The 288,358-nt window shown below is 39.4% G+C and overlaps 3 protein-coding genes across 12 annotated transcripts in view; 1 reads left to right on the top strand and 2 right to left on the bottom strand.

The window, feature by feature from the left end:
* AP3B1 (adaptor related protein complex 3 subunit beta 1) overlaps window positions 1–58,722 on the bottom strand; it is a 167,730-nt gene extending 109,008 nt beyond the window's left edge. For 2 of the 5 annotated variants that reach the window (XM_082336830.1, XM_082336832.1), the window contains exons 1-8: window positions 58,503–58,722; window positions 43,485–43,560; window positions 38,464–38,538; window positions 31,764–31,859; window positions 29,313–29,473; window positions 22,636–22,702; window positions 18,002–18,067; window positions 13,373–13,552 (exon numbers count right to left, since the gene is read on the bottom strand). In XM_082336830.1, the coding sequence (XP_082192956.1) occupies window positions 13,373–13,552; window positions 18,002–18,067; window positions 22,636–22,702; window positions 29,313–29,473; window positions 31,764–31,859; window positions 38,464–38,538; window positions 43,485–43,560; window positions 58,503–58,633 (852 nt within the window). In that variant the 5' untranslated portion in view covers window positions 58,634–58,722. Of the gene's footprint in view, window positions 1–13,372; window positions 13,553–18,001; window positions 18,068–22,635; window positions 22,703–29,312; window positions 29,474–31,763; window positions 31,860–33,103; window positions 33,188–38,463; window positions 38,539–43,484; window positions 43,561–58,502 lie in introns of those variants that run through there. The other 3 variants (XM_082336831.1, XM_082336833.1, XM_082336834.1) reach the window with 3 other exon arrangements.
* A 38,804-nt stretch (window positions 58,723–97,526) lies between these two features.
* On the top strand, window positions 97,527–136,816 carry SCAMP1 (secretory carrier membrane protein 1). 2 transcript variants are annotated; one of them, XM_082336549.1, is made up of 9 exons: window positions 97,527–97,721; window positions 111,396–111,473; window positions 123,419–123,517; window positions 123,790–123,901; window positions 124,419–124,547; window positions 130,480–130,639; window positions 132,335–132,436; window positions 134,312–134,429; window positions 136,491–136,816. In XM_082336549.1, the coding sequence occupies exons 1-9, from the start codon at window positions 97,665–97,667 to the stop codon at window positions 136,653–136,655; spliced, it is 1,020 nt and encodes a 339-aa protein (XP_082192675.1). In that variant the 5' UTR covers window positions 97,527–97,664; the 3' UTR covers window positions 136,656–136,816. The 2 variants fall into 2 exon arrangements, with proteins under 2 accessions (XP_082192675.1, XP_082192676.1); XM_082336550.1 differs by lacking the exons at window positions 97,527–97,721; window positions 111,396–111,473 and adding an exon at window positions 121,315–122,236.
* A 6,152-nt stretch (window positions 136,817–142,968) lies between these two features.
* On the bottom strand, window positions 142,969–276,268 carry LHFPL2 (LHFPL tetraspan subfamily member 2). Of its 5 annotated transcripts, none has more exons than XM_082336853.1 (4): window positions 276,192–276,268; window positions 210,148–210,200; window positions 162,249–163,035; window positions 142,969–147,152 (listed from the first exon to the last, which is right to left on the bottom strand). In XM_082336853.1, exons 3-4 carry the CDS (start codon window positions 162,676–162,678, stop codon window positions 146,896–146,898), a joined length of 687 nt encoding a protein of 228 aa, XP_082192979.1. In that variant the 5' UTR covers window positions 162,679–163,035; window positions 210,148–210,200; window positions 276,192–276,268; the 3' UTR covers window positions 142,969–146,895. The 5 variants fall into 5 exon arrangements, with proteins under 5 accessions (XP_082192979.1, XP_082192981.1, XP_082192982.1 ...); XM_082336855.1 differs by lacking the exon at window positions 276,192–276,268 and adding an exon at window positions 215,635–215,701; XM_082336856.1 differs by lacking the exon at window positions 276,192–276,268 and adding an exon at window positions 215,683–215,697.
* Window positions 276,269–288,358: the final 12,090 nt, after the last annotated feature.

Genomic DNA, 288,358 nt, shown 5'->3' with positions numbered 1-288,358 from the left:
GGGAGAGACAGCATGAGTTCAGGGAGTAGATTCAAATGTTCCCATGTTTTTTCTTGTGCTTTCAATCACTTTAGATGCAGTTTCACAGTTGATTTAAGACTAATCATGCCATTAAAAGTTTGTTGCTATTTTACATTTTTGTTTTTTAAAAGCATGTTTTATTTTCATCAGTATCAGTAAAATGATCTGGCTCACTTTGTGGTGATAGGACCACTAGAACTGCTGAATTTTCAAAAGCAGTAAGTGGTAAAGGGAGAAGAACAGAACAGAAGCATTCCCTTTCAGTGGCAGTCTTTAGTTAAACTGCATTAAGTACACTTAACAGTTTGTGGTAGCACATGATTTAATTGTGCAGTTAATAGCTTTTCTAAATTGCAAAATCACTAAAAAGTTCAGAACCCTGGGAGAATGAAGTGATTAAAAACTGAGAGACACCACTAGTATTCCAGGTGAGGAATTGCCAATGGACTCTGTGCATTCCCCATCTTCTGTGATTTATTCAATCCAGTAGAGAAGTGAGTATTTTAGTGTGAAAGAACATGCGTAACTCTTTTTTACGTTGTTCCAGGCATACAGTTTAGGGACATCTTTGTAAAGTATTAGCAGCTTAAATGAAGAAACCGCCAGATAACAAGTTCCATTAGTCTGTTTTTAGAGTCACTAAGTAAATGAGCTAACATTTAACCGAGATCTTGCTTGAAATTACATTTAATATGGCATTAAACTTGAGAATGTGCCTTCCACTTAGGGTAAAGCACATTATGTGAATGTTACAATTACCTCCAAACAGAGCTTCACACATCCACAAACTGAGAGCTAAAGCAAAACTTCACTGAAATCCAAAGCATGAACTATTTGCCCACTCTACCGTCATTAACTCCATCGTCTATTCAAAAGTGATTCAAATATTTGTATTCCTAGGTTAGGTATAACTAATTTTAAAGCTATAGACTTCAGTTTCTCTCCTCAGATTCATAAGGAAATACACTCACAGCTTTTTCAATTCCTGCAGCAGAATCTTTGGCAGATAAGATTTTAGCTATCTTCCAGAGCCCCTTCTGATATTTCTAGGAACCACTCTCAAAAGAGGTCCGGATAAGCTAAGTTTTGAAGGTAAGAAGAGTTTTGGGACTATTCAGTAGTTGGTGAATCTGACTGCAATGCCAAAACCTTCTTAGCCAACCAAGATCATCAGTCCACTTGCTGTATCATTAACAGTATCCTTGGAAAAGGGAAATGGTAGAAAATGTATAGAACAGTTCCCTACTTAAAGAATTAATGATGTATCCAAGAGAGATGTGAAATGTTGATGTTGTGTGTGAAGATACCTACCTAAATCCTTCCACATGCTTCACAGATCGGTTTCAGAACACTAGAATAGACCTATCTTTGGTCTATCAGAGAAAACCAAAAATTATCCTCAAGACGGCTCAAAAAGCCAAGTAGATGAGCTGTGACAAGTTTCTGACAGATAAGCATACCTCAACCAATCACACTTGTTAATAACCACATGCTGGCAGAAGTATCCATCCTTTCCACAATAGGAAGTCCTTGAATAAGATACAGATATGTCAGTACAGGTAAAGCTTGACACGAATAATTGCTAGTGGTCTAAAAAAAGGCACAATCTCACATGGTAAAAATATTTGAGAAATGAAAGCGTAACTGACATAATATGCAGCCTGGCTGGAGAAAGGCCTTAGAAGGCACAAAGCCCAACTTTGCCACAGATTTTCAGGTACTAACTGAATGAGAGCAAGTTATAACTTTCATCTTATTAAGCCAAAGAATAAAGGGACCACATTATCCACTCCATAAATAATGGCTTCCTTTCAAGTACCAACCAGCCATCAAAGTATATTCACTTTTTCTTAGGTAGGCTGCCATTGTAACCAGTTATGTGATAAAGTCTTGTGCTACTGTGAATCGACTAACAGGACCTAGTAATGATCTGATGAGATGCTCTGATGGCCATGTGAAAGTAGGGGAGTACTTCAAGTGCCTAAGTATAAGTATCTAGTGCCATTTTATACTCCCTCAAGTATGAGAAATATCTGCATGGGTCTGGCAGATTCTGAAGGTATGGCGCCTACAGGAGATTCCTAACAACTGAAGACTAGTCAGGGCATCTTGTGGCATTTAGAACAACACTAGACCTTCAGATAAATTAATCATATCCTGGTTTCTCTAAAGGTTAAAAGCTTCAGATACTTCCCCTTCTGTAGGACAAAATTAATGAAGCAAATCAAACTCTTTTCCTATTTAAAAGTAGCTATTGAATCTTTTATTGTTACATTGAAGGAAAACACATTTCCAGCACCTAACAAATTCCTGCTGATGCTCTTGTGTGCAGTCATTGGAAAGGAATGGGCTGGGGATTACAAGACAGGTGAGAAACAAACTGGATCACAGTACCAGGATGCATGTTACAGTAATGGTTACAAACTGTAGCTATTTCTGAATGGACAGAAAGCAGAAGGTGACTTTGCTGTCACCAGACCAGAACAGCGTGTTCTGTGTGGTCTCAGACATGACGCATTTACAGCTTTCAGGAACAAAGTTAGTTAAAAATGAATGAGAATTTTAGAAACTTAATTTCTCCCTTCTACCATATATAGAATATAAAAAGATTCTGGTAATGAAGTAGCAGTCTGGGATATGACCTGTGTTCTAACAGGAAAGAATTTGTAAGGAGGCTTCCTGAAGAAATGTACAGTGATAGGACCAGAAGGCATATGTCCATTACTCCCTTCTAAATTAAGTCAAAATAGACAGAACACTTTCAGTCCAAAGGTCAGCAAACACAGAATGCAATGATTAGGTAGTGTGGTATATAAATAATAATACATAGCCTATATTATTTATATAAAATATTAATCTAAAATTATCACACTACCAAACATCACATTCTATCACTCCACCAGGAACCAGACCTGTTGCTCCTACACAAATGAAAAAGTACACATGCATTTTCAGTTACATGAACAACAATGTAATAATGAAGAACCAATAAAGATTGCAAGATTATAATGATATTACTCTGATATGTTTGAATATTATTATTTTTACTTCAATTATAACCACAGTCTATTCATTACCATTGGGACAGAGAAGTCAGGAAGAAAACCTGAGGTTTTGGTTGGATTTGTAGAACTATGCAGATCTGAAGCCACTGAAACAGACTTGGACTCCTACAGAGCCTTCTTCTGAGGATCATTTTTCGTATTATAACTATTCAAATGAGTCTGCTGGAATTATACTGAAAATGTAATATATTAATACAGTTATATAAAAGATATTATATAATTCCAATAAATTACAATAGAAACTGGTACTTCAGTTTTAAGTTTTAGATGAAAGCTATCCTGTCCTGGTCAAATGATATTTCATGGTTCCTTGCACACAATTATATTCATGGATTTTTAAAGTTTATTTATCTAAAGAGATAAACGTGCTTTCAGCTAATAGAAATTGAAGTGAGTATTAATGGAAATGGTAGTTGTGACAAACTGAAGAAATATTTGGGTCACACTGTGACTTATATTTTCTGATTCTAACCCTCACTCTATAACCTTCATACTGGGCTAACAGTCACACAATGTTGAAAATGAATCTATTTTTCAAATGCAAACATCTGCCAGGAAATTATGCCATCTGAAAAAGGGTTTACAATGTGACTGCCATTGAAATTTCTCACCAGACTTTCTATAATTCAATGGCCAATATAGTCTCAACCATCTATTAATATAAAAAGCCAAGAGACACAAGAAAGAGGCAGGTTGAGAATCCATGATCTAAAACTGCAGGAAAAGAACGGAATAAGAAGTTTTCAAAAAAGAAAACTCCTCCCTTCTTTTCTGCCCTCACTGTGTTGATACAAGTAGATGCTCTTTCCTGTTTTTGGGGTATTGACCAAAACCAGGGCATTTTCACAGAAGAGATATTGCACTCAGGAATAACTGTTTTCCCACAGATTTCATCTCACTGGGACACAGAAGTTCTGAGGTGTTTTTGAGTTCAATTAATCCCTTCACTAAAAAGGCTTTGAATTTTTTTTTATCACCAGGTTGTTTCAAAGAGGTTAAACAGTTGAGGGAAGGGAGGAGTACAACTTCTAGAGTTATGTTTCATAAGGGCTCAAGATTGTGGCAATGGTCTCATGGTCTAAAGATCAGCCACACAGTTCCATGACCTAAAGCATTTGGACTTCAGTATCATCCAAACCCAGGTGATCTCATGACAATTATGCATTACCAGTAAGAAAGGACTGCATCAGCATGTGACAAGTTCAAAGCTGCAAGAAATAAGATTTAAATTAGGTGAGATTATCAACAGTTTCTATTCTTGTTTTAAAACACTAGCTTTAGTCTCAGTTCAGTTCCAACAAACAAGAAAGCCATTGCACAAAATCCTCCAGTATCTTCCTGATACTCTTAGCAGTTTGCTTACTATGATGTTGTAACACCCCTGTAAACCGCTATCCTAGGGCAACTTTGAGACACTATTCTGTTAAAGGATTCATCTTCCAAGTCAGCTTACCTTGCGGTATCAATAGCATGTTGCATGGAGTTGCATACTTCATACTCACAAAAACATTTTCACATTTCTTTAGAAAAGCTAAATTTTAATGTGGATAAGGAATGCACAATACAATTCTACTAGTTTGGGGAGATTTTATATGCAATTCAAAAAAGCTTTTGATATAAAAAGCTTCCAATTTGTAAATACAGTGAGCTTGATACCTAAGCTACACAAAGGTACCAAGACACCTACTCTAGCTTGAGAATCAGATTGTGGCAAATGAAATTTAACATTAAGGCATTTTCAGTCACAACATTGTTCTTAGCTTAACTTCTGGCATATATAAAAGTTACATGATAAACAATAAATAAATCAAGCTTCATTTGTGGTTTACTACATCTTTTCCTCTCATATACATATTCTAAGACTATATCCCTGCATATTCTCATTTATACAATACCATCTATATTCCCAGTGCGGATGTACATGTTTATTTCATTCTTTAAAAATAAACCCCAATTTTCCGATATAGTATAAGTATGTAAACTCATTAGTTACATGAAAGACTCTTCAAAACCTCTTCAGTCCAGCCTTACAGTGGCTTTTAAAAACTCGCTTAACCAATAACATAGTTTTGAATACAAACTCAAAAATGTAATGAATTAAAAGACTTCATGAAAAACTAAAACAAACAAACAAACAAAAAATCCCCAAATGTTCTTCAGAAAGCTTGTACTCATAGAAGTTTTATATTACAGCTCTGAGACAAGAGCATTGCACAGGTGGAAGCATGGGTTTGAGGACCACTGAACATTAAATTTTTCCCAATATATCACAATTACAGGAACATCTGTGCTAAGTAACTTCATACTGAACTAATGTGAAAACTCAAGAAGTGTTCAAAAGCTCATTCTCATCTCTATAAGAAGCAGCAACTAAGTCCAGGACTGCTGTCTAAAAATAGGGGCTAAGAGTTAAATATGCTGCAGTAATTAACATCTTTCTGCAACAACCCCAAATTCCCAATTATTGTTGTAACAAAATCTCACGATACTTGCAGCTAGAATTAAAACAATCAATTATGATTTTTAGATCACTGTAATTTATTCAAAACAGTTCTGTTCTCCTCAAAATGGAAGTGAGGCATAAAATAGCTTTCTCTTGCCACAAAAACCCTCTCATTTCAATAGTATGTGGAAAAGGTATGATAATGAGAGCGTAAAGACAGATAGATTTGCAAAGCAAAGAAGAGAAAAAAACATTTAGAACATAAGAAGAGAGGAAGAATAGAAAATACAAGGAAAAATAAGAAGGGATAAAATACACATTGCAAAAATAAAATGGAGAAGGAAAAAAGATGAAAGGATAAATTAAAGGGAAATGATACCATCTGCTTCTAGCTGAAAGTTCCCCATTTTTTCCCCCTCATTTGGAAACTTGTGGAATTTGGAACTTGTATTCAGAAGTTTGGTTAAATGCTTGAGCAGTTTTTAGGCTTTTTATGATGGTTAAGGTTTAATCTCAGTTTAAGTATCTGGAGAGGCAGTATAAGCCATCCCATCAAGATCGCAAGCACTTACGAACCAACTGCTGAGCAAAAGTATTCTTCCATAGGGTTGCACAATAAGTGAACCATGAAGAAAAACAGGTAATTGTTAGTTACTTTGGGGCTGCAACCAAGAGAAGGGTAGTAGTCACCACCTGTCATGATTTATATACAAGGTATGGAGGAACAGGGATCTCACAGATCTTCAGCCTGTACAGGACTGTAATGGTCCACAGTGCCCCTCCTTTTCTAGTGTTCCTAATATACCCTCTAGTTACACCAAATCATGTATACTTACTCCTTAAAACAATTCAACTCTTTTCTCTCTGGAAAAAATGCATATGATTTTAAAGGTAAAGTCAAAGAGACCAAAGGGATCTTCCCCATTTCCCACACATGCAAACATGCTCGTATCTTTATTTTAATTCTGGTTTATGTAGCTTTAGGATTGTTTACTGTTACTAAAATGTTTGTCCAACATTTAAACCATATTTGGACTACAGCCCTAGCTCTAGATATTAGTTAGGAGCCTCAAATTTTCAAGACACAAAATGACCTGAAATCTTAGAAGAATGCTAACCATACTGGTACTTAGATTGGCGGTCTGAAAGATGAAAGTTTCTTATCCTCACCAGAAAGTCTGCCCTACTAATGTAAACATCATCAATGGACATTAAATCCTGTATTCCAGGATTTTTTTCCTTCATCGTAATGCATAAATAGGCAAAGGAGCTGAAAGCATCTTAAAATATCTGTTGATTTGCTTCAGTGATATTCTCACACCAACAACTGGTGGTATATTTATTCTGATGGTAAAAGCCATGATGGAAAAGCATGTGTTGCTACCATTCGGGCCTAAGTTACTCCCAGTCTTCTTGTCTGGCATTTTTCCAACCATAAACTGGAACATACGTGTAGATACACTGTCCAAGAGATGGATGATCCAAGATAATTTGAAATTTTTTATATTTACTCTTCCCCATGGTCCTTCAGGGATATGCCATAACCAATCAAGAATTCTACCTGATACTACAAACAGAAGTGTACAGGCTCAGACTCAGGAGACTAAAGCTTCCTCAAAGCAGAGGTCTGACCTCACATAGGTCTTCCTCACACAGAGGAAAAATGAAACAAAGACTTACTTTTGCAAAGAAGGAGCTAAGGAAGCTTATTCTGCACCTCTTCTAATTATGCAGAGAAAACCCTGGTATAGCAATGAAAAGGCCACACAAGTTACTAGACAGAGAATAATATCCCACAGATAGATGCCCAGAACAGAATTTATGAATATTTTGGCATCCAGGAAGGCCCTAAAGTATTCTAAGACAGCATTCATTTCATATTGCTCACACAATTTTCTATGATTAAATATCATCGAAATGGCCAAAATTAAAGCTAGAAACTTTGATAGCTCATGGGCTGATGGGGGTCTGGTATATCTGATATTTAAATTAAAAATGATTAGCAGTTATACAGTTGATATTTAGATTTCTATAAAAATATTTCAGTGTTTCACTCCAATTAATTTTCATCTCCGCAGGTCAATGATCTAGGCAGAGAAAAACAATTTTAACAACTTATTTGCAACAGATGGCTAGAATGCCTCTTATCCTATATATAAATAATAAAAAAACCCTCATCCTGAGTCAAGAAGGTAAGACTACAGCATTGGATGGAGTACATAGAAACTTTGCTGCTCAAGTTTATGGGAAAAGCAGGGATTACTTTCTTAATTTGAGTTGATACAGATGTACTAGAGAACTTGCCTACACAGGTTCTACCCACTGCTGCTATTCCACTTCAAGTTTGTCATGGGACTAACGGAAACCACAGCAATACACTTTGCTGCAAAGATAAATAGCATTTTTATCTACAGACAGTACTTCTCTTTTGCCAGCAGTAAGTGCTTGGCAGCCACAAAACAAAGCAAATCAGGAAATTCACATGGCTGAAATTTAACCCTCCCTGTCCTTTCGTTATTCTTCTACTGGATCAATTCCTGTATCTAGATTGCCTTAGAAACACTACCCCTAACACAAGGGAAGGGAGGGAGATGAGGGAGAGAAGGCAGAAAGACAATCATGTTCCCTTTCAGTGTCAGAAGAGACTATTATACAGTGATCCTGAAAATAGCCTCAGATTAGATCCACAATGACCAGAAAGTTTTGTTTAGAATTTCAAGTAATCAACTTTCCACAATCAACTTAAGGCCATTTTTTGTTATAAATGGATGGTCTTAAGTTATTCCCATCTTATTAAGTAGTACACCTGGTAGGGAAAAATAAAACTGGTATTACAGCAAAATAGCTAGCCATGCCCCAAATGCTTCACCAAGTATCTTCAAATAAGTGAATTTGGTATTAAACATTACCCCCTCCTTGTGTATACCTAAAAGAACCTGGTCAGGGAGCACTGCACTCTGACAAAAAGGGCAACAGAAACTGAATCTAGAATCCTCCAATTCAGACTGAGGATTCTGACAGGTATATTAGGAATGGAATGAATAAGTAGTATAACACATAACTTCACTGTGCACTAGTTTTCCTAAATTTAATCTTTTGATCTTATCAGCCAACTCAGGCTCAAGTAAATCTACTGATCTATGTGGTTTCACACTTGCATCTGAAGAGGTCAGCTTAATGGAAGCTGAAAATGAGATGACTGCTTTTGATCTCTGAGGAAGAAAATTCTCTAGCCTCATAATCTTTTAGGGCAGGGGAAAAAATAATAAAAAAAAAAATCAGCAAAACTGTAATCTCGTAGAACCATACAGCACAAATATCTACAATGAAACTCCAGGAAGGTCTACAATGTACTAATACATAACATACCTTCATTAATTTTATCCTAAAAGATTGTATGCTATTCTCAATATTTCTTAAATGTGTTCAACTATCTACATGTCCCTACTCATCGTCTTATTGCAGGAGAGCATAATAAAACTTCTAAATTGTCTACTGAGAGGCTGAGAACAGAAGAAGGGAAAGGTGTATTCCGGTTGATTCATTATTAAATGAATGATTTACATACAAAATATTTTTAAAGTACTTTAGGTTGTTTCATTTTTATCACTTTACCTAGGTAATTCACCTAGTTAACAGGAGGCTATCAACCTGAATACACCTTACCTTTCTTCTGTTCTCAGCCTCTCAGTGTAGGCTTTAGAAGTTTTATTATGCTCTCCTGTAATAAACCAGCAGAGCTGATTCAGAATACTCTTTAGGGAGTTAACAAGTTCTACAAAAGTTAGGGATAGACAGTATTCCCTGTATGCTGTGCCTGAAGCTTTATCATTTACAACTACAGTTCACTCAATGCGCGCCCCAACCAAGGGAACAAAAAGTAAATATTTAGAGCAGTACTAGACACTGCTGAGCCATCCTAAGTAGCCATGAGACACTTGATTTCACCACACATAACCATGACCTTTATGGAATACACTAAGAATTCATAACTATAAGACACTAAGAAAACACTACAAGAGCAGGAAACATTTTAAAGCATTTAACAAAAGACTAGAGATCACAGAATGGTTGAGGTCAGAAGGGACCTCAATATTTTGTCACTGCTAGCAATCAAAATAAATATTTTCAATGTGTTTCTTCCTGTAATTCCTTGAGAGCCAGGCTACTTTCCATGATTCATGGTTTTAGGTATATAGATTCAAAGACTTGCTATTTTTCTCCTAAAAGTCCTTATTCTTCTAGATCATTTTATTCAGGCTTAATTTCTGCCTCCCCATCAGTTATGTCAAATTCTGAGCACTTTAAATTGAGCAATACTTCAATAATTAATCCTAAAAGTGTAAGCCTGAGACATGCTTCTCATAAGTACTTGTTTATAAATAACTTTGTTATGACTGAAGCCCATGATCAATCTGAATTCACCATTTTTTTCCAATCTTAATTGAACACCAAGAAGGTTTATTTCTGTAACCTGCAATTATCTAAAGTGAAGCTGAGCAGCCTTGAGATTCACTGTTTTTTTGCAAGACTACAGCTCCCAGCTCCATTTTGCTCTCTACAATGACCATCTAAACTTCTGACCAAGTCACCTGTTCTTAGAAGACACCCTCCCAGACGGCGCACACATTTCGTGGTGGATCTATATACCAGGACAGCCAAAGCAGCCACTATCTCCTGTGATCCTCATCTCCTTGCAGAAATAGGGATGGCTGAACAGCTTGAAAATCAGTTCCTGAACTGCTAGACTGCAACTCAGTGCATTCATGGAAACCAACAGCAACTTTATTTTAAACATCTTCATGCATTAGGCTGCAAGCTGTAACGGTTCAGGAGTTGTTCGCAAACAACTCAGCAGTCCCGACAACTCCTGCGACAAGGGCAGGGCAAAACATTTAAGCTGGGATGCATTACAGTGTTATCTGCCATCAAATATGTCGCTTCCCAGAAAACTGTTTAAATTGTTCTTCCCAGTTAGTTCTGAGCAGGTATTTTCCGTCCAGAATATGAGTGTCTTGCTCTCATTCCAGTTAATGCATGTTAAAGCTGAATCCAGTTCATATGGAAAAAAGATTATTCCGAAACTGCTATTCACACATAACTACTTCAAAAACACCCTCTAAGTATTTCAAGACAAATAGGATAAACTAAGGATATTCTTCCTCACAGTGTTCGTAATCAGAATTAAAAATTCTACCCTTCAGAGAAACTAAAAATAGGAATATAAAACTAAGTATTCTTGGTTAATGGGTAATTCGGTTAAAGTTTTGCAACAATTTTAAGCATATTGCTTAAAAAAGGATTTTTGTCCATAACTAGTAAGTATTCAAAATTTTTCTTTAGGTTTCTGAATGCAAAAGAAATCAGTTCAAAACATTACACCATTACATGTTGGGAATTAGCTCAACTTGAACAAAAGCAGCATACGGTTCTCAAAAAGTCAGGTAAATTTTAGTGAATAAAAATGCAAATATGCATTTTAGCAGCCTTGAATTTATTAATCTGATAGGTTTAATTTCCATTTTCCTGCATCAGCTTTATTTATAAAGTGTCGTGCCCTATAAATATGCTGTTATTTTCTATAGTCAAGCACCCTCTTAACAAATCTTCTCATTAATATGTAAATTTAAAGTCAATCGGTCTTCTCCCTGACAGCGCCATGAATTCCTAGTGCACTGTATAATCGGCTTTGACTTGGCATCCACTATTTATCATCAAAGATGTCAGTTAGAAAAATTATGGAAAATGCACTGCAATTGATATGACTGCAATCTACTTTGTCAACACTTAATTGTTCCTCAAATCATACATTTACATATAAACAGCCTAAATACTGATCCATAATGATGCAAATAAACTAAATTAAAAAACTCTTCTACTACACAAGATGGCCTGTTGTATGATGAGTTAATTTGAGAACCTATTGACAAAGGCATGCATTTCAACTAGCCCCAGAAAAAATTTCTGCTAATTTAATTGCTGAGTAGGTAGACAAACTAAATTTTGCACTAAAGCTCATGAAAGTGGAAACAAAGTGTTATTAATACTATGCCACTGATGACCAATTTTAGGTTGACACGGGCAGTATTGTTACACAAACCTTTTACACTCCTCAAGCAGAAGCCACAGCAACAACTGTCATCCATCTGGTTTCAGTGGAAAAAGTACGTTAGGGTCTTAAAGAAACCTAATCCCATCAAGACCTCCAAAGGACAGGAGGTATGACAACATGACAGGAGGTCATCCTCTTCTTCTACTCTTCCTTTGTCCAATCACAAACTAAAACTGGCTTAAACCAATTGTGAAACTGTAGCTTTAGGCAAAGAAAATTATCAATTTTGATTCTTTCTAAAGGTCAGAGAGAAGAATGCAAGTTACTTTCTTTCAATAAGCAACATGTAATAAACACTCTGCCTCAAGAACATTAGGAAAACATATCACTGAAGTGTCTCATTATCTAAAAACACTTTCCTTATTTTAAACAATTTTCTGGAAAGATGTGTTCTTACAAACAATTTAATTTTCATCTGAAATGAAAAAGGGACTTCCAGAACCCAACTGGTAGTGAAAAAAATATGACTCTACTTCAGACATTTTTGCTATGTTTCTAGTTTTCTAATCATTATAACCCCTGCTTATTTAAGAAGTGAGTATAACTGTAAAGTAAATCAGGCTGAAATTAGCCGTTTGTCCAAATACATCTCCTTATAATTATTTTCACATAATAAATTACACATATATTAACATAAATGCCACTGCATTCAGTCTGATACAAACCACAATAATCTGCACTGAAACAACGTCTGAACAGAAGTATTAAGACACATAGCTGAGCTATAGCAGAACTACTTCAGTCTAAAGAAATACAGAGAAATTTAAAAAAAAAAATCAAATGATGAAACTTTCTCTCAGATTCTGGGATCACCTTATATTCATTACAAGTAGGTACCCCAAACATCCTTTTATGCAACTCTACAAAGTCCATCTCCAACTAGTGCTGTAAAACAGTATATATATCAAAGAATATGTACATCTTTAAACATGAACTAGTTTCAAATGAAATGGTAAAACGTAACAGTAGTAACACCCCCAAGCCTGTAATAAACGCAAACAATTGGCACTGTGGAGCAATTTTATACAGTTCTTTCCAGAAGTATTCTGTCTTTTAATTTCAATTGTTATTCAGAGTTAAATCCCTATTGAAACCAATGTTATGAGAATCAATTTCTTGAGCTGTCTACTTTTTTGTTGTTAGAAGTGATAGGATCTGTACCTTGAATATCCCTTTTTATAAATTTTAAGTAAGAGTATATTCATATTTACATAACATAAATGAAAATACCACAACATTTTTTACATTGCACATTTCAAAAACATATATTCAAGTCTTCACACAGTACCTCAGCACATTAACAAAGCTGAGACACGTAATGTAATGTTCACCATGCTGTGATACTGGGTATTCATATCTACAAAGAAAGTAGATTCCACGCAGTTTCCGGACAGAATGGCAAACCTTTCTAGCTCTGACTCACATAAAATCTCCTAGAGCAAAGAGCCACGTCACTCAAAGAACCACAGAAAAAGGACTCTCTCTGCTGCCCAGGGGATGTACCTGGGGTAAATCAGAACAGGTTATAGCCTGGAAGGAGAATTATCATGCTCTGAAGAAAGGTGGATGTCTTGTGGTAGTGAAGCCTTAGAGACCTAAGACGTAAGCATTTGATTTCTGTTTTTATTGAAGTCTGCATAAAAATGCATCTTAAAAGACTACGTATGTCCAATAATGGAAATAATTCAGAATGCAAGCACACAACAGCAATTTAAGAAGTCACAAACTTACCTTCCACGGGCTTACAAACTGTGTACGTGCGTATCGAGTTAACATGTGGATTATAACAACTTGACCCCACTCTTCCACGTCAACCAACAAGTTACAAAGCTTTCGGTAGTTCTTGTGAATCAGATCTATTCTATCTGGACACACTTCCTCAAATGCCATCACAACGCTCCCGGCTACCAGCTAGAAAACAAAATATAAACCAGAAGGTCACTGTTCCTTCTACAGTTCATCCACAAGTGAGAATCAGAATTAATACTAGCAATTCTCAGCAATTTCAAATAGTTTCTATTCAGTGAAAAGAAACAACGATGACAACAAAAAAAACCCTAAGCCCACAGAAAAGGTATGTTATTTAAAATAGAATTGGGGTAAGTTTATTAGAACAGAGAAAAAATTTGCTGTTTCTATTACACACATAAATCTTGGCTCCCAGCCCTGAAGACACAGTGCAATGTAAGCATAAATTTTTTTTCTTACAGGTATAGTTTCCAAATAAATTATCAGAGAACTTGCAATTAACTCAGAAAAAACAAGAAACAACAAGAAGTATAATACAGTGATATGCCCAACAAGATCTACTGGGATTCTCTTATCAAAACTGGCGTGATCAAACTAAAGAGGAACCAGGGTAAGTTTCCCAGCACTACTGGGATCCAAACTTCTCTCTTGAGATGGCCAAATTAACTGTTATATGAAATTTTATATTTAAGAGTTTCATGAATACACTTTGCAAAAAAAAAAAAAAAAGGCATAAAAATCAGCAATACAATACAGATATATTAATACTTTTCCTCAAAGAACACAAGCAGAATTTCTGCATGTTGTTCACCACTTCCTTAGCAGTTCCAAAATTACAGGAATGGATCGTTTATGCCCTGCTATGTCCTCACACAATTTTTTGCCTCCATAAGTAATAAATCTTTATATATACACAAAAATCCTCTTACTGACTATGATTATAAAAACAGATTTGTTTTCATGACAAAATGAAATAGATTCTCAACATTCTAACACCTCAAGGCTTATTGAAACCTTTAAAAATAAAGAAAGGAAATATATATTGGCATTCCTGTCAAAATTCTGGCAGCAGGCTACTTTAACTGTGGGAAAACCTCAAAAGCTGACCATGCATTATAAGGACATGTCATTGTGTGCCTTGAATTACTGTTCTTTCTCTTCTAATTGCTTTAATTAAGATTTGTTTTGTGTCAGAGCACATGTTAAGTCAAATAACTAAAATGATGAGACTTTATACGAAGGAGCTGATATGTATGCAGTTAGCATGCATGCAGTATAGCCTTCTGGCAGCAAATTAATGTCATATTCTATCTGAGCACTGGGGATCTGCATTTCAACCTCTAAAATTTCCCCAATGACTTAAAGTAAGCAATTAAATAGAAGTGCAGTTTATTGAAATGGTACTTTTTGAGAAATATTAAATACAATGATATTCATATGTTACATTTTTCTCCCTATATTTGGCTGACATTTCGTTTATTAGTATGTGCCCAACATTACAATTGAAAGAAAACAGCTCAGAATATAGTCTTGCTATTATGCTAAACAAGTTTCAGGCTCTGTGGGGATTTTATGAATTACCAATAAGAATAAACGTGAAGTTGCATTTATTGTCTCCAGCCCTGTCCACATACTGGTACCTGCTGGTCCCAGCAAGTATACAACTCATTCCAGGGAGCAAAATTTGATTATTTGATAGAGCTAAATAAAACACACTTTACATCTAAAATAATTTACTATTTTTTGCTGTATCACAAAAACAATATCTCTTTTTTTATGTTGTTGTACTAAGCTTTCTTCTTAATAACGAGCTGCAGTAAGCTATTCTGTAATTAAAAACTGCTGCAAGCTGATGCTTAGGTGTGGGTTCAAAGCTCAGCAGCAGACAGTGGTTAACTCCAGGCAAATCACTATCAGTCCTGAGTAGGCATTCAGTTAGGCCAGATAAGCTGAGGATGGAAGAGAGGAAGGGTGGGAAGAGTTATCTGTTACAACTAGCTTGCAGCAAAGCAATTTTATCAGGATGCAAAACCCTGAACTACAGTTAAGGCCAACTTGCAGAGGACAGTAAGATGGACCTGAAGTTTTAAAAGAAAACACTTGTAGAACACAGAGATTTTTTTTTTTAGGTCATTGTCCCGCAGACTTTATTGTGAGTATTATGCTCCTCCACACTACAGGACAGTATAAGGTTTCTTGACAGGTTTGATGTACAAGGGGAGAAAAGGGAAGAAAAGGAGGAAGGAAAGGGGGGGGATACAGAGAGACTAACACACAGATCGATTTATGACTGTAAGAATAGTCGCAGCCTAATATTTAAAAACACCATTTTAGGTTCATAGGTGAAGGATGACACAGATGCCGGTGTCCGACTGTAGTTGTAGAGCGCATACCCTTGCCTTTTACTGCTACTAGTACTGCACACACATTTTGCAGCATTTCTCTTTCATTTGGATATGATACAGTTTGAAAGCTGACATAAAATAATACATAAAACACTAAAACTGAGCACATATCCTATGAACAGCACTGGCTTTTTAAAAGTTCAGTTACTGTGAGTAAAACACAACAATTTGATACAAGAAATAGTCATCCTGAAATACAGGAATTCTAAATAGTTACTTATTTCAATTCATATCAGTCACCTACTCAAGTTTACAATGACAATGCTGCCACTTGTGAACGCTTAAAGGATATTAATAAAAATTTGAACCTACACTATGAAATGCAAGAAGTGCACTGGATGAACAAGCATTTTATTCCTGTGGCGAGTCCCTAGATTTACAAGTTAATACAGGAATTGCCATACATCGTGACACTATTAAAGATCATGCCTCTCTTCCCATTATTGCATTTTCCAAAATTAGGCTTTTCATTTGAAAGGGGGGAAAAAAAGTAAGAAGGTAAGACAGATTGAAAATGCCCTGGTAAGAGGAGGATTTATCTGAGAAAATTTCCGAACGCTTTCTTAATAAGAGATTATTTTCTAGTTGACAGTTTCCCCTATAGTATGATCCTACTATACATCTAAACATCAGAGGAACAGCTAATAATCTTTGTTTATTAAATGCCCAACATTCCATAAAAATATTTAGAATTAAAACAAAATGATCCAATCAGAATATAAAACCAAAAAATATCGGTTTCCAAAAAACAGTCAGTTAATTTCCATCTCACTGTGTCAATAGTAGCTTTTTGTATAAGGAGAAAATATAAATCACTCCAACAAAACTAGCAATGAGCTCATCAAATTCAAATGCTGCTTTCCATTTATGTATTTTTTATATTAAAGCAATAAACATGGTTCATTTGTCTTCCACTGGTTGCCACGTTTTTCTGTGCTGTTGCTATGAACTTCAGCCATTAGCTGTGCTCCAAGGTAAACTACATGAACCATCAACAAAAGTGACACCCAATCTATGGAGTTCATATTTTCTCCAGATTATCTATGCTAGTTGACAAGCTGGTAATGAAAAAAATCACAGTAAGCAAATGGTTCCTCTAATAACAATAAATTTTCTATAAAATTATGAAGGGTACAAAACGTTTCCTTGCATCTATTTTGTCATGAATTCTAATTAACGCTGCGAAAACCTGAGTGCTGGGTCATCACAAGAAGTGCATCGAGGTTTGATTGATAATACAGTGAATCTTGGCCTATGCTGCCAAGATTCCTCTCTCTTAAATTAATGGCCACCCCACCTGCCCTAATCATACAGCCCAAATGATATTCCCCTTCTTATTTCAATTTTCTGGAGGCAAGGAAACTGGAAAAGATCAGTCATTTATCTTCTAATAGCTGGATAATAGATCTATCACAATAAAACATCTGCACAAACTCAGTAATTTTTTTCCACAAAAATGAAGCTTTTACCAACATTAAATCAATAAGTTAAGAAAACATTGTCTTATCCACACATTCTGGTTCTTAAACTAAAACATTAACTTAATAACAGAAGCCTACTGTTAAAAAGTAGACAGATTTCTTTCCCCATTATCCCCAAATACACTGCTTTAGTTTAAAAGATCAAGATCTTCATTGCAAAGCCATTACCAATTCATAGGATCATTTTTTAATGCAAGGGGTCTCACTGCACAAGAATCTGTGCTTCATCTAGTAACCATGCAGTCTGGAAAAGAAATCTCAATACTCACATATTTGTTTGTTTGGGTCTTTTCACACCCAAAATAGAATTTATACTAGGTTGCATCTGTTATATTTAGGAATAAATTTTCACAACAGAACAGAATAATAAATTTATTTAAATATTAGAAGTAGTTTAATGTGATTAAAATATTCTCATTAAAGGAAAAAGTATTATTTAAGCAGAGGCTAAAGGAAAATTTAGCCTTTAGAAAAGAGTGTAAATCTTAATTAGCAATAAACAGATTCCATGCAATAAGCTAATTTACTGTCAGTCTTCACCCAAAATTTGCCTCTATCCCTTCCCATATTACTTTACAACAGAAGTTTCTGGGGACACAACATCAGGAGTACCTCCTTAGGAATCAATAAGTATCTGCAAGTCTGGCCAACATGTTTTGAAATTTCTCTCTAACGTGCTTCTGCCTTAGAAGAGTTCAAAAGCAGTGCTGCACTTTGTATACTACCTGGTCCCAGAACAGGAGAGCACAAAATATATGGGGCCACATACGAACCCAGTTCTCTGGGTGGGGCTGAAAAAAAAAAATTTTATCATGCAGCACATGCATTTATATTTCCACACAAACACCATAAACCTTCCTTATAACAGAGGTATCTGCCCAAACAAAATAAAATCAGACCAAAGTTAAAGACAGAAACCTGCAATAAATTTGGACATTTTTAATATGCCCAGCATCCATACAACTACATCCCAGCTACATTCTGCCTTCTCTTTTTAGATGCAGTTTTAGGTACACTTTGGGATGCCTTAGTTTGGACTGAGGAACACAAGTCACAAGTTCTTTTTGCTTTACGGGTCTGGACAACAGACATGATTCCTTTTCAATATCAACATGGATTATTTTTTTTTTTTTAACTGCTGTAACTCAGGTATCATTAATAAACTTGATTTTTATTGTTGTTTACATAATCAGAGCTGTAAAATACCCAGGCTACAAACACAATGCAGTTCTACAGTCTTTCACAGTATGCCAAAAGCAACTTAAGCAACGAATTCTACCTTAAACCCCATGCCCCAAAGCTAGATTATCAGGCTTGTTAACTGAATGGAAAAAACAGAGTCAGAGTGAAGTGACACCGAATCAACCAAAAAGAAAAAGGAAACTAGTTTCCTCTAAAATACCCAATTATACCTTCACACATGACTACGTGACTAGCTATATTACTTTCTGAGAAAATCATTTTAGCATAAAACACGCACACGCTTTTATATTCCTTTCTACATAAGATCATGTCAGCTGCTCAATTATCTAGAATTACTAGAAAAAGAAAAGGAGCAAGCATTCATGCTCTTGTACCTGCTTATCAAAGTGTGAGGTACTTTTTTCTGTAAAGCAAGGGTAAAAACATAACTAGGAGTTTCTTAAGTCTCTATAATAAAAATACTTGTAAACATCTTATCTGTTTAAAAATTAAATACACTGGCACAAAATCACAGCCTTGTTGATACACTCTAATTCTGAGTTAGCTGCCCTTGAGGGTATGTTAACGATGGTTTGCACTTGATAATTTTGCATCTTAGATTAACTGAGAGCTTGCCTTTTAATTGAATCTTTGTGTTAAGTCACTTAAGGAGTAGAGTGATCTTTCATTTATCTCACCAGAAATTTTAATGAAGTGCTGGGTTAAGGTTAGATCGCATCTTATTTGAAGTTTTGCTTACCTCAGCTTATATTAAAATTTACTACTGATTGAGACCTAAAAAATGAACACATTTAATACAGTCTGATAAAATGGCTTAATTTTACTGTAGTAAAATTCCCATCCAGACAGTTTCTTGCTATTTCAAATGCAAAATGACTCTGACTAATTTAAATACATTGTGCCTCTTCCGTGCAACATAAACTGCATTAATAATCCACAATAGCACGTCCTCTCTGAAAAAAAAATTCTGGTTTACATCAATTTAGAGGCATCTATGTTTAGTAGCTATTCTATCTCACTTTAATGTAGAGATTATGTAAGTAACTTTCAAAACCCCTGCTTGAGGTCAAATGGTTATAGAAAATAAACAAATTATGAGTGAAAATTTACTTTTTATTAAGGCAAAGTCTCAAACGTCACTTGAACAACATTCAACTGTTATATACATTGTTAAAGTTAATAATTACGCTCTCCCTCCAAACATGTCTAAAACAAATGGAATAAGAACAAACAAACAAAAAATCACATGGTAGATTTTCCTGGATCCAGTTATTACATACAATGCATTATGGCTTGTCTGAGGATCATCGGCCCTTAAGTACATAGAAATGCCAAAAGTAACCTGATATTTCCATCAAGGGAAAAAAGGTGGAGAACGACTGATGTTCAACAATTCCCAAAGTCACTAAGATTCTCCCACTCTGGTAAAGACACTATTTAATGAAATCATCATCACTTTCCCAACAAACCGATGTGCTCACATTAGATTAAAACTATCAGGAGATGACAACTAATGTTGACGTAAGGGAACAGCTTCTGTGCATTTAAATTGAAGGAATCCAAAGATTAGTGTTAGGTAAATACTTGTGGTCCAAGTACCACATTATCACCCTACAAATTTCAGGCCATCTGACTGTTAAACAGGCAACTGAAGCTGCAAAAAACTGAGAAATACCATTAATCAAACACATGCACTTCATAAGGCTATGACAAAATGCTGTTGTTCTACAGCTCAGACCCATTTGAAGAATTCCTGTGGCAAACCTGACTTAACTTTCTTCACAAAGACTGCAAAATATTTTATAAAAGCTTTTGTCTTTATGTACGTAAAAGGAGCTTTTTCTTTTATCTTAAGTGTACGAAATGCAGCGTCCCTTAGAGAATACAAAAAGGTGGTTCAAATTAATACAAATTTCCCATGAGGAGCTTAAATAAGACTTCAAAAGTAGCCAACCTAAGGCTATATAGGCTACATGTACACACCTGTACATAAGGACCACCACCCGTAAGCAGCTGCATCTCCTCCAATTTTAAAAGCTAGAAGTAGCTACAAGTGGCACTCTGTTTCTTCCACTGTGAGCAAATTGCTATGTTCTCCAATTAGAGGCAAAGAATAAGCTTATTCAGATTGGAGTTACCTGCTAATAAAACACTTTTGCACTATGTGCTTTCTCTTAGTAAATGCGGAGGCTTTCTGGGAACATTCAGTGGAACATGACAAAAGATAACTACTTAAGGTGAAGCTTTTCCATGCTAGACTGATCTTCCCAAAGCTATCAAGGATCAAAGACAGACCGATCCACTGTAGATCACAACAAGCCGTGGAGTCTGGGATGAAAGAGCACATATTAATACTTGGATATGATCCAGAGAGTTCTGAAGAGATATTTGTATGGTTCCTTTTTGGAATAATAATTCTTCATATCACTTCCTGAAAAAAGTAAAACTTCTGAAGCTGAGATGTCTCAGCCCAGGCTGGAATCGGGTCTTGCTAGGGAACAGACCAAGAGGAATCAGAGGGAGGAAAAAGTTTTGTCTCCAATGTCTCCAAAGAGGTCCAGAAGACCCAATTCTAGACCATCATTCTTAGCTTCTTGAATGTGCTGACAAAGTAGCATAACTTTGACTATTGCTTCAGCTGGCATCTTTGTAAATACAATGTCCACTACTCAGTGTCGCAGAGGCACCGGCACTGTGGCACAAACTAAGCAATGAGCATTAATCCCCTTATAAGTAACTCCAAGTGCCAGGATCAGTGTGCTGGGGAAAATGAAGATCCAGACCTACTTTGTACTTTTTTCCTCTAACTGTTTCTTAAAGTAAACATGTAAATGACTAGTTGTTGGATAACTTGCCACTTACCATAAGCAATCAAGGACTAGGAAACAGTGAAAACTCAGAAATTTTATTTTCCTGCCATCAGCAATAAAAAGAAACAAAGATGGCTTCTCAGTCCTTTATGCCTCCACAGGTATAAAGAATCTAATCTCACATTCACAGATTGCATGCACACGAAGAACATGAACCACGAAAAGAAAATACACAAAGAACCACTGGGGGGGCAACTCCACAGAAGCACAAAGGCCTCTGCCAAATGAATACAGGTCAAGCATAGATGCAGTCAGGAGAACTAACTAACTGATTTACTGTCTGCTGAGCCATTAAGCTCTGACAGTCTCCTTCAGTAACCCTTCAGTGGAAGTTGCAAGATGCCTTTTAGAGAACAGCACCATTTATGTCCTGAACACCTGGACTGTGCTAGAACAACAGAAGATATATTCCTGAGTGTTACAAAAATACTTGGCAAATAGGAGATGGAAGCACACACTATCTGGTACCTAGTAATACTTTCGTTCACTCAAAAAGGATTACATTCACTAAATTAGTAATCTAAACAAGAAGAACAAGAGAGTGTTTTAATTTACAACTCTGTTTTCTATTTGAAGTCTGTCTTTGACTCCTTGCTCAATTACCTTTGTGGCTTAGACTTGGGAAACTTATTTGTACAGTACAGGAAGAAAAATAAAGTGTGTGACCATTGTGAGACATCCAGGAGTTCATACAGAAAATCTGTACTTATATAGGGCAGGCAAAATATAACAGGAGTGTTAAATTTACAGAAATTGTCCCAGGACATCAGTTTTACTTACCAGACTGGAAGTAGGGATATTTGCAAGAACAAACACGTGCGCAGCAAGTGTCATTTTTTAACAGACTACAAGGCAGACTGATGTCAACAGGCATACCGTGCATTGTACAGAATTAATTTATTCTTACAGTATCACAAACAAATTGAAATTACCTAGCCAATTTCCCAATGAAAAAGTGTTTATAAATAGACACTTGTACACTGATTCATATCATTATGACACTTTCATTTTCAAAATTAAGTTTAAAGCAGCATACATTAAAAACATGCTAACAAAACCAGATTAAGAATATCCATGATGCAAGCGAAATTACCAGTCTTACTAAAGGAGATGGTCACTATTACAGCCATAGTATAATGCATAAACACCCAACAAAACTTCTATCTAGAAACATATAAAACCACATCAGCATGGGTTAGGAAAGTGTATTATGTACTGCTGAATGACAGTCTCAGAAGTAAACTCTTTAAAAATGCATGCATATGTAATAGCATACTGTTTCTTACCGTACTTCTATCCTTCAAAAGCTTTTCTATCACTTCAATCAACATTTCCTTTTGCTCTGGATCAAGACTAGAAGGAAAAATAAAAATTCTTTTTACTCATGTGGTCAGTCATACCCGAAATTAAAAGAGGTTAGGTTTGTTGACCTTTAGACACAAGCTGGGAACCAAGATCATTGAAGAGTACTTCCTGAAAAATCAATATTCCAAAGAACTGATTATGAAAGAACATGACTGAAAATAAAGTTAATCATGGAATAGAGAACTGAATTGAAGGAGTATAAAATTAAATTATAAAGATTATGTTTTAGCACTTACGGGTGTTCTATCAGAATTTTAATACTTAAACACGTAAAAATTTTAGGACTTAAGAAACATTAAGACAGGCCAACCCATTAGGGAAAACTTGACTGAACTTCCAATGTTAAGTCACAAGTGACTACATCAGTGGATGAGGGAAGAGTTATGTATGTCATCTATCTGGATTTCTGTAAGGCCTTTGACATGGTCCCCCACAACATCCTTATCTCTAAATTGGAAGGATATGGATTTGATGGGCGAGCTGTTTGCTGGATAAGTAATTGGCTGGATGGTCGCATCCAGAGGGTAGTGGTCAATGGCTTGATGTCCAGATGGAGAACAGTGATGAGTGGTGTCCCTCAGGGGTCCATACTGGGGCCAGTGCTGTTCAATACCTTCATCAATGACATAGACAGCGGGATCGAGTGCACCCTCAGCAAGTTTGCAGATGACACCAAGCTGAGTGGTGCCATTGACACGCCTGAGGGATGGGATGCCATCCAGAGGGACCTGGACAAGCTGGAGGAGTGGGCCTGTGTGAACCTCATGAGGTTAAACAAGGACAAGCGCAAGGTCCTGCACCTGGGTCGGGGCAACCCCTGGTATCAGTACAGGCTGGAGGATGAAGGGATTGAGAGCAGCCCTGCGGAGAAGGACTTGGGGGTACTGATAGATGAAAAGCTGGACATGAGCCAGCAATGTGCTCTCGCAGCCCAGAAAGCCAACCGTATCCTGGGCTGCATCAAAAGAAGCGTGGCCAGCAGGTCGAGGGAAGTGATTCTGCCCCTCTACTCTGCTCTGGTGAGACCCCACCTGGAGCGCTGCGTCCAGCTCTGGGGTCCTCAGCACAGGAAGGACACGGACCTGTTGGATCGGGTCCAGAGGAGGGCCACAAAAATGATCAGAGGGATGGAGCACCTCTGCTATAAGGAAAGGCTGAAAGAGCTGGGGATGTTCAGCCTGGAGAAGGGAACGCTGTGGGGAGACCTTGTTGCGGCCTTTCAATACTTAAAGGGGCCTTATAAGAAAGATGGAGACAGATTTTTTAGCAGGGCCTGTAGCAATAGGACAGTTTTAAACTAAAAGGGGTAGATTCAGAGTAGATATAAGGAAGAAATTTTTTAAAGTAAGGGTAGTGAAACACTGGAACGGGTTGCCCAGAGAGGTGGTAGATGCCTCATCCTCGGAAACATTGAAGGCCAGGCTGGATGGGGCTCTGAGCAGCCTGATCTAGTTGTAGATGTCCCTGCCAATTGCAGGGCAGATGGACTAGATGACCTTTAAAGGTCCCTTCCATCCCAAAGCATTCTACGATTCTACGATCTCACTGCTTTTGCAGAAAGGAATTTCAGCACGAATGAATTCAGCAGTGAATGAACATCGGGACAAGGTAGAATCATACCTTTATTATCTAATTATCAACATAACACTGCAAGTAAGACACTGTTAACTTCGCTAATTTTAGACAGAAGTATTGGAACTCAAAAATTTCAACATTATATTCAAGTGTACCTCTACAAAGTTGGTGCGCAAGCTGATGAAAAATAGACTGCTTTAAGTCCTATATAAATAGTAAAAACAGAGGAAAACCAAAAGTTCCAAACAACAATCTTTGTACTGTCCTTTTCATATTCAAAGAGCAGAGAAAAAGTTGCCAGAAACATCCATTATTGTCGAACTTGCTTCTTAGGTAGGTAAGGAGCAACTTTTCATTCCAGCTGCTTCTTCATCATGGATCTATAGAGCACGGAAGAATTTAAAGCCAAGGCAGAAGAAAATACAAAGAGGAAGTAGGTACAAAGAGCCGCACAGATGTGTAGTTCTATGCCTTTGAAAAGTCATTTCAACATGAATACAATTACAAATAAGTAAGGAAGCATTTGGTCATTATTGTACACTTCTGTTTTAATGCTGAGTGATGAACTGCCCTAATGCACAGTATAGCCTTTCCAGCTACAGATTCACAGAGTATGTAGCTACACACTACTTTGCTAAGGCTCTAATACCTAGCAATACTAGAACATGCTAAATGGTTAACAAAACTTTGTTAGAAGCCACCATCAGCATAAGCAAAGCAACAGCACATTGTTCCATAAGTACTTTTACGATCATGTTTTGTTCCAACTTCTATTTTGTCAAAAAAAGTTTACTGGATCTTCTGCCAAGGACCAAAACCTTCAGAGGAAAAGCCAAATGTCTTTCTAAGAGGCCTTATTTCAAATTTTCAAAATTCGTATAAAATTTAAAGAGAGAAAAAAGTGAGTACTTATTACTAAGAAACTTTGAAAAATACCAATTTTTTTATGTAAACAAGAAAATCTTCAGTAAGGGCTCTGATAACTGAATTCACATTCCTCCCTCTCCTCTTTCCTGAAATTTTAGATAAGAAAGGCAGCATTCTTGGAGAGAAAATAAAAGAACAAGCTAAAGAGCTCAGAGCGATCTGCTCCCATTATGGTATCTACCAGTAATAGTATGGAACGTACTCATACTAGTGACGGGACTTTTAAGAAGTCCTTTTCCAAATCTCACTGCAAGTAGCTGCAAGTACATGGCAGAGTTTTCTATTGATAGACAGAAGATACTAATAGCTTTCAAATGCACTCTAAGTGAAATAAGCAAGAGGTCTGACATTTTCAATGATAAAATTACTCCAATGTACCTTGCAATGTTGACTGCATTGAGCACAAATGTTGCTGTTCACACTATGCCTGAAATCTTTTCTGTTTGATATGTACACTTCCTGCTGTTAGGATTGATTGAACCACTAATGAACACGCTCTTCTAGGTCAGACATCCATCCAAACACCATGACACTAAATGCAAGGAAGATTGGAGTATTGAACCTGCATCCAGAAGTCTGACTGGAGCATTAACTGAACTACAGGACTATCAAACAGGTAGAGAAGTCATGGAAACCAAAAAGCAAATGGCGCATACAGGCACTATCAGAATAAACTGTTACTTCTTACTCAAATGCTCGCAGAAGATGAATTAATTAGATGTAGGAGATCATATAAACTGTTGACTGATCTTCACATCAAAAATCCATCCCCTCCAGAATTCTGATTTTGACCAGTTCCAGAGCAAGTCTTCTGAAATTGCTTGCTCACTACAAACAGGCCAATAGACAGTCTTGCCACCAGTATATGATCTGTATCGCTGAATTGTGGAGCTACCAGTTGCAATCCTTGTAGAAACATCTGCTGAGACTGCCTGTTGAAGAGTCTTATTTGCAGGCAAGCCAATTGGGCCTGCCTGTCGACAGGTTAATTTGATAGCCTCTTCACCAGTTCCCAGTACTGCTGCTTCTTTAAGTGATCCAGAAAACTATACTCTCTCCCTTGGTCCTGTGGTAAACCAGTACTACCAGATATGGCATTTGTACAAGCAAATTCTGAAAATGTGACAATAAAAGTTCACATGCTTTCTATAAGCAGTTCCCAAATCCTACTACCAAGGACACAATTGTTAGCTACAACTCCACTAACAAGTAACCACTACACTTATTCTAGTCCAGGTAAGGTGGAATTTGCAGCTACACCAGTTTGAAAACTTGCATTATGATGCCTAGGATGTTTGCATGAACTAAAAACTTGTAAAGGACGTACAGGCCCTCTAAACCATTCAGGAAACCTTTATAGAACATTAGTTTCATCAGTTTTCCTTTGATATGTGAGCCAAATGTCCATTTTACTACCAGTTGGTAATTCATGGAAACTAGAAGTGAGTGAGGCCAGTTTCTGCAAGTTGTGCTGCTGTATTTTTTACCATGTGCTGTACTTTTTACCATAAAAAGTACCTTTTTATGGTATTTGCAATGATGTTTTCAAAATCTTGCCAGTGACATCATATAAGCATAGGATACCATATGAACCAGAGATAAGAAAAAATACAAGTTATATTTGAAGATGCAACCGTATCTGGAAATTGGATGAAAGATAGATAAAAGGTCTGTTAGTAATCAAGTTAGATTTCAGCATCTTCCAGTTTTGCACCAATCACCAATAAGCTCTTTAATCCAGACGAGTAAAATAAACTCTGCCTATCATGAAGAGAAAAATGGAAGCATCAATTTTAGCTCAAATTATGTGGAATAGCCTGCTGTCCAGACACTGCTGTGTCTTGCTGCCACTAACAGACTGTTACTGCCAAACTCCTCCAAATAGTTTTGATACTATCAGGAGATCAAAGGACATTCTGTGTATGGAGAATAATTCAGGCCAAAAAGTCTTTTGTGTGCTGGAACCAGATGCTAACAAAAAATAAACTACTCAAATAGCAGGAAGGGACTTAACATCTCTTCCCTCTTGTTGGGTTATGTGTCCCTGCACACAGAGGAGTACAGAGGTGGGGGCAACTCCAATAACATCCTGACCCAGCTACTCCCAGGGCCATCACATGAGAGCACTCAGCTCATTTTCAAAAAAACAAAAAAATTCACCAGAAGGAAGGAGCCCCTGCCCAGGTTCTTCGGAGAGCTGCCACAGACAAGCCATCAGCCTTATGGTCCTGAAATTAACCTATCATGACTTAGAGAGGCTCTCCAGAGCACCTTTCCGACTTCGGGGTGTTACTAGCTACAGGGCTATGAGACTTACTATGCAATGCCAGAAAGAGCATTTTGGGATTGTAGAAGACTTACTATGGGATATTTATGGGAGAAAAGAAAGGCAGGGAAAGGGAATGATCTAGATGATTTTGGGAGGAAAACAGAGGGATAGGTGCATAAAAGGAGCCAGTTGTATGTAAACACTTTGCTGCTCAGCACAGTTGTCCTGCCATGTTCTGCACCTGATGACCACAGTCTGTTCTGTCTTCTCATTAAACTCTATTTCTAACTGTTTTTCTCGGTGAGGCAGTCTCTGTGTGCATGTGTGATACGGAGGTCTAAACTCCAGCATCTGGAGTCAGGCCATGGGTTATAGGGACCCATGTAACTGCAGTACCAGGAACCAGAGCAAGTACGTATGTCAGTGTGTGACTGCTAGAGAATTATAAAGCCAGACAAGGTGGCTTGGGAAGCCAGGTATTGAAGTGAGGCCATAGGTCCGGGCTGGACACGTGTGCATGTGTGTCTCTGAGACAGCTGGAGATTTTGGCTACCAGAGAGACAAGGGCATCCAGGCCAACTACTGGAGAGACTGTAATGTCTGGAGGTTGACTGAGATACCCATTTGTGCGTCTCAGTCTCTCTGTTTCTCCTCCCTCTTCCTCTCCACCCAGTAGGAGACAACTGGAGAAGAGGGGACATAAGGGCCAGTTACTGTGTAGTCTGAGCGTCTCAATCCAGCTACTGTGGGATTCATAGTGTTTGAGTGAAAGGGTGGGGGCATGCGTGTATGTGACTGAGGGGGTCTGTAACAGCAAGTGCAGTGGGGTTGCAAGCATTGCGCACCTGTGTGTGACAGTACCAGCGACTGGGGAGACTGGGGATCCAAGGCCAGTTACTGGAAAGACTGAGTATCTTGGATCATTAGTGGGGGATCCATATTGTACATATATAGGTCCACTAATGGGCCTGCATCGTGATCAGCCAGAGAGTGCAACAGGGTAAGGCTGTTGGTGCTGATTTTGTCTGCACAAGTGCTGTTTTCTGTCTGTGCTGATCTGTATAGCTGGCTGCATGTGTGTTGAATACATGTGTGTATGTGCCCATTCGGAATACATGCTCAGCCTCACTACTGGTTGGTCTGAGGGAGCACGGAACTGTAGCAGCCTCAGGCTACCTGATTCAGAACCCCAAACACCTCTCACCCTCCTCTTTTTCGCATAGGTGAAATAAAAGGGAAATTAGTAGTAGAATAAATTTCTGCCTTTGTTTTGGAAAGCTACAGGTTCTGCTGCCCCCACCTGTGTAAACCAGTACCCACCTCTTTGTAAGAACTCTTCCACAACAAGAATTTCTGAAGAGGGAAGAGGAAGATTTGGATTTGCATAGATAAAAGTTCTGTGAGTTAGTATTAATTTGTCACCTGTACTGCAAACTACAGCACATGCCTTCAGGATGAAAGACACAGAAAATCTTTGATTTTCTAAACACAAGATCTAATCTAAACACAGAAATCTTTGATTCTGAGAATACCCATCAAAATAGTTGCTACAGAGATGACAATAACTGGTATATTAAAAACAAAAGATAGTCTATCCGTTTCTTTTTGTATCTTTTCATAGTTATCCTGTTATTCCAGCAAGGAGACTTGCCTGAATTCCAACCAAATCAGTTGAGTGACAGAATGTCTACAAACACTTCATACTTTTTAAGAAATGGATCTGGTATATCTGAGACATGCCAACCCCCGCAGTACTCTTAATAAATATAGTCCACAACTATCTTAACATTGCTTTTCAGTATTTGTCAGAATCACTTAATCACGTACCTGTACAGTTTTTGGATTGCATGGGCTGCGTTCTTCCTCACGTAAGGAGATAAATCAGAAGAGGCTTCTTTAATAGCAAGCATCATAATAGGAACTATAATTGGGACACGGATACTGGATAAAACTCTTAAAGCACTTGCGCGGATTAACTGATTAGGATCCTAAAGAATGGGAGAGAAGGGGAGAAATAAAATAAGATAGTTCAAAAACACATCATTAAATTCTCTGCAGTGTTTACACTAATAAGTGACAGCACATTAAAACATGTAAATCTATCTGACTACCAGTCAGGTTTGCAAGCTAAGGCCATGCTAATAAGAAAATGTGCAAAACTTCACACAAGAAACTTTCAACAACCAAAAGAAGTAAAAGAAAGTAAGAAAGATAACATTGAAACATTATGAAAATCTGGAAATCTGACAAAGGGAAACACTAACATAATTCACTTTCCCAAGCAAAATATGGGAATGACGGATAAAAAAACCCTAATATATTATTTAATGATCTGAAATGTTTTCTGCAAGCCAAGTGGAATTCAAATATTCTGAAAAACACACCTAGCTCAGTTTTATTACTTAAATATAAGAACTGTCAAATGAAAATGTGGTTCTCAGTTGCGACACTCCCACTCAAGTTCTTGACAACACATCCATTTTATGCTTTACTGCAAGATATAAACTGAAGCCAGTAACAGAATTCATTTTCTTAAGAACATGTCAAAATATTAAGCTAAATATTTTGAGACTTTCTCCTATTTCCTACCCTCCTGTCTTTTGTCCCAGTACTTGCTCCCCTTTTATAATGCTAGGCTTAGCTTGGAGATCCAACAATAGCACAAAAGATCTGTATTTGGAGGAACTGTTATGTAAACCTCATCCATTAATCATGGGCTTAGGACACATGGGAAAAATGTTGCTTAATCAAGTACTAAATCCTCTAAAATCTAGCAAACTGAAATTGCAGCAGCATTAATTCAATGTACTGTCTGCCAGAAGGGCACTTCCAAAGAACATTTCTCCCAAGGACTGAGAGTTGGCAACGTGGGTTTTCACGCTGGTGTTACTTAATGATCAGTTCATCTAAGCTCTCAAAATTCCTACATCTTAGCAGCTTTTGAGTAGTAAGAATCTGGACGGTGAAAGCACTTAATTTGACAGTTTTTGGAAAAATTAATAGTTCTTATCAGAGTTTGCAAAGCTCATCTCCAATCACACAAATTTAAAATACCCTAAAAAGGTCTTTCTAAAGAGGGAGAAAAAATCTCCACACATAAAGCTGAATTATAACCTTCATTACAAAAACACAAACAAAACATTACAAAAAATGAACGGAGAGAATTAATTACATTTGCCTATCATCCATAGCAGGCTTAGTAATTTCCTTAGTTGCTGTAAATCTCAGCTAGCTTGGAGTCTACCTCCTTGCCACACCACCACTTCTTTTTGAGTTACTCACAGCCACAACATTTGAGTTATTCCCTCTACTTTTGTTCCCACTACCCATAGCTTTTTAAAAAGTTATGCCATGAGAAGTGTTCACTGTATATATCTCATTAAAAACATAGGATACAAAGTCATTTGAATTTTAGCTTTTCATGGCAGTCACAGATAGTAAAGGTAGTACACATGACATTGAGATAAAAGCTGGAAGGAAAGGGGCAGAAAGCTCTCTAATCAGTTGTGGGATGCTCCTACAGTTGCACACATGGTGCTCTGATTGCAACATTTTCCAACAAGATGCACGGTCTGGATCAGTGACATGACAGAAATTAATTGTGAACCTGGAGTAGCCTTACAAGAAAAGTACAAGAAAAAAGAAATAAACCCAACCTTCTCTTATTATAAAAACTGGCCAAATTTAAGGACAGAGACTTAATAAATCTTTCTTTTCTCCATGGTCACACTTCAAAGGCAATCCTAATCTTTGCTCTCTAATCCGATTCCCAATTGTGATCTGAATTTGAAATGAAACAGTACAAAATGCTATTTCTTCAGTGCTTTTAATAAAAATGTAGCATGTGCAACACATCGAATATTTTAATTTAGGTACTACTATCTTATGTTCCAATTTGCTGTTGTACACAAGGATCTTTTACACAAACTAAAAGGAACACAGGTGGTTCAGGCTAATAACAGGGGGTTTTTTTTCTACATACATAAGCTACCTTGGAAAGAGAAAAGCTATTCCAGAAATTAAATGCTGGGCATGTGAATCTGAGAGCACCAATCTGCTGCTTTTCTTTAGTGAAGTAATTTTACTTCATGCTAGCTTAGCTGCTTGATAAGGTTTCAGGTAGCACAAAAAACTTTGTCAATGACATAACTTGAAACTACCTTATCAGACGCAGATATTTACATGCTTTAGTTTACCAGGCTACACTTACACAGATATTTTTATTTTTGTGATACCAGCTCAGAATTCTCTATGAAATGTTGTTTAGTAGTCACTCACTTTTAAAGCACGCTGGAAAGTACTGATGGACAATAATGCTAGATCTTGCTGCTCCTCTGCATAACGCATCAGATAAACGTACACAAGCTTTTTTATCTGAAAAGAAAAACACAATGAACATTATTATCAGAAGGTTTTAGAATTCTATAAAATTAAGTCCTAGGTTGCACATTTTCATCAACATTTTCTTCTTTGAAGGAAGGGTTAATATATCACTGGAGTACTCACATGCTTCTCAAATGTCTTATGATTTACAGTGATTCTTTTAATAGAAACTCCCTGAGGTGCCGCAATATTATCTAATTAATGAAACAGTCAGAGGAAGGCTAATAACACAAAGGACTGCTTTATATTATCAACTGGTAAATAAAGACTTGACTAATCTAAGAAGTTGACATGTGGCAATTGACCACCTGAGCACTCCTCGTGTTTTTTTCTTATGGAAAATAGGTTAAACTGCAATAGCCAAGGATTTCAAGAACCCCTTTTTACTTTACCCTGAAGTTCAAAATCAATCACTTTAACAATTTGAAAGAGAATATAACTTCCAGCTGAAGTATGGTAACTTACACTATTTAAATCTGATTAAAAGAGCACTTCTGACTATGTCTTAGACAAAAGCAAAGGGTATTAGATCCACCTTTGCATGACTACAAGCGTTCAAAAGATGTAGCCAATATAAGCATACTACAAAGGATGCAAGGTTCAAAGATTAAGAAAACCTCAGGATGATTTTGGGGGAGGAGGGTATTCAATTCAGTTCACTTTACCCCCTCATGGCCACTGTATGCCCAAGAAGCAGTGAAAACATTTTTTACATTTGAGTTGTAAACTGACTATTGGGGTTTATAATGGAAAATTCTGAAAGACCCTCAACTACAGCTGTGCTATAATTACTGTCACTATCAGAAGATGTATCTTTGTGCTAATTCTGGCAAAAAGCATAATATTAAATCACAGAAGGTTACACCATACTAAATTATTTGTTGTTCAGCTATAGACAAGCAGCAATCAACATTGACCACAAGAGGCCTATGCACTGAATGACTGCAGGTGTGCAAAGAAAGCCTCCTTTCCTTGAAACCACTCTGTGACTAGAAATGGAAGCACTTAGAGCTTCGTGACTACACTATTCTTTTACCATTTACCTTCATTCAATGTTAAAATGCTCCTTTCTATAAAACTAATAATAACAGGGGCACATTAGGCTTGAGGAACACAGGCAGATTTGTTTAATTAGTTTATCAATATAAGCACATCAAACTCCATGAGTTATTGACCAAGACTTATTTTTGTTCTATACCACCAATTGTTTATTAGGTCACTTTTCGTATCCTTACCATCCATGACATGATGCACATAATCAAGTTGAGGTCAGTGTGTACTTATAAAAACAAAATTCACAAGGCACTTCTGTAAACAATGAGATGACCTTTGCTTCTCCTAAAACAAATGAACGTGTTCTACTGCTTCTTCACCTCCATTTCCCTGTATCAGAGCATTCAGCCCTGATTAAAAAAAAAAAAAAAAAAAAAGAAAGAAACAAAAAAACCCAAAAAAACCCAGCAGCCATTTCTGGGCAGGAAAGCCACTTGGATACAAAGTCACTCAGATGAACTGACGTATTTTATGCTACTGCATTGTAGCAACTTATATGGACAGATTTGTGTAAGAATTCTTAAGAACAGGGAAAAATTTGGCAAAACATTTTCAGAAAACAGTATCAGGATCAATGTAGCAAGAATCTGACTTAACCCAGTAATTTCTCATCATTTCAAAAGCATCCTAAAAACTAGACCATGATAAAGGTTTCTAAAACCCAGAAGTGCTAACTAGATGGCTGGAAGTATAGCTACATTATGACCTAAACTCATCATCTAACTAACCTTGATAAAGAAGAGAAATTAGTCAGCTGGCTTTACTGAATGCCTGATCTCTTTTCACCTTAACAGTCTCTTCCCTCACAAATACGTTAGCACTAAATGGTGGAAAAATAAGTAATGAGGGAACTTTAACTACAGCATATAGGAAGACATGTGAATTCACATAACTATTTGTTTTAAGCATAAGAAAAGGCCCATAAAATATAAACATTGAAAAGCTTCTGCAAATTAATATTAGGTTATGTGATAAAACCTTGTCTGCACACCCACAAAGGAGCACAGAGAGGCAAGGGGGGCAGAAGGGTGTTTGCAAGTAATACCCTGCCCTAGCTTCTCCCAAGCCCATGACAGGCACGATCAGCCCAGAGGTGCAGAGTGTCACAGTAGTAGGAGGGAACCCAAATTTAGGACTCAGAGGAAAGGACACCCTGTCAGGCCCTTCCCAGGACCACCTCAGGAGAGCATCAGCTCCCACACCCAGGTGTTAAACCCATCAACAGTCAACAACAGAGCACCTTTCAGACTGAGGGGCTTTTCTGCATACAGGTATGGGATGCAGATGAAGAGTATTTTAGGATTGCACAAAGCTTATCATGGGATGTTTTCGGGAGGAACCAAAGTGAAGGAGAAGCAGGGGGAACCTGAGTGATCTGGGGAGGAACACATGGGGAAAAATAGAGGGTAAGCACATAAAAATGACAGAACACATCTAAACAGTTTGCTGGTTGGTACATCTACCCTTCTGTGCCCTGCACCTGATCAGCACAGTCTGTTGTATTTCCTCATTAATTCAATTTTTAACTATTTTCCTTAGTAAGGTACTCTCTATTCAGTGTGAAGGTGCATGTACGTGACAGCAACTAGTCAGGCCACAGGCTGGAAGGCCCATGTGTCCATGGGCACCAGCAACTAGAGAGACCAGAGTGAGGGGACTTAAATGCAATTCCAGCAAGTGGAACAGGACCTCAAGTCATAGGGGCCCCCACATCCATGGTGGCCAGCACCCAGAACAAGTGAGGGTCTGGCTGCCAGCACCTGGGCTGGGACCACAGGCCAGAGGGCCCATGAGCATGGGTGCAAGCAACTGAAGAGACTACAGTATGTAAAACCAAGTGCAAGCCCATGTGTCCGTGGTGCCAGTGACTGGAGCGGGTGCAGGGGTACCAGTGGATCAAGCTGCACTAGCTGGTGAGTAGGCGAAGCAGCCTGCGAAGGAGGCATGTAAGGGTGTGGGCATCTAAGGGCAAGACCACAGGAGGATTTGACTACAGCATAGACCAGGGGAGTCCCACCAGCTGCCAGAGACACCAAATGATCTGTGGGTCTCTAGAGGCAAGAACCATGTGTTTGTGTTCACCTTTCTAAGGGCATAACCACAGAGAGTTGGCTAGTAGAGGACCAGGGGAGTTCTGGCCAGGTCCAGTTGTGTGTGCACACATGTGCACATAGCTGTGTATCTAAGGGCAATACCATGAAGGGGTGTGCTGGTTTTGGCTGGGATTGAGTTGATTTTCTTCATCGAGTCTGGTGTGGGGCTCTATTTGGATTTGTACTGAAAACAGTGTTGATGATGCAGGGATGCTTTCCTTGTTGCTGGGTGGTTCTTGCACAGAGTTGGGGCCTTTTCTGCTTCTCACGCCGCCCCACCAGCAAGTCAGCTGCAGGTGCATGGGAAGCTGGGAGGGGACACAGCTGGGACAGCTGTCCAAGCGGATGTTCCACACCATACGACATCATGCTCAGCATATAGAGCTGGGGGAGGAAGAGGGAAGGGGGGGACATTCAGGGTTATGGCATTTGTCTTCCCAGATACCCATTGCACATGACGGAGCCCTGCTTTCCTGGAGATGCCTGAACACCTGCCTGCCGATGGGAAGTGGTGAATGGATTCCTTGTTTTCCTTTGCTTGTGCATGCAGCTTTTGCTTTACCTATTAAACTGTCTTCATCTCAACCCACAAGTTTTCTCAGTTTTACCCTTCCAATTCTCTCCTTCATCCCACTGTGATGGGAGTGAGTGAGCAGCTCTGTGGGGCTTGGTTGCCTGCTGGGGTTAAATAATGAGAGGGGGTAGCTACTGGGGGACCAGGGGAGTCCTGGTTTACATGTGTTCATATGCGTACAGCAGTTTGTACCAGCAACTGAAACAGGGCTGCAGCTTTAGGGGCTCATACGTCCAGGTGCCAGCAACAGGGGAGACTAGGATCCAGGGGCCCGCTACTGGGCAGACAGTGTCTGAGCCCAGCTGCTGGATGGATCCACACTGTACATATATATGTATGCATACGTTCCCACTAGCAGAGCTTCCTCTTGAACTGCCAAGCTGCTGGTGCTGTTTGTGTTCACGTGAGTACCTCGTGTCAATTTACGTGGCTACCTCTGTACATATGTATTTCTTGTGTGTGTATATACACAAAACGTGTGTGTGTGCACACCTACCAGGAATACACTCCCAGCCTCACTACTGATTGGGCTGGAAGCCTGGAGCTGGGGCAGTCTTGCCTCTGTCGGGCTAGTGGTTCCAGCCCTAACAGCTGAAAGCACTCAATATGAATAATACCATCCAAGGCACTCCGCTTTGGTGTAAGGTTCAAAACTGGACTTAGAGTACTCATAACTTGCAAACATAAGTTAAAGAGGAAGAGAATATTTAACTAGTCTGAGTCCTTGCTCCATTTCCTTTTATCGCCTATTATTAAAAGTACATTTACAATTTCTAAAATTATTTTAATACAGTAAGTTCTGAAAGACTCTGAATTGTCATCTTTGCACACTAATGCCTCCTTGACTTACCAGAGCTCAGTATTTGGCCCCAGCCAAATACGTACGTTCTTTCAAAGAATGGGAAAAAAGCAAAGTTTTAAAGTCATAGCTAAATAAGAATAACTTATTTAAAGCTAAAATTAGACTCAAACTGGACTATTATCATCCATCTGTGTAAAATAAGGAAGAAAACACACATATCTGTGACCTGCTATATCGCAGCACATTAGAGAGAGGCAGGAGTTTACTGAAGTCATTATTGCAGGAAATACAATCTTCAGTGCCATTAGCCAGGGAAAAAAGCAACTTTTTGTTCCCATTAGTAATAGAGGTTGAAGTACATATTTCCAGGAGAGGAGGAAAGAATTGGAGCACACGTTCAATTGACTTCTCTTCTTAAAACCCACTGCTTCAAACCACTACTTCCTGCATCTTTCCAAAATTATGATCCTCTGCATTAGGAAGTAACTAATACCATTTCCCGCTCACCTTGCTTTCCTCAGACTGATGCTTGTTGATCACTATGCGGTCTGGAACTACAAACTTACAGATTATTTTCATCCAAATCTCATTTGTCAAGTCAACTATAACCCTGACACCTCTGCACCGGAGCTGACAATGTATGCATAGTACTGGTAGTGAGCATCAGAGTAACATTTTCATTATAAAACCTCTAGTTGTACAACTTCTAATGCAGATGCTGCTTTAGATTTCCTCGAGCCACATAGTGAGCCCGTGGATTTAAACATATAGTTGAACATAATCTCAATTTTTTTAACCTCCTGGAAATTTGAATTTTCACTAGTCCAAGATGGATTTTTTTTCTTTTTCTTGCTTTCTTATGAGGAAAAAAAAAAAGACACAGAAGTAAGTTACTTTGTGTGTCTAACACCTGACATTGGGGCAAGAACAGACACATATTCTGCAAAATAAAATGGATGGTGCACAGCCCAAAACAAAAACTTATATTTCTGCTATTGTTTTTCTCTACAGAAATCCTGAAAACAATTATTAAACATGTCTTCTTTAAATTTAAAGTCACACAATTTAGTGCACGTTGAATAAATTTAGTCAAGCAACTTGTCTCAAGAAATTAACCCTGTCACAGAGGATTCTGACTCAGGTTCTTCATCAGCTGCTTATACAGGAAGTTTAAATTGTTCTTGTCTGCCCCTTGATATAGTTCCTCATACAAAATAAATGAGTAAGGGCATATTCTCGAGATGCGTGTATGACTTTGCTGTAAAGTCTCCATGTCTTGCAAAACATAGAAGTAACCCAAAGATTTGAGATTACACCGCATATTAGCAAAAATTTCTTCTCTGCTCAAGATGGGACCTATCCCCCCCTCCTTCCCCAACCAGTCACATCTCTCCAAAAGATTCTGAAACTTGAAAGATACTTTTCTGTAGTCTTCTGGAATCACAGGCATTCACATTAATAACGCACTAAACAAATTCTCTAAACTAAATTATCAAAAGAACCAACATTTAAGTACTGTGAAACAAAAAAATTATGTTAAACACAATTCATTAGTAACATCACATTTTTTCTAAACATGGATTCATACAGACTGGTTTAACTGAGTTAACGTGATCTCACTCTGCAATCTTAATGCTGAGACACTCCTTTTATAAATATCCTACATGATTAGAACAGTGACAACTTTTTTTACCCAACCGTTACCTCTCAGCCTTGATCTGCAACAGATGCTTTCAAATACAATGTAGCACAATCCCTACCCAAACTTTGCAAGCAGTACCATACCTCAAACTATACTACCTTGTCTCAGAACTACCACCACACACTTCCACAAACCTTCCCTAATCAATCAATTTTTTAAAATGTAAATTCCTCCCTCCAGATCACCCAGTGAGTTTCCTTTATTTATATATTGAACTATTATCATAATGCTGTCATTGAAATTAAACCGTGAGAAATTCTAATAAAAAAATACTAGAGATTTTATGATTTATGTTGAAGTCAGACACAATTAGATAAAATTTTCATAAACAGATCTCCTATAACAGTATGCTTAATGAGCTATAGGAATACCTCAATATTTTTACTGGCAACATTCTTCACAACAGCAGGAAACAGCTCAGAAGCATTTTTTCCCTTTGCAATCATCTGGAAAAAAAAAAAAAGAGACAAATCTTAATAATGTAATAATATAATTTGAGTGTTTGGATTTTTTTTGGTTTGTTTTTTATTGTTGTTGGATCTTGTTTTCTTTTTTAAAAGAGACAGGCATTTATTCCAGGTCTGTATTTCAAACCTGATTTCTATGAAGTTGAGGATAAAGTCTGATTTTGTTGTTAACTACTAGACTTCACAGGACACTATCCATACAACAAAACCCCCGAGTGCTGGCTGGTTATGAGTTTGGGGGGTAGAATCAATGAACTGGACTTTACCATACCAGACTGCAAATCATTTGTAATACTTTCAAAATTACTTAAAACAAAGATCTTGCTAATCTGAAAAGCTTTACAGAATTACCTTTTGGGAGCTGCTATAAAAAAAAAAAAACAACCAAAAAAACAACACACACGAACAAAAAACAACTGAAAACCATCAGGAGAAGTTATAAAAGTTTGTTCCAGGGAAAGGAACTGGACTTAATCTTGGTGTGCAACAGAACCAAGGAGAAAAAAGATATCACACTTTAAAAACAAAGCAAGGTTGTTTTCCATAGCAAGTTAAACACAAAAGGCCCTAAAGTGTTTATACAGAACAAAAAAAACCAAAACAAAACAAAACCACCAAACCACACGGTAAAAGCAAGACCAGTCAACCCACTGTGATTTTTTTTAAAAAAGGAAGAAAATTTTCATATTTGATCTTAGAGAAATCTGAAACTAGGGCACATAGTCAACAATAAAATTGTCTCAATAAAGAGCACAAACAACATAACCCCAGTTTAGCTTCAGCCCTTGTATGAACAACTTAAGGAGAAAGTTATTTATAAGAAATACATTAGAAGGAATAAAATACTTCAATATACACTACAGATGCACAAGTCTCATTTCTTAGATCTAACTGCCAGCACTTCGTATCCAAGCTGCAAACCCTGGAATTTCATTAACATGTTATATCAAGTTACAGTGCTGTTGAATACTCAGAGCACCCCCAGCTATGGTCAAGGGCAGGACCCAGTCAGCCAAACATCAAGCTAATCAGAAAGGACAAGAGCTCACTAAGATGAGCAAATATGCAGGGATCCAACACAGGAACATGAGTTTTGCAACTGCAGTTACTGCTGCTCATAACCGTCTCACATTCCCACCATTACTCAACATTATACAGCTGATTAAACTTCATATTCCTAACTCACAGGTCTGTTCGTCTATTTCTTGATAAAACACATTAAGGGCATAAAGAACTAGGATCTCATGCAACAAAAGCAAAAAACCCCACAAAACCAGGCAATACCTTGACAAACTGTATATTTGGAGAAGGTTAGAAGAAAGATGCTAGAAGAAGGTAGTTGTAGTTCAAGCTATTACTGAGTGAGCCTTTCAAAAGGGTTTAGGAGCAGCTGTCCAGCATGACATTTCAATTTAACCAACTTAACACCTTAAACTATTTCTTGCAGCTGTATTAAAGCACAAGAAGTGACAAACTAAGAAGGATGTGCATTGTATGGGTTTCCCGGGGTTTTAACTAAGAATCTAAATTAAACCACTGCTGTCAGGACTGAGGGTTCTTCGTAATAAATGCCAGATTCAGAATGACCAGAGTCAAAGAGAACTTAGCAGCAAGATGCACTGCGGAGAAGTATCATCAAATAAAATACTATCAATCATCTCATCTTGATTGAACAGAGGTTATGTTATTCAAAAATAGGGATGATCCTTAGACTTCCCTGATAGCAGCAGTAGATAGTAGTAGATAACAGTATGACTCTATGCATTAGTTGCATTATTTAACTGATGAACCATAATAGCTCCAGTGTACCATGTAAATATGTATTTAGGGTCTTTTAAAAGAGTGTATTTTGACTCATTAAGTCATAATGATTAGAGTAAATCCTCCTTAGCCCATGGATCATTACCCTGAAAGAACATAATGGTTCTTTCCAAGACTAAGGTCTATCATGTCATTTTTGTTGCTGTGCCTAGACATTCTCCATCCTGCACAGACAGAAACTTGATTCCAGAATTAGTGCTATGTATTGTCATGGTGTACTAAACTTTTTTTTTTTTTCATGAGAGAGACACAGACATGGATGAAATTCTCTGTGGGAAATCAGGCATGTGAATTTGTTTCCTAAATTTAATGCTCCGAAATCTTCAGGAGCGAAATTCCACTGAGATTTTTTTCCCAGATGAGAAGTTCAGACAGGTTTCAAGACCTGGTAACAAGAATATCTTGGTTGTTGTATTAGCAGTGTATGTTTTAAAAGAAATATCAACTAGTGTGTTTTCATGCATATAGTAGAATAAACTTGGTGCTGTATACACTTCAAATTTATTTCTAAACCAGCAGCATTGCTCATAATCTTGCAAAGATGGCAATTATTTTATGGCATGCATGTAAGGAAGAAATATAAAAAAATAACATACTCACTGGAAAAAAAAAAAAGATGTGATTGATCATTAAAGTCACACAAACATATTTTAGCTGAAGGTAGGTTTAGACACCTTCATGTAAGAGAGGGAGTGGAAAGATCAAAACTGGACTACTCCTATGCTTGAAATTATGTTGTTAAAGGTCACTCTCTGCAAAACAGATTTGTTTTTATTTGTAAGGAATCTCCTTCTCCCCAGGAGAGAGTTAGCAAGCCACCTTAAAGGAAGAAAAAGCAGCAAAAGGAGCCATAAGCAGTGTTCTCCTGGTACTTTTCCATCACACCTATAGGGACAAATGAAGGTTCAGCCTCTTGAAGTCTACTAAAAGAGTAGTAAAACTATTGGTATGCACAGCTTTCTCCCCTACCTAAAATTAGTGAAAATGAGCATTCCAGTGAGACACGTTAAACAACACTCTGACAACAGAGTTCCTTTTTCCTCTAATAATAAGACTAGAGGAAGCCTTTCATCTCTGGAAGACACATCTCACCCCTGAGAACTCTCTAAATGTAAGCACACAGCTGGTAGCGCACGAGCATCTTTGTGCCCAGCAAGAACATCATCGCAACCGCTACAAGGCCTTATGCTAATTGTGCCAGGTCCCAGTCCTGGCCTGTAAAGCTCATTGTTTCAGTTTGTTATGTGAACCAGAGGTTGGTATCAGGTGTCTGTTATCAAACAGTTTAAACACGGGATAAAAGCAAATACCTTGAAAATATGGAAGAGACTGAAAACAGGATCCAGTGATTCAAACAACTCGCTTGTGGTCAAGTAATGGTCAACCTTACGAGTTAGAAGGCTGTTTCTGTTTTAAGAAAAGTAGCAGCAGCTGAGCAAGGAAAAAATATCCAAGAAACAGAAGGTACCTGCTGCCATCTTGGGAAAGTAGTGCTCTTCCAGCATTGCACAGTGCTTAGAACAGGGACAGAAACCAAGCACTAGGAACTTACAAAGGGACAAAAATCCAGAATCAGGAAATGGGGGAGCAGAAGAAAGAATGTGCTCAATTCAGTTCTGCCTTCCCTTGAACGGGTCTTGAGCCAGATCACCTGAGTCTAAGAGCATCAAGGACCACAGCTATCAGTGCTAACTACGCTTCTCCAGCAACATGGTATCATATACTTCTAGGAAATCAAAGGAACAGTTGTTAAGAACTGCTTTGACTACGTAGCAGCAGCAAGTATTTAAAATAAGTGCATTTGCTCATTGCGCACTCATTTATAATGAGACCATTGTTTGTAGGAGAAAGTGGAAAAAAAATCTAGTAAAGCCTTGGCATAAAATTTAAAGCTGACTCGATTTTAATAGTTTCTAATTCCCCCATATGCATACACATGCACGTGTTCAGCTGCAACAGTTTCCAAATACACATAAAGATCTGGCCACCTTTTCAAAAAAGAAAATCAAGGAACCAAGAGGCAACTCTCTCCAACCCTCCTGCCCACAGAAATAGCCAGAAGAAAGATCTTTTCTGAGGGAAGCTGAAGAATGTAAGTCATCACAGGGTGAAACCATGGCACTTCTAAAGGCCATGATTTCTCGCAACTGCACCTGTTTATGCCAGACTCTCACTGGTCAAACCCTGAAGAATCCCACACGATGTTGGAGAAGATGAACCACAAAACCTTTCAGCACAAAAAAAAAAAAAAAAAGACCAAGATCAAAGGCAAAAGCAGAAGACAACCAGATTGAGTAACATCTTCATCACTAGAGGATAATGAAGGGAGAAGTCACTAGCTCTAAAGAATGAACACCATTGCGTGATACAACCTGTACCTACTCATTTCAGTACATGCGTAGATAGGATTAACCCATGCAAAAAAACAAGCAAAACAAAAAAGCACATCCAGAGGAGACTGAAGGAACAACGAGAGAAAGCAAATGCAGAAGTCCCAACAAAAGAAGTCAAGTGGACACTGAACAGCTTTCCATAGCACACGCTTCTAATACTTTTAAGAAGAAATAAAGGGACTTTATAAACTGCATGATGTTTAGTCTATAGGGTTTAAACTCACAAACGTGTTAAACATTATTTAATCACCTCTGTGGGTACACAGTTCACCAGAAATACATATAGGCAACACACTCAATTAAAAAAAAAATCCTTATATAATCTAAAAAAGTAAAAATAGTAAATGTAATTTGTCATTTCACTCCTGCAAATATCTGTTGATTCCTGCCTGCTGAATTAAGACAGCAATTGAAGCTTCTCTGAAGGAATCATATCCTATTTAAGATCTCACCTCCCTGCTGCAAATAGTTATTTATACTGTTACATAAATATTTTAAAAGGATATGACTGCATATATTTTGATATAGCAATTTGTACAGAAAATTACAAATTAAGGACTTCACAGTAGCTTTTAAACACCATTTAGAGATTCAAACCCTGGCTTGGTACAGGGTCTGTAAAGCGAAAACAGTATTCACAACCAAGAAATAAAAATAATAATAAAAAACCAGATACCCTAACAAATAAAAATAATTTAAAAAATCACATACCCCAACAATCCTTTTCATAGCATCCAGCTTTGCAGAATCTTTACTGCTTTCCAACATTTGTTTTAGGTCTTCATTTCTATGGTAGAAACATAGTAAAGCATCAATTAGAAAAAGTAAAAAAATAAAACCAGAATATCATTTTTATATTCTTGCATCAATTCAGCAACTTAAGGTGAAGCACTGCTCCTTCTTGCCTACTTTTAAACTGTATTTCTTAACATCTTGGCCTAGTATAATGAAGTGTTTAGTAAAAGAATCTATCAGATTCCAACAATAATGCAAGACCATACAACTTTAATCTGCTGTTAGCGGAACCTTGGCTAGAAGGTTGAAGTCTTGAAGCAGGAGGAGAGCTCAGTTTGAACCAAAGACTCATTCGCTCCTCCCTTTTGCCCCAGTGAGAGGTAGATGTAATAGCCTGTGGGTGACATGTTTGTGCTAAAATATAATATCAGCTTATGTAAATCACTGAAAAGCCCAATAGCAGACTTCAGTATGGTCTGAATTTCAACAATAATCAAGCATATAATCTTGTGTTTTCATTTGCCTTTCTGGATTGTAAATTGCTATCCCCTGTCCTCAGGATTAAAAGCCTCAGATTGGCAGTATATCTATTCTACGTGCCGTAAGACAAAGATAGCCCAATGATTAGACACATACAGCGTCCAAGCACTTTTTACAGATGAAATAAAATTCTCACACAAAAATATTAAGTCAATAAGGATGTTCTCTTGAAGATACAGCTTCTCATTAGCCATCAATAATAAGAAACCTCACCCTGCTTGGCTTTTTAGATGCTAAGAGATCACAGCCTAACTGCATTTATAGACTCTGAAAGTCTACAAAAAAGATTCTTTGAAGAAAGAGCCTTTTGTACTGCCTAGATCGCTTGAGTACTAAAAAATATGAAGCAAACAATGGCTCAGGAAGAGACAACTGTAATATTCCAAAAAACTCTGAAAACTTTCCAAGTTTACAAACCCTGTGAGCTTTCACATAGTGAAAGGAAACATAGAAATCCAGACAGGATTTGAAAAGTGAATGCAAAACCTAGATATATTCTGATTTATCACTGCCCTCAGAATTTCAGACCGTGAGGACGAAGAAGTTTAAGCCAAAGCCAGAATTAGTTACAATGAGACAAAATGCTGTCATCCATTCCTTCATAAACCTTTAAATAGCATTCTTCCAACTTGCAAGGGATAGAGTCACTCTAATACACAAGATTTTCCTCATATTTTCAGACCTACTATTACATCTATTCTGTGTCCCTCCATGAGAAATCCACATTGCCCACACACTTCAATATACGTTCACAAAATTAAAAACTACAACCAGATGGGGAAAAAACCCAAACAACGTTTTTTCCTCATGAGCCAGAAGAAGAACATGTAAAATTCAGGATGCAGATACCTACATGCAACTTCCAATTGAAGTCTAACTGCTTTTTCAAAACCAAGCGTTTCATGAAATACTGGAGCAACCTAATACAGATGGACTGTTGTAAGTATTGGCTTCACTTTACAGTTTAATATTTAAGTATTATCTTTAAAAGAAAAAAAGTGGAAGCATTCAATTTCCTCACCTGCTGAAGCACCATTTCCCAAATATCACTGGCAATTCCCTATTTTGTCTGCATCACAAAGGTTTTTACTATTTTTAGTTACTCCTGGAAGTGTTTAAAGAATTATATGGTCAGTCTTTTATTGCTACACTTATTTAGTTGTTTGCTTCAGTCCTTTAAAGTATACTTCCCATTCAACTTTGTTCTGTAGTTTTGCATACTGTTGAGATCAGTTTAATACGTCTATAGCTGGCCGCCTTCTCCAAGGCAAGTGGTAACATCCAGTGTACCACCTTCTTGTAACACCACCCCAAGTTGACAGATCTGTTAAAAGTAACTAATGCTGTGATTTCACAGACCTTTTCCTATTGTCCTCCTCTCAGCTCCCTGGGATAAAGGCACACCTCCCGCCACATTAAGGTCTCTGGTTTTCTGATTTCACTTCAAGTGTGCTTGTGTTCACCTCTATATCCTCACACTCTTTTCAGCCACTCCATATTTTTCCCTCATCTCTATATCCTTATTTTTGATATCAGAAATCAAATATATGTCGGTTTAGGGTTGTACCTAAAATACCTTTAATAATTTGCCTTTTTAGCCTTTTGATCTCTCTGCGTAGCTCCATTTGTAATTAACTTTTTAGGAAGGCTAGCTTGATTTAACTTTTGGCAACTCCCTTTATTCCCATCATTCTTGGCCACGCAGATAGCCTATTTTGCTGACCATTCCTGTCCACCTATTCCTCAAAGGATATTGAGTAAGTCTGAGTTCTTTCAGATCATCTTGACACACCTGTCTGAGACATTGCTCTAGTTGGATACAGAAATTTCAGAGACTCTTAATTCTTTCTGCTTAAGTCTTACTCCTTACCTTTTAACCTTAGCTTGTGAAAGAATCTATACAACAGAGTTATCAAAGTTACATAACAGAAGACTGAACTTGATTTAGAAAGTTACTTCTAGACCTATGCTCCTCCTTCCAGTTTCCTACTGCTATTTCACATAATCATGCACAATAGAGACATCAGTAAAAACTAAAGCACAGGATAACATTACTAAAATGTGATCACCTAGTTCTCATATAATTGGTAGGAAGATGCTTCAGTTCCTTGGCACAACCAACAAAGCACCTACTTTTTAAAAAAATTAGCATCTGACTAAAGAATCAAAAAGTGTTGCACGAATAAGACATTGCAGCAACCACATGACACTCAAGTCCAGGAATACATTTACCTTATAAAAAAATTAACAAAAAAGTTAACATGGAAAAATAAAAATATGTCAACAAAATTTGCAAGTGAGAAAGTAAAAAATGTGGAAATAATAATTTGAACTTGAGGATCAAGTAGCAAAAATGGAGGAAGTTACACACACACAGCACAAGATTCAAGTACATGCTGAAGACTACCTCCCAGAAGCTGGGAATGACAAAAGCAGACAGTAATCACAGGATGAGTATGAGTTACCAGTGTAAGAAATACAAACAAAAAAGGCAAAAGGTGAATTTAAGACGTGAAAACAGGAGAAATAAATAGTTAACAATGGAATGTACTTCTAAAGGCTTACAGAAAATATCTATCATACATTTCAAATTAAAACATTTTGAAATGTTAACAGGGAAGATATAAACCAGAGAAATTAAGACATGAGGACCTGCTTAAAGCCAGCCTTGCTTTCCTAAGAGAAAAGCAGCAAGGGAAAATAAAAGAAAAATAGAAAAAACCAAAAGTTCTTGATTAATCCATTTGGAAATTAATTGCTACTGATGTATGATTTCTAATATTTTCTAAGAAATAATCCAGGATTAGCAAGCAGTAGATACTTACAGAGTAAAATATTGCTCCGTATATTCACATGGATTAGCAGCAGCAAGCCTTTTTTCTTCTACAGTTAGATATGGTTTCAGTGTAACCTCAAAGCTTCGCCCTTTAAGAGCGGATTTAACAGTGCAAGACACCTCAATTATTTTACCCAGCATTGTAGAATTTTGTTCCATTCTTTTAAGTGCAGTATTTAAAAAGAAAAATAAAATAAAATGACTGCACTCAACTAAGCATGCCTGCCAAGACTGAGGTCTACTCAAAAAAAGAAAATCTTATGAAGTAACAGGATACCCACTCCCTTGCTGTTTTAACTTCTAGAAACAAATATCCTACACAGATTTCAAAGGTCATTTCCCTCCAAAAACAACTCTTAGCAGCCTCAATGAACAAAGGGAAAGGCAAATGCATTTCAGTGTTTCATAATATAGTTTATTGTACAATAAAAAAAACATTTTCATCTTCTGAGCATTAAGATTTAAGGGAATTTCAATCCTTAAGTAAAATCCTCAAAACAGAAAGCATAAATGCAAGCCTCACACTGCTGTTCATGTTTCTATACTCATTAGTTATTCTGAAGTGACAGTTCTTCAGTACACAATGTTAGACAAATAATTTCTTTATCACTTATGTCTACTTGCCAGGAGCTCAGGAAAACACAAGCAACCCTCCAGCTGCATCAATACCTTTGCCTCTCCCCGCTATAGCCTCGACAGTAGTTCTAGCCTTACAGAGTTAGGTACATATTAGAGATGACTGACGATTATTATTACTTCACCAGCAAAACCAGGTTTAAAGAAGCCTGATTTGATAGTTTACGATTAATACAGAGCTATATGAAGCAGGACAGTAATGGTCCAACAACAGTAGGTGCAAAAAAACCTTTGTAAGAGTAAACATATTGTCTCTGAGCCCATTCTCCCTAACAGTAAGAAGGGGTGAAATGACTTTCTGAGAGGCAAAAAGAAAGAACAAAAAGAAAGAACAAAAAGAAAGAACAAAAAGAAAGAACAAAAAGAAAGAACAAAAAGAAAGAACAAAAAGAAAGAACAAAAAGAAAGAACAAAAAGAAAGAACAAAAAGAAAGAACAAAAAGAAAGAACAAAAAGAAAGAACAAAAAGAAAGAACAAAAAGAAAGAACAAAAAGAAAGAACAAAAAGAAAGAACAAAAAGAAAGAACAAAAAGAAAGAACAAAAAGAAAGAACAAAAAGAAAGAACAAAAAGAAAGAACAAAAAGAAAGAACAAAAAGAAAGAACAAAAAGAAAGAACAAAAAGAAAGAACAAAAAGAAAGAACAAAAAGAAAGAACAAAAAGAAAGAACAAAAAGAAAGAACAAAAAGAAAGAACAAAAAGAAAGAACAAAAAGAAAGAACAAAAAGAAAGAACAAAAAGAAAGAACAAAAAGAAAGAACAAAAAGAAAGAACAAAAAGAAAGAACAAAAAGAAAGAACAAAAAGAAAGAACAAAAAGAAAGAACAAAAAGAAAGAACAAAAAGAAAGAACAAAAAGAAAGAACAAAAAGAAAGAACAAAAAGAAAGAACAAAAAGAAAGAACAAAAAGAAAGAACAAAAAGAAAGAACAAAAAGAAAGAACAAAAAGAAAGAACAAAAAGAAAGAACAAAAAGAAAGAACAAAAAGAAAGAACAAAAAGAAAGAACAAAAAGAAAGAACAAAAAGAAAGAACAAAAAGACTCCCACCTGTCTGCTCACTGCCATATCTAAGAAGGCAATGAGATTTCCCTGAGTTCCTGAGCTGTAGTCTAGTCTCTTAACCGCTATATAATATGGCCCGCTGTCCTAAAAAGTCGCCAGTTGAAGACACTGATATGGACTATAAGTAGAAGTATTATATTCATATACAACATGAACCGGCTATGAAATAGAATCTTTATTATTTTCATAGCATCTACCAAAAAAAGGCAATCAGCCAATTATTAATACATTAAGGAATTGGTACTCAGCTGCCTTTGTAATCTTTACCATCACAGGCTTGAATTCCTCAATATAAGGAGTTGAAAGCTAAGGGAGTGTAAATTAGAAATGCAAATTCATTGCCTAATTTTCCCTCATAGCAAGCATCATACAGACAGATCTGCAATGATACAACATGATGGACATCACAAAGCACATCCAGAGTAATACATTCTCTTTAAATCACTGGTTGAATGTTAAGTGGTGGAAGGCAATTTCTAACTTTCTTCTATGTGTTCATATTTTGTGATTGTAGCCTTTAAGATAGATACTACTTTTGTCTTTCTAACTCAAAGCATACCTCTTCATTTGCCTTTGCACCATTTCTGGATACAATACGGGTATGGATATGACAGGACCTACCATAGGCCTACCGGTTAGAATTAATCTTATGGATGTTACTGTAAGAAAGTAAACAATGAACACCAGTACGGTTTTTCTAGTTCTCATTCTCTTTCATGCTCCCTCTACTCCCCTGCCATTAAAAAAAAAAAAAAACCAACACCAAACCTTACAAAAAACCCACCCCAACACCCCAAAATAAGAGAAAAAAAAAAAAAAAAAGAAAGAATTAGAGCTTGACAGTCAGGAGAACATACTGCCAAACTATTTTAACAGCCTGGAGTCTTATGCCAGAAAGGACCCTGACCATTACTCCCCATGCTGATTACAGCAAACAGCAACTAAAGGACAACTCTGAATATGCTGTATTCATGTTAGCACGCACTTGGTCACTAAAACTGGCATCTTGCTCAGGTTAAAACTAGGTTTTCAGATTCTGTTGAGTATGTTACCCACTTTTACAGAAAACAAAAGAGGATAGGCATAACTGTACACCACTAAAGTTTAAACCAGCTACATCAGTGATAAATCTGGGCCTCTCGGTTACTTTGTCTTCTCATAGGAACTATCACAAACCTTTAATTGCACTAAAATACTAATCCATAATCTGTGGCATATCATTTGCCACTGCACCTACATATTCTGAACAACTGTTGTTAAGAGAACACTTACTTCACCCTGGTAAGATATACATTTATTATATCTCCTGTTCTTTTTAGTAACACCATAAGATGAAACCCATAAACTGTCAGCATTTCCTACAGTTCTAGTGTGCCCAGTTACTGAAAAAAGTTACCCACTAATCATAAGGCTTTCTTTGTAAAAAGCAGAAGTTTCCTAAGTATCAAAACTATAACAGAAGCCCAACCGGCAATGCAACAATAATTCTTTAGCTACCAAGTCACAGAATCACAGAACCCTTTAGGTTGGAAAAGACCTAGAAGATCATAATGTCCAACTGTTAACCTAGCACTGCTGAGTCCACCACTAAACCATGTCCCCAAGCACCACATCTACACATCTTTCTAATACCTGCAGGGATGGGGACTCAACCACTTCCCTGGGCAGCCTGTTCCAATGCTTGACAGCCCTTTCGGTGAAGAAATTTTTCCTAGTATCCAATCTAAACCTCCCCTGGCACAACTTGAGGCCATTTCCTCTTGTCCTATCGCTTGTTACTTGGGAAAGAGACCGACCCCCACCTCACTGCAACCTCCTTTCAGGTAGTTGTAGAGAGCAATAAGGTCTCCCCTCAGTCTCCTGTTCTCCCAACTAAACAACCCCAGTTCCCTCAGCCACTCCTCATAGGACTTGTGCTCTAGACCCTTCACCAGCTTTGTTGCCCTTCTTTGGACACATTCCAGCACCTCGGTGTCCTTCTTGGAGTGGGAGGCTCAAAACTGAACACAGTATTTGAAGTGCGGCCTCACCAGTGCCGAGTGCTGGCCACGCTATTTCTGATACAAGCCAGGATGCTATTGGCCTTCTTGGCCACCTGAGGACACTGCTGGCTCATGTTCAGGTGTCTGTCAACCAGCACCCCCAGGTCCTTTTCTGCCAGGCAGCTCTCCAGCCACTCCTCCCCCAGCCTGTAGCGTTGCCTGGGGTTGTTGTGACCCAAGTGCAGGACCCAGCACTGAACCTTGTTGAGCCTCACACAGTTGGCGCCAGCCCAATGATCCAGCCTGTCCAGGTCCCTCTGTAGGGCCTTCCTACCCTCCAGCAGATCACCCTACTACTTCCTACCCTCAGTATTCTCACCCAGCTTGTTGTTGTCTGCAAACTTACTGAGGGTGCACTCGATCCCCTCGTGCACATCACTGATAAAGATATTAAACAGAACTGGCCCCAGTACTGAGCCAACGAGAACACCACCTGTGACCGTCCGCCAACTGCATTTAACTCCATTCACCACAAATTTTTGGCCCAGCCATCCAGCCAGTTTTTTTACCCAGCAAAGAGTACGCCCTTCCAAGACATGAGCAGCCACTTTCTCCAGCTGTGGGAAACAGTGTCAAAGGCCTTACTAAAGCCCAGCTAGACAACATCCACAGCCTTTCCCTCATCCACAGGGTAGGTCACCTGGTCACAGAAGGAGATCAGGTTCGTCAAGCAGGACCTGCCTGTCATAAACCCATGCTGGCAGGGCCTGATCCTCTGGTTGCCCTGTACATGCCATGTGATGGCACGCAGGATGATCTGCTTCATAACCTTCCCCAGCACTGAGGTCAGACAAAAATCTTTACTCCTGGAAGTTTATCAGCCTGCTGTTTTACAAAATAAGAATTTCTGCTGTTTTACAAAATAAGAATAAGAAAATATGATTTTCCATGCCATCTGTATGCCCCCAAACCTGGGAACAGTTTTAATCACCTCTAAGGAAGGGAAGGAATTTTAAACAAATGAACTTGTGGTGAGACAAAGGCTCTTCGTATACAAGGACAGCACTGTGTTACTGCAAGATAAGATATAGGAAATGGCCAACAAATCCACCACAGGGGAGGAAGCAAGCTTCACCAGTTCTGATATTACGGAACCACCTCTAACAGAACAAGAACAAAAGTTACAAAAGCTCAATTCAACAGTTTTAATAATGCACTTCTTGTTTTAAGTTCTCCATCCACCACATACTTCCAGTTACAGGACATCAACCACATTGTTCTTGCATTCAAAGTCTTTAGGAGACTTCAGTCTGGATGGCACACTTTCAATGACAGCATAGTAAGATTTTTTTTTTTTGCCTGCAGCAGAGCAAAATGTTCCTACATGAGGTTCGAAATACTGTGAATTTTACTAGGTTTGAGGCAGAAAATCCACACTGACAGAGCAGCTTAACCTTTGGTCTTGGCACCTGAGTAGCAATGAAGTCCTACGGAAGGTTCTGTGTCCCTCCACAAGATTTAAAAACAAACAAACAAAATAAAAAAAAAAAGTTTTTGACATTTTACTGGCACCGCAAAATCCTTAAAATAAATTGGCTTATTCTAGCTCAGACTATTGTGTAAACTCTGAACAAGTTTGAATTTAACACTTAAAGTCAAACTGTAAATTGATTTCAGAGCCATATAACATGGAAGCTAAAAGAGCAGCAAATACATGCTGCAATTTGAGTTTATTCTGCTGTTGATTTGGGGTCCTCCTCTAGCAGGAAATTAAGAAATCTGAGTTTCACTGTGTTTCATTCTATACCACAAACTGTTTGAATGACATCTTGTGGTGCTATTCAGTATTACCATCCTTTTCCATTATAACACTACATTTATTGACAATTCACAGCACCACCATAGAATTCAACTATTATTTCAAGGGAGACTCAAATCATTTGGCTATGAGTGTAGCTGTACTGTGATTTAAAGAGAATCCGAGATAAGAAATAATCTATTTCCTTTTCAGCCACCCCCAATTTTTCAATCTGAAAAACATACTATCCAAAAAGCAAACTTGATAGTTTTAAATGATAGACAGCAGAGATGTGAGGAAAACCAGGATAACTATAGTATCCTGTAAAGCTGATAGCCACAGAGAAGAACAAGACTGGTTATAGTCTGACCAGCAACATAATTTAACTCCTTTAATGATTGCTTTGCCACTAGTTTCTCAAAGCACTTGCCATCTGGATGGTTCAGGTACAGTCTCATCGTTCTCAGTGAGGAAACATATAGAAAAGTATAAAGTTAAAACTGAATAAAGCATCTTCCCACTTCTCTGTTGTGAAACTATAGTACCTGAACAATGCTTGAGCAATTCAGTGCATGAACACCTGTAAGTTACTGCTACCACCACCATCAATGCAGATATGTAAACAACCTACATTTCAAAAGCTCTAACCAGATGGCAGCTAGTGTGACAAAACACTTTGAAACTCTTCCTGGAGAGGAGTGTGATTTAATCTAAGATTATCTGTTGTCAGTAGAGTAGTTATAGACACTGCTTCACACAGCATCACGAAAGGTTGTCTGAAAGGATGAAAAGTAGCAATCTTGCAACCCCACTGCATATGACCTCTTCTTATAGTGCCCACACCTCCGATGCTGCAAGGAAGCTTCTGTGAGAGAAAAATCTTCCTTGGCGGCAGGGATCAGTTTCCTGAGGGCTGAAAAAGTAGCATCCAAGTTGGTGCTGCCACTTAAGTGGTTGTGTCAATTTACAGCCAGAGATCAGAATTTGCAGACATTTGCAGATCACTTTGCAGCATTTGATTGTTGAGAAGGGATTATAGGACAGCGAGAAGCAGTAAGTATTTCCAGCTTCCCTGAAAATGGTGGGAAGAGGCTTCTTTTAAAGATACCACCACAAAGGTGGTGCTGTCACTGCCAGAACCTACCACAGTGTTAGTATGTTTACATATATGCCCACAACATTTCCGAAACACTGTTAAAGAGCATTACAATGCTGTTCATCTTCTACCAGGATAACAAAAAAAAAAAAAAAAAAAAAAATCTTCACATGCCAAAAGAATTCTGGTTTTCTCGAAGTAAGAAACTACCACAGGGTGGCATAGACAAGGATAGTCTTCAGAAAAGCAGAACTAAGAAAATCTGGAATTTCTTGCAAGTGTCAGCCTTTTGTTATAACACTGTTACAGAAATGTATTTTTAATGCCATTCAGGATGCAGATCATAGCAAGCGCCTACCGCAAATATATAACAACATAATAAACATGCAGAAACCACAGTGAAGACCTTAAACTATAAAACTTGCCTTTCTAAGGAAATAAAAAAGCCTCAAAAGATTTTTAATGACATTACAGAGAATCACAGCAAATCAACATTTCATTGCTTGCATCCTCATATGTGCCAAGTGCATGGCAATAAGAATATATTCACCGTGTGTCACTTTCCCATCAGATCTGACCAATTTCAGCTAGAGAACTGCTCTGCAATGGTATGCCCATGTTCGTATACGGCATTTAGTTCCTATCCTGGTACTGACTACAGGATTCAGATTTTATCTTGTAGACTCATCAGTTCATCTGAACCATTCATCTTTGCTGGCTTGTACATCCTACCCAAACTGGCACACCACCATCTTAGTGGGCATAGTGCCATTATGACAGATGGGGAAAGAAAGTAGTTGTGCCAATGAGCTAGTGGATGCATCAAGTTTGAATATTAGGGCTGGAGTCTCCTCCAAGAATTTCACAAATGGCAGTCTATGTACAAGCCTTCCATGACTGGTTGAACAGGATATGCCAAGGCAAAACTAGATCAATTTAAGACTCCAAGAACATCTCCGGCAGCTGTTGAAAGCAAGTTTTTAGCTCTGATGAATTTGGAAAAGTCTTCTGCACAGAGAATTGGGGAATGAGTATCTTAATGAAATCACCACCTTAGATCAGCTCTCTGCAAAACAGGCTTGCAAATCTCAGCAAAAAAAAAAATGGGTTTGCAGCCCTGCCGAGTTTTCTGATGAATAGCTCAACAGAATGCATAAGCCAGATCTGCAGGAAAAAAGTCTAATAAATTACAAATGTATTTTGCTTGGCAAGAATACAGTTTAAAGATGCAAATCACTAAAGTTGAAAATGCGTGTTATAAATTTTGCCATCTGCTTCAATACTGTACTTATCAATTGATATCTACGGGCATTACTCATGTGGTTGACCTGTAAGTTTTTACATTTGGCTTAGATACAGCAATAGCTAGTTTTATTGCTGAAATTGTATCATTTCCAAGAATGAAACATTATTATATTTTAATATTACATGCAGGTAAATTTTGTTTAAAATGCAATTAATATTTTCTTCTAAATCCTCTGTCCACCTGCAATTAACTATAGGCAGTAATGGCTGCACTCTAATGTATGCAATTAACATGGATTCTGTGTTACTAATTCTCTGTCCAGGCTTTCTTAAAAGTTGGAAGGTAGTTAGGCTTTTAATCCCTCTACATAAAGCAATAGTACATAGCGTAACTATAAAAATATCCTATTAACTTAGATGATGTGCACCTCTGCACTACACAGATGATTTTGACAGTCTTCCAAGTAGGCAGTGCTTATTTCATGGATTTCATCAATCTAGACCATGGAGAAACAGCTTAAGGTCCACAAGCTGGATTCAGCTTGTCTGTAAGATTTGCATAAGCCCTTGGCTCTGACCAGTTTTCTGCTGAAAACTCCTGTTATGGGCAAAGACTTGTCCGCAGACCATTTCCATTATTTTGGTAGCCCACAACCTGATCCTTTTTACTCTTTTTCAAACATGTAGGGCATGTGAATGATGTACATCTGGAGCACCTAAAGTGACCTATGTCTGGAACATAACCAGTTCACAGACATGTGTCAGACTACCTACCTGGACATACAAATAACTTGCTAAAATGTAACTATACACTTTGTATAAAGGAATACCATACACCTCAGCTCATGTGACAAGCGTGGAAGAGGGAGAGGGGAAGGAGAGGAACGAGCATCTCCAGCCATGCAACGGGGCCCATTCCACACAAGAAGGTTTACACTGACGCATCTCAGGTACCTAAGATCTTATAATTATTCAGTTATTGAGATATTTAACAGAACAAACACAAAGTTTCCATCCTCTGAACACGAGATCCACCTCTAATGTATTTGAAGTGATCTAACTAACCAAAAGGCTTTTAAAAAGCAACACACACCAAATAGGCAAGCTATATTTGCTTCTTTAGTCAGGATTCAATACGCACATAAAAAGCTAGCCCCAATCTCATATATTTGTTGTGAAATCTCTTATTCAAGAGCAGTTTCAGTTTAGTCAAGAATGGGAAGAAAACAGTTTCTTATGTACATGTTGTACTTAATAATAATTTATATAGTAGTTTAGAAAAACCTCCTCCTTTCCTCACTTCTTTTGTCCTGAACATTTACACAGTTACCTGATAGAAGCCGAACAAAGCTGTATTTTTACAATCTCTATTTTTTTTTTTTCACTGCATTGGATACATACAATATATTAACTAATGAGAAACATATTATTTGCACGTGGTGCGTGCAACCTATTGCACCTTGTTTATATTAAGATAACTGTTTATTTCAATGAACATTTTATCTTTATTATCTTCTAATGGTCAAACTTACCACTTACTCAGGTTTAAGATGTCACCACAACAGAAGTTTCGAGGCACTGAGATATTTTCAATACTGATAGCATATGTCTCAACCAAACTACAACACTAATATGTCGAGAAAATACTATGTTCATTAACTGAATTGAAGATTCTATTTGTAATTGGAAGTTAATAAAGAAATCATACTTACTAAAGGTAAAAAAGGCAGCTTTAGCAGGAGAGTAAGACACATGGGCTTTTGACACCAAGAGATGCTCAGAACTTTTAGATAGTAAGTACTTCAGAGAAGTATTTCTACTGAAATGCTAAAAACAAAACACTTAGGACAAATAATTTATATTAGGTCAACTTTAGACTTCAGACTTAAGTCTACTGATACTCATTTGTGCCTCTGTGTGCAACTTGTCATAGGCCATTCTACATACCAAATGATGCAAGATTGAAGACAGTCTATCCTAACAATTTGTTTATTTCAGAAGCATTTTGGCTTACTTCCTCTTCATGACAAACAGGAGAAGACAGACAACATAAAGAAAAGAGAGTGGGATTTTTTAAAGAAAGTGTTTACAGTAATATCTTGATATTTAACTACATGATATTGTTCAGATTAACTGACAACAGGCAAGTACAGGTCTGTGGTCCAACAGTTACTGCAGCATTCTGGGCTGTATATTATATATCTGCCCATCTGCTGAGAACGGGTACTTCTTCTATCGTCAGTAGATCTAAGGAAGAATCCCCCTTCCTCAGCAATAAAAAAAAGTTTGCCAAGTACTGAAACATCACAGTGATATGGGACATAAGTGTATCTAAGATCATATTCAGCAGTGTTGAGTGATGATCAAGAGAGTCCAGCAAACAAAATCTGAAAAACCATAACAGTGATTATATTTTCATTAGTGGAACACCCCACTATCCTCATACTTTAATATGCAAGATGCAGAGACACATCTTGACCATTGGGCAGCCTCAGGTAGAATTAGCCACTTCAGCTTCTGCATCTGATAAAACACAGAGAGCTATGCTTCACCTGCAAAACAGTCTGAAGTCTAGGATTAAACAAGTTATGTAGAGAATTATAGCCATGACCAATGATTTGGGTACCCCCCTCTGTGGAAAAAAGGCAGCAAAATAATGGTTAAGAAATAAAGTACAAAGCTGTTTTTATGGAAGGGGGCAGGAAAAGAAGGGTGCAAACAAAATAAGCCAGCTATAACACATAAGTCAGCAGAGGGGCATCCATGCTAGAGCAGTGAAAATTTTAACTGGAAGAGAATGAAAAAGCAAAGTATTTAGCGGAATAGCAGGGGAAGAGAAATGTGACTTGTCTGGCAAACTGAGGAGGCCTATCAGCTGCTGTCTCACAGAGCTAAGCATCAGAGTGACAGCAGCTTCACGTTGTTGTGATTTACTTTGGTGTGGCACAAAAATAAACACATCAGTCGAGGTTTCTAGAGCATGGATGTTCTCTTTGTGCAGAACAATCAAACTGAAGAACAAGTGATTGATTTTCTAATGTACATGAGACCTTAGTTTATGGTGCTTTTTATTGGTTGCTCTCGGAATAGATTTCCAATTTGTTGCAGGATACAATTCCAGCTTAGCAAACCTCTTGATCGTTCCATTTAGACACATTTTTCCCCCCCCTCTCCAATTCACTTTTCCTTTAAGAAGCTGAAGGCTTTCTGTGCCAGTACACTTCGGCCGTTTTTTTTTTCCTCCTCCATTTCCTCATTTTGACTTCTAACCAAGACACGACACTGTTAACACCCACTTCAAGCTGGCCACCTCGCCCCTATCAACTACATTTCCAACTACAACTCCCACAAATACTTCTAAGCACTTTTTTTTTTTTTTTTGAAGGCAAAATTAAACTAACGCCAGTGTGGTTAGCTACCAAAACAGAGGAAAAATGATAAGCGGTTTTTCAAACAAACCAACAACAAAAAAAAACTTTACAGATCACCCATTGCGCTATGAACAGCTTAAAGGGAAGCAAGCGAACTTTCCCACGGCGTCACGAGGGGGTAAGAGCGGGCAACCGAGGCACCGGTTCCGCGCCACGGCCCCGCGGAGCCGCCCCTGCCCGGGAGAAGCCCCGAGGCCGCGCTCCTCCCCCCGCCGCCCGGCCCCCGCGCCTGAGGGCCGGGTCCCGCCAGCCCGGCACCGCCCTAACGCCCACGGAATCGGTCACCGTTCACCCGCCCAACGACCCCGAGGGACGGGCCCCCCGCGGCGCCGCCGCCGGGCCCGGCCCGGCCCGGCCCCCCCTTACTTCTTGGTGTCGCTGCTGAAGAGCCCGAAGGCCGCGGGAGCCGAAGGGGTCGTGTTGGGCGCCGCCTCCTGGGCCAGCTCGGGCGCCGCCTCTCCCCCCTGCTCGCTGTAGCTGAGCCCGTTCCCGGACATCGCCGCCGCCGCTCCCCGCCCGCTCCGCCAAACTTACCGGCGCGGCGCACCCCGGCCCTCCCCCCGGAAGCGGCGGGCACGCGCCAGCACGGCGGGGCGGGCAGATCACGTGGCGGGAGGCGGGGCCAACCGGCCGGGGCGGAACTCGCCCCGCCCCGACGTGCTGCCGTTGCTACGGCGACGCGGCCCGGCGGTGAGGCGAGCGGGGCGCGAGGAGCCGGCAAGGCCCGGCCGCGGCCGCGGCCGCTGCCCTCCCGCCGCCGGGCGGGGCCCGGGCCGGTGCGGCGGGCTTTGCCGCCCGGCCCCGGGGCGAGGGGAGCCGCGGCGCCCGCGGGAGGCAGGCAGCTGCCTCCCCGCCGCGGAGGGCCGCCTCGGGACGGCGGCTGCTCCCAGCCGCGCCTCTGACCGGCCCCGTTCTCCCTCCCGTCCCATCCGGCGGCCCCGCAGGCCCCGAGACCGGGCGAAGGGGCGTTGCGGAGCCCAGCCTCGCTCGGCGTCCCTCGGGGGCAGCGCCGGGAGAAGCTGCGGCTCCCTGTCCCCTGTGGGCGCCCGGCTGCGGCGGCCAGGCTGCGGCAGGAGCCCCGGGGCCTGGCTTGCCCTGCGGTGGAGATGCGCAGGCTGCCTGGGAGGCAAGCTTTGCTTCCCAGCCCTCTGCTCTGCCTTGGGCACAGCCGTTAAAATACAAAGTATGGCCTATAGCATCAGCTCGTTAGTTCCTTCTAGTAATCCATCTTACAAATATACTTGTTTGCCAGTAAATGTCGGTACCTCACGCTGACCTCCGCGCTCACTATTACAGTAGTAGTGGGGTAGCCTAGACTAACAGCAGCAGTTTACATATGGGGGGCCATAAAATGTAAAAGGGTAATTAGAGGTTGTCTGAGGAAAGCTTCTCCTAATTTCTTTTTACAATCTTCTTTTCCTATGTGCGTCTTTCCCTCCTCCCTACAGTGTCTGAGGAATAATCTGTGTTCATCAAAATGCCCTTCTGTCCATCTCCTGACATAACTTATATTAGTGGAGTCCAGCCTTTTCATCCTGAGAACTGAACTCATTTCCAAAAGGTTACAGTTCACAATCAATACTTTTTCTCTCACAGAAAAAAAAGGGAGGGGGGGAAATGGATTGTCATAATATTTTTCTGAAGCAGCTCTTCGACTTGCTTGTCTTTCAGCAACTCGTACATTTCTGATTGAAACTGAGTCACTACAAGCAAATAAACTTGACAAAAGGAGTTACCAATACAGGATTTATTAAGAGTGTGGGGCTGCTATAAGGGCTGTTGTCCTCAATAGTTGCCTTCTATGGATGCCAACATTTCAGTTTTGTTTTATGCTCTCTCACAGCTTTTTTCTTTGTGGCACTGTCTCTTGAAAGTCATGGCTTAGAGTGTGAAAGTCCCAGTGTGAATATTCTCGACCATCGCCATTTCACCTGTTGGTTCTTTTGACTTCCATTTTTGTCCTGCCCTTTGCATTGTTTACAGTAACAGCCATCATAGTTTTCCTTCCCTGTAGATGGAAATATCTCATTCTAACTACCATAAACGGCCACAGTAACTGTTGATAGTCTTCCAATAATGTTACTTGAGGCAGACACCTCTCAATCATACCAAGTCAGTCGGCATCCGACGCCCTGAGTTTTAAAGGATCAAAAACCAGAGCAGACTGGTGGAGAAATGGGTCTGAACCAGACAAAGACGGACACTTACTTCTCTCCTAAAAGTTTAAGATGTTGCTCTGATCTACAGAGAGATCTGAGAATTCGTATCAGCAGTCCTTAGAAATTGTCTCTCTCTGTTTTTCAAACCGTGCCTTAATTTCAAAATGTAATGGTGAGAGCACTTGAACTTTGGTCCCAAATGTGGTTATGCTTACATGAAGGTGCCCCTGGCTTACATCTTTTATTTGCGCATGAGGCACATATAGCGTAGGAAGGGGTAACCTATACTAGGCCAAGTCCATAGTTTGTCAGGTAGATCTATTCTAGTTTCTTTTAGGACTGCCCGCCTGTTCTCTGAAGTAAGAGGTTTAAACTGCTTGCTTCTTTGTATAAATCTGTAAGTATTCATTGTTAGCAATAAGAAACATCTTAAGTACAACAAACCTTCTATTGTTACATATATCACTTAAAAAGTAATCTTAGAGGAAGGACTAACAGAAAAAGAGAACAACAGAGTTGTAGAATATTTCCGAGAAATTTGTGGGAGTACAAACATGGGGAAAAGCAGAAAAATGGACTATTGAGGTGGATGATCATGGGACTGTGATATGAGGAGCAGATAGTAACAGTGAAGCAGAGCTTGGAAGGGCCTTGAAACTGAGAACAGAAAGCAAATATTATATGAAGATTTATTAAGTATCATTAAACAGTCCTATCAGGAAGGCTAGCTATAAGCTCTTGGTATCAGTTCTTGCTGTCTCGTTTTAGCCTGAAATACGCCACAACTCTTCAATGAATAGCCTTTTCCTGGCTAGATAAACTCTTCAAAATCACCATGCAATTATCATGTATTTGCCCATTGAATTTATACCTGTACAAAATTATGTCAAAATTACTGAATTATGAAACACAAAATACTACCAAATCTAAATTCTCCACTTACATTCATTGATTACAGTAGTCTATATTTCAAGTTTTTGTGCAACATAAGAAAAATAACAGACAAGACTTAAAACAGGGAACATAGAAGGCTTTTGCTTCTCAGTTTTCCACTCATTATGTTTCTTTCTGAAACCATTTCACATCCATGATTCATACCATCTTCATAACTGCTACTTCTATAGGATCTGGCAAATTGCATAGTTTCTTGCTCTTCCATTCATAGATGTAAACAACTATATAATATGTGATGTACGGACATAGCTTTTAAAAATTAATTGCACTGAGCAATAATTTCCAAGGTTCTATCAAAGGGAAGATGTACTTATACGGATAAATATGTATGCATTTTCATCAAAACTCATATATACATATGCATTTAAGAGGAAAAAAGATTCATGTTACTCAACAAACTGTAATTTTGTAATTCAAACAAATATTAACTTTGCTTAGCTTTCTGAAGCATTTACAGAAGACATTTTGCAATGTTTTTTTACAACATTTTACAACATTATGTCCATTTTGTGGGGTTTTTTAGGGAGACCTGGGCTGCCATATGCTTGTTTGGTGCCCTCTTGTGGCTCAGATTATTAATATGCTGTTTGCCATGAAAAAGACAGGAGATGCATTGGTAAGGAAACTCGTTTTTAACGGAATTCAAGATCTGTATAACAGAAATGTCAAGATATTAAATGTTTTGCTCATATTTTCTATATTGCTGATAGTTTCTGATATACCTAAACTGTGCTGGTTTTGCAGATCCTACACAAATGTGTAAGAGTTTTGGCTTAAAATTTTTTTAGTAAATGTCATTGATGAAGATAAGTAATGATACAATACAAACTTGTGAATATTAAGGTTTTTCATTCAGTAATGATTTAGAAATCTGATGTATAATCAGTTACTTTAAAATTAAGCACTGAGAACTCATTCTCTAACCTGGAATAATGGGTTTTCAGTCTGAGGCATGAACTCAGCTGCCAGTATTCCTGAGTAGTTCAGGAAAACTCTTACGCAGATGGGAGAACTAATGGGTCTGAGAAGAACTTTGATCTGCCTCTCTCCAGTTGAATCTAGATTTGGGACTGTAATAAAAGTAAAACAGTGTTTGAAGAAGTTTTGAAGAAGTTTTCTTTCCTTCTTAGCAGAACTGGCTACCGTATTATCCACAGGAGCTGCTCACATACACGCTGTTGAAACCAGGAGACCCCAAATTCTCTTTTGTTCCTACAACTCTTCTATAAACTCTAAAATTACACAGTATGTGTCTTCTGGCTTCATCAATTAACATTCCTTCAAACAGTTATGAAGATTTTGATTAAATGATGAATAGGAAAAGTAGCAAGCAAAAAAGCAAAAATGTGGAACACAAAAGAGAAAATGTTTGAAAAATAAAACAATTCTTCAATTATATGAGTTCTTTGTAACTTCTTCAAGCATAAACAGGCAAAATAGGTATTACTAGAATTAGGATTTTAACTTTCATGTATATAGAAGATTAGATTTTACTTTTATAGAGAGACTATCTTGGAATTAAAAAGATTAAGATTATATTCAAAACTACTACAGAAATACAAAAATCTCCAAATATAAGTAAAACCAATGGAATAAGTACTCTTATACTCTTGTACTGATATCACACCTGGTGTGTTTAATGATAATTAAAATCCATGTAAGATCCAAGGTGAATTAGTCTTCAAAACTCTCACTATAATTGATGATTGTTTACTCTTCATTATTTAATCTTCCCAGATATTGAAATATCATATCAAATACCATATCAAAGTAGAAAACGTAAATTAACTTGCAACAAACTCCCCATCATACATAATGCTCACAGAACTCAAATAATGTTTTTTAAATGTTCAAAACAATGTTCAAATATTTACTGCACTGTATCCTAATTTTAAAAAAACATATACTCCTATAGAATGAGAACATTTCTTGTATCTCAGAAGATTTATTTTAACTAGGAGAAGAAATTCAGGGTGTGGTGGGTTCTCTCAAACACTCCAGCTAGCCACATCTACCTTTCTCATGCAGCTGAAAGTTACAGACTCACACTTGATCTACCTTGTTCACGTCAATTCTAGGTTTCCCCCTAGATCTATAGGCATACCAACTATAGGCATGGGTTTGCCAGTTTATCTTCCACTTTTCTTAATCTAGGTAAGCACAGGGTCTAGCTAAGTTAGAAAAAAATATTTAACTGGTTTAAGTAATGCAGCTTAAATAACTTTTTAAAACCTTGTTCCTATATGAACAATTTATACTGTAATGTGTCTGGCTGGATAAGGTTACTGGGTTGAGGTCAGCTCCAGACTTCTTCAGGGATTTGCCTTATTTCACAGCCTAAAACAGAGGTTTTTCTGCCTTTATTAGTATTTCACAGTTTGCTAGTTAAAGTTTGTAAGCTAGCACATTTATATAAAGATTTTTTTAAGGTAGTTTTGATTAAAGGAGGTACATGTACATGGTTCATGTGTTTATTATAACATCTCTTCTTTATTGTGTTGTCTCCTAGCCACTACCTAGAAACTCCACTGAGTTAGGCTGCCTTTGAAATACATGCCTTGACAGTTGGAAATAGTCCAACTGTCCTACTGGGTCCCGAGTTTTGAAAGAAAATCAAGCTGCACTTAGCAAGGACTTCAACCTTCACATTTCTTGTGTACCTGCACATACTCCGTGTTTTATCTTCAAACTGTACTAGAACAGATAATACATGTTTGTGTGTGTGTTTGCTTTCTACTGCTACTGCAAGTGAGTTGTTTGGCAGAAATAAAGGGATGAATATTCATAGAAGGAATGGCAGGATGATTAGATCTTCTCGGAGTGTGTCTGTATCTTCCAGTCAGCGTATAGAAATATGTATCTGTCCTAAGGAACCTCTATTAAGTTCTTGAGTTTTGAATTCAGTTTACTGCTGAGTAAACAGCAATTACAATACGTACAACAATAAAAAGAGAAATTAGGCCATTTTGAGCAACTGGTCCATAAGCAGGGATCAGGCTACATGTAAGCACATTGTGACTTCCTTGGCATGGGGTCAACTATGCATCAGTCCTGGTATAGATTACAGCAGTATGGGAACAGGTTTTACTGATGTTGAACAAAAATAGCATCCAAATACTTTCCACTGTAGCTGGAGCACAATGTCCTTCAAACATATCACCTTCTTACTTCTGCAGCATTCAGCATGTATCCTGTCTCATGGGTTGAGAAAAGAGTATGCAACAAAAAAGCCCCTGTCCAAGGAGATTTAACTTCTTTTCTAGCATTTTTGTGCAATTTGAGGACACAAACTAATCAGACTGTAATAGAAGCAGACCCATAATGTAAAAATAAAATATAAAGTGGAGCCTGGAATTAAATAATAGAGAAAAGGAGAAAGTTCTTTTCAGAAACGAGAATGAGCAAAAATGAGAAATGAAGGCTCAGAAAAACACGATGGGTCTTTCAGATGGTAGTGATCACAGAAGATAAAATTCTTCACCAGAATGTAATAGGATTTGGGGAAGAAACATAGGAGAGTCTTTTACTGGAGGAATAACAAACTGAGAAAATAAAGGCGCGATGCCAAGAAATGGTTACTCCTCACATTTTCCTGAGGGTGAAACACTTACATTACTTATCCTACTGGATTTTTTTAAATGTATGATAATTTATAAATGGTTTCTGGAAAGAACATAATGAACTGGCTGAGAATCAGGTCTGTAAGCAATTGCTACACTCAAGTGCACTTGTATATGAAAGGGGTGAAAAGGCCAATAAATTATTTTCCTGGCAGATCAAGAATGAGGAAGTTGAAAGATTTATCTTGGAAATAACACTGGTTACACAGAAAATAATTTCAGACAAGGAAAAAAAACCACCTTTTTTTGTCAGACTTTCCTTGCAGTCACATCTGAATAGTGACCATTCCTAACCTGGAACTCCAAAGGCCATGGAAATGTGTGTTCTTGTTGAACAGTATGTCTGGCTTGTCTTAGAATGAGATAAGGGTTTCTTAGCACCCTACAACTGTGATTTTAAAGCTAGCTCACTTTAGTTAATTAAATCTGAACATTTTTTCCTATAATTAGCTGTTATCTATCAGATAGGATGTATGTCCTGTTTCTTAAAAAAAATGTAGGTAATCCAAAGTAAAGAGAATTTATGTGAAAATTCTCCTTTTAAAATAAATTCATTTTTTAAACTATTATAATTATAAAATTATAATTAAATCTACAATTATATATAGTATAATTACATTTATTTAATATTAAAATGTAATGGTATTTATACGTATGATCACATAATTAAATTTATAAGTATTAATTTATAAATTAAATTTTTAAAAAATAATTTTACATGAAAAATTTTGTGAAAATATGAGACTGTGTCTCTGATATTTATTCTTTTTACCAATTAGGCACCTTAGTCCACTCATTCAGTGCTACTGAATCACTGTAAAATACGTCATTTTTTCATACTTCTAAGAAGGAAGTTTCTTAAAAGTTATGTGAAGAAAAGTAAATTTATCTCATTTATTATTTTAAAGACTAAAATAAAGGAAATATAGTGCATATTTATAAACTCTTATTGTTAAAGCTACTTTGCATGTGAATTCACAGGCCTTTTTTGTAATGTAAACTGCACTTAAATACAGAATATTTGTAGTCAGTCCTGGTCAGTACATCTCATGATGTACTTAACAAACCTTGAAATGATACTGAGACATCGAGATAAAGAATGACTTATATATGAGAAAAAAACCTAAATAGACTGGAACTCTGCGGCCTAGAAAAGAGACATTTGATAGAGATCTATCCGTTTTATGATAGAGATCTATAAAGTCATGAATTGCACAGAGAACATGAGTCATTTTCTCATCTGCTAGGAGGCATCAAATGAAACTGGTAGATTATAGGTCCAAAATAAAGGGACTTTTTTTTTCCTACAGCACAACTGAAATGTGGATTTTAATAATTGCCATGGGATATTGTTGATGGCAAATTTTTCATGAGTTCAAAGAACAAGAAGACAAATTCATGGAAGAAAAGGTTGTTAAATACAAAAATAACATCTCTGGCTCAGGAAGTTCCTGAACCACAAGTGTATTACAGAGAAGTCCCATTACATACTCTCCTTGTTCTGATACTCTTCCATAAGAATCTGGTACTAGTCATACTTAAATATAAGTATTTGGGGCTAGATGGACCTTTGCAGGTGCAACTGTTCTTATGTTGTATATTTCAGTTCACTATTCCTATTGCAGCTACGTAAATGTGTGGATATCCCGCTGTCTTATAACACAGTTCAGCAGCTGAAAAAATTAGAAACTTCAGGTGATAAGCCAAGTTTGTACAAAACATTCAGAAGTGCTCTGTGGCGCTGTAACTAGGAATTTCAATGCAATAGGAAAGAAATACTAAGAATCATGAAAGAAATTAGCACATATATTATCTAATGACATGGTTCAACTTCTACCAAATACTTGTAGTCCAGTAGAATGGGACTTAAAGTCATGCTACCTTCTGTTTCTATTTCCTCTTCTAACAAACTGGAACACACCGGTCTGCTCCATCTGTAGTTAAAGAATGCTACATATGAGGCAAGTCAGGCTACATGTCCCATTCTGATCACAAAAGCTGAAACTTTAGTGAGGCTTCTTGTTTTATTTGAGAGAAAAACAGAAACATCCTTTGTTTTCAGTCTTATTTATCCCCTCAGGTCTTGTTTGCCATTTCTGCCTTTGAAGTTGTGAAAGAAAATTTCTGTTCACTCCTGCCAAACCACTGTGATCAGTCTTTAAAAATGCTAAATGTTTATAGGGCTATTATGGCTATCTTTAAAATGTACTTGAGATGTTACATCCAGGATGACCCATCTCCTCTGCTCTCAGGGACACCAAGTCCCAGCTTGCTGGTTGTCTAGCCCTTTAACTGTAACACTTTGGTGCTGCACGGTTATTAGATCCAGTGCTCCACAAAGCAGTTCACTCCTAATTGCTTCAGTCAAAACAGCCAATATGACTTACACAGAAATTCTTTTTTCTCTGTAGCAGTAAACTATGATCCAGGCTTTTGTTTCTAGATTCCAAGCTACTTTAGTCATTCATTTTCCTATGAAAGAAATATGAAATAAGATGATGATGCTGAAGAGGCAAAATCCCATTTTGCCTTCTGTACCTCTTTGTTCCATAACTGAACTCAAAAGAGAAAAGCTTTGTTGCAGAAGTTCATTGGAAATGAAATAGTATCTTTGGAAACAGGAGTATTACTCAAACATCAGACAAGCAACTAGCAACTAAGAAGAGCAGAGGTCCTAGACAATGTACTTCCTTTCGAAACTTTGATAAAGTGTTTAAAGATTTGCCAATATGTCATGCAAACCTTCTGACACCATTTTCATCAGAAAATTCTGCTTCTATGGCCTTTGATGTCTGAGTTTTCTTCCTTCTTTTTATCATTAGTGACTGAGTCATGAAATGCTAGTGAAAGAAGACAGCTGCATTTCCATTACCCTCTTTTACTGGTTGTTGATCAGGGAAAGATAGTTGTTTGTTACTGGTCTGAGTTGCTACCCAATAATCAAGGCTTTTCATGCTTATTTTATTAGGAGAAGAAATCAATGGGATAAGCAAAGTCAAAGTAATGGCCAGTGTTGTACAAAAGGAGCAGCTCTATAGGGACACTCAAAAGGAGTGTCAACTATTCTGAAACTGCAAAACTGAGCATGCAGCATAGATGAACTTGGCACACTAGTCTGGATAGTGGGAGTATGGGAGTGGGATGAGGAATGCAGTTGGGACAACAGGGAATACCACACCTATGCAATGGCCAGGGTGGTCTGCATCTGGTTCTCCTCAACAGAGCTTTGTGTATTGGGCTTTGCTTCTGGGGCAGAAGATAACACTGAGCATTGGAGAGCACTACCCCACCCATGCACATGTTCACTTAGATGTGGGGTTGGGGGAACTGAGGAAGATGAAAGGACCAGAGATTTCACCCTTGATACCAAACAGCCTTCTTCTGCTTTGAGAAGAGCATTTCTTTGATGCAGCTTTGTATACAATGTCCTATTCCCTGAAAACAAAGACCAAATAGCAGTTTCCTTCTGCACAGTTTCCAAGCCACTTTTTCAGCAAATCTGGGGTCCTAGAAGTCCTCTTTCTATATTCACTTAGGCTCCCATTCACACTTGCTTCTTCTGATGGCTGACAGCTTTCTGCCTCTTATCTGCATTTCACCAATCCCGATGCTTAAGTGCTTAATTTTCAAAAAAGATGAGGACTTACATCTTTTTCAGCAAAAATTAATTTAAGCAGAATTAGTACCTTTAAAAGCAGGCTACTCTTACCCAAGCCCTTGCTCATGAATTAAAGTGTCTAAATTCAGGCACTCTCATTTTAAGGGGCAGGCAGTTACAAACACTGGAACAGAGTACACCAACAAAACACTTCTAAATGGAGACAAACTTTCAGACTTCCTGAAACAGCAATAGGTTTAAGCTTTAAGCTACATAGGAACTGAATAGTTTGGCTGCCTAAGGACATCCCTTCTCCCATACTTCGGACTTTCATCAATACAGCTCTTAATTTCTTTCTATACATTGTTTGTTCTTTTTTAGTCTCTCTGAGTGGCACTCAACTTCCCATATGACAGAAACGCAGAGAAAATTTGATACCAAACACTGAGAAAATCTGGGGGAGCTCTCAAAAGCATTATATATTTTTCCTCTACTCTTACTCTCCTTCGGAGAAAGGAGACTAAGAGGTGACCTCTTGTTCTGACCCACTATGGCCTTTCTTACATTCTTGTAATTGAGATTGTGACATGGAAGTAGTACATTAAAATTTTCTACAGCAGTAAGGGCAAAAAAAGCAGTATGAAAGCTTCATGGAACAGAAAATGGGAAGTCAAAAATAAAATTACCTAGAAAACACGGTTTTAGAAGAAGGGTTGGAGGAATACACAATAGAAAACCTTTCCATTCTCTCCACAACATGTAGGTTAAAGACACCAAATCTGATTCTCTAAAGATTTTGATATTGTTTACTCATTTCTACCCAAATAAAGTAAACCAAACTTCTAAGCCTCCAAGCAGCAAAATAAAAATTTATATTCGTCAGGCACTTTTTTCTTTTGCACTTGAAGTTACTTTGATATTTTTTAAGTGAACTTAGCTTTGGCATCTAATTTAACTTAGTTGCATTAGAAATCAGTGCTTTTGGAACTTCTTTTACATGGACTGATTTCCTGGCCTGACCTTGTCCCTGCGAGCCCCTGGTCCCTGCTGCGCCCTGATTTGCAAATCCATAGACAGAAAAGGACTGTCCATAGATCCAAATTCTCTTTGCAGTATAAAGAGCTATATTATTAGTATGAATCAGTCTTGAAGGGAAATAATATATATTCAGTTTTAGTCTATATTGGTTAATGAAAATTAGCCTTGTCTGTGGCAGTTCCAACTTCGGGCACAAGAGGTAGATGTTTTCACATTAAACTGCCAGCAGATACTCAACATTACTGAACTCCCTGTTACACTCCAAGGTAAGTGATGATCAGGAATTGTTCGTTTCCTCCTCTATGTCTTATGTAGAAATACATTTGCAAAAAGTGAGATTAATTGTAACGATGTAATCTGGAGAACGGGGGTAGCCATGAATTGACTTGTTACGGACTACTGTGGGTTATTTCTGTTTGCCCAGGGGATCTTAGGACTTCAGAGGGGATGCAGTGTCTTGTTACTATTTCGTTCTCCAGACAAAATATTACTATATGCACCTACATGCGCTTATGAGACCAGAGTACACACAGTAAAGCTGATTTTGTGGGAGATGGAGAGTACATGTCACTGGCATTCACCTGCCCTGCACTGAATCTGAATCTAATGATTTTCTACACGGGTTGGGACTGTTTTGTAAGTTATTTCTTGTTCTCTACAAGCTAAGCAATTAATGATTAAAAGCCAAGAGTAGCTGTACCCTCAGACACTATGAATTTTTAAACTGTGGTATGTTTATATTATGTGGTTGATTTTTTTCTTTTTATAAGAAGTCATAGGGAAGAAATACTTGAGTCTATTAAAATATTTGAATTCTTAATATTGTGAGAATTTTTCCATTCCTAAATATCATGGAGAAAAAGCGACACATTACCTGTATTTATTTTTCATAGGGACCCACATGCACATTCCCTGGTTAACTGCTACCGAGCAGAAGGATTATCAATAACAATTTTTTTAAAGGGGACTATGAAAGATTTTTATATTGATGCAAACATAAGCATTGCTTTACATATGGATATAAGTCAGATTATTATGTTCAAAATATTATCTGTATTTTAATCTTCCAATAGTTACCTAAACATGATTTTTAAAAAGGCAGCAGTGTAGGCTTTAAACATACTTTTTCACAGATGTGTGTGTTACACAGACTCATAGTATCCAATGTAAAAACTAATCTTTTTCATTCTACATCTCTTTTTATCATCTGAGATGGCCCATATAATGGGGTCTGGCTTTGCATGTATGTTCATTAGTAGACTCATTAACTTTAATGTAGTTATTTATGTAAGTGAGGATTGCTTGCATGAGTAAAAGTTTCAGAAGGGGAACTTACTTTATCACATGTGGTGGCCTGGAAAGATTTTGCAGGAACTGCAGTCCATGACAGACTTCACATTTTTTCAAATTGCCATTTCTACATGTTATCTGAAGGTTATATTTGTGTTGTCAGTAAGAAAATTATTGTATGGAGAATATTTACTTCAAAGGAGTCTGAAATTTTAAGTAATTACTTGCCATTAATTTTCTGAAATCCTATGGATAAGTTCTTTTGTTCTGTTTCATTTATGTGACAAACCTAACTTTTCTGTGATGGAGACTTCCAATCAGCTTAGGCTGAGAGAACATCAGCTTATGCAGTTATTTTGTGCTAATCTGTGTTCACTGTGACAACTGACCAATGCAGATTCCTGTATCTACTATACTCACTTTCTTCAGGTGTCTTTGTACTGAATTGTATCATCTGTTCAATTTTGCTCACAGGTTTGTTGCTGTAAGGACGTAATCCCTGCCACAGCAAATGATCTGTAATCGCAGTCTCACACACTGCAAAACAGCAAACAAAATAAAATCAGTGTTTTGTTGGTCCCTGTACCACTCATTGGCTTCTCAGCCGTTCACTGTATCACTCACTGTATTCCAACAGGTGTTCAGGTTGTTGTAGTTGACAGTGAAGAAGAACTGATTTGAAGCAGTGTGTTTGACAATACTCTCAGAAATCTCTGAGATTTTATCCTACTGTTTCACATCAGTAAGAGCATGAAGACAGTATGTAATAAAAGTGCAAATTCTGCATGAGGAAGATAGCATTACTTCAGGTTTTTTTACTCGAAGCTTTTCACTACATACATTATAACACTAGATATTTACATTACATTAATAACTTTCTTCACATACATAAAGCATTTTCCATGTAAAAGAATCACATTTTCTCATAAATATTAAATTGGTTGTGGAACAATAACCGAAGAAAACCCCAGCAAATGCAGTTTTGTACTTCCAAATTCACTTCTTTCTTAAGAAACCCTTAAGATGAACAATCCAAATAGATTCTATTAATGACTTGTTAATGATTGAGGAATTTAAGCAGAAAGAACAGAATGAGAGAGACTTGCGCAGTAAAGCACTATCACTGATTGCCTTGGGGTGTTTCTAGAAACTTCTGTCAGCACAGACTGATGACAGACTTCGTAGGTAAAGAGCCCATACTAAGCAAAACCAGTCCAGCCTGCAGGAGCTGAACGTGACTTTAAATGAACTGCCTTTCTTATCAGCCAAAAATGGCTGTTTCATGCAGAGAGACCACAAACATACCCTATCCTGTCACCCAGGCAGCGAGAAGCCAGAAGCAGCAGGTCTGCAGTGCTACAGTGATATGTATTTCAGGTCGCAAGCTGCTTCTGTGAGCAGAGATCAGCTACCACGAAACAGTTTTGCAGTGGTTCTTTTTTTTGGCTGCATCCTGACTGACCCACTTGATACATTTTTAGTAACAAGGTTCAGGGTGCAGCTAATGGAAGGCTGTCATATGCCATAACACAGTAGTACATAGAGCAATACATAAACTACAGCTTATTAATATATAAACTAGTTTATGAATACATAAGCTTGGCTATGATGTGTGATTAGTTTTTGTGAAGGAAATAGTCACAATATATTTACGCGATAAATGCGAAATATAATGAGTTGCACCAGGAAACTGAAGCACAATGAAGTTACAAAACCAGGCAAGTTTGGACTTCTGAGCTGGATTGGGTTTCCTGTTTGAGAACCCAAAATGTACCAGCCAAGAAGGTAAATGAAGTTTGCAGAACCAGTGGGAAATAATGGGATGATGAAATGTGATTGCCAATTCAAACTCAACATCTGCTACCTTAAAATAAGGTGTGTGATATTTAATGCTAGGCACTTCACAGTTTTTAATGTTTTAGAATAGCAGTGTATGGAAAAAGCTAAACATAGCAGAACTTAGTTGAGACATTGGACATTGTTTGAGAAATATTACAGAACAGTGCTAACCTTGAAAAATAATTCCACCTATTAGTAAAATGTGAATGTTTTACAATCTTACTTTTGAACTATATTCTTTATATTTTTCAGAAATTTAACCTCATTAAGTGAGGGTTTAAAATAGGATATTAGCAGTGAAAATTTAATAATGGAGTAATGCTAACAGTAGCTCTCCAGTGACTATGTAGGCAGCTGTGAAAACTTAATAAAACAGTAATTCCTCATATATATTGCTATTTTAGCACCATGTAGACTCAGATGTTTAATTAAAATAATTACTTATATGGCTCCAGTTAGTCTTTTTATCATGAAATGGAGATTTGATATGGCCTTCTACCTCCTTGCTAGTTTAATTAAGCTGAGCTGTAAATCTTTTGGTTTTTTGTTTTCATTGTTGGCCTCATTTAAGCTATTGTCCTTCCTCCCCTCCAGAGTAATTATCTTACAGGTATCCCAGCCGTTGTTCAACAACCTAGTCCTACCAGTATGGCCAGAGTACCATATACATGATGTAGACATTTGTAGAACGAGTTAATTCCAGAAAGAACCTGTGTTTCCTCATCTGATCCCCTTCGTAGACCAAGTTATCAAATACGCATTGACTTCTATTTCAAGTAAGTGTTGTGTACTGTGACTGCCGTTTAGGAGAACAGTCTATCTTCATGGTATTGACAAACGATCCATTAATTTGACACAGTATCTGATTACTCTTGTTAAAATTCAGTGTATTTGAACCTTAATTTATATAATTCATCCTTAGCCTCCATTTTTCTGTCTTTATTTGCTAGGCATAGCAATCATGTGTTTCCTGTGCATATATAACTAAGCATAGGTTTAGGACTAGAGTTTGTCATAGTTTTTCCAGTTTTCTTAAAGAAGCCCATGAGGACAGCATGGAATAAGTAACATTTTATGCCCCATAAATACATCTGGATATATACATCTTTATTTGAATTTTGTACCTCCCTCTGAGATTTTCAAGTGAAGTACTAGTAATGGTATGGTCTACTTCACTGAGCTGGGAAGTGCACAAGGCTTTTTATATAGAACTGGAAAGGACTAATTAAACTGCAGCTTTCATTTGAAGAAAGATGATGGATATAGGAAAAATACCCATAGAATAATTTAGGCCCTTTTGCACAGGGAGAATCAAACTGCTGTCAAAATGGGGCTTGTGAAGATTTTTGGTCAACAGCTCCAACTGCTAATAGTGGTGGTAATTCTGTGCAGAGCTGTTTCCAGAAATTTCTTATAGATTACTGGACATCTCTTTTTGATATTAAAATGGTAACTAAATTGAGGTTAGAACTAATGAACCTGCAGTGAAAAGAAACTCTTCTCTCAGTTAATAGCACAAATTTAGATTATCCCAGAAACATGATTATGAAAGCGTGGAATAAGCTAGCTAAACTATTTTAGCAGCTTTATCTGGGAGAGTAAAAATCACTCAGAAGTTTTGGCTATTAATTTTAATACATGGCCTCCAAACATATGACTGAAATGAATATTGCTCTCTTTACTGCCACAAAACGTGAAATTCGAGGAGCTACTTATATTTTGCAAGACCTTAAGCGACCCATGTGCCACGTACTTAAATGTGTTTGTCTCTTCCATCCTACCATTTGATTTGCACTAATCTGAAATTTTCAGATGTGTTTCTTGGAGGATGGAGCTCATTGCTGCTCTTCCAGGACTGCCCTTCTGCATTTCACTTCTGCCAAATTATGCTTAAGAATAATTTTGTCCTCCTTAAAAAAGGGTGAAAGTGAAATCCTATTTTCCAAGCTTTTACAATTAATTATACACAGTTCAATAAGTGGCAGGATCCCATTTAGGCTGTTGCCTAAAAGGAGAAATAGGAGGATATTTTGCTTTTCTTACTTAATTGAGTAATTCTATTGTGCAGACTTTGGGGTTAACTGTTTCTTTGTTTCTTGTTGTAATTTATCTTAAAATTACCAGAGATACTGTAGTAATTTGCTTCATATAAATGCATGTAATAACAATGACTAATCTATTTATGAACAAAAGCTAGCTTTGGAAGAACGGATTTCTATTTTATAAGGAGACTATTGCTACTTCTACCACCCTAACTTTGTATCTCTCTATTGCAAATCCTGAAAAACAGTAGGCACTATATAATTCAGAAATTAAAAATGCATGAATGCTTTCAGTGATTAGACTATCTGAACATAATTTTCATATTTGTAGTTGAATAGCAAGGGACTAAACAAACAGATATTCTTTGCTCAGCCTGGCTAAACTTTTGGAAATATAATAACTAATTTGAAAATACCCTCCAGAAAGATGCTCAATGCACAGAAGTGTGTGCCAAATGATGATGCTTTTGGAAACAGTTCTGCAACAAATCAGACAGCTACCAAATAACAAAATATTAAAAAGAAAAGCTATTCCTGAGAAAGCAGTAATTTTGGTTTTAGCGGTTATGGAACAGACCTCAGCACCAGCAAAAGGACGCAAAAATTGAAGAGAGATATCGTTCTTAAAATTAAGGCAGATTTGCAGATTTCCAGTGCTACCCAACAAGATTTGTAAGCTGTTCTAGAAAAAGCCTAGTAATCATCACCAATTATTTCTTATTAGGAAGAATGGCAGAGAAAGCAAAGGTATCAATGACCCTTAATATGGAACAAAAATACCAGGAATAGGGTTTATTACTGGATACCAAAGAATTTCACTCTAAAGTAGACACCTACGCTTGGTCAGATGTATCACACTCTATTTCTATTTATTTCTTGCTATTAACTATAAATGGTGTCTTCAATAAGTAGATCAGGTGTGGAGGGATACACTGTAAAAAATAGGTTCATTTAGTCAAATGAATCCCATCTTAGAAGAAATGAAAAACTACACAAGGTTTTGGAGATGTAAGGCAAGTTTCTGCTCATGATACGTATTGACCATCTGTCTGAAGACTGTTGGAATATGCAAGTCATTGTAGACTTCAGGAACCTTGAAAACAAGAGGAAGAAAGGCAAGTAAATTTACTGGAAAGCATTCTAGTCCCATGACTGAGGGAAAACAGAGAACAGAGAAGGCAAATAATTTGTTATATAACTAGTATGAAAATGTTAAGTTCTGTGGAGCCCTAGGCTACATTCCAAGAAAATAGTTAAAATAAGTAGTATGAGTTATGGGACTACAATGTTCAGTTCTTCTATCATTATAAAAAAATATTGATTAACAAGAAAGGGTATGAAAGAGACTGAAAAAACCTTTTTCACATCTTGAAAAAAAAGGAATCCTTATAGAAACTTATAACTTTATGAGTTCAGTTTGACTGTTTATCAAAAGAAAGATGAAAGATGACTTTATTAGGATGTACTTGTACCTTATAGGGGGAAAATAAAAGTTAACAAAGAATTAAGTAATATGAGATAAGCACAACACCAATGATTTGAAATTAAAGCCATAAAAATGCAAAATAAGATACTTATCCATAAAAATTAAAATGGCTAGTCATTGGAACAAAAAAGCATAATCCGATGAGGACTAAATGTTTATTTCCTTCAACAGACACCACTTGTTTGGCTCAAACCTGGATTAATCAGATAAAGCTTTATGGCCCATGTTACATGGGAAATCTCAATCAATGAACTCATGATTATACCTGACTTCTAACAACCGTGATTCTGTGATTTTCAGGTCTCAGAAAACACACATTTAGTATAAGTGACATAGAAGAATTTGAAGAAACCATCATATGCTTTTTGTCCTATTCTCCCTGTTCTCCATCCCAAAATAAACACTGCAAAATAAAATTAATCTGGATCTAAGTTAATTCTGAAGGCAAATATGGAGCTTGCAGACTGTTGTGGTTCAACCCCAGCCAGCAACTAAGCACCACGCAGCCGCTCGCTCACTCCCCCCGCCACCCCCCGGTGGGACGGGGGGAGAGAATCGGAAGGGCAAAAGGGGAAAACTCATTGGCTGAGATAAGAACAGTTCAATAACTAAAGTAAAATAAAAATAGAACAGTAGTAATAGTAATAATAACAGTAATAATAAAAACAACTAATAATAGTACAATAGTAATACAAAGCCAGCGATAATTGTACAATTGCTCACCACCCGCCGACCGATGCCCAGCACGTCCCCCAAACAGTGGTCGTTGCCCCAGCCAACTCCCCCCTCTCATGTACTGAGCATGACGTCATATGGGATGGCATAGCCCTTTGGCCAGTCTGGGTCAGCTGTCCTGGTTGTGTCCCCTCCCAGCTTCTTGTGCACCGGGCAGAGCAGGGGAAGCTGAAAAGTCCTTGACCAGTGTGAGCGCCACTTAGCACCTATTTAGCAACAGCTTAGCACTACTTAGCAAAAACCAAAGCATCAGTGTATCATCGACATTGTTCTCATCCTAAACCCAAAACACAGCCCCATACCGGCTACCAAGAAGAAAATTAACTCTATCCCAGCTGAAACCAGGACACAGACCTATATGCAAGGTGAGTAAAGCAGTTGTATATACAAATCGCCATTATAATAACCTAACATTTTATTACTGTACCAGCCAAGTAAATACCTCTGTATGTATGTCCTTCATAACAATAAAAGCTACCTAACCTCAGATTTTTGAGTAGTTATCCCTATCCTCTTCCTCCTCTCCAGTATCATCAGCTACTGTATGTAAAGGACTCAACCCTAGTCCTGGAAAGGAGTCACTGTATGGTCTGCCTGAGCAATTAATGTGGGTGGCTAATATGTAATAATGGAGATACTGAAAGACAATTTAGTAAGCTGATGAATGTGATGGACAGCTACTTAATTGCACAGGAGAAAGTTAATTCACTACTGAAGTGTCATTATTTAAGTAATGCTTGTCTGTTCAACAAGCATCTACTTAATAGAGATGTTATTAAAGCTAAATTACAGCAAAGCTGTGAGACATCTCCATCTAAACAAGACAGGCAAGTCAAAATGAGTGATGAGATACTTATTTTAGTAATTTTCAGTTTAGCCATTTATTGTAATCACTATTGGATCCTATATCTTTCATTGCTTCATTTGTCACTTCATGTTTGGAGCCACCTGATTTGTATTTTTGTTGTTCTAAGTACATAAGTAATATAAAGTAATATAGAACTTTTTTTTTTAATTATTGAAACTGTTATTTAGTTGAAGAAGTGATATGAAAGCAGGATGAGATATGAAGCAAAGGAAATTAGGATTTAATATGAACTAAAATGACCTCAACTGCTAGATGAAAATGGGTGTGTGGGAATATCAACTTTAAATTTTCAGTCTCTCATGGTTGCAACAGAAAAGCTTTAAAATGTAATAAAAGTGTTACCTGCAACATATAAAATTAGAATAGATATTAAAAACCCTCTGTTGCTATTATTTAAATATTATTGTTTTTAAGGCAGGATTTGTTCTGGAGCAGAGAGAGGAGTTAAATATTAATATAAATAATAGACCATATTAATACAGATCTTGATTACTAAACTTGTGTCAAAACAATATCTAATCCACCCAAAGCCTTAAAAACATGGACCAAAGAAATTTAGGGGAGAGACAATTCCTCTAAAGCACTCTTATGCATTTCTTTTTGTCTTCATATTTTTAGTACCCCCAAAAATACCAATAATACAATTCAATGATTCCAAAGGCTTTCACTGGCAATCAGCAGTAGACGCTAAATGCAACATGTACCCATGCTTCTGCGATATTTGGATGGTAATACAAAATTGAAACTCTCTTCTTTTCTACTTTTAAGTCCATTGTATCAAGAGATCAATATATGGGGGCAGCCTCACAAATTCGGTTATTGTCCAGACTTATTCTGCACTAACATAGATGAGGATACAATCCAAAAACAGACTCTTCAAATTTCATAAAGGGATACTAAGCTTGTTTTCCTAATAATCTTGAGATTCTTTGTGCAGAATCTTCTCTGTTTAGAAATGGGAATGTGGAATGGGAAAATTGAAATTATTTGTATTTAATACATTTTTAAATTTAAATACATAATGAAATTTGTATATTTATTTTGTTCTTGAAATTTAATTCAACCCAGACAATTGTCTTTTACATTAATGTGTTCAACTGTTTTGCTTCCTTGGTTCTCAAGGTACATCACAGTGGTGTAACGATTTGTATACAACAAAAAAGACCACTGATGTTTAAACAAGTTGGTTCCACTGTGTTTTGCATTTACACATTTTCTTTTAATGTTAGTTTGTAAAATAGTTCAGTTCAAAGTTTATTCTTCACGTATAACATCAGCCTTTTAAATTGCTTAGCGCATTTATTCTCTTAAAATATTCTTTTAGTAATGCTAAATATTATTTAGTAATACTTAGTAATATTTAAAATATAATGACTACTGACATGATGTTTTTTGATTTAATTGATTAAGATTTGGCATTGAAAAACCTTGTTTTCTCCACCTTCAAAGAATGGATAAACAATAAAAGATGTTTATTTACTCATATGTCATGTCGTGGTTTTACATTAGATTTTAATGTATTTTGTTGCCTAATCTTCCTTTTTTAAAATACGGAAAAGTGATCTGCATTGTGACTTCCCTTTTTCTGCTAGATGGCTAAAGGTTCAAACTAAGGGCCTGACTTGTGATCTTTCATTTGTGTGAGTACTCTTCCACCATTTCAATAGATCTCTTGTCTTAGTTGAGGATTTATACAAATAAAGGATGTTTCAGTTAAGCACAAACTGTGTTATTCAGCTTTAATCACTTATGCTTGGATTATTTTCATTTTCACTTATGAATATTTGATATCTTAACATTTTTTTTCCTTTGGTCAATCAATTTCAGAAGTTGTAGCTTCATTTCTTTTTTCAAGATGTCTGGAGGAAATGTTGCTGAATATATATCTTAACATTGCACAATTTTACTGCAGTATTAAAGGGAATTGTTAAAAAGTCAAGTTTAATTATTCCAGTCTGTCACTGAAGACAAATAGAGTTTTGTTTACACAGGTCTGACCTCTAAAGCATGCCAGATGTTGTGGAATGAGCTATATAAGAACTGAAATAGATGTTTACTCTTCACAAAATTAGGCGTGTTCCTCAGAAAAGAGGTCCTTTAACCAATTACTCTCATCTGTCCATTTCTACATGAATTGGCTTATTATTATTATTATTATTATTATTATTATTATTATTATTATTATTATTATTATTATTATTATTATTATTATTATTATTATACTGAGTGCCTTTCTTCCTCCCTAGCAAGAAGGAAAAATGCTTTATTACTCAGATCATGAAGTAAGTACTCCGTATAATGCTTCCTGCTTCAAAAAGAATAACTTATGTTACAGGCAACATATGGTTTCACTTACACAAGACATCACCTGATACACTGGAGAAAATCTCAGTAATTCTTTATCTGTTCCCAGTATTTTATGGCATCTTTGAAAACTTTGTTTAACTGTGTCCTTTTATTTATTGATAACTCCCCATTCAAATTAGGACAGTGTTAGTAACTTTCTCAGTTGGCTGTTTTGAAATGTGTTGGCTCTTGGAGTTAAACAGCTAGTCAGAATTCTTTTACAATTAATATTGCCTTGCTCCTTAGGCTTAGAAAGTGGGTTTCTTATTAACCAGCATTGATTTGACCTCTTTTTGCCAACACTTTAGAAAATTCTGTCAACATTTTAAAATGTTCTGAAAATGGGACAACTTTCCAAAGCAAGCCTTGTGGGAATCAGAGCTTACTTGTGAGAATCAACCTGGTGAGATGTCAGGCTGAGAAATCCATGGAGCCTTCTACACTCACCAGCTCACCTCTTCATAAGGTCATCTTTGTTGTATAGTTATCCAGACTCAGAGTTCTTACTGGTCAGCACCTACAAATACTGTAACTTGCCCATATTTATGGAACAGAAGTACAATAGAGAGAGCCATGAGCTCTAGCAATACATCTAATGGTGATCTCTAATGATTTGTCCGCTTTGTAGTCTTTATGTCTTCTAGAAAGTACTAACATGCCTTTATTTTACAAATAAAACCCAGTAAACTTGCAGAGGAACATTCCAGGAAGAGGGGATGTTAGACACCGTATTTCCAGCATGGCAGACCAAAGTTTTGTCAGCTGAGTAGAAAGGCCTTTCAAAATCACAGGCATTCAGTACCTACACTTAACCCGTACCTGCAACATAATTTATCTCTTATGTGCTTGCTCTATCAGGCAGTACTTACTGGATGCTGCTACAGATTAGAAAAGTATGTGAAAGTGCTATCTTTCAGTTGTTCCACATCTGATGTATGAATTCAGTGGCATGTTATTTCTCTTGATCAATACGATGGATGTGACAACCAGATTGGTTGATACAAGCTATTACATATACTACATTTAATAAATTACATCAATGCAAAATATAGAATCATAGAATCATTAAGGTTGGAAAGAACCTCAGAGATCATCGAGTCCAACTATTAACTTAACTGCCTGTTCCACCTCTAAACCATGTCCCTAAGCACCACATCCACACATTTTTTTAAGACTTCCAGGGACTGTGATTGCACCACTTCCCTGGGCGGTCCGTTCCAATGCCTAGCCACTCTCTCTGTGAAGAAGTTTTTCCTAATATCTAATCTAAATCTCCCCTGGCACAACTTGAGCCCATTTCCTCTCGTCCTATCACTTGTTACTTGGGAGAAGAGACCGACCCCCACCTTGCTACAGCCTCCTTTCAGGTAGCTGTAGAGAGCAATAAGGTCTCCCCTCAGCCTCCTCTTCTCAAACTAAACAAACTCAGTCTTTCCTCCTAAGACTTGTGTTCCAGACCCTTCACCAGCTTTGTTGCCCTTCTTTGGACATGCTCCAGCACCTCAATGTCCTTCTTGCAATAAGGGGCCCAAAACCGAACACAGCACTCGAGGTGCGGCCTCACCAGTGCCGAGTACAGGGGCACTATCACCTCCCTGGTCCTGCTGGCCACGCTATTCCTGATACAAGCCAGGATGCCGTCGGCCCTCTTGGCCACCTGAGCGCACTGCTGGCTCATGTTCAGGCGGCTGTCAACCAGCACCCCCAGGGTCCTTTTCTGCCAGGCAGCTCTCCAGCCACTCCTCCCCAAGCCTGTAGCGTTGCCTGGGGTTGTTGTGACCCAAGTGCAAGACCCGGCACTTGGCCTTGTTGAATCTCATGCAGTTGGCCTCAGCCCATCGATCCAGCCTGTCCAGGTCCCTCTGCAGGGCCTTCCTACCCTCCAGCAGATCGACACTTCCACCCAACTTGGTGTCATCTGCAAACTTACTGAGGGTGCACTCAATCAAGATCATCAATAAAGATATTAAACAGAACTGGCCCCAATACGGAGCCCTGGGGAACACCACTCATGACTGAGGTTTCTCAGTTGTTTTGGTTTTTTTTTTCCAGTTTAGTGTCTAACAGCTTGAGTATTTACAATATATGATACTTGGATTAGCTTAGAAGAAGGAATGGAAATAGGCATTTAGGAAATGGTGAAGAGATGTTTCTCTTGCTGTATTGCATTCTGCAAATGTATTTTAAAACTCTTTCAAAATTTTTAGCTTGTATCAAGCATTAACCAAACAGCTCTTATTGTTTCAAATGGAAATAGTATGATTGTACTTCGAAAACTTTGGAAATTGGCATGATACATAAATATACATCATATGAGATTTAAACTATTGCTTATTTCTGCCTCAGACCAGCTGTTTTTCATTTTAAAACTCGTGCAAGGGATTTCTATATTGATATTATATATTACACATCATATTTTAAATACTAATAATATAATGTGTATGTTTTTAATGTTGTATAAAATACAATAATAATAATAATGTTGTATAGTAGTATTGTATAATATTAATGCTTTGGTATGATAAATAGTTTGATATATTTTATACATTATAAATTGTACTTTATATATATTACCTCTTAGTATATATTCAGCTGTGGATGAGACATACAGATGTATTTGAAATCAGAAGGGAAATGCACAGATCACACACAGAACTATCAATTATCTATTTCTTCATGACTGGAATTCTGAAATAATATTTCTGTTTCAGCCACACATTCTTACCCTGTTTACCTCTAGCCTGTGCAAGTGTCGCTTTTCAACAGTTTCTCCTGTCCTGGCTTTAGGATCCATTTGGATAATCCAGAATATTTACCCTAAAGTCTAATATTCTTAAAAAAAGGAAAAAAGTACAATGCCTTCCTGGCATTGAAGTCTTGAACATGTAAATTCTACATGATAAATAACAATACCAGTAAGAATATCATATTTTAGAGTATATTGATCACTAAGTCACTGGGTATAATGAGAGATATATGGATTCACAGAATACTAATAGGACATAGGAGCTTCCATACATGGCCTCCTAAATGCCTTGACTGCTCCTGCTACTTCAAGCTTGTATCACTCAGGAGATGTCCCCATAAGAAGTGTCCTCTAAACACAGAAGTAGGTAGGACAAAAGCTGTAGTGGAATGGATGCTTCGGGCAGTGTTAGCTGCTGGGTTGCACTTCTGTGGTGGAAAGTTGTCTTGGTGTTCAGGGCATGCCCCTTCTGATATACAAAAATACCCCTTATGTGGGCGGTAGCTGCTACAAGAGCTGAAGACGACTAGTAAGAGGGTGACACCAGGAAGATACTAGCCAACAGGGGAAAGAAGTGCAGGGAAAGCTGTGTGTCTTCTCTGTAGTTCTCTGTTGGATGTCTTCAGACTAAAATGCATAGGATCCTGACTTAGACAAAGAGCTGATACCACATTATCTTAACTGGAGAACTAGAAGAACTCATGCAGCCAGCTTTCCTTTGGCTTTGAGATTAGCAATAGACTTCAAGTCATTTAATGAAGAATGAACTCCAAAGCTTTCTCTATAATTGGAGGCATTCATAATGCTCCCTTTATAATTTTTCTGGTGCCTAACAATGTAGTTTAGTCAATGTTGCAAGTTTTCTCCCATTTGGGGCGCTAATATGGCCTCTCACCTATACACTTATTCCTTGAAACTTGGAGGTACGTGATATTTTTAGGCGGTATTGATGCACACACATGCACACACATTGACTGAATAATGGCAATTCCTTAGGAAACACTTAATGCAGAATTCCTATGTCTTTCTACCAGCTCCCTCTAAGAAGCTAGATGATCCTCTAACAAAACTATAAGATTCATCTAAGAGACTAACACTAAGAGAATTACTTTTTAACACTAATAGCTTTAAAATTCGTTTTATTATTTATGTTCAAAATACGCCAAAACCAGCACATTATACTGCTTTCTTGCCTAGTATTAGACAAACAAATCTCACTTCATTCCCAACCTGCTTATTGCACACAAAATAGCAAACTAATGTGGTTACATTTCTTAAAAAGGTCCTGCTACAAAGTAAATACTTTGCATACTCTGCAAGTCTAAAATTTTACTTACAGCAATAAATGGCTAGCAAAGCCATCCCTTTATACAAGGCAAACCACAGAGCTACATGAAGAGCAAAGAACCTTAAAGGGACAAAGTGGCTTTTTTATCTCTTATATGAGACATTTTCAGATAAGGGATATCCCAAAAACTTACACTTGAAACTCTGACATTTTCTGCCTAATAATTTTAGTGACACTATTAAGATACTAATAGGCTACCTATAGAGTATATCTGTATTTTAACTGAAATTCACTTAAAATGTCACAGTGTACCAAACTTCTGCCCAGCATTCAAACATGTTCAATATTCAAATATTTTAGTATGTGCAAGAAGAGCAAGACCTTCCCTGACCTCTCAACATTTCCTGAGCCTTCAGGCCCTGCCCCAAGATACACAGGAATTAACATAGCTTAATGGCTTTTTTCAAATATATCCTTGCAGAAACTAGAGGCCTGGAAGTCATCATACTTCAGAGTCTGGAAATGCCTGCTTTGATATGTAATAAAAGAGAGGGAATAGAGGATCTAATAACACAAAAGAAATAGAAGAATCCCTTAATTAAAAAACACAGAAGTATCCTCAATCAGATGGTTACATCTTTAGATACTGTCTTTTAGTGTAGGTAAATATATGCACTCTGGTCTTGAAATGCAACAACATGCTTATTAGACTTCTTCCATCAGACAAACACAGCTTTGATATACAAATCAGGTGAAGACTTCTTAGATACAACAATCTGTAAGCCTTTTTTTCTTTAAGGAATATTTTTAAAGAAACATTTTCATCAAAATGCTGGCATTCAGATAAAAAATGATTATAACTAAAGTTTACTAAAAGTAAACTAGCTTTAGAAAAGAAAGAAGGCATGTATGCAAGATAAAATATTTACATGAGATACAGAATTGTAGAACTACTAACCAAGACGCTTACTACTTTAACTAAGAAGAAGGAAAAGTATTTGAAATCACCAGGCTATCCTCTTTTATTCAGAATACAGAAGAAAGCTGTTTTGGGGAACACTTTCAGAAAGGAATTTAAAATAATGACTCTTCAGTTGTTTAGAAAACAGCAGCAAAAAAACAGAAAAAATAACATTATACAGAAGAAAAAGACATGGACATTTCTTATCGTACTTACCACTTGTTCTAATTATGAAGCCATTTAGGACAGTTGAGTAGGGACTCAGAAGAAGCTGGAGGGATTTACCTACGGGAAGCAGAAATTAAGATTTCATTATATGCTTATGACTTTATGTTCTTCATACAATATACATAATGAAGTTGGGAAGGATTATAGAAAAAAAAGCTTTTTTTCAGCAATAAGGATATGAATTAAAATACTATAAGTCACAGATACAGCGTTGTGGCTTAAAACAGTAAAGGATGACAGATGACTTCTAAAATGCATAGATAATAAATTTAGATATTTTGGCACTAATATTCCAAAGAAGGAGGACCTGTTTCAATGAAATATCAAATGGCAATTACTCACTCTGATGTAAATGTGAAAATATTATTACCAGTGAAATGACCTGGTGAATTCCAGGGCTTTAAATGAATAGTTGGACTTCAGTATCTCTTTTTCCTGAATCTCTGTAAATCCACAGAAGAATCTTAAAGAACTCTATAGAAGTAATTAAACAACTCCTAAAGGTTAAATCGTAAGTTTATATGCAAAATAGAACAACTGAAACAATGCTGCAGCAGGACAAACCAGGGCAGTGCTGCCACAAAATTCCTGGAGGAAATGCTTCTTCAGAAACACTGATAGAACAGAACTTACTGACCTCGATCTGTAATGTAGCTCAGCCCAAAACCTTCAGCATAAAAATTCTGGCAAGCATGAAAAAGTCTCTGGAATTTAAAAGCACAAGTGGCAGCATATGGCACTTTTGGCAATAAGGAATTAGCCAATATAAATATAATATATAGATACATACACACACAGATTTACATATCCAGAGAAAGAGTGAGAGGAGAGAGATGCTTTTGCTCAGACTCAAATTAAAAATTGCACAAGTCTTGAAACAAGGGCAAGTATTTATTCATGGCATACAACCTTAGATAACATTACGTTTATAATAGATGTATTTAAAGGTAACTATCCATGATAGGATTTTTTAAAAGCAGTCCTTTATAAAAAGTATCTTAGAAAGCAAGCTGATAAAGCTATTAACCTTATGAATTTTTATACAGAAATCTGAAATACGCTAAGGCAGTGGAAATTGTTTTGTAACGTATTATTTCAAGGCTATGCTTTTAAAAGACAAAATTCAAAGTCTGTAAATTTATGAAGTGCTGATTGCAAATATGAACCAACAGCAAAACATCAGAATGAGCTAATGCAGATCACAGCTGTTACCTCAAAATTAACCAGATAGCACAAGTTCAGTACTATCTGTTTCATGGAATGTTTTAATCTTTATATAATTAGGTAGTACTGTTGTCCCAGATATCAGTGTGAAATGTAAAATTACACAGGCCCTACTTTATACTGGACGCGATGGAGAAGGGAGAGCTCATGTAGGGCTGTAAAACTGAAATGAATTTTGCAACAGCATTCTAGGAAGATATAAGCACTGAAAAGCGAATTAGTTGGGGAAAGGTTGTTACAGTAAATGAGATACGGGATGATGAAAGCCTTGCTGAGGGTTTTTAGCTGTTGGGGCAGGTAAGAAAGGGGGCCACTATGGCTGCGTATTGCTAACATTTTTACTTCACTTTAATTTATGTTTCCTTGCAAATACTTGGTAGAACCACTGACAAAGCTTATCTTTTGGATGGGACATCTAGATGAAACCGAATCGCTTTTTAACAATTCTCAGATAGTTACTAAGTGGATGGACTACTTATTCTTGTGTTGCACTTTTCACATAAATGCTCATCTTAATTAAATACCAAATATGTTACTTTGCTGACTGCATTTTCTCAGCATTTCTACAATGCTCCAATAGATGCCTTTCCACAAAAACAGGAACAGTATTGTTTAGTTGCTAAATATTTCTCTAATGTTAAGTGCATCTCACAGCAAGGACACGGGCATGAAGCAGAAAGTATACAGCTTCTTTATTCTGTTACTATGAATATTTCAAATTGAAGAAGAAATATTTTACAATACAATTACGCTTTTGAATAGAAATTTTGCAAAATCTGTATTCTTGATTCAAAATTTTGCTCTTTGTGTTCATGTTTGGGTTCTATATTATTCCAATTTTCATTGACTGTAAACATGGATTTTCTTCTGATTCATACGGCATGAAAAAACTAAGCAATTTTTAGTTGTAGTCATAGCTTGTATCAAAAAATAGAAACTCCTTTGAGTCTAAGAATATACTTCTCTATACATTTTCTAAAAGCTAAAAACATAGCAAAATTCTCAATTCCTTGAAAGCTGGTCTAACTAAGTTTGGAAAGCAGAAAAGCAATAAATATGGAATCCTTTTATTACTATTTTTGTAAAGTCACGTTTCACAGCCCATCCAGACTTTACAGTGCCACTACCAAATGTTTTAAACATCCTGTAGGATGGTACATTTGTATGGTGTGAATGGAAGTCTGTTTCTAAAGGAATGGAGTTGCACACCCACCAATGTTAATAAAAATTTTAATTCTTTCCTTTGCTATTTATTTCTGTGATGGAATCAGAAGGAAGAAGGGGAATAAATCCTGAGAAAAGTGTTGAAGACAGATTTCTAAGGATAAGTAGTATTTGACAGACATGTTGGAATAACTGCTTGGACAAAAACTGAGAACATTTGCTTATTTACAAAAAATTCACAGAACTACTCCATGTGTGAAACTGGTTATTAACTAGTTCTTCTTCAACATAACATATGCAAGGGCGATTTTTCTCAGTGAAAGCAAGCAATTACTTTCGCAAACTCTTGTGTAATGAGTCTCATTGATATTGTTAAATTAATGTCCAGCATCTAACCATAATTCTTCCTTGCAGTCAAGGTGCTAGGAATTCAGCTCTCACCTGCTATTTTTTGAACAGTATTTCCTCTCAGGCATTTGATAAACTACAGCAGGGTTTGTTGCTTACATATTTAGGTCTCAATTCCATAATTTTTCCCAACAGTACTTTCTGACTGATGAGTAATATCTATCTTCTTTCTTGGATCTCTGCAGAGTTATTGTACCATGAAAACCAGGAAAATAGAGCTTACAATTGCTAAACATTGAGAAAAACAGGTGTCAAGGTTGTCTGCTATCAGGCTTCCTTTCCTAAAACCTCCCTGAGCCCAAGAGAGCTCAAGACATACTGCCACAACTGAGACTGAGATGTCTCTTCTGGGTCCTGTTTGCTCCTTCTTTAGAAGGCATTTTAACAGTTTTAAACGTGCCTAAATGACCCAGCAAGATCTAGCTGTGCTGACAGCATGACATCAATAGCTTATGCTGGAAGCAAAGGTGCCAGGCCAGCCAGGATAGTGCTGGAAGCCTGGGCTAGGCGGTGGGGTCTCTGGGCTCTCTGGGGTCTCTGATCAACTGCTGACCTGCCCCCCAGTTTCGTCAGTGGGGCTGGGGACAGGGACAGCTAGTTGTTCCACTGCAGAGGGGATCCTGGTGCTCAGGCAGCATGTACGGCCCTGGCTGGGGTGGAAAAAGGATGACCCGAAGCAACAGTAATAGGTGCCCCCATTGTCACTTAAGTATCAAAGCCAGAACATCCATCGTTAAAATAACAAGCTTATCAATGCTTAGCAAGCACTATGCAGTAATATAATAATCGAGTTTGTTTAACAGGGTGGTACATGTTTCAAAGTGAGCTTCTTTACACCAATCGGATCATACGCCTTCTGCTGACTTTTTTTAATTGAGCTTAGTGAAAGTGACCTCTCATCTGTCAAACCAGACACACCTATCAAATTCTAACATAAAAAAATGGAAGAGAGGTTAGGGTTTTCAAGGCGAATGTGCTTTGAGAACTAAAATAATAGTTCATTATCCCATCTTTTGCTGGCCACTTAGAGTGCTTAAACCATGCTGCTAGTCTGTAGATATTGATAGTCTAGGATATTGATACTACACTAGTAGATGAAAAATTAATTCTTCATTTCTGCTAAAAATGTCCTTGAGACTTATCAAAGGGTAATATCTAGCACTTTGTAATACTGGGTTATGAGCTGCACTCCAGGACTTTCAGTGGCTGGAGAGGTTTACATTTATTTCAGGGTTCTATTACAGATTCATAAATTAGTCTTTACTAAAGGACAGATCAAATTTTCTAAGGGGAAAAACTTGATTTGCATTGATTCACAGTATTCTAATGGTACACGCAATTTTTTTGTTTCGATGAGCACACAATAATTGGCTGGAGCAGAGCACCCTGCATGCAGTACAGCTCTACCACACAGTAATAATGATACCATACGATATTTTAAAATGTTTGGCAACCCAGTTTAACAGATCTGCACTAAGTATATACTCTATCCATCACACTTTATTCCACATAAATCTTAACAGTATTCTCTCATTCATCTGCAATGCTTATGGAAAGACTGAAACAAGAATATCCTTGGCAAAACATTAACTTTGTCAGTGGCAAATCCCTCTCACCAAGGACCCGCATGTTTTCTCCCCAACACTTCAGATCTGTGTTTACTCTGACATTTAAAGCTTCTAGGTTATTCTGAGCTTTGGATTTTCAAGTACCGCATAGAGCTCACTGCATGTTTGTACTCAGGTATTTCAAAGGGAATATTAATTTGACTTTAGCATGCTTACCGTTAGCAGTTCAGAGTTGGCATCACTGTCTTTAAAGCCAAGCATTTTTATGAATTCCTGGATTTCCTTTTTCTCCTTTTTCATTTTTAGATAATGTTAAAGTTTATCAGTATATAAAGCTATTTGGTGATGTAATTTTTAATTATCTTATCATCCACAAAAAACGCTACATGGTCAAGAAAGGCAATGGGTTGGAATGGAGATCAATGGACATTCTTGGCTAATTCTGCGATTTAATTTAAAGAGCTACTTTTGAAACTATAGAAAAAGCAGTTATCTTTTTTAAATGGGGGACAAGGGGATGTGACCATAATAAGAAATTTCTTGCTTATGAATTGCAGACTTTCTTAGCATATAAGCTCCTCAATAACTTTAAACTTTTGAACTAATAATGCAGTTTTGCTTCCCTTTTATGGAATGCTTCAGAGATCCATAATTTTTTTCAAAGGCAGCAAGATATGTGTTTTTTCCATCACTTTTGATATGTTTCCAGTGAGGCTTAATTCAACCATTGAATGAACTAACCTCTGGTTAGCATTTTAAAGATCATAATTACAACACTTTTGTAAACAACAGATCAGGGTCACAATACAATGACTAATCTGGTTCCCTTGTTGTATTTCTTTCCAGCAGTTAGATTTAGTGATATGCCTGCTTTCTTTTCTTTTTTTTCCCCCTTTTTTAAAACAAATCCGTCCTAGTAAGGAATCAGTACAAAATGGAATCAATGTTGAAATCCTTTCCTCCAGAGATCTGTAGTGCTTTAAAGAAACAATATTTTTTGTCTTGAAAGCATGCACTGAGCTACTGTTATTAGAAAAGAGAGCAATTACTGCATTTTTAAGACAAAATATCCTTCTTTTCTAATTGACTTTAAATCTGAAGAGGCACAAGTTTAACAAACATTTCATTTATGTTTCTTCTTCTTCAGAGGAAGCCTAATCTGCACACTGAAATCTGTCATTTTTCATATCTATAATTTGCCCCTCTGAAAATAAGCCTCTCAAAATGATGAGTGGGTGGTTTTTTTTAGCTCTGCCAAGATGTTTTTCCTTTTAAGGATCTGATTAATAACCTGTTATGAATGTCAAAGGGCAAATTCAAAGGAAAGAGTTATTTATTAAAAAAAATCAAAAGTATTTTTATATGAACCCTTGTGCAATAAAGGTCTCTCATTTCAAACTATGCTGTCTCTACAGCTGTGTGCATGAGTAGCTATCAGAAACTTCCAGAGCTCTTTTGTGTCCATCCCCACTGCTTGCTCAGCTCCCTTCCCTTTCCGCACACCTTTTTATGTATGCAAGTAAAATGCAAAAGATTTTTCAAAAGTCAGCCCTTAAATGGATGTGCTTTCCTACACCCTGCATAAAATTTCCATGAGAATATAAACTCCTGAAAAGGAGAACACAAACTCCACATTATAGATGCTGTCACCTATAGACCACCATCTGATTTTTTGTTGGTTTTGTTCACAAAAGGAAGGTTTGCAGAGATTCCTGAAAGCTGTTGTTCCTATGGATGATTTTATAAAGGGATGCCATATAACAGAACATATCCGCTCTGCTTTAGGTCATGTGCCTACTACATGCAATAGGCCACTATTTCTGGTTCTGTCATTGCCCTAAAAAAATTCTCAGGAATAAAGTTTGAGCAGAGAAAAACAGGAAAAATCCTGCATCCCATTAAAAAAAGACAGTCCCACCCAAACTGGGGTATCTGGTTACCTAACTTATGGTTTACTGTCATCTCTGCTCCTTCCAGTTGCTGACATTCCTGAGAATCACTCCTTTTTCTTCTTTATATAAAAAGCAGACATCAACAAATAAGAATCATGCCTATCCAAATTAAACCAAAATCTGCCTTATTTTCCTTCAACAGTGTATCTTTCCTATTTAAGGTTTAAATCATACAGATATGAATTCTTCTGTCAGCTTCACTTCATGTCTGCTATTGCAGCCTTCAGAATATCTCCATCACACCATATCTCCCCTGCAGTGTGGTAATCTGCAAGACTAATTTCACCAGCTGATCCTTAGGTTTAATCTTAGAATTATCTTTTTTTATATCTGAGATTTATCTTCAGACTGCAGGTGACTGCCTTAAATTTCCCTTGTTGCCTAAAGCTGTGGTTCCGTGTTTGCGGTTGTGCATTGTCATATTACCTTGGAGAACAGGTCTGAGTCAGTTCAAACACAAGGGCACTTTTCCAACACCACTGTTCACCTAGCAAGAGCTAATGGCAAAGGTTTTTGGATGGCGAGAAGTCTGATGCTCTGACTGCTGCGTGTGCAGCCATTCACTTGTCCATCCTCTTTCCCTGTGGGGCTCCCTGTGGAGTGGCCCCTTTGGAAAAGCTGGCCTTCTGTTTATAATATCAGACTTTCCGTATGTTGCTGGACAGAAACAACTGTCCTTAAAGCACTGCTTCACTGCCAGGATGCCATTCAGCACTGCAAAAGCAATACATAATTTTTGCTTTCGACTGAGCAGTGAGTGCAGGAGCAGATGCATGGATTCTTGCCCGATGACAGCTGTCCATGTCCTGATTCAGCTGCATTGAGACCCTCTGTGCCAGGCATGAGCCTTCTTGTCCACTAATGGTCACATACAGGGAGAACAGGTACACGTAGAGATGGGATGACACCAGGCCAGGCTGCCCCAAGCCTAAAAATTCTCAATATATTGTTGGGCTTTGTGTGAAGATTAGTAACTGCTTGCACCTGCACATCAGAATCAGGAGAGTCAAACTGCGAAGGATGCCCTCTGAGCCATTTTATGCAAAATCCCACATTTGTTCTGCAAAACTGTGTATAGTTGAATTGAAGCCACGAAACCATCATTCCCCACACCTTTTGTTCTCTATCTTTTTTCCTTGTCTTATTTGTTGCAGAACAGACGTCCTGACATTTGAGGACCACAGTTTTTAATCACTCACTCCTTGCATGTATAGATTCCTCCCCGAATTTTTTTCCAGATCCTAGAATTGCAATTCAATTGCTTTCTAATTGGAATTCAATTGCTTAATAATTACAACTTAATAATCACTCAATGAAGAAAATAAGAGTGATTAAAAAGCACGGCAAAACATAAAATAATGAAAATGCAGACAACTATTTACGTTCAACTATTTATGTACAGCTTTAAATTGGACAAGTTGAGAGACACACTGAAAAGTTATTTGCCAGAATCATTTGGCCGGAAGGGATCATAGCACAAGTCCTGCTACTGTCTAGACAATTCCCACAGAAGTCCACCACTGTACCTCTTCTTGAAAGGTACGGATATGAGAAGACGCTAGGGAGGTGTAAGAAAAGAGCTGCAGAAGCCAGGCATCTGTGGTGTAATACAGCAAGAGATAATACAGTGGGAGGAGGAGACAGGTGAGACTGCCTGAACTAGCTCTTTTATCACCTGCCTTAGCTCCTGCTCTTCCTCCCACTCTTGAGTTGGTACAGGAACATATGCAAGCAGCACAGACTGCTAGTATTCAGCTTGGCTTCACTCCACAGCTGCCTGGAATGCTCTCCCCACTCCCAAATAGCATGTGTTCACTTTGCTGTATCTTCCCTCATGACTGTAGCTTACTATTCATTGCTCCCACGCGCTGGCTCCCATGGTAGGTTAGCCATCCTCTTAAAGGCAGCATTTGTGGCAGTGTGTGGCTTCATCCACAGGTGTCACAACTCTTTAGACAAAAGGGGAAAAATTGCTACTGTTCTGTCCCCAGCTAGGTGGATACATAAGCCTTCTTCCAGCAGGAATAACTCTTCTTAAATGATTACATCCTGCTGTCTTGGCCAGTGTTAATGATTGCTGGGCTCTATAAGTGTGCTCATGCTTACATTTGCTGCCTGTGGGATGGGAAACCAGAAGATAAGTTCAGGCCAGGAGAAAAATGACGACACCTTGCTGGTGATAGCAATACTGTGCCTGCATGTTCCTAAGATACAGACATCCCCTGTGGTGTGAGAAGGGCTCTACTCCTTAGATGAAGACCAGCAACTGGTCCACAGGGAAAAGCAGCAGAGGGAAGGACGGTTTGCTGATGATCTACTCTTTGTAGAGTCCCAGAACAAATGGAGCAGAATAGGACTAAGGGGAATGTGAAGAGCAGCTGAGACTAATGGTTCCACTGGGCACAGCTTTTACATTTCATATCTAATCTTCATTTTGAATGACATGACATTGAGCAATGTCATTCTAGGTCAGCAAAAATGATTCTTTGCTCAAGCCAAGAATGACCCAATTTTGTAATTACACAGCATGCCCTTAGAGCACCTGGACATTAGTGAAATCAGTTACTCCAAGCAGCAAATATGAGATGTTGGTTCCCTGCTGTGAACGAAAGTTCAGATCTGATTCATCTGAGGGGCATGAGGAACAGTGGCTGGACGCACCTGTCCTTAGATCACCACAGGTCTGGGATGTGAGCATACAGGGCAGGTCAGTGACAGCAAGAGAGCGGGGCAGAGCACGGGCATGCAGGGCACGAGACCACCGGCAGTACTAGACTGACCCCGGGCAAACTGACCACAACCTGGCTATGCATCCGTTACCTGTTCCCTGCCGCAATTCGCCTATTGCCCTGGGAATCCTTCTACCTCCGAAGAGGTGAGCTGTTCCAAATATCCTGCTACATTTCTGGAACACAATGGGAAAATCTAAGTGTGGGGCTTCAGAAAGTAATCAGGGTTCTCATAAAAAGGGCAAGACGCTCACCAGCCTTTGAGTATTCACTGTTGCACTTGTGAGGTGACCCTAGAGGTTTGGCTTGGTCACGCTCCACCTCCTGTAAGCTGGCTAAGCTGGTTCTACTCAGAAAAGGATGCAAGTGCACCTTCCGACAGTAGAACTGGCAAAGCTGCCCCACTCCCAGAAAAAGACTAAAGCTACCTCTTCAGACCATTTAAAACAAGTTTATATTAGCTCAATGCTTTGCATGATGGAAACACAGAGACTTTGATTCAGCAATTAGCACACTAAAACTGGATTTATTATCTTGTGGAATTAGGGCTTCATTGATTGTAAGAACGAGAGAGAGAGAGGTTAAATGGGAGTCGGCATGTAGCAGATTTTTGAAGTTCTGAATGCTGCTGTGATTTCTGCCCTTTCTCCTATCTTCTCCACACATCTTTCTTTTAAATTGAGGCAAAAGATTGTGAGCAATATTGCAGCTCATGGCCTTCAAATAGTATATTGAAATGCCTGTTTATCACTCTTCTCTTCCCTCTCTCCTAAGTTAAAATCTTTCCAACATTTTGCCAGTAAATCTCTCTGCTGTAAAACCTAGGAAAAGGTTCTTGCTATTTTAAATTGTTCCAAGAGCTGTTATCAAATAACGCCTTAGCATCCTTGGCTAATCATTTCTTTTTTCTAATTCTGAAACTCCTTTGGAAGATGAGGAAAATAACCGACAATGTCAACACTCAGCATCAAACTATGACCATTTATATTGCCCCTGTTGTTTATGTATAGTACAAACTACTCAATTAGTTGGAAGCATAAATTAATTCTCATTTTCTGTTAGCTGGCAGTCAGTTGGTATCTCCCAAAGGTAACACTTTTAGTAGCAAGCAAAGATGCACTATCAAAGTTCTGTCATTTAACTGTAAAATACTTCTTATCCTTTCCAAAAATGTCCTAATGCAGTTTCATTATTGCCTTGAAACTCATATGAAATGAGAGACTATTCCTCTTTAACCGTGTACAAATTATTATCAGAGAAATGTTGCAATGTCCGTGATTTGTAGCACCAGCAACCACACAGGAAAAGAGATTCTTTTCAGCCAAACCTTCATTCATTCATGCCTGCATTCATTCATTCACGTTCTGTTGAAAGAGGAGCAAATATACAGTTGCCAATGCACACAGCTTTTGAACTATCAACACATATCATTGAGCTATGATATATTGAGCCATGGGCGAATATTGGAAAACAAGATGATTTAATTCGCTGTCACCATAAGTGAGCTGTATGAATGATTGTGCCTAATACTGTAATGTACTTTTGTTGATTGTACAACAGCTGCCTTTGTGTTTCTTGAAGTATGAAGTATTTTACACTTCACAGCAACAAAAAAGTTGAAAGTGTTTTGTTGTTTAGAAGCTATGCTTTTATGATTTGTCCCATTTGCATACCATCTTATATCTGACAGTCCTTCACAAATAATTGAGAAACTTCTGCATAAATTAGAGCAAGCCTTGAAACAATTATTGCTTTCTTTACTGATCCATGCAAAATCAATTCTCCTGTACACATAGGATTTTTCCTGACTTGTTGACAGAACCCCACCATTGTAATGACTGCCAGTGTCAGGATCAGAGTAATGATATATGTAGAGCCATTAAAATACATAAAAGTGTTAACATTCTGAGTCAGCCTTCAAAAAACCCTGGAGAGTGTGCCCCACAATTAGTCTATGATTATTACCTGGGAAAAAATCACATTTGAATACCAAAACGTTAAAAAGCCACGTTTACTCTCATAGCAATTTCTTTTCGTCTGACCTGCCTCAAACCTCTCTTTTTTTTTTTTTTTTTTTTTGCATTTAAATGAATTTCTTCAGAAAGCATGTGAAGAAATTCAGGATTCACTGGTTTTAAAAGTGTTGCATCAATGTAGACTGTTTGGTATCAAGCATACGGGATTTCAGATTTCAACCATGGCTCTGAACCGAAGGTTCTTCAGTGCTTCCAACAGCTGCGCCCACCTATTCGCATCATTCGGACTGCGTTCCCCAAACGGCAGTGCCAGTATTTCTGAGGAAGTATTTGAAAAGTCTTTCAAACAGGTCGAAATGGCTGAACGCTTCCAAGGACCTCTTTTAATGTGTCCACCCACGGAAGCAGGATTTTGTGATGGTGGTTGACAGCCATACCCTACCGACAGCCTTTGTCGAACCTTTGTGCAGACATCTGAGAAGCCGTACGCTTGGCAAGCTATTTATCATGCCAACAGGAGAAAGGCACAAGAGAGTAAGTTTGTGTTTTACCAAATAAGCCTCAAATTAGAGGCCTGTCTTGGCGTTTCACGTGCCGGAGGAGACGGGGGCTGTCCCGGCCCGCTCTGGGGGGCAGGGGTGGAGGAACGGGAGGCCCCGCACCTCCTCCCTCAGGGACCCGCCCGCGGGGCACCGAGGGGCCCCGCGCCACGATTACCAAACGGGGACGACCCTGCCGGGCCGGCGCCTCGGAGGGGGCCTCTCTGAGGGCAGGCACCCCGCTCCCGCCGCGGCCGTTGGCAGCGTCCGCACACCCTCTCCAGCTGCCGCGCCGGGCCTGCCACAGGCGGGAAGCCCCGGGCCTCCTTCCCCGACGGCTCCCGGCTGGTACCGAGAAGCGAGGGCGGCGGCACAGACCCCCCTATCGACCCCCATCAGCCCCGGCGGAGCGGCGCGGGCTCGGCACAGCAGGCCTCCAACCCTGACCCGCCCGGGAACGGGCTAGCCTGGCCCTCCTCCCTCCCACCCTCCCCGCCCGGGAATGGGGTCTCCCGAGCCCGGCGCCCGCCCCGGCAACCGGCACTCCCCCTCCCTGCCAGGGCCGTCCCGCCCCGCAACCTCACTTCCGGGGCGGCCATTTTGGGAGGCCGGCGCTCGGTGGCTGGCCGGTGGCGGAGGGGGCGGGCTCGGGCCCGGGCCGCAGCGGCTGGTGACAGCGGCGGGGGCGCAGCCCGCGAACCGGCGAGGGTCGGGGGCGCCGCAGGGGAAGAGCCGCCGCCCGGTGATCGCAGCGCCCGCCTATCCCCGCCATGTCGGACTTCGACAGCAACCCCTTCGCCGACCCGGACCTCAACAACCCCTTCAAGGTGAGGCGGGGGGGCGGGGAGGGAGCGGCGGGCGGCCGTGAGCCCTCGTCCGTGTCGCGGCGCGGGGAGAGCGGGCTGCGCCGAGCCGCCGGCATTCCCGGCGGGTGGGGAAGGGCCGGCGCTGCCGGGTAGCGCCGGCTGCGGGGGTCTGGCGGGCCGGGGGCGCTGCCCCCCGGGGGGCCTGGGGCATGGCGGCTCGGGGTGGGGGGGAGGGCTGGTAGGATGAGCGGCGGTTTTGGACCCCGTAGAAACGGGCACAGCCGTTTCACAAGTTCAGGTTTCCGTGTTTCCTTCCGTGGGCACAATAACGCAGATCGCATTTCAGGTGCGTTATTTTGAAGGAGGAAAAAAAAAAACGGTTTCCTGATTTTGGCGGTAACTTTGTGTGCGTGTAATACTACCACAGTCCTTTTTCTTCCGTTTGACTGACCCAGATAGTTAAGCTTAGTGAATTTGCCCCCTTTTTCCTCTCCAGCCTCCTCCCAGCCCCCATCAAGCTTACTTGCTTGTTTACGTTATTTCTGAAGCATGCAGGGTACTGACGGCGCGGCGTAAGTTCTACTTTGCATCTCAAAATGCTGTGTTGTAATGTATTCTAAAACTTTTAGTTTTTGCACTATTGACTTGTTTCTGAGAATTGTTTCTCCTCCTGCTGTTCTAGCTTCAGCTGTCAAAATGAGCTGATCTCCTTGGATGCTTCCCCTCCTCATCTTTTCTTTCTTTGTTATTTTGATCCAGTTCAACTAATTTATTGAGCTACTTACTTTAATAATCTTACCGAACTTTTTTTTGCTGCATTTTATTTCATGTGACACTTAAAAGCACACACATAGTATATGGCAGTGAGTTAGGATGTCAGCTGGAATAATTAAGCCTTTTCAAAATTGAGCTGTCACATTTCAAGCATACTTCTGTGCAGGTAGCTGCTGGAAGCATAGCATTACTGACATTTATCCATTGGAGTCTGTCTGAATCATTAGTTTACTTTTTATGGTCATAAAAATTAGTTCATAGTATTCCTTAGGCTAGATGCTGTGTTTTTACTTGATGTTGTACACAGTGCAATGACCTTCCAGATGAACAGCAGCCCGGGCGTTGAGGTTGCCACCACGAACAGTTTGGACTGGCACCAATAGCAGTGAGCACTGTTCTGTTCAGTACATTTTGGCAACAAGCACTGAAAAGGCATCGTTCTGGAATGTATCTACAGCAACAAAAATATGTGATGATTTTCCTCACTTTTTGTAATAATTATGAAAATAATATTTAGCAAGATTTATTGTGTATAGGTAACCCAGAGCAGTTAGGGATATTGGGAGCAGTGTTGTTGCCCCTGAATTGCTAATCAGCCCAGGTAACTTGTCCTATGTAGTGTTTCTGAGACCTGAGCTAGGGACCTACCTCAACCACACTTCCACTTGAAAGACATTGCTTAAAGTGCAATAGTTTATTCCAGTTTCTCTTCAGGGAAAGACTTCTATTGTAGCTGTCAGGCAGAATCCTCGCTCTACTTCTCATCTGCAATGCATCACGATAAAAGCACCCTATAACAACTTCTCTGTAACTTGAAGCTCACTGTTAAACACTGTTCTGAATTTCTTTTATTTGCAGAAGTTGGTTTAGGAAGGCTGTAGACTTACTCTTTTTCAGAAGCTTTTTTCACTTACTTTAGTCTTTGCTAACTTCTGTCACATTCCACTGCCCACAAAAGGTGATCTTGCATACCTTTACTCATCCACACATGTAACTTGAAGGGGCAGAAGGCCTCATATATAAGCCCAACCTTGATTGCCATCTCGTTGGCATAACAGCTTTGAAATTAGTGGGCATTAATGTGTGTCTGCATTTAAGTTTTGTCTGACTATGTGTTTTAAAATACTTTACACATAGAACCAGTATTTCCAGATGGACCCTGACAACCTAAGTCATGTCTGAACATCTTATTCAAATGTACTCGTATTTCTATTTGTCTTTGCTTGATAATTTTGTGTATGATGTGATCAGTTGTTTTCCTTACTTTTGAAGCCACGTCCTGTGCTAATGTAAAATCACAAAGTAGTGTGGCAGGGAAGGTGGGGGAGGCATCACGTGGAAGAGTTGGTGCCAAGGCCTAAAGATAGATCCTTCTTTTTCATAAATGTTTTGCTTTTACTAATTGTCTGTGATCTACTTGTGAGGTTTCCTGTGATTATTCTTGTGCCTTTTAATAAAAAGATTTCATCAGAGATTCTCGCTTGATGTTGAATCAAATAAATATGTTCTCTGTGAGCATAAAGGTGAAGCAGAAACATCTAGTTTGTTCAGTATTTCGGGTAGTTAATTCTTTTGGAAATCTAGTTTGTAAAATAGCATTTCTTTTTTGAAGTACTAGCTTACTTGGATTGATCATAAAACGTTGATTTTGAGACAGTGGCTATGTAACTTCTTCTTTTTTTATTCTTTAAAAAAACCAAACAAACTAAAAAATCCACCTTGAACTGAACCCAAAGGCTGATATGCTCTTGAAGTCATAGTATTCCTCTGTAAATAGCTGTCCTCTGGATGCTGTACCAGCAAAACCAAAAGGTGTTTTGGTTTGAAAGACAAGTGGTAATAAAACAGGTAAGTAACATTCTAATATTAAACAGCTTTTGATCACATTAAAGTTGCATGGAAGAAAATGCATCCATGTGCCATACAAATGAAGACATGATAATCCTGCTATAATTTGATGTAGCAACATTGTGAAGAAATATACATTTGGTGTGACCTCAAGTATCATAAATGAAAGCAGACTAAGAATGAAAGCTATTTCATTTCTTTCACTGAGAAGCACTTGTGATAGCTTGTGAGTATGAATTCCCGCTTCATAAAGTTCTCGCTGACAAAGAGTGCAGTCCCACAGAACCCAAACACGGTGAGCAGAACAGATCCAGTGATGGTAACTGCATTCAGCCAAGAGTCTAGAGTGCTAGACAAGTCCATAGAGAGCAGGCAGATCTGAGCCCAAGATAGAAAGTCAAGTCAGGGTCAGCATCAGGTCCAGTGAAAGTAACCAGGGTCAGCCAACAGTCCCATGATGACCAGGCAAGTTCTTAGTGATGAGGTGGGTCTGACCACCTAGGAGGTGGTTGGGCATCCTCAAGGCCCTGACAGTTTATTCTTGAATACAGTAAACCAGCATGAAATAAATTTTGTATGCAAAACTAGGGCAAATTGCTAGTGCAGTTGTCTCCTTGTTGTGCATTTTTTTATTTATTTTTTTTTTTAAATGTTACAGGATAGGGGATGGTTGTAGTCGTCCGTCTTGGGACGTGATACAGATACAAAGGTTCTGAAACAGCAGTCTCTCAAAATCCAGTGTAAGTTTTATTTACTCTGAAACAATTCAACAATTCGTCCACACTAAGAATGTGTTGGTTCTGTGGGTTTTGGGTTTTTTTTTTTGTTAGTTTGTGTTTTTGTTTTGTAAGTGAATGATACTACTACTAAGAAGAAATTCTTCTTTTTTTTTAAGTAGAGCTATGAATTTCACAGGCCTTTGTGGCTTGGCTGACAGACTGTAAAAGGTTTGAGGACTGGCTGTTACAGTCATCAAAACAGATGAAATGGTTACTTATGAGTGACTGTGGAATTGGGACTTCAAAAACTGAGTTCTGTGATGAATTCTGTTGCATCAGTTCATCTGATGTGTTTAGAGCTCTCAGCAGGTGCAGGTATTTGATACTATAGAAATTATTGTAGGACTGAAACTAAGATATATTTGTGTTTAAATGTGAATGGTGACCTTCAGGTAAAAGCGAAACCACTATGTTATATGGATGAAGATTTAAACAGAATGGCCTATGTCTTGTTCAGTTTTAGTGTGGAAGGACACAATCATGGAAACCCTCAAATGTATGTAATGTTAATTATGTGAGTAGTTTCTTTGGGTCGGATTAGGTGTCCAAACTGTGGCTAGCTTTGAGTTGTTGCCCCAAAAAGACGGGGATCTTTTGCAGTTCTGTCATGACTGCCATTCTTGTGTGGATGTCTGAGATGCTCTAAGATACCTAAAAATGGCGTTAGGCACCTGAATTGCTCCCACTGAGGTTGCAGGATTACTTGAGTCACTAGAGCTAAGTATATGTTAAAGCTTAAATTTACTGCAGAGGTAATTCCAGTTATAAGTTGGCTATTACACTTAATCTGACTCACATGAGCACAAATTATCTTCTGTCTGGTTTGGCAGGAAGTACAAGCTGGAGGTTTGGTGCTGAAGCTAATAGTGCCGATGATTGCTACCTTGTGTGGCAGCAGAATCTATACAGTTTACACCTCGATTGCTCAGGTGAAGCTAAAGTGAAAGAAACTTACAGGAAGGAAGAGAAGTCTTAATTATTTTTGAAGGATCAGGACCTTAATTACTTGAAGTGTTTCTATAGTATTTGTGCTTTAGAATTCAAAAGTTTTGTTGTATGCCTATATGCATAACTGAGTTTTAATTCTTTTACATGACTATAAAATAGGCCCTATTAAGTGGTTTGTCTTTAAATTAGTAAAGGACATAAAATACAAATATTTTTCTGACTTTTATTACCTGGTTTCCCTTCATGACTTCAAAATTTCTAAATTCCCCTAAATCTTGCATAATGTAATGCTGATCATCATGGTATTGGAAGTGTCCTTTAGCTGTCCTACATGGTAGTTAGCTTCCAAGAATACACTTCTTCAGTGCCGTAACTGCACTATAATCTACTAAAACTGTGAAGTGTTTTAATAGATATTCAGTGTCAGTTATAGCTGCATTTTTTTCCAGATTTTCAGTAAAGTGTTAGCACATATTGCATTAGTAGTATTATTGCACTATATATTGAGATTTAACATTAGAAAGAGGAACATAACACACATTTCATTGCTGAGGAAGGAGAGAGATTTGAGAGTAGCTAGGAGATGGAAATGATGCTTTGTTAGGCATCCAGTACTCCATTGCAAGATGGGGCTGGTGCAAGCTTTAGGATAAATTTGGCCTTGTGAGCCTCTGAAGTTCTTTTTGGTTTCAGAGGTGGGGAATTTGCCTTGCTTAGTAGCTCAGAACCCTTCATAGCTCTGCTGCTGTGAGATGATGTCGCATATAATGGCCACTGCTTGAGAGCCAAGTATAAGAAATCCCAGTTGGCTACTTTTGCGCTATCCTATTTAATAATTGTGTTATGGCAGTGCTAGAGTGAAAATATTTTGAATGTCATTCTGTGAGGGGGGTGGGAAGTGGCTGATCAGTGAATGAGATGTTAAACTTGAAATTGTGAAAGAACTGCTGTAGTGGTTACTCAGGTTTTTTTATTCTTAGAAGTACAGAAATAATCTTTATTTTGCCTCTAAGTCATTAATTCCTCCAGGTGTTACATGTGTAACCTTTGAGGACGAGTCTTTCTTGTAGTAAGTGGTTTTTAATCATAGGTTAAAATATATTATTGTAGGTGCAATACATTAAGGCTTCCTTTATACTGTTAAATGTAAACTGTTTATACTGCTAATGTACTATTAGGATAGTGAAACATGAAATCTCAATTTAGTTGCTGTTTGTGAAGTTTCTGTACCTCTACTCGTCCTTGGGCCTGGGATGATGAAGAAAGAAGTAAAGAATGAAGAACCAGCGATGTTTGACACTGCATCAAAACATTAGTAGCTTCTTGAAACAACTTTTCCATGTGCAGCTTGTGGCATGAACAGGGAGGAAGTCTTTGGGGAGTTTAGCTGTTTGATTTATACCGAATGTTACTGCACATGTGGAAATTGCAATTGCAGAGGCTTAATCTGGCTGAATGTAGAGTGTTATGGGACTGAAAAACACATCCTTCATGTGCAGGCTATCTTCTTTTCTAAGTGTCGGGTCCTAACTTAAAAGCTGAACACACGGTTAACACAGGAGGAAAAAAGCTTTGATATCCATTGCTGGACGAATGATTTTTTTTTCTCCCACTTTTGTTCTCAAAAGCTAAGCTTTGTCAGAAATCTCTCCCCCAAAATGCTCATAAGGATATACTGAAAGCAAAGTATGTCATGTGGAGAGTTTCAGCTGAAACAGCAATAGCTGTGATTGCTCTCCAGAACTCATTTATGAAAAGTGGGATGGATAGTTTTCTCTTTGATCAAGAAATCAAAAAACTCAGACCAACAAACATAGTTTCAGGCATTTTTCATTGCATTTTTGCTTAATTTTCTGAGCCAGTGGTGTGATCTTAGGAAGTACTCAGCAGAGAGCAGGAAGTACAACTGTTACTATAAAAAAAAGGAAAATCAGACCTCAGGGTGAATTCTTACTGGAAAGTGTACAATTAGAGTTACTCACATTTAGAAAAGGCTAATATGAAGTGCGTATAGGGAATAAGTTGTGATAATCAATGGAGAACTGAACTTGAAATGAAAAGAGCTTATCCTTTTCATGTAGCAAAACAAAAGCCTTTCAGTAGGAGTGGTGTGGATAAGAAACTCTAGTTGGTCAAGATTCACTTTGCTAGATTTGTAGATCTAATCTCATGATTTCCCCAAGGGTGGATTTACCAGTCTGGATTCAGTGTTGGTAGACCTCTGGCTTCTGCTTCTATTCTGTACACAGTCAGAGTTTTTTTAAGGAGTAACATCTTTGCTGAGCATGTTGAGTAGTTTGGAGGATAAGGTTGGGGTTGTGCCTCTTTTGCTTTCTGGGAACTTCCAAGCACAAAAAGCAACAGGGAAAATGCATAGATAGTTGAAGGTGGTTATGGAACAGTAAATGCCAAAGAAGTTGGCAAAGTGAAGGCTGTTTGATGTCAGTGACTGGTAAAGCAGTTAGGCTGGATAAACTTATTTGTGGGGATCTTGAAGTGAGAGAGAAAAATTTTATGGTGGAGGGAGGTGGATGAGGGAGGTGGTAGGATTGATACAGTCAAGTACTGATAATATGAAGAGACTTAATCTTCTAAGAGTTTTTGTGATGAGAACTGTTTTCTTGGCTTGGATTGCAACTACTCCAGTCATTAAGAGATCATTCTTAGCCCTTGAACTTAACATAAAACAACGGTCAAAAATGAAGATTTCTACAGTAGCCTTCAGTAGTTATTCTTCCCTTGGCTGTATTTAGGGAGCTATGCAACTGAATGGGTGTTTTCCATGTTTCCTTTTTCTGATTTCATTCACCAAAAATAATTAATCCTCTTCTTTTAAAATCCATTTTTATGTTCATAGTATATTGTTTCTCATTAGTCTTTTTTTCCTAGGACCAGGTGTACTTCTGTCGGTTTACTCAGGTATTTGGTGCTGTCGTATGAATTCCGTGTAAATTTAAAAAAGAAAAAAAAAGAAAAAGTCTGTTACTTTTAAGGGCAGCATTTCAGTTTTATGCTGTTTCCAAACAACATGATTATTGAATTCTTTTGATGTACAATACTCCTGGTATCCCAAGTCTTGGAAGATACTTAGTTGTCTTGCTTACTTGCCCTTGTCAATCAGTGTTAAAAATTTGCCTTATTATCCCATTTCCTTAGTAGTTGCCTTTGTTCCCCCTGTTCTTTTCCTTGTAAAAGTATCTTACGCATTTTCCCCTGTTCCTCTTTCCAACAGTTTTCTTTGTTCTACTTAGGTTATATGTTTTTTATTTGAAATTCTTGTTTTCAATTGATTATGTGTTGTAAAACCATTATAATCTCTGTCCAAATCAGTGTTTAGAATGAGTGTTTATAAACCCTGTTTCTTGACCTCTGCAATAAGATTTTGCTTTTGCTTCCCTGCTAGTCCTTGAGAGCAAACTGAAAAATACTGAAGTAAATTAAATGTTCTGTGCAGAGCACTGATGTCACTTATTTAGTTCCACTTAGGGGAAAAAAAGGCAACACAAGCACATATTATCATTGTTATATTTTTAGCCTGTTTTTTTTCCTCTTTCATTCCATGTTAAATTATTTGAGCATAAGATAAATGCTTTGGCCTTTTTGGTAGAAGAGTAGGTGTACCTCAAAGGTAAAAACTGTTTTTAACAACCTGAAGGAGAGTTTGGAGGAGACGATTCCTAGTTCACTACTTTCCCTTCACTTAAAAGAAATCAAAATCACAACTAACAATGTAAACTTAGCTGATGGTGTTTTTGATAATGTTATTGGGTTGTGTATGCTATCAAAGCATCTTACTCATGGTGGAACAATGCTGGACCCATTCCCAGTGAACAGTAACACAAAGAATCATTAACAGATGCGTCTACTTCTTCAGCCTTTATTTTGCTAATTTCTTCTGTTTTAATGAAACCTGGTAGCTGATGACTAGTTTTGGTCTCCTAGACAACAGAGGTCTCTGTTCCCTTTAATTTGTTTTTTAAAAAGCTGTAAAAACTTGCGTAGAATGGATTATTCTGCTCCATTTTAAATATTCTCATGTGTAATTAATTGTGTTTGTACACCCTCTGTGATAACGGAGTGTTCAGTTAATTTTATGTATATCTGATGTCAGAATAATTTAACCTGACACAGAAGACATTTTTAATAGTTCTATAGGTGCTCTTGCCAATGTGAAATATAAACGTGTTTTGTTTTCTGTTTGTTTTGTGTGTTTGGTTTTGTTTTTTTATTCTGACTGACTTTTCCATTCTTGATGTAAATACTGGGGTGCTTCCTATACCTGGCTGCTAGTGATTCAAAGACTGTGATGCTAATCTTTGCTTTTGAGATTCACGTTACAGGAGAGAGACTACAAGAAGCAGGTAAAATGAAAGATCAGATGGAAAACAGTTAATTAGGTTGTGCTGGTTTCTTAAAATTCCAGTCTCCTGAACTAATTCAGATCTTGAAAATGTCATCTGAAATGACTCTCTGTGACTTAAATGCACTGATAGCTACAGTAGCCGAGTATGAAAAATGGCCTCTTCTTAAATTCTTTTCTGTGGGTGGTATCACTAATAGTCAAACAAAAAGATCAGAAACTCAGGGGGCTGAACCGGCAGGAGTTTGGGTGAGATAAGGCTGGGGAAGGAAGTGTGAAATGGAAGGAGGGAACAAGGAGTTGGACAAGATGAGAATTACAGGGTTCACCACTTAAAGGAGCAGGGACAGGGACTGGCTGGGTGGCTGAGGAAAATTGGGTTCGGTGGCTGACATCAGATATTTAAAGTCTGCCCCAGAAATTCCCAATCTTCTGTATTTGCAGAGGGTAACCCAATTTTCAATGACTGAAATCATGCAGCAAGTTGAGGTCTCAAGATATTTGATGGTTCCAGCCATGCTGCTGCTTTGTGTTGGTGTGCATATATTATCACCTATTGGAACTTGTCTTTGTGGCTTTTTTCTGTTTCTTAATATTAAAACCCCAGAATAACTAAAATTTAATGCATTTTAACTTTATTATCTTTGTGGAATATCAAATATGGAAAAATAAGTTATGCCACCCTAGATTTACTTCTTCCTGTAGAATATGAAAGTTTTCACTGTTTTTAACCACTAGAGTGTACATGTCATGCAACATAGAAATTTGATAGCATTCATTTAAAGGCCACTTTTTCTTTGAGTATGTAGTCCTGCACAACATTTATTGTTTGTGTTCATTATTCAAACCTCCATTAACTTCTAAATTCAGTGTTTTATTATTCTGCAGCAGTGAGTTGTTCACAGTTTTTCTCACTGTATTTAGACGAGTTGGCATTTGCTCCATTTTTAAAATGAGATGCAATGAGTATAAGGTAAATGATTCAAAATAATTCCTTGTGTTCCTTGGGATGTCGGGTCTAATGTCTTCAGAAATACTCCCGCATTTTGAAATACAAAGTGCAGCTCTTGTTTGATGCGCTGTAGGTATTCAGAACAATTTGAAGTCTAGCAGCCTTTACCTGGGCATCCAGACTATGAAGACCTTGTTTCTTTCCATGCTGAGGACAGTTCTAGCATTAGAGAAGATCACAGTGAATGAGTATAGGGGAGGTATGGATCTCCAGGGTAGTACTTGCGTCCTTCAACTAGGAGGTTACTCTTCCTGTGATCTCTAGTTTACTTCTCCTCAAGTCTTTCTGCTTGTGGAAGAGATCAGGCCACGAACTTCTATTGAAGTCCAGACTGTGTAATTAAGGTTTTCTGAGAGCAGAATTTGAATGCTGCTTGCCATGGTGGCGTTCAATTTGTGTATTTCAATACAACTATAATTTTTAGAATTTTTTTTCTTAACTATGTGATGAAACTTTTCTTAAATAGAGCTGATATTGAATATCCTGTCAGTCATTCAGGTTTTTTCAGAGCTGCTGCTACTTTTGCAAACAATAGCAATATTTGGCAGAAGTATAGCAATTGTTAATTCACAATGAGAATGGACTTCTGATGGAGGGCTTCTTGCTCTACTCACTGTGTGTATTTAAGCATACAACTTATTTCTAGTACTAAGACTTCTGATGTATTAAGCTTGTTTGGCTCAGCATATGTTTCCTGTTGTTTGTCAATGTTAGAATGTCACAATAGTTATGTGAAGAGATCTGAGAAACATTTTCCCCCCCATCTTATCTAAAACATTTGGAGTAAAAAGGCTTTCTTTCATCAGCCATTTATTATTGTTTGCATATCGTATTTCTAAATATAGATTGCTCTGCTGAATTTAACTTGACCACTCTTTCCTGCTTTTTGGAAATCTGCTGCTATTCAGTGGCTGTCTCATGAGTCTGATATTCTAGTTATTCAAATAATTGCATTTATTGTCCTTCATGGGCACAATCGGGCTGAGTTATTTGGTTAGTAGTGCACTCTTCAAACGCAGAAGTTTAGTGTTGAAATGTACTTTATAAGCAGCTAATTTAACTTAAAGTTTTAAGTGCTATTTGAGTTTTAATGATGTAGACCTACTGTTTTATGTGGCTGATGTTTAGCTATCACTAGTTTCAGATGTGTCTATACTTGAACATTTGAGAGCATTCGTGGAAGTGGTACCATACTGAAAGCAAGAACAGAGTTATTTTATGCTCTGCTGATTCACACTAGCATGTAAAGGCTACAATAAGCGTACTGGGTCTGGCTAGGATGGAGTTATTTTTTTTCATAGCGGTCCCTATGCTGCTGTGTTTTGCGATTTGTGAGCAAAACAGTTGCTGGTAAGGCACCAGTATTTCAGCAGCTACTGAGCAGTGCTTGCAGAGCATCAAGGCCTTCTCTGTTTCGCACTCTGCTTCCCCCTGGGAGTAGGCTGGGATTGGGCAAGGGGATGCAGGCAGGACAGCTGACTCCAGCTGACCGAAGAGATACTCCATACCGTGTGGCATCATGCTCGACAATGACATTGGTGATGCTGGTAGTGGGGATGTTCCAAGGTAACCATTGCTCAGAGGCTGGCTGGGCATCTGTCTGCTGGTGGGAGGTGGTGAATGATTGCCTTTGCATCACTTGTGGGGTTTTGTTGCTTTTTTTCCCCCTTTTTTTTTCTTTCTCTCTTCCCCCCTTATTAAACTGTCTTTTTCTCGACAGCCACAAGTTTTACTTGCTTTTGCCCTTCTGATTCTCTCCCCCATCCCACTGGGGTGGGCAATGAGCGAGCAACTAGGTGGGGGCTTGGCTATGGTGGACCCACCACAGTAAGTTGAAAGTTTTCAGCTGTATACAGCTTTCTACTGTTCTGTATATTTAATTATGAAATGGTCTTATTGGTATTAACTTTATCTTTTTTGATCTTTTACTGACAAGTCTAGTAAACTAATGCCTAATTCACATGTCAGATTTAATTCTTCCCTTATTTTTTATGATCTTTTTTTCAGTGTTTCAGATGATTTGGAGTTGAATTTTGACAACAAACATTCCCCCCCCCCCCCCCCCCCGTTGTTTTTGTTGTTCATCTGCATAATATTTTGTGCCAGTCATTTAATGAAAGAACATGTTACAATGAATTAGTCCATCAGTTTATGCAAGACCTGATGAGATCTTAGTTGGAAAAGTGCACTAATGTCTAGGATGGTAACTAAAAATATGGCAGACTTATGGGGGAGACTGTCACCAGGGTGGCTTTATTGAAATTATGGTATAAGTCAAATGTAAGAAAGCTGATTTTGAATTGTATGTAACATTGTTTTGTATATATTTATAGAAAGGGTGATTCTTGTTCAGTCACCATTAAAATACTGCTTTTGCAGGTAAATCTATGCTTTAGACAAAAATGGTAGCATTTTATGTGACCAGAAAGGTGGTTTTTATGTATGCTTATGCATATGAATTTGATTAAAATATGCAACATATAACTTCTTAATTTCTGAAGCAATGATTTTCTTGTCTTAAACTTTTCTTATGGAAAAAAAATTTTAATTGCCTCCTATTAATAAATTTGTGACTATAGCTAATGGAAAAAACTCGTTCTCATTTGCTGTATCCTTCAGGATTTTAGAGTTGGTAGATATTCTGCTCTGGTTTTTTTCTAGCTGTAAATAAGTTGACTGCAGCCATTAAGAAAACACTGTCCTGCATCTGTAGATTAAGTTACTGCTGTCAAGACTAAGCTAATGCTGTAATAGATTCTGATTCTAAGGATCTAGGTTTTATATTTCAGTAGCTTAATAGTTTGTATATTTACTTAAGTGTAGGTTAAGTCACTTCCTGTGTTTTTTTAAAAATTAGACAAATACTTCATGTAGAGGTTTTAAATGTAGGTGTCTTTAAAGGAAATATGAATGTAAATGTATATAAATGTAAATACTTATCTTCTTCCCAGTCTTTATCAATGCCAGTTTGTTTTCTAATGTTGAACTAGACTGCTGAAATTAAGAAAATATGTATATCTATACGTAACAGTTACAAATAAGTAAACAGTATATTTACAGCTACTTTGTATATTTGATGTACATATGAAATACTGTACACTTGTTCTATGCATTTATGTAAATATAAATGTAACTAGCCATATCGAATAAGTGGATTTATTAATTTTCACAAGAACCTCCCTTTCATCCATTCTTATGTTCTGAAGATGCAAAAACCTTATATTAAAGTGCAGAAACAACGTAGTCGAACAGGCATCACATGGAATAAGTACAATTTTTCTTCATACGAAGTTAGTGTGGTCTATGGTAGTGGGCACTTCCGCTCTTTTGCAGAACCAAGCCTGCCTGTCTCTAGCACAGAGAAATGTTTCATTCCTGAAATCTTTCTCAAGCTAAATCTCATTCTTACCTTTCAGTAAGAAAGACTAAACGGTCTTTCTTACTGTATACTTCATTGGAGGAAAAAAATTACACTTTTTTCTTAATTTTAGCAGTTCAGGTAGAAGCTGAATCAGAGGTGCTTTTGGCGTTATGGGATGCTGTTTCCCCAGCTTCATTCTTCTGAAATGCTTTTCCTTTTCCTGAAGGTGTTGGAGGTATTTCTGGGTAACGAGAACCGAGAGTTAGAGAAAGCTCTCTTCTGTTGTGCTTTTTGGGTATATAGTTATGGAGTCCAGTGGTCAACACAGCAGGATACAGTTTTCTTCTCTTCTCCATTGAGAGCTTTTTTCCTTATAAATCAAATGTATGACAGATGGAGTTTCTTTTAGACTGTGTTAATCTAAGTTTATAAGAAGCTCAGAATGGAATGATGTCATTTTGGAGACTTGAGGTAGATGTTTACAGGCTTTTTTAGTGAAAACAAACCTTTTTTAGATTGAAACAAAAGCCGGGTTTTATATGATAGAATGATATGTGTTGACTTGTTGCTTATATACATGTACATAAATTTACCGAACTGTTTTCTCTTCTAGGATCCTTCTGTTACACAAGTGACAAGAAATGTTCCTCCAGGGCTAGACGAGTACAATCCTTTCTCTGATTCAAGAACAGTAAGCACATTTATTTCTTAATCATGCTGTTAACCTTTTTAGGTAAGATTTGTGAGGTATTGTTTTCAGAGTTTGGGACTGGTGTTGTAAAACATGTGATGGGCTAGCTAGAGTTAATAGAAGATGTGTAAAGATAGATAATCCCGTAAAGTATTTGGAGGATCCAGTGGGTAGGTTGACTTAAGTGAGCTTTGACCTGTTAAGGAAGAGTGGCTCTCTGAAAGGGGCCCAAAACAGAATTGAGTTTTTCCCCTGTTCAGTAAGACTTCTGGTACTATGTCCTTAGGCTTTTTTGCATTTTACTTACTTTAAAGGTTGTGAGTGTGGCACGCTTCCCCAGTGTCTTGCTTTTGATTTTCACTTAAAGTGCTGCTCAGAGTAAGAAAAACATTGCATTTAAGTAACAGTCCACAGGCTATGAGTAGCTGTGCTGTAGTAAAAGGAGTAATTTATGTCCAAGAAACGCAGTTGTGTTTTGCCTCTAATTTGTATAGTTTTAATTGTGCTTGTTTTCACCCGTGGGGGGGGAAATACAAGGAATGGGGTAATAAATTCATACTGTAACAGCATTTTTCAGTGGTTACTTTTGATAGTGAAGATCTTATGTAAGATTAGCAAAATGAATGTTTATAAATTATACTGACAGACAGTAATCATCCGTACAAATACTGTATTTTTCAAATGTAGGCTTATTTCCTATGGTAAATCTGGTAGTGCTGATAGGGAGTGTTGGTAGTTGAGTCTTTGCAATGCAACAGTAAGGTTTCATACAGCGTTAACATGCTGGACTGGAAGAAGCTTGTTTTTGAGTATGCCTTGGATTGGCCGTTTGAGGCAGAATATTTACAACTAGCAACAATATTAAGTAAGTCTTAAAAACTTTTTTCTCCTAACTCAGAATATCCTGAATTATGTTTATCTTTCTGAAGCTTGGAGAGTTTCAAAATTGCTTTGTATTGACCATAAGTTATAAAGGCAGTAGGTCTTATTTAAAAAAACAATTTAGAGCTACTCTGACTTTACTACTTATGTACTTATTTTAACATGCGGCTTTGTGGGAAAACTGAAGTATATGGCGAAGTTTATCTGGCTTTGAACAGTCGGCTATGCATGTATAAAAAATTCTAACTGCTCATTACAGATGTCACTCAGAAAAACTGGGAGGATGGAGGAAATCTTTAAGTCAATGTTCAGATCTACTGAATATGTGCTATATTCATGCACTGTGATTCAATTAATAATCTATGGGATGTTACCAAATTCATAAAAACTGTCTATTGAATGAGCAGTTCTCTTTCTGTAGAAGAAAAGAACTTTCACAAATTTTCTTGCAGAAAGCCAGACTGAAAGAATAAAGTATATATTCAGCTAAGAGTGCAGTAATAATCAACCTTTAGATGATACTCCCCTTCCTCTCTCTGTATCTTGTGGATGCTGAATATGAAAACATTCTGTAATTATACACATTTGCAGGAACGTGCTTAGATACGTGAGGGTATGCTCACAATCCCATGTGCTCACCTCTGTTGTCCTACCAGCTTTGTATGCCAGAGAAGGGCATACTATGCATGTACAAATAAATGTATGCGACAGGAGTAAGGGAAGAGACAGTGGAAGTGAATGCCTTTAAAGACTGGATGAACAGAGGTGGAAGCAGGGTCTGTGAATTTTAGACTTGGAGGATTACAATGTCCGTCAGGGCAGGGATAGAAATTACTCTTCATTTTGTGTGCTGCTCAGGGCAAAACCATCCAAATAGTTTCTGGGGGCTTTGATTTGCTGCTGTTCCTTGTTCTACCTTTGTTGGGAAGCTGAGTCATCTCAAACAGTTTTGTGCAGGTAATCCCACTTCTAACATTTGAAAACCATAATGGTGCTAGTGAGCAGAAAGGATACAAGTTGGCGGTAGCAAAATATGTCCTGGAGATTTCTGTGCTTTTTAGTTTGAGACTCGCTGGTCTGTAAGACTTAAAATGATGTTTGTTGCAGTATGAGTAACTATGTGTAGTTGTAGTGTTTAAGGAAGCTGAGAATGGTATGCTTCAATTATAAATTCAAATTTCTCATGGTAGTGGTAAGATGGTATCTTGCAGTCTATAGCATTAACACAGCATTAGCCTGCTTTCCCTCTTCCCTCCAAATTCAAGTTAATAAAGCATGCTGGACTACAGAAATATTTCTCCATTGCAAACTCAAACAGGGATGTTTCTTCTGTGAGAAAGTGACTTAAAACTCTGAATACTGACATTCTTTATCTTAGCTAAGTTGTGTTCTCCCTTTGCCAGGGAAGATGCTTCCTATCAATTCTTTCTTGGTCATCAGGATAGGACAAGAAAAACAAAAAGTAAATTCTACTTTTTCTCAGTATTCCTTATTCTAATTATTTATAATTTTTTTTTTTTTTTTTTTTAGTATTTCAGTGCATTCACCTCTTCTCAGTCAACTTATGTCCCTCACATCTGCACTGGGACATTTGGTAGGAAAATAACATGTAAGGCATAATGAGGAAAGTGAATGGGCATAGGAGATTTTAGGTCTCAAGTGTCACCACCTTGATATCTAACATGAGAAATCAGGAGTCTTTTTTTTTTTTTGCTCATCAAATTTCAAAGCCTGTCTTATTTTTGATTGTTAAACCAAGGAAAGTTTTTAGTGAATGGTATAAATGTCAGATTAAATATCATTGCCTGCGTTTTCAGTGGTTTTGTCTCCAGCTCTAACAGTCACCATGGAGATGACTTTGTGTCTTTTGTCATGTTTCTGAAATCAACAAGGAACCGATGAGGTTAGACAATTAGTATTTCTGCTTCATCATTTAATGAAACTACTGTTAAAGAAGGCCTTTAATCTCTTCCTGCTTCTACAAGTTTTACTGGTGCATGTTGAACTCCTCTGAGCACTCTGTGTGTATAACATGTATAGACACAATAATACATATAGCAATCACTTTCAAATTGCTGCATTAAAAATTCGGAAAAAATCATTAACAGAGTTGTTTTTTTTATTTTAAGAGGCACAGTTCAATGGATTATTATTTTTTTTTTTTTTAGTAAATTCCTGGGTAGCTCCACTCCTTCTGTCTTGCATCCAAACACAGTGAAGTGTCTATAGGAAACCAGATTGATCACCCACACCTGGCTTCTTTTGGAAGTCTTCCCCCCGCCCCCAGTAAATAAACTACTTCACTCACATGGGGAAATCTATTCAAGAGAGAACTTCTTTTGAGCATTTCTTCAAGAGAGATCATAATAATTTGCTTCTTCTCCCAGTGCAGCTGTGAGAGCAAGGTATGAAATAAAAAAATCTATCCCATAAGTATGATTTCAGGTAGGAACAAAAAAGGGTGTTGTAGAGTGGCGTTGGTTGAATTTCAAGATACAAGTACCTTATCGTAATGTGTCAGTGAGGGTCAGGGACCAGGGATCTGTGAAGTAAAGTCTCTGTAAAAACAGTCGACTTAGTTCGCCTCTCCAAATGTGGGTGGTATATTATGGTATGATATTATCCAGTGATGGCTGGAGGTTAGTGCAGTCCTCACAATACAAGTCGGAGTAATTAGTGTTAGTTACACCCTTAAGAAGACAGAATCGCTGACCATCTGTCTTGCTGTGAATCTCTCGTCAGTCCTGCGCAGGCTGTAAGTCAGTTGGGTATCTCTCTTCCATACCCAAAACCCTAAGCCACCAATAGCACTTGGGGCAGGCAACCAACAGCACATGGGCAGACATGTATGACAAAATAAATGCCAAGTCATAGGTTGCAAGGGACCTCTGGAGGCCATCTTTTTCAATCCCCCTTATTCAAAGTTGGTGACTAAGTCACATTGCTCAGCATCTTGTCCTGGGGAGTTCTGAATGTACACAAGGATAGAGATCCTGTGCTCTTACTAGGCAACCTGTTGCAGTGTTTGGCAGTTCTTACAGTGATTTTTTTTTTCCCCCCCATAATATCTAATTAGTTTGCTGTGTTCCAACAAGTAACATGCTGCGTAATAAAAGCAGCAGCATCTTTTCCCTGCAACCCCATGTGTATGCTGATCCATAAGGGAGCCAAAATGTATCTGTTTCATTTCTTGTACTTAGTAAATTATGTATTAATTACGGCAGAATTCTACAGTTTTACCCTGATATGTGAGTAAGCCAGACTTTGATCCAGTAAGTATGAAATTAAGCAATGAAAGCACTTTTACAGGATGACTGTGACATTCTGCTCGGGTAAGAAACATGGATCAAGTCTTGTTTTCAGATTTTCATTGTGCCTGACACGGGGTCAAGTCTTCCAGGTTCCAGAAGGATGGATTGGACTGTTAAATTTGAGAGGGGAAGGAATAGGCTTGACATCTACTGCCCTGAAGCCACCTGAAAAGCCTACGTCTACTCATGTACTTCTGAGACAAAAGAAGGCACAGTAGTTTTTGGGATGCTCTGGTATAAACTGCATAAAATGTACTTCAGGTTTAAAGGAGTTAACCTGGCAAGTGCCAGATTCACTGGTTTCCTTCAAAGATACCTCAGCAATTTTTATTCCTAGAAATCCTATGTCAATAAAAATCAAAATAACAGACAAAAGCACACGAACAGATGAGAATTCCTGTTCTGCTTGCTTAATAGGTATGGATCTCAGTGTCTCTATGAAATGTCCATTAATTCTGAAAACTAGTCCCTGCAGTTACTTAGTTTGACATCTTCAGGATTTTCATAGTTACTGAACAAGTGTCTCTCTCCCACTTGCATCTTTCGTGCTGATAAGACATTTGAGGTGACCTTAGAATGTGGATGTTTGCTTTTGGTTCTAAATAGCAAACCAGTTGCTCCTGTAACTAGCTCTAATCTGACTGCTTGGTAATAGTATTTCCTCAATAACAGTTTTTGTCTGTATTAAATGCATGTCCCTTGCCCGCCTTTTTAAAAACCTAAATCAGAGCTACTGCTTTCCAGAATGCCTCCAATTTTAGACTTCATCCATATTGTAGAATAGCACTTAGGCCATTTCAGACAATTTTTCAATACAACAGCTTGCAAATACATCTCCATTTCAGAATGTAAGGAACCTACTGTATGCTAGCTAACATTCCAATAAATATTTTTACTGGAATTGTTTTGCAGCTTTTTTAATGAAGTTAGCTTAATTCTTAATTGAGCTAACTTCAGAGATGGCAATTGGAGCAAACCTGTGCTTACTCTATATTTGGAAACTGATGTGAGACATTAACTTCCAGAATTGTGCTTTGTATTGCCTTTTTAATAACTGTACAAAGAACTGTCTGCCTTACTGTTTTGTCTTCCAAGACAACAAATTATTATTTCTTTGACTTTCATTGAGTATGTTTTAATAGCATGTATGAAGCAACGCTTGTTTGCATTAAGGCTTAGTGTACATAACCTCTATTCTCCCTGGTTCTTGTTTGTTTGCCTTGTATGCATTTTTCTTGAACTTCTGTTTTTCCAGTGATTGCTGAATACTGGGAAATATATATATATATATATATATATATTATAGGACAAAAGACGACGTTAGTTGGTTTCTGACAAAATGTTATCACAAATAACTTTTTTTCCTTCTTTTTTTCCTGTACCCTGTACCTCTTCCTTACTACCTACATCAGTCCAATAATAGATAATCTTGCATGTCGGCTGAACTTTATTTAAAGTCCATGCAGTTCTCCAGATCTGCTGCACAATGCTAGAGCCTGAAGATGTACCTTCTCTGATTTAACTTCTAGAAAAATCCCAAACTTTACAACTATGTTTTGTGGGTTTCTTGGTGTGGGGTGGTGTTTTTTTTTTTTTTTTGGTAGCTGAATGATTTTCCAAGGCAGCTGGATACTTCTATTTGTTTCACGTAAAGTAGCTATGGGATTTTTTTTTTTTTTTTTTTTTTTTTGCTTCTTAGCTTTGATTAGGGTTATAAAAATGAGTGCTTCAGTTTGATAGGAAGACTTAGTGCAACCTGAGTTTAAAATGGTTGCATGCTGGTCATTTTTTAAGAGCCATTTCTTAAGAGCACAGGAACAGGCAATCCAAAGTGTCAGAAGTCAAGCAAGCAGGGCAGAAGGCCAGCTTGGCTGAGCAGAGATCTTCTAGAGCTTAGGGGAAAAAGAAAGTGTATGGACATTGGAAGCAGGGAGAGGCAACACAGGAGGACTGCTGAGATGCTGTTCACCACTGTAGGGAGAAAATTCGTGCGGCCAAAGCTTGATTAGAGTTCAAGCTGGCCAGCACTGTGAAGGACAACAAAAAGGGCTTTTTAAAATGTGTTAACAGCAAAAGGAGGATCAATGATAACATTGGTCCATTACTTGATGAGGTCGGTCACCTCACAAATAGGGATGTAGACAAAGCAGAGATGTTTAATGCCTTCTTCACCTCTGTCTTTAACACCAGTGATGGGCCCTGGGACACCCGGAGCCCTGTGACTGGGGCCGTGATAAACTCGCAACTGATTCTGAAATTGTTTGAGGCTTGCCGCTCCAGCTGGATGCACGTAAGTCTATGGAGCCTGATGGAATTCATCCCAGGGTACTGAAAGAGCTAGCCAATGTTACTGTGGGACCTCTCTCCGTTATTTTTCAATGGTCTTGGGAGTCTGGAGAGGTCCCAGTCGACTGGAAGCTTGCAAATGTCCCAATTTTCAAAAATTCCTTCCTTCAAAGAAGGAAGACCCTGGCAATTAACAGGCCTGTTAGTCTCACTTCGGTGCCTGGTAAAATTATGAGGAAGGTTATTCTGGGAGTTACTGAAAAACACTTGAGAGACAACGCAGTCATTGGTCATAGCCCGCATGGGTTGACGAGGGAGAAGTCCTGCTTAACCAACTTAATTTTCTTTTATGACAAGGTCACCCATCTAGTTGCCCAAAGGAAGCCAGTAGATGTGGTGGTTTTGGATTTTAGCAAAGCTTTTGATACTGTCTCTCACAGTATCTTTCTGGACAGAATCTCCACCACACAGCCAGACAAGTCCATAATCAGTTGAGTGAGCAACTAGTTGACAGGTCGGGCTCGAAGGGTTTTAGTAAATGAGCTTACATCAGGCTGGTGGCCAGTCACCAGTGGGGTTCCCCAGGGCTCGATTTTAGGGCCAGTGCTCTTTAATGTTTTTATAAATGATCTGGACACAGGAGTCGAATGTACATTAAGTTAGTTTGCTGATGGTACTAAACTAGGAGGAGCTGTGGACTCCCTTGAGGGTAGAGAGGCCTTACAGAGAGATCTGGATAGACTAGAGAGCTGGGCAATCACCAGCCGTATGAAATTTAACAAGAGCAAGTGCCGGATTCTCCACCTGGGGTGGGGTAATCCTGGTTATATGTACAAATTGGGGGACAAGAGACTGGAGAGCAGCCCTGTGAAAAGAGATCTGGGGGTCTGGGATGATGGCAAGTTGAATATGAGTCAGCAGTGTGCCCTGGCAGCCAAAAGGGCCAGCCGTGTCCTGGGGTGCATCGAGCACAGCGTAGCCAGCCGGTCAAGGGAGGTGACTGTCCCACTCTACACTGCACGGGTGTGGTCCCACCTCGAGCACTGTGTGCAGTTTTGGGTGCCTCAATATAAGAAGCACATTAAACTATTAGAGCGTGTCCAGAGGATATTAGAGCGTGTCCAGAGGAGGGCGACCAAGATGGTGGAAGGTCTTGAGGGCAAGACTTAGGAGGAGTGACTGAGGTCACTTGGTTTGCTCAGCTTTGAGAAGAGAAGGCTGAGGGGTGACCTCATTGCAGCCTACAACTTCCTCATGGGGGGCAGCAGATGGGGAGGTGCTGATCTCCTCTCTCTGGTGACCAGCGATAGGACACGAGGAGATGGAATGAAGCTGCATCAGGGGAAGTTCAGGTTGGGCATTAGGAAAAGGTTCTTCACTGAGAGGGTGATCGATCACTGGGACAGGGAGGTGGTCATGGCACCAAGCCTGTCACAGTTCAAGGAGGAGACTAGAGAAGAGGATGGATTAAAAGGGGCTGGTTGCATGTAAATTGCTACTAGTCAGTACACTTTTCTGACAGCCGTGCGCCTAATCACTGCAGTTAGTGTTAAATCTTTTCTTAACTATCTTTCTGTGATGTTTCACTCTCTATGGCGTCTGGGTGCTGCAAAGTCTAGGTGCCAGCAACTGGAGAGGCTAGAGTGAGAGACTTAGGTGCCAGAAACATGGTCAGGCCCTAAGAAGTAGTAGTCCATATGTCTGTGGTATCAACAACTGAGCATCGGAGTGTCAGCAGATGGAGGGACCACGGGTCATAGGGTCTAGATATTTGAGGTGCCAGCAACTGAAGGGACCAGCGTGTTTTCCTTTGTGTGTGTATGTGTAATTCACTAGCAAACTTCAGTCTGGACTAGCTGGCAAATAGGAGAAAAACCTCTCCCTGGGAAGACTCAAAGTCTGAGCCAAAAGTGACTTAAGGGAGTCCAGGGTCTGGGCTTAGATATAGGGCAAGCTGACAGCCTGTGCTGGTGTTGGAGGGAGCTGCGAGTGCGGAGGTTGCTTGTGACCCAAGTGTACGAGTGCATGAATCTTCTAGTGAATGTCAAGCTGGGCTAACTGGCAAACAGGAGGAAACCTGTATACGAGGTAAGAGAGCTCCAGATCCAGGCAGGTGTATCAGACTGGCTGAGGGATCTGCAGCTGTTGGTGTGCTTGTAAATCTAGAGTGAGGCATGTGCTTTCAATAGTCAATGTTAGTGCTGACCAGCTGGAGAGGAGGAATGGGATATGACTCTGTGTATTTATGTTCTGTGTAGTTCTGTTATGTGGGGGTGGTGTTAAAGGCAGTGCCCTGTCTGTGGCAGCTTGTGTAGCTGGCCATCCTAGTGTCCTTGGTGTGTGCAGGTGTGTTTGTATTTGTGTGTATCCCTGGGACATGCACTCAACTTGCTACTAGCTGAACCTGGAAACAGGAAAGCAATAACTGTCTCCATCGGCCTGGAATGGAGAGCCCTCAGAGGGTCTCAGGGTGCACTGGACTGCGCTCCAGCAGTTGGAAACGAGGAGTCCCCAGGTCTCAGAGTCTGCTGGAAGTGGTAGCCTTTGTAACATCCCTTAACAGCTTTTGTCCCCCAGCCCGTCTTGACTTTCTTAGGATTCCAGGATGCACAGCCCCTGCTACAAACCACTGGTGTACCCTCATTTCTTCCAGGGAGCACAGGCATTACGTGCACAGTAGTCAGCAAGTCTAACACTATATAGATGGCCACCTAGCATATAGTGGAACCTAAATAATGTAGAAATCTGAATCATAAGAATTATGTACATAATTAGTACCTTATATTAATGTCGTGTATCATATATGCTGTTGGCTAACATCTTTGATTATGTAGCTCTAGTGAGCTTTCTGATTGGCTCCTTTATTCATAAGCATATATGCATGTTCCAGTTGTTAGCAGCACTGCAGGCTGTTTGGACAAAGTGTCTTTCAAGGATAGATATTCTGAATTAATTTTTCAAATATTTTCTAATCTGACAATCCACCTTTTTATACTATTACAAGTAACGTTACTATTACTTTTCACAGTATTACAGGAGGGCTACTGGAGTCCTTGCTGGAGATTGTGAACAGTCTTGCTCATTAGTCTAGCAGGCAGCTGCTTATCAGTTATGCTTTCAAAGCTATTGTTACTCCAGCCACAGAGCTACAATAATCAGACTTTTTTCTTTTTTTTGCTTTTGTAGCGTTGCTGTGGCCTACAATGCATAATGCATAAGAGTTTGTCAGTCGCTTTTTGTTACTCTGGTGCAGGCTTTGTATCTTATGTTTGAAGCAGAAGATGATAAGACTCTTAATGGTTGCCTGTTTTTTGTAGGGGTTCTCATACAGGCCTTTTTCCTTATCACAGAATGCTCCAGCGTAAGGAACAGCAGTATTAACCATCTTTAACCAGCTTCACAGAATCATAGAATCATTTAGGATGGAAAAGACCCTTAAGATCATTGAGTCCAACCGTTTACTTACCACTGCCAAGTCTACCACTAAACCGCATCCCTAAGCACCATATCTACACCTGGGATAGTGACTGAACTGCTTCTCTGGGCAGCCTGTTCCAATGAGTGACAACCCTGTCAGTGAAGAAATTTTTTCTAATATCCAATCTAAACCTCCCCTGGCACAACTTGAGGCTGTTTCTTCTTGCCCTATCGCTTGTTACTTGGGAGAAGAGACTGACTGCCACCTTGCTACAACCTCCTTTCAGGTAGTTGTAGAGAGCAATATGGTCTCCCCTCAGCCTCCTCTTGTCTAGACTAAACAAGCCCAGCTCCCTCAGCTGCTCCTCATAAGACTTGTGCTCTAGACCCTTCACCAGCTTCGTTGCCCTTCTTTGGACACATTCCAGCACCTCAATGTCCTTGGAGTGAGGGGCCCAAAACTGAACACAGTACTCAAGGTGCAGCCTCACCAGAACCGAGTACAGGGGGACAATCACGTCCCTAATCCTGCTGGCCATGGTATTTCTGATGCAAGCCAGGACTCTCTTGGCCTTCTTGGCCACCTGGGCACGCTGCTGGCTCATATTGCAACGACTGTCAACCAGCACCCCCAGGTCCTTTTCTGCCAGACAGCTCTCCAGCCACTCCTCCCCAAGCCTGTAGCGTTGCCTGGGGCTGTTGTGACCCAAGTGCAGGACCCAGCACTGAGCCTTCGGTTGTCTTCATCCTACAGCACTGAGTAATCTTTCTTAGGATGAAAAGCTTAAATCACCAAGCATTTCTGAGAAATGAGACTTCTCTGATAATCTCAGTATTCTGTTAGGAGCTGATGTATAAGGTGAAAAGGTAATTTTGAAATGCTGGAATCAGCTGATGTTGCTGAGATATGCTGCAATATCACACACAGAGGTTGAGTTTACTCAGACATGATGTTTTCTCCTCAGTGTATTGCCTTTGTGCATTTCAAAAGATGAAAAGATGCAGATAATCTGGGCCAAGTCATAATTTGCCAAGTTAGTGGTATTTAGTTGATTCCTGCTTTGTTTTAAGGTGCTTCTGAATTGAAAACATCACGCTTCTCACCATGTTTTTGTTCTTGGTTTCAGTGTTACTAGGAGTAAGTTGTTCTCTGTCTTACAAGATCACAGAACAGGGAAGTCTTTCATGTTGCAGGCCCTACACAAAGAAAGAATCGTAGTTTCCCCCTAAGCATATTTAAGAATAAAACAACATCATACTAGCGCTATACTGATCTGCTTTGGTAAAGTTCAGTTGATAACTTCGATCTAGGCAGTGGCTTTTTCCTTGGTCTGACAGCTACTGGTTAACATTGGGTATGATAGAGAGATGTGGAGAAAGTCAGAGATGACGACAAATGGGAATGAGGAGGAGAGGATTTAAAAAAAAAAAGGAAAGAAAAAAGTAAAAAACTGAGCTTCTAAAAGCTTCTTGTAAGCTGTGTTCTTATAGGTAGTGACCAAGTGAACGAATTGCCAGTGGTACTTGAAACTAGATACTACGGTACATACTGGTGGAATAGTTAAACAATAGATTTTGGATCCTGAATTGGAAAATTTAATATGGTACGTTGCTTCCCTAGTTAGCCAGGTGATATAAGCCATTGTTAAGTAGAAAGCTCTGGAAGACATTACTAATAAATGGCATCGTGTTTCAGAGTATGAATAGATCACTCTTAAATCCTGCAATTCTCTTAAACAGTAACTGTCCTTATTCATATTCATGTCTGAACAGAATTAAAATTCTATTTACTTTCTACTGATCCCTAAAATTCCATGTGTGTTTATGGCAAGTAATGCAGTGTAAAACCAAATAAGCAGAACAGTGAACCACAGGATACAGTTAACTTATTTTTCCTAAAGGTTATAAAGATTGCAGGCAGCATATCAGATTTTCAGTTTATCAGTAACACTTCCTTTAAAGCAACCAGATTCATTCTTATAGAGTTAATGAAAAGATGTTTATTGGAATAGGAAACTGTTTCCCTATAATTGTATCTTGTTTTCTTAGCCTCCTCCAGGAAATGTGAAAATGCCTAACGTACCCAGTACCCAGCCAGCAATAATGAAACCAACAGAAGAACCACCTGCTTACACACAAATTGCAAAGGTTTGTCTGTAACTTTCAGGGACTAAGTTCCTTTTAATTATAATTCTTTAAATACACTTCTGGAATAATGTCTTTTATAAATAAGCATTGCTTTCCTAATGATTTATGAAAATTAATACTGCCTTTAAGTAATCAGTTAATGCATGAATTCATGCAATATTAGGTCATTCTTCATCCATAATGCGAGACGCTTAATTATAGAAAACAGACTTGGAATATTTATTTTGTGTTCGTATTTTTTATCAATATCTAATGATGCTTGTTTTATTCAGGAGCATGCCTTGGCCCAGGCAGAACTGCTAAAGCGTCAAGAAGAACTGGAAAGAAAAGCAGCTGAACTAGATCGCAGAGAAAGGGAGATGCAGAGTCTCAGTCAGCAGGGGGGTATGCATGAAAAAAATACTTCTTTAAATTGCAGAAAATTCACTTTTTCGTAGAAACTTTTAGTTTTACAGTGACATTGTGAAACAGATCAAAGAGGGGGTTTTATAATCTCTTCAGGAAAAGAAAGTTTATCTCCCTGGAGACAGTGCATACAGTAAATAAAAACTGGCCTGTCCTGTGCAGATTTTCACTGCCTGTATCTGCTTGTTTTGTGAAGAATTCTCTTTTCTCGTTACTTTATAGGAACTGTCAAATGCCTGCTTAGTGTTTTACATAGATAAAATATTGTACTTTCCTTGATCTGTTTGCACTTCATTGTGTTTTATTTCTGAAGTTTATTTTTGGTATAGTGTGAGGATTGCTGATAAAACTCTTGGGTTTGGGTAGCCCAAATTATCTATATGCTTGTGAAACCCATACATAAAACAATTTGAACAAGTCCAAATGCATATCCCTTTCTAGTATACAGAGATTAAAACTGTATTATAAAGCTCTTTTTTTTTTTTCTGTTTTGCAGGTAGAAAAAATAACTGGCCACCTCTTCCTGAGAATTTTCCAGTAGGTCCTTGTTTCTACCAGGACTTTTCTGTAGACATTCCTGTAGAATTCCAGAAGACGGTAAAGATTATGTACTATTTGTGGATGTGTAAGTATTTTTTTTAAAAGAAAAAAGGAAATGCCCATTCAAACTTGATGATACATACCTGCTACTTTGACTTTTGCAACATCTGTAATAGGAAGTTGTTTTAAATCCAGAAGTCAAAATGTTGAAGTGAAATCTTTTTGTTAGCTTCAATTTTAAAAGTATGGAATTATTTCATAGAAACTTCCACAAAAAAAAAAGGAGGAGGATTATCCTAAGGCAATTTCGTTCTAATATATTGCAGTTTTCTGGTTTAAGTATTTCTGTTGTAAAATGAGCTTTGACCATTTATGAACTTAGAAATAATTTTAGTGTTTTTAGAATCAGCTTATATATTAAGAAATACAGTTCACAATCAGTGTTAGAAGACTTGTGAATTTAAGAAGTATGATATCCATTTGCTTTAATATACATAGCTTTATATAGTTTAATATAGGTTTTTAGTCTATAGTGGAGACTTAGTATCATTTTAGTCTGTTTAAAAAAATAGTGTAAAGTAAATAGTGTAAAGTAAATCAGTCAATGTTAAAACTATCCTTTGAACACCAAGAATGCTGTACACCATCTTTGTGGCATTAATTTTGCCCTCATTCAGGTGCTGTGTTTTGACTGGAGAAATCCTGCATGAAGCAAATGTACAAATGCCACAACATTTATTTCTTCTGCCTTGTCCAGTGTGATGAGAGCCTAATAATTACGCTAAGACCGAGGAAATTCCAAAGATTTAGGTGCTTTGAATGCCTTTAATATACTTTTAGCATACTAAGGGAATGCAAATTTCAGAACTTTTCTGTATTTTTTTCAGGGCTTCAGATTTAGTTAGCAAATCTCTGTAATTTTACTTGTTAATCTGGTAATCTTATTACTGTGATTGAGCCCCATAATTGAAATGCATAAAATGAGCAGTCAGCATTGAATCAAGTGAATTCTACTTCATCATAATCCACAGCTTTCTATATTCATTGCTGGGTCATTAATCTTCAAATAGGCAACTAAATCCACCATAGAATGTGTGACTAGTCACTCATAAATCTGACAGACATTTAAGATTTATATGAAATCTAAGATCAAGTACTCCAAAGTTTTAGGATAGTTACGAATTCTGGCCATTTGCAGGCCTGAGTTCTGAAAGTGCCATATGTTTCAAACACAAGGTGAAGCTGGGCAGTGAGAATTAGAATATTAATACTGTTTTTCCTTCTTATGGCAATAAGTAAAGGAAGTAGCAACGTTATGGTGTTTCAAAATATATAGGAGTGATACTAACATGACAGATTTCCTTCTAGGTAGACTGAGATTTTAACTGAGTCCTTTTGCTCTTTTCCTTCTTTAGCTCAAGTACTCTCTGACTTCGGGATTACTCAGGAAGGAGGAAAAGGGCATAATAAAAGAAAGACAAAATCTATTTCAAGCTTGAAAAAAAAAAAAAAGGAGTACAGAACTCCATGCCTAAGGGCTCGCTGTTGAATCAGTCCTTGTGACTCTTCTTTCCCAGGATCCTATCTATATGGTTTGGTTCTTTTTTTTATTAGAGCGGCTATGCTTCCTCAGTGGAGGCACTTACTACCATAGCAGACCAGCCTGCTTCTGCTTGCTGCTCTACCCTACATTTCATTTCCTCTTCCAGAACTTCCTAGGTCTTTTAAGGCCTAGGGGTTCTGTGAACATAATCACATTTCGATAAATCTAGTACCGTGTGCTCAGCACTTTGTATAGGAGGTTAGTTTTCTTCTTCCTTTTTAGCAGCCCTAGGAACAAGCCTTTCTGTTTTGGTTTTCTGTGCATTTCCATGGGTAGTAGCAATTTATATATCCTTATTCTTGGTCTATATGTATCTGAGGAAACTTTTTTACCTGTTTCAGATCTATATGCTCTTTATCTCAGGAGAAAACAAGTCTGTTTGTGTCCCTATTCCATGAATTCATCCATCTTTTCCCTATTTGTATCAGAAGTCAGAGTCTTCTGATTCCTTGATGTGATTTTATCTTTGCACATGTTTGGTGGGGTTTTTTTTTGGTTGGTTGGGGTTTTTTTTGTTGTTTTTTTTTCCCTCTGAGGAGAGCCTTTTTTGTTTGTTTGTTTTTGCTGACTGAGTGCTCCCATGTTTTTGTGAACTACAGCAATCAATTAGCAATGGCTTCTGTCAGCTGCCAGTGCAGCTTTTGTATTCTATCTTGGTTTTGTGACCATTGCTGTTTTAGTGGCTTGCAGATAGAATGACGGTTTTCCTGGCTCTTTAGCACTAAGCACTACTTCTTAGAGCTTCATATGCTGTTACTAGTGAAATGTCTGATGTCTCTTGACGCATATCTAACACGAAAAATTTTTTGGCTCAGAAGCCTGTGTTTTCCAGCTACTTTCCCCACAGGCTGATAGCATGTACAAAATGAGCAGTACTGATTTTCAAAGAATATTTCTTATTTGAAGTTACAAACGTAAGAGCTGCTGAATCTCATGGAAAGCTTTTGTGGTATTTGGGTTTGTTACTTTATATAGGTTGTGCATGTTTCCGTTTTCTATGAACAAGACTTTTAAAGGTTTTCAAAGAGCAATGACTTAAACTGTAGATTCTCCGGTAGAAAAATAATACCCTAAAGTGCCAACTTTTATGGTATTTTTTCTATTCAGGAGAGTGTCATCTTATCCATCCTTCTGTCTGAGGATACAATCAATAGTACATCTATCAGTTTGTGTTGATGTTTGTTCTGCCTGTCCCCGAGAACCTCCAAGGATGGGCACTTCATGAACTCCCTCCAAGCCTGTTCTAGTGTGTTGCTGTCTTATAATTAGAAGATGTTTCCCTGTATATAATTTAATTCTCTCTTCCTGTGTTGATCTTCCCTGTTCTGTCCACTGTTGTTATAGGGAACACATTTACCCCCGTTAGTCCTGTCCTTTTGGCTAAATTAGCACAGTTTACTCAGCCTTTCTTTGTAGGTTATGTTTTCTAGAGGTCCGATTCTAAAATTCTTGATGCTACACACGAAAAAAACCATAATAATATGGAGTGGACCAAGCAACGAATCTGTAAAACAACAACCAAACAATGTGGACTGTGTCCAGTATTTTAGCTGAAATCCTAATATATGTTGTAGAGAAAAAAAAACCACCTTCACATTTTTGATAGCATGTGCTTATGCTATGTGCTGATCTAAGCCTGTTTCAGAATATATTTTTTTCCTATGGAAAATACTTCTGTCATTTGTAAGGCGTGTTTGCACGTCTTACCCACCCCCTGCCCAGAAAGAGCAGAACAGTCAAGGAACAAAAGCCTAAACTACATTTGAAGCCACTCTGTCCTCCAGGGTTGTGTGTGATCAAACTTCACCAGCTTTGTCCTCACTCATCAGTTCCCTTGTGGCTTCAAAACCCTCCATTTTGTAGGCATCCCATTCCCCTTGGGGCAGTCCATTACAAGGTGACAGTCCAGCTGATTCCTGGGAAGGAGGAATTCCTTTGTCATGTGTCCTAGTGAGAACTTCGGTTTCCCGAGAATACCATCAATAAAACATAACTGAAATGAAACTTTTTACAAAAATATATTTTTTTATACAGTCCTAAATGGGACTGCAAAATAATAATCTCAATAATGTAGATGCCGAATAGCATTGGTGCAACTTGTGGTCTTTATCTACAATTCACTTTTAAACATTAATGGATGATAAAGTGTAGTTAATTAAGACAGGGAATGTATATCTAAGTAGGATTCTTCTGTACAAGTAAGTTTACACTAATAAAAATGAAGTTGAGTCTGAATATGTATTAAACTAATGTAATTTCCCATTGTTCACTCTTATTCTGGCATGAATGCCCTTTTTTTTTAACCTCAATTGCTTCCACAGCTAAACCAGGAGAAGGATTTCTTAGATCATGCTGAGTACTGTATTAGTATTGCTGTGAAGTTATTGTCATGTGCCTTAGGTCATTTCAGCCCCCAGGTGGTCGTTATCTTCTAATAACTTGTATCATGGTTTAAGTTAAAGAGGCAAGTAGGTGGAAGGTACTTAAAACCATTACCCTGAACATAAAAACACCTGTCTGTTCATGCAACAGCAAGCCTTATCCAGGTCACTTAGTGAAGGTGTTGGCTCAAAGAAGAAGTGCCTTTCTGTACCTTGCAGCAGGCAGAGAGAAGGGCAAGTGGAGTGAAGGGAGAATTGTCAGTGAAGTCCCATGTCTTCATCCGTAGCTTGCTGATACTTGGTTTTTACAGCTGAGATTCTCTGTGATAGTAGTCAAGCAGACCCCTATGTTGCTGGTTCCACTGTGCTCATAAGCATCAGTAGTGGGTGTGATGTTTCAACCCTCATCTGCACTGATGGTATTCTTTTAAAACTTGTCCTTTTATCATAAGTGCAATTACAAAAAAGGTAGTAATTTTGGAAAGTTGAAACTCCACCAGAATGTGGATGTTTCTGGTGATCTAGGGGGTCTCCCTGTTTTCCAGTATTGACTAGAAAAAGGAACAATACCCCTTAGTAAGTTTTTCATATTTATCAAAGGAAGGCAGGAATTTGGATTTGTATCCTTTGTTGTGCTTTAGGAGGCATACGCACACAAATTCTGAAATTAGTTGCTTTGCTGACCTCTTGGAACAGTGCTAAGATATGTATATGCATTAAATGCTTTTTATTTAAAAGTACAAAGTTTTCTGATTATGGTGACTCTTAGAGGAAAATATCACTTGTCTGAGGGAAATGTTTTGAGTTTCATCAGCTTTTCATGCAATAATGTGGGTGTTCTGCTTAAAGATTTTTTTCCCACTAAGTTGATTTAGGGCTTATTTAAGTGCTAGTTAAGAGGACAGCAAAGAGTTCGAGGAGTCTTTTTTTCAGCATCTTTATTATCTTGCCCGTTCTTCTGTTAACCTTACATTCCAAGTAGAATGACTAAAATGTTTCTCTGAACTTAAATAAAAAGTCATTATTTGCAAGGAGCAGCTTGTGCACTCTCAATTATAAATACTCTACTTTATCCTGGTCCACAAGGACAGAAACTGTCCTCTGAGATAGCAGAATCACTCCTGAATCACTGGTTATTGCTGAACAAAGAAATTCGTGTTCGTCTTTTAAATCTGGCAGAACTAACTTCTGTGCCAGATAGCACGAAGGTAGTAGTTGTAATGTTTCTTAATACTGCTGTATCTTTTTCTGTTCTAAGAACTAAATATATTTGAAATAAGTTGTGAAGTTGTAATGCCAATGCATTTTCTTTAGTAGAAATTCAATGGTTAACCTGTTAGAAGGTCTGCCAATGTGAAAATACTAGTATTGAGCTAAGAATGGAGCACCAAAAAGGTAGATATTTAAGACCAATGTTATGAAATATTTGAATATGCAATATGTATTAAAGCATCTAGAACAGCTCCTTGCAGATCTTGTTTTACTGAGAAACGTTTTTATTAAGTGGGTTGTTTTGCTTTATTACATGGAAGGCAAAGAGCTTTTCCTTGAAAGATTTTTTTGGAAAATTTTATTTTCAAATTAGAATGTGTACAGTGCTGAATTTGTGATGCATTTTGTATCATTTATAAGCTTTCTCTCCAAAAATATTCAGTAGTCTGTTAGATATCTGTATCCAGTTATTACTGTAGAAAAAGTATCAATTATTGCAGCCGTAGAAACCTCTTTTTTTTTCATCATTTTAAGTTTGAAAAGGTTTTATTTTTATGACAGGGTTTTTTGCTTCACCATATACCTGATAGTACTTGAATTTTCATGTTCAGTACTTCACTTGTGAATACAGGGTTTACCTGAAAGTTAGAAAACTGTATAAAAATCAGTTTATTGCTGAGAGTATTGAGAGGGTATTGACTTAGTGTCAGCATGCTGATGTTTTATTTAAAAATGCTCAGTTTGGGTATTACTTTAACAGTTGTAATAATTCATTGTATGAACATAACTTAATTAAGACTATTTTGCTTTTGCTTCTACAGTCCATACAGTGACACTGTTTCTTAATATCTTTGGATGTTTGGCCTGGTTTTACGTTGATGCTACGCGAGGGGTTGATTTTGGATTGAGTATTCTCTGGTTCTTGCTTTTTACTCCTTGTTCTTTTGTCTGCTGGTACAGACCACTTTATGGAGCTTTCAGGTAACAACTTCAGCTTGACTTAGGATATTTAAAAACTTGTTAAAATGCGTTAACATTTCAGAATTTGCTTGATTATCATTATGATAATTCTTCAATGTGCTTTCATTAGAAACAAGTAGTGTGTTTGCCATTGATTCAGTTGTTGTATTTGAAACATAATGGCAATAGTTAGGACTATCATGGTATATCCTTTAAAGTATTTATAGCTTCTATCATTGACAAAATATTTGCAAGAAATACTTAACTTATTGGGCTGATAGCAATTTTAAAGAAAATTCTCATTAAATCTCAGTCCCTTCACACCAAGAATTTGAGTAGGTTAATAGTTAAGAGTGTCTTAAATTTTTGGCTTCCTGAATGGAGTTCATAAAACTCTACACTTAAAAATCTTACATCATTAAGTGATCTACAGTGTCTGTAATTGAAGTAAACTGAGATTCTTAAGAATTAGTAGAGGAGGTATATAGAAATAAAACAAATATTTTTCCTAGCTTCTAGCAATCTTTGCAGACTTCACAAGTGTGAGGTGTGGTAGCTTTGTGTTTAAGAATAGAATGGTTGGTTTGCATGCAAAATTGAATTTTTTTTTGTTGTTGTGAAAATCAGCATGTAAAGATTCGGAATCCTGTATTCTTACAGTATTTTGGGGGAATTTTTTTTTTACATAGAAGTGATCAGGATATTCTCAGTTAAAATGCACTAATTTTTGTAGAGAAAGTGATGTCCAGAAATTGCAGTTAAGCTTAAGCTTTAGACTAAATGAGATGTTTCTTTTTGCTAACCAAGGAGGTATAGTTATACCCACACATCTTTGAGGAATCATACGGTTTAACTTGCATTTGCTCTCTAGTAAATCCGTAGCTTTTCTTAGTGAATATTGTTTGGAAAAGGAAGTTGTTTCAGTTGCTCAGCTGAAAATGAAATAGTTATTGAACTGAACTGGTTGGATAAATAGAAATGAACAAACCCCCTTCTGCAGGAAGAGCTAATAATGGCAAAATCTGGTTCTGTGACTTAACTAAATGATTTCCTTTTTCTTCACAACTCTGGTAGCAAACATATCATACAATCATTAGTTTTGATAGTAGTAAGTTGAAGCCTTTGAGATTTTGCCTGTACATTTATATTAGTGGTTGTTTGGGGTGGTTTTGTTTTTGTTTTTTTTTTTGGTTTTTTTGTTTGTTTGTTTTTTACAGCAAACCTATTTTGTATATTTTGCTTTTAAGCAACAGCTGCTTCAGTATTCTGGTCTCCACTATGTTTCAGTAATTCCATATTAGATTTTATTTCCTTTTACAAGTAAAATATTTTCTTCCTATCCTGCCAGCACTGTGAACTTCAGTCTGAAAGTGGAGCAGAATTCTGTTCTTCATGCATTGTAGTAGAACTTCTATGTTTAGCCTAAGAAGCCCTGCTGTGTGCTGAACAGAACACTAAGGAATAGTGTCTTGCTGCTATTGTCACCTCTGTTAGAGGTGCAGGTGGCAAAAATACAATATTAAAGAAGAAGGAGGAGCTTTTGTAAAATTAACCCTCCACAAAACCACAGAATTAGTGATACTTCAAGTCACTGTCAATAAATGAAAGCACTTTTCCTTTAGTTAATGCAGAAAAAAATTTTAGATTAGTACTACAGTATTTACAAAAAGTCATTAATTGCCTGGCTGCTTTAATCTTTTTTCCCGCCTCTTTCAGGAGTGACAGTTCATTCAGGTTCTTTGTGTTCTTCTTTGTATATATCTGTCAGTTTGCTGTACATGTACTTCAAGCTGCAGGATTTCAAAGATGGGGAAACTGGTGAGTATTCTGTTTGCTGTAGTGTTGTACTGTATGTAAGACAGACATATTTGATATTGCAACTGCAATACAGTCTGTGTGTTTTTTAAAAAAAAGTCTTGTGTTCACTGGAATTGTTACATTTAGCACTCAAAAAAAGCATTTTTGCTCTTAACTAGGAAAAGTGGGTGAAACATATCCCAAGAGTGTGAGGTACTTCTGTTATTAGGCTGGTCAAATTTTATGCTTCAATGTAAACCACTTTGAACTATTCTTTTATATATTACCTCCTCTATTTTGGTGGCATGTGGAGACGTTGTTTGCCCTATATTTAAGATAAAGACATGAGCAAAACTTAGAGAAAATGAAAATAATTCAGTAATAATATACTATTTACATATTATTTTGTATCATTAGTTATTTCTAATTATATTAATATACTTCATATTTATTAAGGAAACTTATGGCTAAAATTTGAACAGTGAGTCAACAATGTATTTGGGTCAATATAGTCGTATATCTTTGATATTATTTGAAAGGTTATTTGTCCGAGTCAGCTCCTTATTCTGTAGTAGTTGATTTTTTCTTTTTGATGCTTGTAAGTAGATAAGCTTTTACATGAAGCTTTTATGTATATTGTCTTTTATTTGAGTCTTCGAGGTCTAATATTGAGATTTTACAAGGAAAAGCTATTGAGAATCAGTAACCATCCTTGGGGAGAAAACCAACAAACCTGAATTAACTAAATGCATGGTTGTAGTAGCCAGCTGGTAGCACGGAGAGCTATGACTGTCAGTACTGTAGCTGGGTAATGACACTTCTCTGTATCAGTGCTTTTTGCTGCGAACCTCCAAACATGCATAAGGCAGACAAAACAGCATTGCTTTAGAACTGTAGTGTAAGGAAAGATCCTGTTTTATTATTTTTGCTCTTGAATCCGCTATTTTGCTTTTTTATAGACACATTGATTGGCATTAACAAAATAAAAAAAGTATTTTAAACAGCCACTGCTCCAAGTATGTGGGGTGTGCTTTTAATGATACTTGGGTAAGGGGTATGAAAAGTAGCTAGATAATCAGAAAATGCTAATTACAGTTTGGATTTTGGAGTTTTGTGGTAGAGTCCCGTTTGACACATGGGATAGCAAAGCAGTTTGAAACAGGTAGGGGAAAATTTTAAGGTTGTTCGGGTTTACAGAAATTCTTTGCTTTTTTTTTTCTGTGGAAGAATCTTTTCCCTCTTAATGTTTTCTTTTTCTTAAGGCAACCTGCTTTTTGTGGTTTCAGGTTTGATATTGTGTATTTCTGACGGTGTTTCGATTTTGAAGAATGGGGAAACGTTTGAAGTAGATACTGATATACCAGTCTTTTCTGGTAGTTAATCTGATGCTGTCTACTTCAAAAAAACATTATATTAACCTCAATTGAGAAAGTATCACAGTGTGGATACAGTTAAATGAGTCTTCCCACAGAGAAGCTGTGTGTGTGGGGCATGTTTTTGTTCTATATTTGAACAAGTTAGAAGCTATCTTTTTAGGGACATTTTCTCTTCCACAAAACTGTGTAGTCTTAAATCAGTCTGAAATGACAATATGACAAAAAAACCCCCCAAAAATTGATGAGCAACTGTCTAATTTCTCCACAATTCTGCTCAAAGATAATCACCTTTACTACAATTTTTCGTATAGTTTCAGTGTATGGGAAAAATGGACACTAAGCTCTAAAAGCTTATCATAGAACTGAAATACGCTTATGTAAAATTCCCATGACTTTTTCTTCAAAAATATTCAAAGTTGATCAGAACCAGGAGCTGATAAAGCTTCCCTTGTGGTGGATACCTGTGGTCGAATGGTTTACGTGCTGTGCTAGTAATGCATGTCCTTTCTTTTTCCTTCAGTGGGTGGATTTCATCTCTTACCGGTCTGAATAAGAGTATTCCTGTTGGCATTATGATGATAATCATAGCTGCACTTTTCACAGCATCTGCTGTTATCTCATTAGTTATGTTTAAAAAGGTAAGTTACATATTATTCCCCTCTTCCATTTCCTATGTTTAATCTGCTTGAGAGAGGTACTCTCGTATAAAGCCATGGGGATTAAATGATATTCTTAGGGGTCTGCCTTACCTATTAACAACTGTACTTTTTTGCTTATACTGTTGCGGAGTCACAAAATTCTGTTTGTACAGTGCACCTATTTTCTGCAAACTAAAATGGGGAAGGATAGCTCTGAATAAGAGAAATTGGGAGGTAAGCCCACAATGAAAGGGTAGGTGAACGCACTGGACACTATGATTGTACCTGTAGATGCCAGGTTGTAATTTTCAAATCTGTGGTGATTCATCAGGCTGAGTGAAGTGTGATTCAAATGATTGCTAAGTTTCACCTCTTACCAAAATCATTCCCATTAAAATCAAGAGAAGAGGGACATGCCTGGCACCTCAGAAAACGATTTTTATTTCTCTGATTCTATTATTTTAATATTTTGCTGTCAATTAATGATTATGTAGCATGAAAGCTCAAAGAAAGATGCTTTTTTCCCTTGGTTCCTTTTTGTGAATTTCTGTCCAGAAGACCTAAGTTTAGATACTAATGTGCTAATAAGTTTTTGATGTTGTTTAGATAAAATGTAACTGAGAATTCTGATGACGATGTGCTGGCAGTTCTAATGATTCAATCTCAGTTACACTTAAGATTTTCACATACCCAAACTCTTCTGGCCTGTTTACAGTAAGCTAGAAATGTTAAGTGTTGCCTGGAGATGCCCCTTCTCCATATTTGTTTTCTGCATAAATACTCAGGTACAGGAGAAGGAAACAAGGAAGAAAAAATGTATGGTGTAGCATTTTTTTTTTTTTAATGCTCTTCCTACTATATACATCTGGATTGTTTTCAAAAACCTGCATGCTCAGATGTAACCTCGTATATCTTTATGGATGAGAAATAGTCACATTTATAACAAAGAAAAAAATTACAACATTAATTTTCCTGCTACACTTGAATGAAAGTATCTTTGCAATATTATTTGACAACTTCATTGTGACTTGATTGAATATGAGTCAGAAATAGTATTTTAATTTTAATACTCAGGTAATTGGAAGTTACTTAGGATTTGTTTCTTTGTTGTACTAGAGATTATATTCCATATTGTTCAGAGTGTTTGTAAATCATATTGTTTAATACCTCTGCTTATTATGCAGAGCTATTGGTCATCACACTAGTTTAGCAGATATATATCTGCATTATTAGGATATTTTATACCTTTTAATATTCAGTGATAGCTTAGCTTGTTCTTGTAGCTATATCAATGAGAGAAATTAAAATGTTTCTAAAAATTGATGTAGAAGAAAGTTCAGCAAAATGTTACTGACACAGTGGATTCAAAACTACTTTTTTCATTTTGTTTCCTGCTGTTTTTTTTCATATGCACACTTACTTTAATGAGTATGACAAGTAGTACACAAATTGAGACAGAAGACACTTTTGCAAGCTATGAGACCTGTGTTATGCTAAGGATGCAGCCTGTTTGTGTATTTAAATGTCTTATTTCAGACAGTAGAATCATAGAATCGTTAAGGTTGGAAAGGACCTCTGAGATCAAGTCCAACCGTTAACCTCACTGCCTGGTCCACCTAAACCATGTCCCTAAGCACCACATCCACACGTTTTTTGAACACTTCCAGGGACTGTGATTGCACCACTTCCCTGGGCAGTCTGTTCCAATGCCTAGCCACTCTCTCTGTGAAGAAGTTTTTCCTAATACCTAATCTAAGCCTCCCCTGGCACAACTTGAGTAGATACCACACACATTGTAGTAAAGACTTATGAGACACCTCTGAACTTGCAAAAAGTTAGAGGTATTCCTACAGTCAAACTGTGCGTGCAGCAGGGCAATCAAAAGTTGTAGGATTTGTGGGAAAAAAGTCCCATTTACTCATTTCTGGATCCTCCCAAACACATGAGCAAACCAGATTTCCCCACCACACAGTGCTGCTTTGTGTTTGAGACTCTGCTATTAGTCTGCCAAAAAATGGAAGGCTCAGTACCATTTTTTTCACTGCTTTTCCACCTCCCTAGGTGCATGGTCTCTACCGCACGACTGGTGCTAGTTTTGAGAAAGCACAGCAGGAGTTTGCAACAGGAGTGATGTCCAACAAAACTGTACAAACTGCTGCAGCCAACGCCGCATCAACAGCAGCAACCAGTGCAGCTCAAAACGCGTTCAAGGGTAACAGAATGTAGGGAAACGTAAGAAGTCATTATGCTTCTCTTCGACTGTACTTTTCCAGTCACTTATTATATTCCCTAAAAGCCTAGATCAAAATTCACACAGCATGTTTGTCTCTTCTGCAGCTGTGCATGGGTAAAATGGGAAGTGTTTGGTTTATCTTATTATAAATTTATTTATTTTAAAAAGATAACCATTCTTTGCCCTTCTTTAAGATGTTGCATTCTAGAATATAAAGCCTTCCATATTTTGTGGAGGATAATAATTTCAACAGTTGGCCTGAGAATGAATTGTGGTATATAATGATCAAATAAATGTATTAAGAATTTGGAAGGTTTTTTAGTGGTTCACTCCGGTTTTTTTTTTGTTTGTTTGTTTTTTTAACTTCAGGAAAGCACTTTGGATCAATTATTTTTCTTCGTAAGAACTGTTTTCCCTATTTCTACTCTAAGAAGTGGGGTAGACTGACAGATACAGAAAGTTAGGTTTGGCTACTGCTTTTGTAATTTCAGCAGCTGCTGGAGGACAAATACAAGTAGGGTAGATACTATAAATTCTTTTCTTGGGGTTTTTTTAGGATAAGTCTTTTGATATAAACCTGTAAGTTTGCATGAATACTGTTGAGTTATCTGATCTTGTTTAAATAGTGTTTTGGTCCAGAATTTACCCGTGCCACTTTATAATTATAGCGTTTGTTTGTAGCTATTTTCATGGAGTATTCTTTACCTGTGAGAAATGACTATGGTGCATAAACATTCTCTGTAACAGAATGTGTAATGCAGTGTACAGTTTAAGGAAGTTAACTGGTGGTTTCAATCACAGAGCTAAATGATTATATATTTGCTATTTTTAATTTCAGTATTCACGTCTTGGGATAATAATTTTGCTGGAAAAGAAACCAATATTGACTTTTACAACACTAGTTTCTTGGCGCCCTTTCCTCTTCTATGTGCAGTGGTATTTTTGTTGTATTTGGGATTTTTTGGCGTCTGTGTTTTTTTTTTTTTTTTAAGTGTAGATTTGTGTTTAACAGTGGTACTAAATCTCTAGCCTAATCAGTCACTCTGTTTACTGCTGTCCACAAACCTAAATATACAGTATTTAATTTTCTAACAGGAATATCGTTTAAACCCAAGCTTTTTAAACAATGGCATTTAACAGATACTTGAATTCCTTTTAACATTAACTCAGCCATCTCTGTGATGTGATTTAAGTTTGGGAGAAAAAGCTTTTAAAATATTTTGAGTTGGAAAAGTGAGAAATCTTCATTTTTAACAAAGTTAAATTTTAACTCATTGAACCGGAGGCCTAAGAGGTTAAATTGGTGCTGTGGAACTGAACAATCCATAATGGTACATACCATCATAATATTCTAGAATATAATCAGGTCTTAGTATAAGGTCATGTTTCTCTCCTTTGAAGACTACTTATATTCTTGGATTGCCTCATGAGTCTCATGCACAATATTTGGGCTGTTTTTTCAAACTCTGTTATTAGAAGACAAAACCAGGAAGGGCCACATCCCACAACTTGTGTAAGTATACACTGTGGCTGAAATGAACTCAGCTCTTAAGGTGAATCACCTTTACTAGGACAGCATAAAATTCTGAGGCCCCTCCATGTCCTGATTGTGGACCGACTTTCATGGATGCTTTTTCACTACACTGTATTCATAATAACAGAAGAGCATTACAAAAAATAAAACCCCTAGCTTAATCCCTGGATCAGTGTGGTACTGTTAGCATGAAGTCCCTATTAGTCTTCTTTCTTTAAATCCAACTTTAATTTGGATATATGTCATAGTTTCACCTATGCTGAAGTTCCTATTAATGAATATACTTGCTTCTAAATGTTCCCTGCATCATAAACTTAAAAGCAATTCAAATATTCTGTGTAGTAGGGGCTCTAAAATTTCATACTAGTGGACTTGCTAGCATTGAACTTAAATTTGTGTGGAATGTTATTAAAAGTTTTCCAGATAACAACCACTTTTTTCTGTTGAGGTCAGGCATTATGCTTCTAGCAGCTGTATATAAAGATTGTTCTTTTCATTATCTTTTAAACTTAACTTGAGGGTTTTATCTAGGAACTGTACTATGAATTACTTTTAAATCTAAATTTAAGCAATTCTCTTGATATCTCTTGGCTAGGAATCCCAGGGACATCATCCTTGCAATTTAACTTAAGTTGAAGATTGCATAATAACATGCGTTACCAGAATATATTATGGAAAAAAACATTAGGAATAAAACCTGAATTTGGCAGGTAAATTTTTTTTCCCAAATGTTTAAAGGCTTTTTGAGAAAACATATTTAATGTTCTGTGTATAGGGAGCATTGATTTGTAATGTCATGGGTTGAATGTATGGATTTAAACCTTCTAAGTGAAATTCAAGGTTCAGTTACACGTGAATTGTCTAAACCAGAAATCTCTGACACTTTGCTGCCCAAAAGGGAGGGAGAAGTTTGAATTTAGCTTTGACAACAGAAGGCTGATATTTGTTAAAATATTTTATACCTAACAAAACTAGATTTTACAGTCTCTTATTAATTAAGCGGAGTATGGCGCCCACTTAAGTTGTCATTTTGTAGTATTGTGGCAAATTGAATACAAAGTATGAAGTTTAAACACTGGAATGTCTGTAGTCATTGATCTGTAATTTAGGAGTTGGTTTTATTTATCTGAGAGATGTTTGTATATTTTGTAAATTACTAACAATGCTCTGCCATCCTGGTGAATGTCATGGTTCTGTACAAATGCACTTCTTCTGTCCCTCTGTTGCATGTCTGAGTAGTTCAGAAGTTTTGTATATTTATTGTATTAACACAGTGTCATATAATAAAAAAAGACTTTTTTCCTGGGTGTTTGCTCTGTATAGTTTTGACCAATACAGGGATTTTTCTTCTAAAAGTCAGGATAATGTCCAGGGTGGATGATTATGTAAAAGTCTCACTTGGTTTTTATAATTCTGTACATAAATGCTGTAATTCTGCTGAAACGGGGAAGCAAAATGTCCACTGTCAAAATAATACGTTAGGGTATTGAGAATTAGTCTACTCAACTGTTACGAAGAAAATTCTGAAAGACTTGCAGCCCACTTTCTTGTGCTGGAAACTCACGAGGGTTAAAATCTAAACATGTTCTGTCATTACTGAATTAAATTCTACAGGTATTAAGTGAATCCTAAACACTATTGAAAGTAAAACGAAGTTACCAAAACCAGCATTGCTTTGGTAGTATTTATTTTCCTAACTGCTGCCTGTGAATTGACGTTTCTGTATCACTGCTGTGTCTTGCTTTTTCTTTTCTTTTTAGGTGCTATCAGTCTTGATTTTTTTTTTTTTTTTTTCTCCATATAATATCATCTGTAACACCTGCTTTCCAGTACTGAATTCATTACTGGGTTTTCTTTGAAGACCGACTTCATCTAGACCACTGTGATGTAGTTATGTTTGCAAACACACAATACAGAGAACAGTGCTCTGAGGTACAGTCGGGATTATTTTGGGAGATAGCAGACGTGAGTTTTTGAAGACACTTGGACATGCGTGCATCATTTAGTAGTGAAATTCTTCATCCACTTGATCTGTTTCTTTGTAATTTACAGATCTAGGATAGCAGTAGCAGCAGACTATAGGAACAGGTTTTGTACTTTCTTGTAAATGGTAAGCACAATTGTGCACCATGATCCCATCATGTTTTGTGGTTAGAATATTACACAACTTAAGTGCTGTTGTAGGGAGATAATTCCTCTGCTTTGCTGAGGCTAGTTTTCCTCAAGAACTTGTAAGCCTGAAGTTGGGAAGGCATGCACACACACAGAAACCAGCACAGGGAAGAAAACTGTGATTAAAAATACTTAGTGATACTTCTGGAAAGGTATTTCTGTCAAGAAAAAGGCATGCACCTAGAGCATTCTGGTTATGAATCAGTAGTAAGGCACAGTGGATCAGATAATTAAAAAAAATGTGTTAGATTTCACTCAGTTACATTAAAATGTGTAAGAATTAGTTTGTACTTTTCCCCCTACAAATTAATTTTATGTCTGCAAGTAGCTTTTATTCTCATCAGTAGAAAAATCAGGAAGACTTACAAAAGAAGTGATGCAGATTTCCTACCTCAGCAGCAGAATACTAGTTTAACTTTACGCTCAGATTAAACTAGATACCACGTCACACACTTCTGAGGGGGAAAAAAAAAAAGCATTGATGGGAAGTATGACTGGTGGATCATGCTGCCATACATTCTGTTCTGGGAAAAAAGAAATTACTCGTCCAGCTGGTTAATGGAAGCATATGCAGCTCGTTTATTTTTGTTGGATGAATGGATAGTGATTATACCAAACAACAGTGCTTTTAATTTGTTTGTTTTACCGTCTGTCAATACACTTGGTGCTGTGATGTGACTAAATAATGTGTGTATAACATGTACTGTCCTGCTTCATTGCGTTGGTACACGTTGCTGTTACACCACTCCGAGGTGAAGGAGAACACTTCAACACCGAGGAGCTGCTGTACAAAGCGTTGAGAAGACCAGGTGTTACTTCTTTGTACCCGCGGTTGAGGAAGGGAAACTTTCACCTGGCGAGACGGGAAATTTCAGAGGCTGATTTTTGGTGGTAAAGCTGGAGGTTGTGTTAGTAGTTGGCAGTGTGCTTGGAACAGGGCCGCCGCAGGCCTGGAAAACAACAGCCTGCCTGAGAATCTGGTTACTTGTGACTGTGCACCCAGCTTTCCTGCTGTGCAACTGCGTCCAGCCAGAGCTGGGTAGGATCTGCTGGCTGGAGCCCAGGCCATTTTAAAACCAGCTGCCTCTGACCACTGATGCCTCTGCGGCATCAGCTGCTCTGCCACTGTTGCAGCTGACAGTGCTGCAAGTAGATTTTACGATGTTTATAGCCTCATTAAATAAGCATGTATCGTCTGAGCCGTAGTCATCACACACATGCCAAAGCACGCGTTGCCGTTTTGCAGTGCAGGGGTGTTGTCTTTGCTATGTATGTATTTTTGATGTTTTAGAGGAAAAAAGTGGATATGCTGGATTGGGCAGTGGGGTGATACTTTTTGTCCAAGGTAAGAGAGCAGTTGGAAGTGGTCAGAATAATGCGATTAAATTTGGAATTATTTTTTCTTCACCTTTCTCAGCTAGACCAAATTACTGATCCCACTGCATCTGAGGAATACCTAAAGCTGGTTAGGGACACTGATTCCTACACTCAGAATTTCACTGATATGAAGATACCACAAATCAAATAGACAGCATCTATTTGAAAACAAGCTTTCAGTCAATCACAGGAGCAAGACATCATCTTTATATTCCTGTCCCTCTGATATTAATAATGCACATTCACTTTCTCATTGCATCACCATTCTAAACCTGCTGGAGCTTGAGGAAGAAGTTACTAGAACACAGAAATCTGTAACAATTCACATAGTGAGAGATTTGAACTCTGCTATTGCCAGCTCCATTAACTGTACTGAGAAAGGGAGGTAATATTTTTAGCTCTACAAATCAGTACTTTGTAATTTCTTTTGGCAGTATTTTGTATTTGTAGAAAAACTGCTGTATCTATACCTGCTTTGAAATCCATAAAGGTGACTGCTGTGGTGGTGCACTGAGCAGCACCTATCCCTTAACTTCTTCTGGACTGTAGGTTTCTCAGTGTTCCAAGTTTTAACCAGGAGCTACTTCTTGGAAGTTTAGAAACTGTTAGAAATGTAATTAAACTAAATGCAATTAATTATATGTAAATGTAACAGAAATGGACCATAGCAACTACGAGACCAAAGTGACATCCTCACTTTCCTTTAAACTTCTGAAAGCCTTACTCCTAGTTTTGTCTTAAATTTGCTTAGAGAACAGTATGCAGCCTCGCTAGTGTTTGTCAAGTTACAGGAGAAAGGTAAGGCACATTGTGGCGAACGCCATTTTAAAAGTCTGTGTGATTAAGCAGTATTTGTTTACAACCTTTGCTGCCCCTTTTCATGAGAAAGGAACTGCAGTGCTTTAGTTGCAAAATGAAAAACATTTGTCAGACTTTCAATTAGAAAGTCTCTTTAATGCAACTGTATTGTGTAACATGTAGCTACACTTTCAGATCACGTACTTTTTGATCAGTAAGTGGTAATAATTGTTGAAGTCAGATGGCAGTCTGAAACACTAACAACATCAGTGGGCTGGGATCTTAAATGCTATTAAAGCTACAATTAAAGCTACCTTGCTGTGGCTCAACTTGTCCAATATGTTTGAATTAAGGTAGTCAGACTCCTGTTAAAGTTTGAAAACTCACATTTTAATTGAAATTTAGATTAAAAATAACACATTAGGTACATCACTCATGCTAACAAATGTACATAGTGGTGACTCAAGAACAGAAAAACAGTACCACAAATAAACCATGGCTCAAAACCTACTCTAGCTGGATCGCCACAGCTGCTCTTCCTATACGAAGTGGCTGCGGTGTATACGTTGCTGCCATGCTCTGCCTTTGTTGGGCTCTGTCCTTTCCTTGAGGTGGGCACCAGCGCCCACTGTGTTCAAGGAAGACTTGAACTCCTCTCCCTTTACCACTAGGAGGTGAGATACTCTGATGTGGGGTAACAATGCAAAATGGAAATTACTCGGCTGAAAAAAATCTCAGAATCCAGAGAACTTTATTGAGTAACATAGATACAAAGGTGATACAGACAACCCAGAAATAGCTCAGTAGCAATATTTTTTGCAGTGCCACATTATAAATAAAGCACATTAAGAAACCTTGCTGAGCCTTTTCAGCTTTTAGATTGTATGTTGCCAGAGACGGACACAGTTTCACATTCGAATTGTCTGTATTACATAGATACACGAGTATTTCAAATCACTCTAGAAGAGATTTTTGTTAAATCTTTAAGCTACTATTGCTACTATTGTATTAATCTTCAAAATCAGTGATTCTATTGCATTACCTTATGCTTTAGTTTATCCACACCACCAAAACTCCAGCCACTTCTTCCCTGGGAAGTCCTTTTTAAAATATCTTGTTTAAAAGCAATAACTAAGGGGAAAAAAAAAACCCACAACAAAACCCATTCCTGGTATTGCACATCTCACACAAGTTTGTGTATATATATATATATATTTTAAATATGCTACAATTTAAAAAAGAAAAAGGTCTATGGCACTTTATAGAATACAAGTTTACGAAGTCAATCAAACCACAGATGTTTGAAGAATTCTTCAATACCACAAAAACAAAGTTAAACTGAACTAATTGGCACACAGGTTTTAAAGAATCCACAGCAAATTCTTCTAGATCCTATGCAGTGCATGTACATTAAGAAGCAGTTACGCTCTGCAGCCCCCTCATGAAATTAATTAAATTAGCTTTAAGCTGATTTTTTTTTTTTTTTTCCTTCTTTTCCCCTCAAAATATCTTTGAAAGCTACTGCTGAGGTGAACTTCAGGAACAACTTTAAGCAGCTGTCAAATTTAATGAGTGCACCCTACACCTGAAAACCTCATCCAGAAAAAAAATCTGCAATATATACCATCTTATCACTTGCTAGAAAAACAGAACCCTGAGAAAAGAAATTCTGATTTTTTTTTCTACGTTTCTTCCCAGCCTGTCTTCTATCTGTGCTATGTGATGAACATGGATATTCTTGCAAGTTAGTTGATTATGTTGTTGCAGAGCAAGTTGATAGTATACCAGCAACAAGCAGAAAAGCTGGTTCTTGTTTACAAATGCAAAGAAAAGCAAAACATGCCACTGAAAATACCTCCTTTGTACTTAAGAACAGCACTATTAAAATTTTTTAAGCGTTCTGTAGCTCACAGCAGAGGTCAGCTAGTAATGTAAATGGAGGTTGGTCATTGTTTACTTCTAAGCCAAAGCAGTATATGCTCTCTACACCTTTTGGAAGAACTGACCTTTGAGTAATCAAGTGCTCAAGCTAAAGCAGCATTTGTCACCCTAATATAGCGTCAAGATTTGTTGGCAGTGGCACCATGGACACTGGATTGCTATCCACCTAAGAAAAGCTAAAACTAAATCTATTTCAGAATTAATTTTCAGCTGATTCATAAGTGACCCAATTCTTCCTAGGCCCCCTTCCCAACTGCAGAGCCCGGCCTCTGGGGCCTCTGGGGCACAGGCGGTGCGGAGGGGGTGAGTCGCCTTGCAGCTGTGCTGGGCCTGGGCGCAAGCCCCGTGCACGCCCGCCAGGTGCGGTGTGTGTACATACGGGAAAAGAACAAGGAGAAGAACACGGGTAGGTGCGGACAGGATGTGCTGGCTGTGATTTCTGTCCTCAGACACCACTTCGTGCTAGTAATTTTGATTGGTTAAAATCTTGCTCTGTGCAGGCAGTTGGCAGAAATGGTTCCAGACCATAACTTTTGGTCTCTTTAAATTAAATATTTAAAAGAAAAGTGAATTACCCGTTTTAAACTAGAATACGGTGGACGTGGGTTGCAGGAGCAGGTGAATGCAGGAAAAGGCTAGACTAAAACAATCCCTTTTTACTATTGGCAGAAGCTGACCTTGTTCGTTGCACAGCGGCTCAGAGATCACCTCCGTATCCATCCGGCACGTGGCTGGAAGGTGCACTGGGCACAGACACGTGCAGGCTGGGAGCTGGGCCTGGCTTGCTCCCTAGATCAGCCGGGCCGGAGGGGTGCCCTGACAGCGCGACTGCCAGCGTTCACCTGTGCTCGAGGCTGGCCCTGGGCTCGCAGTCGTGACTGCTGAACAGCTCTTGTATTGCGAATCACTTGAGCAGTGTATTGAAATTAGCTATCTACCTGTACAGAAACAATGATTTTTTTAATACCTATAAATAACTAATGGCACACTTTAAGGGACTGACCAGGCGTAAACAAGAATCTCTGCTCTATATTATACAGTGAAGTGATGGAGAGCAACACTGTCACTGGATGATGTTAAACTACCAAGAAGTATTTCATCAGAACTACTTCTTAGATGAATTATCCCCACTGCTCCAATGGCACAGTTGCATCATTCCTTTATTTTTTAAAATACCTTTTAAATTTGTTTTCAGAAGTAGTCCTAGTAAGTGATGCAACACCACAAGTAATACAACTGACTGCCTTTGAGAAAGGAATGTCATTTGTGGCAAGGTATGTTTTATTTCTGCTGATTTAGTTGGAAAAGGGTCCATACTACATGCTGTTTAAAAAAAAGAGGGAAAAGGTCTTCCCAGCCATGTAGAATTTGGCAAGACTTCCTGAAAAATGTAAATTTCTGAAGGACTCATGTAGCTCTGGGTCATGAGACAGACTGATCTGTGGGCTAGGAAAAAGGTTTCACTGGCAAGAGAAAGAATAATACTGTTGAAGTCCAACATGTGATCTACATTTGTAGGAGAGGCTACAGCCCAGGCCAGGCTGTTGGCATTCACACCATAACGCCCAGGGGAGTTGTCATCTGCTTGGGATTTCAGGAGTTTTCACAAAGGCTGTAGAAATATCTCTAACAATGGTTATTTCAAACAATTTTATCAGAATCAGGGGAAAGCCAGTGTAACAACAGCTTCTCTCTCTAGTCAATGGAAACAAAATCATTTACCTGCTAAGTAACAAGTGGCACACACCTTGCACTATAAGTTTCAGGACAAAGAAACCTGGCAGGGACTCAACTTTTTAAATGCTTAAAGATTGGTGTAAACCGCATCATGTTAAATTTGCTTTCTCCAACATATACTTACTATCCGAGAAGGCACTGTACTTTAAGGAAGTTCAATATCAAAAAGCACCTCAGTGAAAAGTATGGTACCAAACCAGGTGGTGGTGAAATATTCACAGGGGAGGGGAGCCCTTGGAAACAAAGCCTAATTAAAACAGGCTTTTCTTTTGTATAAGAAAAAAAGAAAATGTGCTGGCTTTTATTATTTTAAATCCAAGTTCTTCAAAGTGACCAAGGTGGGTAAGGCAATCTGATCAATCAGAATTTGTCAAACTACAACATTCCTGCTATGTACACATGATTCCTCACCTCCCCAGTCAGATTACTACATTCCACTCTATCCTGATAATAGAATGAAACTAAAAAAATCCCCAAGTATTTACATTCTGCTTTCTTGGAATTCTTTCTCTGATCCTCCGTGCCCAGCAAGAACGAAAGACCATTTCAGTAGTTCAGTGCTGGAATGCATGGGGCTCAATCACACAAATGGTAGAAACAGGTAAGCGGATCTGCTCATCCAGTCAATGGAAAGCAGATTGAGATCCAGGCACTGGTATTTTTCCCCACTGGAGTTAAAGGAGGCAGATAAGGTTTTTTCCTTCTTCTATTTCTTCTTGCACTTTGTCACTGGATGTGGCTATTTCAGCTTGCGCCGAGAAGACTGCACAGATGAACGTCAGAATAGTGCCACCAATAGCTGTGTAGAAAGCCCAGCCCAAGGAGCAGTCTCCTAGTTTGTAAGCAGAAGCATAAGGTCCACAATAGCTTATTGCTTTCTGGCATCCCCAACCTGCAGGGTAAAGTATCAAGCCTAAGATAAGGAAGAGGCCTAGAAATAAAAACAGAAAGAAGTTTAACAAATGATCAGTTTAACACCAAATGCAACACATGTAGTAACAGTTAACATGGTCACTACTCACCCCTAAGTACCAGGATTATGAGAAGACCCTTCCTCATCCATCCAATCTTCCTTTACTGATTGTTCCTGACTATATACTGTGCAGTGTTTTATCTAAATTTGGAGCTATCCTGTGGTTTTTCTTATGAAAGGCTTATTTCACATGATAATGGCCTAGTTCCCAATTTTAATCTCTGTATTCCTTCTACATTGTTTGTTTTCACACATTATTGCTAGGTATACAGAGCTTGCAAAACATTCGAGCATCTCTACCTACTGTTCATACTTCCACTTTCCAAATACTTGGGAATGTTTGCATCCACTTTTCAGTTTGTGTTTAGCTAGCCCTCATTCAGCTTTATTTAGTCATTCATCATAAACATTTTTGCCTGTTTTCCTCTGGATTTTTCATACTTTTTTTTTTTTTTTCTTCCCCAGGCAAGAAAATCAATCTCACCCTGCATCTGCTTATTTGGCCACATTAGGACATACAGCAGAAAAATAATACTGCCAGTTCAGTAAGCTGCTTTCGTAACGAAGAGATTCTGGAGTCAGCCCCATACAAACAGATCTGAGTACCCAGGGCCAGTGCATAGGTAACGCTGGGATCCTGTGCACAGGCAATCGACTGCTGCAGAAGGAAAGCACAGTTCTAGTGATGCAGAAGCAAATGCCTCAACTCCCCATCTTGCTAACTGCCCCAACACCCTGCCGTGCCTCAGGCCTGAAGTAAAAAGCTCAGACTAGATGTTTTGCCCATCTGCTCATCTCCCATATTCATAGTTTTCTCTCCTGTGAGGACCAATATTTATCTAAGCAGTGAAGGGCTTCATTAGGGAAATTAAAAGTCACATGCATACGTGATGTGTGTTTGCACAAAAATGAGAGATTTAATCAAAATGCCTAATATGCTAGTGGCTACAGTGCTCTCTTAGACCTGCTAAAAAAATCACAGAGAGTTAAAAACAGATCTCCCTCCTACAAGGTATGTAGGAAGGAGCTAACCATCAGGACAGCTCATAGGTATCAAAATTTGCTTTCTGTTTTCTTTAAAATTTTATTCAGAGGAATTATGTTTTTGCTTAAACACAACCAGTTTATCCAGAAAATGAATACAGCCTTCCGGATCCCATAAATATTACCAATTTATTTGTCCTGCACTGTAAAGCCCTTTATTCAACCTGGCATGTTGATGAAAATAGCTGGTAAAGGTGCTGTCACCTTCTAGAATTGGGCTGAAAGTTGTGCTTTTTATGTATGGTGCTGGTTCATCCATTAGATTTCATCTAATCCCAAAATTTCTACCAAGTAATAAAATAATAGAAAACAGTCCTCTTTTCTTCCCTATACTAAGAGATTACCAAGAACAGCTGTAAAAACTTGTTTGCATCTTCTTCAATTCAGTTAGACTAGCCTATTCTGCAGTACGTTAGGTTTCCTTAATTGTTCGTTTAAAGAAATTCAGCTAGATGAAAGAAAACTTCCTCACTAAGGAAGAAAAGCTGGGTCCTAGCTAGTAAGCAGTTAATATACACAAAATGCAAAAACCATCATCCAACTGTCTAAAATTAATGTCTATGAATGCCAGACATTTCACAAAGGAAAGTCCTTCCTCCAGCGTTTTTCTAACAATGACACAACACCATGGGCATGAATGAACTAAATGTCATTATTCTTTGGGGTGGCAAAATCCATTAGTGAGTAATATCCATTCTCTGTGAATGAATTTCATCACTGCTTACATTTAAGAACCAATGACAAATTTTATGCAGTGCTTCCTGGCTGATTGGCCAAACTACGTTAAGTATAAATTATTGCTTTATCTTGGACAGACCTGGATAAGCTGTGCTTTCACCCTGCTGAGCCCTGCAGCCCTTTCAGACTAAACACCAGCAGTTCCTTCTCCTCTATTCATCACTAGTTTCCTGTTCTGCGTAACCAGCATGACCACACTATGTATTGTTCTGACTGTACATCAGAGAAAATGGCAACTGGCCCATGCCAATGATTGCAAGCCCTTTGGTAGTCAAAAATCACACCACCGAACTAAGAAGCTGGATCTGAAAAGCCAATGTCAACAAGGAAGTTTTTAAAGTTTACCACTCTGTCACTCAGAAACCTGGAGAGCCTGTGTTTAACAGCAAACCTGGCTTATGGCTGAGTCACAAGCAGGACTAAACAGCTACGTCCATTTCTTTTTACGAAAACTAGAGTACTGAAGAACTCCTGAAAACTACTGGTTCATGGTATGCATGCCCCAAGCTGAAAAGCCATTACCCAAAACTCAGCCCCCCCCCAAAGGGCTGCAGCACTGCTGTCAAGTGTAGTCATCAGGACTTTACTGAATTAAACTTTTTTTTTTAAAAAGTACAGAAAATTTCTGGAGAAATATTGACTACAGCCCATAATTTGATAAACTACAGCTGTTTTCTCACAGATGAAAACAAAAATTTGGAGAAAAGTCTTAAGTATGGACTTGAATACAGTCAGAGTCTCACCTCATTTTTCCGTCAGATAGCTAACTTTGTGAATCCTATACTGGGCTAGCGTAGTAAAATTAAAAAAGGTAATGTTTTCACAACTGACCCTACCTTCTACTACTCCATTTCAGTGCAGACAAAAAGCTTCTCAGGACATGCACCTCTTCTCACTGTCACTAACATTTATCGTAATTTCTCATTTCATTAATACTGGGTTCCTACTTGCTAGGAAAAGTGAATAAAGATGATTCAGTTAAACCAATTCAACATACCTACAACAGAAACATCACCCTGGATTTCATGCTGACTAACTGCTGTTAGTGGAGAGGCACAGGCTCCTCATCATGTATTCAGCTCAAAGCTCCAATATCCAGAGCAATGCCTGAACTGCGCAGGGTGCAGAGACCCCTTCCTGACTCTCCCTTCTTGCCCAAAAAGGGGTGCTCAAGTAAAAAGATCAAGAGGAGCTTTGCCTCCTGCTTCCCAGTAACTGCAAGAGATGGTCACAGGCTACAGAGCTCATCTCAATGACTTCCGCAGCTTAAACAAAATAGACAGAAGATGCTTTACCACCCACCACCTAAAGCAGAAGCCTGCAATCCAAAGCACTTAACTGTCCAACTACCTGTAACCAGAGCAGCATCTTCCAGAGATCCCTGAAAAAGAACCACCTCCCTCCGCTCCTGACAGCATGGATGCAAAGGGAAGGGAAAGAAAAATGCCTGTGTGAAAAGAACAAGGTAGGATACAGCAGGGGTAGCAAGGGCAGGAGCGGTTGTGATGCTGCTTGGCAAGTCATGATCTGTTTTTAAACAGGCAAAATGTTTGAAGTACGAATAGCTTGGCACTCTCTGTGCTCTTCTACCTTTGACCTGAGGAGCACTGCACAACCATTTTATGCAACATGACAAAGCCAGAGGGCTGTTTCTACAGCTAACAGCATAGCCCTGATCTACATCTAACACACGTGCAGGCAGCTGCAGTTGAGCAAAAGCCACTTACAGGCCAGTCTGCGGTGAGACGATCCACAAGCGGAAAAAACGTGGTAAATTCTCAGCGGTGATTTCTCATACCGGTGTCCACAGGGCAGAGCCTGGCCAGGTCCCTTACATCTCTTTGCTTCTTTGATAGAAGCTTAAGCTTAACTGCCTATATCCCTGCCTTTCTGTAGCTACTGCTTAGTCCCTGAGGCTCGCCTGCCTGCTGCTCTCTCATTTTGGTTCTTTCTTTGCATTACCACAGAGCCTGGCAGCTCTGCTGGCAGTTTCTGCCTACAATAGCTGACAATCTGCTTCTCAGACAAGACACACAGAGATGGGGCGCAAGGCACAAGTGAGATAGATAACCCCGAACAGCATACCGGCAATAGCTTCATCAAATCCATAGCCTGCCAGTTACCACGTTTTTCTTTTACAGCCTCTGCAACAAGACAAGTCTTAAGAAAAATGTTGAAGGAAAAGAAACAGGCTTTCAGTTGCTTGTGGGCAGCACAAGGGTGTGTCGTTTTTCTGAAGAGTCCCGGAGAAGGCGGCGGAGGAGGGCGCTGGATGGGCTGCACAGGGACAGGAGCAAACTTATCTTGCCAGTGAATGAAACGTGGCAGAGAGCACGGCCTGGAGCTTACAAGGGGCTGGAAAAGGGAGCCAGGCGCCTTATGCCTGGCATTCATGCATACTCACAGCACAGAGGAACACAAGACCAGCTCCTAGTACAATCTACAGATTCGTGTATACATGTTGCTCTCTGGATTGATCAACTATTACAATTCTCAGGTTTCTTGAATTTGATTCAGTTATTCTTACACTTGACTCATTCAAATATTACTTCTGTATTTAATCTGTATTTGCGGCTTTCCAAAATATTTAATGCTCGAAATTAAGATTAAAGCACTTTTAGTCTTTTGTTAGCCATAGAAGTATGAAGTTCAGTTTTGTGTTGTATAATTTTATGTCAGCATAATCTGATAAAGCAACAATTATCTCCTGTCGACAGTTTGCCTTGAGATGTATCTGGCAGGAGGACAGTAAATACTAATGATAGAGATTTCTTTTTCTTAATAAATCAGTTTTTGCTCTTGTCCCAGTGTCTTTGAAGAGACACCAATCTTCAAGAGAAAGAACGGGGAACAAAAATTGAGTGCTCTGTCTGAAGAAAACTTTTCTGCAACAAATCCTTTCAGTTCTTTGTGCTGATGTAGAGTAAATGAGAGTTTTAATTCACAGCCAATCTACCTGTGGAATTATTGCTGTCTGTTCCCTCTGTTGGGAGGAAGAAATTAATATTGAAAACTTTACAAGCTGTTTTCCACTGTGCTCCTCTACAGGCTCGCAGAGCTCAGGCTTGCTCAGATCTAGATTTAACCCCCTCTCTGACCACAGCTGCACTGCTGGGAGTGCAGCTTCTGCTGTACACATACTCTTGTTCCGACCTCTTAATTAGCTCTATCCCACTTCTTTAAATCAGTACGATAATTTTTCATAATTACATTTTCCTTTTTTTAGTTGTTACCAGCTCTCAGTCTTTCCCTTTAGGATTCCTTAAAACAGAGGTCTGAAAGAATGGTACACAATGCTGCCAGATGCCTAGGAATGACAACAGAAAACTATTTAAATGACTTTTTTATCCAGAGACCTCAACTAAAACTCTTTGGTATAAGTCTGTCAGCAAAGAACATTTTCCCATCTTTCACTGAAGGCAGTTTGCCCACATAACATTTTATCATCAATCCCTAATTACCTGCTTTTAAAAAGAAGCCTTAAGACATACAGAATTTAGATGAGATTTAGATTTTATTGGGATTATTAGACTAGAATATATTTCCTGATTACAACACAACCTGTTAAACAATGGCCCTTCTAAATTCAAAGGATGTAAAAGCAACTCCTTTTTCCTAAAACACCAAAGCAAAACATTACAGCATACTGTGAAATATCAATATAAATATAGCAGACTGCACCACTGTGCAACAGCATTTCTGAAGACAATTCAGTAATGCTTTTTCTATAGGAGAAGTCTTTTTGTGTTTGTGCACCAAGAACTTTTCCCTTTTTAACGGCCTGGAACCACAGCCAGCAATTGCTCCTCCTGGTTTTTATACACTGCAGTAGCGCTGCCAGGCTAGCATCGTGGAAAACCAACAGACTGGTTTATTGTTATGGGCGTTTGTATGTCACATTATGTGCTGGGGTCAGATCTGAGTAAAAGCTTTTTCATTCCATCCTTGGAAGCAACCCTCGAGACATGGGTTAGGCAGATGCTTGTTTAGCTAAGTGAAGGCATGCTATTTAGTTTTGACAGTCTCCTGTGCAGCTGCTGTTGTGCCATATTAAACAATAGCATATACTAACAAAGCCAATTTCCATTGCAAAGCCTGAAACTATCTCCTCATTTCCTAGCAAAATAGCAAAGAAGCTTTTAAATGCTGCTGAAGAAACAGGAAATTAAGCAGCTGTGATCAATGAGGTGGCACTGCAACAGGCTCCCATGGAGCAGCACAACCAAGCAACATCATTTTAAGAGAGGAAGAGAAAAAGGGTGAAGGCGGGGAGGGGTTGTTAGCCTTGCACAACACCACACAGGCAGCGCAGGCGGGTCACTTCCTCAGTGGCAGTGATCCTGAGCGTTCTCATCTTCTGCGCAACCACAGGGGATTAACGCTCAGCCCAAGGGCATTGCACCAGCCAGGCAAAATAACCCTACCTTTATTGCTCATATGTCCAAATGTGTCAATATGCTACCTGAATACCTGAACAATTTCAGGTGTAAAATATTTGTACAAATGTGCTATGCTAGCTTAACCCAGGAGGTTAAAGGAGGCTTTCACATACGCAGACTTTCCCTGACAAACCCGTACCCAGCAGGAATACTACCAGGTTGCCATTCGGATGCTTTTGACTGCTTCATCCACTGACAGACAACCGAAGTGACGGCTTCCTACTCAGACACCTTCAGCCCAGTGAAAAAACTCAGTACTCCCATTTTAATCAGATGAGAGCTAATGAGGCGGGCTTAGGCCAGTTGATGTGGTGGTCTCAGCATTCCACAGTGGCCATAGAAAAAGGCTGAGGATAGTGCTGAGATACTGAAAGGAGCGCCGGTTGGAGCGCCGGTTACAGCACCTGCAGCACAGGGCCCCAGACCTGCCTCTGCAGCTGCTCTCCATACCCCTGGATGACTGCCAGACCCACTGAACGCAAGCAGATGACCAGAGGCAAGAAGGTCTTTGCCCAAAAAGAAAGGGGAGACTCTGCAAGCCCTAGTGCCTTGGAGATGGCCTCTGGCCCACTTGGAAATGCTGCACAACAAACAGAAAAAATCATAACATTAAGAAGATCAACGTTTAAAAAAGCCTACCTGGACACCACACTCAATGCAAGTTTGCACGAGCAGAGGGGATTTGGGATAAGTTGGAAGCATAGCTGTTGAGGGTGGTGAGGGCTGCCGGTGGGCAATGCACTGAGGCAAGGTCCATACCTGCAGTCACTGCAGAGGACTGCAGCCGTATACAGATTTCAGTGTACCTGGGATACCCTAAGCTGAGGCAGGAGAATGAATTGTTTAGACTATAACCAGGTGATGGCTCAAAACCTGCACAGATTTTTTTGTTCCCTTTAAAATTGTCTCAAGGTCATATAAGGGTAAGCAGTTACCAGAAGAAAAAGCAGTTCCCTAACCACTGCCTTCCCCAAGCCGAGGAAAAGATCCCTACTCTTTTCAACAGTAAGTTAACTATACCATTTGCTCATGCGTCTTTTCCCATTTATTAAGCAAATCCAAGATGCTCATCGTAACCAAACCTGTGCAAACATATATAAACTTCTGATGGCATTACTGATGTTGGGGTGTGAAAACAGGGACAGGAATACAGTGCAGGGGGCTACTGGTGGGAGACTCAAATATTAAGTGTATTTTGCTACCCACAGAAAAAGCCCAAAATAAGTCAGTTTATCAGCTTGATGTAGGTTCCTTTGGGAGAATGACATCATATGTGGGATCTGTGGTTTGTTTTTTTTTTATATTGTTGTGGTCTAACTGCTTGGACTTCTCTGTAACAAAGCGTGAGCCTGCAGACTCCTGTTTTTAGGAGAGGGGAGGACAAGTTCACCATTAGCTTTTAGTAATTTTTATATAAGTGGTGAGAGTCGCCATTAGTTGAGAGGGAAGAAAATGTGAAGACTCAAAGTAAGATCAGTCCCAAGCCCTGAAATGACACCACTTCCTCTTCGGTGGCCGTCAGCCATGTGGAGTCATGTCACCACAGTATGGGGGCTCCCATGCGGCGGATGCTAACCCTGCAATTAAGTCAAGATAAAGCACCTTATAGGGGAAAAGCCAAATGTTCACAAGTTTTCAGCAATGCAGACGTAACCAAAGACCTCTCCACTCTTAGGGCCACTGCTCAGGCACAGCCATGAGGGCTGGTCACCTCTCACATTTTACCTTAAGAGCCAATGAAGCATTGAGTGTTTTTAATCTAGGATGGCCCACTAAAAGGCTTGAAGCTGCTAAATGAGAAACTCAGTTGTGGATGGTAAATTCGGGAGGATCCTGAGTGAGGGAAGGAAATATCAGGCCATGTCAATTATTCCGTCCATGAAAGAAGCAGAGGAGAACACCCAGTACGTTTCACACCACTCACCATAACTTTTACCACTGCTGTTCGACCAGTGAGCTCCATGCTCTCCAAACCATCAATTGCTTATGCTGAATCAGCAGAAAGGGAATGAAAACCACCACCTCCTGACCACAGCTCTGTAAGGGAGGCCGAAGCAACAACCTGCCTCAGCTTAAGCAAAGAGGTAAAAGGGCTGCAAGCCATCTTTTTCATGGCATTACATTTCCTCAATACTGATCCCGCCACACAAACAAGACCTTGGGTGTGCAGGGGGGAGTAGCTGCAGAGGAACTAAGGCTCAGCATGAAGAAAAGATGAAGGGGGATGCAGGAAGGGAAGAATTTCAGGTGGTTTCATGGGTCATACAGCAGCAGAGTGCAGGTCATCTGCGTTGGGGAAGGAAGCAAAACTCAAATCCACCAATTTCCTTCACCACCACACCAGGCACACCAAAGACAGGAGCTAAGCATAAGTTAGGCCCCCATCCTGAAAGAGCTGCTTTCATCTTTTTTCTTGTGTTTGAGTGAAAACACGGCATTTGTTGAGTTTAAATATTCTCCTAGTGTTTGCATCCTACATATAAACAGCAGCATCAGTCTTGGCTCTGAGGCCTGGATGCAAAGATCTGGTGGAAAGGGAGCCCTGCGACCTTCCCGCTCTCCCCCTGGCCTCCTGGGGGCAGCCAGCACTCCCTTACCCCACATCGCCAGGACAGGGGTGTAAAGAATTTCTTGGTGTCTCATCTACGCTGGTAGAGGTAAGGGACCTCGGTGTGCACACATGTCACAGTAAAACATTTCTCAGTGGGTAGCATGAGAGTCTCACACAGAGCGCCATTTGATGGAAGAGATTTATGCTTGCCGAGAAGATCAGCTGCCAAACTTAATCACTGAAAACCTGAATTTTTTGTTTCTTTTTCTATTCTATTTACAATCTGCTGGGTGTCTACTGGTTTCCACATGCCCACCTTGGTAGTGCAGGAGATGAGCTGACCACCCAATCTAACAAAACACTGAAATCTTCACTTTATTTCTTTGAAGTTACTAATACTCTCCCTCAGGCTCAATAGCAATTTAGCACTTGAACTCAATTTTCCTTCCCTGGCATATTCCAACACAGCAGTCCCCTTCACTTGAACTTTCAGCAGCCAAGTGTGTGTTAGATGTCGTGCTGGCATTTGGCCATGTAGGTTACAGGAAGCACTATACCGCAGACACCAAAAGCAGTTCAGACTGTCAGGATTTCCATTAGAAATTCCTCCTCCTCCCCCCCCCCCCTTTCTTCCCACCCCAAGAATTCAGAATTCTGGCATCAGAAAAGAAAAACTCTGAGCTGAATCCAAGAGGAAACATGCTTTTTGAAAAATGCATGCTCTGCATTTTAGAAAGACAAACAAGAAGCTTCCTTGCCTTCGAGGGCAAAACCACTCTCGCTCTGCTCTCCTACTGCCTGAGCTCCCTGGCCAAGCAACAGCTTTGTTGCCTGCAGGCAGCAACGTGAGCTCACAAGGTGCTTTCTTCCTTTTTCTGGCCCTTTCTCAGACAAAATAATGCTTTTTTGCAGCATGCTACTGCCTACAACTGAACATCCTAAACTACTCCGCAACTACGATAACCTTTCATGGCATGCTCTGAGCATCAAAGAGCTCTAGCAGCCTTATGCCCCCACCAGAGCCGCTTGCTTCTGCTTCTGTGTTTTATCCCCTCTCCAAGAAAGGTCCTGGCTGACCTCCCACTTCCTCCTCAGCTTCTTCCTCCGCAACTCCCAACGGCCTTCTTACCTTCAGCAGCCAGGAGCGTGCAGCCACATGGCCCCACGTACCACAAGCCCACCCTGCGCAGCTGGATCCTACTTCATACACCCCCACAAGTAGCTCCAGATCCTCTTCCCCTTCAGATGGTTCCCATCACGCTCGGCTCAGGCCATCTTCCTAATCACCCAGCCTCCCAAATGGAAACGATGACCAATAAGTATAACAAGCTGAACTATTTCTTAGTGCAAGAGATGTAAAACAACCTCTTCCAGTGGCGAAGATAGACTGTTACAGACACAGCTGGCTTCAAACTAGGTTTCACCTCTTCATTTTAGAAAATTGTGGAGAAGTTTCCTTGTATTTGAGGGTAAAGCTGCACTCCTGGAACTGAACTATTGCCCAGGTACTGCAGTAGTTTCTGATGAACCCCCAAGATACCACAGCAGGGATCAGGAGAAGACAGGAACAGTAATAAAAAGGAAAAAATAAGAAATCATGGAAAGGACAGAAGAATGAACACAGGAGACCTTGTGAGATACCTGAAAAGAGAAAGTACTGTGGAAAAGACTTCACTGCTTAGGACTGAGCAGGAAAAGTGCCAGGGGAAAAAAACAGCCTCCCAGAACAAAGCAGGGGTACAAGAAGACATACTTGGCAGGGATAAAGCAGGGTGAAGTGCTAAGGAAACCTCATCACTGGGTGATGAGAGGAGAATGCTAAAGTAGCACCCTGGAAAGGAAGAAGCCAAGTCGTCCCCCAGCAGTGCTGGAGGAGAAACTGGTGGGGTGAGGGAGGGAAGCCCAAACCTGCACCATCTGGGCCCAAGCAGACAGACTCTGACAAAGTGGCCGGGGGAACCTAATGCTCCCAGCCCACCTGCAGTGCCCTTTGAAGACACAAACCTCTGCTTCGTCTGACTGGACGTATATCTGTTAAAGGCGCAACTGCCAGCGGCCCAGTCTGCGAAGCCACACGACAGCAAAATGCAGCCAGGCATTCACCCAGCCAAACCAGAGACACCCCTCGGCATGTGGCTGGGACGCAGCTGGTCTCCTGACTGATGCAACCCAATTTTTACATGCTTTTTTTTTTTTCATGCTTCTGTCAGAAACCCATTTTAGTCAAGCCATGTTTGAGCTAGGAGACAGTGGACCGTGAACAGAGAAAGTGGTGAGAAGGGGGTGACCCACAAGAGGCCTCCCAGATGAAGCCATCAGTACTCTGGAAAGACTTTAGAGAAGAGGAGCTATTTTATCCCCTTTTGGTAAACCTGCCTGGCAATGCAGCCCTGCTCCAGCATGGCAAAACAGGAGTAACAGAAACCGAACTCCGAAATCAAGCCGCCTTCCTGACATGCCAGCACCCTTTCCGCCCTGCTCTCCCCAAAGCTTTCCCAGGCACATGATGGCGTAGTTCCCCACAAGGAAACACAGGGGCCTGCTCAAGTTTTGCGGCTGAGATTATATATGTGCTGCATAATTTAGCTTCTGCCTCCTGGCACGCCGTCAGGGTGTCGCTGGCGGGTTGTGGTTCACCTGCAAGCCAGGCAGCTGCCGGCTGTGGGGAAGGGGCCGTGTCCACCCAGCCACGACGCCGGGGGCCAGCTGTGCCCTTAGAGGTTAAAAAAAAAAAAGCCAAGAAAAGTTGTTGATGATGAACTTCATAAAAGAAACTGTGTCAGAGACGGAAGCTGACCCTGTTTTAGGCTCTGTCCTAAGCTCCGCCTTCCTCCTTTGAGGCCAGGTTATGTTTAGATTGTATTACTTAGAACCAAAGTGAAGTACCTAAGCCCAAATAAGGCTTGTAAACACATATGCAACCATCCTATATCCCTACCAAGATATGTCAATAGGGGATCACCAATTATTTACTTCCTATAACTAGATGATTACTGTGAAAATTTACTTTGAATTGGTTCTTATCAGCTACCATGTAATAACATGCTGCCTCTTCTAGCCTCTGCATTTCAAGTGATTCACAGACTGTAAAAATAGAATACTTTCCCCAAAAAGACACTGAAATGAAAGTCTGCCTGGTCTTCTTGCTGCTGGGTAGTAATTATCTATTTAATTACATGGCTCCATTCTTTGCACGCTCTATTGCAGAGAAAAGATGAAACGATGAAACGATCCTCAAACATCTCCAAAACCAGGGCCACTGATTACTGTTCCTACAGCTCTAGAATGAAAGGCACTGCAGTCTGAAAATAAGTGGTAGAAGGTCTTGCTCTATAACAAAGGAATTACAGGAGTTTAAACAAGAGCCATATTTTCTTCCTTGGTGGCTTTGTATTTTCTAATTTTCTGCCACAAAAAAAAAACCCTCTCTATGGACTAGATATGTGTATGGCTCCTTCCCACTGACCTAAATTAGAATTTGTACATTTGTCCAAGGGCCATAACAGAAGAGATGTTGCTTTCTGTTCTGTAATTTCACCGTAGGCATCATCCAGGTCACAACCAATGTTGCTAGACTGAAAAGATATATCCGGTGTCTGTTATTGCTTTTTCATGATGAATTCCAGGAATAAATTAACTTGTTGTATGTTTTTAATTATATTAAATCTCCACTGCAAAGATATAGAGATTTTAAATGAGATTAAGTCTGCAAGATCATGAGTTCCTGTAGATGACTCTACCATGGGTCCATCTCATCTTTGAAAATGAGATGTTTGACATACTTGCAAATATTGGACTTATATAGGCTGATAAACAAAATTTTTTGTGAATTCTTCTCCTACGCTTATTAAAAACGTAATTATTCATATTTGAAAGAATGATCTTAGGCTTAAGATGATTAAGGCAGGGTTGTATCTTGTTCTCTGGCCTCTCAGTCTAGCTATCATAATCCCTGTATGGATTAACCATGCCGACAACTGTCCTTCTTGAACAATTTGCTTAAACATTTTCCAAAACTCAGGAACTGAGAAAGTTGAAATTAACAGCTGTGATAAGTCATAAGGAAAATAATTTCAACTAAGTAAGCAGATGCTGTAATGCTACTGGCACAAAAGTAGCAGTGGATCCAATAAAACTAATCTTGAGAAAACGAGTTGCTAGCCACAAGACGCCTGGCTGCAAATATGGGCAGGTGTACTTCTCATAGCAACAGTTTCTGTAACGTGACCTTTCTATCACCTGGTTTCATGCTGTGTCATTTATCTGAATTACAAGAAGGGAAGTGCTTCTATCCTCAGTACAGCTCAAAGAGGACTGATCTATCCCCTAACACGTCAGAAATGCTTTGTCGACCATATTGTTCAATTCTTGAGGCTGTAAGTCCCATTACAGGTACAGCCGGTTTGATAACAAAACATAAAACTGTCTTTGCACATATTTTCTCACAAATACATCGTCTCCAGAAGAGTATTCTAAGATACAGGAACCTACTTCCTGCTAGTCTTGATGTTAGACTAGATATTTTGAGATAGTATCAGAGTTGTAAGTAAAGTTAACTTTTTAACAGACCCAAGTTTGACATGCCAAACATCTGCTTATGCTCATAACCAATCTCACCCATACAAATATCCCTCCAGCAGAAAAGAAGTAATGTCACCTCCTGAAAAACAGATTTCATGGGTTATTTCCGAAGTACAGGGTTAAGAAAGCAAGGAGCTAAAACCTTACCCTGGCTTAATCTGCACTGCAGAGCTGCTTCCTTATCGCACTGGTTCTGGCAAATTCTGTAAACCGGGAGTGACTACAGAAAAACCTGTAATTTTTATCTAAAGGACATTCACCTGCTAATTGTGTGCCATCATATGAACAGAAGCATCTTGAGCCAACTCAGAGATCTAATTCTGCCCCAGAAGCACAAACCTTACATTGTGGGTAACACGAAATAACCAGTACACTTCTATACCGAAAATGCATCAGGTGGAGGACGCTGAGAGCCACCGTGCTAGTGCTTCAGGAACGAGTGTCAGCCGGTCCGTGGCCTGTAACGCTGGCTCTGGAGGGCTGCAGTAGGCAGCAAATTCAGTTTTTGCCTACATCTCCATGTATGTTTAAAATAAGATTAATTTAGGTCTTAACTAAGCAAATGAAACCAACCAGCTTCATAAAGGTTTGAACAGCTATCATTACATCTCCTGTCTAGGTACAGCCACCACAGACATGTTTGGCCACCTCAGTGGAGGAGAGAAGGGGAGAAGCCAGATTCACATCTTGAGCAAACAAGTTAAAACTCCTAATTTTTGTTGTAACAAAACCATTTTATGAATTGAAAACATCTGCTTAAGAGCACCACCAAGAGGGAAAGAGGAGGTGGCCCTGCTCATTCCTTCCCTCCTCACAGGTCTCTGAGGGCTGCCAGAGGTAGGGCAGAAGACCACTCTCCGCCTCCAGATGACCACACGCACACAGCACAAAAAATGAAAATCTGTGTATGGGACAGGTTCTCCCCACAGCTCGCTGGCGAGTACAGAAAGCCAAATACTTCTCTAACTAGTGCTGTCCAGTGTCGGTTTACTAACAGTCATTTAATCTCTGTAAAATCCATGGGTTTAAGCAGAAACACCAAACCTCTAGAACCAATTCATCTTCTCTGGCAAAGCACAGCTGATACTTGGACAGTGAAAAGGTAAGCTCACTGGGCTATGTAACTGCAGCTGAACAATAAGCTGGCTCAAGGAAGGGTTTATCGTAAGGTATCACTTGTCAAGCTCACAGCCTTGAAGAAGGCTGCTTAGCACGAAATGCTGGAGAACTGCGTGTGTGACTGCAGGCTGTTCTTATCCCAGGGGTGGTATTTGCTCTCACCACAGTCATGAAGCCTCTGAGACACTGAGAGAACTGCCTTCAGTCCGTGGAAAAATTACTAAAGTAGTGAGAGAGAGATAGACTGCCTTAACCTAAGTATTAACTTTGCTCTCTGCTGGTAACAAAGGAGAGAAGTTCTTGTTACTGAAAGAAATTCAAACGGGAAAAAAACGAACGGCAAACAAAAGTAACACTGGTCAGTTCATTTTGGCACACATCAGGCTGCAATTCTGCTGCCAAAGTCAATGTATTACTGCTGTGTAGCTATAAATTTCAGTTGTGTTTGAATAAACACCAGCATATAGAACCAGTTTGGGTCTGCCTAATGCAGCCTGTCTGTAGACAGGACAGAATCACTATATTTCTTCAGCTGAACGGCCCCAAAATTAAAATCTTTAGTTGCTTTCAGAGTACACGTACCTGCAATCCCCTGTAGCAGCCCACAGACATTAAAAATGCTTTTCTTCATAATACTCTGCACACACATAGTAAAGACAGACACAAACGCCACGGCACAGAGAATCATGATTCCCACAGCTAGGAAAATAGCGGTTGCCTGCCAGAACCCACTGGCAATCTCATTGAAGTTTTCGGCGTAAGGACCACAAAGTGTGTCTCGTCTGGAAAGCTGCATGTGGGAGATTCTGGTGCAGCGCCCGTAGATGCCCAGTGTTGGATGGTAAGGCTCCTGCGACCCCCCCGTTCTGTTGTCCACATCCTCGGAGCTTGAAGGCTTTGCTTTGCCAATCAGCCAGTCTGCACTCATGAAAGCGATGAGCTCTGCGAAAGCCACCACAATACTCAGGAGAGTCCATAGCATCGACCGACATGTTACAATGACATGACACATATTGATGTCCAGTGGTTGCGATCAGTGCAGCTGACAGTCTTAAAATCCAGGCACAAGGGGGAAAAAATTAAATTAAGAAAGAAAAAAAGGACCCTAAGAAAATAACTGTGGCTGCTCTGCCTGCTCTTTCAGCTCTCTCACAAAGGCCAAGACGAAGTTTCTCAGGAGAAAAAGTGAACAGCCCCAAGTTTTGCAAGCAGTGCAGTCATTTGTTCTCTCCGTTTAGTTCCTCCTTTTTTCTTTCTGGGATGCTGAGCTCTGAAGTACGCTTTTCTTCCTTAATATTCATACTGGCACATGACACTGCAGGCTGGCGGGGGAGGCCGCAAGGACTGCCCACTGTTTGACATCACACACCTACAAGAAAAAAGAGACAACACATCAGCAGTGAGAAAAAAGTCTTCGTTTCCTCCCCCACAGTGAGCCAAGATCAGTGCAGATCCACATCAACATGCAAAAGCTCTAACAAGAGCCCGTCAAACAGAGCCTGCTGGAAACCTCCCAGGTTCATCTCAGGGGAGTGATTAATCTCCCACTGCCCAGCCGTACTTACGGTATCTGCTCTGCCCCATCCCATTGCGGGTGTTTGTCAAGCACTTCACAAGCAAAGGTCTCAGTAACACCCATTGGTCCCACCCACTCCTACCACCACGCCCCCACCATCTTCCTCTGGTCGAAATTACCAAGGTTGCTGGCAGTTACCCAGCAAAATGTTCGTACACATTTAAGCAGTTTCACAGACGTGCAGCTCCTGGCTTCAGTTTGGGGAGGCAGCACGGCGCAGCTTCGGGAAGGAAGCTGGGCACAGCTCCACGTGCCATGGGCACCTAGGTGCAAAGGGCAACGAAGGAACCTTGTTCCAACCTTCTGGGCTTCCGCTGACTGCAGCTGAGCCAACCCCGGTCTCTAGAGGAGGCGAACAGGATTGCAGCTGGGGACAGCTCACCCTGCGATGCAGTGACACAGCCCATCCCTTTGAAGCCTGGGTTTTGCAGGAGCAGTGCTTCCCTGGATTTTGTATCCAGCTTTGCACCAGTGTTTCAGAAAAGCAGTTGGCCTGCAGGTGTGTCACAAACCTCATCGTGAACTGATGCCAACACCAGCAGCCTCCAATGACTTATGCCACTGTAAACAGGAATCTGTGGAAAAATGCCCTAGTTGCTGCCAAGTGGCCAAGAGCCCCGGTGAGAGGGGTTGCCAGTCAGCCTTGAGCTTCCTGACTCCTCTCCATTCCCCCCTTCCACAGTCCTGTGCACCCTGGGACTGCAGCAAAATGTTCCCCAGGGCTTTCCCCAAGCCTTTATGCTGCCTTTCAACAGTAGCTGATGACATTCCCAGAGTTACACTTATCTTAGTACAAGAGGCAATCAGAGATCACTATACTTCCAACTCATATCCAAATACTGGCCTTAAAATAACAAACAGATCATCACACACGCCTCTGTGCTTGAACTGAAACTGTCGCTTGAAAGCAAGGGGGGGAGCAGGAAATGCCCTCACATTACCCCTTCCGTGATGAGAACGTAGCACTTCCAAGTTTTCCTCACAAAACCCAAAATACTGACATTGAACTGGAGGCAAGAGAGCCGAGAATCAGATCTGGGCCTCACTGCTGCGCTGCTGCCAAACACAAAGGGGTCAGCAGATGCCAGAAAAACAGACATCCCCAATTTTTTTTTAGCTTTGTCATGGGGTTGGTATTTTAATTTCCCAGGAGTTTTGAGCCCAGTGGTTGAATCCTAGTCCCACCGAATGCAAAACAAAACACACACCCATGACTTCAACACATTCAGAATTTCATCCAGCCATTTCTGCTCCCTCCTATACTAGTCGTAGTGAATCATCCACAAGATTTTATCCACATTACTCTTTCTCGTATAGATCTGCAGACTCCTGCGGTACTAGCAGATAAATGGACTTAAGCTGCTGTGCCGACAACTCAGTTTTGTCTCCCTTAGTTTGATGTTATGGCATTGACTTAAAAAAAGGCAAAACACATTTAGTTGTGCTTTTAGCCATACTGAGATAACAGTTCAGCTCATTTTCCATTTTTGGGGGGAAAGCATGAAGCTTTCAAGCAGCCTGACATACTGATGACTCGAATACACCCTTTGTAATAACAGAGAGCTGAAGTGTCAGCCTGCCAAAAAAAAGTTAATTCTCTCAGTATTTCCACTTTAAATAAAAACTGGAATGTAGGAAATGCCCACTACAAACCTACATTCTTCTGATGTCATCTGCACAATTAAAGAGAATTTAATAGCAAATGTCTTTATTTTTTAAGAGAAGTTCCAAAAAGCTCTAGAATCTGTATTTCAGTGCAAGCACCGCACCTGTGTGAACTCCTTGTCTTTGTAATTCCAGGATTTTAATTGAGAGGCAAGGGACATAAGAGTTGAACAGCCATCATAGCTGTTACTGCTTACTCTGTACCTGCAGAACATAAAATACTGTTTATTGAATACAGATGAGAACAAAGTTCATATTTACTTAAGTAGGTGGAAATCCCAGATGAACACTGGCAGCCATAAAAACACAGCGCTGATAACAAATGTGAGATGCTATATTAGAATCAGAAGAAAAGACCAAACCATGGGTTCTTTCCCATTTGAAATGCAAGTGCAAGAATAAATTGTAGTAACATTTTAAAACACAGTATCTCCAGAAAAGTCGCTGCATAAGCAAAATAGCCTGTCTAAAGATGACATGGAGGTCGTGTCAAATCTCAGGACTTCACTGGAACATATACTTCCCCATTGTGCAACACAGGGAAACTTCACAGCACCTAAAAGTTAGTAAATGTCATCAATTACTACAGTTCAACAGAATATACTTTGCTTTCCAATGAAACCTTCACAATTTGGCTTCTCCCAGGTCATGAATACTTTATTCTGGTACAAAACGTATCTCCAGAGCAACATACCCTTATTCATGGGAGAACTGCATAAATTTATTCCTGCACTAGTGATGCTGTCGAATGGGAGCACCACTCATCGACAACTCCTTTTTGTGAGCAGATGGACAAAAGCATATGAAGTAGGATGGCGAGACTAGGTGAGAGGCAGGGGCCACTCTCCTACAACTCCTTTTTGTGAGCAGATGGAGAGAAACATATAAAGTAGGATGGCGCATAGACCAGAGGAGGGGCAGGGGCATTTCTTCTTTGTGGGACTTAGTAAGGAAAGGTTGCAGACAAAGTACAGGAGATAAGTTACAGCTCAGTCACACTTCTGTGGTTAACATTTTCCTTGAAACACACCCCACCTTGAGTTTCCAAATGAACCTAATCAATTCTCATGCGGCTCCAACAGCATGTTTGTGCCATGCATCGAAGCCTTTCCAGATACAGACTGTGCTAAATAACTGCATTAGATAAAGCTTCCCTCCAGCACTCTGGTCACCCCTTTTCTTCAGTTTTGCTCAACAGAAACACAAGCTAGGCCCTTGCAAGGCTGAAAACTGGCTGTTTATTCCTCCTTTCAGTTTCCCATCCCTCGACAAGTTTTTTCCATGACAGAACTGTATGTTCTTCACAGCACACCACTCAACATCCACTTCTGACCAACTGTCAAAATATTTGCTTTGACACCCCAAATTCAAAATACACAACAGTTCTTTAACCCCTTTGGTATTAACTCATTCAAAATAATTCTTGCTGAGGAAGCAGACTACAAAAGGTAGGCTCGTCCCTTAGTCATTTGGGCCTCCCCCTATTTTTACTATTGCATTCAATTGTACAGGTGTGGAAGGAGGCTATCCGCGCTGGGCAAGCGTGTGCCCCAGGAGGGAAACAGCCCCGCATGGCAAGCACCCACATGAGCCACACACCATGGCAGCTCCCCAGTGTGAGGGGTTGCAGCAGCGCCATCCCACCCCATCATACAACCCACCGTTCCTCGGCTGGACACCACAGCTCTTGGATGGATAGACACTACCTTTTCAGCCTCATTTATTCCACTCCCTGAACCATGCTCATGGTCAGGCTCTGCATTAAGTGAAGTCTAACACAGTGAAAAGATGTCAGTATAAAACTGAGTTCTTGAATGCACAAATCTTTTAGTTGTTTCAATCTAACAAAACAAACCATCTTCAAATATCAGTAAAACTTTCTTCCTCTTTAGATGCCATTTTGACAGCCAGATACTCTGCCTCAAGTTATACTTTCACGTCTAGCTAAAACTATTCAGCTGTTGCCTTTTACTACACAACATTGCTTTATGCTAAGCAGCTGGTGAAGGGCCTAGAGCACAAGTCCTATGAGGAGCAGCTGAGGGAACTGGGGTTGTTTAGTCTGGAGAAAAGGGGGCTGAGGGGAGACCTTATTGCTCTCTACAACTACCTGAAAGGAGGTCATAGCGAGGTGGGGGTTGGTCTCTTCTCCCTAGTAACAAGCGATAGGACGAGAGGAAAGGGCCTCAAGCTGCACCAGGGGAAGTTTAGGTTGGATATTAGGAAAAACTTCTTCACCAAAAGGAGAGTCAGGCACTGGAACAGGCTGCCCAGGGAAGTGGTTGAGTCTCCATCCCTGGAGATATTTAAAACACATGCAGACGTGGTGCTTAGGGACATGGTTTAGTGGTGGACTCAGCAGTGCTAGGTTAACGGTTAGACTTGATGATCTTAAAGGTCTTTTCCGACCTAAACGATTCTGTGATTGTATAATTCTAAGTAAATAAATAACATCTATTTTTCTGAACTAGATAAAGAAACACACTTGCCTCCATTTTGCTTACACTGCCAAAACCAGAAAGTCAGGAGCTGATCCAAATTATAATATTTGAATTAAGGTTTTCATTTTAGAGATGTTGAGCTGCAGAGTTTTGCTTTGGCATATCAGCCAGATAGGAAGGAACAGCTGCAAAGTTCAAATCTGAGTCAATCACATACCACGGCTGTTTATTTTAAAAAGGTGTCCTACAAGCAACGTACAAGAGATCTGCAAGTACCTTCCAGAACAATGTTATGGCCAGTCCTTCATGCTGTCCTTATGGTTTGACTGAAGATGGGGGCTCAGACTAAACCCTACAATTCAGCTTTCACCCTTCCCAGCCTGGTTCTGTCAGCTCAAGAGTGAGAATAAATCATCTTTAGATAAGTGGCTTTTGGCTTGGCTTAAACAAACAGCTGAATGGAAGGCCACACAGACTGCTGAAACGGTCCCAATTTATAAACTAAATCCAGGCACAATCAGACATTTTCTTCTAAAGCTTGCTACAGTCCAAAGCACAACTATGTGGAGGAGTTTCTAAGCCTTGTTTACAATACACAAGCTTGAGCATCTCATAACACAAGATGTGCAAATCTTGGAAGCCTGGGTTCTGCTTTCTCGGAAACATTGTTCGTTAGCAGTTATAAACAGTGTGAAAATGCTTTGAACTATGAGAGTGGAAGTGGCTCCTATTTATGTTGATGTTTGCTGACTCACTGTTTAAAACAAACAGAAAGAGGCTCACACACTAAGACTCAATTACCTCAAGCTGACCCCCACCCAGGTCGACAGGAGCTCCCACTTTATGCAGCTTCCATCCTTAGGTGTTGCTGGACAAGCAAACTAGTCAACAGTGGCCTCACCCTGCCTGGCAGAGTGAGGCAGCCACCACACCACGGAGGCAGGAGGGACAACACTTAGACGCTGTGGGATGAGCATTAGAGATTATTCATTTTCTGGGTGAGTGATAAATGTGCGCAAATAAACTTCTTCTCCTCCCACTTGGTCCCTTCACAGGAGGTACATTCTTCCAGGGTGAATGGAAGATGAATGCCTACGAGGAGAGTGCAGGCTCCTGCCGAGTTCCACTCAGTCTTCAAAGTAAGGGGACCAGACACCAGGCAGCATTTCTCAGGAGATACCACCATGAACACCAACCCACCTTGCTAAAGGTGCACCTCTGCATTTCTATCCCCACACACTTAGAGGTGACTTGCAAATATAAGAAAAGGTATATTCATCACATTCCCCTGTCACAAGAGAACAGGGACAAGGATTAGTACTTAAGAAAAGACAACTTGTCCCAAAAGGTTTGGAGTAAGCTTTCTCTGCAGACCATGAGGAGCTCTGCTGGCGCCGGTTTCTAGTAAGCAGTGCATACTCACCACGGGAAGCACCTGGACCAAGAAGAGCGAAGGACACTTGGATACTTCACTGTGTCTTTGTTTTGTTTTTTAAAATGCAACACGTTTCAAAGTCATCAAAAATATTCAGGGTCAGATAACCAAACAGAAGAAGGTGCTTTAAAGCTGAAGTGGTTGCGTAGATTCAGACAAACAGCAGAGAATAAGCAAAGGATTCCCTCCCCCTCCGTCCACCTTCATATTTTCATCAAATTATTGCCTACTAAAACAACATTCCAGAACAGAGCTTTTTACTTAAAGAACAGAAAGCAAAGCTTTGATTAGTCGTCACTTGTGAATTAAGGAAGGAGAGCAAACATTTGCATATCTCATAAATATTTAACTGTTCTAAACCTGTACAGGCATATTAATGAGTGCATTATTGTGACAGGCTGTTGAAAACATGCCATATTCTGTTCATAGATGCATTTCACTGGTAATAGAAGGAATGTAGACTTACAATGCATCATGTCCTGATCGTGTTGGCACAATGTAAGATGTGAAATGTAACTAAAGTATTTTGCAAAATAGTTAAAACTCACTGAACTATCCTAATCAAATCCCTGTTTCCTCACCTTTCATTTCAATTATGCCCTGTTTACTTCAGCCTTTTCCTACCAAATGCAGAGCTTGTAGATGTAAAATCTTAAATTAAACTATCCCTCATGTGCCCAAATGCCCAAATTGTATGTATGCCAACAAATAAAAAATAAACAAATAAACAAAAAAAGGTTGACAGTGACTGTTGTACTCCTGAGGCAGTGTGAGATGGTTATTCCATCCCATCTTGGAAATGATCTTCTTCCTATCATGCTATGGAAAATGCCATCTGATTACAGGTGGATTTATTTCTAGAATATATCACTGTAAAACAAACTAATATAAAACTTATTTCCAACTTTAAAAAAAAAAGGCAGTTGAAATGTACTATTCTCTTTCTGACCTCATTAAAAGCCGTGGCAAAACTCCCACTGACTTTAATGGGGCCAATACATCACTGAAAAATCACTAGAAGAATGAGAGTTTCCAAATTTTCAGACCAACTGCAGGGGAGGTTTAAACACAGGATTCATTTCCCTCTTCCCTCATCCAGACAAAACTTTACTTATTGCCCCCCCCCAAGAGGAGATCAAGCTAACTCGGATTTCCAGCATCTCCTCTGAACCGCAAATTCTCAAGCAGGAGAGTTGTTCCATTGCTCCATATTTATTGACTTACAAAATTCCTTAAACCTACAGCCATTACGTTGTGTTTTGAAAACTTACTCAAGATCTTTTGCAAGTCCAAAATTTATTAAAACCTATGAAGCTAAGAAAAGCTAATGTGTAGTATTTCTATTGTTGCTATCTCAAGAGAAAATTACACATCACATCAAAAATCATCACTAAGGGAGCTATCTTGGCTACAATTAGTGATAGCCTAACTGCTCAGGAATTTACCAACCGGGAGTGGAATCATGAGTTTTCTTTCCTACTTTGATTCCTCACTAGCTCACTGAAGCCTCAATCTTCCAGACTCTCATCTGAAGCCCCCTTTCTTGGTTACCTACAATATCTCATCTGTCAAGCAGACTCAAATATTCATTGTGTTGCAATTACTTCTTACAACAACTCTTAACTACAGCTTCTAAAGGACTTTAGTGGGGGAGAAAGGGTGGTTAGGAAGAAAATGGGAAGTACTACTAATATTTGGTAGCAAAAAAAATCCTTGCTATTTTTATACTAAGGATTTTTACCTTAAAAGGAAACTAGGCTTTGGCTGTTTAAATAGTTAACAGTGTGTGCATGAGCTAGAGCATCAGCCCAAAAAAACCTTGGAATCTGTGCTTGCTGTAAAAAGTAATTCACTCCCATGAGTTCATTGTGACAGATTTGGAACTGCTTTTAATAATTTATGAATATTGTATTAAGATATTTATTATACTAATATATCAGTTGTTGTTTAATATGAGGCTGGTGAGAAAAACAGGCAGAAAAGGAAAGAATGACTCAGTTATGCCACTTCTCAGCAAGCTCTGGAGAATTGCTTACTAAAAAGACAATAATAAGACAGGAAAAGTCTCACAAACACAAATGATCAAAGATGCGAGGACTGTTCAGGAAGGAACAGTCTCTCAAACTGAAGAGAAGAGAAGCTGTTTTGGACAAACAAGTTTAAGAAAAAGGCATCTATTGCAGGTGCCTGTTGAAGTCAGGCCAAGATGGGACACCATATTGGGCTGCTTACTTGCCTTCAGGCAAAGCAGACACCACTGCAAACAGCCTTGGTTCCTTGTATGAAGGAAACACCGCTTCAGTTAATTCTCAAAAGGAAACCGTTGCCATATCTCCTTTCACAGTTCTGGCTGCATTAGCAGAGTGACCACAAAGGTTATGCATCTCCAGCCTGTCTGAACAGCCCGGGGTGTATCATTCTTCTGCTGAGACAAGACCTAAGGCTGTAGACCCGAGGACTACCCTTTGTGAGCAGGAAGGACTCAGAGGTGTTTGCACTGTTACTCGCTGCATATGCTTGTAAACAATCTTATATGTCAGTCCCTCCAGCAAGCCAACAGTTAGCGAGTCACCTCACAGGTATCGACTGTTCCCCAGCTTCATAATGCGTAACATTCGCACAGCATGGAAAGGACAGACTTTCGGCAGAATAGGATGCACTTTAGATCTGGGCGATACAGCTCAAGCAAACTACCCAGCTACGATGCCAGTGACAGATGAGATGGAGAAGCTATCATGTTTCAAAATATATGTACTCATTTATGTTCCTCTTAATTCAAACTGAAAGTGAAACATCCTTCAAGAATAATCAATACAGATGAGCAGCTCAGCACAGTAACGCCTACAAACTTGTGTACATGACAGGAACACCTTTACTGAGCAAACACTGACTTTTCATTGTACTGGAGCTGAGGAGAACCAGTAGTGACTCAAGGTAACTGAAAAGGGTTGTGATGGATTAGAGCTGCCATGTTTCCATACTGGAAAGACGTGTAGACATCTGAAATATCCAGGCACCACATACAACAGTATACTTGAAAAAAGTGCATGAAAATCCTTTTATCTAGTCTGGAAAAAGGCAAGGTACTCAGAGAAACACAGACATACCGTATCTCTGCGAACATCTACTGAACGTGAGCTTTAACCATTTTTAATGGCTAACCATTCAACCATGGTGAAGGGAGAAGAACTGAAATAAGATGTTTTCGATACTGCATATTTCATTAATTAATAATTACAGGAATGCTGTGTTCAGTTGGGATCTCTAAACTTTAAAATGGAAGCTCACTGCAAAGAGCTTGGAAAAATTTAGACTAATAATTCAAATTCTGGAAACCCCATTTTAGAGCAAGAAACAAAAAGAAACAGATGATTTATTTTAGCAACTGGATTAAATTCTAAAGCCAAGATTGGACATACTTCTACAAGCTGAGTAACATACAAAATTCTGGCTTGTTTTATGCATTTTGACTTGCTAGACTAGCTATTGATAACAGTCCTTTTCTGTCCTTAAAATGCATACGACTGTGAAAATTAATAACTAACTAATACAAATTTTTAAAAGCTGAAAAGGGCTAGAGGGAAAAAACATCTGCACCTTTCTCAGCTTCACTTTCTCTGAAAATGCTCTATCATCTCTCCGCCACTGATGTCCTGCAGTTTGTGTTACAGCAGCACTTAATGGAACAAACTAAAACTGGACCCGTGTGGGGATATACATATAGGTAAAAGAGTGCTATACCTGCATGCCATCTAGATACACAGGAAAAATGAAAGGAAGAAAGCATTATTAACCATCCCAGTTTTCCAGCTGAGATGTTCCTCAGTCCTGTAATGAGGTCTGTAGCAACACTGGGAACTGAACCTGAATTCTGCCATTACAAACCCTAAGACTTTGGGGGTTTGATATACTCCTCAGTGCCACGCACTGTGCCAATCGCTTTTCTTGTCATCCTTCAAACACAAACCTCAGCTATTCCTCTGTCACTTTGAATCTCCGGCCTTGACATGCTGCGTGCAAAAGTACTTCTCCACCAAGTATGACCGTGGACAAATGATACCAAAGGAAATGATCATATCTCCAACAGTAACTTTGACTTTCCTGGTCAGTGAGACATAGTTTTGTTATTAAACTGTAATTTTCTCCTACAGCATTCACTGTAGAAATAGCTAATTCCCATAGCAACATGCTACAATAGGTTGTGCATCTTATCAGGAAGTACAAATTTACCTGCCAAGAAACAAACTTACCTCTATGACTAGCTCTCTCTACTTGTACTTCAGAGAAAAACCTAGCTTCAGTCATAACACCTATAGGGGATGATTCTGCCCACATGTATACCTTACTGAAGAGGACAAAGTTATAGGACAATAGCAGATATTCAACAGGTCCCACAAGGTTATAGGGAGTGGACTTACTTCAGGACAGACGGCCTTTTAGTGTATTGAGTTGGTGAGTTTTCTTTTTAAAGCTTTTTCTTACATTAATGCTTTTGAAAGCAAATGCAGTCTATAAACTAGTGTAAACGTAGCATCTGATTGTACTATTGCCAAAAGGTGGGAAGTTCTTGATTATGTCTTCCCCTTGGGAAATGCAAATAAATCAAAATCAAACCTGCATATCTGAAGATCTCCCAATGCCTAGACAGACATCTATTACTAAGAAAAAGTCCCTCCATGCTACTAGCTTTAAGAAAATCTATCTGCTCTGTAGGTTTCAAACACTTAATTGGATTCTGAAAATGATCTTTAAATATAAGACTACCTACTAGATCTCCTTGTTGCATTTCAAGCTGTATATATAGAACTTCAGTGCAAAATTAAAAGTACAGTGTATGTACACAGTACAAGAAACAGATTCATTAACTGTCCATCATGCAACTTGCTGTTTCAAAACAATTCTAAGCAGTGCACTGCACTTTGTAAATCGATAATAGCAGTTATTAGCATTAGTTGGTTCTTTAAAATACATGGTTGCAAATCATAAATTTTATCTTCCATTTCCTAATAAATGCCCTCCTAGAAAACCAACTCATTTCATCAGGGACAAAATCAAGCAGATTGAATAAATCATTAACAGCATTTATAAAACAGAAAGAAAATACGGTCTTGCAGACCAGACATTTATTTAAACATTTAGCAGAATTTTACTCAGAATCTTATCTCATGAATCCACAAAGGTCTTTCAGTGTCACAGCTTAAGTTGTGCGCAGTGCCACCATTTGCATATATTCCTGTTCACAATATTTTCCTCAAGCACATATCTCGGTTATGTTCTGGAACAAACTTCCTAGCTCATGCAGCTGCACATTTATCTCTATCTCAGGTGGCCAGAACATGCTCTTCTGCCAGTCTTTGTCTATTTGGTTATGTTAAGACCATAGGATTAATAGTTCAGATAAAGCAATCAAATAATCAAAACCAATTGAGCCTAAAATGGAATATACTGAGCAAACCAGTATTTTTTCTGCTTTTTTTTTTTTTCTTTTTCAAGATGCTTAGCCCTATGTTCTGTCACTGTTGAGTAATAAAGTTATGAGATTGGTCCAAAGCATCAAGGAAGAGAAAAGAAAGCAAAAACCAAAACAGACTACCTAAACATGGAGAGGACAAAAACATGCAGGTAGAGAGCCAAAGGGCAACACTATAATCTCTGCAGCTAGTTTCCTTTGCCAGCAGGATTTTGTTTTGTTTTTAATGAAGCATTGCTTAATGTACTGAAATGCTTTCTAATGACTGCTACCCATTACTAAGCTTCAGATCTCTGATGATGTGTAAAATCTTGCTATTTGACACAGTTAAATTTTTATCTTATATATAGTACAAAAAGCTTGGAAACATTCTTTCTTTACAAAATAACTTTCCATTCTTCCTGCAAAAAAGTTGAATCAGGAGATTTATCTATTTTTCATTATAGTAGAGAAAAGATTAGGGGACACCAGAGTTCTTATTTTATTTAGAGTTAACCAGTAAAAATATGCATATAAAAAGCTGAACTTCAAAAATCATAATCTCAAAGCATTAAGGAAAAAAAAATCTGCTACAAATTCAACAATCCAGTGAATAAATCAAAACGGAAACAAAGCAGCTTTGCATGCAGTCTCCAAGCACTGTTGGAGGAGTAGTGTCTGCAACACACACAGGAGAACATCAATTTGTGCCAAAATAGCACAGCAGGCTCCCCTTTCTTATCTATATGACATGGAATACAATGCTATGTTAAATTGGACATGAAATTAATTAATCTGTGTTCAGTGAATGCCATCTTTAAAAAAGTAAGGGGTTATTTCTTTTGGGGAATTGTTTTTCTTTTAAACTTTAATTCATTGTCTGCAATAAGAGTTGACAGCACTTTGGTGCTTTGCATAGGATAAATTCCAAAAATACACTGGTTGGTATACACTACACTTCCTGCACTAGGGTAAAACAGAGCTTTCCAAGTTAAAAAAACAAAACACAAACAGGTTGAACCGACCATGTGAGTCCTTGCTCCTGCAATCACTTTTGCCCGTGTATTCTCTGAGCTGTCAAGACGGCACAGGAGTAACAAAGTAGAAGCTCTCAAAGCTTTTTGGTGGAGCCTGGTCCATTTGCAGCACAGCCAGAACATGCCAAAAGATTTAACTGGACTGACTCATCATTTGGATAACGATCTCATCTGAATTGAAGCTGTGAAAATACCAAGTGACTTGAGATGACATAATTGCTGTTGCAAAATCTAGATTCTTCTGTAGCTCTCCTAGAAAGAGGGCTTTGTTGGAAGACCAATGAGAGACTCTTAAAGCAGACGCTCCTGGGGATATGCCCAGGGGCCGGTTGGTACATGTGAACAGCTAGGTCAGAGCTGTTGGCAGTGCTGTGGCAGCCTCTCTGCAGCAGGCTGTCCTCTCCCAGCTGCAGTTCGTGCCCTGTGCCCTTTTACTGGTTCTGCCCTTGGAGGGCCGAGATCCACTCAATTGCTCAGCTTCGTATTTGGAAAAACTTACAATGTACCAGACTTTGGTAGTGGAGCTGTTGCCACAGGCTTCATTGCTGGTGGTATCTGCACTGCTGGTGATGCCTGCTTTGGTATTGAGTCTTTTCGCAGCAATATTTTAAGATGCTGTCTGAGCAGCTCTGGATACAGCACTAGAAAACACAGCTTATCTTTTACAAAAATTCACAGGCTTCTCTTCTGGACTGGAAGAGACCTACCCAGATTGTGGCAGGAGTTTAACAGCAATTGTGCTCATCCATGTTCAAGGTGTGTGTCACCAACTACAAGAACACTCTCATTTGTTTACTGCACATGTTTTTTCCAGGAAAGGAAAGAACTACTTTGTTTCTTTTTCATTACAATCAAAATCTTCTATCTTATGCAGGGAAAGGAATAAAAAAGGCAGAAGATATTAGATGGGCACGTCATCTTTGTTTTTCTCAGTATGGTGCTGGTAAACAGTTATTTTTATCCTTGCAGCTGTATTGAACTCTTGAATGCTTTGCTCCCTCAGTTATAAGAGTTTCAGTGGTAGCCTTCCCTTAGGAAACTGGGTTGTTTGCAGTCTGATAAAGGGATGTACTCAGTTTTAGCCTCACTCAAGTTGTCTTCAGCAGCTTCTGTGCATGTCTTCCTAGTATTTTCAGGAGACAAAATATAGTTTAAATTGCATGGAGGGACAACTGCCTGCTTGTCCCAAGACCCTTCTTGATCTTTTCCTCCCAAAGAAATAACAGTTTAAGCTTTGGATTTTAGCCTGTCATTCTAAATGAACACACTGTGGAAAGGTTAGCCTTATTTCCATAATCTCATGTTCTTCATGGGTTTAAGGGAATTGCTTAGTAGAGTTCATAGGTGTTGTGGTTCTTGGTGTTAGTTGAGGCTGGGTTGATTTTTCCTCACCCTCCAGCACTACATTCTTATCATAGAATCACAGAATTGTTAAGGTTGGAAAAGACCCTTAAGATCATCAAGGCCAACCATTAACCTAGCGCTGCCAAGTCCACGACTAAACCACGTCCTCAAGCACCACATCTACCCGTCTTTTAAATACCTCCAGGGATGGAGACTCAATCACTTCCCTGGGCAGCCTGTTCCAGTGCCTGACTCTCCTTTTGGTGAAGAAGTTTTTCCTAATATCCAACCTAAACTTCCCCTGGTGCAGCTTAAGGCCATTTCCTCTCATCCTATCGCTTGTTACTAGGGAGAAGAGACCAACCCCCACCTCGCTATGACCTCCTTTCAGGTAGTTGTAGAGAGCAATAAGGTCTCCCCTCAGCCCCCTCTTCTCCAGACTAAACAACCCCAGTTCCCTCAGCTGCTCCTCATAGGACTTGTGCTCCAGACCCTTCAACAACTTCGTTGCCCTTCTCTGGACACGCTACAGCACCTCAATGTCCTTCTCATAGTGAGGGGCCCAAAACTGAACACAGTACTCGAGGTGCGGCCTCACCAGTGCCGAGTACAGGGGCACTATCACCTCCCTGGTCCTGCTGGCCACACTAGTCCTGATACAAGCCAGGATGCCATTGGCCTTCTTGGCCACCTGAGCACACTGCTGGCTCGTGTTCAGGCCGCTATCAACCAACACCCCCAGGTCCTTTTCTGCCAGGCAGCTCTCCAGCCACTCCTCCCCAAGCCTGTAGCGTTGCCTGGGGTTGTTGTGACCCAAGTGCAGGACCCGGCACTGAGCCTTGTTGAATCTCATAGAGCTGGCCTCAGCCCATCGATCCAGCCTGTCCAGGTCCCTCTGTAGGGCCTTCCTACCCTCCAGCAGATGGACGCTTCCACCCAGCGTGGTGTCATCTGCAAACTTACTGAGGGTGCTCTCAATCCCCTCATCCAGATCACCAATGAAGATACTGAACAGGACCGGCCCCAACACTGAGCCGTGGGGATCACCACTCGTGACTGGCCGCCAACTGGATTTGACTCCATTCACCACCACGCTCTGGGCTTGGCCGTCCAGCCAGTTTTTAACCCAGCGCAGAGTGCACTTATCCAAGCCGTGAGCAGCCAGTTTCTCTGGGAGAATGCTGTGGGAGACACTGTCAAAGGCCTTACTAAAGTCCCAGTAGACAACATCCACAGCCTTCCCCTCATCCGCTAAGCGGGTCACCTTGTCATAGAAGGAGACCAGGTTAGTGAAGAAGGACCTCCCTTTCATAAACCCATGCTGGATGAGCCTGATCCCTGAGTTGTCCCACACGTGCCGCGCAATGGCACTCAAGATGATCTGCTCCATGACCTTCCCCAGCACTGAGGTCAGGCTGACAGCCCTGTAGTTCCCTGGATCCTCCTTCCGACCCTTCTTGTAGGTGGGTGTCACATTTGCTAACTTCCAGTCATCTGGGACCTCCCTGGTTGACCAGGACTGCTGATAAAGGATTGAGAGTGGCTTGGCGAGCTCCTCTGCCAGCTCCTTCAGTATCCTCGGGTGGATCCCATCTGGCCCCATGGACTCGTGAACATCCAGGTGGAGGGGCAGGTCAGTGACTGCCACCTCTTCAATAACTAGGGGCTTCATTCTGCATCCTATCTCCATCTCCCAGCTCAGGGGCCTGAAAACCCCGAGGATGACCAGTCTGACTATTAAAGACTGAGGCAAAGAAGGCATGAAGTACCTCAGCCTTCTCCTCATCCTTCATGGCAAAGTTTCCCTCCGCATCCAACAAAGGAGGGAGATTCTCCCTGGCCCTCCTTTTGTCACTGATATATTTGTAAAAACATTTTTTGTTCTCTTTAATGGCGGTGGCCAGTTTAAGTTCTAGCTGGGCCTTTGCCTTTCTAATTTTCTCCCTGCATAACCTCACCACATCCTTGTAGTCCTCCTGAGTCACCTGCCCCTTCTTCCAAAGGTGGTAAGCTCTCCTTTTTTTCCTGAGTTCCGGCCAAAGCTCCCTGTTCAGCCAGGCCGGTCTTCTCCCCCGCCTGCTCGACTTATGGCACATGGGGATGGCCTGCTCCTGCGCCTTTGATACTTCCTTCTTGAATAACCTGCAGCCTTCCTGGACTCTTTTGCCCTTCAGGACTGCCTCCCAAGGGACTCTGTCAACCAGGCTCCTGAACAGGCCAAGGTCTGCCTTTCTAAAGTTCATGGTAGCAGTTCTGCTGACCCCGCTCCTTACCTCTCCAAGGATTGAAAACTCTATCATGTCATGGTCACTGAGCCCAAGACAGCCTCTGACCACCCCATCACCCACCAGGCCCTCTCTGTTTGTAAACAGCAGGTCCAGCGGGGCACCTCCCCTGGTTGGCTCGCTTCCCAGCTGCGTCAGGAAGTTATTTTCCACACTTACTCCAGGAACCTCCGAGACTGCTTTCTCTCTGCTGTGTTGTATTTCCAGCAGGCATCAGGTAAGCTGAAGTCTCCCACGAGAACAAAGGCTAGAGATTGTGAGACTTCAGCCAACCGCTTGTAGAATACTTCATCTGTTTCCTCATCCTGGTTGGGTGGTGTATACCAGACTCCCACCAGGCTATCTGCCTTATTAGCCTTCCCTCTGATCTTTACCCATAAGCACTCAACCTTATCATTACTTTTGTTGAGTTCTAGACAATCAAAACACTCTCTAACGTACAAGGTTACCCCATCACCTCTCCTTCCTTGCCTAGCCCTTCTAAAGAGCTTGTAGCCATCCATTGTGGCACTCCAGTTGTGTGAGTCATCCCACCATGCTTCCATGATGGCGACCACATCATAGTTTTCCTGCCATGCAATGGCTTCCAGCTCCTCCTGCTTATTGCCCATGCTGCGTGCGTTGGTGTAAATGCACTTCAGTTGGGCTATCGATCTTGTCTCCAACACAGGCATGCCACCCCTAGGCTCCTCCCTAGCAAGCCTGGTTTTATCCCCTTCCCCCTTTGCATCTAATTTAAAGCTCTCTCAATGAGGCCTGCTAGCTCCTGAGCCAGAATCCTTTTCCCCCTTTGCGACAGGTGAACCCCATCTGTCTCCAGCAGGCCTGATGCCATGTAAACTGCCCCATGATTGAAAAACCCAAAATTCCACCGCTGGCACCAGCCTCTGAGCCACGCATTAATGAGCTGGGTCTTCCTGTTCCTTTCCATATGCCTCGCGGCTACTGACGGGATGGAGGAAAACACGACCTGCGCTCCTGATCCTTCAAGTGATCGCCCAAGTTCTCCAAAATCCCTAGAAAAATCTCTAAAATCTTCAACATTGAAAGGTTACTGCTATGTTTGATAAATTCCGATCTTCTGTATTAAACTTCTTTTTACAAATTCCGCAAGAGTTTTCAAAGGTTAAGCCATCACTAACCATTCTTTTGCACATATTTCAATTATCTGCGATTCTTCTACAGCTTCTTATAAAATTCAGTATCACATTTCCTAGGACATCATTTAACATTTGTATTATAAGACTTCTGGTTATGTCATTTTTTGTACTGGTGAGTGGTATAAAGCATCTGCAGCTCAGAGGCACCTGGAGGCCCGACACCTTCTTGTGTCAAACCTGCCCCAGGTCAGGCAGAGCTTATTTTTCTCCAGTGTTGTCAAGATGCAGTGGTGCTGCTGAGCTGCCCTGCTGGGTTTCTTTGGAGAATGGCACAGGCTTTCTGAGTTGGCCTTCAGCAGCCAGGCTGTTAGAGCATGAATGAATGCATTGGTGTCCACACAGGTGCAACTGAATGTCCATCATTTCTGTTGTTCCTCTTCATATTAGCACACCCTTGTTGCCTTTGAGTACAGTAGTAGTGCACTGACCTTCTTTTATACATGCAGCTTTACTGCACAGGTTATTGTAACAGCCTGTGTTTGCATTCCCGTAGTGTGCTTTGTTCTACCACACTCTTCCTCTCACCAGCTGATTCCTATTTCTTTATTTTCTTTTTAACTATATTTGCATAAAGACATGGATGTTTTACTGTTACTTTCCTTCCTCACCAACTCGCAACTGCTCCAGATTTATTTTTAGTATTTCACCTTATCTCTTCCTTGCATTTGCTTGTGGTTTAAGTACTTTCTGCTTATTGTTTCTTTTTATAGCTTCCTGTAAAAAAAAAAAAAATCCTCAAACATAAATATGGGTTTGAAAACAAGAGAGAGGATTGTTTTACTATGTGTAACTGTGACCACCATGTTAGTTTTACATTTCAGACACACACACCTAATCTAACCTAACGTGTCATGTTTGTTTGGTTTTTTTCCTACAAACCAATGAACTTGCCAAGTACCTTTTTATACAATCTTATTGTAACAGCTCATAAAGAAATGAAAATCTGGTACACAAAAGTTTTTCCACATTTGGGGAAAGGAACTATATGCATTCTTGTTCTTCTTGCAGCATATTTCACTGCAGTTTCAACTGCTTTTAAGCCCTCATGTGTACAAGACAGTGACTGTGGAATAACAGAGAGAATCAGGGCTGTGCATGTGCTGCAAGCAGTGTTTGGCTCCAGCATATGGCAATTGGGTGCAATGTTGCTCCACGCCTACGTTGCTGCACAGTTCCTGCAGTTTCTTATTTCAACTTGCAGTTGGGAGACAAGATATTGAGCGTGTCCTAGCTAAACAGACTCTTCTCAGACTGTTCAAAGTGCTTTAGAGTTTTTCTGATAATTTTGTATTAACCACCCTGAAGTGAATACTGATGTTCTTTTGTAACTGTATTTTGAAAAAGCATTCAAGAGTTCAGTACAGCTGCTAGGATTCATAGCAGTTTTACATCACACTGCAGAGTCATGCCCTTATGATCATGAGAAGCAAATATGAAAATGGCTCAGAAGGCAGGAATTACCCTAAGCTTGGTTTTGAAACTGTTCAAAAATAACAGTTTACCAGCACCATACTGAGAAAAACAAGGATGACTTGTCCATTTTCTCTTCTGCTTTCTGAGACAGCAGAGAAAAAAGCATTCATTTAGGTTTGTTGGTACTATGTGGTAGTTAATCACTCAAGAAAAGCAATGCCTTTGTAGAGAAGTTAGGCATGGAAAGAATGAACACAGAAAACATCTATTTGCATTTTTCCCCTCCCTGCCTTGGTAGACATAAGCCGTATTTGCATCAGTAGTGAAAAACAGGGGCTATTGCAACACTTCAATTACTGCACCTTTCTTAAAAGCACCTATGCTGATTTTAAAAATATACTATAAACTCAGTTGATTAAGTAAGGTAGCATATAAAGAACATATCTTTTTAAAAAAGGTTTATATTTAACTTGGTAAAATTAAGCATTAGCATGAAGCAGTTTTTTAAGTCTGACAATACTACTACACGTGCATCTAAATTAATTCAAAGCCATGCTCTACCACAGTATCTCAGGGAGGTGTTATTCCAATACTGATAAACTGTTATGCATGCTGTCAAACGGATGCACTGTAAAAACCAGACAGAGACAAAATAGAGAACACACCCCACCCACTTTTTTTCCCCCAGCCATGAAAGCAAAAAACTGAGCTCATTTGATTCCAACAACAAAATCCAGGCAATGCTCACTGCCGAGAAGTGATGGGGATGTGTGCTTTGTTTTGGTTTGGTTTATTTGAAAAGATTTGCTAGATATATTCTGCAGTAACTTGTCATGCATAATATTATTTAGCTCCTAGTTAAAATAAAATTGTGGCTTAAAGCACAAAACAAATACAGACTATGACACTGATCTTTCCAGCTGGTAAAGTGCTTTCATGTACCCACCAGAATATTAAGACACAAATCCCTTTGGTTAGTGACGATTGTTTAAATTTGGTTCCCAGAAGAAACTAATACACAACATCAAGGCTGTAGATACATCAGACTTCTCAACTACAGCAAAGCTTTTGAAACAGTAAATATGTTTGCATAGATTTTTTTTTCCTGAGCAGATTTTATAGGATATACTTAGAAATGCTCAGTATCATTTAAAAATTCTAACTTCATCACCAACAGTTTATGAACTCATCATTTCCATAAGGCTTGCCTTACTATTTGATCACAAGAATGCAAGCTTCTTTTGAGCATTAACACGCATCTACAACTGTAATCTTAGAAACAAAACAACAAACTGACTCAGTCACTATGTTTTCACTTAGATCAGCTGGTATTCAGGAAGTGAGACTCTGATTAGTAATCATCTGAGAGAGCCCTTGAAATGATGAATGAACTTTTAAAAGTTCAGAAGAATAAACATGTATCATGAAATCACTGGGAAACAGCTTCTTAAAGAAAACAGGTAATGGAGAAACTGAGTTGAGGGTGAATATATCACTGTGTGCCTGTCACATCCTGACTTTAATGTTTTGAACATGACAAGGCTGAGCGCCAGCCCTATCCAAAAAACAGGGATGCCTGTTTTTCCTCTTCACAATTAAAACCGATGCTTACATTATATTCACATTGCCCATATATGCTGTAACACTAGAAGACTACCTATGTAAAAAAATTCTTGTGCTGTGTTGCAATATTGTGAGCTGAGACAGTGATTTACACTAAGTCCACCAAGCAGCTATCAGAAGGTACAAAAAATTAGGGGCTTTCCAAGACTGCACTTCAAAGAAACAGACACATATGAAAAGCCAATTAAAAAAATACAGTAAGCTAAAACTGATTAAATCAAAGGTAACCCTTACAACTTCTCACTGTAAGGCAGACATGATCTTAAGTAGAGGAATTCAAGAGGCATCTCATTGAAATAAAAGTCAGTAATTGGACCTGCCTATAGCAACTCCATATCATAAACACAATGAACTTGAAGCCTTGGTACATATCAAGGACTATGAATTAACTGACACCAATGATTTTAGATGAGGAAAAGGTAAAGTGCAATAATAGAACACTGATGCATTTTGGAACAGCTTTGCTTCTTTCTCAGCCAGAAATGGTACATGAGAAGGAGATAATATTTTGCTGTATCTCAAGAATGTAAGTATTTTCTCAGATGTCCAGAAAACTGCAGACAGACAGATCTGGAATGTTTATGGTAAAGGGGAAAAAAAAAAGGAGGGAGGGAGGGGCTGGGGAAGGGACCAGAACGAGCCCTACTTCAAAACTGTCCCATTCTCCCCTTCTCAGTCAGAAGCGGATGATGAATAAAGTTTAGTTTTTATTTTTGAAAAATAATTGAAGCATCAAGGAATCTGGACATAGCGGTAACACAGAACACTACTCAGTTACTTCTTGAAAGTACAACATAAAATAGGAATGAGGGCAAGTAGCAAGAAAGAGAAATCCAATCTATAAATAACAGTGAAGAACACCTAGCAGTACTACAGAAAAGGGTCTGACTATAAAATGGGTTGCAACTGAGTAGGAGTCAAACGTTACGACAAGATGACAAAAGCAAAACTAAAAACTTCTAATTCAATGATGTGTTGGTACTCTTACCAGGACACAGAAGGCAGTGATTCCACGCACTTTCAATGTATCCAGCTTTTTGCTTTACACTTTAGCAAAAGATGTAGACAAGACAAAAGAGACCAGAAGACAGCAACAAGAATGGCCAGAGATCTTAAAAATGTGACATATGAGGGAAGATCCAAGGAGCCTTAATTCATATGAAAGAGTAGATCTATAATATGGTATTAACTGAGGTAACTAATAAAGCTACAATCCTAGAAACAGGGTTCACAAACAGTGCATAAACCCTTAATAGATGGATATTTTATCCAGCAAACAATTTTGTCCTTAAATATGAGACACAAGCTAATTAGGGTACTTGTAAAAACAACCACACTGCCGAATAGAGCCATAAGAAAACAGAATGGAACGGAAAAAATCCTGTGTGGGGTTAACATTCAAGAGTCTGTATACAGACTTTCTCTACCTTTCTCCCAGTTTCAAGTTTCAGCAAGAGCTACGAAAGCAGCTGTGGCTGGGGTAAGCTTGCATGGCTGGGCAGAAGTGCTGTAAGAATTTCAGGGTGATCTGAAAAGAGCTTTCTTTTACGGTGCAATCAGTCAAACTTGAGATTCATGCCCTTCACATGGCCAGTCTATAAACTACAGGACAATAAATCAACCAAATCAAAACAGGATGTGCAGGGCAGTTGCTGTGTTTCTAGAACACCTCCTCTGGGATGCAGACGCAAGACACCCAAGGGTTTTTGGAGTAACTTCCAGCCCAGGTGATGCACATGCTCAAAACAGTCCAGAACTAATTATAAAACTCAATCCCATAACACAATCTGCTGCTTGGCTTCCTGGAGGCATTAGCAGCATGCTGCGGGAACCCGCAAGAAAAGCTTTGTATGCCATCACAACCCAAGGATATTCTTCCTGAAGTTTTAGTTATGCTGGCACAGAGCTTCTCCACATTTCCCTTGGTAATAGCTAAGGCTGCAGAAAGTAGCTACGTGTTAGAAAAAAGTTCAGCTGACACAGTTGTTTGTTGGAGAATTTCAAGTTGGGTAAGGGCTTCCCCTTACAGGAAAGGCGAATGACAGTTTTTGCAATTCAGCCTAGAACTCCAGCACAGGTTCCCTTTATCCACCAAAATGTAAGTTCTGCCTTAGTACAGGATTGTTCAACACTTTCCACTCTTAAAACACATTTTCATTGCTTACAACTTTGCTAAAATAGCAGTTTGGGATGAAACTTTCCACACCAGATGCCTGCCTGAGGCTGAATTTTCTTGCACAAGTTTCAGTCAAACAGTTCAGATGTTTTAGAAAATGAAGCTACATTTTTCAGCATTAAAAGCTTCTGGTGACCTTTTCTTCAAGAAGGAAAGACATTCCTGACATTTCAAATGCCTGTTAGCTTGATAGAGAAGTAAGATTTGCACTCGGGGATAAAATCTTCTATTCCATCAGCTGGTATGTGACATTGAGGGGTGCACATCTACTCTGATGTGGCGTTTGTAAGCCTTTCCTAAGTTTGTCTAGTGACTCAAACCTCCACAGACTGCACCCTCACTTTGCACACCTTTCCCTCAAGCTGGAGTCCTGACCAGAAGAGCAGAGCAGAGTCACCATCCCTGGGGGACAACATGTGATTTTAATCAGCTGTGCACCATGACGGACCAGAGCTGGAATCAGAGCTGAAGACGGGGTGTGCTTTTCTCTGTCCTGCCAGCAACTGGGCTATGCAGAGGGCCAGGCTGCGGGGGTGCTTTGGAAGGAAACAGTGAAAGAGCTTTAAAAACTAAACCGAAAAAATAACCCAAAAAACAAACACACACAAACAATAACAACCACCACACCACAGCTGGAGACTGGGTGGGCTGAAGGAATGAAGTGAGCTGGAAGAAGATGGAGAGTCTGCATCAGGGAGACAGAACTCACTGATGAAGAAACAGATAGGGTCTGTCCAGGGGGCACCCCAACCAGCTTACTCAGGGAGAGCAACTGGGTGTTCACAGTAAGAGCTGAAAAGCACCTAGAAGTGTACAGAATTTATTTTGCACAAGCAACCTCAAATCTGGCATTTCCTTACCTTTGAAAACTCTGCATGACAGCATTCTTAAAGCTTCCTCATTCTGCATCTGCAATACTACTTTAAAATGTCCACACACACTATTGTGAAGAGTGAACTTAGATGCTATAGGTAAGCTAGCCTAGCAGGGACACCTTGGAGGCTAAACTTGACCTTTTTCTTCCCATTCCCAGATACATTTTCCTTCCACTTCCCTTAACCATTCTGGTGGCCACTGGATCCCTCCATGAGGTGACTGAATGCACAAACCCAGCAAAGTTAACCCAGAAGAGAAGGGGAGGAAAGAAAAGCCAGGAAGACACCACACAGGCATCTTCTCGGTGAGGAAGCTGAACTGGCTCCCAGTGAAGATGAGAAGCACCCCAGCTGGCAGTAAGAAGGGGGCAGGAGCACACAACAGGGAGTAGGTGGGGAGGAGAACAAGACCTCCCCCGTCTTTTCAGATAATGGCCTTCAGCATCACAAGTTGAAGGATATTTATTACAAAAATTACAGCATGACATATCAAAGATTTAGAAGCAAGAATGCTGTTGGCTTACCTATTATCTCTGTTTATAGACAAGCAATGTTTCACAACAATTGCTTAAACCTCCCCACCGATAGGGCCCCTAGAAATAGAAGCTTCTTCCAGAAAACATGACAAAACTATTGATATTTCTTTGTTCACAGTAACAATTGTGGAGTCACTGAAATTATTTCACTTCAGCAATGTTTCAGTGACTCACAGGCTGGTGTGCAGTAGATTCCTCACAAAGAACTCAGCTTTATTGTTTATTTCTTATCTATGCTGTTTAAAAACAATATAGTTTTATTTAGTCTCTCTTATTTTTCTGTAGTTCAGTCACACTGGTCCAATTGTACCCAGTGGTCACGCCGCCCACTTCAAGATTAAAACTAGAAAAATAATCCGTGTGTTTCCATTAAAAAGTTCTTCCTCCTTTACCCCACATTACAACTGAACTTGTATTCAGACAGTACACTCCAGATGAAGTGTTTTCTTTCTACCAATTTTTTCCTGCCTGCCAACCGCACCCCAACCCCTGACAATGCTTGCAAAAATACACATTTAAACCCATCTCAAAAAAGGGGTCAGTGATCCAACTCCCAGTTGTAATGCTTGCGTTTGAAAATAACAGCAGTGAGGTGGTCAGAGAAGCAGCACCTCTGGCTCCAGACGGAACAGCCCAGCCTTCACTTAGCTCTGACACTGAGCAGGAGTGCTGCTGTGACCAGAGCCAGCGACCCTGGTGCTGGCACACCAGAAGCCTTGTAGTCTCACCAGCCCCAAGACACCCGTCGGAGAACCCTGGTGCTGGGCAAGACCCCCCTAAAGTTTCAGAGGGACCTGGGGAGGGCAGATTCCCCCATGCCATGGGCTCAGTGCAAGGATGCTAATTGTAAACATGAAGCTACTGACAATCCTGGAGCATGCAGAAAGACATGCACAACTTAGCTTCCCAAATGGTTCCCTGCAGTTCAGTCCTTATTTCACACACATACAGATCTGGCTGTGGCCTCTCCTCCCTCCACGATCCTCCCAGACAGAGCTGGGTCTGCATCACAGATCTGCAGCATGAAGTGTCCTGGAGCAGGGACGGGATTGCCACACAGCTCTCAAGCTACAGACTATCAGCATTCATCACACCAGCTGACAGATTAGACTTGTGCGCTGGGGAAAAAAGGAAAAGCAATAAAACCCCCACCACACACTGAGCAGTCTGCAGCAAGAATGAAAGATTCTTGCATCATATTCTCCTTATGCTGCACTCAGGGCCCTTCTGGCCAGAATTCTCTTCCTGACCTCATCTACCATGACCATCCTCCAAGTCCTGTCTCAAAGCTTATTTCCTCAAGGGAGCTCAACAGTTAGAAATTGCAGCTACACGTGCATATTAAAAAACCTAAATATGCACAGACTGTCCAAGCAAGCTCTCAAAGAACGAGCTTCCAGTTGGTTTAGTCATCCAGTTCCAGCAATCTACTTTGTTTCAGCCTGTTGTTCTTATCTTCAAGACATTAATTTTATTGCAGGATGCTTTCCAGGGGCAGAGCACTTTTGAATCGGAACATCGGACACTAAATCCTGACATGGGATTAATGAGAGGAGGCCTCTGTTGGAGGCTTCTCTGGGCTCTTGGAAGGTAAAATATACTTGTTGAGAACGTCCATCTCTTTCTAGACTGTCAAGTGCCGAGTGCTCTTATTATTACATACATAATTGAAAATACCTTTACTCTCAGTCATGTGAGTTGGATATACTAATCCTAAATGCAAAATGTGTCCTCTCAGAGTTTTAAAGAATCAATGTGAACAAGTTCCACCTGCAATAAATATCTAATTAAAAAATTTAATAACTGTTGCAAGTGTATATCCTATAGAAAAACAAAGTACATCTGTAAGTGTCTATAAGTGCACACAGTAAAGAAAGCAACATGACTCAGCTTCCAGCAAATAAGAACATTAGTAAATTTGTATTTAAAAAAACTAAATCACCTTTTCCTTTTTCCCTTCTGGAAGAGCCGATACTAACTGAAGTAATTTGGTTTTCAGATAACAGACAGGAAAGAATTTCTCTGAGAGACATGAAAGGATTTAGGTAACACTGTATATACAATTAGAATTCCCAAATGTTTGCATCACTGGCAGTTCCTGCGGGTGCTGGGGGAAAGATTAAGCTTGATTAAATTGCAGATTGTGCAAGTTTATTTATGGACTCAGCTGTGAAACAGAGAATAAAAATCTATTTGAAACAAAGCTATGACCCATTAATCTGTTGGTAAAATCTCTGGAGTCAGTTTCCCGATTATTTTCAACATAAAAAACATTTTAATGTGAGCTGAGAAATAAATGAAGTCTAGTGAAAGTGTTAGATGGGGAAGTGAAGGGACAAGCAAAATAATTTCAGTCCAAAAGTCTGAAGTAGAGATTTCACTGCTTATTTGGCCAAAATACATGGTTCAGATGTGTTTGTCACATGGTTCTAATTCATGTAATGACATATTCAACTCAACTGCCATTTATTTTCAGCACTAATTACTCATTAGCATATGCATTTTGTCATGATTTTGCTAACATGAAAATATTTCCTGGATAGTTTGGAAGCCCTACTATATTCTAAGCCAGGTGCCAAGAAGGTTGACTGAAAAATTGAAATCTTAAGAAATTACACCCCACCCCACCCCCCCCAATGTATTTCAACAAAGAAATTGGAGGTCAGAGAGGGAAGGACATGGAAATTCAGCAGAACATTCCTTATAGTCCATTTTTCCCCGAGACTGCCCAGGACCATCAGACAACCAGCTGTATTCCTGTTCTTTATGGGGGACCTGAATGTACTCGTTACTGACAAAATAGGTTTCAACCCTAATCTAACAATACTGAATATAGACTTCAAATATGTGTAAGAGTTTACTTTCAGTTCCAGCAGAGGCAGGATTTAACCTGTTCAACCCACTTCCCAGAATACTTTACAGGGAGGAGCACATTCAGCCATTTTTTAGATTTTGGAGCTGTAAGAGAAAAATCTGAGGCAGGCTTGGGTTTGATCCCCTTATTGCACCATGCTGCTCAGATGACAAAGTCGCTTCTGTTCCTAGAAGAGTTCAGACAGTCCAAAAGCAAGCATTTCTTTTCAGGAAGCTGGATTTAGAGGCATTACAAAAGATCGTCACATTAACTTACAACGTAGCTAAAAGAAAGGCTGAAGCTTTTGCTGCTAACTTGGCATGTGAGAACAACAAAAGCCCCAAAACAATTAAAATTACAAGTCAGAACATGAAATATTCCAGCCTTTGATACTTTTTTGTATTGTCTCAGTTTCTCTAGGCTTTTAAAATGTCATAAATTGCCTCGGTGCCAGAGAAGTTGCCTTTCCAACTCACAACTCTGAGTGCTTGTTTATGTGAAATACACTGCTGAGTTAGCCTTCACCTCTCAGGTCTAATCATAAATTATACTGCCAGGCACATTTTGTAAAAGCTTTTAGCACTGATTTAGCCACAGAGATTGAAAAAAGAATGCTGAAATGGAAAAAACACCACAATTATTGATGGAATATTCTCTTACTTAAGTCATGTGCTAAGAAGTCCTCTAAAACAAATCCTGTTTCAGTCACGCAGGCAAAAGACAGAAGTCAGCCCTTCAGGGCCTTTCACAATGTAATACCAGCTAAAGAATTGAATTTGCAAAAAAACCTTGAAAGCAATAAAAGGGCTTGCATAGGGCAGAGCTAATTGGCAAGAAGTGATCTTTGTGCATAGTATATGACAACACAGGAAGTGCTCTGGGGTGGGTTAAGCTGTCATTTGATGCTGAAAGTCCTGGTTATTAGGTTAGCATACCCAAAGAGAGTAAGACCCTACATGAAAGAGAAGCTTTACACAGTATATTTGGGATATTTTCTCAGCCATTCACCTCATTCTCCTTGACGGAGGCCTCTGGCAGCAACAGGAGGAGAAGTACAACAGTTTTCCTTGCTTTCTTTTTGTAAAGCCAACATAATTCACATAACAGCCTGTAAGAATATGCTTCTTTTTTAATTCTCCATACTTACATAATAAGCATACAAATGTGCCTGGGTTTTGTGTCTATAGCAATGAATCTCTGTTTTGCAGGATTAAAGATTTTAGTGGGCCACAAAAAAACCCTTTTGAGAGAACTCTTCTTCCTATGAAGAGTCCTTGCAAGTTGAATTTCAAGGCTTCCAACGTCCACATTCTGAAAAACGCCATTCACAAAGTGGAAAACAACCCATTATTCTTCAACTGTGGCCATCAGCTAAGTGCTGACAAATATTTGAAACAAATTTGAAGAGAATATTCAAAACGTACCCAATTCAGTCAAGAGTTACTGCACTGCTTGCACACTTTCATTAGAACGTATAGAGAATATATCCTCTCTAATCCCACAGAGTTAAAAGAGACATATGAAAAATATGTACAGTCGTTTAAATAAAATTTCTTCTCTAGTGTAGTAAGTTGTATTCAGCTATTAGACACATTATTGTTAACATGAAGTGAAAATCATCTTTTAATGGCCTTTGTAGCTCAACATTAATTCAATTCTTTCTTGGTAGCTGTCCTTCTTAAAAAAAAAAAAAAAAAATTGAGCTCCTTAGGTGTGGGTTGAATTGATTTTCCTGTTCTGTTTCATTGCCATTTTAATCTATACTTTTCAATTTCTGTCTAAATAGCTTATTTCTATAGAGTTATAATATTTGCGAAAGAGAAAAAGAAGGATACTTTTATTTACCTCCCCCTCCCCTCCCACTCACCTCTCCCCCACAAAGTGCAGTCTAAAGTCTTTTCATTTATGAGTGTTGTTGGTATTATCCTAAGAGCAAGGAAAACTCTTTCTATCTTTTAAGACTATCTTTTGGCAAGTCAAAGATACTTTCTTACACAAGAAGCTGATGCCTGAAGTCAGATTTCTCTTTTAAGTAGGAAGGATGCAAGGTTAATTTAAATTTTCCTTATGCTGTTTTGCGAGTTGTTGAAAATTGCATTTAAAGCCAAGAACTGAGTTCTGAGAATAGGAAGAACTTTGACATGTTCATCAAAACTTTAAATCGCCTCCTTCAATAGCTAGTATGAGAACATTTTAACAGATAAAGCAGAAGAATGAAGATCCAGTTCACATGTACTTAAAAAACAGACCATACAACTCATCACACACTTCTGTAGTGGTGTATTTGACCTTGGTCTACCAGTATAACCATAACATGGACCACTGAACCACAATGGTAGCAAGACAAGACAAGTAGTTAATGTTTTGCCAGCGGATGCTCTTAACACTTTGTCTCACAGATACTCAACCTATCTGCCTATCAACACGTCTCTGTAACATATCCTTAGGAAGAAACAAACTTCCACTGCAAGACCTCCTCTCTCAAAAAGATCCTGCATTAACTTTTAGAAAACCAGCAATAAACTTTTTCAATCTCTAAGCAAAGGTGTCAGTTCTTTATAATCGTGCACTTTTTCCTCCAAACAAAAGCTCTGTGTTGCTGCTGGCTGACCTGATCTTTTGCAAAACTCATCACATGAGTGCTCTCAGGCTGGAGCAACTGCAGAAGCTCTGTCACTGAGCCATCCTGTCCTGTTGGTCATTCTTCCCCTTCACTGTTGAGAACCATAACATTTAGATATGGATAAAAGAAGCAAATGTCTCCAGTCTGGCTGGCATTGGAAGAAAAAAGGAAAATAGTGACAAACTGATGAGGAAAACAAGACAAATGTGCTATGCTTTATCTGAAGATGGGAGAAAGCATGGTGAAAACAGAAAGCATCCAAGTGGATGAAATAATGAAACAGAAAGATATTAATGGAAAAGATCATGCAGATAGCTCATGCATATGTGAGATATAACCACCTAACCTTACAAAAACAAATTTTCTTTTTTTTTTTTTTCAAGATAATCATTATGATTCTATCTTTGGGAACTACAATCTCACAGAATAATGCTCTGCATAATTGTTCTCCTTCTGCGCAAATACTTATGTTGTATTAGTGGAAGAGAAACCCATACCCTTCCCTCTCTGCATTAAAGCATCACCACCAAGTTACACAAGAAGTCATAGCTAACTGGAAACAGCTGCTAAGCCGCTTCTATCTCTGTTTCTTTGTAATACCCACTAATAACTCAGAAGGATCATATCTTACATCTGCTTCTCTTCTCTTCTACATCAAAGTCTTAACAGATAGCTTGTAAGTGAAGTTGTCATAGAAGCTAGGTCTCGAGGAGAGGCACAGAAAGCCATCCTGTGGTTGCTGCAGATGTTCCCCTCTGTACGTTTACTAATAGCTGCCTGCTGAGTTTTAACATTCTTGGAGCCAGGGTTTCCAGATGTCTCCTCCAAAATTAATAAAAACAACTGGAAAGTTTACAGAAGTGAGATGATCTAAAAATTTCTCTTTCCTTACAATTTTTTCCCTGCAACCTCTGATATCCACAGAGGAATTGTACACAAAACCACAGATTTGCTGCCCTAACAAAACCATGCACAACAAAAGCATACCCAATAAAAGTGTCGTAGAAGACCCCATATCATTAATTACCACTTTCAGGTACCAGAGACAGACCGTGATGCTCACCAGCAGCGGTCAAGCCACCGGGCTGCACTGCCTCCTCCTAGTGCCAAGCATTTTGTTCATACGCTATCAGCATGCCAAAACAAGGAGCTAAGGCTTGGCCTGATATTAATGCCCATCACCTCAGAGACATTATCCATAAAGTCTGAGAGCACAAAATAAGATACAGAACTCAATACACTAAAATTTAATGAAAATTCACCCAAACGTAGACTTAACCAACATTTTTGTGGCCATCCTATCCTACACTGCCCTTGAGCAAAGGCATCTACTTTATTTTCCAAGTCCTTTGAACACAAAAGAGAAATTAAGATATGTGATTCACACATCCAAACTTTAAAATCATGTTTTATTATAAAATTAAACCCTGCCTTCCCTTTATCAAATTAATAAAATATTTTCCTGTTTCTCTTGAAGAATGAATGCAGCTACCCTGTTCTTATAAAAAAAAAAAAAAAAATCAAACAAAACAGATTGTACTGTGGAACCCAGCTTCAGTGATTGCTGTATTTTATTCAAGGACTCAAATTGCTTCCAGCCAGCAACCCACAACAATGGCCTCTGAGTATCCATATCGGCATTTATTTTTCAGTGTCAATTTTATGAAGATGTACACACACAAAACAGGTCCCATGCAGGCAGTATTTACAGCCTTCCTTGGCTCCTGCCAGAAACTTTTCTTCCTCTTTAAACAAAGAACTACTGCTTTTCCTAAAGGAATGAACATTTCTAAAGCCCCGGAAATCTAGCTGCAATTAGGCAATATAAATCAAACCACAGTAATGAAGCACACAGATGACCCAGTTTTCTAACCAACATAGCAGGAAGGGTTTTTTGGAAGTATTTCTAGAGATTTTTAGCATTAGCATACAATATATTTTTGTCTGTCAGAAAGCTATTTTCCCTTCCTGCAAAAAATTTTGAATTCTGCTTTGTAAACAAAAACAAAACCAAAAAACCCCCAACCCAAAAATGTGTAAGATAAAACAAAACAAAAAACCCCCTATACACTACAGCTAAAAGCCATAGTCTGTATGGGGAACAGAAATCATTCAAACTTTCCTCCAAGAGCCAGCATCACAAGAGTTAAGAATAATCACTTTAAACACAGACAGACATCCAAGATCTTGACCTAATATCAGTGAACATGGGCACAACTCAGGGCTTTTGGCTGAAATGGGGACCAGCTACTTCCCTGTTGGATGTTTCAGAGAAAACAAATCTGACTCGTTTGCACCAGCAATTCCATTCTTGTCTAAGTCTGTAGTACACACCTATGAAAAATACTGATTTTATAAAGTTTCAGGTTTTAAGAAAGTTCATGGAAAATTCTTTATCAGCTTGATATCAGGTAGCATCACCTGGTAAATGGCAAGTTGAAACAACTGCAAACTATTCTGGAGAATACTTCATGCAAGTTAGAAAGAGATTCGATGAAAGCACATTTCAAAACAGTCTTGGCCCAATATCCTTTTCCAAACAAGAATCGTGTACTTGCTATTGATCAACAATCAAACCGTTGCTATAGGAGCTTATCCATCAGCCTTCCATCTGCCCAGCACCTCTAGATTTTCCTTCCCTTTTGGAGCTAAAAGTCATCTTTAAATGTGAGGGGGATGGCAGTAAGACTTAAAACCTGAGACAACAGACTCTGCCAAAAACTACTGTTTTCTTATTAATCCTGGGATGAGAAAAAACAATAAACCCATCACTCACTTTCAGGAAGAACCTCTTTTAACTTACAGATCAAGCTTCACTGTCCCCTCTCCAGTCCTACACCACCACGGAATAAAAGTTGTTGCTCTCACTAAAGTCACAATAGTACCCTGTATTTAGAGAAAGAATTACATATCGTCTCTCAGACCTAAAATTAATGTTTGAGTACTAATTATTTTTTTGTAACATGTAAATGTCAGCTTATAACAGAACAACAAAGAACTGCATGAAGCAGCTCTGCATTTCAAAGGGGGCAGCTATGGGTAAACAAAATACTGTGCTAGAATAATGCACTGACAGAAGCTACATAATTTATAGTTTCTACAACACTGCAAACTTCAGAGGATATTCCTACTACGACTGAAAAGAAGCAGAAGTTAAGCAACACTGAATGCTTTTCTCTGAATACCACTGCAGGAAGGCTTTCCACTCAGCAAAGAAAAGGCTGGAATCTGCTCTTGATTCAGTAGTATTCAACATGCTGCACACAACTTCGAAAACGTCTGTGTGATTTAGAGTCCCAAGTTTTTATTTTTTCTTTCTGCAAAATTGTAGTTCCCCTTAGCCTCTTTTACTTTAGAAAGGACAAGTCACCTACCAAGGATTGCTCTGCACCAAAAGCTGAGCTCCCCCTTGCAACAAAGGGGCACAATTCAATTTACCTTTAAAAAGAAGCAAGCAGGCAATTCTGTCCAGCTATAGCTAGCAGTAGTACTAGATAACACTAACGCTAGCATTTGAGAATTAAAGATAATGATAATGATCTGGGACAATGCCTCTTATTTTGTTAAAATTATAAAGGCAGCATGTTAATCAGCATAGCTGCCATCAGCCCTTATTGTGCAACTGTAAGCTATCATGCGCAAGTCAGCAAAATGCTTTAACAACTGGAAAACTCAGTCTAGACCTTTATCAAAAGATGATCAGAAAAATAAGATCACAAAGACTTGTGCATCCATTTAATTAAAATAATATGTTCTTTACTACAGTATGTACTTCACCACACTTCAGCAAACATCAATCCAACTCCATTCCATCACTGTTTAAATAATTTTTCCATGGCAAAAACATCTATGATAAAAGTGTTACTCAACAGACTTTGTCCTAGACTATGCCATAGAAACATCACACTGTTAAGCCTTTTAGACATAGTTTTGAGTCTGACTAGCTCTTTTTCTTCCTCCTCAAATCACAGAATTTAAACAAATGAAGTTGTAAACTACCCAAAACTATTTAGAAATTAAAATGCACAAGAATTGGAGCAGTTCACAATTCAACAGATTTTTCCATCTAAATACACTTATGTCCCAAAGAAGAACACTGCTTTTGTTCAAAAAATAATTAGGGCAATGACAAAAGTTCCAGTGGTTTATCTACTGTTTTCTATCTCTGCTCTCTTCTTCTCCAAGACTTCTAAAACATCTGAGCCTAATATTTATTACATTTCTCTCTGGGCCTTTTTTAACCCTGTGATTTATAGACTCTAGAGGTGAAAAAATGCCTCAAATATAATGAGGTGAAAGAAATAAAACTACTTAATAGTGTTCTAGTAACAAGCTTTTTGCAGGCTTTTTCAAGTAACATGCCAAATTCTGTGACGTTCTAGAAGAGCCTTTTAGGATGAGGTGTGTTTCAACATATACTCCATTGTTAAGGGTGTAGTCACTGCTCACTGAAGCCAACTGGAGTTTTCCACCTACCTTCAGTGGACTCTGGACAGAGGTGTACCAGCATTACTACACATACGGAGATACCCTTCCTTCATTCAAACTTAATTGCATGCACACAAACATCATAGGAATAGCTCTTGAAAAAGCCACAGCTGTTTCTCACTTCAAGCATTAAATCCACATGGATCATGTAACGACTCTTACAGTTGTGCTGATTATTCCAAGTTTGAACACAGCCAACATTTTAAAAATGCCTAAAAAACCTGGGTGGATTAGGCCACCCTGGTTGGAAAATCTGACAAAAGACGTAACTTCATATAATTCTTGCTGATTTCAGCATGCTGCAAACTGCTGGACCCTTACAACAGACACTGCATCATTGCACCCTTTGTCAGTTAGGCAACAGGACTAACACACACACGCAAACAGCTAAGATTATGGCATCGATCTAGAGATTAAACTCAAGTGGAAAATGGACTAATTTTCTCTTCATCTAAGAGTCTGCTAGTCTGACTCACATTTCTCATGGACAAGAATGGAAATAATCATATGAATACGGAAAGCCCAGTTTTATGAACCTGTTTTGGAAAGTGATCCTTTCATTAAATACATGATATTTTACAATAGACTAGCTTCCAATGAATCAAACTGTAAAGATCTGTATCACATTATTTAATACCTTATGTTTAACCAATATGAAGTCAAAATTATATTGTCCCTTAGTGAAGGATGGGTATAATTACTTAAATCAATACTTATAATTTCATCACCTGGCACAGAAAACAAAATTCCATCATCAAAATACCACTGCACAGTTCCCAGTGATATTAATTTCCTTTTTATTAGCATGGATAACACCACAAAAATATGCTGCTAGGTGAATCTACAAGCATGATCCTGTAAAGAAATGTGCAACTATAGCCAATACCAATCGAAACTAAGGGATCTCAAAATGATTTCCAGCTCTTGTGATTTTATCATGAGTCACATCTGGTGTTTTCCTTGAGTCATACAGTTAGGAACCTCAGCAGTGGTGCCCATAATTACATTTTACAATTTTGTTACTGTGGTGAGGGGGAAAGGAATCTGCCTTTTTACATATATGCATTCTGACATGAAGCATGCAGGTGACCCCTTGGTCACATGCCAGACTACTGGGTATCAGATTTTGTTGCACAAAAATCAAGAGATTTTTACAAAAGTGCTTTTCATCTGTTAATGATAATTTCTTAGTGACAGTGCACTACAATCCACATACATGAATTCCAATATGTCTTCTTTGTTGTGTACTTTCACTAATGAGAGAACTCCCATTTTTTTCCTTTCAGAGGAAAACAAGTATTTATTTATTTATTGGACAACTTATGATAGCAATGGTATGACATTCCATCCATAAATAGGCTGGAACAAGCCAAAAAACTGCAAGAACATACATGAAGCTAAATTTTCTGCCTTTTTTTTTTTTCCTTTATCAACCTAATAAATATAATGAGTGGTATCAGTAAGAAAGCAACATTGGCCAGGCCAATTCAATTCTGTTGAATGATTTCAAGACCATTCAAATGCTGTTCAAGATGCAAGTGGTCATGTAAGAATCAACATAATCTAAATCAGAAGGGGAGAGGGAAAGCATACAAGTGCTTGCAATACAAACATACTTACACATTTTACAATTTGGCTCCTCTGAATATCCTCAAAAATGTTACTAAGTTTTTGAAAAGCAACTGCCATGAACAAATTGCCTTTCAATACTCACATAAACCTTCGTAAATCCTAACCTTTATCTGAAGCATGTACCGCTATTCCAGCAATGGCCAAAACAGTTTAAGTCAGTAGAAAAACAAGAAAAGAAAAAAAGCGTCTCCTGTCCTCATTTCCAACACTGAAATTATTAAAACTTTCTCTCAGGTTGCACCTAGCAGGAAGCAATTCTGCTTCAGCAATGGATTAAGTAGATCAAAAACAGATCTCTGCCACATCAAATTTTGATGATGTTCCACATTTTAACTAACTTGTCATTTAATAAGGAAAACAAAAAAGACCCCAGAGTGAACTCTCTCCACAAGACAGATTCAAGCAAGCACGAATCTAAAGGTTCCATGGAGCTGAATGCAGTAAAGGAAACACAAAACCAAGGATGAGCTTCTAGAGTATGCTGTTATTTGCTAAAATAAGTAAGACTGTGCTCTGGCTGCTATTCTTACAAACTTCCCCATATGGCCTCAGCAAACAAGGGAGAAAAGTGATGTAATTTTCATGGCACCCACATCCTCAAAGCCAGACACTCATCACCTAGGTATCAGCAAGCCCTTACACAAGTCTTCTCAAATTACTGCTTCCCACCAAGACCTGAAACTGGCTCCCTTTAACATCTGTTAATCTAATTGGTTCCTATGAGCCTGTAACAATTAAACCTGTTGTTGCAAGGAGCAACAGGGAAAGGGGATTTTACATATCCACAGCTGGGCTGTTAGCAGAACAAATGGACTGCATCTGACTCAATAGCTCTCACCAAGATCCAGTTATTAAGTTGTGAGAATAAGCCCTAAATGAAGCTGATGGCCTCAGCAACTAGGCTGAGCTCAAAGTGCTTATCAGCTGCTCAGTCACAGCAGCGATCATAAGGAGGGGGCAAAGGCTTCAGAATTTCTCTAGTCAGTAAATTTAACAGTCCTGGAGGAAGGTACGACTAAAATCATGGCAAATATGGAGTGAATCACTCATACAAAGTGACAATAGAATTACTGTATGATACATTACGAAGTTGGCAATTTTTAGTTGGCCTGTATGAAGAAGGAAAAAAAACTGAAAGTCCCTGTTTAGATTCAAAGTATTTTTACAAAAATGGAAGTACTGCAACAGCTGAGCAAACTCAGCTCTTTACTTACGCAAAATACTTCAGTGGATTTATATTAGAAGAAACATTTTTTTTTCCCCCAAAAGAAAAAGTGAAAATGGAACAAAGTGATACCCAGCTTAGTATCGGTCCCAGTCCCTTTTCCACAGACACTTATGGTCGTTTCTCTCTCTGTGTACTCAAAGGAGATTCTCACCTTTAGAAGGAATTCTCATACATCCAAACAATGTGCATAAGGGTTTGCAGAGCAGGAGCTGTAATATCTTCTGTATCATCAGCATCCAGCATAAGGAGAGGAACTAACACTTTGTCATAAATTTTGTAGATCTCTAAGCCCAGACATCTCACAGCCTGAGAAAGAAAGTAAGCCCTGCAGTTTTCTTCCAGTGCACCAGAATATTGTCTCATACAGCTAATGTCTTACCCTTTCCACAGTCTAGTTTTAAAACAACTTAACAAAACACTTTTTGAAGTATTTTTGCTCTGTGCTCTCTTCTGTGCTTTCTGCCCCAGTATTATGCTACCTAAGCAGCTGGGCACAACGCTGTACTGAGGTGACACCACCACGACCCCTGGAAGTTCCTTAGAAACTCTTACAATACTCTTAACAGATTATGTGCCTCACACTTGGACACCAGAGAGTTTACTAGCTCCCATCTTAGGGTGTGGGAGGAACAACAAGTGTTATTTACCTTATGGGAGCCAGGGAATTAATAGCTTTCAGCCTTTGTTTCTTTAAGAACTCTCTAGCCACTGGCTTTTATTTTTTAACTGTTTTGCTTGCTATTCATCCCTTTCTGAATCTGCTCCTCTAATTTTCACCAACCTTTGTGAAATTCCATAAAGTCAACTTTTAAACCAGAAATGTTTCTAACAGATAAGTTGAGACTTTGGTACTCATAAGTCAATGCAGAAACTGTTCCTTTTTCCAGAGTACCATTGAAGAAGGCCTATGTATCTGAAATTCCCCCCCCCCCCCCTTTCTGGATGTTTTCTTAGACCATCACAGTTATGGACCCCTGTTACTACATTCCATGTTAGCCAAGAATTCACCAGTTAAATAATTCCTTTTCTCTGATGACTGCAAAACACTTCAAACGTATCTTAATCACACTTTATAGTCATTCTGAATCAAACTCAGTCAGTATTAGAAGGTTGCTCATGGTATGTAGTGCTATTTGATGCTCCAACAGGTAAAATTATTAAAAAAGTGTGCCAATGTAATCAGGTGTCTTTTACAGCTACTTAAATACCTGGAAACACCCAAGACTCCTGATAGACTTTCTGTACGTACAAAATTCTGAGCTGCACCTCCAGGCACATTTGAAAACAGCACTAAGGATCTATTTGCATCTTTGGGCTCAGAAGTATCTTTTAAGTTATAGCCTCGCTAGACCATCATCTTACGAAGTGTCATTTCACATCATTTCAGGTTAGTAAGGTTGATAATCTCTAGTACCTTCAATGCTTTAAGAAGTTACTCTATTTCCTCTGAGCTTTTATTTACTTATTTACCTCACTTTCATTTCTGCCCTGCTTAGAGTGAACTCTTCCATAGCACAGCCAAGATGGAAGAGAGAAAGATCTTGATTCACCATAAACACATTCTTCCCCACTGGCACAGTACATAGATCTGCAGTGGTTCATTAATAAGAGTGACAAGTGAGCTGCTACAGGCACAGACCACTGCGAGAGTGTCAGAATATAGGACAGACCAGAATGCAAACAAGCTACATTCAGACCTAGAACAACATAGCGATCTTTCAGACTGTCACAAAACATGTTAAAAATTATGATTTTGCACTGCGAATCCTAATTCCCGTCTCACTGTTGTTAGCTGAGTACCATCCTAAAACAGAAGTGATTAATTTTTGAAATAATTTGCTGTAATGTAGCACTATTACTGTTCACTGATTTCCTTTCATAAGTAAGAACTGTACGCACAGACTGGTGATTAAAATAAATTAAAAAAATGGCATAAGGGCTTTCCAAGCGAGAGTCATGGCATTTGGTCAATTCTCTCTTGATTCACTTAGATATTGCATGTGTAAACTAAGCAGCATCCCCCTTTATATATTCACAAGCATTAGTATGCTAGCAGTACTTCTGAGGTGGAGTCCCTCCAGCTGCCAAGAACAGAGTCATCAAAAAAAATCCAGTAACAAAGAAAACCAGCTTGATAACCATCCATCAGAGGATGGACTGGTGAGAATGCCAGGGCAGCAGACCTAGAAAATGCTTTAATTGTATTAAATATAATGTTGTCTTGACATATGTGCATGCAAGAGCACTTTATTATCATACTCCGAATGGATTTGACAGTTTCAGGAGGGGATATGAACAGTATCCAATTTCCAGAGAGAAATATGCTCAGTGCAATCTGGAAAACTAGTTGGATTTCAAGGGATGTTTTCAACCTCCCTAGTATAGAATTTCTTTTTGTTCTTCTCAGCCTCAACTTTTCCAATACAGGAAAAAAAAGAATTATCTGCAGGGAAGGATTTTTTCCTCATTTAATAAAATCTACAAATCTTTAGAGACTATAAACCTTTTTATTTTCTACTGCATTAAATTTTACCCCCAAAAGAATCTTTATGAAAATATTTATCTTCCTGTATTATATGTCTAAGAGGTGGATTTAAAAATGATCCAGTAGAGGACAATTGCAACCTTCTACCAACTAGACAAAACTATTTTGCTTTAGGGGAAAAAAAAAAAAAAGATAAAGAGTGATATAAGAAGTGCAAAATGAAAGAAAATCATCAGCCTACATTTGGTATAGCAATTTTTTTCAATTACAGCAATTTCCAATTTTATCAGGAATAGCAACTATATTTCACCAGAATACCATTCTAATATTTCAGAACAATAAGATACTAATTTTAAAGACATTTTTCTTGGGCGTCTTGAAGCATTTTAGGAGGTATGTGTAGCATAAGAAGACATTCACCTTTGGGTCACATATGTTACCTCACCTCCTCCCATCCATTCCCCCCATTTATTTCATTGCACTGAAAGTCAATAATAATCTCTCACTGTTGTTTACTCTTTGTCCTAAATCCTTCTGCATTACCTTGCAGGGTGCTGCGATTACTGGGCTGAGGGAAACACTGTCCTATGCAGAACTGCAGAGGCACGATCAGACCACAGGACTGGAGTGTCAGGGATTCCTGACTACATTATCAGTCAATGTCCTTGATTAAGTCACATCTCTATTGAACTTATGCTGTTTTAAAAATCAGTGAAGTAGGGATTTTGGTGGTTCCCTGGTATTTGTAAAAAGTTCAGCTGTAACATTTGCTCACCAGGCAGCCCAGTTCTCAGTTCATAACTCTCATTGAATGCTTTTTCCATGGCCTGCCTGCATACATTATCGGGGAAAAAAATACATATTTTTTTCTTATGCATCAATTCCACAGTGTATTTAGACACACGGGTTTGAACAGCCATCAACAGGTTATTTGCAAGCTTTCTTAGAGGCCCTAATACCTCCCTCCTTTTAATAGCTTTGGAAAGTAATCTAACAGCTCCCATAGCTTAAACTAGAGAGGGCCAGAAGGATATAAGAAAAGAATTCCTTTGTGGCACATAGAGAAAAAGGGTAAGTCAGCCTCAAGAAATGAAAAAGGAACTATTTCTTTCAAGCAGTTCAGCCCTACTTGGACATAAATTACTTGGCTCCACCATTGAGCTCTGTGCACTGCTCTGCTTTCTGCGTAGAAAGCAGGTTTCAATGATAATATTGGTGATTCCTGACAAGCAGTCCTTCTCAATCTATACCGATTCTGCTTTCACTCATAGCTTCTTTTTAAGATATCTCTTTTTCCAGACTTTATGATGGCCCCACTTCTAAGAAATTATTTGCATGCACAGGCTAACACATCTGCTTATCTTCAGACACATCTAGAGCATGCAACTCAGAGATCCTGCACTTTTGAAATAAGTCAGCATACTGTAGTATGTCGTAGAAGGAAGGGGAGAAAACAGAAAGGTAAAACATAGTCTATTTAGCACATCTGAAAATGAGCTCAAGCTCTTTTTAGTTCCAGCAGCTGCCTATAATGGAAAAAATGAAGATTTGCTGTTGCCAGAAAAGTGGGCAGTAAGAAATAACAGATGTGAAATTTCAGCAACATCATTGGCTAGGTTAGTTGTACATACGGCTTTACAGCCAGCGTCCCTGTTGGGCTACAGCATTCTCAGAGGCACGCTTGCTTGCTGAGCTGCTGAACTGTTTCCCTTGCTTAGCTGAATTTACTCAGCAACCTCACCCATGAATGCGATTGACAGGAAATATTCACGTCCTCACAAGCATGTGTGGGTTGTGTGTAAAAGCTCCTCAATTAAAGTTAGTCACTACCTTTTCCAAAATCATTTTAACATTTCACTTCTTTCTTCCTCCATTCACTCACCCCTCTTTATTTCATGGACACTTAGGGTGAGTGGGAAAGAAAAGACAGGTCCTCCAACACAAGATCTTATTACATGAGGCTCACAAAGAAAGTAAGATCAAAGAAACCCATCTAACCTGGTGTATACATTTTTAAGAGAAAGTGCAGTGGGTGAAAAATGCCCTTCCAAGAGTCAACTCCAATTACAGAAGTAATTTTCAAAGAATGAAGTTTCTTGGAAGAGTTTAAAGGGGAAATTATGAATACAAGGTCTGTAGAATATATCACATCAAGAGTAACTTCTGTCAGCTCAATTTGCAAGATGAAGTGGACTTCAATTTAAATTAAAATTAAATAAAATCAAAGTTATATTTAGGCATCAGAAATATGCCCTGAAATTGTAATGTGGATCACAAAGATGATTGCTACTTCAGAAAAAACAATTGTAAAGCTATATAAGAAAAAAATACTTCCAGTGAAGAATACATAACAGCAGCAACTAACATCAGCAGAATTGAAGTTGGGCTGCCACATCCATTGCAAGCCATTCTTCTGCAACGTTCAAAATCTGGTTGTAAAATGCAGCTCTTAATAAGCCTAGGTTTTCATGCTATGTCTCATCTGGTGTATTTATTACCTGTTGCTGAAAGAAACAGTACTGTTCTCCCCACCTACTTCCAGCTGCTTATTCCCTCTTTGTCCCTCGTGTTACATCTAGTAATTTCTCAGCCACAGGACAAGCCAGGCCAGCATAGTTATCTGATGTAGTTTTCCTTCCTAGGCAGCTAGGTTTTTTTATCGAATCAGCTGCTTACCTTGGGGCTGGGGGCTGATGCGAGAGAGAGGAAGAACCAGCTGAAGGAGCACTGCCCCTTTTGGCATCAGCCTGCAGTTGTGCAAGACCATATGCAACATTAAATCATGCTCTGAATAGTATTACTAGCTTTCTTCTTGCAGAATGAATATTCAAGTGTCTTCAGGATTCCACATCACACAGTGAGTCCCTGAGAGTTAATGTCACAGCATGAGAGAAACTTTGCAAGTAGAAATAGTAATACTATAGCAACTGAAGGACTCCACAGGCACAAAAGCACACTGAGATGAACTGAGGTGCAGTATCTGGACAAAAGGCCTTGCAATCTAAACAGACAAAAAGAGTAAGAAATGAATTAACTTTCCTAATATTACTCAGCTGGTTAATAACAGAGGCAGAAATTGAACGCGAGAGTTAGGACAGGCAGCTCTATCTGCTACACCACACTCCTTCCTGTGGCTGCAATTGCTATTTGTTCACTGCTTGTGGTATGGCACCTCCATGTCAAGAACTGCACTTGGTTCCAGAAATAACAAAATTAAAATTAGCCATTGTATTTGTTGCTCCATAAGCAAATTATCAGTTCAGTGTGGTTTACAGCATCTGAAAGTTCCCAGTGCCTTCCCAAGGAAAGAACTCCAAATCTTAATATTTTCCTGATTTGGTAACTCGTCCTCTCTCCCCTCTGATGACAGACAAAAGGAAAGAAAGTGAAAAAACGCCCACTGCTATTTTTGTTTCTGTTAAATGGAAGTGGGGTGCAATTTTGGATTAGTGCTTTAAAATCACCTTAAAGTTCTCCAAACGAGTAAACAAAGATAAATTATATGAAAAAGAAAAAAAAGGGCAAAGCACAGACACAGAAAAGAGATTACTCGTAGAAGAAAAGCAGTACAAATATATAACTTCCTATTTACTCTGGCTGCTAATAAAAACAAGTAAAATGAGCAACATTGGCTACAGTAAAACCCACCCTGTTTCTGTGCTGTTATGTACATAGTACAAAACTGTCCTGATATAAAGAAAACTGTATATCCCAAACCAAACATAAAACCCCAAAATCAACTCCCTGTCCCTATTTGTATTCTCCTGTGAACTATGTAGGATTAACACACAGGGACCTTTTAGTCACCTCAAAACTATTACCAGTTTTTCTGTTTTGGGCTTGAGATATGACAGGGCTTCATCAGAAACCTAGAACATCATTTCTGAAGTAACAAAGCACTGTCATGATGCAGACAAAGTTCAGCACATAGATAAGATGACAGAACACCTTGAGCTAACCACAACTTTCCTTTCTCTGTGGGTTATCACGACATGAGGAAAGACCTTCAGAAAGAAAGACCTTCACTCGGCTTGCTTTCCTCCACCTTGGTTTCTCCCAGTTGTTCCCAAGGCCAGAAGCACAACCCTCATCCTCCACTAGCAACCGGGACCCTATGCAGGAAAGCTAGGTAAGTATTATTACCTGAAGAGGAACCACACTAGCTGGTCAAAACATTTATTTTCATGTAACACAGAAGAATATTTGTCACATCAGCTGGGAGGTTCCAGAGTAGCTGGGATGCCAAAACTCCATGGTCCAAAAACTGCACTTACGTATCAACCTGTGGCAAAAATACTGGCAAATGGCTGGTGAAACTTCAGCTATTAAAAGGGGGTCAAACCTCCAGTCTTCAAGGACTAGTCTCACTGTCAACCATCAGAGTCCCCAGGCTAACATTCCCCAACCACATGAATGCCTGCTGCTTTCCAGAGATGTCCAACACCAACATCTAGCGCAGCATCTGACCTTTGCTGAGGCATCTCACTGGAGTGTGGATCCCTGTCAGCTGTGATGTGCAGGTCCTGGAAGAAGCTTAGCACCCCTGCAGTCAATTCTTGATTAATATTGTTTTAATTTTACATACAATAACCAGTGCTTTGTTGCCTAATACAATTTTGGAGTCTATCTTTCCTGTTTATTAGAAAAGGCACTATAAGCCTGTATCCTACTCATATTGCAAAAAAAGGAGCATACATAGAAGTCAGGGAGTATGTGAATGCTCTTAAAATTAAATTGAAACCCTGGGGAGAAAAAGAAGAGGAAAGAGTAAGAAAAATACCAAAGACTTCATTAAGAGCTTATCAGAAGGTAATTTCATCCTTTAAATTTTTAACTTGGTTGCTTATTTCTTGCTTCCAGTTACAATTTTATTAATTATTTTATTGCAACTGAAGTGAAGATTTTTATGCAATTAAGCGCTTACCTATTTTCAAATGTTTCCCTGAGACAACCTAGGCAATGCCTATGAAGAAAACTCAACTAGCCTTTGCTGTGCTCATTAGTACATCTGGAGAGAAACTATATTTACATATTTCGTTATGAAGGGAAAGTTATAATTTCAATTTTCTTTCAACATATCAGATCTGCACAGAGCTCTTCTTATTAACTATGCAATTTTACCATCACTTAACCCTCTACATTGACTTCCCACCTACTGCTGCTGACAGTTGCTCAAGCTGTTGTTTAAGTTAGCTTCCATTCTTAATGCATGTGCTAGTGTTTTTGTTATGTTGCTAAGCATTATAGGGCTCCCCTCTTAACTGGTCCGAGGCACATTACTATAAAATAGGTCATATTATCTGTAACACTACCCAAGAAGCAATTTTAAATTAATAAGAAGTCTCTTCTAATTCTTAACTAGCAGCTTCTCAAAGAGCATCAAACTTGCAAGAATGAATACCTATATTCATTGTTAGATTAAGCTATATAAGCTGTCTACGATGTACCAACACCAGACAGAGAACCATGAAGTACACAGTTCAGTTCTCAGCCCTTGCAACTGCTGTGAAAACTTGGTATGGCATCTCACTATAATCTGCAATATGAGCAACGTTGCAGTTTAGCAAAAGGTGCTTCAGCTTTTTCCCTGTTCAACACAACTCTTAAACACCTCCTTAGTTTCTAAACAAATAGCATTTTAACTGTTTCAGTAGTCCTTATGCTTATCTTATGATCCTCTGGTGAATCAGGGCCTCGTATCACAGCATCCCACCACAACAGCCACCATATTAATCATAAAGTAACAAGTATCAGCAGTCTGTAAAGAAGGAAATTATTTCAGTTTGAAGTCACGCAATGAAATGTCAGTAAAAAACTAGAAGTTGCTTCACATTAATTATTAAGTTGTTTATAAGACTTTTAAACACACATGAGTCACCAACAAGCAGCAGTCATAAGCAAGTTTTAGAGTTACTTATAAAAACACTGAGTATATTTCCTTTGAATTTCCCCTAATGATAGGCGTGTTTAGCATGACAGAAGGATATTTTTATTTTCAGAATGTTTGGGACAAGTGACTTCTGAACACCAGGCATATGGCGTTATCAGCTCCTACATGTGAAGAGGCACAGATCAGAATTGTCCATTGTACACTCGTTAAGAAACTTTAAATAGTTTCAGCTTTTTGTGGGATCACATAATGCATGCACTAGAGTAGTACCTGTTGGGTTAACACATCTGTTTCAACGTAGTGGCACACTTGTGTGTTGTGGAACACCTAACTTACTCAGAGCATGAATAAATGTGTCACACTGGCACATAGGTAAATTAAGCCACATAAATCCATACACACGTAGGTATCTCAGCAAGGACAAGACTGGTTGATGAGGTAGTTTGAATTCCTTCTTGCACAGTTCTTCACGATCCTGAAATTTAACGTGGCTCCTATTAAGACTACACTTAAGGGCAAGGGCAAAACATGGATTTTTCTATGGGAACTTGAATGCTGTTTGGGTCTTTCTGGCATCCACTGTGACCAAAAATATCCTAGATAACTGAACGCATTCAAAGTGGGCAAGGACCTGTAATATTTAGTCTAGAGTACTAAATGAACTAATATAAATACCAGAAGACGTACCACTTATTTTTGAGGACTCTTGAAGACCCTGACAAACACTAACAGCAGTAGGAAATAACAAGTTTCATTCTTATCAAGAAGGAGGAATAAGGTGGATGGAATCTGCACAGGAACTATCAATTCATTTTACTTGTGCACTGATGACACCATGAATACAGCAGTTTAGTCCTGATAATTGTCAGGGGGTGGAGGATGGGGGCATGGGGGTAGATAAACAGTAGGCAAAAAGGAACTATCCAAAATTAACTGAAAAATTCACTTAAAATTCACTTATTTGCTTTTCCTGGTAAAATACAAGCAGAAATAGAAAGAAGATAGTAAATATAGAACTACATGAAGGTAAATGTTCTAAACTGATGCATTCCTTCAAAGTTTTAACTAAACGGTATTTCTAGAAATTAAGAACTACACAAACATAATTTTCAGAGGTCATTAAAGCAAAAAAGAAGACAAAAACAAGGCAAGAGTTTCTCACTGTATTGCATTTGGTTCTTGGTCACCAAAGTCAACAGCACATGCAACCAAATGTGCTAAAAACTTACATTTGCTGCCAACAGCACTGGAATCAAACAAGATCCCGTAAACACAAAATATTTCACATGAACTGGCTCTGCTACGGAAACCAAAGAAATAGAAATATTACATTATTCCAAATAACCATCTCTTGGCAAGAAAACGCAATTGCTTTTTGAAAGTAGTATTATTACTACTACTATTACTGTTACTACTACTACTCTTATTATTATTATTAAGTACAATTAACAATTGGTGAGTTCATCTCTGCATTTGTAAGGCTCTCTTTGCCAGCCTACACCTACAGCCAGGGAAGTGCAAATAATATATTTATAAACCCATTACTAAACAAAACTCACTTTTTAAAGTATTTGAATTTTTAAAGTTCGTGCTTAGATCCTTCCTGCGTTCTTCTCCAGTCACAACAGGTACATAACTGGCTCACAGGATGCAAAGAATCAGCAATGAGCAGGGCGTAGGGGATCAACGAAATGATCTGTCTTTACGAAGGACACCACAGTTTGCCGAGGAGGTTAAGAACCACAGGCATGGTTTAAACCACACTCCACAAGCTTGGGGGTTTAAAGAAAAAAAAAACTCAGTTTGCAGTAATTTATTAACTTACCTCAGGTTTCCATGTATTCTAGAATGATATCTGATTTTTTAATTGCTGAATGTATACGCTGGCGTGATTCTGAGAAGTCTGGATTCACGCATTACTCATTTAATACAATGGGTGACAGTGTATGTTACTGCTTCAACAAGTATAGATTGAACTATTCTGCATGAAATACTTTAAGTTCAGTATTTTCTAAGTCAAGATGGTGGTGGCCACAAGGTTTCACTTATCAAAAGCAGTCACTAAGACTACCTCCTCTTCACCTTCTTAAAATCTCTGCTTAAAAAAGTCAGATGAATGCTCTGAACAGGAACTTGGTGCTCCGAAGAAAATATTCAAAAGGCATAACCTACTGCACATCTTCCATCCCTCAAAAAGCAGTCAAACTTCAGAGTCAGACAGCATGTGAAAATACCAGATAATATAATCTGAATTTCATTTACTCACCACTGTTCCACGTCCTTAGGTCTTGGTCAACCACTTCAGACACCTGGCAATACCTAGAGAAATAATTGACGTAAAATGTAAGAAAGGTACAGAGCCAAAAACATTAAAACAATATTTATGATTAGTATTGCTGGCTGGAATGGTACAACTCTGCTTGTAAGAGGCTACATGCACATGCATAACATTTCACTACCAGGACACTTCTGCTTTGCTAGAAATGCAGCATTCTAGACATCACTTCAACCACTAAGGACCTAAGAAAAATAAGCGTATGTGAAGGAGTAACACATAAACCACTAAGCATGCACAAAATTGCATCTTTTTTCTCTTCCTCTATTTTACTAATAAAGTATTCCAAGATTTGAAAATACATTTAAAATTATTTGTTTATCCTATTCTGATTTATAACAATATTTTAAAATCAGGTATGACTTAGGAAGAAATCCAGAAGTTCCTAAACCACTGGAGTAAAAATGTAAACTACATAGCATGTTCACCCCACAAGCTTATGAAACGCACCTCCAAAACCCTTCCACCACCTCACACATGTATTTCATGGAATTCAGCAAGGGCAAGTGTGAAGTCCTGTACCTGGGATGGGCTAATCCCTTGGACAGGCTGGGCACTGACTACCCAGGGCACAGCTCTCTGAAATGGACCTGGGGGTCTGGGCAGACAGTGGGCTAAACATTAGCCAGCAGTTAGCCCTGGCAGCAAGGAAGGCTAAGAATATCCTGGGGTAATCGATTATTCACCTTTAGCCAGCACTCCAGGAATATGCGTCTGCAATAGCACATCCAGTTTTGGATCCCCAGAACGAAAAAGTAATAAAATAAGGTGATAAACGTAAGGTAAGATTGATTCAGTGGTGCTGAACTACAGGATTTCCCACAACAATAACCAATTCTGCATTTTTGTACACACATCAGCACAGGATATATGAAGACCTCCCCTTACATAAAAGAACAAAGTGAACTGGAAGGTCAGTAAACTCTAACAAAGAGAGATAATTTGGCCTTGGTGAAGATGGTTTAACAACAGAAAAATGAGTGCAGAACTCCTAACAAAGCGTGCTGCTGAGGACAGAGGAAAACATACTGGGAGCACTGGGAAGTCAAGCATGGCTTAAAATGGCCTCTGAGTTCCTGGCACACAGAATATTCCTCCAGGAAAAAAACAACAGACTGGACTAAGTAGCTGTGATTACTATGACTTTTCTCTTCCGTCTCAAAAGCAGTTAAGACGGCAATGAAAATACAGCAGTGCTAGCAGAGACAGAGACTATCTTTCATGAACAAAAAGGGCCAAATTATTTTCTTTTAGACTCAAGCACCCAAAAATGCACAATCAATTTTAAGTATGTGAAAACGATGGATTACTTGGACAATTAGAATTAAGTGGTGCTTAATTAATTTCCTTAAACTAAGGAAAATTTCCTTGCCTGGAGTCTGAGCTCCCTAAGAAAGAGAAGCAGTACGGGCAGGGTAAGACAGGATCAGCCCATCAAGGACGCTGTAGAAGAGCCTTCTCTCACAGATCCATCCACCTGCCAAAGGCACTGCACAAGTCCGCACTCACATGCAAGAAGTACCAAAAAAAAAAAAAAAAAAAAAAAAAAAAAAAAAAAAAAAAGGAGAGCAAGTACAGCAAGTATTACATTAAAAAGAAAGGCTCTTTTTTGCCACCACATTTGTGATGAAGCTAATAAGAAGAAACTCCACATGCCTTCCACTGCCCCATCACCACACAGGCCGCGTGCACTTTCCTTATGCTGCAGATGGCCAAAATGAAACCCAAATCCTCCCAAACAAATCAGAATGAGAAAAACACATGTATGCTCTCACTCTTTCTCTCAGGAGCTCTTTCTTACAAATTTTGCAATAGCTCAGATGGATTTCTACAACAGGTGGCAAAAATACATAAAATCCATTTCTTCCTTTCTACTCACCTAGTTGTAAATTTGGCTGCATCACCCCATCACCACCCACACCCCTCCAAACAAAAAGAAGAAAACATTGCATTCTTCATTTTTAGCTCCCTTCTCCTTTGCAAAGGAGTAATGTTTTAGTATAATTCAGGAAGAAAGAGTCTCCATACCAGGAAAAGCCATTGATTTAAAGTTTTTTATTTACAGTCAACAGGAGAAGCAAGTAGGCTGGACACTGTTAAGAGAATACAGTTGGTTTGATAACATCCCCGTGTCACATACCCTGGCTTTGTACACAACAGGAATTGGGTATACTTAGGCTCCTCAGCAAAAATAAAATAAAGAATAGAGATATATCCGCTGTATCTTAAAACATCCTTTTCAAGTAGCTTTTTCTTCAGATATACTACTGTGCGATACTTCCATGTATTATATTACAGCAAGTATCCAAATCAAAGAAATATTTACTTAATTCAGGAACGTTTGTATGACCAATTATGTCCCTATGAATAGAAATAATGCGTTCAGTAGGTTCTTTGTCTTCTGCTATCAATGCAGAACAGTATAAAATAAAGCAAGCCATACTATTTCATAGGCATCATTAAGGCTACCTTCAGAAATAACAGCAAAACAAGAGGGGAAAGTATTTTCTTTAGGGATACAAGGCTAGCAGGTTAAAAAGAAAAACTCTAAATGAATTACAATGATAAACAACATAGGAAATGAACAGCTTGAGACAGACAATACATTTTTTTAACATTTCTTCTCAGGCTCATTATTCTCTGTTTCACACAAACCTACAAAAGAAAAAAAAATCCATTTTCCTTTTTGTGTTATCTACCTAATTTGTTCAGTCTAGAAGATCATGCTACGTATCTTTATGTATGTAATTTAAAGCAAATTCAAAAGAGCATACCATATAGAGCAACATCATTTGCAAGCTATTTCAATGAGAACAAAAAATTCTCACTTCTTTACAGTACAAAAAATTTCACCCAAATGCACCTGCCCTGAAGTTTACACCTAATAAAAGCCAGATGTACTTCTAATACACTGCTGATCCCTGCTCTTAATGCCTGTTTTCCTACTGCACCACCTTAACCAAGAAAGTGGTACAGCATAGTTTTACACATCATTAAAATGTTTAAACCAAATATTACATTTTTATAATCCTAGCAGTTCCCACAAAACTAAACAGAATAAATATAGGAGCATTAAGAGACCTGCACTGTGAATGAAAGATCCCTCTTAGCCTGTTACCTAATACAATAAGCACCTCAATGATAAGTGAATCAAATTACCACATTTCTTTAAGAAGTCAGTCATTACTAACTGAAGCAAAAGATATGCAAATTTGTTTTTAGCAAAGTTATTCTCTAAAATGAGTTTTGTCTTCTAGGGTTTATTTTACCTAAGCATAAAACTTTATTTGAAGTTAGTAAGACGGAACATCAGTCAGAAGCCCAATCCCACATTCACTAAAATCAGTGGGAGGTCTTATCTTTAGTGTTACCCATGAGGATAAAAGGACAGAAATTGTTTACTTTAAAAGCACTTAACAAGTTCACTTTACAAATGCTTCTTGAGTCACATCTCTGTGTCACAGGGACAGTAAAGCAAAAAGGCGAGTCACCCTCCCACAGCAGCACTGTGAGTTACACCACAGCCAGTGCTTTGGTCTTGCTCCATACAACTCATCACTTCTGCCAGCCCAAGGCAGGCAAATCCAGCAGCTTTGGAGCAGCATCTCCAGCAAGGACATCCATAGTCACTAAAAATGTTCCTTGGCTCTGTTTTGGCCATAAAGATGCTCTAGGTCACTGCAGCTTGGCCACCACCGAGAGGAACCGGATGAGTGACTTAGAAAGCAGCTTCACCCCAGGGCCAGCACTGCTCAGCTGCTGCTGCCTGCACACAGATGGTGAGAGAAACGTGTCCTACAGACAGCCCAGCGGTCATCGGGCAAAGGCAGGCTCCAGGTCACCCCTGCAACAGCTGGACTGGAACAGGCACACCAGTAACACAGCTCCAACATGGACTGATGGCCCCAGGCTGAGTCGAAACAGGTTCCTGGGCCCCCAAGCAGGAGCGCGGGCAAGGACCCAGGGGAGGCCGGGGCCCATCAGTGCCCCCAGGGCCCTGACACTGGGTTGCTGATTAAATGCTCTAACCAGTAGCATGCTCTTCAGCTATGAGCTAGAATCACTTGGCAAGCTCAGGCTATTCTTCCTCAATGTCAGCTGGCTTAATAAATAACAACTTCTGATGAGTATTATTACTATCAGAATTATTGCCCCCAGATTACCACACACTGCAGCCTGCAAAACACTAAGTTTACAAATAAAGCCGTCTGCTGCCAGAAGTGGAACAGAACGACTCCAAGGGAGACAGCTCTGTTATCTTTTCCTGAATGCCTGGAGATGGCAACTGTGGAGTTTTGTTAAGGTGTAAGCAATTAACATACTGTTTTATTTAATCAGTAGACAGCCTGAGCGTGTTGCAGAGGGCTGCAGAGCTATCCCATCATGATAAGTCTGGAAAAAAAAGATGTTCTCTCACACACTGACACGGACACACTCTCTTTAAACCAGCAACTGCACAGTTTGTTTTGTTTTCAATCCAACACCTCCTTCTCAGGCCAAAGTTAGAGTATCATCCTAGTGATGCAAGCTGTGACTTACAAATCATTGGAACAATCACTAAAATATCCAAATTGCCTTACAAAATCCCTGCATTTCCAGCACTCCTGCACCACGATTGAATTAGGAACCTGTTTGTTTTGTGGTTTCAACCTAAACAAAAAAATGCCTTAATCACAATCCTCCCCTCCCCCTGCAAAGAAAAGCAGACTTGTTTTAACATTCAACTTCCTTTACATTTAAGACAAGATAGCTAACAAAGCAACCAAACACGGAACTAGGGACTGACTTACTAAGACACAAACAAGCTGTTAAGAGTCCTCAAAATACAATTTCAAACTCCTCTATGGTGTCAGGAAAAAAACATTGTTTACCTTAAGCATATGTTCTATATTGGACGAATTTCCATGCCTTCCTCACAGCTTTCATCTTCATAGATGCAATAAAAAATACACATAAAACGTAGCTTATCAAACTAAAGGACCCACAGGTACTACCTGTGACCTTCCACCAGGGAAAAGCTGCTTTTTAATCATGAAACACTTAGTGATTCATGTAACGGTTTTGCTAAGTGACAAAATCTAGAGCTCAGGTCATTTAATATGACCTCAAAGCAAAGTTCCTTCTACTGAAAATAGTCTATCTGAACATTATCCAGCCAATAGGCCTATCATGCACTCCAGACCTTAATTCAAAGCTAAAAATACTGCTTAGAGCACGTGAACTTTTTTATTTTCAGCTTTTCTCCAGCTCGTGTCTTAGAACCGATTTTCAGTCTTGTAAAAAACAAAACCCAAAACCCAAAAGCAACATAAAGAAAAATTAAATAAAGATGAGACCCTGAGCAACATTCCGTGTGCCTTTCTTGAGTGTTTCAGTAAAATTATGTTATGGAAATGAAAATCCTTACTCAAGTCTTACCTAACCAATTTTCCCACTCTAGAGAACATCCTGCAGTTTTCTACAGACCTCTGAAAGTCCTCAGCCATCTCCATCCAGACTGCTTTTTCAACAGGAGCTTACAGGCTCACAAAGAGGCACTCCTTTGATGCTAACCCAAGGAAGGGGAAATGAGCTAGCCACTGCTTGGTAAGAGTTAAAAATTATACTCAGTTTGCAGATGGAAGAAATAGCTAGCCCCAGGGATGGAGGGAACTGAACAGCAACTAAGAAATATGTTAACTGTGGTTTTGTTTACCACAAAGAAGGTTTCCTTTGCCTTTTTAATTTTTGTCATTTTAAGCCTGCTCTGGAGCCAATTTGCTTAAACAGTGCTAGAGAGATGATCTTTTCAGAAAATGTCCTGCTAATACAAGAAATAAAACGTCTGGGTTAGCTTTTCCTGAAGCTGATAATACCCTCTTTGAAGACTGTCACACCATACACTTTGTAAGAAGTTCTAATTATTCTTTATATATTCCTCTAAAAAGTCTTTATTGTTTAAAATACATTTCTCAGTAAAACTGAGCTATAACTTCTGGACAAGTTATGAGCTCCTAGTGATAACTTTTTATTTTGCCTAGATTCCTACTATTCTTTTTACTACCTAAAAGAAGACTGTGAAATAATGTCTCCATATTTAAGAGGAGAATCTCACCTAAAAATGTCTCCCAATTCAGAGTGCAAAAAAGAGATCTCACAGTTTCTGCTTTTACCTTTCAAGATTATTGTAAGTTAATTCTTTAAAAAGACATACTGATTGTTACCTTTACCATTGCCTATACGAAGGCACTTGCAAGGCTGAACTGCAGTATCATAGGCCAATTTCGGACTCAAATAATGGGCTTGCAGAATAACCCATGAAGGATTCAATTCAAATAGGAATGGCTGGGGAAGGGAGGGAGAAGGCTAGCCGACTTTTTTGTACCCCTCTTTTGCAGCTGAGGGTAAATCAGCTGATCGTTGTCTTCAGTGGTCCCTTCCAACCTGTATGATTCTAACTACCAAGTAACTGAATATAAATTTTAGTCAGGCATGTTTTCCTTGAATATTCATTCTTGGGCTTCCTGCTTCCTTATCACTGATTAACCTTTACATTCCCAAAGGTAGGTATTCAATGTGCAAGAAAGTTTATGGTAATCATAAGATCATCCCCTGAAATTCTTTACTGAAACTCATGAGATGGTGTTTACCTGACCCAAACTCTTAAGTTTGATGCAAAAACTTTTAAATTTCTTTGATGTCTTCTCCTTTAACTTTTATCAACAACTGCATGAGTCATGTCTTTCCTCATGTCTCCAATTGAGAAACTGAGATGGTGATATGAATCAGTTCACTTAACTTGGGCTCATTTTATAACTTTTTAAAAAAACACTGTACTTTCTCGTTAAACAACGATTTTCTAAATTGAAGCAATGAATTAGGAAAAAAAAATCGTACTGACAGTTCAGGTGGCATTCTCCACTAGATTCAGAGAGTTTTAAAGTTTACTGGTAGCTTGAATTCCTAGAGAATAGTTATTTGATATGCATATATTGTTTTGAGAAGAGGAAGACTTTCAGAAGCATCTCACAACTGATCTTGAGCCTGTTGGGCAATACCTCCAACAAGATACGGGGGTGATGAATGCCAATATAATCTTAGAATATATCAAAAAAGTTACCATCAGCCCAGAGGACAGTATCACCGGTTGCTTTGTTACTTTGAACACTACAAAGAATTCTTATCCATAAGCGAGGGGCAGATGAAGACATCCAGGCTGGATTAGGAACACAGAAGGAATACTGTACTGATCAAGGGAAGAGAGCTTAGAAAAGATATGAGGTCTTGCCTTCTTTAGCCTAACAAAATGGTGACAAAAATGACATATAATTGTTTCCTACAGCTACTGTAGGCAGCTAATTAGCAAGGAGAAAGAAGAGATATTTAAATTAAAAGCCAACATTGCACCATGAACAAAATAACCGTGAATTGACTGTGAATACACTTAAGATGCAGGCTAAGAGATGATTTCTAAACCATCTGAAAGAGCAAGATCTGCAACAGCCTTTGAACAACAAAAGCAGAGGCAAGAAACATTCCTAGTTTTAAGTCAGAGGCTGATGACACAATGCAAGGAATTGCATACAACCTGATTGCCTGCAACAACAAGGGAAAAAACTCCGTTACATCGAATCCTTCGCATCCGAAGATCTGTACCTTTTTACAGTATGTTAGCGTACCTTCCAATCACCTCTCAGAAAGTATGTATTTAATAGCTTAAAGCCACCCAAACCCCACTGTTAAAACCAAGACACGCATTCTAAGTACATTTAAAATAATCCAAAAGTATTAAACATCAAAAATGCAGTTTCTCCTTTGAGCTTTACCAGCCCCATACAGACTACTGGCTGTATCCCATGCTTTTGATTATTAAAGGCAGCAGACAACTGCACTTATTACAAGTCTTGATCACGCACAAGATATCTACGTCGACTACATTCACAAAGTCATGTTTAAAGAACATGAAATACTTAGCCATTTATGTCATTCTAGACAAAGGCTAAAAAACAAGACATGGGGTATAAAGATGTTTATTTTGAATGTTAATATATATTTTTTTTTTGCAAAGTGTATAAACAAAGTAATATCCATGAAAGAAAGTTATTGTGAAACAAAACATGAAAAACTAAGGTCAAGCAGACCTCCCAAAAAACAAAGAAAAGGAAGAAATTGGTCACTTCACAGAGCACAAGCAAAACAGCCTCAGGAAATCCATATGAAAGATCTTTTAAAGAATACATAAATTCTGCTATAACCTTCACAGACCTCTCCAGCAGTCAAGCTAAGAGACAACACCTCTCTGGAAAATAATAAACACTTCTGAAAGTGCCTTCTCTTCTCTCCATCTCTCAAAACATTGTATTTTGCTATTTTACTATCAATGAACATTTTAATTGGCATTGGCCGTTTGCTTGCTACCAGAATAAACATAATGATGAACATGCAAGGTGAGAAGTTAAGGAACAGCCAACAAGGCAGTGAGATGGAGGACTCCCATTCCTACTCCTTGGAAGGCAGGAAAACGCATCACTACTAATCTCCTCATGTCTCACTTCAAGTTTGGGGGGCAACTCTATTATTTTCCAGAGAAAAACTATCTGAAGCTGAGTTCACAGCACTCTTAATACTTCAATATAATATGGTAAGGCTAATTTTAAAACTTCCAAGGAGGTTTAAAAGCTTCCAAGGAATCACTATAAACCCTGAAACAAGACATAATCTTGTCTATTTAATCAAGTTTGTCTACAAACATTGTAGGCTACAGTGGATCAAGTAACTGAAAATAACCTTATGCGTATAAGCTACACGTTTTAACAACAGTTTCAATTCTGCAGCAACTGAAAATGCAGATTCCTACTAGTAGGCACTATTTTTCGAGACCTATACATATATGAGAGAGGGCAATCACACTAGGAACAATTATCAATAGCCCTGTTTCCATGAGTTTTCTTATCAGTGATGAAGAAATTAATTCCAAGATCAGGAATCTGATAATTCCTTAAGTCTCGGTGACTGTCCAGTGCACTGATTCAAAATCATAATTCTGTAAACTTTGAAGCTGTAAGATCCAGAGTCCCTAAATACTAACCTCTTCTTGCCCCAAACTAGCTTTCTGAAGTAGTTGTATGGACTACCTTTTTAAGTATTTTTTCCAATGAAGGCTGAGGTTTAGAACACAACATCAGTAAGTTTTCTGACATAATTGCTTTCTTATGGTATTCCAGCAATTGAACATTGACTTGAAATCTCTTACAGGCAGAGCTGGCTAGTTTAAATCATTGCATTTGAAAGCACACAGATGATAGGCAGCTACTTTACCTCCCAATATCCTTTACAGCATCAAAAGAGCTCTCAAATAAAGAAAATTATACATATATACACAATCTCTCTTTCATATTCATACACATAATATATCCCAGCTCCATTCAGGTGGTCCCCTGAGGTTTTGGCTCTCTAGAAACAGTTAAATATCTGAAACAGACCCTTTTCTTCTTCATTTATTAGTACTGTTTTCAAAGGATCGTTCAGAGAATGAAGCCTAAGAAAAATGCAAATTTTCCACTCCATGCTTGACTAACAAAGCATCCAATCAGTTCCCACTGAGCTCCAGTTCATTTTGTGTCCACATGTAAGTGATTAAGAGTACATTGTTTGAAACTTAATTCCACATCTGTTCTTCTGTGGGACTTGGAAAACAGATGAATTTTTTTGACAATTGTTTGCAGAGTGGATAATCACAAGCATGTGTAATACTATCCCAAAGTGCAAGGGGAAAACACCATGAGTCTAAGAAGCTTTTTTTTGCTGAATGTTTTTGTTTCTTTTCTAAGTAAGATAAAAAAATAAGATGCTCTCAGATGGAAATCATTAATAAATGCTCGAGAAGTCATCTACTATAACTAGAAAGGCAAAGCAAAATCCAGCTTTTCTTCCTAAAGGTCATAATTTCATGTCCCAGTAGTTTACCCAGAGAACCAAAATCCATTTTATGGCCTGTCAGGTAACTTTTAAAAATCATGCAGAAGTGGCAAAATCCTGCAGAACTACAACACAGAAAATACATGGTTTTGTCATGGAGCTCTGCAGTTGTGAGAGAATGTTCCAGGCTATTATAGTATGAGAGTCAGCATCTTTTGAACGGATCACACATTTAATGTCTATTTTCTTTTGATCTCTATAAAATGCTAATAAGCACAGAAAGGAATAATAGATAACAACTCTTCACTGCATTTGCTAATGCCAGTGCTGACAGCATCAAAGCATACTGGGGAACGTAAGGTTAAAGAAAGCACTTTTTCCATGCAAGACACAGTTACACTAAGGAAATCTGCCACAGTTTGCTGTGGAAGCTAAATTCCACCTTTGCTCAAGAAATAATGGGACAAGTTAATGAAGAAAAGATCCACTGACAGCCATTAAATGCAACAAGTGCCTCCTTTGACCCAGTAAGTCATGAAAGCATCAGTGTAAATTTGCTCTGTACTTTAGGCTATTATCAGATACCAGGTTAAATGAACCTCTGGTTAACTTTTTTATTTATGGCCTTATGACACTACCTTGGACCTTCGCTTGACCTATACATATAACGAGTGCAAGAGTGACGTTATCTGCAATGACTGAGAAAGAAATTCACACGGAGGGCTTAGGGTAGATGAAAGACACTTTTTGACATTTATTTTATTTTACTTAATTCTGAGCTTAAAGTAACAATTAGTCATCTATGAGGACAAGTCAAAGAAAGGCCAACATTTCAGTTCAGTCACACCAAACTGATGACTCAGTCAAAGAAACCAGATATTGCTGCCAACTCCTACAATGTTACTGTGAACTTCCCAATACTTGGTGTTTTCTCAAAACTGCGGATTCCAGAGATATGCGGTTACCTCACATTGTAAAAGATGTTCTCAAACTTTTCTCCGCAGTCATTAGGACTAGAAAAATGGATGACAACAGAAGCTCAACAAGAAAAAAAACAACAAAACCCACACATCAAACCAAACCACTTTATTTGTAAAATAAGAAGAGTCATTATTTTTGGTCCTTCCTGCCCCCCGCCCCCACCACCACGCTGGTACTGGCAACAGTGGAAAGCAGGTTAAAGCTGGGTAGTCCCATATGTGACCAGTGCTGTGTCACCCCAGATGAAAGAGATGAAGAACATGAATGAGAACCAGAAAGACTTCCTAGAGTGAAAAAGGAGAAAAGGTACAGAAATAATCAAGTTCAAATAACAGAATGCTTATAATTTATGTAAAAAGAAACTATACAGATAAGGAAAAAAAAAATCTGCCTTCTACAGCAAAGGACACTGTTGGGTTCTAAAAGTATTCTGCTCAGCAAAATTGCTATCTGACATTACTTAATTAGGACTTCCATTTAAAATGCATAGGATAACCAATTGCCTAAGTCAGAAGGCAGAAAGACGCACTGCATATGATAATTATATATTTTTCAATTTCATTACCTAACTTAAAGAATATCACAAAGGGAGGATTTATAATGCAGAGCATGTGATCGGACAGCGTTGTGCTTTGTAAGAAATGTTGCTATGAAATCTGAATTAAAGCCACTGAAACATTGCTTGGCTAAGGATTAAAATACAACAAATATCCTTATTTATACATAAAAAGTAGGCAGGTTATGCAGACATGATTACCATACCCATCAACAAACTATAAACAATAATGACTTTGAGTTGTATTCTTTCATTTAAAATTATTTCATGTAAAGAATCACTGAAGGCTCCCTGCAAGTAGGGGAAGATTAGACAAGTCATTAACTGTCTGCAGAGAAAGATCAAGTGAATGAACAAATTCCCTCCTGCACATCCAACCCTGCTGAAGCCAGGACAGCACTGAAGCCGAGCGTCTGTGCTGCCGAGCAATGCGCCAGTCCCACGTGAGTCCGCTTACTTCAAATGTTGGGAAATGTCCCAAAAAAGAGTCTTGACTTTTATTCCATGTGCTACAGGCACTGGAAGAGAGGTACTTCTAATTTTTCTAGCTTGAGTACACTCTGCCAATACCACTTCCTAAAATACTACAGTAACACTGCCATATTTATACCCAAAAGACTACAAACATATATACTTTAAAGACTCCTATAGTTTTTTTTTCTGTTAGTGTGACCAAAAGGCTAAACGAAATTCAATACACATAGGAGTCCCCTGGGTCTCTTCCACTTTGTCCTTCCGTAATTGTACTAAAAGCTTGTCTGGAGTCTCTCTCAAGGCATCTGGAGTTGACACTTCTCCTATTTATCCAGCTAAAGAAAGGTCCCCTGCTTCTTCCCTGCCAATACCATGAAGAATCTAATGTATCAGCAGGGACTCAAAGGCTGAAACTCAATCCAGTATTTTCATAAAATGATTCACAGACTTGCACTGACTTTTTTGACTTAAGGGCAAAGAGTTTCTGTACAGCAATTTGGGGCTAGATTAATCCACTCATGTTTCCAGCAGTGGGGGAGGGAGGAAGACACAGAAGGAAATCCTATTGTACCACATATACTGAGGAATTTGTCAAATGCTCAACAACACTTCCACTTTTATTATACCATCCAGTAAAATAAGCATCAGCAAGGCTAGTTATTCTAGGTTTGTCTTTTTGAGAATGGACTACTTTGTGCTCGCTACTACTCTGACTTTTAAAAATTGCTTGCTTGTGCAAAATGGCATCTTCAGTTTCTTTGAAACTTGAAATGTCCTCCATTAACCCATCAGCCAACCATCCAAGTGTGCAAAACATGTATTTTATTTAAATTAAAAAGCCTCATCCTAGCCTTTCTGAAACAGACTGGAAGTTTATAATGAGTTTTTGTCCAGTTATATAACTGTTCAAAGTGAGAGAAAAAGATAGCTCTCAAAGATGAAAAGATGCAATGGAAAAGTAAAAAACAAGAAGATTCAATAAAGGCATTTCTTTTACTTCTCTAGTGCTTTTTTTTAGCCACCAGAAATCAGACAGACGTGCTATTCTTCTACAGACCCTTAAATAATATCAAGTCTTAAAGAATCTTAAACATCCTTTTCATTCCCAGGGCACCCACTGTTAAGACCCTAAAATCTGTCTTCATCTTCCAGATTCTGAATCAAGGTCAAAACCATATCTCAGACAGTCAGGATTTGTAAATTTCAGCTCATCCGAAATATTTGACATAAGCAAGAAACAGGTTACAGAGTGTAATCCAGAAGCACAGCAGAAAATAAACTCATTGTACAACAAAAACCTTGGTTTGCATATAATCATGCATTGAGTGTGGACATCAGAAAAGTGACGTGCACGTAACAGGAAGACGGTTTCCACTATCAGTAACAGAAAGTATGTATCTTCACAAGTCATAGGCAGGACAGATAATTTCACAATCACTGAATGCCCAGAAAGGATACCAATGCACTAGAATAAACACTAAAGTTTCTGCAACTCTTTCCAGTTTTCTGGAAACAAAGTTCATCCAGCAAAGGCTATTCAGGATTGCACATCCAGGTACAGGGTTCTAGTTTCCACATTTGGCAAGTCATCTAGAGGAAATGCTACTTTAAAAAAATTGTCAATTAACAGTACCTGTCCTTTCTTTGTCTTCTGAATACTGTATATTCTTGTTAAAAATACTTCACATGCTAACACTGGTTTTAAGGATAGTATACTCATAAGTACACTGATGAAAGATTCCTAATGATTAACTCAAAAATCTAACTGCAGTAAAAAAGAGACACAAAAGCTAATATTAAATACTGTTAATTTCAGGGTGTATATTCCAGGCACTTGTAACATTCCTCTCAGATATTAATGTGAATTAATAACTCTTATATCAGGTTACATGTCACAGTACACCTATAATGTAAGCCTATATGCCTATACCAAGAGTCCTTTTTTTGTTTTTATCCTACAGCCTAAACAGTTTGCTTTTCATGAAAGACAAACAGGTTTGGATGACAGCATACATCGCTATTAAGCTTGGCTCTCAAACCTTTGTGCTTAACATAATGGCTTCCTGCACAGTCAATCAAAAGCATCTTGCTCCCGAAACAAATATTTTTTTAATTACTAGAATCAAAGATCAATTAACTAAATGCTATTTAATTTTCTCTAATCATCAACATTATTTTCTTCCTAAATAACATATAATGTTTCCATGATCACACTACAACCAGGCTCCAAAAATATTTATATGTGGTTTTAAAAGCCTGATCAGGGAAGCTTCTTCCCGGTCAGTTTGGTTGCCTCAATCATTCCTTTTGACAATATTAAGGATTACATGGACCAGCGATCAGGAACCTGTGAGGACAGGGACTTAGTTTCACATTGCCTTTAGTCACACTTGGTATTTTTTTTTTCACGTTTTTATTGAGTAATATTAAGATGAATATCACATTTGGCTTGTTAGAATGTGTTGCCTACAATTATCAGCTAGCAAGGATGAAATTCAGAGGCAGCTGCTGGTATTGAACAAGGAAAACAGAAAGCTTCTCTTTCTGCACCTTCAAAATCAGAAGCTCTGTGGAGTTTTTGGAAAATTTACATTTGTTTAAAACCAAAGTTGAATGTTAGGCTACAAAAAGTAGGTTCTTCATTCAAATAAGTATTTATGACTTTCAGGTTTATCATAGCATTGCCATCAAAATTCTTAGTAGTGAATTTCTTTTAGTTCCTTTAAAGCTTCAACTTACATAATCTTATTAACTACCTACCACTGAACAAGTAAGTGATTAACATTCAAGAACCCTACGACTCTGTGTCTACCTTTTTTGGTCAAAGACTTTATTCCAGCACTAGGGTCTTACTGGTTGAAAGGCATAGTCCTGGTTATTGAGAACTTTTTAGAGTTTTGTTTAATGCCTGCTCACATTCAAAGAACTGAATGCCAAGACAAAAAACTGCTAAAGAGTGAAAAAAATGAAGAGCCCAATAGGCACTGTTTGAAGATGAAGGTAAAGTGTATCCTCTGTAATCACAGAACAATGCATTTAACCTGGAAGCTGTTCTGGATCTTCACACCTGGACAGTGATCCAACACTACAAGGACAAGACAAAGAGCTCCTCAATAACAATGAACTGGCTGGATGGGAAGGCAAAAATGCCCTTCAGCCAGGTAAAATGTAAGCTGCAGTACTAAAGAGCCTGTGGCCAAACAACTCCTCACCTCCACACTAGCAGTCTGGCCACAGACAGCAATTATTTTTTTTTTTCCTTTTCAGCTTCATGAAAAACCTCCATTTCTTTGGGAATCTTATCTTAGCCTGCTAGGGATGCAACTCCCATTTTTCTGCCCGTATGGAAGGACAACCTGGTTCAAAACTTCTTTTAAACATTAACTTTGGACTAATATTTTTCAATTTGTGGCACAGATGATCTAAAGTGGAAACATCCTAAGTTAGTATTTAGACAAATTGTTAGAAAAACTAAAATGGGAAGGAAAAAAACAGTGGAGGTGGGAGAAGATGCTTTAATTACTCATAAAGGTAAAGAGGAGCAACAATCCTTCTCTTCCCCATTTTGTGGATGCCTGTATAAAACAAATTGAATGCTTTGTTGAGATTATAAAACAGAAGTCCTTCTTATAAAACTCAGCACAAGATGATAATTATGCTTAATGCTTTCAGCAGAAAACCAAAACAACTTTGAGATTTGTGCAGGGAAGCTGTGAGGCCAACCACGAGGCCAAAATACCTTTTCAGTGTTCCAATGAAACAAAAACAAAGCAAACAAACAAACGAAAAAGCTTTTATGGCAACTTTCTATGCCACATTTATGCAGCAATCAAGTATGACTTTAAAGCGACCATTAACATAAATAATAAACAGTAGGAACTGATATTTAAGGCTATTGCCTAAGCATAAGAAAACATGAAATTCCTACTAGTGCTTTTGAATATAGTAGAATACAGCTCTCTTTCCTAATGAGGCTATAAGCAGTAAAGAGATGAAAGACACTCCTTAAAAGAGGAAGGAATAAAAAAAATACCTTTAGTCCCTTATAGTTTACATTACTTAATGTATCTACAGGTTGTGTAAATTACTACTACTCAAAGCAAAGCATTAATTCCTAAGGGAAAGCATGAAGGGCACACTTCCTTCGCTTAAGTGTTTTGGGTAAGTAATATGTTTACATTGCCCCAAACAGCTTTTGAGTTCAATAATTCTACCCCCTTTTACAAAATAAACACATTCCTGTATTCAGTCAAAAGGATATCTGTAAATTAAGAGTATTTTCCTGGTTCAACACAATGTTAATGGGATTTCCATTTGTTTCCTGTTTGAACTTTAAGGAAGGGTTTTTCTGATAAATGCATCTTTGTTTTTTCTGAGTATTACCCAAAAAAAGTTAAGGAGTTATATTTGCCAGACCCTCATCCATGTGAGTGACATCAGATCTATTCACAGACCTCCACACCATGAAAATCCATCTGGCTGAGATGTTCTGATATGCATATAGTTCACTTTATGGGCTATGCAGTTTAACACCTAGTATTTTCATTGTCTTTCTTCATGAATTCACAGACACACAAACTATACCACAGCTACCAAAACCAATCACAACTGGCCACCACAGCGATTTCAAAAGTATGTTTTGCCCTGAGGAACTAGGCTAGCAAAGTAAAACTGGTTAAAAACAGAATACTTGCAGCTAATGCATATGCTTTCAGGGACACACACATACCAGGTTAAATGAGAGATACTAGGTCAGCTTGCAGCTATTTCCCGTTCCCCATCCCCCCCCCCCCCAATACAAATACAAACCCCAAATGTTTACATTAAGATGAGATCCACAGAGAAGTTTGCAACTGTTCAATGTTTAAGGCCATAAGAACAGTCTCTGGAACAGAGATGACATCTCTACACTCTTCTCCTTGAGCACTATGAGCTAAATAATGAGGTCAGGGCCAGCCTCCCTTTCCCCACTCCACAAAGAGGGCTGTGTTCCCAGTTGTGCACTGGCACAGCTTCAGTGGAACCAGAGAGGGTGGCCCCATGCTGGTGACCCGCCAGCTCCAGCCCCTCTGGCCAGAGAAGGTGGGACAATTTGAACCATCCTGCAGAGACGACAGAAACACACCTTCACAGCCAAGTGCTCTAATGATTTGATTACCACACAGAGGAGAAGCAGAACAGCATCTTAATACTCCAGTAATTCCTTCCCCCGCCCTTTGCAAAAAAAAGAGTACAGTCATTTATCTGCAGGAAAGGGCTCCAGTCCAGGCCTCACTCCTGACGGAGAAAAGTGTGAAATATTAATGGGGGGCACGTTTCTTCCCCTAAACATAGAATTATTGAATAACAGAATCATTTAGGTTGGAAAAGACCCTTAAGATCATCGAGTCCAACTGTTAACCTAACACTGCCAAGTCCACCACTAAACCATGTCCCTAAGCACCACATCTACACGTCTTTTAAATACCACCAGGCATGGGGACTCCACCACTTCCCTAGGCAGCCTGTTCCAGTGCCCAACTACTCTTTCGGTGAAGAAGTTTTTCCTAATATCCAACCTAAACCTCCCCTGATGCAGCTTGAGGCCATTTCCTCTCATCCTATCACTTGTTACTTGGCAGAAGAGACCGACCCCCCACCTCGTTACACCCTCCTTTCAGGTAGCTGTAGAGAGCGATAAGGTCTCCCCTCAGCCCCCTCTTCTCCAAACTAAACAACACCAGCTCCCTCAGCCACTCCTCACAGGACTTGTGCTCCAGACCCTTCACCAGCTTCATTGCCCTTCTCTGGACACGCTACAGCACCTCAATGTCCTTCTCATAGTGAGGGGCCCAAAACTGAACACAGTACTCGAGGTGCGGCCTCACCAGTGCCGAGTACAGGGGCACTATCACCTCCCTGGTCCTGCTGGCCACACTAGTCCTGATGCAAGCCAGGATGCCATTGGCCTTCTTGGCCACCTGAGCACACTGCTGGCTCATATTCCAATGGCTGTTGACCAACACCCCCAGGTCCTTTTCTGCCAGGCAGCTCTCCAGCCACTCCTCCCCAAGCCTGTAGCGTTGCCTGGGGTTGTTGTGACCCAAGTGCAGGACCCAGCACTGAGCCTTGTTGAATCTCATAGAGCTGGCCTCAGCCCATCGATCCAGCCTGTCCAGGTCCCTCTGTAGGGCCTTGCTACCCTCCAGCAGATCGGCACTGCAGCCCAGGTTGGTGTCATCTGTAGACTTACTGAGGGTGCACTCAATCTCCTCGTCCAGATCATTGATAAAAATATTAAACAGAACTGGCCCCAACACTGAGCCCTGTGGAACACTGCCTGTGACCGGCCACCAACTGCATTTAACCCTATTTACCACAACTCTTTGGGCACAGCCATCCAGACAGTTTTTTACCCAGCAAAGCGTACGCCCATCCAAGCCGTGAGCAGCCAGTTTCTCCAGGAGAATGTTGTGGGAGACACTGTCAAAGGCCTTACTGAAGTCCAGCTAGACAACATCCACAGCCTTCCCCTCATCCACGAAGCGGGTCACCTGGTCAAAGGAGGAGATCAGGTTGGTCAAGCAGGACCTGCCTTTCATAAACCCATGCTGACTGGGACTGATCCCCTGGTTGTCCCACACGTGCCGCGTAATGGCACTCAGGATGATCTCCTCCATGACCTTCCCTGGCACTGAGATCAGACTGACAGGCCTGTAGTTCCCCAGATCCTCCTTCTGGCCCTTCTTGTAGATGGGTGTCACATTTGCTAACCTCCAGTCAACTGGGACCTCCTCAGTTAGCCAGGACAGCTGGTAAATGATGGAAAGTGGCCTGGTGAGCGCTTTTGCCAGCTCCCTCAGTACCCTTGGGTGGATCCCATCTGGCCCCATAGACTTGTGTGTGTCTACATGGTGCAGCAGGTCACTAACCATTTTCCCTTGGATTATGGGGGCTTCATTCTGCTCCCCTTGCCATAGACCATCTCAAGGACATGTAGTAGCTGAAACACACCTATGCAGCTTCATCCAGCACTTCAGCATCTTTGCTCTCGGAAGGAAGGAAGGAACATCCAGGTCTACATTTTAAAAATTTACTTTAAAAATAATAGAAATGCATTCTATTTTCAGAGCAGTATTAAAGCCCATGCAGACAGCTTGCTGCCTCTGGTTCCCCCCATACTTGAATGTACCTGGGGACCACATCAAGAAATCCATGCGTAGCCAAGATGCCCTGCTTGCAAGCCACTCCTTGCTTTTTGGAAGCTTTCCTTTTGCCTTGCAACCAGCCTTCTTCAGCTGTGTTTAACCCCTCAGCTGCAACATCCCTGCTCCCTCCAACAGTTGTTCTCTCTCCCCACACTGGCAACTCTCCTTCCATGACCACCACAGTTTTTAAAGGGATGTACCAATGGCTCTTATCTTTGTTCCCTTTCCTGTGGAAATCAGAATTTCTTGAAACTTTATGCCTCCAAACAGCAGCTAAGGAAACTGGTCTTATCTAGTGTGCAGTTCTTCCTTAGCTCTACCTACTGGGAGCCGCTGGATTAATCAACTCATCTATTCACAAACAGATGCGCTAGCTCATCCACCCCAGTCCCCTTGCAGAATCAACATGCAGGAAGGGGACATAAAAATAGTTACAAGGATATGAAGAGCTTACAAAACTCTATGAGTTTTCTAACAGAATCTTTAAATTGCACATAGATAAATTCCCCAGATCATTCGTATGTAAGCATTACTGACCAATTTAAAATCTTTACTTAAATGTATTTAACAGCTTAATAGTTAAGGTTACAATAAAAAGAGGGAGGATACTTCTTGCTATTTTACTTTCATAGCATAGTTTTAACCCCTGTTCAGATGGATGTTCAGAAAACAAAGGGCTTGGCTAAAGCATACATTTTCTAGAGTATTATTTTTAGCTTGCTTAACACTGAAGGAATTCACTACAAGCTCTCCATGGCATGGAACAATGTTCCCACCAGTCTCTCTGTTACAAATTAATGAAAAGCTGGCTGCTCATTCTCTGCCTAAAGGCATCCACCATGCACCATAAACTCAGTCATGGGCAATGAGGAGCAGATCAGGGTACAGCCTTCCCCAAGTAGTCCAAAGGAAGCTCTCTGCTTCACATTCATTGCAGCAACATGATCTCTTGAGCCTTCTACACAATTAATACTCATGTCCTCTCCTCTCATTACCAGACTTCTCCAAAAGTATCACATGTTCAGAAAAAATTGCGAAGTTCTCTGATCCTCTTTAAAGCACAGTATGCAGGACAATCACATGTATTTTTAACAGCCACACTCCACCACTGAAATGTAATGTTGAGTTTGAACGAAAGAATAAAAATCAAGTATTTGCAAAATTGCATCAAAAAGACTCCATGGTGGTCTTTGCATTAAAAGCCCTGCTCTAAACAAAACCTATAAAGCATTTTAGCTGTGTACTTTGGAGCAATGCCTAGAAACAAGGCAAAGACACAAAGAACCCGCCACCCAAACCACTGCTCTGTGACTGGTATTTATCAACAGCAAAGCAAATATAAAATTATAATATTAAATTACTTGGCTACAAAAGAAAAAAAAAATCACTAAAACAACAACAAAAATGTTATATATTCTAAGTAAATTTTTAAAAAGTGCTAAACACTGGTATAAGTCAACTGCTCCTGCATGTGTCAGTGGGAATAACTTTAACCTATTACTGCCTACTATAGAACAATTTAATTTTGAAACAATGAAAATACTAAATAGAGTTTTAATACTACATTAAATTTGACCTATTCAGCTTATAAATCTTGCCAGTCAGAATTCTCTGTTTCTAAAGAAAAGGGACATTTTACAATTTACAATAGAGAAGAGCCAAGGGACTGTAATAATCTAACTTAAATATAGTGTGAGTTATTAGATAATTGTATAAGCAATTTATTTTAAAAAACATGTTTTAAGTTATCATTTATGATCACTGGGCTGGAAAACATTAGCCTACCTGCCAAAACCTATGGTTTCCTTTTGACTTCTGTAGCTCAAAACAACATTGACAAATGTGCAAAGGAAAGACCCATAAAACATTTTCCCTTAATTTTAAGTTTGGTATTTCATAGTAGGCGACACTGGCCCCACATTTTGCCTGCCAACCTGGTCTTCTGCTTTCCAGCAGTCTTCCCTTTCCCCAGTTCACGTTTTTCTAAGTATGCAGCTCCAAATAACAGGTAGTAGACTATGACACGGTGTAGCGCAAACTTGCAACTTCTAGCCTAGAGCTGCAAACTGCATGTACATAGTATCCTCCATGTAACCTAGCAAGCAGTAAGGACAGAGGAGTCATCCATCTGATCCTTCTCACCACTAAGGCTCCTAATACAATATATGAAGAAATCACACAAAACAAAGAGAGATATTTCATCGACTTTTAGAGGAGTGAAGTCTGAATTATTTTAATTAAAATTTATAGTGTTTGTCTGCTAATGGAAAACTTGCATCTGAAATAAACCCTTATATGGTAAAGAATTCCTCAGCTATGGAAAACTAATTAAAGCAAGTAGTTCCATGAGCTCTGCTACTAATGAAGCTTATTTTTGTCAGATTTGTGCTTCACAGTCGATCAAGACTTCTGACAGGATGTTTTACAGTCCCTCCTCCAACTGGCCACCTGTTTTTGTAAAATAGAGGTACCCTGTTTGCTTTGAGAAGTCTGCCTTTCTGTTGATGGCTGAAATCAATCAACTGTACAAAAAAATTACATAGAGAAAGAAGCACCTACAGATCTCAGCCCAGATATCTAACAGCTAGGGGAGGACGCCTTGTAACAAGGCTGCACAAAAGACACTTGCTGTCAGGAAGGGCTATGTGCTATGCATGCTACTAACCCCCTAATACCACAGAATGATGCGGTTTCCTCCTAATACAGGAGTGAACAACTGAACAGGACACAGACATTTTCTTTGCCAGGCCACATGGACCATGTCCCACCAGCCTTTCTGCTGAACTTCCTACCACCGCCCAGCACCTCATGCTCAACACACTCACATTTAGCAGCACTGCAATGTGCAGCCCTTCCCACTACTCACTGCTCCCTAATCCTCCACACCACACAGTGCTACTATATGTGCCAAGCCTGCCGCAACGCTATACCCATACTGTCCTTTCCACTACTGTATGCCAAATATACCCTCACTCCTTTGTGCAAGGTCATAAAGGTGCCGCATAGCCAAAAGGGGAGTAACAGAGCATTTGATAAGCCATAGACAGGCACGTACGGCTGGCTGATGGGCAAAGAGAGAGGCACACCTGGACTGCCAGGGCACTTGAGCCACTTACAGGCTCAACAGATTGGGTCGCAGTTCAGATCCAACTCACGACCAGGTAATTAGATTTTTTTTTTTTTTTTTTTTGATCCAAAACCAAGTGTTTGTTATTTTAAATTCTAAAGTAATTTTGTTCCTATTTAGCTGAAATTTTACATAACATCTTGTTTCTCAGCCTCGCCAGCTGTTCATCAACATGTTTCTCAAACAAAGTAAGATGCTACAATAAGATTGCCTTCATTATTCTCAAATTTTTAGATAAAAAATAGAAGGAGAAACCATAAAAATACAGCTATTACAAGTGCTTTTAGCAAAAAAAAGACCTATGGAAATATCTTTATTAAATAACAGTAGCCACCATTAATGACTATGTACAGCATACAAATGGAGGAACTTCAGTAATATACTACTTGTGGAAGTTATCATCATTTTCAGACCTACAATTTGGTTCCTCCTTAATTTATACATGTCATCTAACCCATAATACATGAACACAGGCATTAACTGGTCTTCACAGAACCTCGGTTAATTAAAGACACCTTAACTCAGTTTTACTGGTAGCAAAGTAAAAAAACTCAGTGCATTGGCCACCAAGTGGATGGCGGTGCTTTCACAGTGTTGTGAGATTGACTCTTCCATCAGAGCACCGTTGAACCTTCCAATACCAAAACAACTGAAAGTCTTCAGCAAAGAAGAAAAATCACCAAAGAGAACAGCACAGAGGCTGAGAGAATGACTGATGTGTGGAGAAATCAACAAGGAACCATTTCTCACAACAAAAACTAGTGGGCAGCTCACTAAATGGCAGATCTGTAAAAACTGAGGAAATGCTTTTTCTTCACAATGTATACTTGAGTTATGGAATCATTGCAGCAAGACATTGGACACACAAAGCACAAACGGACTCAAAAAAGAACTGAATTCTTGAATGACAGACCCGCTGATGGTTATTTAAAACACAAACGCGTGGGTGCAACCTTTAGCTAAGGAGGTCCCTGAACCAATAATTAAGGGACCTAACCATGGGAAAGAATCACTATATATACTTCATGCATTTCTTAGATTTTTCTCCACATGCATCTTTACAAGCTGCCTTTGGAGAGAGTATGGAACTAAATGGACACTTGGCCTGACCAGAACATGGCTATTCTTCTGTTCTCATAAAATACTGGAAGACATGCCAAATACCAGATGAAGGCAGACAAACCAACAGACACAAAATGTACGCAGACATTAGACTCTTATTCCCCTCCCAGTTCACAAACAGCATTAATCACCATTTCTGCAAACAGCATGATATAATGTAAGACACAACAGATTTGGACAGAGTCACGTATAATTATTGTGAGAAACAAAAATTACAAGTGAGAAAAATGATTTTTCCTCTCTCATATGTGTGATTTCATTCGCTGCTGGGAAACAAGCCATGATTCACAGCCAACTCTCAAATAGGAAAACAAGTTAGGTACAACCAGATTTAAAAGCCGAGGCTGTATTCTACAAAGAGGTTAAATGTTGGTCCACTCTTAGGAAGTTTTTCCAATTCACTGGAAGTCAAGACTAGACAGGTGGACCCTGTATCTTAGGAATGCCCCAGCGCAGCACATAGATCCTGCCCAGTATAAGAAGTCATTTAGGCCAAGATTTCTGTTCCCTTCGTGTCTTAAATGTTACCGTTCTTTTGGTTAACTATTAGATTTCCATCGAGATCTACAGTTCCTTCAGATTTATCTGGAAGTCTGTAAACTGGCCAATCAAATCCTGCTACACAGGAATGGGCTGGTTCGGGGGGTGTTTTGGCGGTTGGTTTGTTTGTTTTTTAGTGTTATGGTACTTACTGCATAAGTGATAATGCAAGAAGAATTAGGTACAGAGGAATTTTTCACAACTTTTTCTAAAAATGAAGGTGATATCAAATATGATATCCTTTCAATGGGGAAAACAACAAACCGACCAAGATTTAATTTTGTCCTCACCTGTTTGTCATGAAATAGGATTTGGTTCTTTTGGACATAATTTGCTGCTCAAATTCTATTTGCTGCTATGCTCAACAGCCATCAGGAATGACAATACTACATCAGCCTGGAAAACTAACGTGACTCAGATGCCTGTAACAACTGAGATTCCCTGATCCCCAGTTAGGTGACATATGAGAACCTGTTCCTTTTAGTAAAGCAAAACAAAATCAAGAGGACAATACTTTTGGCACAACTACTTTAGTTATGAAGGAGAGTTAAGGGGAAACAAAACTTACAGATTGGTCCAAATGGCTGAGAATGACTCTGTCTTCTTTAGCCAGAGTTAACTCTACTCGTGTGATTATTAATGTCTTCCTGTTGGTTCTGGTCACAAGCAAGTCCACTGAAAAAATATACCACCTTACTGCTCTCTGGTGTAAGACTTTCCACACGAATGCTCATTCCTGTGGAGCTACACGTTGTTTCAAGAGCCAGTTAGTTTCCCTTAACTCAAGTTGTCCCTATACTAGTAAAACTATAGGATGAGCTAGAAGAGATTTCCAAATACCATCTCATCTATTGCCTACTGTGAGATACAAGCAAGTGTAGTTAGATCCTCCTTGATAATTTTTTGTGTCTAACCTGTTTCTGGAAACCTCGCATCTCAAAAGCTATTCCACAACATCTTTAATCATCTATTTCAATGCCTAACTATGCACACAAGTGAGTTACTAAGAATATGTAGAGGGCTAAATCACATTACAGAAGCACAATATTAGGCAGCTGCCACAGAAACTTGCATACCTAAGACAGTTCTTATTTTTCTATTATCCATCCCAAGTCATACTACTTTTTTTCTGCCCTCCTCTAATGGAAGACAGTATGTCCTATGAAGCTTTTCACATCTCATGACATGCCTCTCCCACAACCCTTGTTTTTTTCCTATGAGTCAAAACAAAGCCACTTCCTCCAAAATTTTCTTGCATATCATATTTATTACACTTTATTACAGCTGCTGTATACAGTCCTCTACCTGAGACCTCATCAGTACTAAGCAGAGAATAACAGCTATGCCTCCTTACATGTGACATTCCTTGTTCATACATCTCTGATGATACTTGTCCTTCAACTATAAACCCCAGGTTTTCGTGGGCTAGACTACTTTAGCTTTTTATTCCTCTTTCAACACATAGGCAACATAGCAAGCTGTACTCACCTTTTGGAATTTCAACTCATTGTGTTTGGACTGTCTCTCCAAATTGTCAAAACAACTGCTTTTCAACCAACTTTTTTCCCACATGGGAACCCCTTTAAATTTTCCAGTGGAGCCATAGGACCCTGTATGGTGAATTTAGGCCTACTGATAATAGGCTTGCTTTTGTTAGTTACCCTTCATGACTCCTTACAAGCAACCAGTGGATTCACAGGGTCTACAGACCACAGCTTGAAAGTCATTTACCGTCATCACTCTGAACTCATCTTGAATTTCAACATGCTAATGCAACATCCCAGCTTGTTGCTGTCCACAAATACATTCTCTGTATTCTACTAGCCAAATGCCTACTAAAAATACAGAACAAAACCAAACAGAAGATACACTGGACCTATCTGAAATGCCCTCTCAGTTGTCAGTGGGCCATTAATGACACTCAGAGACCTTTTCTCAACCACTTGTGTGTTCACTTCACAACAACTTCATGTGGAGTTTCCCAGCCATTTACTATGAATGATGTGTGAGACAGAGTCAAGAATATCACATGCAGTCACTGCATGAAAAAATTAACTAAGTCAAAATACCTCATCCATCTACCACTCATCTTTTATCTACTAGGCTAGCTCTACTGCCAAGGAAGGAAATTAAAATTGTCTGACACAGTTTAATCTTGATAAATCTATATGGCTTGCTTATCAATGTTATTATCCCAGAGGTGCTTATAAAGCAACTGTTTATTAACTTATTAAAAAAATGTGTGGAGATTAAGGTTTTGTTGACAAGCTTATAATTCCTTTCCTCTTTAAGGTTTTATTGACTGGCTTACAATTCCCTTAATTTTCCACCTTCCCCAGCACCCTAAAGAAAAGGAAGAAAGAAAAGGGAGGAAGAAAAGGGAGGAAGAAAAGGAATATAGTTTTACATTTGGCCTTCCCCATTCCTCTGAAGAATCTCCTCCTGTCCTCCCAAAGGCCCTCTGAAAAGCTGGACTAAAGAGTCCCTGACAAAGAGGAGAAGGATGATGCCAACTTTTTGGTTTAGCAACCTCCCAGTTCTTACCTGAGCACAGTAAGCTATTAAAATCAGTGAAAGAGCAAGGTAAGTTAATCACACAGGAGCTTAAATAGTACGCTGAGGTCTCTGGAGAGGACAGAGAGGAAAATGATGAGAAATGGACTTTACTAAGGGTGACTCCTGACCATCTAGATAAAAGAGTTTCACTAGTTTGCTGCCTGAGGGGATATCAGTGGTTCAAATGTTTAAAAAAACAAAATAAAGATAGTAGGAAAAAAATAGCCTAAGCCACTAACATAATTGCTTACCTTCAAAAGCCTGTTGAGGGCAATAAAACAGACTGGTTCAACAGATATTTACCAACACATTTCTGAACAACTTAGTAAACCCCTTTGGCCAGATTTGGTAAGCAGGGGCCTGCTTGGGTGTTGCCTTCAGCTGCACTGCTGGGAAAGTGCAGGAAGCCAGTGTCTCCATCGTTCTGGTCTGAGGCACTCTTTATTGCTATAGCAGGAGCCTATTGTGCTAATGGAAATCCCCTGTTAGCTCTCAATTGCAGTCAGCACTGTCTCTTTCCTGCCAAGTTTTCCCAAAATGTGAGTGCCTAAAAAAGGCCTGTAGTTAAGAAATTCTCCATGAGACTGAGAAGCAGCTCACCCTGTCAGGGACAGGAGAGACACAAGCCATTCTGACAGCCTGTCAGGACACAGAGAACGCAGCAGGAATGGCAAGAAGGCAATCTTTTTTTCTGTACCTGCCTTGAAGTAAGTGGAAATGTCAGGTTACCTAGAAGGTAGGCTGAACACTGGATTCAGCACATGAAGACGACGTTACTCCACTAATACGTGTCAGTATGCACTAATCAGTTAAAGCAGCCTGCCAGTACTGCCAGAAACAACACTACCATATGTGCACTAATTTAAATATTGGTCACGCTAACCTATTTAGCCTTCAAAGCACATCAAAAGGTGCTTCTCTTTTTTTTTAATTGAAGAAAAATTAAAGAGAAGGAAGTTTTTAAAGAGAAAGAAAACCAAGAGCAAGAGACAGTGATCAAAAACTATGTCCCCAGTTTACTCAGCACAGATAATTTGTAGCATTTATGCACTATGGTTCCAATCTCCATCAATGCTAGCTACCGCTACAGATGCTCAGTTAGGTTAACACACGCATCGTAGCTTCAAACTTACCTGTAGCCCAGAAAGTATAATAGTAGAGTCAGTCCCTTTACCAGTACCCATTCATCAGTAAAATATCCATACTTATTCTTTTAGCTTGATCAGCTTGGGGCCTGTGATATTACTTCTGCAGAGTTACTGCACAATTTCAGTTTGCTGTGTTCAAAGCATATATGGGACTCAAGCAAGTAGAGGCCTCACACTCACATCTTCTGTATGCTGGCAATACAGTGATGTTTCTCATCAGACAGTAGAGCGCTAGAGCAGTTAAAAGACTTACCCAAAACCCAGTTAGAAGAACTGAACTGAATACTAGCATACTAGAGAGAACCACAATAACATACATGGATGAAAGAGGACTGGATCAGCACATTTCTTATCCCTTACTCCTGACAAATGTCCATGTTTCATTAATTAAATTCGGAATTTGAAATGTGTTTTGCCAGCAGTAACTTTTTATACCTTATCATTCAACAAAGACTTGGCTGAAATCAACCATGCCTTTACCATGACATCTTAGAGTCATTCAGAAACACAGCTGGCAAAGATTCTTGATCCACATTGGCAAACATCAATTTAGGTAAACAGGAATCCTTCCATTGGGACTTGGATCAAAATTTTACTGAACAGGATCAAGGTTATAATACCTATACTGGACTTCAAATACACTGCACTGAATTGAACAAATTCTTTTTGATTTATAAAGTTACGTATTAGCAGAAAGAAATAACTTTTCACAGACATGGCAGTTGAAGGAATTAGATTGGGCAGTCTCTTAGCAGTTTAACAAAAAGAGAGACATACTGACTGGCTGACTCTGGCTGATCCCTTCTTCAGGAGCGACGTGCTTCCACTGATACGTCGCCGGGTATGTCCATGTAATAGATATACATCACACTGCCTCATCCGGTTCCTTCAACTATTATGTACAGAACTAAAGGTAACACAGGGATGAGCTGTAACACACCTGTCTAAAGCACAGCATGAGGAAAGGCAAGCCAAATATTTAACTAAATTAATAGCTGTCTTTCTAGTAATTTAAAAATATGCACCTGCTATTCACATGACAACAAAACATCCCAGAAAAGAAAAATGGTGCCTTGACCCACAGCCCATTCCATGTTTTCCTCTTCTACAATATATAGCTCTTCATTATGTATTTGTTTGTACAGGACTTAAATAAACACGTTGTTTAAACAGATCCTTCAGTCTAGAAGGATGGTTTATAGCTCCCAGTTTAAACAATTACAGTGGTGCAGACTTGACTAATGGATTGCCTTAGCAGACCTTAACAATTCACAAACTTGCAGAGGAAACATCATAGAAGCAAAAATGCCAGTGTTTGAACTAAACAGCAGCAAACTGAAGAGTAAGCATCAGCATCTAGTTTTACTTCATAACAGTGATCCCAACGAATACAGCAGTACTCTTCCTACAGATGTTCCAAAACCAGTGCTAATTCCTTGTCCTTTTTTAATGCTAGGATCATTTAGTTCAAGACAAAAACACATTTATCTGAGCTGAAGAGAGGGGAATGTTTTAAATAGGATTTTGCCAGACAAATCCTGTTTTCAGATACATAAAACATATTTATTACCCCGACTAACATACATTTATGCCACATATGAAGTAAAGGAAACTCATGTCATTAGAAAACTAATTAACATGTTTCTAATGACATGTTAATTCATGTCAATTCATGTCATTAGAAAACAAAACATGTATTTCTGAACTACACACCTTCCCTTCCCAACCTCTCAATAAATTCAGTCTCCATCATTATTTTTTTCTGGATCCCAAGTTTTAGTACTGGTTGTCTATGTGAGTACTCTAGAATAGCACCATAACTTGTTTTATCTAAGGCAAATGAAACTATATACATACATATGCAGTGGATATGTTACATCCTTACAAAAATAAACCAAAAGCTGATAGCTCCCCTTCAGAAAAATAATCTATCTTTCTTCAAAAAGAAGAAAGGAATATACTTTTGATGATTTCAACAATACAGCCTGGCACCATATGTTTCATTTGTGTTGGTTTTTTTCCTATTTTTGTTTTTCTTCCCTCTTGAAGGACCAGAGCAAGCTCTATTATGCATGGATTCAGAAAATACAAGTCAGCCAAAAGTCACAGATCTCTCAGGATAGACATGTCCATCTGTCATTTCACAGCAGGAGAACAATAGCAGCTTCAATATAGACACAACAAGCTCACACAATCCTTACACAGCCAGACAGAAAATCTGCCTTAGCTGATAGCTAGGTGCCTTTGAAACTCCAGACAGATGTTCCTGTGTAACACCAGGATCAATTGCCGCTTCCTTGTCTCTGTATTTTCAAATTCCTTATTTGTTCATAGCAATGAAAATACAGTCAGTTTACTGCTTGTAATCTCTGCAGAGCTTTGGGAAAATCAGATTTCAGAAGAAACAGAACTCAAGCCATAGAAGCACAGAGTACACTATTCTTTAATCTGCAATTTTTCTACTCTTGGGGCCTATTTTAAAAGTAGGTGAACCATAAAGCTTGACAAAGACTGTGCTTGTATTCGTATAATAATTTTCTAGAGCTGTGCTCAGCAGCCTCCAACGATCTTCATAAATCTGTTTAACAGACAGCATTGCTTCTCTACTGCTGAAAAATCAACTTTGATTTTTTAATGATTTATTCCATATCTGTAGATCTTGAAAACAAAAGTTCTAGACAGAAAGAATTATTTGTTAAATACCCTAATTTAATCTTTAAGTGGCTAAGCAGAAAAATTGGCAAAGCACTGGTTGCAGTTCAAATAGAAGAAAGTGTTATTGATAACACTCAACCAATTTACATGTCTAAAAATAATATCACCACGCCCATCTGTAAAACTTTTGTTTCGGTAGTATATGTTGGCCTTTTTTTTTTCTGACAATGAGTCTCATTGGGTTTTAATTACAGCAACTTTGCAACACTGGCTCCTTCACAGTTCCCACATTTTCCAGAAGTAAACAAACGCCTCCTTTTAAAACATTAGGATAGGTGCCAGTGTCCTGTGCCCTACTGTAAAGTTTGCGTCATTGAGAATAAGCTTCTAAAACAAGTTTGACTGGTAGTAACTGAGGGTACATTGGAAATGTACACTTTGCAGTACCTTCAGAAGTCAATGTTGGGATTTAAAACTAAGCAAACCCCAAATTAAGCAAAAGAATCTCAGACATGACATAACTCTACAAGATGAAGGCTGACATGTTACCTTGTAAAAACCTCACCAGTTTTTGCTCAAGAACACTATCATCTCCATTTCCTCTTTTCAAGGACCACAAAGACAGCAAATGGTGACGGTCCAGGAAAGGAAAGAAAATAAAGCAGCTTGGGAAGGAGCAAGAATAAAATGCTCAAAAACCGAAGATGGAATGGAAGTATATGCATATTACTTATAGAAAGTATGCTTTATACAACATTTGAATTCCAAGGGTTTGCTTCAAAAATTTATCTGTGCCTTTCAAAGATTTCTGGAAATTTTCCAGGCTCTGGATGCTAAGTTTTCCTTACCAAAATCATTCCCCTTTTTGAAACTATAAAGCAAACTCATTTTCTTTTGACATCCCACAAAGATGTAGTTCAGTCCCACCTAACTAGCAAAGGCAATTAATCATGCATTAACTCTTAGTCCTTTAAAGTTTGCTGGGTAGGAACAGTATATAAAACTTCAATAACGACAATCTCAGATCCCAAGACAGAGTATGTATGTCACAGCAGGGGAAAAAAAAAGGCAAGGAAAACTCTTTTAGAGGGTCTTTGGTTTACTTTGGTTTTGAATGGCAGGGGTTGTTTGCTTTCTCATCTGTGTTGAAGCCTGGAACAGCCTGAAGCCATGGATAGCACAGATTGAGCAGGAATAAGAGTGCAGCTGGAAAAGTCAAAAGGTAACAGCGAACTGAATTCCTCACTGTTAAGCAACAGAACAAGAGTTAAACCTGCCCCAAAGGAAAATTAAATCTGAAATACCTGCTTTTCACTTGTATCCAAATCTGTTAATACAGTTGGTCACTTTCCTTGTACATCACCACTTTTTCTGAAGCAAAAACTTACCTAGGAAAAATTCTCAAATTCAAATAAAATCTCCCAGTAGAGATGCAGTAGATCTCAAGATACAGCAAGACATTTTAATATAGTGTTGGGAGAAATGAAGTCACAATCTATAAACTGCAGGGTTGGAATTAAATTTGTACCTTAAGGAACCATTTAATGCTGAGATCCTCACAAAGAATACTTTTCTTGCATGTGTTAATATCATCAGTATAATATCATCATGCTTTTGCCCAAAACTCTCATAAAAAGTCATTAAGGTTATGCTTCACGTGTTCGACACGGTATTTAACTGCTGGACTTTACATAAACCAGTACAACACTTGCTGACGTCTTTTTGGAGCCTAGCTCAGCAATGCACCACATCATCCAAACACTCCTTCTAAATCCACACAAACCCAGATGGAAGCCTGCTATTCACCAGGAAACTCTTTCTGCCAAGGTGCATTTGCAAAGTCTATGTGTTTTGTTAAACAAACCGAAGAGCAACAATTTCTCCATCCAGAAATGTACAAAAACAGCATCAAGGGCCACTCTCTCTCAGTCCTATCTTCCATTCCATTACGGGTGGCCACTGAAATGACGAGTAAAATTAAAAAAATCTTATCCAAATACAGCCTTTAAAAAAAAAAAAAAAGGGCAAAAAACCCCTACCAGTTCCCACTGTCCTCACACACTGGCTGGCAGAACAGGATTATCATTAGCAGTTTCCAGATGCAAAGAGACTGATTACAAACTCATTGGCAGCACTCATGATGCGCTACGTACTTCCATCCGGCTGCCAGAGCCGCTCTGCCCACTGGCACATTCACATAAGTGCCAGTCCCTCTTCCTTCATGTAAACGCAAGAAGTGTGTGGACAGTTCACAAAGCAACAGGAAACTTTGATTCCTCTGGCACAGGGGAATTGCTCTGCAGATCAGGAATAACTGCAGCTTTCATAACAAGCGTTGACGCACTCACCAGCACATGCCTGCAGGAGCAGTGTGACACCTCAGTTAGAGGCAGGTAAATGGAGCAGACCCTCAAATGCCCTTCACCTGAACGGATTCAGGGAGATCCTTTCAAGCAGAAGTTGCTCTCTGCCACCAACAGATGCAGAAGTGGACAATCCCCACAGCAGATGAGGACGTGGAAGGGAGACATCCACAGCCACCAGATAAATAACTCAATCACCGAGTTTGTCTCTGCAAGACAGCAAATATTTTGATAGGTCTCAGGCAGGCTAGGCTTTATTTCTGTGATATCACTTACTCCTTGCTGCCGACAACTGTGTCTTCCGTTAATGTTTTTCTAGGGCATAGCCTTGTACCTGGAAACGCTCATCTTAGCATGGCCAGCACCACGTCTCCCAGTCACTCTTCAATCGAGAGTACTATGTACGGGGGCCACAGCACCACAGCTCTCCTTGTTGCGTAAAGCACTACTTCGATTTCCAGGAACAGACCAGCTTATTTTCCTCTTTCCAAAACTAACACTACTGCTACTGTAATGCTGGAAAAAGAGAAACCCAGGGGAGAATCAAACGGCAACGGCAGAAGTTGTGAAAACAAAATGGCTTCCTTCCATCTGTGAAACATAACTGCTGGGGAGGGTAAAGGGGGAATGCTTTGAAGAGGAATCTCCGCATTAAGAATTTATTTAGATGTGTCAGACAGACAGTGTCCTGCTGTGCTTGTCCCCAATTATCTGGAAGTAGAAATAAGATGGGGAGCAGATTGCAAAGCTTTGATCTGAAGTGGAGCAAGGCTGGTTTCATATCAGTCATGTCATGGCCTTTACAGACAGCCAAGGCTGAGATCTGTTCCTAAAACTCTCATACATCTTACAGTCTCCTGTACCCACTGACCTCCTTTGATCAAAATGATGAGTAGCCCCTTTCGCACCCAAAAGGAAAGCATCTGGTAGAAGAAAGAGGCCTGCATGTAACCCCAAGGCTGCAGTTTCAGGAGCAGCCAAACCAGTCTGAAGGTTCCTTGCCACCCAAAGAGGAACATGACAGAGGCCTTCCCCCTACTGCCCTCCCTTCCCACTGCCCTGTGCCTGGCCACTCAGTCCCATCTCCTTCCCTCCCTTACACCAGCACGTGACAGACCCTCCTAAAAAGACACTACATTTAAAAGCCTGGATATTTTTTCTCTTGAGCTCGTCTGGGAGAGGGGAAGAGGAGGGCTGGTCAGGAGCAGAGCCAGGATATGCCCTCACTCAGTTCTGGGGGATCTAGACACTGGGCCGCTCTCAAGACTTCCCTCTTTAGGTACCATTGGAAAAGGTTGCTTCATATGTGGGATTTTAAAACATCTCTAATTTGCCCTGTCTGTAATATTTTTTCGTGTATCATTTGACAGGAGTCATGCCCACACATTAACTTTTTTCTGATGACTCCAGACATCTCTGCTTTCTATTAGGACTGCAGTAGTGAACAAATACTCTGCCTTGGTAATTGCTCATGCTAAGGCTTTCTGCAGTCATGGCAGAAGATAAACAGAAACCCTTTCAGATTTAGGAGACCTACCTAAAAATGTTACTAGCTTGCTTGTTTGTTTTAATTGACTGAAGGGTACAACAGTTTAACATGAACAAAACCATTTTCTTATTGAGTAACACAAGCACAGTTAAGTTTGTAGCACATTATTTCATTAAAATAAAACATCTGTGAATTAAGTAACGAGGGTATGCTAGCATTATGTGTCCGAAATACTTTAACACAGACATATTCACAGGACTTTGTGCAGTAACCAACAAATGGATGTAGTTTACAAATGTGTGCATAAAATTATCCCATTTCAGGGACAAAAGCACATTTCACAGTTCAGTTAGAAAACAGGATGCTTCCATGGAGTATTATACCTAGTGCCTGCCACTTATCTTTGTTTGTTTGAGAAAACAAAGTTTAAAGTATACGATAATAACTGCTAATGTTTTACTGACCTACCTTTTTTAGGATACTTATTGTTACAACAAAACACAAACCAGCATCTTTCACTTCCACTATGCAAGCATCCAGGAACTCCTAGAATATGGCATGTATTTTAAATAGCAGTTTAGAATTACAAGTGTAATTAAAGAACAGGAATTTAAATGGCCTAAAGTTATCCACCAGTTAACAAACTAATTTATCTGACCATATCTGAACATGTGTTCAGATCTGATCACTTGAAGTATGCCCCAAGTGATAAAGCACTTCTGTTGTGCGATTTTTAAATCTAGAGAAACAACGGTTAAAAAAATCTGCCTGCTTACCACTGTTTTGAACATCAGCAGAAGCTCTTCAATGGTCAAATGACCAAATAAGCAAACAAAAAAATATTTGCCTCATGCCATCTGAATACTCCCACTTAAAGGAGAGTGCCAAAATGATGACAGGCTAAACTTGATACCCAAGCTTCACTACCGCAAGGGTCGATACCCTCTGAAGCTAAATTCTCTCCTGATAAGACACATCAAGAGCTGGCCATTATGGAAAACAGACCTTTATCCTTGTAAGTGATAACAAAGTAAATTGTGACACTGGAGGAACCTCCTGTCCCAATCTAGATAAAGAAATCTTTTTTCAGATAAGATTTCATTTGCATCATTCTTTGCAAGCAAGAGAATTGGCAAGCTCATGTCTTAAGAGGGAAGAGATTTTACAAAAAAAAAAAAAAAAAAAAGAAAAAACCCAACACCCTCCTCCCTTTTATAAAGAATTTCCAAGCTTTCAAGAACAGCACCCAGTTATCACAAATTTAACGCAAGTTGGTAATATAAGTACAATAGTTCTTGTAACAGATGAGATAAAGACACAAAGATTCCTCTAATTTTAGGAATAACAGAAATGTATGAAGTCATACTGCACAGAAGAACAGGTATATTAAGAAAAACAGTGTAAGTAGGATAACAGCACTCAGTCCAGCAACACACATGCCATGAGTGAACCACTGGCCACAACTCATGCAGGAGCAGCTCAGTGGCACTCTGTTGACTACAGCAAGCTTCCTGAAACCTGCCTGCACTGGATCCTGTTGGAAATAGTGGGATGTTTTAGCTCACTGGGTCAGAAGGCATTCTTCAGTTATGTTCCTTCAAGATGGTCAATATCCCAAATAAAAGGGAAAAAACACTCAAGAAAAGGCCATTCTGCATGCCTTTAGCAGAGCCCCACTTCTTTGCTCCTACCCAACCACAGCAAGACTTACCTTCCCAGAAAAGTGTTTCTTTTTCCTGGATACAACCAGCCTCCTTACAAAATAGAAAAAAAAAAAAAAACAAAACCCAAACACTCCTTTTCCTGATCAGATGCCAAACTAACCCGATCCTTTTCTTTCTAGCTCTCCTCTCCATGTCAAACTCCTCTTACAGGTGTTGCAGAGAAAATCTGACAAGGCCATAGTTTTAATTAATCCTCATGTGGCCAGTATACTACTTAAACACTAAATACAGTGAAGCTCAGTTCTCATAAATGCAGGATAAATCCAAAACAGTCTCCAACATATTCCAGATTTTAAACCCATCCACAAAAGAGCTGGTTTTAAATCAAATTAATGCACTTCCAATGCACATGTATTTCTGTGTCTGTGCAGCTGTCATCTGCATCTCTACCAAGCAAAGCTCCATGGACCTTTAGTTAACTGCATCAGTAACTTAAAGTATTTTCAAGGGCGGGGGCAGAACACAGCAAAAAAATCCCACAACGCTTCTCTGGCAATAACATGAAATAAAATTAGATCCCACTGTGCTTCAGAAAAAGTTCTCTTAAACCCAAGAGCCCAGTCAATAAACATTAGTCCCTTACATCAAGTCTAGCTTATAAATGATCAAGCTCTAACAACCCCCACCCCACTCTAGAGGGTCAGATAAAATCTATTGCTTCTTCATTGGCAAAATATTTAACCAGTCTGAATAATCACTTAAAGAGAAGTTAACCCCTTGATTCTATGTGTTTAAACATTAACATTTTCAGTCTGCAGAAAGTATAAGCCAGTTAGCCTTAAAAAAACTATTTGCAGCCCGTTTCCTTTGATGTGGAAATATATACAATAGCCACTAGCAAATGGCAATATTTACACATGAAGTAACTTTTTTTAAGGTTTACTTTAATTATAAGTAGGAACCTGGTGGTCTGAATGCTATTTCTGATTCTTTATGATCCAAGAAACTAATTTAAACCAATTTTCTCTATTAAAGTCTTTACAATCTTACCTAACAAAAAATCTCTGAAAAATTTACCTGATGAAACATTTGAAGTCAACTGCTGGATAAATCTCAATTTCTCATCTACTGGAGAACACAGTTCTTTCTTACATTTCTTCAGGAGAGGATAACCAATTTCAGAAAACAAAACTTTTTTTAAAAAAATCCATTTCTGACAATCTCTTTGGAAAAACTAACATATATTAGCACAGATCTAAGTAAACATTATTAAGGAAGCACCAAAAGCAAAAGATATGCTAGAGAACATGTGAATTTTACCTTTAATCCTAGCATGTTTAAGAAAACCAAGGTTAATTCCCTTTGATCTATGATAAAAAGCAGTCAGGGATAGCGAGCAGTACATCTTCTACTGATTTTTACTTGAGCCATTGGTTTTCAGCTCCTTGGAAATAATCAAGCCTTGAATATGAGGAATTTCTCATGGTGATAAACACAGGATACATCACATCACATACTTCCAAAATATACTTACAAACTACCATGTAATTCCCTTCTTCTGGTGATACCATGAGTGAAATTTTCAAACACAGCTGGTAGTTAGGTGTGTAAAGGTAACATCAAGTTGCTTATGCTGGCACCTAAAATTAGAACTGGGAGGAAGTTAGCTTCTGAAATACGAGTCTAACGAGGCAACAGGGCAGCAGCCAGCCCGCCCGCCCGCCCAATGGCACTGACAGCTGGCTCTTTGTTGCGCTGGAGAGCTTCTTTCACCAGCGCCAAAACATGAGCGCTCTTCACATGCAGAACTGTACCAGGAGCCCAACACCTGCCTTCATCACCAGTCACAGACAACAACCCAAAATTCTGATTAAATCATGAGATGGATGTGATGCTTTACACTCCCCAGACTCTTTGGACATTTTATGTTGTTCATATATTTAAGAAGTCATCTAAACCCAGTCATACTCCTAAGCACAGGGATGAGAAATGATAAGTCCCCACTCCTGACTGCAGGCACAACTCCTGACCGCAGGCACCAGCTAAAAAGACCCACAGAATCAGGTTCCCTCAACCATTTTCTCCTTCCTCCTGGCTCTCTTACTCTCAACATGAGTGGGTCAGCTTCAGTAAGAGGGGAAAATCCTCCAACTCCTGTCCCTTCGACAATTCTGTATCCTGGAGGTGAGGACACACCACTCAGAGGTGGTGACCACACACGGGTCCCCCAGCCTGCAGCGAGATGTGAATACAGGTCATCCATTTTCAGTGCAAGCACCTCAACTGGCAGGCAAAGGGAGGTGACAGCACTACCTCTTTAACCAATATGCTGTGGGACTATGGGGCAGGGCACAGATCTTTTACCTACATATGCTGAGGAGAGGATCCCTCTCCTCAGCATCAGTTGGTAGAGATGACCAGTACCCACCAGCCAGGTACCACTGCTCCAAAGGTAGGAAGAAAATGAGCAACACTTTCCACAGGCTAATTCTGCAAGCCTCACCATTCCCTTGGAGATCTCTCGTTCTTTCTACTGTCTGTACAAACACTGCAGGCTCTAAGCTCAGGTAACGTGAATCAGGTGCCAAATTTTTCAGCTCTGCATGGGATTTGTACACAGAGTTGCTTTGAAGTTGTACCCAGCATTTTTATGACTTAATATACTGGTATATCAATTTCTGGCAGAATCTTAAAGCAAGCCATTCTGAAAACAAATTTATGGAAGAAAAATGAGTCAAGGGAGAGAAAGATTCGGTTTCCTTTTACATGCATGACTCATTTTAATGATCATCCTGCAGGCAGATCAGTTAATTGCTGGAAAGAACCGATTATTCACTCCTTTTCTTATTAGGTAAAAGTCATTGCACACTCAGACTGAAAAATTATAACATGAACTAAAACCAGACCTTGCTTGATATTTCTAGCATTTTTACTTTATTTTGTATTTTTACTCTATTTTCAAACTATTGTTTTTGCAAAATAATGGTAAGTCTGCATTGCTCAGGCATGTTTTTAATTTGCTTTTTTAACATCTGAAATCAGTTACATCAGCTAATAAAGCATTGTACTATCTATTTTTTAAGCTAAGTATCCAGATGTGTCTCTAGAAGTTTATATTTACATCAGTATATTATGAAGGCTTTATTTCACAGCTTAACTCAGTACACAGAATTTTCTTCAAAGCACCACATCAGATCAAGGTTCGTTTTTATTTTACTATACCATAAGGGATCTCAAACAAAGCTAATTTGGCAGGGAAGGGCAAAAAAGACAAGAATTTTAATTGCTTTTTTGGGTTGGGTGTTTTGTCTTCATTTGGGTTTTTTTGTGAAACAGCAAGTCATGCTGGAAAGAAAAGACTGAAAAATCAAATAGAGCCTTGGCGACATGGTAAGTGCTCAGCTAATGAGATCATGCCAAAACCAGCACCTATAATAGATGTACGATAGAATGACAATGACAAAAGCTCCAAAAAAGGGTCTTTCCTTCTGGCCTGAAGGAGTCATGTATTGCAGCTGGGAAGACACCTTTTTTAAAAAAACATCAAATACACATGTTGGTGTTTCAGCCTGGAAATAAGACATGGCAGGTATAAATAAAGCAGTCCCCCAGCTGCCACAGTTTATTGTTGAAGAGTAATATATCTAGAGAAATTATTTGGATTTACAGTCATTCTCAATTACACTCAGGTTTCAAGAATGTATCATTTCATACAAGCGAAGTCTCCAAAAAAGCATTCAAGCTTGTGAAGGGAAAAACTCTATGCCACAGGTTGCTGTCAAGGTAAGCACTAGTGGGGTCCATCTGGCCAGCTAAATGTGGCAATACTGCACTGATGTGTAGGTGACGGCGCTGCTGGAGGAACTATCCCAAAACAAGCTCAGCAGGGTAGAAAGCACATCCAGACATGCACTGGTGATCCTGACTGACATGAAAGCAGTGCTGCAGCTCAGCCAATTTCAATCACCGCTAACCTTTTTTTTTTAATTTTTTTGTCAGGACTTTTTCTAGAGTTCTCAAAGTGCAACACCTTAAGAGACTTCAGTGTTCACGAGTACTGTACGGCGCACAGATTAGCCCAGAATCTGACATATGAAAGCCATGGTTTTGTCAGATGGCCTCTATGCAAATACACAGAGCCAGAAATATAGCTAATCTTCTGACCAGCACATAAAATGGGTCCTGCACCTGGGTCAGGGCAACCCCTGGTATCAGTACAGGCTGGGGGATGAAGGGATTGAGAGCAGCCCTGTGGAGAAGGACTTGGGGATACTGGTGGATGAAAAGCTGGACATGAGCCGGCAATGTGCACTCAGAGCCCAGAAAGCCAACCATATCCTGGGCTGCATCAAAAGCAGCGTGGCCAGCAGGTCGAGGGAGGTGATTCTGCCCCTCTACTCTGCTCTGGTGAGACCCCACCTGGAGTGCTGCGTCCAGCTCTGGGGTCCTCAGCACAGGAAGGACATGGACCTGTTGGAGCGGGTCCAGAGGAGGGCCACAAAAATAATGATAGGGATGGAGCACCTCTGCTCTGAGGAAAGGCTGAGAGAGCTGGGGCTGTTCAGCCTTATTGTGGCCTTTCAATACGTAAAGTGGGCTTAAAAGAAGGATGGGACAGACTTTTTAGTAGGGCCTGTTCCAATAGGACAAGGGGCGATGGTTGTAAACTAAAAGAGGGTAGATTCAGACTAGATATAAGGAAGAAATGTTTTACAATGAGGGTGGTGAAACACTGGAACAGGTTGCCCAGAGAGGTGATAGATGCCCCAACCCTGGAAACATTCAAGGTCAGGTTGGACGGGGCTCTGAGCAATCTGGTCTAGTTGAAGATGTCCCTGCTCATTGCAGGGGGTTGGACTAGATGACCTTTAAAGGTCCCTTCCAACCCAAACCATTCTATGACTCTGTGATTCTACGAAATAGATTCATACCTTATGGAGCTAGAAAGGAAGGACTGCTATGTAACTCAAGACATATGACTTCTCAATGTTGAATTACAGTTTATTTTTCAGGGGGAAAAAAGTGTAATCTTGATTCTAATCTTTCTTACTGACACCTTAAACCAAATAAATACACTACAGGGCATAGTTCTCAGTCCACTATAGATTCCTCTGGCTCTTCTCTGGTCACAGTCAACATCAGCTTTGATTCATGGACATTAGCAGGGTATTCCAGTAGCAGTTGTACCAGTGCCAAATACATGATATAACCTCTACTTCTAGGCTGAGCACCTCATTTTTAATACCCAGGAATCACACCAGTCCTTTCTGGGCATACTGCGATACTGAGAACCCACGTTGAGCTGATTATCTGCTGCGAGCCTCTATTCAAAGTTGACACATTTCACACAGAATATGCCCGTGGGAGTTACTCATGTCTCCTATCAGGATGACTTTGACTTCAGAATTGTCATTAACCAGACTTGGCTTACCAGCCTAGCCACATCACTATCTCTTTCTGTTATTTGTCATTCCACTAATTGCTGTATGTCATTGGCAGGGAAAGGAATGATTTTGCCATCACTGATGATTTTTAAATTCACATGGAATGCTCTTTTTGTGTTGCAGCTCAAACAAGAATTAATTCAGAATTGTCCTAATGCCTCCATTGCCCAGGAAATCAGGCTGCCTGACCACAAGGGTCCTTTCAGGCCTTGCAAGCTCTCATTTTGTGACTCTTCAGAGGTTGGCAGGAGTAATGTGATTTTTGTTTTATATCACCAATAAAAAGATCAGTGAGGAGCCAGCAGCTTATCTGCAAACCCAGCTAAACAATGACAACTCCATATTTACTGTTACGTTAGGCACCTGTCATTTAGCCAAGTCAAAGCTGATCCTTTGATTTTGCTTTGTTCTACTTCATGAACAAAAATGGGTGTTGAAAGAAAATGCTTGACCTAAGCCTATTACAGCTTTATCCATCAACTGAACTTGTCACTTCATACAGAAACATTATCAAGTTAATTTTATCAGTTATATTTTCCACAAACCCATACCAGTTTGTATTAGTTTTATACACTTCTTCCAGGGCCTATTAATTCAATCCCATCATAGACAGCACAATGTCCTACCCTAAAGCCTGTCTTTTCCAGCATTTTCATCCAGTCCACCCAGCACCTTTTCCCTGGATGAGGCAGAGTGCGATTTTCAGGTAGCACCCACTGCTTCAGGAGCAAAATATTGCTGCCTACGATAGCCTCATGTGGAGGGTCAGGCTGAAGCTGCTGGCGATGGGAGCCAGTGACCATTTCTGGGGTACCACTGCCCATCACCATCAATCTGCTCTTACCTCCTCAGGCAGCAACAGCAATCTGACTGCTCAGGGCTGACAGCACAGTCCACCCGCCCATCTGTACATCCAGCTGTCTTCCTAACCTCTCCTCCCAGCAGCCCATAACAAAACCCAGATCCAGCCCACAAGTCTGTGTTGTACAACATTAAGTCATCGCATATAATCTAATAAACTAGAGACAAAACACTTACGTCATATTCTAGTCTCTGTAACTTTTCCAGAAGTAAAAAAAAAAAAAAATAAACTGGGGGGAGAGGTGGTGAGGATGGGGATGTAAATAGCATTAACAGAGCAGGGAACTCACTGCTCAGCTTTTCCAAATTTTCTGGATGCAGTTTCTTTGGCCCTGGTGGTTTTAAAGGATGCTGTCTAATGGCTGGTGTTGCTGGACTGGAATCTATTTTGTTATAAACCTGTGAAAAGAGCTACAGTGCCTCTTCCAAATTCAGAACAACACTATCTAATAAAATCCTTGCTCGTTTTGCAGTCATTTACAGTTATACCATTCTGACTGAGTAATGCACCAACTGTAATGCTGCAGTTCAATTTGCTCCTCATAGAATAAACTCAACAACCCTGAACACAGTGATCAGGACAATCACACCCATCGGGCAGAGTCTTGGTTTCTTTTAAACAAGATTTGTAGCTGGCTCCTCTTCAGTGTCCAAAGACTGAAGTCACCTGTGAGGTGAAACAGGAGCAGACTAAGTTCTGAGAACACTGATTATTATCCCACCCTAATAAATTAAAACACAAAGGATTAGTGTAAAAACCAAACTGTTATTTTTGTATATTTGGAACCTAATAGATATACTGTGTGTCCTAGAAATGAACAGACATCTAGAGTTTAATAGGTGGCACTGGAAAGCATTCTGAGTTGCGCGTCATGGTGGGCAAAGACATACTCTGTGAATCTCTTAAAACTGAAAATCTACTGTATAGCTGCATTCAGCAGCTGGAGACCAGACTTCGGGACCCAGAGGCCCTCTGGCAATTCTGTGCTCTCAACTAATACACAAAGAAAGTGCCTGGATGTTCCTCCAGAATTTTATGACAACTGAAAACAGGCATGGGGCAGTTGCTGCTGAAAAAGGGCTTTAACAGTGACTACATCAGCTATTCTGGACTGGGGTTTTTAATTAAATTTCCAGCTTACATTTTGCATTTCTGCACATACAGAACTAATTTCTTCTCATCTATGTGATCTTGAGTATATATACCATGTATAATCTTGATGGGTGGAAACCATACATTTCAATTCATTTCCTCTTACCCTGCATAATACCTCTATAAACTTAAGTCAGATCCCTACTGGCACTGCAGCACTATCGCTGCCAAATGGGTAGTCTGTCTTTCAACACTTTTAAGAAAAGTAATTTTCTTTCCTTTTAGATCAACAGATTTGTATAAACTTAAAATACAAATGTATAGCTAAAGGCTGTCTATAGCTATTTCGAGTTATTAAAATTCCCAGCATCAGTTCCTGTTATAATTGATGCTGGTATTTTCCCATAAGGTTAGTAAGCAGAGTTTTATAAAGGAATGGAAGATTACATCTCTGAAATGCCAGTCAGCTTCTGAGACAACTTTAAAAAGACCCCAAACTCTCATCAACGTGAACTCAACACTGCATAATGGCTTTAGAAAGAGAAGCTCCAGACAACATTAATCAGTAATCAGTCCTGAAGATAAACAGAAGTAGATACAATGTTCACAGCATTATTTAACATAGTCTGGATCCTTTTTTTCTTTTCTAAACCCCCGAACTGGAAACTGTGTTCTATCACACTAACAACTACAATTCTCCTGAAAGCACCTGAAAGTATATCATAGGCAATTCATGGTGTAAGTGTTATCTAGGCTTACTGTATGTTAAAAATTGGAATTCATGTCTTCAATGCTATAGTAAATAAACAAACAAACAAACAAATAAATGGAACTAGGCTTCTGTAAGTGGCTGAAAATTTATTTTCCAACGCAGTTTTACAGAGGAAAATTGCTATTCACCAAGTATTCAGAAAGCCTGACCTCAGCTAGGTCAGCATGATCAATTCCAGCCTCTTCTGAGCAAAATCAAACATTTCTCAAGCTGTGTCGAGCTATTTCCTTCACAACCCTCTACAGTTGAAAGGCAGGGCAGCTCTGCGAAAATGGTTTAAAGCAACAGACAAAAGATGAGTGTAAGCTTTTCCCTTGGCCACTCTGAGATTAAAAGCTGATACAACATAGGTAACATGACTCACAGGTTCAGTATGGAAGCAGCCATTGAATGTTTGGAGACTTTTGTGCCCTGTTTGTTTGGTATCGCATGACCACCTCCCTGTACTGGACGCCCTCTCCAAAGCTGCTGATATGCAGTCTCAGAACTTTCTTCTTGTATCAAAGCCAGACGAACCATAAAAAAAGGATAACACCACTGTGATGTATCCACAAGAAGTACTGATGTAAGCATGACAATTTCTTGCTCACTGATCACATTCTTAAAGGCACATTTGTATTTCAGGATGGAAAACGAATACAATTTCAAGAGTTGTCCATCAGGTATGGGAGCCTAATGAGATCTAGATGTCAAAAGCTAACTAGAAGTGCCACAAAATGGGACCATATGCCCAGAGTACATGAATGTGCACCACACACAGGGAGAGCACATGGAAAATACGTTAGCGTACACAGCGCATAGGTCAGTGTGTCCTTCATTGATAACAGCAATGATCTCTTAAGTAAATAACATCTCTCTCCTTTCACTATTATCTGCACTCATATCCTTTTCAAATGCTCAACATAAGCTTTATTAATTGACTAAAAGAATAATAAATACAGGCTCTGAGGAACTGCCAGGGGCAGGAGATAAAATAATTCAAGGTACTAAAGTGAACATGGACTCTTTTGAAGCAAGTATCTTCACTTCAGCTGAAGTAAGACCAACAGGCTCCCTTTAACAGATATGTTTTCAATACAAAAGTCAATATTTGAAATTTTATCTGGAAACTGACACCACCCAGACAAGACAGCTCAAATTTCTGCTGCCCTGTTCCTGTCAAACCAAAGGAAACTTCAATTTTCAATCTAATTTTGCACTTTCATCTGTTTATAGGAGGTAAACAAAGATACTATTGGAGCCTGTTTTAGAATAAAACCAAATCAAGTGTTACAAATTTACAGAAATGGTTTTAAATTATGTTAAAAAAAATTCCCTAGCTATAAATGAAAGACCAACTGATACTGTACATGTTTTACTAATCACACAACAATATCCCTCAGTTATGTTTCAGAATACTGAGGTTTCATAGAAGCACTTTTTCTCAATAGCAGCCATGCCAGAATACAGACAGTTGAGGATTTGGCTGCTTCTTTAAAAGTCAAACAACTCAAACCATTCATGCATTTAAAAAGCATAAGTCAATAATGTGATGAAAAAATAACTGTAAAAAGAGATAAGCTAACTTCGCCTTTAGAAACTAATTTTGTTCATTTTTTGGTAATGTTCGTATTTTTAAAGTATCAACTGTAAATGCACAAACTAAAAATAAAAGCAGACAGAATCACAGAAAGCTGTCTAAAATTGTGAAGTATTCAAATGCCTCATAAACTTCAAAATTTGCATTTACCATAGATAATTAACTTAATAAACCACACTTCCTGGCAGTGTGCCACAACCCACCTCTTCAGGAAACACCACAAGAATGTATGACTACAATGTGGTTGGTCCCCGAATTATCTGAAAAGTACATTGTGAGCAGTACTTATTAATTCATAAGAGGGAATTTAGTTATGAGATTTTGGAAATGGGATGAAAATAGTTCAGCTGTTCCTCCTGTTCAAAAAAATCTGCATTAACATTTCCCCATTTTTTTACAGCAGAGGTTGTATTTGCTTGTTTTGTTCGACGTAGTTCATTGTCTATTGGTTACTGTATTGGGTTTGCCTGGCAAGGTAGCAGGGGGACTACAGAGGTGCCTTCTGTGAGCAGATGCCAGAAGCTTCCCCCATGTCCAATAGAGCCAATGCCAGCCAGCTCCAAGACAGACCCTCCAATGGCCAAGGCCGAGCCCATCAGCCACAGTGGTAGAGCCTCTGGGATAATATATTTAAGAAGGGGGAAAAAAAAAAACCTGCACAGCAGCAACTGCAGCTGAAGAGAGGAGTGAGAATATGTGAGAGAAACAGCCCTGCAGACACCAAGGTCAGTGAAGAAGGAGGGGGAGGAGGTGCTCCAGGCACCAGAGCAGAGATTCCCCTGCAGCCCGTGGTGAAGTCCATGGTGAGGCAGGCTGTGCCCCTGCAGCCCATGGAGGTTAATGGTGGAGCAGATATCCACCTGCAGCCCCTGGAGGACCCCACGCTGGAGCAGGTGGATGCCCGAAGCAGGCTTTGACCCCGTGGAGAGCCTGCGCTGGAGCAGGGTCCTGGCAGGACCTGTGGAGAGAGGAGCCCACGCTGGAGCAAGATTGCTGGCAGGACTTGTGACCCCATGGGGGTCCCGTGCTAGAGCAGTCGTTCCTGAAGGACTGCACCCTGTTGAAAGGACTCATGCAGGAGCAGTTAATGAAGAACTGTAGCCTGTGGGAAGGATTCACGTTGGAACAGTTCATGGAGGACTGTCTCCCATGGGAGGGACCGCACGCTGGGCAGGGGAAGAGTGTGAGGAGTCCTCCCCCTGGGAAGGAAGGAGCAGCAGAAACAACGTGTGATGAACTGACCACAACCCCCATTCCCTGTCCCCCTGTGCTGCTTGTCGGGGGGACAGGTAGAGAATTCAGGAGTAAATTTCAGCCCAGGAAGACGGGACAGGTCGGGGGAAGGTGTTTTAAGATTTGGTTTTATTTCTCATTATCCTATTCTGATTTGATTGGCAATAAATTAAACTAACCTCCCCGAGTTGAGTCTGTTTTGCCTGTGACGGTAATTGGTGAGTGATCTCCCTGTCCTTATCTTGACCCATGAGCCCTTCATTATATTTTTCTCTCCCCTGTCCAGCTGAGGAGGGGGAGTGATAGAGCAGTTTTGGTGGGAACATGGCATCCAGCCAGGGTCAACCCACCAGTTACATTTAAAGTTTCCAATGAGAGGTTTTATAAACCATCTCTTCACAACATCACATATGGAAGACGGGGGACTTTTTTACCAGCTGTACCATCCCTATCCAAAATAGACAAGTTCTCAGCATTTGTCCATGCTTTTAAGATAACAGTGACTTCCAGTGAGCTTGACCTAAGAAAAAGGAATTGCATGGCTATGTCTGGTGGACATTTGATGAAACAGAGCATCCACCCTTCTGATTGGAAATTATGGAGTTTTTGATTCTTGGAGAAGTAAGGAAAGGGGTCTGCAAAACCACTACCCTGAACTTTAGAAAGGCAGACTTTGGTCTGTTTAGGAGTCTGGTTGACAGAGTCCCTTGGGAGGCAGTCCTGAAGGGCAAAGGAGTCCAGGAAGGTTGCAGGTTATTCAAGAAAGAAGTATCAAAGGCGCAGGAGCAGGCCATCCCCATGTGCCATAAGTTGAGCAGGCGGGGGAGAAGACCGGCCTGGCTGAACAGGGAGCTTTGGCCGGAACTCAGGAAAAAAAGGAGAGCTTACCACCTTTGGAAGAAGGGGCAGGTGACTCAGGAGGACTACAAGGATGTGGTGAGGTTATGCAGGGAGAAAATTAGAAAGGCAAAGGCCCAGCTAGAACTTAAACTGGCCACCGCCATTAAAGAGAACAAAAAATGTTTTTACAAATATATCAGTGACAAAAGGAGGGCCAGGGAGAATCTCCCTCCTTTGTTGGATGCGGAGGGAAACTTTGCCACGAACGATGAGGAGAAGGCTGAGGTACTTCATGCCTTCTTTGCCTCAGTCTTTAATAGTCAGACTGGTCATCCTCGGGGTTTTCAGGCCCCTGAGCTGGGAGATGGAGATAGGACGCAGAATGAAGCCCCTAGTTATTGAAGAGGTGGCAGTCACCGACCTGCCCCTCCACCTGGATGTTCACGAGTCCATGGGGCCAGACGGGATCCACCCGAGGATACTGAAGGAGCTGGCAGAGGAGCTCGCCAAGCCACTCTCAATCCTTTATCAGCAGTCCTGGTCAACCAGGGAGGTCCCAGATGACTGGAAGTTAGCAAATGTGACACCCACCTACAAGAAGGGTCGGAAGGAGGATCCAGGGAACTACAGGGCTGTCAGCCTGACCTCAGTGCTGGGGAAGGTCATGGAGCAGATCATCTTGAGTGCCATTATGCGGCACATGTGGGACAACTGGGGGATCAGGCTCATCCAGCATGGGTTTATGAAAGGGAGGTCCTTCTTCACTAACCTGGTCTCCTTCTATGACAAGGTGACCCACTTAGCGGATGAGGGGAAGGCTGTGGATGTTGTCTACTGGGACTTTAGTAAGGCCTTTGACAGTGTCTCCCACAGCATTCTCCTGGAGAAACTGGCTGCTCACGGCTTGGATAAGTGCACTCTGCGCTGGGTTAAAAACTGGCTGGACGGCCGAGCCCAGAGCATGGTGGTGAATGGAGTCAAATCCAGTTGGGGGCCGGTCACCAGTGGTGATCCCCACGGCTCAGTGTTGGGGTCGGTCCTGTTCAGTATCTTTATCAATGATCTGGATGAGGGGATTGAGTGCACCCTCAGTAAGTTTGCAGATGACAGCAAGTTGGGTGGAAGTGTCCATCTGCTGGAGGGTAGGAAGGCCCTACAGACGGACCTGGACAGGCTGGATTGTTGGGCCGGGGCCAACTGCGTGAGATTCAACAAGGCTCAGTGCCGGGTCCTGCACTTGGGTCACAACAACCCCAGGCAAAGCTACAGGCTGGGGGAGGAGTGGCTGGAGAGCTGCCTGGCAGAAAAGGATCCAGGGGTGTTGGTTGACAGCTGCCTGAACATGAACCAGCAGTGTGCTCAGGTGGCCAAGAAGGCCAATGGCATCCTGGCTTGTATCAGGACTAGTGTGGCCAGCAGGACCACGGACGTGATAGTGCCCCTGTACTTGGCACTGGTGCAGCCGCACCTCGAGTACTGTGTTCAGTTTTGGGCCCCTCACGACAAGAAGGACACCGAGGTGCTGGAGCATGTCCAAAGAAGGGCAATGAAGTTGGTGAAGGGTCTAGAGCACAAGTCTTAGGAAGAGCTGCTGAGGGAGCTCGGGTTGGTTAGTTTGGAGAAGTGCAGGCTGACCTTATTGCTCTCTACAACTATCTGAAAGGAGGTCATAGCGAGGTGGGTGTCGGTCTCTTCTCCCAAGTAACAAGTGATAGGATGAGAGGAAATGGCCTCAAGTTGTGCCAAGGGAAGGTTAGGTTGGATATTAGGAAAAACTTGGTCACCAAAAGGGTAGTCAGGCATTGGAACAGGCTGCCCAGGGAAGTGGTTGAGTCTCCATCCCTGGAGGTATTTAAAAGATGGGTAGATGTGGTGCTTGAGGACATGGTTTAGTGGTGGACTTGGCAGTGTTAGGTTAACGGTTGGACTCGATGATCTTAAGGGTCTTTTCCAACCTTAACGATTCTATGATTCTATGGTTACCGTAAGACATATAGCTTCTCAAATATTCAGTCGTAAATAAGTATATGTATATACACTCATGCAATCAAAATGTATAAATCCCAGTTAACATAACAGGTACAGCATGATGTCTGGCTTCATGATTGGCACGTGTCCTCTGGTCACATGGCCACGCATCTGCAGTGGACAAATACCCAGTCCTGCTGCCTGGTGAGACTGTGGAGTCCTTACAAGTGAGGGAGATGGGGGCAGGATACAGTTCACAGTTCATCCAGCTCAGTGCCCTCTCTCTGCGTCTGACTGATGGGCCTCAAGAAAGAGAGGAGATGGGAATGACAGGCACAACCACATTATTACAGAAAACAAAAAAGAAAATCATAAAAGGGGAAAAATAATGGAAAACATGCCAGTTTAAACACATGAAATGCAAAAGTTTTCCACAGATGGAGAGTGAAAGGGTTAACTACAAACCTACACATCTAAGTATTGTGGTGACCCCCCAGTTTCTGTATATTAAGGTCAATAGTCAACGAATATTTCCATCACAACTTCTAACACAAGTTCAAGACCTAGTGAACTTTAGCACTAATGAAGCTAAAGTTCATTTGAAAACAAAACAAACCAAACCCCACAAACTGTTCTTAGAAACTGGAATTGGGGAACAGACAGTCTGGTCAGTCTAGGTCAATGCAACAGCAAGCATTGCTTTCTGAACAAAGCATCCTATTTAATTTTATCATATCTGACTAAGGCAATTTTTGGTATCTGACAGGAAACAGTTCCAGAGAAAATTATTTCAACACACAAAGTAACACTGACACACAGCTCACATTGTCTTCATTTCAGCCTATTATCACCTTGCTTCTTTGGCCTCATTTCACCACTGCTTAACAAAGCCATTAAGAGTAGTTTTGTTTTCCTCATAAATCATGCCACCAATCCTTTGATCCTTTTGACATCTTCTTCTTAATTCCTTTGATTCTGTCAACATCTTTTCATAACAGGTACCTTAAACTGCCTGCAATTCAACCAAATGTAAATGTACTCCAGGACAGAGAGGCACGTTATAAAACAGGGAAGAAACGCTTTTTCTTTCCCCCCTTTCTTGGTCCATAGAATGTTTTTGCAGACAACTGGAACAGGTTTTTTTTTTTTCATTACTATCTCAAACTCAGTCAGATCTTATGTATTTTCCCATTTTTTTAAATATTAACAGTTTCGAGGTTTCTCAGGCCCGTTTGCTTTTTAGTTTAAACTGCATAGCTACATAGTATTAAATAACATTTTTCAAGATAAAACTCAATATAGTGTTTTTCCTGCTGATATTTCATTTGGGAGGCTCAATGAAGGAAGTTTAGGTTGGAGATTAGGAAAAACTTCTTCACCGAAAGGGTAGTCAGGCATTGGAGCAGGCTGCCCAGGGAAGTGGTTGAGTCTCCATCCCTGGAGGTACTTAAAAGATGGGAAGACGTGGTGCTTGAGGACACGGTTTACTGGTGGACTTGGCAATGATAGGTTAATGGTTGGACTCAATGATCTTAAGGGTCTTTTCAACCCTTAACGATTCCATGATTCTATGATTCTAAGGATGATACTACAATGTCTACCTCTTCTGGTATTTTCTCAACAGATTCCTGTCCTCAGGAATCATATATTAGTTCTGCATGACAGTGAACTGGGAGTTCTAAAAAATCATTTATGATATCACGTCAATTGTGGTCAAATAATACTTTTTTCACATGTCCAATCAAACAAAATTAAGACTCTGTGTGTGTACTTAAGACTCAAAATAGATCTCAAAAGTTAACTATGTAACAAGCAGTCACATTATTATAAATATTAAATATCATAAAAACTGCAACACACAGCCACTTGCTTTTACAGTACTTTCCAGACAGTGCATGTGTTTAAAAATTTAACTGTTCACATCTTTAAATAACTATCTACCTCGTGCTGGAACAAACCAAAGCGTAGGTGGCGAATCTTCCAGCTGAGCTGAGCAAAAACATTAGTACACAGACAAATAAGTGAAAGGGAGCCAAAATAACTTCCCTCTAAAGGCAGAAACTCATTTAAGCATATGAAAAAACATAATCATTAGGGAAGCTAGTTTATCTTCTGTTTCTGAAAGGATATAATAAATAACAGACACAACTATAGTGTGGGCCACGTCCAGGAAATCTGTGAGGTCTCTTGGACCACACACTCCCTCCAGAAAGTCACACGTAATGATGAAGGAACTAACCCACTCAGGGCAATGCTCAGATCACTTACATATGGCTATAAAAGTAGAGTGACATTCACCAAATCGTTACCAGCACCTCAAGAACTACTACCACTGCCAGACTGAACACCAGCTATCTCAGTGGCATTTGAGGATGCAGGAATAGCTACAGGCCTCTGCACAGGCTTGCACCCCCAAATAAATCCAACATGACAGGACAAATTCATTTTTAGACAAAGTCTTCCATTGACAGCTTCATTTATTTTTTTAAACTTCAAGATGCAAAAGCTTTCAGAACTGCAGAGCTCTCTGAGCCACAGTCAGCAACCACAGAAGCGGGTAGAGATCGTCTTGTGCCAGTCTACACGTTACAAACATCCAAACCTCCATGCAAAAGGGAAAACCAACTACTTCCCGATCACGTTAAATTGCAGGAAAAGGAATATGAAATTTTTCATTCAATGGTTGCTTCTCCTCCAACTGGCTGACAAGTGAAAAATGTTTGCCCTTTTTAAAAAACAAACGTACCCTATCTTCAAAACAAGATTAAATAGGAGCCATTAAAAAACTTGGCTCTCAGCAGAGCCATAATCCAGGGGGAGGGACCAACTACTGAATCATTTATTCCACTGTGAGAGCATGTGAACTTCATAGAAAAAAGGAAAAAAAAAAAAAAAGAAAAAAAAAATCAAGCTTCTGCAGCATAGACAGGTTTAGACTGACTATAGCCATATATAGTAATTTTCCCCTTTAAATCCTTATCTCAGTCAAATGAAGACACACACACACACAAAAAACACCTAAAATAAAGTATGCATGGAAAAATTAAGATTCAAAGCTTAAAATGTGGATCAGCCTCTACTCACTAAGGACAATGCTGAGCAGCAATTTTCATTCCTCTCTTGGTTCATAAACAAATACTATGTTACTCAACCATTAATGGAGTAACAGCATGTGCATGTTAAAACAAAAGAAACATTTAATTTGAACTAGTTAAATCCAGAGCTACTAGGACATATAACTCATCCAGGATCAAATAATTTAGAGTTATATGCAAAAACAGAACAGTAGTGTAGAACAAAGAGACTTTAGTAAGTTGCCAGCTGCAAACAGCAGACAGAACCAGTGGATATATTTATTATTTTTTGAACAGGACACTAGCTTCACTGCAAGACCAGCAGACAGACTATTTCTATCATCTAGTAATGAGATAAACATAGATTAAGAGGTACGCTGTTTGCTTCTCACAAGCAAAATCAAGATGTCTGTGGCAATCCAAAAGACAACAGAGCGCTCCCTGCCCTGAGCGAGGAAGCTCACAGAAAGCTGTTGGGGAGAAAGGAGAGAGCTGCGGGTTTTGCCCGGAGGAGCCCAGATTTTGGAGTCTGTCTGTTGAGCCCTTGCATCTACCCTTGCACTGTCACTTAGACCTTCTGCCTGCTCCTCTCTTTACGAGGACAATGCCCTGTCCACAGGACTCTTCTAGGCGCCTATGAATATGAAGCCAGTGCTTATTTGTTAGTATTTCATGTAATGTTCTTAGCTGTTCTTATCAATTACAGTTCCTTTAGAAAAAACAAATCCTTGACCGTACCTGCTTCTTCTCTGAATAAGGAGATACATAATGATGTTTTGAGCTTCTGAGGCTTTGCAGGAAACCACGGGAAACTACCATTAAAAACAAAACACTGCTTTCTAAGAAGGAAATGGGAAATAAGCTTTATATTTTTGAGAATTTGACTGAGGAGGGGTACATAATTGTCTAAGTCAGCCCACAAAAAGTAAGTATCGGATAATTTTGTTTCCCCTTAGATTGCCAGCTGCTTCACCATGCTACTCAATGGGACTGTTAATTGCCCATTTTTCATTTACCAGACCAACATCTTCCTGAAATGGGCTGTAACGTCTGAGGATTTTAGACATAATGTGGAGTATACTACATGCGTTTGCAAAGATGGCTACACATATACTGCTCCTCTCAGCTGACGAATGATGCCTCAGCCCAGACGGACAGACACAGGTCTGATGCACTGGATTTTAATTAACCAGTGATTATAAATAACCTTTCACATTATCAGATACAGAAAACCACAAGTGAGTAATGACAGCATTGATTTTGATCAGTCTTTGTTCAGTCTTTCCAGTAGAGGAAAGTACATTGGAAAGAGACATACTTGTTTTCCAAATTATCTGACTTGTTTGAGGCAAATCTGAACTCTTCATCCTCACTGAAAAAAAAAAATTGTACTCAATAAAATAATATATTCTACTTAGTCACAAGAGCAAGCATGAATGGAAAGTGAAGAAGTAAAGATCAATGCCTGCAATTGTATACTGTCCCTTGGCAGAGAACTCTATGGCTATAGATAAGGATTCAGAATGAAAAACTTCAAATGGAAGATTTGTTAATTGGTTATTAAATTATTTTTTATGATGACATTAGAACTTCTTGTGCATTTGAGACAATTTCTGACATCTTTAGGAATCATATAATATAGAATGAAGAATAAAATAGTGTCTGACAACTTAGACTGGTATGCCTTACTATTATTATTATTACCACACTCAAAATTTTAAGCATGATTATTGCATTATTAGGAGGAAAGGATGGTAGTAAAGACTCCTTTGGATTATCATGTAATTAATGATCTCTTTTCCATAATCTGATCTCCAAAAAGAGTGTTTAGCAGTTTTCTCCTAAAAAGTATGGTCTGGTTAGATAAAAACTTACAAGAAGAATCACTATCATAGGTACTACGTCTGAGGTCAATGATCAGTCAATCGATTGACTGACAGCTAGATACAAGGCCATTTTTCTTTTCTTTCTTTTGCAGTATAACTCAATAGCAAAAGGCTAAATGGAGAAAAACCATTAAAAGGATTTTCTTTGGACTGTTTTCACAGATTGTATCTAAAGTATGAGCCCCTCAGATGTATCCTGATTCTCTGGCAAAGAACCTTGCACTATTCTTCAGCTAAAAGGTAGGCTGTAGGTATCTGAACAGTAGCGTCATGTTACCTGACATACTTCTCAGTATAATCGGTTAACGACATGGCCGAACCTTCCCCTGTCCATACAGGAGGGGTGTTTTAGTCCAACAGAAGAGCTGGCGACTTCCATGTCTAAACAGAAAACTTCTCTGCCTTTATCAATTCCGAAATACCCAGCTGTGATGTTGTTGACTATGACTAATTGCATTTGGCATAGCTTTAATAAACCTTCAGAGAGAACTGTATTTGCTATATGCAAATACATCATCAGTTCAAATATTTGCAGGTATCAGATGATGATATTTGAGGATGAGAATACTTCTGGGTTTTCCTACAGTTTATTCTTAAGGTAGTCATAAAACAATTCTTCTGTAGTAACATTAATTAACATCCACTCAGTGTGCAGAGATCAAAGTAGCTACTATATACAAACATCCCAACAATAACAAAACAGCACTCAGTTATTTACAACAAACTTCAATAGTCTCACCTACAGAAACCCAAATGTTGCCTTTCCTTCCGCACCTCCAAAGGCACATACTTCAATAAAGCCCCCTTCGGCGTGTGAAGTAAACTCTACAAGTTTCAGTAGAGTCAATCCACTTCAGCAGCAGACATGGGAACAGACTACAAAGGCTCAAGGAGGAACTTCCCAATACCTGCATGATCCTTGCCTCTTTAACCCAGCCTCCACTGGAGCAGCACAGGATACCCTGGGAACTCAACCACCGGTAACGTGGAACGGTCTAATACCTGGTACAAAAAAACCCTCTATGGCAGTATAATCACTGCACAGGCTTTCCACCTCTAGCAAAGCTACTTTTCCCCCATGCCTCAGACCACAGAGAAAAGGAGGATAAAGTTGCTTATTTGGTATTACAAGAATAGAGGAAACATTTAGGTGGTAAGACATGAAGAAGCCTGCAGATAAAGTCTGAAGTGAAAGGCATTGGTAAGTTAATCCCCATAGCCACTTTAGAAAACCCAGTGAAAGTGTGTTAAATGTATTAATACATGACAGAAAAGTAAAGAATGCATGTGCAACACATGGCTGTGTCTTCATTAATGCCAGATTACCATCTGGTACACTACCATCTGGTATGACCACCACGCAATACAGATTTACCGCTGAGCAGGTGCAGACACAATCCCATTTCTGTCAAGTTTGCCAGAGCGCAGGATGCTGCATTCATGCTGACTTCACATCAGCTGAAGGAGGACTAACAATACCTGATCTGGCATTGTCAGAGTCATAGAGAGATGAACAATATCTGACAGAGCAGAAAACCGACTAGTACAAGGCTAACATTAAAATTTGGGCTGATGAGGTATGTTTATGCGAGATATGGTTATGGGGTTTTGATCTGCTGCTGAGTGCCCTAAAGATGTACCTTTAAATCAACACTCACTCCAGTAAATCAGTGTCTGTGGAATAATAAGTAGCACAGCATCCTCCTCCCTCAATACCGCTCTGTCCCCATCAGAGATCTAAGAGCTTTCAGTCTTTAACTCTGCAGGGAATCTCACGTATTTTGTGTTCATGTCAGTAGTTAAAATGTATCTCTAGCAAAGGGGAGAAGGGCAGAGAAACAAAAAACTTCCATATTAAATACAATTTCACACACGCGTAGGAGAAAATAAATCAGAAAAAACAAGTTAGGATTACAGACATAGCTGCTTAGATTGCCTAAACGAGACAATATGTATTATCTCATCTGGCAGTTTAGCATGACTGAAATGAAACATAATTTGTAGTTGATACCAACTGCCAGGAGACAGACAAATGTTCATGGTAATTTTTGTGTTTTGTTAAAAATGTACTTCTGTCTTAAATTATAAGGAAAATGAATAGGAATCTTTCAGTCTACAAAGTACAAGATTTGCAGATGCTACCCTGAGCTGCTAACTCACAGCAAAATGTGTCTTGAGTTTTTACAATTTAAAAAGGCAAATCTAAAATTATGCCAGGTCAAATCTTCTACCCAGTACCCCTGTTTCCAAGAGCAGCCAAAAGCAGATATCTGGGGAAGAGGATAAGAATAGTGTAAGCATTTAGTCATACTTTCCCCAAATACTCTCCAGTCTCCAATAATTTGCAGCTCAGGGACTTTCAAAGCCAAGGGTCATGCTTATGTATTTAATAATCCTCGACAGGCTTTTTCTTCCATTCATTTTGTCCAGTCTCCCTTTGAATCGGTGTAAATTTTCAATATCCACCACATCCTGTGGAGTTACACAACTTAATGATACGTGCATGAAACAAAACTCCTCTTTTTGCTGTTCTGAACCCAACACCTGCTAGTTTCATTTCCATGCTCATTAGTTCTTGTACTGGGAGAGACAATGAACAACTGATCCCTATCACCCTCGCCATGCCGTTCATGTTTTTATAAAACCATCATTGCATCCCCAGTTGTCTCTTCTCCTCAACAACTTAACTGTTCTTCGTATGGAAGGTGTTACGCATCTCTGACCGTCCTTGCAGTGGACAGAAAAAGCAAAATATGCACTTAGTCTTTCTACTATGGCCTTGCCTTCCCTGAATGTTCTTTTTATTCCCCAATAATCTGTCAGCCCTACAGACTCTCTGTAGCAGACTTCCTGCTCCTCGACTTATTCCTCAAACTCTTTTCTAACCTGCCTTCTTATGGACATTTAATTCTGCCAGAGTTTGACCTTTCTGTTTTCCTCTTTCACACACAACTTGTACTTTTTTAACCACAGCTACTACCCCTGAAAGTGCATTTTTTCAACGGGCTTTGATTATACAATGAACTAGTATTAATATTATAAAAATAGACAAGAATGGAGGCCAACAGTTTCTTCTGAAAATATTTACCTCTATCACCTGTTACCTCTATCACCTATTAATGGTAAGACTTGAGGAGAAAGGAGGTTTCCCTCTGAGCATTAGTATCGGCCTGAATTGCGTTCCCCAGTCCACAGGACTACCAGGAGTCTGGTGAATTTTTCTTTCCACAGATCTTCAGTACACATGGCTAATTTAAATCACTTGCACTACAAGGAAAATACTATGCCCTAAAATTTTCTCTCTCCTCTACATTTCCTTCCCTGAAAAGGATCAATATAAGCAGAAAAAAGAGAATTAGTTAAAAATGTCTTCCCTTATTTTAGGTAAGATTTCTGAAGAATATTTGTTTCAGTATTTTTCAGGATCTGTATGATGTGATAAAGTAAATTGTTCTATTACCACACAGTGTTAATCTAGAAAAGGTAGCATGTTTATTGGAGGAAAAGATGGGAATTTAAAATGACAAACTGGAGGAATGACCTGAAAAAAAAAAGTCATCTTCAGTAAGAACATGTGCAAGATGCTACAGTTAGGCAGAAATCACCAGCTACAAAATGATCAGTGAGAACAATGTCTGAGAACATGTGTACTTGGATGAGATCTGGTGGATCACTGCCTGACTATGAAAAAGAGTCACAGTGCTCCAAAAAAGACATGCATCGTGTCAGTAAGTATGAAGAGTATCCCATTCCATCATATTCGACATCATTAAAACCTCAAGTGGAATACAGTCTTGACTTGGATAGAACAAAATAGATGTGAAGTAATGGAAGATAACCCAAAGCAAAGCAAGAAGTATAACTTGTGTACAGAAAACAGCACCTGTGAGGTCAAAGAATTGAGCTTAAAGAAATAGCAGGCTGTGATAGTTAAGAAGAAATATAATAAAACACATTCTAAGAAGAAAAACAATTATTTGCTTTGTCCAAGACAGATGCAGGATGAGCAGTTATGTTGTTAAACTGCAACAAGAAAGGTGTGAATCGGATAACATGACAAGAAAATTTTCTCATGGCATGAGGATGCAAGGGAGATTGCTGAGTTCCTTAGAACAAATCATAGATGACAGATATGGATGATCCTAACCTGAGGCAGATCAGTGGACTAGATGACTTCATAAGGCCTCTTCCAGTCCTGTCTTTTTATGAAGAGACCTTGAGACCTTGAGACCTGAGGCAGAATCTCTTCTTTTCAGTGATTTAACACACACCCCCCCCCAAAAAAAAAAAAAAAAAGGTGGGGGGTTACAGGGCTGCCTTGGAAAAAATGACATTACGAACAACCTACTCACATATAAACTATTCATTCAGACCCTTTCCCTGCCCAACTCCAAGAAGCCTGTGGAAAGAAAGGAAGACTAGCAACCAAGAGCTGGAGAAACTGTGCTGAAAGCATGGACTTTATTCTCTGACCTTCCCCAGACATTCTTTAGATGTGGCTTGGAAGTAGATGCATACGACATACTACTACAGTAGCACAATGCATATGTGCATGTGCGACACTCCTGATGCACCCTGAAAGCAACAGATTGCTCATCTACTGTGCAATGCATGCAATGTGCAACAGAAAAACAAGGTAAGCTCTGCTGAGGTGAGTTGATCAAGCACCAATGAATTAGAACATTCTTAAGGCTCTGTTTTAGACTGGACTTTCACTCTGTCACGTTAACATGTCCCATTCTTGCACTGAGCAAGCTCAAGAAAGGCTGGATATTTCTGTACTCTGAATTCAGCTGCGATGAAAGGCAAGCTCTAATTCAAGCTGTCAGGGCTGTCATGGAATGCGGTCTGGGTCACTTAGATATAAAGATTGGTTGAAGGTAATTACACTGATTTTATGCAGTCATGATCATGACTAATGACTGAATAAACATGTATGCGCAACACAAACCTCATGCACATTTCTGCAAACTGGATACCTCTGCTAAATTATCTAGCATCTCAGCAGAGCAATCAGCTGGGCAGTCTGTGGAAAATCTTGCATGCCAGCTGTCATGTACTATGTCTATTAGTAGCTTAAGGAAAACGTAAAACAGAGAGAAAAATGAGATCTTTGTTAACTCTTGAAAGGTAAACCATACCAGAGCAACACTGACCTGAGAAAAATCAATGCAGAGAGAGAAAGGAGACATAACATTGCACAAAACTTTCTACTGAGCATAAAACTCATTATCATGCCAAACCTGGCCCACTACTTAATGTTTAACTCCTAAGTTAAAACAATTTTCCAAAAGCACAGAAACAAATCCACAAATATGACTGAATTTAAAATTAACATATGTGCAACTAATCTCAACATGTAAAAACTATACAAGAATATGTTACTATACTTAGGCCAGAACTTACATTTGAAATTGTCTTGTAAACTTTAAGTTATTCAGGACTTGCCTGTGCAGAATGATGCCCAGGTTTTATCAGATGTCTGTTCTGAAACAGAGTTACAATTGCTAAAATTGTCACGATGACCACATATACTTGCTGCCTTATTTTGTGAAATAAGCGAGTTGCATAGAAGGCTGAGTGTGCTATAGTATTTGTATGAGATACCCTCCACTGTTTGTATTACAAGCACAATTCAATACATACTATTCATCAGTACTAAACTGTTGTACAGAAAGATGCTGCCATTCTTTGCACATAAAGAACTCTCTTGAGAAATTCTGTACAAATCTTGCTTTAGTAAACTCCAGACATCTGACAAACTGTACTCTTACCTGCAGCACCTTCTCTTTTACAGGTACTTTACTGCAGGAACAGTAACTATATTTACAGCACTGCATATATCTTACTTGTTTAACATTTCAGGAAAAAAAAAACACCACCCCTATATATGAAAATGTTTTGTTACAGCTTTCCCTCCATGAAATTACTGTTTGCACATGATATATCAAAGCAACATGCACACACTAAGAGCCAAAACAAGAGTACATAACCATTATAATAAAGCTTCTCTCAAATGCATTTGCCAGCATATAAAACCGGTGAGGTAGCACCACCATGCACTTTAGTGATGAGGTCAGGTTTTGACAAATGAAAGTTCAATGAAAACTCCGAAAAACCTATTTACAATGATCCCAGACATAAGCCTTGCAAGCTGCAATTCACTGACCTATGTAAACTGATTTGGCTTTCAGATAATCTCCTGGTGAATACTACTGCAAAATCTATAAACACAGATGGCACCAACTGGCACCCTATCTGCAATCTCAACAGAAGATCAAATACAGAGACCGAATTTATCCTCCCACATCACAGGTGATTCTTTCCAAACAGGTTTAAGGGATTATGCCTGGAAGCTGAACCAAGAAAGTTCTGTCACAGCTACCCAAAGTCTCAGCCACCCTGAGAAGCTGCACTGCTTGAATGAAGCTGGTTTAAAAACTGTGCGGCTTTTAATAAACCAATACAACATTCAGTTCAGACCAGGCCCAGGTTATAATTGCTACAATTATCATGTTGACCATTTCTATTAGCAGCAAACTCACAAGATTTTTTCTAAAGCCCTGTAACAGAAGAACCTACTGGGGATCAAAAAGAATCTTGCAAGATGAAAAGGCCAACAACCTACAGTCAAACTTTAAAATAAATGTCAATTGTACTATTAAGCGTATTATACGATTTTATCTACAAAACTTACTGTTATTCACCTAGAACACAGTGACAGCATCAATATTGTTATCAGTGAATTGTCATAAACAATGCATGAGAATACGTAAAACGTATGCAATGTCAGGTGTTAGCAAACACGAAGGTCAATTAGTGAACTCTAAAGCTAATTCAAACCCAAGATATTTTCACTGGTAAGATGTTAGATACCATGTATAAAACATGAATCTAACAATACCTCCAAAGTCTGTAAGATAATAAGACAGTATTAAGACAAAGTAATTTGAAATGGAGCATTGACACCAATGACAAAGGAGGCTGTACAGCTGCTTCGGCAATATTACTTTGTTAATCGTTTCTGAGCACTAGAAGCTGTATAAAGGTGAAAACTAAAAGATCTGAAAATCAGCTTCAAGTAACACTTCCTTCTGTGTCTGGGTTCAGTTCTTATAGTCCCCTCACTGGCTGCAACACAATATGACGCTTTCTCCAAGACATTTTTTCCCTCTGTTTATTTCATTTTCATGGTTTATGATTTCATTTCCATGCTTTCACCATGGGCCTCAAAGAAACCCTCAAAGAAAACCCCAACCGACAACATTTAAACCAATATAAATAAGGAATGTTTTAAGGAACAAATATTGCTGCGGCACTCTGCTCGTGCAGCTTAAACATTCCGCATTCTCCTTTGAAGAGCTCACATCTAACTTCACTATACAGCTCCAAGTTGAGAAATATAGTATGATTATAAGGACCAGAAGACAAGGAAAACTAGAGAAATTAATTGCTAGCAACAGACTGCGATTTTTTTTTTTTTTATTACATATACTGAATCAGAAACTGGATCCTACTGATTGTGTGAACAGCACAACAGTCTCTACATACCTTCTGCTCTGATTTATTTGTGCTCAGTCATGGAAAAGATAATTGCCCAATTGCTACATATATTCCCTGAGTTCAGAATTTCAGATATATTCCTGATTCAGTCACATAGATCAGGCACATTTGCAGTCATTTGCTTGCTTTTGCAGCAAATTTATAATTTAATTATTTTTTCATGGTAGGTTTTGATTTCTTTGGAATTACCTTCCACAAAATTGATTATTCTCTGATTAACTGGTGTTGAAATGCTTATCCATGTTTTATGTCTGACCTCCCGAACTCTAAACATAGGGAGAAACAAAGGCAATTAGAAAAATTCAAGATCTCAGATCAGTGGTAAAATATTTTCCAAAATGCATTAACTACTTTCAATAATACAACATGAAAATGACTGAAACTATTTGCTTTACTTAGAAGATTGTTCAAAAATAAAATAATAGAACTGTTGTTTACACAGCTTTCAGAGTATCTGACCATACCTCCCCAGCAATTTTAAAAGACAAGTGATAACAACACTAGTTTTTTACTAGTGTTAGTACTAGGCTTTACAAAGGCCCTACATTCAACTTAATTCCAGTTCATTTGTATGTAGAACGACAATTTTGGAAGAACACACCCTGTTAGTTCCACATTTCCAGGTCACATTTTAGGCACCACAACCCAGAAGAATCCTGTCAATTTTTTTGAAAGCTGGAAAACCAGAAGGGAGAGATAATCTAAGCAAAAGTCTTTGGCATCATTTTAACAGACTTGTCAGCTATAATCACATCAGCAATTGTCTCTGCATCAAAGAAAGGACTCTGAGAGCCAATAACACCTTCCAGTCGCTCACTACCTCTGCCCTTGTTCCCAAGTGAGTTCAAAATGTTGACACCCCAAATGATTTATCCCCTAGGCAGAAAACAGAGAAATGCGAACTGTTGTGGGGGAAGGCAGGCACCGAAAACAGAGAGGAAAGCAGCAAATGGGATGACACAGAAAGCCCCTGTTCATGGGGAAGGAAGGAACAGGGACACAAAATGGCTTCTCTCATTGCCAAAAGCCACCAGCAGTTCAGAAGTTGATCTTTGCTCTCCTCTCCGCAGGCTGGATGGTGCCAAGGGTCAGCCAGCAAGAGGAGCCGTGTGTGCTTGTGCCTGTGCACAAACGCACACATGTGCCTAGGAAGCGAGGACAGTTAGGGACAGCGCAGCAGCCATCCTCACCCCCCGCCTCCCCGAGCTTCACCAAACAGCTCTGGGACTGCTGCATGGTGACGGGGAAGCTCAGCCACTTCAGTGGGGGCTATTCCCATGCAAAGAGACTTTTTCCTTTTCCTCTTGTACTGATAAGATACTCAGGGTGAAATTCCTAGAAACTGGTTGCTGCCTACAGTGGATAATCAGGAATCTTACACCAGCTAGGAGCTGCCATCCCGTGTTCAACACATCCCCTCGTTGCGACCACCGCTTCTCTTTTACTGGGGAGCCCTCCAACTGGTACCAAATGTCTGACAAAGGAGAAGCTTCTGGAAATACAAATTTTGTTAAATAGTACTTGTGTTCTTTGCACCACTCAGAAAAATAATGAATCCTCCTTTCCATGTAATTATTCTTCAAACAGTAATGTCTACACCATACGCAAAACAAAACATTGGATTTCTTGCCTGGTGCCAGCTATACGATCACCTGCAGCCCAACTAGGTTCTGCTGATGCAATAGCATACAGCACTTAATATGTCACTGTCCAACTATATTACAGAACACCACAAGCAATTTTCACAGCTACAAGCTAGAACATGGAAAAGGATCACAGCAATTACTGGCTTCCTTTCAGTCTTCGCCGGCAGTAGTCCTGATCCAAACTTAACCAGCCCAGCACAATCAAGAGTGACTTAGAAGATGTGGAGGAATATGCTCTGATTAAATAGGTTAAAAAAAGGACTATAACATTCTCATACAGAAATGCTGAGTCCAGTCCCAGTGATTTATACTCTTAAAAGCAAATGACACACTACTGTTATTTGTCTGACATGCGGGTACATCATCACGCAAGCATTTCCCAGAATGCTTAATAAAAACAGATGATTAACTGAAAAAAGATAAAGTGGGCAATTTCCTACATACTGATTAAACCCACTCCATGACCCAGACAGAGAAAACTTGTGAAGAAAGTAGCGATGTGTTTAAAGCTGGAGTGGCTGCAACTAGCATACGAGATGAAAATCAAGGAATGGTACCATGACTGTGTCCGAGATAAAACCCTCTCGTTAACAACAGTCCTAACAGAGCAGACTGACAGTCTGTCTATATCCTGCATCTAACAACGAGTGGGCATGGAGAAAATACTCAAGAAAGTGCCAGAGATCAATTGGGATTGTATTTTTGTAGCATATTTTATTCATAAAAATAAATTGGAACATTGATTTTAGTACCACTGACACTTTCTAATAAGCCACTCCTTGTGCGCAGCATATATTTAGGCCTCAATGAGTTACAGCTCTATAAGGTTTCTGTGACCAAAGCAAACCCGCTGAAAACAATGGGGCTCCTTGCAGGTGTGAGCTTGTCCAGCCAGAACCCACTGCGGGACTGGGACCAAGCAGGCATTTTCATTAAGGTATCTGTAATGGTGTCTAGGAATGTTTCCCTAAGAAAGCCAAACCTTTTAATTAACATATATAATATTTTCTTCTAGCTGAGGCCAGCTAGAGCTTTTTAATTGTATTCAGTTATTCCTAATAACACATCTCTCATCAGGACGCACATGCTCGCAGCGTCTCGTCTGCTTACTTCTGGCTCAGGTGTAAACTTACTGCGACAGAGCAGCCCAGCTGCTCTGCCACCAGGTACCGGCAGCGCGGGCACTTGTCCGGGCACAGCGCTGCCAGCCCATGTTGTTTTACTTGACGTTGCTCCAGCGCACCCGCAACTTCTGAATTATGGGATTCGACCTCAGCGGTGTGTTACCGCCTTCCTTTGAAGAGATGCCCTGAACTACCAGCAAACCTTCACAGGTAACTTGTGCCACCTACTTCTTGCCCTTTCCCGAAGGGCCGTAAGAAACACGATACCCTCCCCCCCCGCTCAATAACCGAGCCCAGAACGGCGAGAGGAAGGACGAAGGCGTCGGAGGTGGGACGGCGCCAAGGTGAGCTTTGAACCCTCTCTCCCCAGGCAGCTCGGGCTGCAGGGGAGCAGCCGCCGCCCGTCTCCCCGCGGGAGCGGCCGCAGGTGCCGCGGCCGGCGGGTGCGGGCCTGGCTGGGGCAGCCCTCCGCCGCCGCCGCCGCTCCTCGCCGCGCTCCCGGCCCCGCACGAAGCTGCCAGTTCCGCCCCCGCCGTCCCGCCCGCCCCCGCCCCGCTCCTTACGGCGCTTCCCGCAGGAACGGGACAGGCGGGAGCGCGGCAGCCGCCCGCCGCCCTCCCCGCGGCGACCGACACCCGATGGCAACCGCGACCGCTCGGTGCTGCGTACGTGTGCGCGGGGCGCTCCCCGCCAGCGCCGCCGACGCCTGGCCGGTGCCGGGCGGCGGGAGCCGCGTCCCGCCGGAGCCGGCTGCTCGGCGGCACCTCCGCGCTGGAGGGAGCGAGGGAGGGACGGAGGGAGGCAGCCCGGCGGCTCCGGGCGCCCCGCCGGGTCGCGCCCTGGTTCCCCGCCGGCCCGCGGGGAAGGGGCGACCGGGTGCCCCCCCGCCCCGCCGCTTCCCTGACGGACGCAGGGCGGCTCTCGCCGGCGCCACAGCCCCGTCCCCTGCCGTTACCTCCGCGCCGTGCCCCGTCCCCGCGGCGGTTTCCCGGCCCGTCCTGCGGCTACGGCCCCGGCCCGAGGGGAGCTGCCGCCCGGCCGCCGCACGGGCGATGAATGGAAAGGCGCCCAGCCGTCCCCGTCCTCCCTCCCTCCCCCTCACAACTTCATCGGCGGCGGCGGCGCCGCCTCACCTCCGCCGGGCACTGGCGGCTCCTCCGCGCTGGGGCTCCGCTCCCGCCGCCTCCGGCCCGCGCCCCGCCGGGCTCGCCCTCCGCCGCGACCATGCACCGAGGGAGGAGGAATGGGATCCCGGCGAGCGCCGACCCGGCCGCCCCCAGCCGGAGGGAGGGAGGGAGGGAGCCGCGGCGAGGGGCGGGGAGGGACGGGCCGCGGCCGCCCTGCCCTGCCCAGGACCGGCCCCCTCGCACTGACGTCCCCCGCTCTCACGCCGCCGGCCGCGACAGGGTGCCCCTGCCCGGCGGGGGGGCGCCCGGAGCGGGGCCGGGCGGCGGCGGGACGCGGGGAGAGAGGCCCCGTCCGGCCCGCTCTGGGCCCCGCCGGCAGCCGCCGCGGCGTGCCCGCCGGTCGGTGTCGGAGCTGTCCCAGCGGGCGGGCCAGAGGGGGCAGCCTCTGGAAAGAGCCCGCATAAAGGCGGACCCGCCATCCTGGCGGTTCAAATACCCAACGGCCCTTCATCGGCCTGCTCCCGCGGGGCCGGCGGAGCAGGGGCGACCGGCAGCGCCAGCCCCGGCGTCAGCTCCCGCGCTTCTCCTCGCCGTTCCTCTGCCCCGCTGGACCTGGTCGCGGAGGGCGCAGTGCATGGAAAGCGGGAATGGCAAATACCAACTTCCCCTGTTTCCAAACATTCCTCTGGGTCTAGACCTTCTGAAAAAATACAGTTAATACTTGTACAATTTACATTGCAAGAAAACGTCTCAAAAAATGTCCACAAAGCTTCTGTTTTCGAACTTCTTACCCTCAGAACAAATAATTTCCCCATCGGTCTCCCTTTAAAATTCCAGTTAACACCCTTCCAGTTTCAAAGCAGCACTCTGATGACCCAGGCTTTTCAAGAACTTTGTGATTTCTAAAGTGTCTTAAGATGTCTAATGCTGAGCACATACGTGTCTACCAGCAGCGAAACTCATTTAAAGCATCTGCAGAGAAAATTATGGTTTAGGCTCGGACATGTCTCCGCGTGCCTCTGCTATTCCCTGCTGTTGTGCCTTCGTGTAATATGCTGATAGTTGCAAGTGGATGACAGGTGTCTAACTTCACACAACGTCAGCTTCACTTGCTGGATTGGAACTGGCTGTTGCAATAGATAAAATCAGCTGCTAAGTGGGTCAATAAAATAAATCACTCTGGGTATCTCAGAGACATAAATGAAGTGCTACGCCAGTGCAAAACTTGATTTGCTGCAGCTAAAGCTGTCCTCCTCCTGGGAAAAAGTAAGGAATTCTCTTTTCACAGCTATCAGAACGATATCTTTCACAAACACTGCATTTACTTGAAGCTATGGTTTTGGGCTGAATTACTCTTCCACTCTGATGATACAGAGGGATCAATGCAGGCTGGCCCTGCTGACTGCTTGGGACTCCAAAGTCTTCAACTGTGCAAGGGCACACTCCATCTGACTGGGTCCAGTTGCTGGATCCGTGCCTTTTTAATTAGTGTCTGCTGCTCAGAAAACCAAAAGTAGTTTCCTAAGTATGTAGGTTTAGGAGGAAGAAAGAAGCACAAACCCCCAAGAATTATGTTCCTGTGGCACAAATATTAAAAATATACACAGCTATCTACACTTACTGAAAACAAAGCATATGCTTTCACACCTGATTATTGTCCAAACTTGTATCCTTATGTTACTTTTTCCCCTTTTTTTTCTGGACAAGTCATCAAATGAAACATTTTTAAAAAGTTTTATTAGAGACATTTTTGTTTGTTCCCATTAAAGACTCTGAAAATTCATTTTCTACAAAATAAGGGTGTCTTTGTAAAGCTGAACTCTCCGTGACCTCCGAGAGCAGCTACTTCAACATACAATAGGAGACAACTCAATAGGCCTGTCCAAAAATAAACATCTCTTTAAAGAATATTTTAACCCTAGAGACTTCACACAAATAGAGCAGTCACAATGTTACTTGGTAATACAAAATTAACGTAATAGACGTATTAATTTTCAAAAAGCTATGAGACCTTTTGCATTCCAGTTTTTGAGTGCACTTCAAGCTAGTCTTCATAATAGATGGCTCTGCTACTTTCAGATCAGTGTTTTCCAAAACAGATAAATGCCCCATGCCATTTCAAAAGTATATGTTAGAACCATGATAGTCCATCAATAATAACATGAAACCAAAAGGTATAAAACCTGCATTGCAAATATTCTTGTAGCAAAGATCAGTTTTCTCACTGATCATCTATTAAATCCTAAAAAGATAAAGTGAAACGCTTATTAATTTAATAAAGCTTACCTAGAATGAAATGAAATAATTATTAATGCATCCCTGCTATATTCATTTATGAAGTTTACTTCTAAACATACACACCCATGTGTGTCCAAACCACATGTAAGTCTCACTGCAATTAACAGATGGGATAAGGAGTGATGTTGTGATGGTTGCTCTGGATCCAGTGGCAGCAGCAGCCTCTTCTTCCTCCTTCATTAATTGTTTAAAAATTGTTTGATATTTAAAAATACACAGCAGGAACAGTTACTCAGGAATGCTTACACAGTCCTGCCATCAGTTAGCGCTTGTGTGCAGGCTTAGCCATTGGATAAAGTAATTACTAATGGGAATGATGACACCGGATAATAAAATGATAACCCACAGGACACTATGATAAAGATTTTAAGAAACCAATTACAGACTCACAGGATTGCATGTAATACAAATGGCAACCATGGCTTACATTTGAAAAGAAAAGATTTTAATTTGGGCTATCAGATTGTCTGACTCCATCGGCTGCTGTCTTTTCCTCAGCACAGATTGTTACAGATGATACTTTTTACCATACCACCCTGGATGCAGAAACTTCTATGGAAAGCTCGGTGTGTCAGGTTGTGGGCCTGAATGACTCTTGGGGTTAGAAAACAGTCACGAGCGGGCAGTTTTTACTAGGAGGGAGAAAGCAGCACTCTGAAGTCCCCTGATCCAGTCCTGAAGGCCAAGGATTGAGACCCAGACAGATTTAAGCACAGCATATAATTTTCTTAATTTGAAATGCTTATTTATTTGGAATTGGTGTGACGAACTTGATGTTTCCTTCTATCGCAGTAGCGAGGTTTTAATGCTAACTAATTACGATATTGGCTTTGATGTGCAGCTCTAAACATTTTTATTTTGATTATATGAAACCCAACTGCACAAACAAATAACTCATCACCAGAACTTAGCACATATGCATTATCCAAACAGGAAACGGAGACGTCAAACAAGCACACTTTGGATTAAGTAATATATGAGATGGAAAAGATGATATAATGGTTTTTCCTCTTGCTCATAGATCTTCCCAAGCATTAACTTCGTAGGCATTCATTTGTTTAGACAGTTTTCCTCCCTAAACATTAGTTTACTTATAACCCCAGATAGTGATACGTGACATCATTTTGACTGATCTATTTAAATTCTCCATGGACTGTTAGAATGAAGGATTATTTTACCCTGAAATTTCCTGAAGTTCACCTGAACAAATACAGCCTTGGATGTGGCCCAAAAAACATTCTCTGAAGGTTATAAGAATAGAATATAGACAGGGCAGACAAAACAGGATAGCAGAAAGTAAAACCAAAGAGCCTACGACATCCAAATAACTAGCAAATAACATATAGGTTGGAAAGCAGAACAGACGCTATTTGGCTCAAAATGAAGTTCTCGCTCAGTCTGTGAACAGTCACTGGAAACTATTAAAAATATTGGAGAAGATACAAAAATGTCTATATGGTGCCTACAAAAATCTAAAAATGAACAAAGGGAATATCATGTATGCATACTGCAATTAGAAGAAGTAGTTAGACTAAACAGCAAATCAATCTCAACTTTATAAGCTTCAGATATATTCATATTAGGTTTGTTCCCTGATTGTATTTACTTTCCTTGTTTTTTTTGAAGTGGCTGCTGTTCCAAAATCTTCTCACTGTGGAAGACTGGAATAAACTTCAATATTCTATTGAAATGAATGGTCTGACTATAGAAACACACAGGAAAGAATTTTATTGGAGAAAAATAATGTTGGAAAAACAATGCTAAAATTGGAACTTGTCCTAAGAACTCCAATGAAAATGGAAAGAGAGGAGTTAAGGAGACAGAAAATGGTGGGAAATATACAAAAGAGAGGACTCAACTCTGGAAGAACTGAGTGAGGGCATGGGTGTTATTTTATTGTGTTTTTTTTGTTCTTCTACCCGAAAGAAAACTAAGATGTAAAACATCAGCTGAGATAGATCTCCAAGAAAATGTATCTTTCTCATGTAATGCTTGTTTTTGTTTACAGCTTCAGAAACTTCAGTTCCTGTAAGCACTTAGTTATGACATTTAATTTTTCAGTAGTTCATTCCTCTACTGTCAACCAGTGCATGGTGTCACAGACAAGAATCTGATCCCTCTTCTCTACAGCAAGGACAAAAAAAAAAAAAAAAAAGGACATTTGAAGAATGGGGAAACCCATCTGTTACAACTTGTTTTACCATAGCTGGTAGGAACCTTGGTCACGAATCATACTCACACTGTACTATAAACACAGAGTAAAATGAGGGCATCCTGGCCAGAAGCATCTTACACTCTAAGCAAATCAGACAAAAACCCCAATGCCTAGGCACACACAAGCAGAAGGATGCTGAGAACTAAATAACAACTACTGATCAGCATTTTTGGCAGAAGTATCATTTTAAAAAACAAACAAACAAACAAACAAACAAACAAATCAATTATCACAGATTGTTTCTAATATAATGGACACTTTGGTAGCAAATGAGAAATGAGAAAAGGCTGCGGTTAAGTTGAAAAGAACATTCAAAATTATCACCTTATGTAGTAGATAATAAAAAAAGGGTGCAACAGCATCCTGAGTGGACAACAGCAGTATCATATTGAATCAATCAAGTTCAGAGAACAAGAATTTTATAGTTCAGATCCAAAGTTTATGTGAGAGTTTTAGCCATGGATAGACAGAAAATATACTCTCTCAAAGTTATTATGTACAGAATCGATGTACAATATCTAGACCATCTGCATGTGAGGACCCAGGGAGAGGATCAGTGCTGACTGGCAGAAAGCATGGAGATGTTGTCTGCAGAGAAGAAGCAAATGGGAGGAAGGTTTGGAAGGAGAGGCTGGGAGCTGCCTTTAACCATACTTAGTTTGAATTGATGGCTTAATTCCAAAATATCCAGAGAGGTATCTTGAGGTTTTCATCTCTCCAGGAGAAAGAAGTCTAGGATGACTCAGGAAAGTTAGTTTAATAGCATGCAGATTATTTTGATACTACGAATAAGTAAAGGGGATGAAGGACAGAGCTGCTTAGAGCTTCCATGGTAAAGTGATGAAGAAAACACTCTTCCAGACATGCAGACCAATGCAAGGCAGCAGCACGCATTCATCAAAATAAAAACCAATTGAAGGAATAAGATCAGTTAAAACAGTGTCTCATAGTCTGAAACCTTTAAAAAGAAGGCAACAGGAGAAGTGATGAAGGCCTTTGGTGGGTGTCAAGAGATATCTATTGACCCTGGTTGAGTTTTCTGAGGTCTCACATTCCAGCTCTGAATCAAGCTTGGTGTTTTGGGGACACTAATTGTAAACTAATTTGGGACTCAGCCAGTGTGGTACAAGCAGGAATCCACCACTGTATTTTAAGAAGGCTGTAATTGAATGCAGACACTCAGGCTCACTGAAGGGATCCAGATTTATCACTGTGTCTAATCTGTACTTTTGAAACATATATTATTGTAAGTAGTATGAAAAAAAGCTGTCTAGCCAAATATATGTTGCCTGACACAACAGCAGTAACAGCTGTTTTATCTCCTTTCCCATAATTTGGGGCTTTAGGACAGAGAATATTTTTAAGTGCACATTGAGGCAGTAATTCATGGGAATTTAAATGAGCAGTATCCTTTCTACTGAACAAACTGAGACATCCATTAGGTATAAATAATTAAAGAGGCCGGGTTTTAAATATGACATTCATCTATTGAAATTCCCACATTAATACCCAGCTATGCTAATCTATTTCTCTTCTAATGTCTTAAAAATCTCTTTCTATGTCCTAAGGAGTGCTAAGAGAAAACATATACAGTCAAATGATTTAATGATCTTGAGCAGGATACTATGCATATAATATTTGAAATTACTATATCAACTCATATATCCAGTTGAAAAAAGAAACTCCGATATGTTCTTCAACTACTAGCTTATTTATCACACTAGGACTTGGTCCAAAATATCCTACAGTTCTGGCTGTGTTACAAATTATAAAAGGAAATAGTCTAGTGCTATTTCTAGGAATTACAGATCTCAAAATTATTTACTATTTTTCATTCATCAGTGCTAACATCATTAGAGATAGGAAAATCTCAGCGATTATAACACTGCCAAGTTTTTCAAAGCCATTTAAAACTGGAAGAAATTGCTTAATAATTTGAAAGATTCACCCAGACTATGCAAAGAAATTCAGCGAAACAGGCTTCTTACTCCATAACCCCAGTTCTAGTATAACTGCTTGAAACATTTTTCAGAATTAAAATGGGCATCCCAATGAGCAATCCTGCCTAGGGAATAACTCAACCATGATTACACTAAGGCTTCCCCAGCTCCATGTGGAGTGTCAGTGAGACCCAGAGCAGCACAAATCAGAGCAGTTACAGACACCGACTACTCCCACTGGCAGTTTGTGCTGCTTTTGGGCTCATTTCCACACATTCCCCTCATTCAACGATGGGAAGTTGATTCCTAGCATATTTTATGCTTATCTGGATGCTCAGGATTATACACACTGACCATGGCATTGCCAGGATGGAAGAGGAGGAAAAAATGATGACGCAGATTGGTTTTTGTTGGATTCCCCTCCTTTGTCTTGTTTGTCCTGTATTCTACTGCATTTCCATGCCTTGCACTCTAAAAAAAAATTCTTATAGAAGATATAATGATGCCTTCCAGCCCAGAAGTCCAAATTAGTAGTCTATCCTCATCTGCTTTACTTGTCAGCCATCTGCACTTTAGGATGTTTTTGAAATCCTTCCCCTTTCTTGTCTAATGTGGCTGTAGTTACACTCTTAATTTCCTTTTCTGCTCTTATCGCAAACGTATTGGAACCCTCCCTGCTTCTGAATATGGGTAATATGAAATGATCACATCCATCACCAAAAGGAAATTGTGTAACAGGCTCAATCTATCACATTTTTATTTCCAGACTGTGTAAAAGAAGGACGGAATTCTCATTTACATGTATACGGTTAGCTATACTGTCTTGAATCACACTTTCACCTTGATCCTTGTTTCTCCCTCAGAAGCATTTACTTTCTGTTTTGAAGCTTATTGACTGTAAAGCCAAAGTGGAAAGCATGCAGTCTATCACTTTTGCCAACACTATATATTTTGGTTAAACCAGAACTCCAGAAAGAAACAAAACAGAACAACAACAACAACAACAAAAAAAAACAAATGCAAAAAGAGTTGTTCTGTGTTTATATTTGAGCTTCCTGAGAAGTAACTCTTTTTCCATCTGCTTGGACCTTGCCAAAAACTATTCCAATACACTCAAGATTCAAAAAATTAACCTTTGGAGGACATATTGTACAAGCCATCTTTGTTAAGCAAATGTATTTAATTTTTCCAGAAGGCAGTAAGCACGTAATATATAATTTAAAAAATAACCTTGAGAGAGTTTTAGCTGCAAAATACCTGCAACATGCATCAAATATGAATTGAAAATAATACTGTTACAGGTTTAAGCAATTATCTCAAAAAAAACCCTGCAATAACATTAATGCATCCTTCACATCCCGTGGGGCTACATCAGGTTCATGTTTATGGCCTCACTAGAGTCCTAATCTGACGTGTGAGGTGATTGAAGAGATTTGGATGTCCTAAACAGCCTGGGTGGACACAACAGCATGTCTCTCCCAAAGAACAAAAGATATGCACGGTACATGCTGACATTAATTTGGAGACAATCGTTTAATGTGGAGGATCAAATACAGCCTATATGACTTGGAAGAACCTGGATCTTGCTAAAAGAAAAGAAAGATTTGTAAACTAATCAGGACAATGCCTTTTAAACTTGATTCTTGTATTTTTATTATGGCCTGTTTACTGACTCCAGCACCACCTCATACCAGGACACTTTTCTCTGTCAATTACTAATCACAATTAAGTACTAACAGTTACAATGTACCAATTTCCTTTTAACTGGGGAAATTACAGAGTATTACAATATAAGCTTCCTTGGGACATGGCCGTATGTTCTGAATTTTAACAGAAAATATGAATCTAATATGTACAAAGACATTGACGCTTGATACTTTAAAAATTCAAAAGCTTTTGAAATGAGATTTCATTATGCAGTGCAGCATACAACACTAATTTAAGACAGTTGGCCTAAACATTACATGCTTTCAAGGAGCGTATACTGAATAAATTTGGAAGAGTAAGCAACCATTTGCTTAAAACTAGCAAACAAACTTGCTAATTTTACATTATTTTGATGAAAACATGTAACCTCAGAAGTTGTTCAGAGAGGTCAAACAGGAGTCTAGATTGTTCTGGTACCTGAAGCTGGTAATGAAAAAGTAATGGAATTATTTTTTTGGATAACAATGTAAAGCCAAGTGAATGCAATAAACTTGTATTTTTTATGTAACACATTAAAGTGTTTGTCTGCACATAGAGCATAGTACTGCACGAAGTTTCTTTGAAAATATTATGCCTTTTCATTAAAAATGGCATTTCTGTAAAGTAATACTCTAAATTTGTATTTCAACTTAATAATAGCTTCTATTTATTATTAAGCCACAAACATTCATTCAGTGTTTTGGTTTTAAATTCCATGTAATTGAGCTTACTGGTTTTTAGTAATAAAGTGTTGTGCTGACCAGAATGCTGGCTAAAACAAACTTTTAAAACAAGTTTAATGACTGAGAAAACCCTGCTGAAGGAGCCCAATAATTAGGATTTATGGCATTTCCCTGTAGAGAGCATTGTCTTCCTCCAATTATTCACTGGAAGCTGAATCCATCACTCTGTTTGATACGGTATCTCTATATCAACTTTAAAAGAATGTGAAAATCAGCCTCAATATAAATAAATGAGACCTAAATAGGTGCTTTTGCTGGTCTAGAGGTTGAGGATTCTGGACCACAGGCTGCTAAACTTTTTTAGGGATCCAGCCCTATGCTAAAATACATATTTCTCACTACCCTTGGCTTTCCTTTAAAATAAAGACTGGCATTTTCGTAACACTTCCTTTTACCTTATTGCTTATTTACCCTTCGGATGCATATCTGTGTATGTTAGTATGGGAGATATGTTGGGATCTTTAACTCAGGCTTCTCCTTGCCACAGTATAAAAACTCAGTATTTGAATCCTTGTCTTAAAATATGTTGATGGCTCTCATGAATAAAGGTCATTTTTTCACAGCCCTTAAAATTATCTACACTGTAAGTACTACTGCACCACCTCACTATAAGGGATGTAAATTTCTCTTCTAGGCCATTAGTTTGAATTTGTGTATGTTCAGTGGTAACCCTTTCTTCTGATGACTCAATTGCCTTGTCTCTGTCAAATAATCAAATAATCTTATTCCCGTCTTACAGTCAGTTCTGACTGCACCATGAAACTTGTTTCCACAATGGCTATCTTTGTTAAAGACAGTTAATTCATGATCTCTTGGATCACACACTTACAAGCACTAAAACAGCCTTTTCTTTCCTCAAAGATTCTCTCACATGCTAAGTGAGTGTTGGCAAGTCACGCTGCATCTTTAACTATTTTGTGTGTAAGTAGAAAACTTTAAATTGCATTTTTATGTTTGTCATCTCTGTAAGAATTAAATTAGCTTTTCAAGAAGTGATGAATGAGCTATATTAAAACACAAATGAAAATGCTTAGATGGAGATAACATTAATGAAACACTACAGTCATTAGTCCAGGAATTCGTGCTTTCATTATTTGAACAGATAAGAAGGAATCAAAATAACAGCTTGGAAACCCAGTATTTCCATTTAGCTTCAGATGGTACTGATATTGCAAGGACACTGTAATTATTGAGAAAGATAAGGAAAAAGAAATCAGAAATCAGAACTGAAATACCACAACTGATTAAAAGTAAACATTGTTAATTATTATAATTATAGGACTAATAAACTCAAGAGGAAAGAGAAAGGAAGAAAATAATTACAGAGAAAAATAAGGCACATATTGACCAAGAGTAGGTTGCACAGTCATTAGTGCATGCTTTTCCCGCAGTACCAAAACATCCATAAAGAGCTGTAGTGAATGAAGAAAATTCTGACATGCAAAGCCAAAATAAAAGAAATTGCAGTTTCACTGTATAATGATCTTACTTAGCTATTACCTACACCTTAGGGCTTGGCACCATAGCCAAATTCAATAATTACACAGTACATCAGCTGCAGTTCACAAAATAATACCATGCTGGCCACTGCACAGTAATAAACCTAGCTAACTATCCCACTGAAACCTTTAAAATACATGTTTTTGCTAGGTGAGTTAGTTTTAACAAAATGGCAAATTTCAGCTTCCTTTTAAAGAGTTTTTTTCAGCCTTTTCTTATTTGGTAGCTGGGGCGTGGTTACACAAGAAAGCGATAGGCACATTTGCAAAGTCACTGAATGACAAGTAAGCAAAAGTCTTATCGGAATATCAGAACTAATTCAGCTGATGATCTTTCCTGGGACTCACATTTGGTTACAAATCGTTGAAACAGCACTTGGAGAAATTCCTAAAGAAGAAAATTCTAAGTATAATATAGTAAACCAAGAATTATTAGACCTCTCTGCTCCAATAAAGGGAAGCATCATGTTTGGTCTGGGAGTTCACAGCGCAGCAGGGACACGCTCAGTTTGCATGGTCACTCTGAGTGCTGCTGGAAGACAGGAGATGGTGCAAGGTCATTAAAAAATCTTCCCACGCAGCATTTTCAGACCAGGTACTACAAAGTGAAAATCAGGATTAAAGCCACCATTAATATACAGACTATATATTCTGGCTTTGGAATAGCAAACAAAGAAAACCCACCTCGTATGGTGAAGTGCACATGGCTTCCCAATGATGTAACAGCAGCAAAATTAACAAAACCCTAAGCTAAGGGTACAGCAGAAGCTTTTATGTATGTCCTCTACTTACTGTGTTTATGCCAGTCTTGTGGAGTCACATTTTTGGAACAGTCACCATTTCTAACAATTTAGATTCTTGTGGTTTTGGCTATCTGATTTCAATTGAATCATCTGACTTGGAGCCAAATCATGGTCTTTCCGAAACTGATTGTAGGCCAAGCGGACTTCAGGGAGCCCAGACAGAGTATATGCAGTAAAACAAAAAAGTGTCCTTTTTTTCTCTCATCTTTTAAATTAGTTATACCTATAATGGCCCAGAACCTCCATTAGTGCTATTATAAGCAGAATAAATTAACCACTCCCTCTTTAAAAAATAACAACCAAACAGCAAACAGTATTTATTTATTCATCATTTGGTCATAGAAAATAAAATCCAGTGAATAAATATTTTGCAACTCATAGATCTACTAGATAATTTGAATGATAGGTATCTTCCATTTTTCTTACGTAAATACAGAGAAAGAAGAACTGTAGAGTAACTCACAAGAAGAAAAATAAATATTTTTTTCCCTCTACTTGGGGAAACCCTCTTTATTACCAGAGAAATGGATGGTCTGTGCCAGAATTTGAACAAATAATCATGGCTTGAGGCAGAAATCCAAAAACTGAATAAATATGAGGAGGTTACACATTTACGCATTTAATGAATCATCTGCAATGTCCTTTGCCCCCAAAATTAGTTTACAATAGAATTATTCTGCACTTAGAAACTGTTAAAGAAGAACAAACATATTAAAGTGTTCAGCGAAAATAACTTGTAAACAACTGAATAAGTAAATCAAAGACTTGGGGTAACATGGTTGTACAGTAAGTGGAACTAAATTCAGCACCTTTATATTGCTTTATTTTTCTCTAAATGTTCAAACTAATAAAAATGAAAGATGTCTTTTTTACCCCATTAATACACCATTAAAATTCAGTTTCACTGATTATGATTCACCACCCATTTTTTCGCCAGTAATTTTATTTTAACTATATAAATAGGATTTCCTGTTGGCTTTTACTTTTAG

The sequence above is a fragment of the Platalea leucorodia genome (assembly GCF_965183815.1).
Source record: "Platalea leucorodia genome assembly, chromosome: Z".
NCBI classification, from domain to species: Eukaryota; Metazoa; Chordata; class Aves; order Pelecaniformes; family Threskiornithidae; genus Platalea; species Platalea leucorodia.
This window is presented reverse-complemented; position numbering and strand designations above follow the sequence as displayed.

Bases quoted from the DNA above. Each gene is read 5' to 3' on its own strand.
- SCAMP1 (XM_082336549.1), top strand. From the start codon at position 97,665: ATGTCGGACTTCGACAGCAACCCCTTCGCCGACCCGGACCTCAACAAC. The intron at 130,640-132,334 runs GTAACAACTTCA...CGCCTCTTTCAG, and splicing joins CCACTTTATGGAGCTTTCAG to GAGTGACAGTTCATTCAGGT. The intron at 134,430-136,490 runs GTAAGTTACATA...CCACCTCCCTAG, and splicing joins CATTAGTTATGTTTAAAAAG to GTGCATGGTCTCTACCGCAC.
- LHFPL2 (XM_082336853.1), bottom strand. From the start codon at position 162,678: ATGTGTCATGTCATTGTAACATGTCGGTCGATGCTATGGACTCTCCTG. The intron at 147,153-162,248 runs GTACGTGTACTC...TTTTATTTCTAG, and splicing joins GCTGCTACAGGGGATTGCAG to GCCTCTTCCTTATCTTAGGC.